The sequence below is a fragment of the Hyaena hyaena genome, unplaced genomic scaffold (assembly GCF_003009895.1).
Source record: "Hyaena hyaena isolate Hyena2069 unplaced genomic scaffold, ASM300989v1 scaffold_1286, whole genome shotgun sequence".
Classification (NCBI taxonomy): domain Eukaryota; kingdom Metazoa; phylum Chordata; class Mammalia; order Carnivora; family Hyaenidae; genus Hyaena; species Hyaena hyaena.
This window is the reverse complement of record NW_024081915.1, coordinates 162,907-437,778: the sequence shown is the minus strand read 5'-3', so window position 1 is coordinate 437,778 and position 274,872 is coordinate 162,907. Positions and strand designations below refer to the sequence as shown.

At 43.7% G+C, this 274,872-nt stretch overlaps 1 protein-coding gene, 1 non-coding gene and 1 pseudogene across 2 annotated transcripts; 2 read left to right on the top strand and 1 right to left on the bottom strand.

Annotated features, from left to right (window-relative positions):
- Positions 1 to 31,611: 31,611 nt before the first annotated feature.
- Positions 31,612 to 213,926, bottom strand: VPS41 (VPS41 subunit of HOPS complex). The gene is made up of 29 exons (XM_039223138.1): positions 213,891 to 213,926; positions 205,207 to 205,245; positions 173,066 to 173,173; positions 166,963 to 167,040; positions 134,227 to 134,301; positions 125,795 to 125,857; positions 123,966 to 124,031; positions 104,467 to 104,586; positions 102,797 to 102,943; positions 95,813 to 95,879; positions 83,034 to 83,131; positions 79,595 to 79,724; positions 77,783 to 77,898; positions 76,254 to 76,310; positions 74,942 to 75,003; positions 73,332 to 73,413; positions 69,241 to 69,333; positions 63,782 to 63,909; positions 61,794 to 61,938; positions 59,611 to 59,652; positions 59,416 to 59,466; positions 56,709 to 56,846; positions 47,822 to 47,876; positions 45,881 to 46,021; positions 44,260 to 44,396; positions 35,297 to 35,396; positions 35,145 to 35,189; positions 33,288 to 33,367; positions 31,612 to 32,224 (listed from the first exon to the last, which is right to left on the bottom strand). The coding sequence occupies exons 1-29, from the start codon at positions 213,909 to 213,911 to the stop codon at positions 32,144 to 32,146; spliced, it is 2,565 nt and encodes an 854-aa protein (XP_039079069.1). The 5' UTR covers positions 213,912 to 213,926; the 3' UTR covers positions 31,612 to 32,143.
- On the top strand, positions 119,537 to 120,133 carry LOC120224895 (annotated as a pseudogene).
- On the top strand, positions 200,431 to 200,537 carry LOC120224896. Its single transcript, XR_005526697.1, has one exon. It is a non-coding gene; the product is annotated as a U6 spliceosomal RNA (small nuclear RNA).
- Positions 213,927 to 274,872: the final 60,946 nt, after the last annotated feature.

Sequence of the window (274,872 nt, the reverse complement as noted above, 5' to 3'; positions counted from 1 at the left end):
TCTCCACATCCTCGCCAGCATCTAGAGTTCTCTGATTTGCTCATTTTAGCCACTCTGACTGGCGTGAGGTGGTATCTCAGTGTGGTTTCGATTTGTATTTCCCAGATGACGACGGATGCTGAGCATCGTTTCATGTGTCTGTTGGCCATCTGGATGTCCTCTTTGGAGAAGTGTCTGTTCATATCTTCTGCCCATTTCTTCACTGGATTGTTTGTTTTTCGGGTGTGGAGTTTAGTGAGTTCTTTGTAGATTTTAGATAGTAGCCCTTTATCTGATATGTCATTTGCAACTATCTTTTCCCATTCCGTTGGTTGCCTATTAGTTTTATGGACTGTTTCCTTTGCTGTGCAGAATCTTTTCATCTTGATGAGGTCCCAACAGTTCATTTTTGCTCTTGATTCCCTTGACTTTGGGGATGTGTCAAGTAGCTGCGGTGGACATCAAGTAGGTTGTTTCCTGCTTTCTCCTCTAGGGTTTTGATGGTTTCCTGTCTCCCATTGAGGTCCTTTATCCATTTTGAGTTTGTTTTTGTGTATGGTGTGAGAAAATGATACAGTTTCATTCTTCTGCACGTTGCTGTCCAGTTCTCCCAGCACCATCTGTTAAAGAGGCTGTCTTTTTTCCATTGGATACTCTCCTGCTTTGTCAAAGATTAGTTTGCTGTACATTTGTGGGCCCAATTCTGAGTTCTCTATTGTATTCCATTGGTCTATGTCTCTGTTTTTGTGCCAATACCATACTGTCTTGATGATGACAGCTTTGTAGTAGAGGAAGTCCGGGATTGTGATGCCTCCCATTTTGGTTTTCTTCTTAAATATTACTTTGGCTATTTGGGGGTCTTTTGTGGTTCCATACATACTTTAGGATAGTTTGTTCTACTTTTGAGAAGAATGCTGGTGCAATTTTGATTGGGATTGCATTGAATGTGTAGATTGCTTTGGGTAGTAATGACATTTAAATTATATTTATTCTTCCAATCCTTGAGCATGGAATGTTTTTCCATTTCTTTGTGTCTTCTTCAATTTCCTTCATGAGTTTTCTATAGTTTCATCATACGGATTGTTGGGCCGGCTGAGAGGTGGGGCAGAGACACCACAGAATGGCAGAACTTCTTAGGATGGCTGACTTTCTTAAGATGGCTGACCTTGCCGCCACTACATCAGTGGCCGTTACTACATCGGCGGTACACAGAAATTTAAACCTTCCAACCCTGGACTTTCCAGTCAAGAGACTGCCCCTGTTATCTGAACCCCCACTAACAGGCTATAAAACCTCATCACCACCCAATCAGGCCACGACTTCCCCGACTCCCCTCTCTCTGGAGTCGCAGAACCTTGCCCAGGGACGCAGACAATAAAACTGTCCCTGTAAATTCTCTCGCCTTGGCCGAGGGTGCAGGCAATAAAACTCCTTCTGCAGAACCTTTTGCCTTTAGTCTTTTTTCACTCAAAAACCTTACACAGATCTCCTATATCTTTGGTTAGGTTTATTCCTAGGTATTTTATGGTTTTTTGTGCAATTGTGAATGGGATCAGTTTCTTGATTTCTCTTTCTGTTGCTTCATTGTTGGTGTATAAAAATGCAACCGATTCTTGTAAGTTGATTTTGTACCCTGAAACATTGCCGAATTCATGGATCAGTTCTAGTAGGCTTCTGCTGGAGTCTGTCGGGTTTTCTATGTAGAGAATCTTGTCATCTGCAAAAAGTGAAAGTATGACTTCTTTGCCAATTCTGATGCCTTTTGTTGTCTGATGGCTGATGGCAGGACTTCCAGCACTACGTGAAACAGCAGTGGTGAGAGTGGACATCCCTGTCGTGTTCCTGATCTCAGGGGGAAAGCTCTCAGTGTTTCCCCATTGAGGATGATGTTAGCTGAAGGCTTCTCATAGATGGCTTTGATGATGTTTAAGTAAGTTCCTTCTATTCCGACTTTCTCTAGAGTCTTTATTAAGAGGGATGCTGTATTTTGTCAAATGCTTTTTCTACATCTATCGACAGGATCATATGGTTTTTATCTTGTCTTATGTTGATGTGATGTATCACACTGATTGATTTGCAAATGTTGAACCAGCCCTGTAACCCAGGAATGAATCCCACTTGATCTTGGTGGATAATTCTTTTTATGTGCTGCTGGATTCGATTTGCAAGTATCTTGTTGAGGATTTTTGCGTCCGTATTCATCAAGGATATTGGCCTGTAGTTCTCTTGTTTTGCTTGGTCTCTGTCTGGCTTGGGAATCAAAGTGATGCTGGCTTCATAAAATGAGTCTGGAAGTTTTCCTTCGATTTCTATTTTTTGGAATAGTTTGAGAAGAATGGTATTAATTCTGTTTTAAGTCTGTGGTAGAATTCCCCAGGGAAAGCCATCTGGGCCAGGGCTCTTATTTGTTGGGAGATTTTTGATAACTGATTTGATTTCTTCACTAGTTATTGGTCTGTTCATATTTTCTATCTCTTTGCGTGTAAATTTTGGTAGTGCGTGTGTGTTTAGGAATTTGTCCTTTTCTTCTAAGTTGTCTAGTTTGTTTGCATATAATTTTTCATAGTATTCTCTGATAATTGCTTGTGTTTCTGAGGGGTTGGTTGTAATAAGTCTATTTTGATTCATGATTTTGTCTATTTGAGTGCTCTCTCTTTTCTTTTGGAGAAGCCTGGCTAGAGGTTTGTCAATTTTGTTTATTTTTTCAAAAAAACCCACTCTTGGTTTCATTCATCTATTCACCTGTTTCTTTGGTTTCTATATTGTTTATTTCTATCCTGATTTTTTATTATTTCTCTTCTCCTACTGGGTTTGGGGTACTTTTGTTGCTCTCCTTCTAGTTCCTTTAGGTGTGCTCTTAGATTTTGCAGTTGCGCTTTTTCAAATTTCTTGATATAGGCCTGGAGTGCAATGCGCTTTCCTCTTAGGACTGCCTTTGCCATATCCCATAGAGTTTGGATTGTTGTATTTTCATTTTCATATGTTTCCATATATTTTTAAATTACTTCTCTAATTGCCTGATTGGCCCATTCGTTCTTTAGTAGGGTGTTCTTTAACCTCCATGTTTCTGGAGGTTTTCCAGACTTCTTCCTGTGGTTGATTGCAAGTTTCATAGCATTGTGATCTGAAAGTGTGCATGGTATCATCTCAAGTCTTTTATATTTATTGAGGGCTGCTTTATGTCCCAGTATGTGATCTATCTTGGAAAATGTGCCATGCGCACTTGAGAAGAAAGTGAATTCCATGGCCTCAGGATGTAGAGTTCTAAATATATCTGTCAAATCCATCTGGTCCAGTGTGTCATTCAAGTCCATTGTGTCTTTAGTGATTTTCTGTCTAGTTGATCTATCTATTGCTGTAAGTGGAGTATTAAAGTCCCCTGCTATTAGCACATTCTTATCCATAAGATTGTTTCTGTTTGTGATTGTTTTATGTATTCAGGTGCTTCCATATTCAGTGCGTAGACAATTACAATTGTTAGCTCTTCCTGATGGATAGACCCTGTAATTATTATATAATGCCCTTCTTCATCCCTCATTACTGCCTTTACTTTAAAGTCCAGTTTGTCTGATATACGTATAGCTACTCTGGCTTTCTTTTGACTTCCAGTAGCATGTTAGATATTTCTCCTTCCCCTTACTTTCAATCTGAAGGTGTCCTCAGGTCTAAAATGAGTCTCTTGTAGACAGCAAATAGATGGATTTTGTTTTTTTAATCCATTCTGCTACCTCATGTCTTTTGATTGGAGCATTTCGTCCATTTCCATTCAGTGTTATTATTGAAAAATATGGATTTAGAGCCATTGTGTCCTTTGTGGGATTTATGCTTGTGGTGATGTCTCTGGTATCTTGCATTCCTTGCAAGATTTCTCTCATAGAGTCCCCACGGATTTCTTGTAGGGGTGGTTTAGTGGTGACGAACTCTTTCAACTTTTGTTTATTTGGGAAGACCTTTATCTCTCCTTCTATTCTGAATGACAGGCTTGCTTGATAGAAGGTTCTTGGCTGCATATTTTTTCTGTTCATCCCATTGAAGATTTCCTGCCATTCTTTTCTGGTCTGCCAGGTTTTGGTAGATAGGTCTGTCACCACTCTGATGGGTCCCCTTTGTGTGTTAGGGCCCTTTTATCCCTAGCTGCTTTCTGAATTCTCTCTTTGTCCTTATATTTTGCCATAGTTTCACTATGATATATCGTGCAGAAGATCAATTCAAGTTATGTATGAGGGGAGGTCTCTGTGCCTCTTGGATTTCAATGTCTGTTTCCTTCCCCAGATTGGGGAAGTTCTCTGCTATAATTTATTCCAGGACTCCTGGGCCTTTCCCTCTCTTCCTCTTCTGGAATTCCTGTGATATGGATATTATTTTGTTTGATTGTATCGCTGAGCTCTCAAACTCTCCTTTCATTTTCCTAGATCAGTTTTTCTCTTTTTCTCAGCTTCCTCTTTTTCTATAATTGTGTCTTCTAAATCACTTATTCTCCTTTTTGCTTCTTCAATCCATACATTGGATGCCTCCATTTTATTTTCCATCTCATTTATAGCATTTTTTAAAATTCATCACAACTATTTTTAAGCTCCATAGTCTTTGTAGCAATAGTTTCTCTGATGTCTTCCATGCCTTTTTCAAACCCAGCAATTAATTTTATGATTATTTTTCTAAATCCTTGTTCAGTCATGTTGCTCATATCTGCTTTGAGCAGTTCTTTAGCTGTCAATTCTTCCTGGAATATCTTTGGAGGAGAGTTCTTTTGTTTTGTCATTTTGGTTAGGTTTCTGTCTCTTGTTAGTTTTAAAAGCTTGTTATGCACTCTGCACCTGTGAGTGCTGCTGTAGCAAAGAAGGCTCTTTGTCCAGGTCTTGTCCGTTCAGAAAGTATTCTTTGAATGGTATCTCTTGGTCTCCCTTGTTGAAGCCTTGGTTATTTCATTTTCCTACTTGTAGTGGTATTTAGGACTCTCCACCATGTGTACTTTGGCTTGTTTCTTGAGGTAGCCCTGAAAAAAAAAAAAGCAGACAAACACACAGGGTACAAAGGCACACAGATGCACAGATAAATCCAACAAACATGCAAACCGAAAGGGAAAAGGAAAAAAACGTAAGGGACACATACAAAAATAAAGAAAGAAAGAAAGAAAAAGTAAAGAGGAAGGAGGGAAGATGAATAATAAAAATAAAAATACATTTAAAATAAGAAAAGAAAAAAACCCCAATAGACAAAGGACAGTCTAAAGCATAGAACCAGAATTCCCAGCTACAAATAAAGAGCCGGGAGTGTGCTGTGCTGATGGAAGAGCATGTACATACAGAGAAATGACAGGGCAAGGAGGAAGCGAAATTGGAAATGAAATGAGCAGGCAGAGAGGCTAAGAGGTTTAATTCAGAGAGAGAAAGAGGGGAATATGGTTGGAGAGGAGGCATAAGAAATGACAATAATGCTACACAGAGAAACTGTATAGTCTGATTACTCCAGAGAGAGAGAGAGAGAGAGATACAAAGGTAGCGGTGGAGGTGTAGAATTTACATCTAGAGAATGGATTAAATGTGACTGTGTAAGCAAGCCAGTGACCAGAGTTAATCAGGGCAGTGCATCCATGTTGGTCCTGCCCGGCTCCTGTGTAAAAAAAAAAAAAGAAAAGAAAAGAAAAAAAGAGGAAGGCAGCTCTCTAGCTGGGATGGGCGTGGTTTGGTCAGTGGGTCCCGTGGGGGTCCTGCCTTGGCGGTTGTGGGGAGAAGAGTGGCGGAGCCCCAGTCCCTTCTTGAACCAAGCGCTGCAACTCTTTTGGGTGTGATCTCTCCGTGCGGGGGGCATAGCCAAGGTGGGCCGTGCCCTGTATCCCAGCCAGGCCTCATTTCCAGATCTCAGTCCGCGCGCCCCATTGAAATTGCCCAAAATATAAACTCGCCGGCGAGTCCCTCAGAGCAGTTTCAAGCCGCTCGCCTTGGCCCTGGGGATGGAGCAGGAAGCCGCTGCTCGCGTCCCCTCCGGGTCGAGCTGGCGAGCGAGGAGCAGTTTCTCCCGGAGTCACCTGAGACGAGTGATCCCGCCTAGGGTCGGTTGGGAAGCAGGAAACCGGGTCCCTCTGAGTCCCGGGCAGAGGTTTTTCTCTTCGCCAGCGACAGGGACAGTGTGTTGAGCAGTTTCGGCCACTCTTTCCCCCCAACCCCCAGACTCACCAAGGTTCCCTGCAAAGGGGGATCCCCCCTTCCCTCCATGTCTCCGGTCCCGGCCCGATTTTATCTTCCCCAGTTCGAACTCACGCTATAGGGTTTTCTCAGCGGACTCTGTCTCCTTTTCCTCCCAAACTCCTGGATTCTGTAAGGGTTCCTATGGCTTCAGGCCTTCCCCGTGTGAGAGATGGGGGTGAATGAGATGTACGGAGCTCCCTGCTTCTCTGCCATCTTGCCTCCTCCCTATGGTCTGTGTTTTATGGCTTGTTTACACGTCCATTTAATCCACTTAGGATCTAGTTTATCTCAGCGATAGCTATTCCTGTTATTAGAACTTTATAATGTATTCTAATCTGCAACAGACAGTTCATCCTCACTACTTTCTTTTTCAAACATTCTCCAAATTTTCTCACAGGCTTAGTCTTCTATATTCATTTTAGAATTAATTTTCATCTAGCATTCCCAATAATCTTTTGGGGTTTTGACTGTAGTTATGTTAAATATACACACCATTGTGGGAAGGATTGCTCCTTATAAGTTTGTGGCTTCTATCCAGAAATCCAAGAGGTCTCCATTCATTCAATGATCTAGAAGTCTCTGTAGTAATCCTTTATATTTCATTTTACATCTTCGCGTAAATATCTTATAGTTGCTTATAAATGTATAGTTTACGTTACTATCATAGTTTCGTTGTTCCTTGTGGTTGAATTGCAGATGCTCGGGTTAATCATCCTCCTCAGTTTGTTGCTCTGCACCAGCTTCTTGCCCATTGTCGTGCTCATGTGTTTATTCCTCAGTTATTAGTCGCTGTACCACTGGGCGAGTGTCCAATCATCGGACCGGGGAGTGCTCCCAGCATGGCGGCCCCTTCCTGATGTCCTCCCCTCCCACTCTGCTGTGTGCGACTTAGCAGATGCATCCACACAGGACGTGGGTCCTCTGTCTCTGCAGTTCCTTCTTCTCCAGGATCTTGGATCCTCAATTACTAGCGGGCTGAGTAACGCTGGCCCCCAGCGCTGATCTCCCCTGTCCAGTGTTGGGCTGTGTTGGGTCTTTGTGCCCCACACTGTGACTTGGCAGACGCTCTGCAGGTGAAAACTCAGGCTTCCCTCTGTGAGTTTCCCTTCTCTCTCCTACGTCCTGAGTACTTCACTACTCTGCCATGTCTTCAGACTGTTTTGTTCGGAGGTGTCTGGGCTGCTGTTGCTTTCTGTCTTTCATTGTTGGGTAACTCAGGTAAGAGCTACTCTGCATAGCCAAGTACAAGGCCCTCTGGTTAACTTTTAATTAGCTAAACTGCACTGTATCCCTGGGGGGTGGGGGAGGGTCACAACTGTGCTCATATTTTTATCAAGTGGGAAATTCAAGTTAAGGAAATTCCCCTAAGCCACGAAGCCCAGAGAGCGTGCCAAGATTGCATAACCAGGCAGACATCTGTTTTAAGAACTTAGGATTTCGGAGATATTTCTTAATTGAAAATCTAGCATTGTGGGATGGGTTTCTACTCTCTTCTCCCCAGAGCAAATCCACTTTTCTGGCCGTGGCCCAGGCAGGGACTAAGGCTTGGATGACAGGGGCCTCCGTTCTAAAACTCAAGATGAAGAAAAGGGACGTTCTTTTCCACATAATAATCGCAGAAACTATGCATAGGACACGGTCATGAAATGCCAAATTGTCTCTTCCCTTCTATGATAGATGGCCACGCCTGTGACCCTGAAGGGATTAGCTTTAGCGAATTTGCTGGAAATTTTGCTGCTATAAACCAATTGTTGGGCCTGGTAAGACAAGTTGGAGTAGAGAAGTGTGTCCATATTTCCTCAGCTGTACAAGCTCTGCCTGGGCTGGAAGAAGCCAACTGAATTCTAAGAAAAGGCCCGTGTGCACCTTCTGTATTCTGTATACACCTGCCTGGCGTTGGTGACCCTGGGGCTTCAGACATCCTGGCTTCCAGTCAAACCATCTCCTGAGTGCATGTGACTGGCAGGCTGCTGAGTTTTTCAGTCTATCTCATGAAGGCGGGCTTTCCTTTCCCCAAATGGGGAGCTACGCAAATGTGGAGAGGGTGTGCAGGAGATTTGCAGCAGTGAATGTCTGCTGGAGTAGTGTTTGCCATCAGAAATTTCCAAGGAATCTTGAGTGCCCAGTCTTAGATCGTGAGATTGAGAGATTGAGAGAGCGAGAGCGAGAGAGTGAGCGAGAGCGAGAGAGATGGAGAGAGCGAGCGAGAGAGAGAGGGAGAGAGAGAGAGAGAGAGAGAGAGAGAGAGAGAGAGAGAGAGAGAGAGAGAGAGAGAGAGAGAGAGAGAGAGAGAGAGGGAGAGAGAAGGAGAGAGAGAGGGAGAGAAAAAGGGAGAGAGAGAGAGATCGAGAGAGGGAGAGAGAGATCGAGAGAGGGAGAGAGAGCTCGAGAGAGGGAGAGAAAGAGGGAGAGAGAGAGGGAGAGATCGAGAGAGGGAGAGAGAGATGGAGAGAGAGAGATGGAGAGAGAGGGAGAGAGAGAGGGAGGGAGATCGAGAGAGGCGGAGGGAGATCGAGAGAGGCGGAGAGAGAGAATCCCAAGCAGCCTCCAGTCTCAGCACGAAGCCTGATGCAGGGCTCAATCCCACGACCTTAGCTGAAATCAAGAGTCAGATGCTGAATCGACTGAGCCACCCAGGTGCTCCCTGTCAGTTACATTTTCAAAAAGAATATGGGTCTTTTAGGAAACCCTGCTTATTATACTTTTGTTGCTATTCTCAAAATTATTCTTGGAAAGTTAGTAGTGGGTACATCATCTTTGCTTTTTAATACTCTTCTTAAATAAACAACTAATAACATATATGCTTGGGGAAGAAAATTTGACAGCTCATCAGAGAGGAGGAATACTGATTTTTTAAAAACAATTTTTTCTTGGGGCACCTGGGTGGCTCGCTTTTATGATATAGTTTATTAGGATGTTTTTAAGAACCATATCAATATACAAACTGAGGGATCACAAGATTACTTTTAAAATTGCTTATAGAGTTATTTGGTAACCATTGAGTTGCTTTTTTTTTAAATATTTGAGAGAAAGAGAGAGACAGAGACGGGAGGGGGGGGGAGAGAGAGAGAGAGAGAGAGAGAGAGAGAGAGAGAATCCAAAGCAGCTGCAGGCTCTGAGCTGTCAGCACAGAGCCCAACCTGGAGCTCAAACCCATGAACTATGAGATCATGAGCTGAACGGAAGTCAGCTATTTAATCAACTGAGCCACCCAGGCACCCCCACTTTCTTATGTCAGGTGTGACACTGGATAGTAAAAATTGGTTAGTAAAAATCGCCACGATTCATGAACAAGAAGAAGAAAGTCCCTGGAATGTTCATGAAATCCACAAATTGTAAACTCGTCTGTTTTTCTTAACAACAAATTCTGTGTGTTTAAATAATAACGAGTGACCATAATAAGTGGTAAATTTTTTTTTTTTTTTCTGTGACAGGGTTATGTACTTGGTCTTAATTTTCTGCTAAAAACTATAGTAACATGAATATTTTTAAACTGCTGACCAATATAGTGTAACAAGAGGGTATATGTAATATATGTAAAAATGATCTCCACCTGATACATCTGATGATAAAAACATAAGATGGGAATGTGGACACAAAAGCCAACTAAAAATAGTCTTTAAATCTTGAAATACCATACTTAGTATTTATCCATTTATCCACTTTTTATTTTTTAAACACTTTTTTTTTTAAGTTTGCTTGCTTATTTTGGGAGCGAGAGAACAGGGGAGGGACAGAGAGAGGAGGAGAGAGAGAATTCTAAGTAGGCTCTATGCTGTCAGTGCAGAGCCCAACACGGGGCTCGAACCCCCAAGCCATGAGATGGTGAGCTGAGTTGAAATTAAAAGTTGGATGCGTAACTGACTGAGCCATGCAGGGACCCCATTTTCCCACGTTTTAAATTGTAGTTGACAGACCAGGTTCTAATTAGTGTCAGGTCAGGTGCCCATTGCTTAAGTGAAAACTTTAAAACCACACAGCACCAATTGCCCTATTGTATAGTCTTGATCTTTGTTTCATGACAAGTATCCCAGAAGCAGAAAAATGTCTTTCATTTCACATCGACATTAGTTGAACTTTCAAGAGTGCATCCAAAAACGTCTTCAAACTGGGCATTGGGTCATTGCTGCTTCACACAAGCTTATTCCCTTTTGCTGATGGAATCATCGTCTCTTTGCCCTGACTTGGGATTTGCTACCAAATCTATAATCTACATTGCTTTGCTGATTCCGTTTTCCATCCATTTCTAATTCGCCACTGGGGTATTCCACAATGGCATTCATATTTTCTTCTCTTTGTATTTCTTCTGTCAGAGTAGTTACAATGTACTGTAGCCGATAGCACGGAAACACTGGAAAACTGTGAACATGTCCGGGGAGGATTCAAATAACAGGCCTTTGGATCTCTTAGCAAGGTTGATGCTACTAGACAGAATCATGTGTTGAAATTATCAAATCAAAGGACTTATTTTACTTCTTGTTACTTCTTGGAATCCCACTCACAGGATTTATATGAAATATACCATGTGTATAAATTTATTACCATTGTTTACATGAATCACTCATTGTCACAGACAGTACCTCAGACACGCTTGTAACATGACAATAGCTACAAGTCAGGCTGTGTGATTAGATGTGAACTTGCCTGCTCTATGCTCCAGCCCCAGTGCCTGGAAATGCTGTCCTTACCATTTGATTCCCTCATTGGAGTTTCCTGCTATGACACCTCTGTTTTGAGTATTAATCTGTAAGTGTCACTGAATTATAATATTTTTCCATTTTTCCCAATTTCGTGAATATTTCCCCCCTCAGGCTTTGTGAAAACAAATGTTGCAGTCAGTACAGAGAAGAAATTCCTGCATGGAAACACTAAATCCAAGTACAAAATCACAAACAACTGAACTAGAAAGAAGGGCTGGATCTGAGCATCTTTTAGAGGTATGAGGCAAGAGCATTTAGCCTCTGCTCGGAGTGTGAAGAGTGAGGGGCGCATCGGTGGCTCAGCTGATTAAGCATCTGACTCTTGATTTCAGCTCAGGTCATGATCTCATGGTTCATGGGATCAAACGCTGTGTCGGGCAGCACGCCATCAGTGTGAAGGTTGCTTGGGATTCTCTCTCTCTCTCCCCCCCACCCTTGTCCTCTCCCTCTTCATCTTCATCTCCCCTCCTTCATTTTCTCATTCTCCAAACAAATAATCATTTTAAAAAAAATGTGAAGAGTAAGAAAGAGACTGTTGAGAATGACTAGAACAATCTATTTCTGTACAGACAGGGCTTATCTATCTTGGGCAATGCTCAAGAGAAATGTGATTAATTAACATCCTGGTCATCTATTTCTGTGTCATTAATCATCCCAAACTTAGTAGATTTCAATAGGGAAATGAAAACCAAAACCACAATGAGCTGTCAGTCCACACCCATTAGGGTGGCTAATCATAAAAAGCGAACAGAAAATAACAAGTGTTGGCAAGGATGTGCTGAAATTGGAACACTTGAGTATTGTTGGTGGGAATGTAAAAAAAAATTAAGACTACCACATGATCTGGCAATACCACTTTGGAATATGTAATGGCTTTAAAGTAGAGACTTGACCAGATAGATGCTTTCACACCCATGTTTATAACCGCATTATTCATAACTGCCAAAAGGTGGAAACAACCCAGATGTTTCTTGACAAGTGAGTGGATAAAGAAAATACAGTGTAAACATGGAATGGAATAACATTCAGCCTTAAAAAGGAAGGAAATTCTGAAACACGTGACAGAATAGGTAGACCTTGAGGACATTGTGCTAAATGAAATAAGCCAGTCACTAAAGGGCAGCAACTGTAGGATTCCACTTACACGAAGTGCCCGGAACCATCGATTTCAGAGACTGAAAGTTAGATGGCGGCTCCCCAGGGCTGGAGGCAGTGGGGAGTTGCAGTTTAATGGGTGCAGAATTTCCAACAGGAAGACAAAAAAGTTCTTGATGGTTGCACAATAGCGTGAATATACTTCATGCCACGGAACCCTACGCTTAAATGTACTAAATGGCAAAATGTACGCTCACCAGCAATGTTTGCGAACATGAACGTAATCCGAGATTACTGGGGCTGGCGTAGGAAGTCCATAGGTTTGGAAAAGTCCGGGAAGCCTTTTAGAATCCAGAAATGTTAAGTTTATTTTACCACACTCACACAAAAGAAGAGAGTGGACTGCTGTTCTTGACCAGAGTGATGACCCAGCAATGGGGCACAGCCGTGGCCTGTGTCGGTCCCAAGTGATGAAGAATTTACAGGTGCAGCTGTGGTTCCTAGCACAGGTTTCTCCCAGGTGCCGGAGGGGAAGGTGTGTGCCAGGCTGGCTGTGCAAGCAGGATAGACTGTTTCCCCATCTGGATGGGGTGCCCCCCCCAGGAGCCTCCAGGGCTCCCCTGTGCCCTCCAAGGGGACAGGCCACTGTGAGAGGAGCGGTCAGGCTCTAAACTCCCCCGGATTCGAACCGCAGACTGCCAGTTCCCAGGCTGCTGGCCCTGGGAGCATTCCTTAACCACTGTGCCTCACCCGCCACCTCTAACAGGATCTTTGTGAAGTTTAAGTGACAAAACGTATGTGTGATGCTTAACATACATTTCGGTCTACAACCTAATAATTGCTTAAGAAGTATAATTCTCACTACTTTAAAAAGAAAGAAAGAAACCTAGGGGCTGAAAACAGTAGCCATCATTTTATTATCTCTGATGGTACTGGGAGTTGCCTGGGGTCGGCAAGGCCGTTCCCGTGTGGGATTGCATTTGGGGGCGGCTGGGGTGGGAGTCACCGCAAAGCCTTCCTCACTCGCATGCACGAGGGGTGATGCTGGCTGTCTGCTGGGACCTCGGCTAGGGTTGTCACCCGGACCACTTATTCAGAGCCTCTTCATGCGTGTGGCCCGGGCTCGCTCAGAGCACGTAAGGTAGCATTCTAAGAGAACAACGTGGAAGTGCATGGCATTTCTAGGGCCTGGCCTTGGTCCCCTCTGGCAGCCTCTAGTGGGTGATGCAGTTATCTAGTAAGGAAGGTATGTGACAGACACACTGTTAGCCCTTGTGGAAACTTTTAGTAGTAAGTCTTTTTTTCCCTTCCTCTATTAAAAAAAATTTTTTTTAAATGTTTATCTTAAAGAGGGAGGGGGGAGAGAGAGGGAAGGGCATAGAGACAGACAGACACACACGCGCGCGCGCACACACACACACACACACACACACACAATCTGAAGCAGGCTCCAGGCTCTGAGCTGTCAGCACAGAGCCTGATGCGGGGCTTGAACTCACAAACCATGAGATCATGACCTGAGCCAAAGTTGGACGCTTAACCGCTTGAGCCACCCAGGCCCCCCTCCTTACTCTATTTTTAAGTTCCCTCATCCATGAAGTGCTTGAAGGCAGAGACCCATTCGTTTTCCCAGATTACAAATTGTCCCAAGGAGGACACCAGGGACCATTCCTATTCTGTGTATTTCCGTGTGCCTGTGTTCTATCTGTCAGCGGTGGTGATGTGTACATGAGAGGAGATTCCACAAACGTACCGCAACTTAGCATTTCTGCAGCCAGAGCAAACAAAAGACCTTAGATAGACACAGGCCCTTCCATGTGCTGAGACCAAAGAACTGCTGTGAATACTTTCCTGAAAATCATTGTAAAATGCTCTTCCATCCGACATTCTTATTTATGATCAACATATTGGAAGGAACATTTTCCCCCTCTACTATTTGTCTTTATGGATCTTCTGTAGATCTCTTTTAAGAGGAGAAGATCACGGTCCCTATCGTGGTCTTGTCTGGCGGATGACATTTTCTAGATCATCTTCTTTAAAAGAGGACAGAAACGTGGTTCTACTTTTTCAAATGTAGCTGAAAATTAAAATCATTTTTTATCACCGATCCTAGTAATTTTCCCAACACTGGTCACAAGATCCACAGATTGAGAAAATAAAATCACGCCTTTCCAAAGAAGGCAAGCCAAGTTTTGCCGCCTTCTTAAAAAAAGTACATCACCCACAAACCTGATGATACGGCAAATCCACAGCTTGACTTGGCTCTGAGAAAATACCATGGAAGATTCATTCTAAGAGTCTGTCTTGACCTTGGTAAGACCACCAAGCCACAGGGGCACCTCCACATATCAAAACAGGAGCTGTAGAAGTATTTGCTTGTGGTGTCATTAATACACTAGCCAGTGCAGAGTTCTTCCCAGGTCAGCTTGAACTTGGCATTGAACTGTTGTTAGAAGAACCAGCAAGACTGGTTTACTTCTTAGTCAAGTAAAAACGCTGAGGGACCAACTATAAATGAGAAGATGTAAAACCATAAGGAGTATTTACTTTCAAGGAGCAGAAGGTCGAAGAGGTAGACCCTCTTCACTGATACAAGGAAACTGAGGACTGTCAGAATACTATCGTGCTCCTGCTGATCCTTTTAAAATTTTGTATAAATTATTTCTTAGTCACCCAAGTAATATATAAAAACATTCCTTTTGTTTTTATTTATTTGGGAGAAACTGGGGGGTGGGGAGGGAAAGGGAGAGAATCCCAAGCAGGTTCCACACTGTCAGTGCAGAGCAGGACACAGGGCTCGAACTCATGAACCCTGAGATCATGACCTGAGCTGAAATCAAGAGTCAGATGCTTAACTGAGCCCCCCCCTCAACTGCCCCAATATATAATTACATTCTTATACAAAGAATATAGACAAAGCCAAAAGATCACTTTCCCAGTAATTTCCCAGTGCCTCTCTCCACCTGAGAGGCAGCTTTTTGCTGTTATTTCTGGGCATTTACCACTTCTGCGCCTACCTAAAAAAAACCCCAAAAAACAAAAACAAAAACAGAAACATGTTTGCTTTGCTTTATCTTGCACGAGTAGAACCATTCCATATGTACTGCTTTGCAACTAGTTTATTTACGCTTTATAATATATCCTAGAGATTGGTCTACTGTAGAGATTAGTCTATTTTTTTAGTACCGGGGCTGTTTTGTAGAGTTCCAGAGCATGAACCATGGATCAGGACAGCCTTTGCTGATGGACACTCACAGTGACCATCACTGACCATGACTTTTTGTGCACAAGTGTGAGAATTTCTCTAGGATAGGCATCTACACTTTGAATTAACTGCGATGAGACTGTATTTTTAATTTTAGTTAATGTTGCCAAATTACCTTCCAAAAAACTGTGACCAATTTACACCTCCAACCTACAGTATATAAATGTATCTGTTCTCAGTACCTTGCCAACAGCCTGGGCACATTTCATTGCATCTCCGTACATATTAGCAAGGTTGGGCTTTTTCTGTCATTGTGCCATTTGTCTTGCTTTTTGGTGAATTGCTTCTAAGTCTCTTTCTTACTTGGGTTGTTTGATTCTCTTAAAATTCATCTTCGTTGATTATATGCTCTATATATTTAGAGGACTTTCGAAACTTTTGGAAGGCAGGAATCATGCTTTATTCCTTTTTAAGGACCTACCACTGTGTAAAGTTATTTTTATGATGTTTCCAAAATTAAAGACCGTTTTTGGGTAAGCCTCCACTACTCGTGAGCTAGCAAAGTAAAAAAAAAAAAAAGTAGACATAACATAGTAACTACTCTAAAAGTCAGTATCCTGAGAGGACCAGAGCTGTGCAAAAACATCTGGTCAGGAGGTGAAACCGATGTAGCACGTTTTCATGAGGAAATCCGCATGTGCTCTTTATTAGAAATTCAGGCAGTAAGAAGGGGGAAAACCCAAAAGCAAGGGGTGTTCAAGGACAGATGGAGTTTGGTTTGCACCCTCAGAAAAGCTCAGGATGAATGGACGGGCTGACGGAAGGGCTTTAAGTTCCCATCTTCGAGTCCATGCCATCCCCGTAGGCTGTGTCAGCAAGATTCCTCAGTAGTTCTCACCGCCCACTGCTTACAAAGGTTTCTGTTGGACCATGGACACCTCCTGGCTCCGTAGGCCATCTTCACACAGCTGTTTGAGAGGCTGGTTCTGCCGTCAGTTCCCGAGGACAGCCTACCTTCCTGTCCATCTCCCCCAATGCGCGCTTCCTGCCCTAGAAAGGCTTCCAGAAGGCTTCCCTGGTCTTTCCAAACCAAGCCATTTCTAGGCCAGTCCCACCAACCATTGAAGACTATGTTCATGCCCCCAAACATTGCTGGTGAGGGAACGGGTTGGAGGTCCTTCTGGAGGGCAGTCTGGTAATAGGTTTCAGAAATCTTAAAAAAACAGGCATGTTGTAGGAGCTGAGAATTTGTTGTCATAGCACAATGTGACAAAGGTCTATATCCCACCGGAGTAGGTAACACGCCAGTGATTGGTCTTTCTGCAATGATGTTATTTGTTTCTTTCTGTTTAGTCTTTACCTTGAACTGTATAAAGAAGGAAAGAATACCAAAATGTTGATGAAGTTGGATACCGAGATTCCAACTTAAGGTGACTTTTTAAAAAATGATGCATCAAGTAAGAAGTTGCTGTGGTTGAGGTCAAGGAGGTTGTTTCCTGCTCTCTCCTCTAGGGTTTTGATTGTTTTCGGTCTCACGTTCAGGTCCTTTATCCATTTTGAGTTTATTTTTGTGCATGGTGTGAGAAAATTATCTAGTTTCATTCTTCTGCATGTGGCTGTCCAGTTCTCCCAACACCATCTGTTAAAGAGGCTGTCTTTTTTCCATTGGCTACTCTTCCCTGCTTTGTCAAAGATTAGTTGGCTGTACATTTGTGAGTCCAATTCTGAGTTCTCTATTGTATTCCATTGGTCTATGTCTCTGTTTTTGTGCCAATACCATACTGTCTTTATGATGACAGCTTTGTAGTAGAGGCTAAAGTCTGGGATGGTGATACCTCCCGTTTTGGTTTTCTTCTTCAATATTACTTTGGCTGTTTGGGGGTCTTTTGTGGTTCCATACATATTTTAGGATAGTTTGTTCTAGCTTTGAGAAGAATGCTGGTGCAATTTTGATTGGGACTGCATTGAATGTGTAGATTGCTTTGGATAGTAATGACATTTTAACTATATTTATCCATCTGATCCATGAGCATGGAATGTTTTTCCATTTCTTTGTGTCTTCTTCAATTTCCTTCATGAGTTTTCTATAGTTTTCATCATACAGATCTCCTATATCTTTGGTTAGGTTTATTCTCAGGTATTTTATGGTTTTTTTGTGCAGTTGTGAATGGGATCAGTTTCTTGATTTCTCTTTCTGTTGCTTTATTGTTGGTGTATAAAAATGAAACCAATTTCGGTACGTTGATTTTGTACCCTGCAACTTTGTTGAAATCATGGAGCAGTTCTAGTAGGCTTCTGGTGGAGTCTGTTGGGTTTTCTATGTAGAGCATCATGTCGTCTGCAAAAAGTGAAAGTTTGACTTCTTCTTTGCCAATTCTTATGCCTTTTATTTCCTTTTGTTGTCTGATTGCTGATACTAGGCCTTCCAGCATTGTATTAAACTACAGTGGTGAGAGGGGACATCCCTGTCGTGTTCCTGATCTCAGGGGGAAAGCTCTCAGTGTTTCCCCGTTGAGGATGATGTTAGCTGAGGGTTTCTCATATATGGCTTTTATGATGTTTAAGTAGGTTCCTTCTATCCTGACTTACTCAAGGGTCTTTATTAAGGGGGGGTACTGTATTTTGTCAAATGCTTTTTTTGCATCTATCGACAGGATCATATGGTTTTTATGTTTTTTTTTTCTTAATGTGATGTATCACATTGATTGATTTGTGAACACTGAACCAGCCCTGTAACCCAGGAATGAATCGCACTTGATCTTGGTGTATAATTATTTTTATGTGCTGTTGCATTCGATTTGCAAGTATCTTGTTGAGGATTTTTGCATCTGTATTCATCAAGGATATTGGCCTGTAGTTCTCTTTTTTTGCTTGGTCTCTGTCTGGCTTGGAAGTCAAAGTGATGCTTACTTTGTAGAATGAGTCCAGAAGTTTTCCTTTGATTTCTATTTTTTGGCATAGCTTGAGAAAAATGGGTATTAACTCTGTTTTAAATGTCTGGTAGAATTCCCCAGGGAAGCGATCTAGCCTAGGACTCCTGTTTCTTGGGAGATTTTTGATAACTGATTCAATTTCTTCACTAGTTATTGGTCTGTTCAGATTTTCTATCTCTTCCCATGTAAACTTTGGTAGTGCATGTGTGTTTAGGAATTTGTCCATTTTTTCTAAGTTGTCCAGTTTGTTGGCATATAATTTTTCATAGTATTCCCTGGTAATTGCTTGTATTTCTGAGGAATTGGTTGCAATAAGTCCATTTTCATTCATGATTTTGTCTCTTGGGTGCTCTCTCTTTTCTTTTTGAGAAGCCTGGCTAGAGGTTTGTCAATTTTATTTTCTCAAAAAACCAACTCATATGTTCAACTGGCTTATTTATATTCTATATTATTTCTGTCTTGACTTTTATTTCTCTTCTCCCACTGGGTTTGGGGTGCTCTTGTTGCTCTGCTTCTAGTTCCTTTAGGTGTTTAGGTGTTTAGATTTTGTACTTGCGCTTTTTCTAATTTCTTGAAATAGGCCTGGAATGCATTGTACTTTCCTCTTAGGACTGCCTTTGCCGCATCCCATAGAGTTTGGGTTGTTGTATTTTCATTTTCATATGTTTCCATATATTTCTAAATTTCTTCTCTAATTGCCTGATTGGCCCATTCATTCATTAGTAGGGTGTTCTTTAACCTCCATGTTTTTGGAGGTTTTCCAGACTTCTTCCTGTGGTTGATTGCAAGTTTCATAGCATTGTGATCTGACAGTGTGCATGGTATCATCTCAAGTCTTTTATATTTATTGAGGGCTGCTTTATGTCCCAGTATGTGATCTATCTTGGAAAATGTGCCATGCGCACTTGAGAAGAAAGTGAATTCCATGGCCTCAGGATGTAGAGTTCTAAATATATCTGTCAAATCCATCTGGTCCAATGTGTCATTCAAGTCCATTGTGTCTAGTGATTTTCTGTCTAGTTGATCTATCCATTGCTGTAAGTGGAGTATTAAAGTCCCCTGCTATTAGCACATTCTTATCCATAAGATTGTTTCTGTTTGTGATTGTTTTATGTATTCAGGTGCTTCCATATTCAGTGCGTAGACAATTATAATTATTACCTCTTCCTGATGGATAGACCCTGTAATTATTATATAACGCCCTTCTTCATCCCTTGTTACTGTCTTTACTTTAAAGTCCAGCTTGTCTGATATACGTATAGCTACTCCGGCTTTCTTTTGACTTTCAGTAGCATGGTAGATATTTCTCCATCCCCTTACTTTCAATCTGAAGGTGTCCTCAGGTCTAAAGCGAGTCTCTTGTAGACAGCAAATAGATGGATTTTGTTTTTTTAATCCATTCTGCTACCCTATGTCTTTTGTTTGGAGTATTTAGTCCATTTACATTCAGTGCTATTATAGAAAAATATGGATTTAAGGTCATTGTGTGCTTTGTAGGATTCACACTTGTGGTGGTGTCTCTGGTACCTTGCATTCTTTGCAACATTTCCCTCAGAAAGTCCTCCTCAGGATTTCTTGTAGGGCTGGCTTCGTGGTGACAAATTCTTTCAATTTCTGTTTATTTGGAAAGACTTTTATCTCTTCTTCTATTCTAATGACAGGCTTGCTGGATAGAGGATTCTTGGCTGCATATTTTTTCTGTTCATCACATTGAAGATCTCCTGCCATGCCTTTCTGGCCTGCCACGTTTCAGTAGATAGGTCTGTCACCACTCTGATAGGTCTCCTGTTGTTGTTAGGACCCTTTCATCCCTAGCTGCTTTCAGAATTCTCTCTTTGTCCTTATATTTTGCCAGAGTTTCACTATGATATGTTGTGCAAAAGATCAATTAAGTTACGTCTGAGGGGTATTTTCTGTGCCTCTTGGATTTCAATGTCTGTTTCCTTCCCCAGATTGGGGAAGTTCTCTGCTATAATTTATTCAAGGACTCCTTCAGCATCTTTCCCTCTCTCTTCCTCTTCTGGAATTCCTATGATACAGATATTGTTCCATTTGATTGTATCACTCAGCTCTCGAACTCTCCTTTCAATTTCCCTGCTCAGTTTATCTCTCTTTTTCTTGGCTTCCTTTTTCTATAATTGTGTCTTCTAATTCACTTATTCTCTCTGCCTCTTCAATCTGTGCATTGGATGCCTCCATTTTATTATGCATCTCATTCATAGCATTTTTAAATTCATCACAACTATTTTTAAGCTCCATAGTCTTTGTAGCAATAGTTTCTCTGATGTCTTTCATGCCTTTATCAAGCCCAGCGATTAATTTTATGACTATTGTTCTAAATTCTTGTTCAGTTATGTTGCTCATATTTGTTTTGAGCAGTTCTTTAGCTGGAATTTCTTCCTGGAATTTCTTTAGAGGAGATTTCTTCCGATTCCTCATTTTTGCTAGCTTTCTGTCTCTTGTTAGTTTTAAAAGCTTGTTATGCACTCTGTACCTGCGAGTATTGCTATATTAAAGAAGGCTCTTCGACTATCCAGGGCCTGTCTCTTCATGAAGTGTTCTTTGAATGGTGTCTCTTGGTATCTCTTGGTTAGCCTTTCGTTATTTTATTTTTTCTACTCATAGTGGTAATTAGGACTCTCCACCATGTGTACTTTGGTTTGTTTCTTGAGGTAACCCTGGAAAGGAAAACAGACCAACAAACACACAGGGAACAAAGGCACACAAATGGAATGGACACATCCAAGAAACACGCAAATGAAAGGGGAAAGAAAAGGGGGGGAAAGAAAGGAAAAAAAGAGGAAAGAGGAAAAATAATAAAAAGAAAAAAGAAGGAAGGGAAAGAAAAAAGAAAAAAACCCAAAAGACAAAGGACAGTCTTAAAGCATAAAACCAGAATTCCCAGCTACAAATAAAGAGCCGGGTATATGCAGTGCTGATGGAAGAGCATATACATAGAGACTGGGTGGGGAGGAAGCGAAATTGGAAGAGAAATGACCAGGTATAGAGACTAAGAGAGAGAAAGAGGAGAATATGGTAAGAGGCGAGGAGAAAGAAACAAAGATAATGTTACTCAGAGAAACTATATAGTATGATTACACTAGAGAGAGAGAGAGAGAGATAGAAAGGTAACGATTGAAGTGTAGACTATACATCTAGAGAATGGATTAAATGTGACTGTTTAAGCAAACCAATGACCAGAGTGCCCCGTCCAGCAGAGGGGGAGGGATATGAATGAGACAAGGGAAAATATATCTGAATAGAAAGAATTGATCTAGAAGTAATCATGGCAGTGCATCCATGTTGGTCTTGCCCCGGGTTCCGGTGTTAAAAAAGAGGGGGGGGGGCAGCTCTCTATGGGGCAGCCTGATGGGCGTGGTTGGTGGAGGCCAGTCGCAGCCTTCACTGTGGTCCCAAGGGCTGCTCCCTGAGGTCCCAGCTTGGTGGTTCTGGGGAGAAAAATGGCGGCGCCCCAGTCCCTCCTCGACGCAAGCATTGCAACTCACTCTTTTGGGTCCGATCTCCCGGTGTCTCGGGCATAGCCGAGGTGGGCAGGGCTCTATGTCCCAAGCCAGGCCTCGTTTCCAGATCTTAGTCTGCGTGCGCCATTGATACCACCCGAAATATAAACCCGCAGGCCGAGTCCCTCCGAGCGGCCTCAAGCCCGCCGCGTCCCCCCTGGGGGCCCAGCCGAGCCCGAAGAGCGGCGGGGCGGCTGCAGGCGGCCGCTTCCCCTCCGGGCGAGCCGGCGGGCAGAGGAGTAGTTTCGATGTCCCTGGGACCCGGGCGTCCAGCTCAAGGTCAGCTGCACAGCTGGAAACCGGATCCCCTGTGTCCCGAGCCGAGGCTTTTCTCTTCTCCAGGGGCAAGGACAGTTCCTTGCAGTTTCAGCTGCTCTTTCTTTTCCCCTCGACTCACCGTGGCTCCCCGCCAAGGGGGTCCCCTCCCTCCCTCCCTCCGTGTCTCCCGTCCCGGCCCGTTTTAATCGTCCCCAGTTCGAACTCACGCCACAAGGCGGTTTCTCGGCGGACTCTGACTCCTTTTCCTCCCAGACTCCTGGATTCTGTAAGGGTTCCGGTGGCTTCGGGCCTTCCCCGAGCGAGATCCGGGGGAGTGAGAGGTGCGAGCTCCCTGCTTCTCCGCCATCTTGCCTCCTCCCCCGCAAAGTCTTTTTTTCTTTCCACCTCAAATTTGAAGCAGTTTAATCTCCCAGTTCCCACCCTTCTTGCTTCCGTCATGGGCTTAAAACTGATTCCTCTGCCTTGACCAAGAGCCCACTGGCCCGATAACCCTTGGCGCTGTCCCCCTTGCCAGGTCCTGGGGGCCTCCGTCCCCCTGTCCCCCGCGGGTCTCGTAGGCCACGCTGGCGGGGTGTAGGCCGTGCCCGCTGGACTTGCCCCCTCAGCCCGGGAAGTGTGAGGTGGTCACCTGTCGTCCAGGAATTCTAGCAGTAGGGTGATCAGACCACCGGCTTTCTCTAGTTCTTGCCAAGTGGGTGTTCTGGCTCATGCTGTCGGTGTTACCATTCACAGGGGGATGTCAGCCTTCGCAAGGTGAGCATTGGTGCCTTGGAGATGCGTATCGTGGGGTTTGTGTTGTTTCGTCACACATCCTTAAATGACCCCAGAAGTTCTCCTTTTAATGTGAACTGATAGTGGAAGTGAGCAATATGTTTCCCTTATATATACTTCCTTTAATTAAAACATTTTTGTTTATTTATTTTTGAGAGCAAGATTGAGACTGTGTGTGAGAGGAAGAAGGGCAGAGAGAGGGGGAGACACAGAATCGGAAGCAGGCTCCAGGCTCTGAGCTGTCAGCACGGAGCCCGATGAGGGACTCGAACTCACAAACTGCAAGATCATGACCTGAGCCTAAGTCCATCACTTCACCGACTGAGCCACCCAGGCACCCCTGTAAGTTCTTTATGTACATTGCATACTAACTCTTTATTAGATCTGTCATTTGCAGATATCTTCTCCCATTTTATAGATTGCTATTAAATTTTGTTGATTGTTTCCTTCACTGTGCAGAAATATTTTTTAATGTTTTTATTTTATTTTTGAGAAGGAGCATGCGCAAGCGGGGGAGGGGCAGAGACAGCCGGAGACGCAGAATCGGAAGCAGGCTCCAGGATCTGAGCTGTTAGCACAGAGCCTGACTTGGGGCTCAAACTCAAACTGTGAGATCATGACCTGAGGCTGAAGTCAGATGCTTAATCGACCGAGCCACCCAGGTGCCCCAATACATTTTCTTTTTCATTTCATTCCTATTTTAAAAAACCACGACCAATTACAGCTGACTGGTAGGCATGTGGTGATGTGGGGCTGGCGGGGGGCAAGCGTGCCTCTCACATCTTTTCTCTCACGTCCCAGGCTTTGATGAACTTGCATGTCACCAGCCATGTCAGCCATGAACTTGTTTCCAAGGATCTATGTTGCTTCCTAAATATACTGAATTCTCCATTTATAAATACTCTCAAGTGGGACATCATGATACGTGGAGTGTCAGACTGAGTTAGACCACGGCTTCCCCCAAGTGGGAAGAAACTCCTGTGTAGGGTGGGGAGCCCCCCACGACGGGTGCCGAGGGAGTCCCACGTCCCAGATGCCGGTCTCGTGCCTGCCTCGTTACCACTGACCTCGGGGGGGTGTAGGGGTCATCCTGGTCTAGTCCTTTCTAAAATACTTTCTCCAGAATGTAGGTCAGTCTGACCATGTCATTCCCCGACCCAAATCCTTCAGTGACCCCCCCACACCCCCTGAGCACTTAGGAATGAAGTTCAGACCCCTCCGTGTGGCCCCTGTGGTCTTCACTTTCACCTTCTCACCTCACATTGTGCATTTCCATTACATGATGGACCTCGTTTCCTCTCACACAAGCTGCTGCCTCTACTTGAAGTCTCACCCCTTTATTTGGTATGTAATACTTGCTGAATGAAGGGATAAATCAATGGCTAATCTATAGGTATCTTTCCAGAACTGGCTTGGGTGGTTTTCCCCAGCCCCTATGCACGTGGATGACTTACTTACACTCCTGTAGATGCCATGCGTTTCCTGTTTTGTTAGCAATCTGCTTGCACTGTGGTGCTGGTGTTTACCTGTTGTCCCTCAGCCCCATGTCTGCCTTCTGCCCTTTGTTGGGGCTCGAAGTCTGCAAACTATATTCCCTGGGCTCGATTTTGGGCCACACTTTACATCCTGCCAATAGAAAGCACAACGGGGGGGTGGGGGGGGTGGAGGTGCCTGGGTGGCTCGATCAGTTAAGCATCTGACTCTCGATCTTGGTTCAGGTCGTGATCACACTTCGTGAGTTCCAACCCCGCCCCCCCCATCAGGCTCTGTGCTGACAGTGAGGAGCCTGCTTGAGGTTCTCTGTCTCTCCCCTGCTCTCTCTCACTCTCAAAAATAAACAAACTTAAATAAAAACAAAACTAGAACACAACTCGGAGATCAAACAGCAAGAGGAAGAGAATCTTCTGACCTCTGGCTCCAATGCCGTGGGGGTCGCCGGCGTGGCTGGCATTTGTCGTGGCTGCCTGTGCGGCCACTGCAGTGGTAGTGGGTTGGGGTGATGTCAGATGCCAGGAGCACCTTGCGGCAGCCCCACCCCAGGTCAGCGGGCCATCGCTTGGGCACATCCAGACCAACTACAGAGTCAGCAAGGTGGCGGGCATACCGTCTTGGGGAGCGCACGCTGCCCAGAGATGCTCGTGTCTCCTCTCTGGGCGTCCCCCTGGCTCCCTTTTCCCCTACAGTCTCCTTCCTTCTTCCCTTTGCTCTTTTAGCCTTCAGGGCATCTTTGTCCCACGCTTCCCTGGGTTAAAATTCCTGTTTGAAATCAGTCAGGAGGGTTTCTCTGTACCTGACCAGTTTCCATCTGAGAGAGGCTCTAGTTAGTTTCTTGAGGGCAGGGACTGGCTTCATCTTTTACTTAAGTGCTTCTGCCCAGTGTAGTACACAGAACATGAGTCTTGCAGGTAAGGATGTAGACTGTGGAAAATTCTTGGGGAGTGTATGGTTCTTTTGGAAATTTGGACAGGTTACTTAAATGTATAAAAAATACATTCACTTGAACACCTCCCCCTAACCACAGTCACCTCCTCACTCTCTGTGCAGTTTGCATAGGACGGACGCCCATCCAGTGGCTCCATGCGTGCATATAAACCAGTCTGTGCTGATCACTGTTCATAAAGAGAATGTTCTGGAACTGTTAGACGACGAGCTCTCTGCTCTCTGAATCTCAGATGGACTCTAAATGTATTTCTGCGTGGGGGTGTGTGGGGGGGACCTTAGCTCAAACCTCCAGAGGTCAGCATGTCTCGTCCATGCAGGAACCTTGCCATTTGTCACTGGAAAAAAAAGAAAAACCGGTTTCCATTATTTTTGTGGCCGCAAAGAAAAATTGTCTTCATAAAACCTTAGCTGTGGCTCCTTCCAGTGACCAGGCTGCTGACGTTATTAAAGTCATTTTTCTGTATTAAAAGAATATAAGAAGTTGTAGGCACTTTGGGAAGAAAACTGCCGTCTGTTTGCAGTGACCTTGAAGGAGTACCTTTCCACGTGTGACGGGTACAGCCTTGAATACAGGGTCGTTGGCATGTTAGGTGGCAGGGAATCGGGGAGTTCAGGTATGCATGTGGTTGCTATCAGGTAATGAAGAAAGTGAGCTCAAAACCAGCTGGTAGTTTAGTTGCTTTGGGGGGTCTCCCATATTGTGCATCAAACAGAGGTGCGCCCTGGGAAACTGTCAGTCTTCTTCGTCCTTGGACAAGACCGAATCCTCCTCCGGCTGTCTGGCTCTGCCTCTGAATCTGCTTAGCAAACGAGGGCACTCGCAAGGGACAAGCACTTCGCTAAGATGCATCGAACACAAACCAAGAAATACAGATTCAGAACCTGTTACTTGGAAAATACTTTGGTAAGACATTCTTCAGCTCTCACTCTTTTATTTTACTCGTGTGGCAGGATGGCACGTTGGTAGAGATGAAGAAAAAGGCCCAGCATGGAGACGTAGAGCCTGGAGTGGCGAGTCACACAGCCCTGCTGACAACTTCGGATTCTGACGCTTTCCCTGGGGTAAGGCCTTTTACCTTTTTGGGTCTCAGGCTTTGTAAAATGAGGATCAAAGCACTTATCTCGTGGGTTATTACAGCGATGATAGGAGATAATCCATATGCGTGGAAGAGAGAAATGAGTGGGAAGAAACAGTTACGCCTTGACGGTACAGCCTAGAATAAAGGGTCATCTAAAGTCACATAGAACACACGGCCCGTGATCTGTGGCGCTGTTGTCGTCTTGTCCGTCCACAGGGTCTCAGTAACCTATTTATTAAGCCGTGAAGCTGTGAAAAACATTTTAAATAGGCCCTGAGGGGTGAGGAGAGAGAGAGAGAGAGAGAGAGAGAGAGACACACACACACACACACACACACACACACACACACACACACACACAGTCTTTGTCTTTCAGAGTTCCCAGCCTATCAAGCAGATGGACATTTTGATGACATCCTATGCTGTGCCAGAGACACATACAAGATGACTGCTGAACACAGAAAGGGGAGAGGCAGGGGGCGCCCGGGTGGCTCAGTTGGTTAAGCATCTGACTTCAGCTCAGGTCATGATCTTGCAGTTTAGGAGTTCGAGTCCTGCATCGGGCTCTGTGCTGACAGCTCAGAGCCTGGAACTGCTTCGGATCCTGTGTCTCCCTCTCTCTCTGCCCCTGTCCCGCTCATGTTCTGTCTGTCTCTCTCAAAAATAAATAAGCATTAAAATATTTTTTAAAAAGAAAGGGGAGAGCCAAATTCTGACTTATTTGGACTTTGAAAAGCCAGAGGTTCTAGAAAATGGCTCACTTTTGAGGAATGTGACAGCCCCTTATCATTACTGCTCCATCATCCAGGAGTCCCAGCTCATGAAATGCTGTTCCCTTCATTGTAGGCTATCGATCTCTTCGACCTCCCAGTTCTAAGAGCAATGTTCTTTTCTCCTAGCTTCCTTCTCCACCTTCCTCTTCTTCCTCCTGCACCTCCGTTTTCTGCTGTAACCTCTCCATGGCACAGAAGGGATCACGCCCGATTTCTCTGCACTATCTCAAAACCACAATGGCAACAGCGCTATACTTGACCACTTGAGCAGGGCAGACAGGGAGATGAGTGAAGACCGGCCCGGGATTAGTCTTCTACATGCTAGGGGCTCATGCGTCCTCGGCTGCGTTGCCTTCAGCTCCTGGATTTGGGCTGAGCAGAGTGGAGTTGATAGAGTCAACTCTGTTTCCTCACTTGTCAGCAGACATAGTTGAGCTTCTTTCATTTTTTTTAAACGTTCATTTATTTTTGAGAGAGACAGAGCATGAGCGGGGGAGGGTCAGAGAGAGGGGGAGACACAGAATCCGAAGCAGGTACCAGGCTCTGAGCTGTCAGCACGGAGCCTGATGTGGGGTTTGAATTCATAGACCATGAGATCATGACCTGAGCTGAAGTCGGACGCTTAACCAACTGAGCCACCCAAGGTGCCCCGTTGGGTGTCTTTCATATCAAGCCCACTTAAGTAGGCACTGAGGATAGACCTAGAATAAAGAGGGCAGCCCTTGCTCTCTGGGGACTAACAGTCTAATGGGAATCAAGTGGGTGATTAACTCCAAGAGTTCACAAGTCTTTGGAGAAGCCCAGGTTGCCCTGGAGGCACGTACTAGGGAAGCGAGCCGTCCCCGGAGACGGGCACCGCCACGCAGGGGAAGGGCTGTTTAAGTGGAAGGAGGCGCAGGAATTAGCGAGGAGGCATCTGGGGACAGTCACTTCCTACCTGCCGCCACGTCCTCCTCCAGTATTAAGAAGTCGAGCCCAGATGCTATCCTCGCTCACGGAGAGCCGTCCCCCCGCCCCTCGCTCTTCAGCGGACACGACTCACAACCAAGAAAAGCAGAATGTGAGAAGGCAGCGCCAAGTGCTGGCTCACATCCTGGTGGGCTGCCCGGACTCACAGCCAGGCGCGTCGGTCTGTTTCTCTGGATTGTGCAAGGGGGGTCGATGGTGGGTGCCACCTCCTTCGGGGAGTCCACCTTGTGTCCTCGGGCTGCAGGAGGGTCTTCTCTTCAGACTGGCCTCACCACAGTGCCTGCAGCCCAGGCACGACGCCGGCCTTCTTCTAATTCCATGACCCTTACACTAAAGTCTCCATTTTTAAAAAATGTTTATTTTTGAGAGACAGGGAGACAGAGCACAAGCGGAGGGAGGGTCAGAGAGAGAGGGAGACACAGAATCTGAAGCAGCTCCCGGCTCCGAGCTGTCGGCACAGAGCCCGACGCGGGGCTCACCAGCTGTGAGATCCTGACCGGATCCGAAGTTGGACATGTAAGTGACGGAGCCACCCGGGTGCCACTAAATTCTCCATGTTGACTGAGCTTAGGGTTGTGACTAATGCAGGTATGTTAACGTTTGGAGGGGGTAAAAGTATGTATCGTGAACCTAAATCTTAGTACAAGCCTTTTTCAAAATTGAAGCTAAAAAAAAAAATCTTAAAAGCAGCTACCCGTATTAAAATGAACTTCAAATTAAGGTAATATCATCAGCAAATACTTCATTAAGTGCTTGAAAGCACCTCTTCTAGATTATTGGAATTCAAAATTTATGTTATGTCCTTTTACACACTATATTAAATTTTTTTTAATTTTTTAATTTTGAGAGCTAGATAGAGAGCAAGCGGAGGGGCAGAGAGAAAGGGAGATAGAAGCCTAAGCAGGCTCCACACTGTCAGCAGAGAGCCCAGTGTGGGGCGCGAACTCACACACCGCGAGATCGTGGCCTGAGCCGATGTCAGGAGTCGGATGCTGAACCGCCTGAGCTGCCCAGGTGCCCCTGCGCTGTTTATGTAGACGATTCCTGCTGTACTTTCATCTATACGTTTTGGTGGAGAAGCCTAGCGCCAAGCAGTCAGAGGGGAAGCACAATCATGGTAAGTAACCATGGAGACGGGAGAAAGCCCTGTGACCTTGAAAAGCGCCCCAGCATGAGAGTGGGCTTGGGTGGGGGGTGCCTGCTGTTTGAGACGTGCAGGCAGAGCCCCCCGGGCAGAGGGCAGCAGTGTCCAGTGCGGAGGCCAGCCCCTCGTGACCCGAGGAATCACTACACTGCATCTGTTGGCTGGGGCCGCCGAGCACAATACCGCGGGCTGGCGGGCTTGCCCCACGGCAGGGTCTCTTCGCGGTTCTGGAGCGAGGGGTCCGAGGCCATGGGGTCAGCAGGTTTGGTGTCCTGAGGCCTCTCCTTTAGCTCAGATGGCCGCCCTCCCGCTGGACCCTACGTGGCCGTTCCTCTGAGTGTGTGCACGTGGCTGTGTCCAAACTTCGTCCTCTTCTGAGGATGCGAGTCACCTTGGATTAGGGCCGCCCACAGGACTCCGCTCTTCCTTCGTTACCTCTTCAAAGGCCTCTTGCCGAGTCTGGTCCTATCCTGAGGTCCTGCGGGTGGAACTTCCAGCCCAGAACTTGTAGGGGACACGCCTGGCCCATAACACACTTGGGAACGCCGTGCTCCTTCTCCTTTTGAGGGGAAAAAACCCAAACACGTAAGTAACACTGGCAGTTCTACAAGAACTGGCATGATTATAAGCCAAAGGATGTACGTGAATCTGGCAAAAAATGAAAGGAGGCTGCAGTGTGGTCAGATGGGAGAGACAAGTGGGTCCTGCCCGGCAGGGAGGGTGGGAGTGAGGACCCTGTAGTGACACCGAATTAATGAGCCAGCCAAGGACGTGGGCATTCAGACGCACGACAGATGGGCATTGGATCTGAGTATAAAAATAACAGAGCGTGAGAGCAACCGATTAAATGTGCTGTTTCTAGAGGGATTTGGAGATGCTTAGAGTGGACGGGGGCTTAGAATCGGCTACTGTAACCGGCAGCCCAGAGGCGAGGCCACGGGTCTGACTGGCGGTCACCTGCCTTGGCTAGAACCTGTCCCGCCTCCAGGCAGTGGCCTCCAAGGGGGCACGCTCCTCTGTTGCTAGACACCTGAGAGGCTAGAAAGTTCTCGAATTTACACTTTTTTTTTTAAATTAACGTTTATTATTTTTGAGAGAGAGAGAGCACAAGTGGCAAAGGGGCAGAGAGAGAGACACACACACAGAACCGGAAGCAGGCTCCAGGCTCTGAGCTGTCCGCCAGAGCCCGGCATGGGGCTCGAACTCACCAACAGGGAGTTCGTGACCTAAGCCAAAGTTAGATGCTTATCTGACCGAGCCACCCAGGCACCCAACACTTTTTTTTTTAAACATAATTCCTGGTCTTTTTAAAAAAAATTTATTTTGAGGGACAGAGACCGCACGAGTGGGGGTGGGGGGAGAGGGAGAGAGAATCCCAAGCAGGCTCTGTGCTGCCAGTGTGGAGCCCAGCGTGGGGCTTGAACCCACGTGATTGTGACCTGAGGTGAAACCAAGAGTTGGACACTTAACCAACTGAGCCACCTAGTTGCCCCAATAGGTTGTTGTAATTGTTGGAGGGAGGGAGTGGGGGAGAGGGGGAGAGACAGAGAGTCTTGAGCAGGCTCAAAACTCCGTGCAGAGCCTCACATGGGGCTCGATCTCGTGACCCTGGGATCATGACCTGAGCTGCAATCGAGATCTGGACACCCAGCTGACTGAGCCGCCCAGGGGCCTGCACCTTTCTTGATGTAACTTTAACCTCAGCACTTGGGCTCCTAAAGCAACGGCAACAGAGCTTCTCTTTCCCCTTTGTGTGACCTACTTCTAAACCTTGCAAACCCCTCAGATTTTGGGTCTTTGAGGCAACGTGCGATCCGTTTCCTTTGCTTGTTTCTTAAGTGGTAGGATTTCAAATTCTGTCCTCTCCACTTTGTCAGGACCTCTGCTAAAAAATGTCCCCAACAAAGGGCTCTCGTGTGCGGCATGGAGGCTGCTTCCTGTGACCCGGACTGACAGTCCACCAGAATTTTGCATTTGGTGGTTTTAGTAGCTGCCAATGTCCCGTGTTTGTGGTCAAGCAGCAGAAACCGAGGTTAATTTTGGAAAAATGCGAGCTAATGATGGGTAAGCGCTTGCTGCATCAGCTGTCTCGCACCGCACAACGAACTCCCCCCAAATGTAGCCACTTTATAAAACCAACCGATGTTCACGATCTCCGTTTCTGAGGGTCAGGAATCTAACGGTGGGTTGGTGTGGTGGCTCCTGCAGGCAGTGTGGCCTGGGGCCGCGGACACGGATGTGGCACGGGAGAGTCGCTTCCGAGCGCCCTCACGCCGCACCCCTGGCAGGAGGTCGGCAGCCTCTCCCAGGACGCAGACCCGTCACAGGCTGGAGTTCTGTCCCTGCCTCCTCCGCTCTGCGTTCCACGGGGGCTCACAAGGCTCCAGCCCAGGCCGCTCCGCCTCTGAGGGTCTCGTTTCCCGGGAGCCTCCCTCTCGGCCTCCGGGCGGGCAGGACCCCACCACGACCCCGCCCGCTCTGAGGCGGGGAGACTCTCCTCTGTTCTTAGGGCGCCAGAATTCGCTACCAGGGAGCCTTTCACAGTGGCAAGAGCGAACATTTATTCAGTCAACAAACACAGAGTGCCTGCAGGGCCAGACCCCGCTGGTCATCAGGACACAGAAGGCGCGGTGCGTCAACGTGAAACAGCAGGATGCCGGCTGCTCGTGGGACTCCTCCCAGCTGCGCGGGCTAAGTGACGATTTACACAGTGTTTCAGTAAACGCCTACTGATAAGATAAGCACAGCGGCTGACACACACGAAGCGCCGCCCCAGCCGGTGAGGGCTGGTCAGCAGAGCCCGTGGCAACAGCTGCCCGGCGCTGGCCACGCAGTCCCGCTGGGACCTAGAAATTCATTTCCAACTCTCACACTTCTTTCTGGTCCTGAAAAGCAAACCCAGCCAGGAATGGGGAAAATCCCAGCTTCCGCACCTGCAGAGAGAAGCCTCGAGCAGGCGGGCCCAGGGCCACACACCATGAACACGCACAACCCTGAACAGCGCTGGTGTCCACGAACGCCGCCCCTGCTGCAGACACCGTCTCAGAGCGCGGGGAGGAGGGGCCAGGCTATTTCTTCATCTCCAAGATGGCACTTCCGGGGCCGCGGTGCTTGGCTCTGCAGATGTTGCAGAACTGTGCGGGCGAGCTCTAAAAACGTGATTACAGGACACGGGTTTTAGCAAAGGAGCTCCTCCGAGGCACGCGGGGGGCTCAGTCGGTTGGTTAAGCATCTGACTGAGGTCGGCTCAGGTCGTGACCTCGCCGTTCGTGAGTCCAAGACCTACATCAGGCTCTGTGCCGCCAGCTCAGAGCCTGGAGCCTGCTTGGGCGTCTGTGTCCCCCTCTCTGCCCCTCCCCGACAAATATAAACATAAAAAAAATTAAAGAAAAACTTCCTAGTCTCCTATTCAGAAATCTCACGTGAACATCGGTCGGGGGTGGGGAGGAAGCTAGGAAATGTCCCTCCTTTTCCTGGAGACTTTTGCTGGTTCACAGAGGGTTCTGTCTACACCAGCTGTCACTCTTGAGACTCAAAGAATCCCCCACAGCAACACAAGTCTAATGTGACCGGGGGGAACACGACTTAATGATACTAAAAACAGAGTCCCGATGCGGAAATCGGGTTGAAAAGTTACACTAGAAAATGGCTCTCATTGTACCCCATCTCTGGAGGGCTTGACCATCCTCAGTCTCCCCTACGTGAATTCACTCGGTTTTATAACATTTAGCACAGTAATCCCCTTCTGTCCACGGGGTTACGTCTCAAACCCCCTGGGGGGGGGGGGTCCCTGAAAGTGTAGACAGTACCCAGCCCTAACCATACTGTTTTTGCTCTACATCCCTACCTGGGACAGACTGGGCACATGCGATTAGTAACTAGTAAACAGACGATTTTAAGAACCTACTGTAATGAAAGTTACGAGAGTGCGGTTTACCTCGTGCTGCACCCGCTCCTCACGAGGAGGAGAGAACGCCCCCGTGAGGAGGTGAAGTGATGAATGACCCCGGGTCCAGTGTTGGGCCCCTGCTGACCTTCTGGCCCTTCGTCTGCTTCCAGACCCCGGGGGGCCGGGGGGACCGGGGAGAAGGGGGCGCTACGGTGTAGGGCACTAAGCATTGTTACACGTGGGAAGTCAAGTCATTTTCTTCGGGGATCTAGCACGAGCCAGAGAGGCCGCAGGACGCGGGACACGCGCGACTCCCTACTCACCACGCTGGGCGCGGGCAGGCACTCTTTGTGGAACATGTGCCGGCAGTGGAAGGCCACCACGCTGAAGGGCTTGGCGGCGTCTGGGGGCAGAGGGCAGAAGAGAGAGAACCCAATGAAGCAGGCAGGTCCGGAACTTTCTGAACCGATCCTGACTGAAAGTCCAGCTGTGGTTCAATGTCCCAGCAATAAGCTACCGCAGGAGGACACGGTCGCGGAGGCGCCCCGAGGGGTGGTGGGAGCCACGCACCGCGGACACTGCCTCCGAGCTGCTCGGAGTCACGGGTGGCTGTCCTCCATGCCCATTACGAGCGCAAGCGGGGGACCACTTCCCAGCGACGGCTCTACCTCGTGTATTTTAAAACCAGGAGCGAGGGTAGAGGGGGGAAACTGGAGGGCTGTCGGTTACGTGTCCGACTCTGGATTTCAGCTCAGGTCACGATCTCATGGTGTGTGAGATGGAGCATCGCATCGGGTTCTGCGCTGACAGCACGGAGCCTGCCTGGGGTTCTCTCTGCCCCTCCCGCACTCATTCTCTCTGTGTCTCTCTCAGACTGAGATTAGGACGGGTCTGCACACGCCCTCTTCCGTTCCCCAGGCCCTCACACACACTACATACACCGTGTCCTCCAGTCCATTCCGTGACTTTAGAAAAGTGCTTCCAGTTCACCTACGGGTTGGCCAGGGCCATTCAGGGACTTGAGGGCGGAGCAGGGTGAGAATCCTGGGCTGTGACCTTGCACTGTGTAAAGCTCATTTTTCCTGTGCCCATTGTGGTTTTTAACATGAACACTTCAAACCCATTTCCTCTAGAAAAGACCCTGGGTGGAACAGACTTTTCACGTTCCTGGTCCTTTATCCCTTAAAGCTAAGTAAAGCCTGCATCAGCTAGCGCTCGCTCGCTCTCTCTCAATCTCTCTCAGTACTTCTCTGTGCTGAATTTGTATCAAAAGCACTTCTTTGCATCCCGACAGCTATGCTTTCATTTCTATGTTCAAACTCTGGAGTTTCCTCTTCTGTTCTAGCCTTACGTAAGGCGCTCCCATCATACACGATGATATACGTATCTACCAACTATAAAGAAACACGTGCTTATATTCTGATGAGGTGGCAAGTAGTAGGTTTCCATCGCAATGGGGGATAATTTAGGTGCCTGCAACCACAGGGCAAGGGAAAAGTTAAAAGAAAAGTACAATTTTTTTCTGGGGGTGTACAATTTTTTTCCTAGATACACACGATTCTTCTCCTTTGCAATTTAAACACGTTGATGGTGGTTTTTCCATTTTATTCTACTCTAAAGCCATGATTCTCAAGGAATGGCCCCTGAAGAAAGATCTACGTCACCCGGGAATGTGTTGCAAGTGCAAATCCTTGGGTCCTGCCCTAGAGCTACTGCCTCCGCACTGGGGTGGGACCAGCGCTCCGGGCTTTCCCGAGCCTTCCCGGTAACACGGATGCACTCTAGGGCGGGCACCTCAGCTTTACAGAACGGTGGCACCAGCCTGCAACTGAGTAGGGTTGTGGGCTGAAATTCTTTCCTACACGGATTATTCCAGAAGTTATAGATGCGCTAACATCCAAATTTTCATTCTGGAGCACCTGGGTGGCTCAGTGGTTAAGCGTCCGACTTCGGCTCAGGTCACGATCTCACTGTGAGTTCGAGCCCCGCGTCGGGCTCTGTGCTGACAGCTCAGAGCCTGGAACCTGCCCTGGGTTCTGTGTCTCCTTCTCTCTCTGACCCTCCCCTGCTCACATTCTTTCTCTCTCTCCTTCAAAAATAAACATTAAAAATTAAAAAAATATTTTTTTAATTCCACGCCTCATGAACACATATTTGGAGGATCCCATCAACCATCTTACCTGAAGGAAGAATAGGGGAAAGGCACGACTCACAGATGTTTTCCTCTGCAAGGAAACATACATACATTGGGATTAGACAGTCTTTCCCTTTGCTCTGTCTCTTCTGAAAGCAAGGCCTATGGTTCTAATAGGATTATTTTAATGTTACCCACCATCCACCAGGACGCCTTTCATTTGAGTCCGGTGCATTTTCTTCAGTAAAGACAAAGAGTCGGCTACGAGAATCTTCTTGCAGCCTTCACGAAGCAGGATCTAATGCATTTGTTGTTTTAAAAAAAGAAAAAAAAAAGCCGTCTTTAGAAGACTCAGCTATGGGGGTGAAGCCTCTTACTGGGGATTCAGAAAACCAGTGTCTGAAGTTGCACAGTGAGGCACTCCCTGCTTGCCGGGCCCTGGCGCGCCCCCCCCTTCCGGCCTCCGTTCAGTCACAACTGCACTCAGCAGACGGTAGCTGCTGCAGCGCCGTGAAACTCCATACAGCAAGGAAGGCTGTGACGGCCCCGCCGCTGTCTCACAGGGCTTCCCAGCCCGGACTCCGCCCGGCAGTCTGGCCCCACGTGACCTGCTCGGTCCAGGGTGGAAATCTGCTATTCCAGAATCCTCCATGTCACAAATCTGTCTCTCTGCTGCACTAATCTCTACGGGGTCCGTATCACGGACAAGGAGCAGGGCACAGAGCGAGCAAGCAGACACGACCTCTGTCCTGACCCCCTGCTGGCCGCAGTCCCCTTCTTCCCGCCCCACTGTTCAGCGCGGCGCCAAGAGTCTCGTGTCTCTGCTCACCCTCCAATTTGGTGACTCTCAGGGGCGGCCAACTGAGAACGACCACCGATGTTCACGCTCTGTTACGAGACCCATTTTCTGCGTCCCAGTACCGCGCTTTTTCTGTATGCCTTTTCCCTGCTGTTCCGTAGGGGACATATTTTCTCGCCTGCTGCCTGGACGAGCGGAGGCGGGGGCCCCGCAGCAGCGTCACGAGTCAGGACACACACGACGCGGGCTGCCGGGTGGCGCCCACCTTGTGTTTCGGAGCCAGGGCGGGATGGAGACGGTGCGCACCTGCTTGGGCACAGCACAGCGATGTGACCCGCCCCACCTTCCGCCCCGTTCCATGGGCCTCGGTTAGAGTTTCCAGCCTGTTTTGGGTTTTCTGTTTTGTTGTTTGTTGGGAGAGGCTGTAGGAGGTGTGCTTATGCCAGGTGCCTTTTTTTATTTTTTGAACCAGAATGTGTTGCTTTTCTTAGAGGGGGACACTCAGGGCCTGAAGGGCAGAGAGGCTCTCTGTGGCAGTGTCTGCGGCTCGCTCTTCTGGCTCGATGGGTCTTCCTGCACGCTTCTGTGCGCTCAGATGTAACCACCCTGGAAATTCACAGAATGGTGGCATCCCCGCCTCCCTGTGGTCCAGCTCCGGGTCGCGGCGAATGCTGCCCTCGGAGGTGCGTCCCGCCCTTCTTCATACTGAGGTCGCGCCCACCTCAGGAACCTACACACGGGTCTTGCTTTCAGGTTTTCAATTCATGCCACCAGGCCCCCTGGGCTCTGCCATCCCCGGGGTCTACACTAATACACGCTTCTCTGAAACCCTGGACAGCACGGGCTGTGGGCGAATGCAGCCCAAGGGTTTTCTCCCCAGTCGTACAAAAGCCGATACTCCAGAAAACAGAGCTGATGTCCAGGCCAAAGTTCTATACCTGCCGTTTCTGGTATGGATGAGCAGGAAATAAAGCTCTACTATTTCTGCATTAATCGAGACACTGCCTATGACGTTTTCTTCTTTCAAATGCTACTAAAAATTGCATTTTTGATTCACTGGAAGAAGACATTAAAACTTTAATGGGTATCATTAAAGCACACAAGAAGAGAAAACTATAGTAAGAAAGAGACCTAATAAATACTGATGTCAAGGGTGCCCAGGTGGCTCAGTGGGTTAAACATCTGACTTCGACTCGGGTCATGCTCTCACGGTTTGTTCGAGCCCCACATCAGGCTCCACGCTGACGGAGCAGAGCCTGCTTGGGATTCTCTCTCCCTCTTCCTCTTCCCCTTCCATGCTCGCTCTCTTTCTCCAACTCTCTCAAAAATAAACTTAAAAAAATTACTGGTGTCAGTAACTTTAAGAAATGTACAAGCAAACATATAATGCTGCTCAGCCTCCAATACCAGAATAAAAACTTAAGAAAAACAGTGTCAAAGTATCTTCGGTACAACGTTTCAAAACGAGCTGGCTCTGACCCTGAGTGGGTGTGGAGGGCCTCCTGCATGAATAATACCGGAAGAAGGGTAGACCTGGCAGTACAGACGGAAGCCAGGGTGCCTGCAAATTTAAAAAAGAAAACAGGAAAAAAAAAGACCCCTGCAAACTAAGAAGGAACCGTATTTTCACCAGGATGACATTTTTCCAGATCGGTACAATCCGTCTGCCCACAGCAAGATATTTTCTAGGGAAAACTTCAGTATTGAGAGGCACTCAGCCAGGAGGAGAGAAAACACACAAATACAGTAAGTTACTTTCTACTTCATCTTCCCCAAATCCAAGGCTCCAAAGCAGAAGAAGAGAAAGATGGTTTACAGGATTCTCATTTAGCAGGCAGACAGGGGTAGCAAGAAATGCAGCTACCATCTGCTCAAAAGAACCAGTGATCCCCAAAAGCCTGTAGAGCTCTAGGGCAATCAGAGCGGTGAGTCAAGACGATACGAGAACACGGTAGAATCACACAGGTACTATTTTCAGTGCCAGACATGACAAGGCATTAGGCTGACCGTGGATTCTTTGCTGTAGCCACCATCAGTGACCCATGAGAACTGGGCCGTGGTGGTCACTGGCTTCAAGCAGATACCTGGTATTTCCCAGGAATGCCTTTATTAAAACATCGGTGGCGGAGTCAAACTCCGTTCTCTTCGACCCTCTCTGATCTTCATGATTCCCGACAACTCCCATCTTCCAAGGTCGTGACACGCAGCCTGCTCCCACCTGTGGACCCGGACCTTCCACGGTCTCCTTTCCAGCCTTGCTAACCGGACGTTACTCACGCCACTCGCGTTTTGAACATATTGTCTGCCATTACTTTGTGCTACTTTCCATTTTAAATTATGAAACACAGCAAACATGTAGAATAAAATACACTCAAGTGTCTACTATGCAGCTGGCTGGGATTCATGCAACACAGATCTGGCCAATGCGATGATCACAGAGGCTGGGAAAGCCATCGTTTCCCAAATAAAAGAGCAAACCCTCATCAGGAAAGAGCTCTTTGCTTCCTATGTCTTCCTGCCTAGAATGAGGACGTGAGGCCTGGAGACACAGCATCTGATTTGTGGCCAAGAGGCAGCAATCTGGAGATATACTCTCCTGTTGATGGACACTGAGGCTGTTTCCACTCCAGGGCTATGAGGGATCAAGTTGCAAAGTTCTGTCTTTGTTTTAGAGGAGACTTGCTAATAACGCCTTTGAGTTTGATGTAGTATCTTCCAGTTCTTAGAAATACTGCGGTTGTCACGGCACTTTTCATTCTTCTGTGTATCCGCATCTCAGACTGGAATCTCCAGCTCGTATTAGAATTTCACCAAGGGAAGTAAACCACTGGTCTTTCTTTTCCTCAACGTCATAACGGCATCAAGCTTTCATCTCACAAAGGGTCTGTGGGCATTGTTGCTTGGCAAGTACGTGACCTTTCAGAGATTCGTTTTCCTTGTGGGACTTTTCCTTATGTCTTTCTCCCCACACACTGTTCTCAACGACTCGTTTTCTTACCACGACACTGTTTCCTCCACAGAGCTAAGCTGTCTGGCATTTCCTTTACTGTTTCATCGTCGTCATTTTTGAGACAGCCAGCTGTAGGGTCTAGACTCGGTTTGTTACAAGCACACCTTGTTCTACTGTGAATTTAAAGAAAAATGTGTTTATAAGACGCTGTCGAAAACCCACACGAGGCCGCAGAGTTGTTTTTTCCCGAGCTCTCTGCAGTCCAGCATCAGTGATCATCCCAGTGCAAAGCACCAGACGCATAGAGATTTTATAAAGCAATAAAAGAATTGCACATCAGTGATGTTATTATGCTTCATTAGAAACAGCTGCTGTGGGGAAAATGCCATAAAAATTGCCGAGTTTCTGATATTTTTATTTTAAAAGATTCTTTGAGTGTTGGACTTTCTGCTGACATTGCCTGGTTCATACTGCAGTGTTTACTGTTAGAATTGCAAATGACAGATAGTTACCTGGGTTTATAAGCCCCGTACGATGCCGCAACGAGCTGGGGAAACCATTTTGCCTAATTTCTAATCCATCAGGTAGGTTATGATGCTACGGGGATTTGAATTCTAATTGAAAAGGCTTTGCTTTTTTGTTGGGATTATCATCAAAGATGATGAAATGCAGAGAAGTAAGGAAAAAATAGAAAGCCTCTAAGGTCTCATGCTGGAGTTCAGAAACAATATTACAATCATATTTGATTTACGACGGCACAAAGTATACACGTGCCAGACTGATTAAAGAAGCTACAGCTGGTAGTCAAAGGTCACCCATGTCACCTTAAAAGCTGCTATCAGGCCAAATGGAAATCATTTGAAAGGAAAAAAAAAATCTATTTTAAAAGTTTATTTCAGAGATCTATAAATTTAAAAAACTATCTCTTGGAAGAAATGAAGAGCTTATGTACTGTGAACAAGAAGAAACCCATCTGAACCCCCCAAAATACAGGTAAGAAGGGGCACCTGGGCGGCTCAGTAGGTTAGGCATCTGACTTTGGCTCAGGTCGTGAGCTCACCGTTCGTGGGTTTAAGACCCGCGTTGGGCTCTGTGCTAACAGCTCAGACCCTAGAGCCCGCTTTGGGGATTCCATGTCTCCCTCTCTCTCTGCCCCTCTCCTGCTCGTACTCTGTGTCTGTCTTTCTCAAAAATAAACATTAAAAAAAAAAAGGCAGGGGGCGCCTGGGTGGCTTAGTCGGTTGGGCGTCCGACTTTCGCTTGGGTCATGGTCTCGCGGTTCGTGGGTTCGGGCCCCGCGTCGGGCTCTGTGCTGACTGCCAGCTCAGAGCCTGGAGCCTGTTTCAGTCTGTGGCTCCCTCTCTCTCTGACCCTCCCCTGCTCACGCTCTCTCTCTCTCCTAGAAAAAAAAAAAAAAAAAAAGGCAGGTAAGAAAGAAGTCACTATCTCCTCTTAATTGTTGGTCTCTGGGTTTCAAAGCAGAGAGATGAGAAACAAGAAATATGGGGTGACATAACGGCGTAATGACTCCCTGAAGAACTTGAGAGACGGAAGATCCTTTAGAGATCATCTCATCTCCAGGTTCCTAAATGTCAAATGTCAATGCACAGACTTGCGCCAGGCTTAGCGTTAAGGAACATCAAAGTGGGTTAAGGATAGAGGCCTTTGGCCCCCCAGCAGAGTCTAATCCAGCAGATCTGGATTTTTTTTTTTTTTACGGAGACGAAGTGATTTTTAAAAGAAATCAGGTAAGTCTGGTGTGTAGCCAGGCTTGCCAACATTGATTTAATCGAATGGGAAAGCTGAGATCCAGAAGGGTCAGGTACCTTCCCAAAGGGCCAAGGCTTGCTGGTGAGAAAGGCAGAGCCGGAGCCCAGCTCTGCAAACATCACGTCCACCGCTGTCCCAAGACAGCGGGCGGCCTGTCAATCCCAGGTGTTCCTCTGTGTGACCTGCCAGCACCGCGAATGCGTCCCCAGAGACCAGCGGAGCCACCAGCCGGCCAGTACGAAATACCCAAGATGCAGTCAGAGGATCTGGGCTCAAAGCCCGTTCGCCACCTTCGAGAGTCTTCCCAGCTGTGACATGGAGGTGGTAGCGCCTAATGACCGCGATGAAATGGCTGTCAGGTAAGAGCACAGGAACAGAAATGCTAGAACTCTTCAGGAAAAATACAAGCAGAAAGGGATAGAAATGCTGAATTTAGAAATAAAAATAGTTTAGGGGCGCCCGGGTGGCTCAGTTGGTTAAGTGTCCTACTTCAGCTCAGGTCATGATCTCACTGTCTGTGGGTTCGAGCCCCGCGTCGGGCTCTGTGCTGACAGCTCAGAGCCTGGAGCTGCTTCAGATTCTGTGTCTCCCTCTCTCTCTGCCCCTCCCCCACTCACGCTCTGTCTCTCAAAAAATGAATAAACGTTAAAAAAATTTTAATATTTTAAAAATATAAAGTATAAACATGAAAAGCCTATGGCATAAAAATAACTTGTAAACTATTGTCAGTTTCATGTAAACACTGAAATGTCATTTATACCACACTGTTCTGCAAATAAGTTTATATTAACACAATAGCTATTTGTCTTTGAAATCAGGCCTAGGAACGTTTTAAGTTCATGAAGTACAATCAAGGCTACCTTTACCTTACAGACTTCATGAAGCTTTTTAAAATTTGTTGAGTCATTATATGAACTGTGTAACAAGGTACGAAAACATGATAATAAAAAACATTTTAAAACTGTAAACACCAACATCGCGGCTGAAGGAGATCTTCCTTCACTTTAATGATGACGCAGACTGCTAAGGTGCCTCGTGCTGAACTTCAGTTGAGGAGAGTTGCTGAGTTTTAGAAAACATAAAATTTTAAAACCAGAAGAGATACTTAAAATTTTTCTCACAACTTTTCCTGCCTTCTGTCTCCAAAGAGCTACTGGCTAACGAGTGATCTCCCAAAGCACTCTCAGGAGCCAAAGACATTTTGTGTTTTTAATCTTTATTTTTGAGAGACAGAGAGACAGCATGAGCAGAGGAGGGTCAGAGAGAGAGGGAGACACAGAATCTGAAGCAGCTCCAGGCTCTGAGCTGTCAGCACAGAGCCTGATGCGGGGCTCGAACCCACAGACAGTGAGATCATGACCTGAGCCGAAGTCGGATGCTTAACCGACTTTCCTTAAAGTGCTGCATACTTTACTGTAAATCTGCCCCCGAGAGATTCCCAACACGGAGCAGCCCTGTCCCTGACATCTGACCATGGCTCCTTATGCTTACTGAACGGTTCGCTCTATCTGCCGGGGGCCTTCCCTCTCTGCCCTGCCTCCAACAGAGAAGGTTCCAGGTCTGCACAAATACATGGATCTGCACAATTTACCCCCCGTTTGGAAGATTAGCGGGACTAGTCATTTTCTATCCTGCGACAACATGTAAAAATCAACGATATACTTTTATGGCACAAATGAACGAGACTAGAGTCAAAAATATGTATGTGAAACTTTTCTGGAAACTTCAAAATGCTCTGTAATCGAGAAGCGGGCTTAAGTACTGTTACAGTGATCTCTAGCAGGCTGCCTGGAGAAAGGAAATAAGTGGCCGTTAAGGAAAGACAGTGGCTTTTTGCATAGAAAACCCTTCTCAAGTCTTTCTTCACATGCAAGGAGGGAGCGCCCCCTGGAATTGTTTGAACCACCTGCCCAGGATCAGCGATTCCTCTGCACCCATCACGAGCTGTCTGAGCTCTAGGGGAGACCCTGGGGCAGTTCCCGGGGGCTCTGCCACCTTCCCCGGGGCTCCCTCCCCTCGGCCCAGCAGCCACTCCCTGGTTTACGGGATCCACTGATGAAGTAACTCGGAGCCCGCTCAACACCTCACCAACCGCACACGTACACATCTTAAGGAAGAGCTCTCAGTACACTTAAAAATATAATTAAGAGGATAAAGTATTGATTGAACAGCTGTTTTAGTGGATGATTTTTTTAATACGGAATTCATTTTGCATCTAATAATTTATTTTTATTCCCGGCTGACTCAGAGCTATGCACATTTATTCGTTTTAAAACATGAATGAGAAGTGAAACCCAGTGAGGCCCGTGAGCCGGGTTCTCTGGATTAAGAGCCTAGGAAGAGGGATTTATTAGGTGCGTCTGTCGGTGCTGTAGAGGCTGGGAAAAAGCTAAGGCGCATTTCCAGCCTAGAGTCTAAGCTCGATGCACCTGTAAGCTGGAGGACAGAGGAAGGACCGTTTTGTCACCTTCCGGGGGGCAGAGGTGCGTAGGGCCACCACACCTCAGTGACTTCTTAGTACATCTGGGCATGAAACTTGGAGCAGATCCTGGCCCACCGGGGCTGGGAGGAGCCTGTGGACACAGATCAGCATCAGGCTCGCTCACACCCAGGGCTTCAGGAGGTCGGACGCCGAAACCACGCTCCCCAAAGCCCAGTTCCCTCCCGGACCACCGCCCGCAGCGCTCGCCCCTCCACCCATCGCCAGTCCCCTCTGCCCCCTGCCCGGCCCACGCTCTCTGCCAAACCTCTCCCGGGGCTGTCTGCAGCCTCCCGGCTCCTCTGGATCTCGAAGCTTGCCGCAGAACAGCCCCCCCACCATCATGGTGCTCCCCTCCCTACTTAACCTCCTAACCACTTCTCTCCCCACGACCTCATCCTCTGGCTCTGCCTGTGAAATCTTTGTGTTTCCAGGAAAGCAGTTTCCCCCCTCTTCTAATAAAAACTCGTTTTCAAACGAAGTCGAGAAAGAAGAGTCCAAACTGTTAAAGAAATGTGCTTTCAACGGTTTCAAGCTCTGCGGAAGCTACCGGCATCCCGGGAAATAGTAATTGTTAGGCGTCCTTTACAAGAAAAGGTGAGGATGCTTTGTAATTAGCATATTAATTACTTTTTTGAAAAATAAGGCGTTCCGCTGCTTTTATCATCAAGTTCTGAATTACTACAGATAACCAGGTTGTACTACTCTGGGAAGCAGACAAAAGGTTCAACAAAATCACATATTCAACACCTCTCAGGCAATGGGTTACTGAGTAACTTCAAGGGAATAAGAGAATTATCTGAAAAACATGTTTTTTGTTCCCCCCAGGGGACACAATACTCATTCTACTCAAAACTGGTTTCAGTGGCTGCGAGGGAACGACCCCCCTCTCCCTTCCAAACGCCACGCTCCATGTACCACCTGAATGGAAGAGTGCCTGCTTATCGAGGAGGGAAAATTTGGAAGTGCTTAAACAGTTCTGTGGCTTCCTTAAAGGAGGACTCTCTACTCCATGAGTTTCCCAAATACATATCTGGGCTGAAAGAAAATGTAATTATCCAAATGAATTCTTAGATACTGGAAATAATCCTAGAAATGTTTATCCGGGAGTCAAGTCAACTTACCCTCCATGCTGGTATGAAGGATCAAGAAAGGATACTTACTTGCAAATTGTAGTCTTGCAGAATTTTAACCAAGGAATCTCTCAAATTGGGAATCTCCATTCCTTCCTTAATACGATGAATCAGGAGGATTGGGTCCACATGCGTGCCAATGTTGTTTAACAAGCCAGTAATAAATGCTGCAAAATAGCACAGGCGGTAATTAGCACGTACGCAATGTACATAGTGCAGTTTTAGGCAAGAAGTGACTCAAATAAAAAATTATTTCCTTTATGTTTTTCTTAAGTTTATTTTTATTCATTTTGATAGAGAAATACAAAGAGGCAGAGAGACAGAGACAGAGTCAGAATCCCAAGTGGGCTCTGCACTGTCAGCACAGAGCCCAGTGTGAGGCTTGACCTCACAAACTGTGAGAACCATGACCTGAGCCGAAGTCAAGGGTTAGACGCCTAACCGACTGAGCCACCCAGGCGCGCCCCTCCCCCCAAATTATTTCCTTTAAAGAAAGTGCTAAAACCAATTGAATTTCTGAACTGTCAAAAACTAACTTTCCTTTTACTTCATGACATAAGGGAGAAGCCACACAAGTCAAAAATGGCTGGAGAAGAGATGAGGGCTTCGGAAGACAGCCTGCAGTGTTGACGGGGTGCAACTCCCATTTACCGAGCATTTACACCATGGCCCGGCTCTCCCATACTTTTCTCCAGTGTTCTGCAAGGTAGCAATGTTGTTTGGCCCCATTTTATAGAAAAGGGAAATGGGGTGGTTAACTGATTCATCCAGGGCCACACACCCAGCAAGTTAAAAGCCCAAATTCACTCCTGCGCCAGGTCACAATGTGCTCCATATCGCCCACCCCGCCTCCTTGCGGGTCTGTAAATACGATTTTCTCACGCTGAGTTAGATTCTCAAAGATGCACGTGCATGTGACAACCTGCATCGGAAACGGACTTGAATAACATTATCCTCTCGTATCTCCTATAGACAGACAATCCCGAGAGTGGTGTCTAAAACTTGAAAACACTGAAAGAGATAAGCCTTTTTACTAAAACAATGAAGGGAAGGGAAGGGGGTGGACCTTAAACCACTATTGCCAGTTTCAGAATCATTTCCAGATCTTCAGAAGAGGGCTTGGGTTACTCTTGGGGGACTTCGTATTTCTTTCCGAAATGGGAGCCCTGGCGGCGGACAATCCCGTGACGGCAGCACACTCGTGCTCCTGGAGCTATGGGACAGAGACCAGGTACTGTCACAGCAGACATCCAGAGACCATCGCTGGCTACTGACAGTTCTAGGGGCCCATAAAAAGAAACAAGCCCAAAAGGGCTTGACCTTTTCAAAATAAATGCACCTGTATACAAACTGGAAAAAACACAAACTAAGCCAGATTACATTTACGGAGTTATAATGTGTTCATGGGGACACAGTGAACATCATCAGGTTAGCCACCTGTTCCTTTTCACGTTCAGGTCATGCAAAGTGACAAGCTCCAGGTTTCTCTACACAGGAGAACCAGAAGTCTTTACGATGTACTCATTAGCCTGTTTTTATCAGACACTTCTCCCTATTTTCCACCCAATGGGTCTTGAGATAATTCTTACTCTGGACGTAACTGGCTGTAGCGAGAAAAAAGGTCTGATCGCACATGGACTTTTCTGCTTACGCGGTTTGTCGATGGAATACAAAATCAGATCTTCCCAGAGCTCTCCGTCATCTTGCTCCTTGGCGAATTCAATCGCTTTATCAACATCATGCAGTTCCTCCATAATCATCTTCAGGGCGCTTCGGCTATTGCCCATTCGGCCTAGCAAAGATGTGAGAAATTCTTCATTTAGGATGTTTTCATAAAACGTTTTTAAAGAAATAGCCTATCTCTTGCTTATGTACTTCTTGTCTTGAAGGCTAATGTTTTCTTATGTGACGTTAGCCTTTACTGTTTATAACATAGTGAAATAATTAATCTCCTCTTTACTGGGTGTTTCCTTGGTGCTGAGTACTCATTTAAGTGTTTCACATAAATTACATCATTTCACCAAAGCTACTGTCCTATCAGGTATGTTCCAGTAATATTTCTATCTTATGGACGAGGACACAGAAACAATAACTTGCCAAGATCATACAGCTACTGAGCGGCAGAGGTGAAGTCTGACCCGGTCTGTCTGATTCCGACTTCCCTCCAACAGACGCGTATTTCTTTTCAACACATTCATTTCAGATACAGTTAAGACTTTTAAACGCCTTGGAGTCATTCTGCCTCTTGAGGTAGCTTTGGATTTGCTCTTTTGATACACTTTGTGCCAAACGCAAATTCAACGATCAACGACCTCGTTTCCTTCTCCTCCAAGTTCCGGTGAAAGCCTTCCAACTGCCCTCGTTAAATGAAAGTATTCACTAACTATGCTTCTATTTGGTTAATTATCTGTACACACTTTGCCCACTGATCTACTGGCATTTCAGCAGCCTTAACAGTTTGCATGAGTCTTGAATACGGTACATGTAGAATGCTTTACTCAGAGGAGGGACGGCAAGCGCCTGCCCTGTGGCAGGAACGAGTACCGGGTCTTAAATCCTCCTCGCTCTGAGCCGCCATTATCTGGTGAGAACAGCTGGCCTGGGAATAAAATGACATCCCCATCTGTTGTTCCTTCTACAGCATCTTTGTCCTACAAATATTACTCCTGCTGTTTAGGTCTTAAAAATGGCTAATTAAAAAAATATGTATAGGATTTTTAAGTTTTGATAACTTTAAAAAAAGAGATTATGTCTCTCTCCCTTTGTAAGTTCTCTACTTCCTTGTCTCCTAGGACAATTCGACATTGTGACAAAAATCCACCCCACTGGAGGATCTTTTGGGAAGGGATGCTGGAGAAACACCTAATATCTGAATTCTGTGCTTATGCCACAAATGTCCGCATAGAGCTTCCTTGGGAGGCATTCAGGAATCGACCCTGCTTTTATGCAAAGTGGTTCATTTAGGAGGAAGGGGAAAGATCATTAAGTTCTGCGGCTTTGGTACAAAAGCTATGACACATACGGAGTCCATGCGAGAGGCCCAGGGGCAACTCAGAACTAGATTACACCAGTTTTCCTCTCTCCAAAAACGTCCACAGTCAATTGCATTTTCTCTGGTCATTTAAAGTGTGATTACTGACAATGAACATGATTTTCTGCTGAGATCACAGTAAAATAGGCTGACAAAAAAAAAAAAAAAAAAAAAGACAAACTCGCCAAACCATCTTTCCTTTTCTGTATGTTAAATTTTTTTTTTAATGTTATTTATTTTTGATAGAGACAGACTGCGAGCTGGGGAGGGTCAGAGAGAGAGAGGGAAACACAGAATCTGAAACAGGCTCCAGGCTCTGAGCTGTCAGCACAGAGCCCGACGCGGGGCTCGAACCTGCAAACTATGAGATCCTGACCTGAGCTGAGGTCGGACACTTAACCGACTGAGCCCCCCAGGCGCCCCCATTAACTTCTTACAGAGGACAGTCTCTAAGCTCTGTGTGACTCTGGTGTAAAGGTGAAGTGCGTTCTTAGACAGTTTACACGGCACGGTCACGCCGTTCTGCAGCTTACCGGGGCCACAGGGGCAACAGCTACTTACTCAGAAGATAAACGGTCTCTTCTACGAAGTTCCTCTGTTGACAGATCTCTAGAGCCTTCCAACAGAACAGGGTACACGTTACTCCTGGTTATCAGGGAGGAAACAACACTAAGAGGTTCACGTACACATACACGTTTCGGAGAATTTTTCCATCGCCCTCGTTTACAAACAGAAAGTGGACGAAACCCAGGTGTTAGGTTTGGCTGGTGGCCGTCCTCGCCTGCCCGGAGCCGGGCTGGACACCCCTGACCCGTGACCTATTCGAGCCGACACAGGACGTCCCAGCAGCAAGGGCGGAGAAGGGCTTTCCCCTGGGCTTGGTCTCCATGTGACCCCGCGTTTCTTCCGGGCGGCCACGTCCCCTGTCCGGACACCCGAACGCGCGCGGACGGCTGCGCCCACGGCCGCCTCCCCGGGCTTACAGACGAGCGCTCGCAGGCGCGCGTCAGTAGCGGAGCGGGGCAGAAACCGGATCTGACCATCAGGACGGACCTAAAAGGCCATCACGTAAAGGCACGAGGGCCTCCACAGGTGACCGCGTTTCCTTGAGCGTCGGAAACAAAGACACGGTGTTCACAGACTTGAGTCCGTGGAATGGGCTGGCACACATTTACCACAGCCTGCTGCGCACCGCAGGGCCCGCCCGGAGGGAGGTGCGAGGGGACGGTAATAAAGACACCCAGAGGACGCCAGGGACGCGGCGCGCGGGGGTCTCTCCGCGCGAGGGCCGCACAGAGACACACCGCACACGGCGACGGCCGGGGCGGCAGGAACGGAGGGCCGTGTGCACAGACACGTACGCGGGCTCCGGTTCCGGGGGGGCGGGGCACCAGGGGGCGGGGGCGGGGCAACGGGCGCAAGATGGCGGACACGTCCTCTCCCACGGCCCCTACGTCCGTCCGTCCGTCCGTGGCCCTCCCACTGTGCCGCCGCGCTCGGACCGCCCAGGCGTCGCTGGGGCTGCGAGACGCCCACGGTCCGGGTCCGCTCCGCCTGTGTGGGCGGCAGCGCCTCCCAGCCCGCTCGCCCCGGAACGCCGCCCTCGCTGCCCCTCCACGCCCCGCAAGTGCTTCTGGGGAAGCGCTCCTCGGGCCGCACCGCAGGCCGCTCCCAGGACCAGCTCCGGGCGGCCCGCACGAGGCGGCGCGGGCAGCCCTGTGCCCCGCGCGGTGCCCGGCTCCCGGGGGTGTGCGGGACGCGGGGTGCCTTTTCAAGTAGATGGAGCGGGCAGAAAAGGTTTCAGGATTACTGGGTGGCAAAGGCAGTCATTTAAAATCCGGCCTCCGGCTGTTTAAAAAAATTTTTTTTTAAAAAATTTCTGAGAGCGAGCGAGCGTGAGCGGGGGAGGGGCAGAGAGAGAGGGAGGCACGGAATCCGAAGCAGCTCCAGGCTCCGAGCTGTCAGCACAGAGCCCGACGCGGGGCTCGAACCCACGGACCGCGAGATCGTGACCTGAGCCGAAGCTGGGCGCCTGACTGACTGAGCCCCCCAGGCGCGACCCCCCCCCGCACCCCTCGCCCACAGTTGTTTTAAAAACAAGGACAAGGCGATCGAAAGACTAGCGTTAAGTTCAGCAGCTCGTGGGGCTAATGGCCTATCACGGAAAATGACGGTAGGCGCTGGTTTGCAGTTTAGATTTTTGGCTTCCGGTTTTTGTGTACAATATAGATTTAGATGTGTCTCTGGTTGGAGATTCACTGCTAAAAGGGAGGGGGAAATGCTGATGGTAGAAATGGATGTGCGGGGGGGCAGGAGGAGACCCCCCCCTCGTACCAAACAGTAAAGGAAAAACAACCCTTGCTTTAGAATGACAGATTAGGGAGGAGTGTGAGGTACACAGATTATTTCAGTGAGGAAACGTGAAGCCTGGAAGGCCACAGTGAAGACGAAACACTTGACTGGACGGCCCGCAAGTTCCTTTAGCAGTTGGTGGCCAGGGCGCCTGGGCGGCTCAGTTGGTTAAGTGTCCAATACTTGATCTCCGCGCAGGTCGTGATCTTACAGCTTCGTGGGCCCGAGCCCCACATCAGGCTCTGCGCTGACAGGGTGGAGCCTGCTGGGGATTCTCTCTCCCTCTCTCTGCCCCTCCCCGACTTGCACTGTCTCTCTCAAAAAAAAAAAAAAATTTTTTTTTAAGTTATGTGGCAGAAATAGCCAAGTTGCCCCCCAATATCCTTTAGCCATTTTCTGTAGTAATAAGATTTTAGGTGGGTGTGTCACTGTTTAGAATTTATAAAACAGTCTCCGAGCCTTCCTAGCCACAGGAGAGCGGCGTGACTGACACTGCCCTCAGAGGTGAGATGGCAGCATGGCAGCTTCTGATAATATTCTTTAAGAAGCAATGCGAGTCAGGGGCGCCTGGGTGGCTTAGTCGGTTAAGCGTCCGACTTTCGCTCAGGTCATGATCTCGCGGTTCGTGGGTTCGAGCCCCGCGTCGGGCTCTGTGCTGGCTGCCAGCTCAGAGCCTGGAGCCTGTTTCAGAGTCTGTGACTCCCTCTCTCTCTGACCCTCCCCTGCTCACGCTGTCTCTCTCTCTCTCCTAGAAATAAAAAAAACAAACAAAAAACATTAGGAAGCGATGCGAGTCAATGCTTTCTTTTCTCATTTTTAGTGCTTTCACCCAATCGTCTCCTGGAAACATGAATGATACTCTCTTATACCTCCAGTTCGAGGTCTTACAAGGTGAGGGGCCCAGAGAACAGACCGCGTGACAGCCACCACCGACCGGGCTCTGCCACCTGGACTTCTGTGTGACAGAGACCTCGACTGCTAGTCTGTTGAAGCCACTATTATTTTGGGATTCTGACTGCTCATAGCTGAACCCAATCCTAACCAACACGTAGAAAATCTTCATTTGTTTTGATTAAAAACCCGATCTACTTTATCTCTATACCGTCAGGTCCAAAAATGAATCATCATCACCAACAATGGAACTTTCTTATGGATTCCTTACCCTTCTGGGATGATGTGAGAGTAGAGACAGGATACACATGTGAGAAGTTAGTGAAAGGGAGCAGTAAAAAACCAAACCAAAACCAAAAAAACCATGAAGTCCAGAGGACCTGGGACCACTGCAACAAAGAGCTGTACAGTTTATGGCTGGATGAGACCATGTTGCACACCGATCAACAAGAAACTGTGGTAAGACCGGATAGGTGGAATGGTTAGAAGGAGACACCGTGACTTCCGAGTATACTGCTTAGTTTATTACCAAAAGGCATCTATCATCAGTTTTCTACCGCGAAACTGGCTCACACTAAAGTACCAGAAGTTTCCAACAAAACCATCTCTCCTTTTCTTGAGCACTTAAGAACACGCTGGTCTCAAACCGCACAGACTTCATAGCTTGAAGCCTCACCTGAGCTAAGACAGTAGTCTCTTGTTGTCTGTGGCTGTTTAAATTCAAATTAAAAATTCAGTTCCTCACTAGATGCTTCTCGACCACCTGACTACGCCACGTGGCTCCCGGCTGTCTGGCTGGTGCAGCACATTTTTATCACCGTGGAACGTTCCACAGGGTGGCGCTGCTGTATTCAGACATCACTCAAAAATGACAAGTCATGTGGGAAGAAGAGTCTCAAGACAAATCTGAAGTGAAGAACGGTCTGGAATGCAAGCGGATGTGTAACACCAAGCTCAAAGATAATCTGAGTCTCTGAAATCGGAGTTTTTCCAGATTTTTAAACGTTTTAGGATTAGTTTCTGACAATATCTGAAATTATCATTCTTTTCTCATGTATGAGAGGGCAGAGACTCTAGAAATCTCTACAAATTTTGAGTAAACTGTAAAAAGAAGATATTTCTGGTACATAGAATTTTTCAATTATCGACAGTGGATAAAACCATGTTTCCCTAGATTCTTGAATGTTTTGGGGCCACAGTGGCTCCCTCTAGAGGAAAGAGTAGAGAAATGAAGTTTTAAAGCCTAAATAGGAGGGAGACAGACATGGACACAGAGACCAACAAAGATACAGACACACAGACGGAAAGGGAGAATCAGAGCAAAAATAAAAGGAAGAAGAAGAATGACAGAAATGGAGTAAAAAATGATGCAGATGTTTTAGTTTTCCTTTTCCTGATTTAGTATAAAGGCAAGGAACAGAGTGAGAAACTTGGGAATAACTAACAAAAACTTTATCATCTATAAATGAAATAACTTCCACCCAGCCTTGACCCTGCTACTGTTTAGCCAGTCTTCTCTTTAAAGGTCATTAATGGGAATCCATAATCGTTGCATCTCTCAGCTTTATTTCTGCAAATTCATAAATACTGCCACCTTGTAAATGCCATTACATATGAGGGAGATCTTAAATTCAAGTATAAATTTCTAAAGCTGCACAGCTCATATTCTGCTTTTATCTATTCTAGGCATAAGCAAATGTGATCTGGAAATGAAAACTAATACCAGTTGATAATTTAGTTTAAAAACTGATGTCTTGGGGCGCCTGGGTGGCTTAGTCAGTTAAGCAACTGACTTGGGATCAGGTCATGATCCCACAGTTTGTGGGTTTGAGCCCCGCATCTGGCTCTGTGCTGACAGCTAGCTCAGAGCCTGGAGCCTGCTTCGGATTCTATGTCTCCCCCTCTCTCTGTCCCTCCCCTGCTCGTGCTCTGTTTCTGTCTCTCAGAAAATGAATAAACATTAAAAAATTAAAAAAAAAAAAAACAAAACCTGATGTCTTTTGGGGTGCCTGGGTAGCTCAGTCAGTTAATTGTCTGACTTCGGCTCAGGTCATGATCTCGTCTTTGTGGGTTCAAGCCCTGCGTCGGGCTCTGTGCTGACAACTTGGAGCCTGGAGTCTGCTTCGGATTCTGTGTCTCCCTCTCTCTCTCTCTGCCCCTCCCCCACTCTGCTCTGTCTCTGGTCTCTCAAAAGCAAATAAAAACAGGGTTGCCTGGGTGGCTCCGACGTCGGCTAAGTGTCTGACTTTGGCTCAGACCATGATCTCACAGTTTGTGAGTTTGTGCCCTGTGCCAGGTTCTGTGCTGACAGCTCAGAGCCTGGAGCCTGACTCTGATTCTGTGCCCCTCCCTTGTTCACATTCTGTCTCTCTCTCTCAAAAATAAACAACTGTTAAAAAAAAATAAGAATAAATAAAAACATTAAAAAAACAACCGATATCTTTCATGATTCTTGGAATACTAAGGATTATCAATATTACCGTTGTTACTATTTTAATTAACGTTCTAAACCTGAGAAATGATTCCTGGCCATAGTGGAAAGAGTAGAGGGCGCCTAACTTAAGAGATCCAACTTCCAAGTCTGGGCCTCTGACTTATTAGCTCTAGACTCTGGGTTGTTTCTTTCAATTCCTGAAGACTCAGCTTGTTGGGGATAAAATGACTTTATCCACCTACCTGTGCCTTTGTAGAGATTAAATAAAAATAAGGTACATGAAAACACAGCACAGGTTATAAGGCACAATGGAAACATAAACGAGTTTTATGGTCTTTTTAAATTGCTGCCAGTGTTAGAAATTCCTACCACCTCTGTATCTTCTTTAGAAGGAACAACTGTTTCATAAGGGCTAATGATTAGTTTTAGAATTTAGGAGTTGTGGGGATTTTAAATCCTGAACTCTGGATCCCACTTAAAGAGCTGCTGATGTGATGTCTGAATGTCTATAGTCTTTGGCCAAATATTATCACCTGTGGGATTTCAAGCAAAACAAACTTAAGTTTGACCGGGATTCTTGGAGATTTCAAGCAGCCATCGTTTGGAGTCACCTTACCTCTCAACAATTACCCAAATCCCCACAAAGGCGGATAACCCGGAAAGAGACAACTGTTCTGCCAGAAGTGAATTACCAACAAGAGGGGGTCAACATGCTTTTAATAATAAAGCTTTGAAACGTTAACCATTTCCCATTTAAATGAAAATAAGCACCAAAATACCACCAAAGCATTTATAGAACGAAACATCTATACACTCTTCTGGAACAAAGATTTCTTTGGTGGGGGCATTAAAAAAATTAAGTTCTTAACTTTGTATTTAATAGAAAATGGTACAAATTTTCTGAGTCTCTCTTTAGACAGAACAGGTGAACCTGAATCATGACCTTCACTTCACAGTTAGCGTGCTTGGCGTGCATTTCATGGGAGGTGAATTTGCTTTTTATAAATTGCTAGCTTTTTCAGGTTATAAGTAAAAACAGAATGAATTAGTTCTTTTTCAGGTTATAAGTAAACATCTAAGGAATTAGTTCTAAGATGATTAAATGTTTATAAAGTTCTCATTTCTAGGGAAAAAGGAATGAGATCCTTCCTGAGTTACTAAAGAATATCTTCTTTAGGATGGCACTATGTACCTGGGCAAGGATAATGATGTATTTTTGTGCAAATATACAGATGGATATACAAAATGGGTCCTGATGAAAGATAATCTCTTATGAAGAAGTCTCAATGATCTGTAACATGAGAGCTCATCTACAAAGTTCTGAAAAGGTACATTATTGACTTGATTATTTTTAATGGCATGTTTCTACCATAACCAGCTCTAATTCATTTTATTCACAATTCTCTTTCAGTGGAAAACATGAGATAAATTTAAAAAAAAAAAAACTACTTAAAACATAACTGGCTTCTGCTGAATTCATTTACTCGCAAGTAGCTCTTCTCAGTGGATCAGAGAGAAACATTCTAAAAGCTCTGTACGATGCTCTTAGCAAGTTTTACGTATTGCAAGGGCCATGAGTAGATCTGCAATTTTCTAAGGCTCTCCTTTTAGGGAGAAGAGTGGGCCTTGTGTTGAACACTACTGTACCGGAAAACGCTAGATGAGTTGACAATGTGAGAAACGCAAACATCTTGGGATGTGAGTGGCGCCCCCGCACCCGAGTTCTATGAATGAGGAGGCCCCCACAGTGGTGGCCGATCAGGGGTTTGGGTCTCCGTGTAAGGAGTCGGCCAGAGTCAGCCCCGTCTTCTTGGAAGCAAGTATCACGTCCTCAGAAGGTGAGATATGAACAGAGGGCGCTGTTGGAAGAGGAAGGGCCTCACTTTCTTCCCTAGATTACAGATTCTGTGGCGAGAAGACGGAAACATCTGCTTTTATTTTTTAAAGCAAGATGATGGATTTCCAAATTTCTTCTTGGGAAAATGTCTTAGGACCCAAATTTAAAAGGTTCAAAGTTTTCACCTACTAATAGGCAGGCAAGGGATTTTTTTCATGAAGTACAGATTTTGAAAATCGATGGAGCTGAAATTGGTTCACAATAAATCCAACACATTTATCAACATGGCTGGGGAAGCAACTATAAAAGTGGTCAGTGCACATAAAGTGCATTATTATCAATCAGTTTCTTTAAGTTTTCGTTTATTTTGGAAAGAGAGAGAGAGAAAGACAGCATGTGAGTGGGGGAGGGGCAGGGAGACTCCAAGCAGCCCCGCCACACTGTCAGCACAAAGCCCAATGCAGGGCTTGAACCCACGAACCATCAGATCATGACCTGAGCCAAAACCAAGAGCCGGATGCTTAACCAACTGAACCACCCAAGTGCCCCTCAATCAACTTAATATAGATCTCTTATGGGTCAAATACATTTTTTTGTGTTCATTTTGTTGATACATACAGCTGACTAAAAAGTACTTATTATCTGGCCATCTGAATTCAGGTAGATACCTGTATGTTCGACTGCATTCCAGAAAGTATGTCAGATGTTAGCATTCAAGACAGTCTGAAGAACCACGGGACACTGCTGGCCTTAGATGGCCCAGGTGCTAGTACATATATGGTTAAGTATCCACTGTGTTGAAATAGCAGGCTCATAAAACTTACTAGTTCATATGCATTCATTTATTCACTCGCTCACTCCCGACGCAACAGACATTTAGGAAATGTCTAATGAGTGCGGGTTGCTGCGTTTACCAAAAATGCTAACTCCTTGTCCTTTAAAGATTGTACAGGATAGTGGCAAAGAGACTAGTAATTTATTATAACTACAATGTTATATAGTGTAAAGGAGAAACACAGAAACGCAGCGATGTAGATGTGGAAAGCAGACAGGGTGCGGGACCTAAGTTACTGACGTCGAGTCTGGGACAACGGCTTCTGTCTTGGGATAGCCTGGGTCTCCTTCCTAGGCTGATCTGGGGCCCCACTCTGACCCTGGTAAACTGACTCGGACTCCTGATACCATTTTAAAAAAATATTTATGTATTTATTTTGAGAGAGAGACAGAGGGTGTGAACAGAGGAGGGACAGAGGGAGAGACACACACAGAACCCAAAGCAGGCACCAGGCGTTGAAGTGTCGGCACAGAGCCCAACACGGGGCTTGAATCCACATGAGATCGTGACCTGAGCTGAACCTGGATGCTCAACCGACTGAGCCAGCCAGTCACCCCGGTGTTACCATTTTTGCTTGGTGGTTGATTGAGTCCTAGACCCTGGATTAAACCCTTATTCCAATTAAACCCGGCACAGAAATGCTTTAGCTCTTCATCCAAATCTGAGCCAAGAGGACCTCCAATTCTCATCAGGATGCCCCCGCAAAACCTAATGCTTCGAGAGCAACAGGGATGGACAGGGATGGCTGAGCGACAGGAAGGCGAGAAGGATCAACAGCTTACCAACAAGGACAACTGCTTCGCCTGACGTGTACGGGACGAGTCTGCAACTTACCTTGTCTTTTTGTTTTTTTTGAAGTTTATTTATTTATTGACTTATTGAGAGAGGGAGGGAGGGAGATAGAGAGAGAGGGAGAAAACACACGTGAGTAGGGTAGGGGCAGTGAGAGAGAAGAGAGAATCCCAAGCAGGCCCTGTGCAATCAGGGTGGAGTCCGACATGGGGCTCGAACTCACAAACTGCGAGATCACCATCTCAGCTGAAAACCAAGAGTCGGACGCTTTCACCGACTGAGCCACCCAGGCGCCCCTGTGACTTACCTTTTCAAGCGGGCAATGGGTACTATCTCGGAGAAAGGGAAGTAAGTTTGGTCGATCATATTCAGCATAAAGGCTAATCTGCTTTTCATGGTAGCGCTGCCCCTTATGATGGTCTCTCTTGAAAAGCTTATGCAGATACTAAAAAGAACAAAAGAATAAACCATGAATATAAAAATAAGAAAAGCAATACTTGTTTACCACTGCTGTGTTCAGTTCTAAATAGCCTGGGGGAAAAGCAGTTTTCAGGAGGAAAAGTGGAAAGAACACCTTCAGAAGAGCAAGGACATTCTGATACTTTCTCTAGAATGGCCTTGAGTAACCTGGCTCAACTACTTAACCAGCCATGTGACCTCAACAAGTCACTAACCTCTGTGTGACTGAGTCTCTTTATCTGCAAAAATCTCACAGGGTGGCTGGGAAGACTGAATGAGCTGCCTTGTGTAAAACACTCAGGTCCATGATGGCGTATGGGAAGCACTAGAGAAAGGTTAACGAAGTTGTTAATATCATTACCATCGTCCGCTTTGCCTCAGAAATAAAATGCTTGATTAATGGCCTTCCTAAATCCTAAACACTCTCGTCTTCTACATTAAAGGGGTATAGTCACGGGACAAGAGTATGTCCTTAGAAGCTCAAGCAACAAGTGCTAAATTAATTTTCACACATTCTGCATCTGCTAAGTCTTGTTGAGATCCGTGTCTGCAATGACGTGCTGCCTCTTCTGGTGACATCGAAGGTTAAAACTCAAGAGCAGTACAGGTGTCCTAAGCCAATTTTCCACACCGATTCCTTTCCCTAAGCGGTCTGAAAAAGTTAATGGACCTCAAAGAAAGTGAGTCTTTCACTTTCTACTCAGAGGCAAGATGAAGTCTGTCAACACGTTACACAGAAGTTAGAAATCGATGCCCGATGTACACTTAAGTGTTTGGTGTACACATGCACCCGGTTACCACTGCAGGCAGACAGACCCGAGGGCACCGTCACATAAAGTACATTCCCACCCTGAGTGGACTGGCTTGTGAGAAACGGGCTTCAGCTCGCCCTGGAAGCTGTGACTGTAACTAGGTTAGCTGGATTTGGACATACACTAAACGAGTCTAAGCACGACATATGCACGCAGAGAAACGGCTCCTCAGGGCAACCCTGCATGTCTCCCCAAGGCCAGAAGGGGGCAGGGAGCGGCTGGCGCTCCACGGTGGTCTGAGGGCGGCCCCACCTGTCCCCTGGCACTGGGGTCAGCGTGTGAGCAGGACACGCGGCGCAGGTCTCCAGCGGCGCAAACAGGATGCGAAGGCTCTGTCACATCTGCCAACGCCAATTTCCAGAGACCTTATGTTGCCTGACGGGGAAGAGGAGCCATTTTGGTGGGAGCCATTTTAATGGGAGCTCTCATCATTTCACCACTGCACTAATGACACTACCACACAGATACCTCCCCCCGCAGTCCTGTCTCAAGCCTCAATCAGGCCAGAAATCACTGCTTTATAAACAAGTCCCAAGGTGGCCAGCATGGTGGCGCCTCGCTTGCCGAAGCAGACAATCTTGAGATTTCCGGTCATGAACACTATAGCAACAGCACCTGCCCAACCCCTGACCGAACCAAAACAGAACCAAGTACCTCACATGCCCACCATGGAGTCTTCAAAAGCTTCTTGCATGAAATTGACTTCTGGTTAAAGACTCCATCCCGAGTCTCTTCTTGGGTGCAAAGAAGCAAAGATCCAAGAGCCCCCATCGATTTTTTTAAAAATTTAAGTCCAAGTTGGCTAACATATAGTGTAATAATGGCTGAAGCCATTATTAAGTAGAATTTAGTGATTCATCACTTACATGTAACAACCCTGTGCTCATGCCAACAAGTGTCCTCCTTAATGCCCCTTGTCCATTCAGCCCCCCCCACAATACCCCGCCAGCAACCCTGAGTCTGTTCTCTGTATTTAAGAGTCTCTTATGGGTTTGCCCCTCTCTGTTTTTGTTTTTTCTTCTCTTCCCCTATTTCATCTTGTGTTTCTTAAATTCCACATATGAGTGAAATCATATGATATTTGTCTTTCTCTGACTTATTTTGCTTAGCAGAAGACATTCTAGTTCATCCATGTTGTTGCAAATGACAAGATTTCATTCTTTTTGACTGCCAAGTAGTATTCCATTTGTGTGTGTGTGTGGTGTGTGTGTGTGTGTGTGTGTGTGTGTGTGTGTGGTGTGTGTGTGTGTACTGGACCCACTTACTTTCCCTGAAGCCTTTTCTTGTATCATTTTTAAAGGACATAGAAAACATACATTCCTGCCTCATTCTGGGAATCAAAGTAGCCTCTCAAGGAAGTCTAGAATAGGCCTTAAGAGTACTACCCCTGAGGCCAAATGAGAGAAGAGAGAAGAGCTAGCATGAGGGTGAGGGACAGAAAAAGTGAGGCTCTGTTCTTGGCCCCTTCTGAGCTGTGGTAATTTTCGCTTGGCTTGTCCTCGGTGCTAACTACAGAAGCAAGGTGCTTACTCCTAGACAGTCTGGTGATACAAACATGAATATGAAAACTTTTCTTAAAATCACAATGCAGTTAGGAGTCAAAGTACCCGAACTGTAATTAGTCCCTAGCCGGAGTCAGAGCTTACTAATTGCAGATTACGGCTGGTGGTACCCTTCACCGATACTGACAGGTGGCTCGACCACTATGAAATCAACAGGGCAAATGAAGACGGTCATGCTTACCACGTGCTGCAACTCTGGTCTGTCTTCTAATTCTTCTACGACCTTTTTAATCTAGAGAGAAAAGGACTTTTTAAACATGGAGTTACAGGAAGACACAAACACAGCTGTGAGATCATCTGACAAACATCTCTCTTCCTTAGGGCTAGGGCGCTCCTAGACTCTCATCTGGCAACACACACAAAAACAGATACTCACTGAAATCTTATCTTCATTGTCCAAAAGCATGTCGACGGCTTTCTGAAATAAAAAAAAAAAAGTAGCCGCAGTCATTGACCTGTGCTGTGTAAGAGAACACCGAACACAGCGTACTGCGCACGCCATCACAGTTCACGGGGGAGGCTTTCTTTCCCACACACAAGGGTCCCTTTGAGTGGTCACAGCCCTTAAGGGAGGTATGTGTAAAAGAACATATTTTAACACGTGTCTCAGTCGGAGGCCTGCTGTTCTGCACCCCACGGAAACACTCCAGCTACAACCCCCCAAACACCAAACGTCTCGTCTACACATATTCTAGTCCCCGTGTTGTCGGGCATGGCTCACAGGCACTCCTGTGACTCTCACTAGCTACCGAGGGCGTACTGTTCCCAGGACCACAAAAACAAGCTTCGCTTCCTGCCGCCTGCACCCTCACTGACACCCTCTATGGATTCCACAGGTGTGAGGGGCAGTCTTCTGTGGAGACAAAGCTAAGAGCCAGGAAAAAATTAGATACTTGGAGTCTCATACAGATACCAAGCTTATGGACTTTCAGAATTCACGAATAAATTTATTTCTGAATTTATTTACATTCATGAAACACACATGAGCCCGTGTCCGTAACAACAGGGAGCGGGAAGACAGACCACCAGACGGAGCGCCGTTCGTACATAATAACCGGGTCCTGCTCTTGACCCCGCTGCTGCCTACTTACCCATTCCATTTGTTTCCCTTCTAAAATGTGATGATGTTAGAGATTATCCTTAAGGTATCTTCTAATTAGAAAACTCTGATTCTTTAACTTTGGTTCCTACTCTTGAACAGCAATTAGTCTCAGCTCGTTCATCCTTTTTCCCTACAGCTACACATGCCAAACCCGGCTCCTGAGACACACGGTGGGGGTGGGGTGGGAAGAAGAGGAGAGCAGACGAGAGGGGAATGTAATTAATTTTTATATAAGCACTTCATCCTCCTAATCATCTTCTGCCAGAAAAGCACCACCTCTGCCCCCGAACTTCTTCAGAACTGCACACATTCTTTTTAGATCGGCAGTCCCTAAGGACTTGAATCATCCAGTATGAAACAAGGGCTAAGAAGCATCTTTCAAGGGGGGGGAAAAGTGGATTTAGCTTCTATTTAAGTTTATGAAGACTATAGCACATAATATATACATAATATACATGCACACGTACATACATAACATAGGGCAGAACACCCTTTAATGGAATAAAATAAAATGGAAAAATCAATGTAACCCTTTTGGAGCCTTACAGGTTTTACTCTTTAACTAAAATTTCAATTTTCTGAATGAGGAACTGTGTTTTATGAACTTCTTTATGTCCAGCATGGTTACTTGTCATTAGCTTTCTATGTTATACACACACACATGCTACTGTGAGCTGTGGGGGTTGGGTGCCCTCATGAGTCAAGCAATCAGTAGATTCAAATTTGTCATGCAATAAAATAACACATCCTGCATGTCTGAGCCCAGTGAAAACGCCACCTGGTAGATCTGTGAATGCCAAATGAATAAAATCACAATAAATGGGTCAAAACAGAGGTTCACCTAATATTTTAATTCTGGGACACACAATTAAGACAGGTGAATAAGCCAAAGTGTATTGGCTAGTTTCTGTTTTTATGAATTATGTGAATTGTTTGACTACACAATTACTTCTCACACACACACACACACACACACACACACACACCTTTCTAAGTTCCACATCAGATTATGATTGCTTTTGCAGAATAACCACATCAAACAAAGGATTCCTGAATCCCAAGTACTAAAATAGCTTAACATCTCAGGGCGTCTGGGTGGCTTCGTCAGTTAAGCATCTGACTCTTGATCTCAGCTCAGGTCATGATCTCAGGGTTCGTGAGGTCAAGCTCTATGACAGGCTCTGCACTGGCAGCATGGAGCCTGCTGGGGATTCTCCCTCCCTCTCTCTCTCTGCCCCTCCCGGTCGCATGCACACACTCTTTCTCTCTTTCAAAATAAATAAAATTAAAAAAATATATATATAGCTTAACATCTAGTGAGGATCAGTGTTCTAAACATGATCACATATATCCAAGCTACCTGATTTATTACCTTCTCCAGCATTTGAACAGGTGTCCAATTATTAAAACTTTAGAAGAGTAAAAATAATTGATCGGTATTAAAATAAACGCATTACCTCAGAATCAAAATCCATCAATAAAACAATTTTATCCTTGATAGAACTGAAAAGGTTATGCTTGTGGATCAACTGGAAAACATCTTTATGTCTTAATGTTAAGTATATTTCCAGAGCATTGCCATAATTTTTGTCGTAGGTGTACCTGGAAATATAAAATATTTTTACATTAATGTTCATCAACATCAGTTAATTAAACACACATACAAATCATGTTTTGCAATATGAAACACTGAAAAATGTGTTTCAACAGAAAAGTCCACTTTATCTGCAAGACTATCCCTTGGGGTTTCACTCTATGTGACCAGTAAGAACTTCTTCCTGAGAACCTTGTTTCCCATCTCACCAAAACCTCGGGAAATTTACAACATTCAAGGACTAAACGTTTTCTTTTACAGGAATTCTCAAAAATTTTTCGTAGAAATCCATACTCAGGCAAAGAAACTATGATCCAGAAGAAAGGGAATTTTTATTCCAGTAATAAAAAAATTCAGCTCCAGTGTTTTACAAGCGGTGTTCAGCTGGCAAATGGATTCTATCCCAAAAGCTTATTTGTAACAGGAGCTTATAAAACTTACGTGTTTTTCTAGTGAAACACTGTTTTTCACATTAATTCAGAGGATAGCTTCTGAAAACCAACTGAACCTAAATTGTCCTTCGAGTCCATTATTTGGTAAAAATTATTTTTATGGGATGCCTGGGTGGCTCAGTCAGTTATGCATCCAATTTTGGCTCAGGTCAGGATCTCACGGTTCTTGAGTTCAAGTCCTGCACTGGGCTCTGTACTGATGGCTCAGAGCCTAGAGCCTGCTTCAGACTCTGTGTCTCCCAATCTCTATGCCCATCCCCTGCTCACACTCTGTCTCTCTCTCAAAAATACACAAACATAAAAAAAAAAAACTTTTAAGAATTATTATTTTTAAAGTATTTTTTTCACATTTATTCATTTTTGAGAGACAGACAGAGAGCGCATGGGGGAGGGGCAAAGAAAGAGGGAGATCCAGAATCTGAAGCAGGCCCTAGCGTCTGAGCTGTCAAGCACAGAGGCCGATGCGGGGCTTGAACTCACAAACCACAAGGTCCTGACATGAGCCGAAGTTGGATGCTTAACCGACTGAGTCACCCAGGTGCCCCTAGTTAAGAATTATTAGTATAGTTAGTACTACAAAATCCAAGGAGTATCTAGAACAATGTTTCTAGAAGAAAATGGTCAGCATTCCAACCCAGGATGTAACTCTAAGCCATTTTGGTGCACTTTCTTGGTCTTGGCAAAGGACACAAGCAGATGGGCAGGGGTGGTGGGGGTGCCCAGGAGAGGCTGACGCAGGAACAGCCTTCCTGACACGACCTGTGGCGGGCTTCTCTTTTCACCACAGCAAAGCTGCCCTAAGGCAGGACTGTGTCTTACCTATTCCTGTGTCCCAGGCATATAGAAGAAATCGCAAATCACCTGAAGTGCCCAACAAATATGAAAGCTATTAACGAAGCTTCCATTTTCTCAGCTCTGACTCGGTGCCAGGCATGGCACTTAATTAGTTCTTAATTACGACCTCTCCTTCAAGCCTTCAAATCAGCCCGTAAGGAATGTATCCATCTTACAGAGAAGGAGTCTGAGGTTTGGGACATTAACTGGCATGCGGATCCAAGAGTGACAGAATCCACAGCCTGCCTGGGAAACCAATTTTCTTCTGGAATCTCAGACCCGGCACTCTGCCCTTTCTGCACCACTGCCTCCACACAGAGCTGCTGACCAGGGTCCTCTCTCCTCTGGGAACCCGGTTCCATTCTGTTCGCACAGTTTCACACCTTTCCCTCACCCGCTAGCTGTTCACCAGAGGTTTATGAAAGGACTTTACTAAGAGCGAACATAGGAAAATGGTGTAAAAGGCTCCCTCTTCTGCGTCTTCCCATCCAGAGTCGCTAGATCTACAACATGAAAACCCCTCATGGGGATTGAACTGGAAACAGCAGCACTAAATTATACTCACAGTTCCGCCAGGGTTCTGAGTAGGGTCCTATTCTGACTGTCTTTCTTCAGGTGATCCCGAACTGCTTGGACTATTACTGAATTATTGTACAGATTTCCTGGCCATTCTCGGATCAGAGTGGCAAAACCCTAATCAAGAGGGAAAAACAGAAAAACGCTCTTTAAATAGAACAGCAATCCAAAAGGTTTAAACAATGCTCAAAAGCATTCACGTAAACAGACAGAATAATTTTATCATTAAAACTCTGGTCCAGGGGTGCCCGTGTGGCTCTATCGGTTGAGTGTCCAATTCTTGATATCGGCTCAGGTCACGATCCCAGGGTCATGGGATGAAGCCCCACGTCAGGCTCTGCACTGAGAGTGGAGCCTGCTTAAGATCCTCTTTCTCCCTCTCCCTCTCTGCCCTCCACTCACGTGCTCTCTCTCTAAAATAAAAAAAAAAAACACACACACACACAACTTTGGTCCGAAAACGTGTCACCAACTTTCAGACTCTGGGCTTGGGGGTGGGGAGGGAGGCAGAGGATTACTGCATGCTAATCTCCACTTGCCGTTTCTGGAAGGAGGTGGCGCCCTCCAGTCCCGCACAGGTAAGGAAGGGGGTTCAATAACGCAATGCTGCACACACAGAGTTTAGGTCCGCCTTGCTTTAACCTCACTCTGGACTAACCATAACAGCCGGATGACCCCCTCAGCATCTTGAAGATACTGCCCCAGTCGGCTACTCTCCTTCCCACCTCCTGTGCCTCCTGTGCCGGGCCACGTGTGCAAGGGTCACGCAGGCGTCCTGTGCGGCTGGCACCGCCACACGAGGTGGCTTGTTCCCGCGGCAGAATCACCGGCACCTCACCTGCCACAAGACATCATCTTTGTCTTCTTGTCATTCTTGCCTCTAAACCTAGTTTTTCTGGGCGATTTGGGACTTTGGCTCAAGCCGTGGCCACTAGCTGGGCCTCACATTTTATGGTTCTTATAGAAACCCCCAAATTTCCTGACTGGATCCTGTTTCCCTCCTACGGTTGATTCATGGCCGGTATCCCTCCTGATTCCTCACTTCCGAGCTCAGGTTTTGTAACTCAGAGTATGGCAGAGGACTTTGCTCACTGATCCCGGAAACTCGTAGAGAAAAACCTTACATGTGTTCAAGATGGCAAAGTAAAAATCTTCATACCATTGAAAAAGATCCTATTATTAATATTAAATATCTCAACGAGTGCTTTAATATACTACTATGAATTTAGTTAAGTGACATTCATTTATTTTAATGTTTATTTTTGAGAGAGAGAGAGAGAGAGAGAGAGAGAGCGTGCATGAGTGAGGGAGGGGCAGGGAGAGAGAGGGAGGGAGAGAATTCCAAGCAGGCTTTGCACTGTCAGCACAGAGCCCGGTGTGGGGCTCAATCTCACAAACTGTGAGATCATGACCTGAGCAGAAATCAAGAATTGGACAATTAACTGACTGGGCCACCCAGGCGCCCCACTTAAGTGAGATTCAGAAATGAAAACAGTGTGGTGGCATTTGCTTCTGTAAAGTACCAAGATGTGGTCCAAAGACAATCCCAAAGAATCAGGGTCACGGTCTCCATTCAAGTCCTACCTAAGGAACCCCGGGCAGGATGGCAAGAGACCAGAACGGGGAACACGCTCTCCATTCAAACTGCAACCTTCGCACATAAGAGCATGACTGCAGCTTGACATGAGAGGTCTGGGGAGACGTGTCCCTAAAGCGAAGACGGTGTATCTTATAAAACCACTGAGTCAGAATATTAAAATGTTCTTAGAACCCAAATGATACTTCGGATCAAGTTTCTAAGACCACGTGATTTATAAAATAAAAAAGTCTGAAAAGATTCCCACCCAAACACTGGTGGCTCTTAGGAGCCATGAGACCAGGAATAATATGGTTTGGGAAACGAGGCGGCTTGGCTTCTCTGTCTTCCCCGTTCATGTGACAGCCTCGCAGTACTGCCAAGATCTAATACAAAAGGAGACAAAATGACCGGTCATACTGTGCGATAAAAACATGATGACTCCTACATAAGCTGAAATAAACACTTATCACATTTCACGTTATGCTTTTCTCTGCTTAACTGGCTCCGTGCGCCCTGGAATAGATGTGCTAAGAAACACTGAAGCAATCAACCCTGCGGCCTTTCTGATTAATCAGAGGACACGGTTATCAGCGAAATGTTATGATCGAGTGGGGAAAGTCAGAGAGCACCTCAGTGCCCATCAGAGTTAAGTGCAACGTTACACAGTGTTCCTTAAACGAAACGCCACAGCCAATTCTACTTTTAATAAGCTTATACATTTGTCACTAATATTATGAAACTCATCGAAGTTTTTAACTCATCATGGAGCTCCAGTGGCATTATCGGTTGGCCCACAGTCCTTATAAAAATAATTCTGCTATGGGGCACCTGGGTGGCTCAGTCAGATAAGTGCCCGACTTTAGCTCGGGTCATGATCTCATGGTGTGTGGGTTCGAGCCCCGCGTCGGGCTCTGTACTGACAGCTCAGAGCCTGGAGCCTGCTTCAGATTCTATGTCTCCCTCTCTCTCTGCCCTTCTCCTGCTCACACTTGTCTCTGTCTCTCAAAAACAAATGTTAAAAAATTTTTAAAAAAATATATAAGTAAAATAATTCCGCTAGGTTGTAAATAAAACAATGGAGCTATATGCGTATTTCAGTAGAAACCTCATAGAAACAAGTCATGAGGCATCCCTACCTCCAAGTAAATACTGCCACTTCAGATCTTTTAAGGAAGAAAATCGAGGAGTTAATATTCCAGAGAGGTAGACAGCTGTTTTTTGTTTTCTATCTGACTTATAGTGCTGTTTAGTGACACAAAATTTTCATCCACATAATACGTGATCAAAAGTGTTGCTACAGAACACTGCTCCCTACTCAATTATGTGACAATTTAATTCAAAATTAAACATGAAACTAAGACTGAGGGAAGGCAAACAATTTCTAACAGCTTATGGCAGCAACAATAAATTACATATACCCATCTTTACAGTACTGACCAGGCAGATGCCCTGAATATTCAGGAAGAAACACCCACGAACTCTAAGCTTAAGTCATGCTTATTTCTTTCTCTCTCAGTCAACAGACTTCTAGACATGAATCAATAGGATAACTTTAATGACACAGAATTTAAATTTTTTTAAATGTTTTATTTATTTCTGAGAGAGAGAGAGAGAGAGACCATGTGAGCAGGGGAGGGTCAGAAAGAGAGGGAGTCACAGAAGCCAAAGCAGGCTCCAGGCTTTGAGCTGTCAGCACAGAGCCTGACGCCGGGCTCGAACCCACGAACCGTGAGATCATGACCTGAGCCCAAGTCGCAGACGCTCAACCGACTGAGTCACCCAGGCGCCCCGTATACAGAATTTAAAATCGTTTCTTGAAAAAGAACTGAATCATATGAAAGAACTGTAACACGATCATAAAAATAATAAAATTGTGGCTTTCATGGTCAAATTACATTATTTGAAAAAGAGGACAAGTTTACTAAGCTTCAGTATTTCTCAATAAAATTCCTATTTTTCTCCATTATCTTCATAGGACACTCATAATTCTCTTTTGAGAAGATGTACAATGAACAGAAACCCTGCCTCTAGCCTACATCAGCTGGTGTCCAGCATAAATGACAGAAACTATCACCATAAACTCTTCTAGAAGATCTACATCTACAGACTTAGAAAGGAACAGATCCAAGCTCTAAAAGTAAGGCATCAATACAGACCACACGTGCTTCAGGCTGCTCGAGTCTTCCGTACCTGGCAGACAGTAACTGACCGAATGCCTGAGTTCTTAGCATAAGGGCTCATGGTTTTAAAGGTCCCTGTGGGTCTTAAGATTTAAGCTTCACCTCAGAGTTAAAGCGCAGTAGCGTTTGCCATAGGGCCCCCCCCTCCTAAATCCAATCTGCTATTGGCAAAAAAAAAGGATCCTAATAAAGTACTCAGCAGGCGCCTGGAAGCCAGGGGCCGTTCTCCTCATCCATTCTCCAGTCTGCTTGCTGCCTCCACGCATTAACCTGTCTTCGAGCCCCCTCACGTTCTTGTACACACAGAGCCCTCCTTTTCTTTAGAAGCGGAACACCAAGACAGAAGACAGGAGTGACTGCCCATGGCGTGCTAAGAGGCACCAAAATGAACACATATCCCTGGGGTTGAGCTCTTGGAACTGTACAAGGAGCTGCAGACGGTGCCGTTTTTATGAAAGAATCGGAAGGCTGCGCAGAAGCTGAAGATGGCAGCCTGTCGTCCGACATCTCCTGGCTTGTGGAGCCTCCTGACACCAGTCACTGCCGTGAAAAGGAGCTGACGAGTTTAGAATGTGCGCACCAGAAATCTCCTTCCTCCGGTCAGAGGGGAAGGAGGCTGAGGCTCGGCCACACGCTTGGATGACAGCTTTCCTAGAGCACCCAGCACGTTAGCTCGTAATGTGTCTGCGTCAGGGTTTCTCAACCTCAGTGCTGCTGACATTTGGGGACAAATGGTTCTTTGTCAAGGGGGCTCTCTTGCTCATTGTAGGATGCTACGTAGCGCCCTTGCTGGCCTCCATCCATTAAAGTGGTGTCAGTAGCACCAAGGACCTAGTCATAACGACCAAAAATGTCTCCAGACATCGCCCAATGTCCCCTGGGGGCCATAATCAGCCCCTGTTGAGAATCACTGGTTTACACGGCTGCGTGCAACACGGACCATTAGCTGTCACTGAATGTGCATCGTTCCATTCACACCCGCATGCCTAGCGCCTAGCACGTGCCTGCAATGCAGCAGATATTCCACAGGGATTTCCTGAATAAATGCGTATGAAATTAACAAACTTTAAAAATCAGAATCCATTTTGGATGCATGCTAACACCTAATTCAGATTCGAATCCAGGCATGCCAATTTTTTAAATGTTGGCCCGTGAACCTTAAGTTCCTTAATCTTTAGTTTCCTCATCTGTAAAATTGGGTATTACCATCTATGGGGTTGACGGGGGTATAAAATCGCATGTGAAAGCAGAGAGCGTACGGTAGATGCCAGCCACGGAAATGCCACCCTTCCCCATCATCAATAAGCAAACAGATCTTTTCCAAGCTCCTACCTGCCTCCCCTACCCCTGGTTTCCCTTCATTTCCCTTTGGCAAACTTAATTCTGAGTCTCAAGCATCAATGGCAGCTGTACGAAATCACCAAACAACATTTAGTCCTTTTTCTTTAGCCCTTTTGAGGAGATAAAAGAATTAGCTGTAGGAGATTATAAAGGAGGGAAGGAATGTTCACGATGTACATGGACTAGAGATTTTCACAGTCTGTGCAGACACGAGTGGGCATCGGGATCTTGCCTCAGGTTTATCCATCACATGCGACCCACAAATCTGCTCCCTGTGTTACTTTTCTGGATTTCTTACCACTTTCCCATTGAGAGCAAGTACATATGACCGTGTCAGAATGGCCGTACCTCATAATCACTTTCCAGAAATTCATGTAAGATCATTTCATAGATGAGTGGCTTCAGAACTGGGTCTCCCCTTGGCAGGTAAGGACTGATAGCCTAAGGAAGGAAAAGGAAAAAATCGTTTCAGAAGGGACAAAACAAAACCATTCCCCAGTTATGTAGAGAGTGTAAAAGTCCAGAGAACTTCTGCCCGCTACCGTAGGGTGACGTTCTGATAAACCCATCATAAATTGAGAATATTTTAAGTCAGAAATGCATTTAAAGCTCCCCCCTTCCGAACATCACAGCTTAGCCGAGCCTACCTTAGATGTGCCCACAACACTTATGTTAGCCAACGGGTGGGCAAAACCATCTAACACACAGCCTGTTTTTATTACAAAGTGTTGAATATCTTTTAGTTTACTGGATATTGTACTGAGAATGAAGAGCAGAATGGCTGTGTGGGAACAGAATGGCTGTGAGCGTACGGGCTGCCGACCCCGGTGACGGTGCGGCTGACCTGACTGGGAGCTGCCCCCTGGTGCCACTGAGGCTCATCACATGTATCGCCAGCCCAGGAAAAGAGCCAAATCCACAGTATGGTTTCTACTGACTGTGTATCGCTTTTGTACCAATGTAAAGTTGAAAAACCAGAAGTTGAACTCCTGTAAGTAGGAGACCATCTGTGTATTTTTACTTTTAAAAATGTAACTCAACAGATGGGGTGCTGGGTGGCTTAGTCAGTTAGGCGTCCGACTTCGGCTCAGGTCATGATCTCACGGTTTGTGAGTTCGAGCCCCGTGTTGGGGGCTGTGCTGACAGCTCAGGAGCCTGGAGCCTGCTTTGGATTCTGTGTCTCCCTCTCTCTCTCTGCCCCTCCTCCATTTGCACTCTGTCTCTCTCAAAAATAAACATAAAAAAAAATGTATTTTTAATGTAAGGCAACAGAGTACTTTGGAAAATTATTATGAAAAGAAAAATTCAAATAAACTCTGTCTTATAACACATTGCAATATATTTTCAAAAGTATCTGTGAGGTGTGTGTATGTATGAAAGACGAATTAAAAAACTGTCTCAGGTTAAACATTCTCTCTCTGTTCTTCCTGATGAATTAATGAAACTCTAAATAATAGGCTGGACAATGTCACAGAAATGAAAGCTCTACCTTAAGTAATCAAACAGGTCATCTATCCCTATTTTTTTTTAATTTTTTATTTAAAATGGACTATATCACACTTTAAAAACGTACAATCACCAGCTGACATTAAGGGAAAATAACACACCTTGTGTTCTTTAGCTGTTTGAGTGCTGTGTGGCGTGAATTTCCAAACGCTGTTAAATGAGTCTGCAGCGCACTATGTACCATCACCACACTCTGTCCTGGGGACACGGACCTAGAGTCACCATCCCAAGGGGCTCGAAGCCGCAGAGGGATGGCATGCCCACATCTCAACAGCAGCTGCAGTGCTGTGTGCTAAGTGTTCTAAAGAAAGGGGCTCACACGGTGCTGGGTGAGCACGGGTGGGACCTGCACACGGAGACAGAAAAGACGGGCGCCAGGGGCCTATCAGGAAAAGCAAGATGGGGAAGGGCAGAGGGAACAGCGTGGAGCCAGGGACGTGCACGGTGTTCAGGGAGACCAGAGTGGCTCAGATACGCGGGACAGGGGTCCCAGACACGAGCTGACGCTGGAGGGGGAGGGGAGTGGGGCAAGGAAAGCGATGCGGATTTTCCACCTGGAGCAGAAGGGCAGGGAGAAGGGCAGATTTAGGTTTTGAGCCGCTAGCCCTGGGTCGGGCTGTTCGTCCGACCGTCCCAAGGCCCCTGCGACGGCACAGGTGAGAGTCACGGCAGCGGCGCCGGCGGGGAGGCGGACAGGAGCCGCGGCGGAGACAGAGCAGAGGCGGCTCACGCGTTCTCGCCGGGGGGGGGGGGGGGGTGGCTGGAGCTGTAAAGCAGGGAGGGGTGGCTGCATCGTGCAGTCACAGACACAGGCGGAGAGGAGGGCGACCAACTTTGGGAAAGAGACGATTCACGCTGATCGGGGCGATCGTCATCAGCAGGTCACGCAAGGAAAAATGATCATCACAGGTTTCCAGCAGACACGGAGTGCAAAAGAGAGGTGTGGGCTATGGAGCCATCGGCGTAGACGTGGCCCCAGGACTGGATAAGCTCCCCCAGGAGCAGCCGCGTGAACAGGACAGGCAGTGTCCCTCCGGGAAGAGCGCCGTGAGGGCAGAAGCGCAGAGGCCCCAGGGCGGGCGGCCTGAGTGACCGGGAGTTTCCTTTTTTTTTTTTTTTTCAACTTTTTAAAAAATGTTTTGAGAGAGGGAGAGCACTAGCGGGGAGAGGGGCAGAGGAGGGGGGGGGGAGAGACAGAGGGAGAGACTGAGACAGAGAGAGAGACAGCCTCTCAAGCAGACTCCACACTCAGTGTTCAGTGCTGAGCCCGACACAGGACATGGTCCCACCTGCGCCGAAGTCAAGAGTCAGCTGAGGCACCCAGGCCCCCCGCAGCTGGAAATTTTTAAAAACATACTCTGAACACTGTGAAGGTTCACAAATATTTTTAAAAAATGAATGTTTTAAACAAACATATGGCCACTTTATTGTTCAGTTGTGCGGTAACTGGAAAGGTAAATTGCTTCCAAATCAACAAAACTAAAAAGCAACCTTTGGAATGGGAGGGTTTCGGGTTTTTCGGGTTTTTTTGCAATGACTTATCAGATAAAGGGTGAGTATCTAAAATATATAAAGACTTTTAAAACGGACTATGTAAAGAATATAAAGAATTTATAAAACTGAACATCCAATAATCCAGTTAAAAAGTGGGCAGAAGACATGAACAGACATTTTTCCTTCCAAAGAAGACATATAGATGGCTAACAGACACATGAAAAGATGCTCGACACCAGTCATCACCAGGGAAATACAAATCAAAACTACAGTGAGATACCAACTCGCACCTGTCAAATGGCTAAAATTAACAGCTCCAGCAACAACAGATGTGGGTGAGGATACAGAAAAGGGGGGGCCCTCTTACACTGCTGGTGGGAATGCAAACTGGTGCAGCCCCTTGGAAAAGAGTATGGAGGCTCCTCAAAAAGTTAAAAATAGAGCTACCCTACCATCCAGCAATTGCACTAGGAGGTATTCATCCAAAGGATACAAAATTACTGATTTGAAGGGATACATGGACACCAATGAGAGCAGCATTATCAACAAGAGTCAAATTATGGGAAGAGCCCAAATGTCCATCGACTATTAAATGGGTAAAGAAGATGGAATATTACTTAACCATAAAAAAGAATAAAATCTTGTCATTTGCAAGGACACGGATGGAGCTAGAGTGATTATGCTAAGTGAAATGAGTCAGGCAGAGAAACACCAACACGATAGGATTTCACTCATATGTGGAATTAAAGAAATAAAACAGATGTGAACATATCGGAAAGGCTAAAAAAAAAAAGAAAAAGACAGGGAAGCAAACTGTAACATATTCTTAGCTATAGACAACAAATTGAGGGTTGCTGGAGGGAGAAGGGTGGGGCTATGGACTAAATGGGTGATGGGGATTAAGGAGGGCACTTATCACATCGACAAGTGTGATAAGCACGGGGTGTTGTATGTAAGTGATTTTACACCCCAAACTAGTATTACACTGGAAATTAATAAAAATTTGAAAAAGAAAACAAAAGTGAGGACATGAAATAGCAAATTACGTGTTACAGTTACATGGTCAACCTTTTCAATTTGTCTTCCAGCAAATAAAATATTATTTGAAAAATACATTCATTCTTTAGTGCCTTTGAAAACAGCCTTATGCTTTTTTAATCGGCAGAATGAGACTGTACCTGCTTTCCATATTCATTAAGAAGAACATAAAAACTTCATCTAAACACAGAGAGAACTGGACTGATATAAGAAGGTATAATATATATGTATATGTTTTATACACATGAAGTATAAAGATTTATATGTTGATTTTTCTTCCTGGAGGAGATAACTCTCGCTTTCTAGGAAGGAACTAATTACTACGCTCTTCATTTTATTTCCATCTCAATATTAATATGCTACAGACAAAAATTAAGAGTTAAAAATAAGGCTATGCTTACCTTAAGCTGTCCAATCTCTTTAAATTTATAAACTTCATATTCCCAGAGTGCTGCATTTTTCCCAAGAATTTTCTGGCATTTGCTGGCAGTCAAAACATCCCAGGGAGAAAGCAAAAAAGAGAAAGAATACATTTCTTTACTGGTTTAGATAAATCTCTCATCTCAGAGCTCTGACAAATTTCCAACTCAAGTGCCAATGAACATAAAGGTATTATTACTAGATAGCCACTTGTCTGCATACTCAAGGTTGATGGAAATCATGACAATTGATACAGAACACTTAGAAATAAAGAGGAGTCCCTCTCAGAAGGCTACGATCAGGGGTTTTGCCAGTGATTATCCTGTTCTGAGCTTCCTACGTACCCAGATGAGCGCTGCTGGTGTGGGAGTCAGCAGGCTGGGGGCCTTGAAGGGGTGTCACCGGGCCCAAAAGTACCAATTTAAACAACTTCTTGCATGGCTTTTAAACAGTGGACTACAAAATCAGACCTCAGAAAACTGAAATCCTATTGCAGTATATAATCTGGAGAAATATTTGTTTTTTAATTTTTAAAAAATGTTTTATTTCTTTCTAAGAGAGAGAGACCTCATGAGTAGGGGACGGTCAGAGAGAGAGGGAGACACAGAATCTGCAACAGGTTCCAGGCTCCGAGCTGGCAGTGCAGAGCCCGACGTGGGGCTCAAACCCACGAACTGTGAGATCATGACCTGAGCCGAAGTCGGATGCTTCACCGACTGAGCCACCCAGGTGCCCCATGAAGAAATATTTATATATGAATAAAAACATAATTTGCCCTGCAAAAAAACCAGGTTTCCCTCAATCTCAGAAAATAAGAGGTAGGCCTGAAGCCGAGGTTTCCAGGCGGCCGTGTGGTCGTGCAGGTGAGCAGCCTGAAGCTCGGGGGGGGCCCCCCACACCCCCACCACGTACCATTTGTGTTCTTGTCCCCACAGACCCCTGCGAACCCGAAGGCTGAAATGTGGTCACGTCTGTTTACCTGCCACCTTCCTGCGGGGGGACCATCCTCCTTGGATTACGAGCAGTGGCGCTGACCGCACTGTCCAGGGTGTGCGTAGAGCGGACAGCCCCCCGGAAAGGACACACACATGCAGTGTTTCCCTCCAGGACAAACGGCAGGGTTGTGACGAAAGCCCCTGTGCTGCTCTGAAGCTAAGGGCAGCCAGGGCTCCTGCCTATTATGAAAGGATCGCCGTCCTCAGGCCAGGGCCCTCTCCCGCAGTGTCACCGCCGGGCCTCTGCAGGCGCCGGGGCCGCGCGATGCGGCTACTGCGGCGCTCGGCCGGCCTCTCTGGCCCAGGAGGCAGCACCGTGAAACGGGTGTGCTAACTTGCTGGCTTATATAAAGGGTAAACCCTCCCACTCTTCATGTTTTTCACATCCTTCCCACTAAATCCTCTGGTTCGGTGAAAATGAGACAGTAGGTGGGTAAGTAACAAATCCATGCTGCAGGTAAAGCCGCTAATACTCAAAAATTACCCCTGTAAGAAAGATCTGAAAAAACGTCCACCTCAGAGAGTGGCTTATTTTATTGTGAACATTTCTCACTTCTACTTCTACTAACAAATAATTGTGGAAATATCATCATTACCGTGCTGCTATGTCATACTCTCCTTTCTCCACCAGGTGGTTTATATAGGCCAAGCCAATGTCCTAGGAAAAATGAAATGAAGAATTCCAAAATTAACTGGAAAATTGCAAAATTGAGCCTAGATCCTGAGCTGGCCATGACCTTAGGGTCCTGCTGCACTACTGCCTAGAGTGTGGTTTATATAGCTTCGTGTGCTGTCCGTAATTGTGCTCATTTCCTTCCAAAGCATTTTTTTTTAATGTCTTTATTTTGAGAGACAGAGACAGAGAGCAGGGGAGGGGCAGAGAGAGAGGGAGAGGGAGACACAGAATCTGAAGCAGGTTCCAGGCTCCGAGCTGGCAGCACAGAGCCCGTTGCGGGGCTCAAACCCACGTACTGTGAGATCATGACCTGAGCCGAAGTCGGATGCTTAACTGAATGAGCCACCCAGGCGCTCCTAGGTGATTTTTATTGTGGGGGAAAAGTACAGGAGATGTAAATAAATATGTAAATCAATTTAAATAAAAGGCATGCCTGGGCGCTTCAGTGGGTTCAGTCATGACCTTGGCTCAGGATGTGATCTCACGGTTCATGAGTTCAAGCCTCGCATCAGGCTCTGTGCTGACAGCTTAGAGCCTGGAGCCTGCTTCGGATTCTGTGTCCCACACTCTCTCTGGCCCGCCACCCCCTCCCCCCCAACTCGTGCTCTCTCTCTCCCTCTCTCTCTCTCAAAAATAAACAAACACAAAGAAACAAATTTTCTTAATTAAAAAAGGTGACTAGGTTTCCAGTTTTCATCTGTGAACCAGGGTCCTGGAATGGCTGATGTCTAAAGATCTTCACACTCTCCATGTGCATGTCCACTGTCACAATCAGCAAAGGAATGAGCTTTCAGTCCCCGTATTTGTCCAGAGTTCAAAATGTAATGAAAATTGTATCTGAGGTCCTGGATTCGTCTCCGTAACACAAGTGATTCTGACTGTGGACACACTGAAGCAATCTGGCGTTAGGAAACCACTCCTGATAAATTTGGGGATAGTGCAAAGAAAAGTTCCCCACACACAATGGGACAGTTTTGTATTTAAAGTGCATTTCACAAATCCAGTGTCCAACCACCCAAAACTGCCTCCTAGTAGGTGTTCAAGCCTCTTGTTTACAAGCAGAAACAGATTCAATAAAATGAAATATTTTGACCTTGCAGGTTAGAGAATTAGTCTGAAATAAAGTCTCAAAAAGGTAGGAAAAAATTCTGTTCTTTTAAATTACTTTCAGTCTCATTATAACTTATCAAAAAGGTAAAGTTACAATTCAAATAATAAAATTACACACTTACTAGAATCTTATGTCTTTTAATGTTCTTCTGGCTGATTTCAGCTGCCATCAAAGCTTCCTATGTTTACAGAAGCAGGATAAGGGGGTAGAAAAGAAGGGAGGGAAAATGGAAGAGAGTGGGAAAGAAAGATATTGAGATTATAAACACTGTATTTATTACGTTTTAAAGCTCTAGACTACATAAATAAAGCCCCATTTTCCCACGGCTTTTGCTTCAAGCATGGGCATTTTTAATGTTATGGTTGAATGAACCTCACTGCATTCAAACTCCAGCAGAGACATTCAACCAAAATGAAGACTTCTCTTATTTCCAGTTGAATGCATTTCCACATTAGGATATTGGAATCACATTTCAGACACAAATCAAAATACGGCAACATCTCCTGGGTTCAAACAAACAAAAAATTCATCTGTCATTCTAAATCTGCGTCACGTACAGTGACAAAGGGCCCTTTCCTTTGTGAGATACAAAACATAAACTCGATGCATACGGTTAAGTGTATCTGCAATTAAGATTTCGAAAATCCCTGATTTTACTTTCATCTTGGAAAGTTCAGAATTACTACTTTAACACAAGTGTTTAAAACTTGAAATTATCGGGGTGCCTGGGGGGGCTCAGTCGGTTAAGCCTCCGACTTTGGCTCAGGTCATGATCTCACGGTTCACTTGTTCGAGCCCCGCGTCGGATTGTGTGCTGACAGCTCAGAGCCTGGAGCCTGTCTCAGATTCTGTGTCTCCCTCTCTCTCTGACCCTCCCCCTGCTCATGCTGTCTCTCTCTCTCTCTTAGAAACAAATAAAACATTAAAAAAATTTTTTTTAAATACCAGGACTCAAGTTAGTTTATAAATGAAAACCATTCTGCCCCCCCCAATCCTTTCAGGTGGTTACATAATTAAAGTAGCAAATGAAGAGATTATTTTGTGTCTGTTTGTTTTCAGTTAATTAGTATAGAAGCCCATCTGGAGAGTGTCTCTAACTAAACCAACCATAATAATGTCTTTTCAGCTTTTAAAGTTAAAATGTTTTCTTTTTTTAAAATACAAGTCATCATGAGACATTTTTCTACTCAGATTAGTCTGAATCGAGACTCGGTGAAGTGCACATCCTCCTCCTCTCTGAACAAGTAGTTCAAACCATCCCAAGTGAGTATTAATTTGATATCTTAATCTTACGTACGAAATTAGCACAAATGAATGGTGTCACTAAAATACAGAAGAGACAATTCTGAAATACTAGCTTGATCCTATTTTCTTTGAAAAACCACAGAAGAAACACTCGAATAGGCTGCATCCAACCCTCCTGGCTCCCTCTCCCACCACACCTCTTCCTCCGCTGAACAACGAAGCCAGTTAACCTCCTTGTAATCTTTTCTCCCCTCATCTCTGAAAGAGTATTGGAAAGTTATTAGCCTCCTACCTATTTTTAGCTTAGGGCGTTCTAATTCACAGACACGAAAAATTTATTACACAAATGTTTTATCCTCTGTCACAGGTGCGGTCATTCCTTCAGGAGAGTAAAATCAAAACTACCTCATATTTCTTCTTTTCAAGGAGCCAGTCAATGTGGTCATCTTGGTCCCGTTCCTTGGCTACAACAACGTCTCTTGGACTCACAATGTAAAAGAGCGACTCCCCCTCCGAGTACTCTGTAGGCGAGGCAAGAAAAGAACAGCGTGGGGGGCTTGGCATTACACACTTCGGTAGTAGTTTCAGGGACTCGGTTAGGTTATGCAATTCCAGAGGAAACAGAAAACTTGCCTCCCTTGGGGAGGCTCCGTCTGAAGGCAGGGCTGCTTTAAGAAACATTTACATGCACAATTAACTTGAAAGGAAAAAAAAAAGGGGAGGGAAGGAAGGACTACCAAAAAAACTTTGAAAAAATAATGTGGTTTATAGTTCTGTGTTTAACACATTAACATTGTGACCTCAGCTGAAAGATGCGGTCAAAATTCTCCACGTCTACTGTGTGTTAGAATTCATCTTCTGTATATAAACTTAAATTCATGGCCATTTACAGCACTGTTCTATTTTTACAGAACAATTACACCCCACAGTTGGCGATGAATGTTTCCTCCTCATCTAGGTCAAGGCCATCAAATGCATAAATGACAGATGCCCCAGGCCCTGGGGACATCATCTATCATTTCAGCACATTGTGCACAACGCCAGTCGTGAGGGTTTCCTGCAGAATTCAATTACACGTGTTGGGAAGGGTTTCTAAGTGTGCAATGGAGTTTGTTCTGAGCAAAATGCCTTGACTGGCCACTTCAGGTAATGAATCACACTTGCTTTTTGCCAAGTCCTGAATATGCTCTCACATTTCTCAACTGATTAGGGGGTCCGTATAAGAAAGCTCAAACCGGGGGTGCCTGGGTGGCTCAGTCGGTTAAGTGTCCAGCTTCAGTTCAGGTCACGCCTGATCTCACAGTTCATGGGTTGGAGCCCCACGTCGGGCTCTGTGCTGACAGCTCGAAGCCTGGAACCTGCTTCTGATTCTGTGTCTCCCTCTCTCTCTGCCCCTGCCCACTTGTGTGCGTGCGCTCTCTCTCTCTCGCTCTCAAAAATAAACAAACATGAAAAAAAATTTAAAAAGAAAAAAGAAAGATCAAACTGTATAGAATATTTATTTCCTTTGGCCAAAATGAGAACTGAAAATATTCTGGGGGAAAAAAAAACACAAAAACAAAAAACAACACATCAGTTGCTTCTGAAGTGGGAAAATTTCTAAAAGAAAGCTTAGGCTGTTCTACTTTCATCAATGTATTTTTGGATGCTAGGATGACACTCTAGCACAGACGGCCTGGTAATGACCAAGTAACAGCCGTTGATCCTTGACTTCCGAGTAGTGGCCAGCATATTCATTCATCCACTCAGAAAACACTCAGCGAACACCGCGTCCTTGCCAGGCGCCCCCCGAGGCTCTGGGCATGGTCCCGGACCGGAAGACAACTCGGCTGCTGTCCCAGAGCGGGCTCTCCAGGCATGTACAGTTGGGGGTCATACGGTGACTATGGAACTATGCTGCCTGATGTCGACGTGAGTGGCACACCCACCAGGGCAAGAGACACGACATAAGAATGAGGACCACGGAGCCCTCTCACCTCGGTCCCGGCCCCGCATCTCCCCGTCCCTTCTGCAGGGGCTCAGACAAGCTCGGCAAGATGTCTGAGCCTTGTGCCTCCCTCCTCAGCTCAAGAGGCCTGCCCAGGTAGTCTCTAAGATCCTTCCAGCACCTCAGTTTAAATTCCGGGTTGTGCTAACCAGGAGAAAGAGGGGGGAGAAACAAACACACACAAACACACAAGTGTAAGAAACAACACGGCCAGAGCTTTGAGCTCTCACCTAAATGATAATCTCTGCACTCATTCTCCTGAAAGCCTCTCACAGTGAGAGCGTCAGAAGAGATCTCCTCGCAGGTTTCAGGCAGCGGCTGGATGATATCTAGTCGAGGCCTGGCACAGTATTCTCTCTCCTGGGGGGGGGGGGGGGGGGAAAAGGCATGTTTTCATTACGTTTCTAGAAACTGTACAAATGTGTTCCAGTCAGTCATAGTCAAATGCCGTGGTTTCCTAATTTGGGCGGATGTAGGCCCTTCTAACCACCTGCAGGGCGACGCCGTCACGCCACGTGACCACCTGACCTTTCAGTGGGGCCAACGGGACAGGAGCTGCTGTGCGGCCTGTCCAGCTCCAAGGGCACGGCCCCCGCATACTTCCACAGCCAGCTCACCGCTCTTCCTCCCGAAAGTGGGGAAGCGCAAAAATAACATCACGAACTGCCCAGCCACTGCCGCCGCCGGTACACTCACTGGGGACGCTGAAAAGCCAGGGACTGAGAGCTACATCTAAAGCACAATGCGCTCAGATGAAGAAGGCAATGGTGACGGCCACGTGCGCTGCCCAATGTGACAGACAGGAGTCACTGGCGGCTACCGCGACCGGGAAGCGGCTTTTAATTTTTATTTCACTTGAATTAATTACAATTTAGATAGCCACATATGGTTAGTGACCACAGTGTTGAACGGTGCACTTCTGGGTCAAGAGACAAGGGAGAGAGAGGGTTTCCGAGGGCCTAGGGCAGTGCCACTAACCTACAGGCTGATGAGACACGCGTTCTCAGAGTTCTTAAATTACCCTTTCGTGAGTAGTATTGTTTCCGATATCACAGACGAAGGAACGTGATCAAGGTCAAAGTCATGTAATGGGGAGACTGCAGTGTGTGGGAAAACTGGGACTTATGGTAAATCTCGGACTTGAAGTCAAGCTTGTTTTACTTTGAAAATTTCCGCTTTTTGAGCATTTGGCACACAGACATAGAACATGTGCTTGACGCTTTCCCGAAAGACCAAGACCTGCAGCCGTGGGACCCTGGCGCAGACAACCCAGAGGAGGCTGTCCCCCGAGGACCACAGTTAGCCTCCAAGAGTTCTTTGACCCGTTGTGTTGGGGTAACTGAGAGGCAATAACATTAGCTTTCCATCTCATACGTTTAAAAACATGACAAAAATAAAAAACACCCAAAATGCAACTGCAACTATAAAAGATCAACTAGTAGAGGGGAAAAAATAGTATAGAGTTTTTCCCATCTGTGGAAAAATGTGAACCGTCTCAATTTTGAAACAATGGGAAAAAAGTGGAAAGGTCTGAATATTTAAAAAATGAACTGCTATCCCAAGAGCAAAAAAAAAAAAAAAAAATCCAAATTAGAACAGCAAGAATAGAAAACATATTGGAAGCAAATAATAGTGAAAGGAAAACCGCCTTGCTTGGCCACATAAATAGCTCCTTTAAATGCATAAGAAAACCATCAGGGATGTGATTCATCTTGTTACTTTACAACCTTTTGCTCGCTGGTCACGAGGCCCCTGCTTATCTGTGACCTTCCCAGGAGCAAGATTTTGGTCTTGCTGGTCTCTGATCCCCTGGGCATGATTCTTGATACACATACGGTTTGTTAATGAACAGAAGGGAAGCAAACCTAGGGAGGGACTTAGTCCACGGCCACTTGAAGTGGTAATGACAGGAGATGACACAGCCATGCGGACAGAGAGTGGAATACGGTTCACGAAAGTAGGGCAACGCAGGAGAGCGTGACCACGACAACAACAGTGCGGAATGACGCACACGCGTGACAGGGAGAACATTTTGGGGGAGGATATGCGTGAGACGAAGACAAATTTCACTTAATGTCGCAGTTATACGGTCTTTTTCATGTCAGAAAAGAACAAAGCGGGGGAGAGGTTTGGCCCCACGCTCGCTTTACTCCTTTTGCTTTATTTTGCCAGATTATTCGGTGTTTCAGGACCTGGGGTGCACTTCGGCGCCCTACAAAGTTGCTGCGTGTCCCAGCGCACACATCTGCAAGTCGTCTCTGAGACCCTCACGCTGCTGCCTCGGAAAAAATTCCATTTTCTCATGTGCTCCGTGGGGCTGGCCTTTCTTTGGCGTTTACTCCTTGGTAGCCCCTTTATTAACAGGTTTCCTTCCTTTCTGTTTCTGCCCACTTGTGTTATCGGGCGTTTCCCTTTTTCATTGTCTGCTTCCTTCGTCTGTCTTCCGATCCCACTCTCAATCCACCCCCACCTTCCCCATCAGAAAGCACTGTGTTTTGACTCCCTGAGGAGCCGCTGCTTTTCTTCATTTTCAAAAAATAAATAAATAAATAAGATAATAAAGTGATGTCCTGCAACAGGGCTAGAAGCCAGCCCTATTGATTTTCGCAGCTCCGCGTTTTCACTTAAATCTCAAGCATCCTGTTGCCTAGCAACATGGCGCCCAGAGCTTCAGGTTACTATAGCGATGACTTCCCGCTGCAAGTGCCCACTCAGAGAAATGCTCGAACTACCACTTCAAAACCAGGGCTCCTGGGGTTTTTCTCTCCCGTTTCATTCCCAGCCCACTGGAAACGGGGGTGTGGGGGTGTGAAGGGGAGGGTACAGACAAGGGGAGCCTTCTTACTGCGGAGGACTAGACCATCAACTTGCAATTTCTTTTATACGGGGCATCTAAGACAAAACCCTTTACAGTAAGCTCTCCTTGTTTATGCCTTAGAGCCACACCCCCACCCCCAGCCTGGCACAACCGCTGGCCCGGAACAGTGAAGGCTAGCTGGGAAAGGAACTCATCCAGGCTTCAAAGGAAGACGGAGCGTCTCCGCTGGACATGGCCTCCGTCGGATCACACACGTAGGCTTCCCTCCAAAGTCACGGACGACGATGTTTGGATTCTCTGCTGCTTTCTCTTAGCCCTACGTCTCGTTCCCTCACTTTTGCATCGATAACTGAGACTTCACCACAATCCATTTCAAAGCAAAATCAGGCCGCTCAGGTCGGGAGGCCACTGGGAAGGAAGCGAATCTGTCTGGACCACAGGAAATAACGAACTGCCCCTTCCGTAATTCCCTCTGACCACGGGGACCCCTGCTGTTGCAGCAGGTCAACTTCACTGCTGTCATTTCTGCGAATGCACGGTGTCAGCTCCGTTCCTTCACCCTTCAGCAAAAGGAATCCTTCGTTCCTTTTGCCTAAAATACCAAGAGACGGAGAAAAAGAGGGGAAAAAAATATGACTCCCCTTTGCTCAGTAAGAGGAACAAAGGAAGGCAAGGAGTGGAGCTTCTGAAAGGTAAATATACAATCTCTGCCGACCTTATTTTCTAGGTCAGGAACTTCGGCTCAGACTATAGCACAGCCCTTTCCTGGGCAACCTGACCTGGGCCTAATGCTAAGAAACAAATCTGCACTTCCTTTTGTACTTGGGAGTAAAAAAGGAAAAAAAAAATACCGTTTTTTCCGAAACCTCCTTGACGTAGGAAAGAACGACGAGCTGGTCACAGAGAGGCGCAAGTCCACTGATGTAGAATTCGGTTTCAAACTGAGACACTGCAAACAAAAGGCACAGAAGATTCGGTGTTAACAGGAGCAAACAGCAGCCCACCAGGGAAAGGACCCAAGGACTTCGAATGCTGGGTGCCTTTACTGGAGAAATCTAACACAAAGGGGGCATGGATAAACACAGCTTTTTGACAATAATCAAGTGCCAGAAAAGCACAGCCGGGAACTCAAACTTGAAATTTTCTATCACCAGCAAAAGCGAACCTGAAGTAGCAGCGTGAACGGTCCTCAGCGACGCTCTGAAGAGCTAATTTAAAAATGACATAGTTCAATTCCATGAAGCCACTTTTAAACCCATAAAACCCAATGTAAACTAATATTAATGACAATAATAATTTTTTAAAAAATGCCTGAGTTTAGGTTTCTCACAATTAGGGCATTGCAGTGGTACAAAGGTCACGAGGAGTAATATTTGTAATTGTGAAACTATTAACTTCCTTTTTAAAAAAACAATGAATATTTTATTTGAAGACTTAGAAGTTAAAAAAAAGAGTTTTAATACAGATTACGTTGTGATGAAACACCATGACATCCTAAGTGCAATAAAGGTCAGAGAAAAATAATAAATTTCTTTCTTTTTAAAGACATTTAAAAATTTAGAACCAGTGTATCACATAGGAAGTATATGGATTTAGTTACAATGGAGTTCACAGACCAGACAGAAAGCTTAGTGGCTGATGTGTAAGTATTGGTACAGCATGATTCTAATAAATAGCTGCTGTAGAATATTTATAATACATGACGTGTATCTTAAGCAACTGTTTGGGGTGGTTTGTTACACAGCAAAGCTAGCTGATACAGTAATGGTGCTGGCAGAGGCTCTTCCAAGAATCACGCTCTGCACTTACAGACTCATTTGGAAACAAACTCTCATTTGGACCCACCGCAGAGTCTGAGTTCCCAGACTCAGATCTTCTCCACACTTTGCGGTATTAGCTTCAGATTTAATTTCTAGGATGAAACTACTCTTTTCTCCAAACTAAGGGAAGTCTGCGTAGCACATTAGAAATAATATTTAATGTAGGCTCAGGAGATCTAGGTTATAACTTGCACTAAATCAGACTTGAACAAGTCATTCTTTAGGTATAACTTTTCCCATCTATAAAATAGTGGAATCAGAGTAAAAGTAAAATCCCTAATACAGATGAAACGAGGCTCTACTGAACTTTTCTTCCGCCTCCTCTCCACTTTCCTTGCAGGTCACTTAGTGTGACTTGTCTCTGCCTATCTCCAAAGCCAGCTCCTTATACAACGGTTTTCGCACCGAAATGAAACTGAGGATGACCAAAGAAATTACTAAATAGTAACATAAATATTAAAATGGCAGCATTTCTTACCCGTTGTCCTTGGTTAGATCACACGGATGGCCACAGCGCCCTGTTAAGAGCCACAGAGTGGAACTCCAAAGGTGGGCGCTCTGGTCCTGGCACTGCCACTAACACTCCCCCCTCCTCAACCTTTGTGGGCTGAAACTGAGTATTTTCATAGGCACTTACAAATACTTTTGGTAAAGTGGTAATGTGATGAGTGTTCACATCAAGTGCAGAAGCAGAGGGTCACCTCCACAACCACATGCGCAGATGAGCACATCCAAGGAAGCCAGGCACCGAAGGTTCTAGAGAAGCTCCCGCTGCCGAGTGTGCGTCGGGGGAGGGGTGGGGCAGGAACAGACAGGGACAAGGGGTTCTGGACCGTATACAGGTGCTACTGAACAGTGTGGGGCCAGGTATCAAAGAGGTGGCAGTTTCACGTTCTAGAAGACATACAGGCATATTAACCAGAGGTTCTGACTGCCACCACTCCAGGAGTGGTTAAGCCCCTTCTGGGAGAAATGGACTTGAGTTGTTTTACTAAATTACATTTCATCATTGAAATGCTATACACCCAGTACAATCCTTCGATCAGAGATGCCACAGATTCCCAGGAATCAGAAGGAAGCTTTGATGTGCTGACTGACCACAGGCACCTGAGGACTGAGGACGAGCACCATCTAGCCTGTGGTGGGTGAACAAGGCACTCTCCCCATTCAGGGTGCCAATTACCCTGCCTGGGCTCCTTAACAAGGAACGCAGGGGCTCTCCCAAGGGAACCAAATATACAGCAAGGCTGGGTGTCTACGGATGAGCTGTATGAAACAGAACAGAGAAGCTAGGAAATAATTCTATCCAAATCCCCCTTGCTCTACACACTTATTTCCTGGTCCACAACAGTCTCCATGAATTAGACAGAAAGCTTCCTGTTCTCTAATTAAGAATGGTGGAAAAATCTAATGTGTTCTGAAAGAAAACAAGGAGAAATGGGCAGAACCACGTATCTGTTTCACTTCTCGATTCCAGATACTGTAATAAATGCTTCGGTTAAGTATTAAATCGTACCAGGATTTCCTGAGATTTAGTACTAATTTAGGCAGACAATATGAAGTAAATAAATTACAAACTAACTCGAAAAAAACGCTATTTATGAAGAAAAGACGTCGTACATAAAAACCGTGTCGAGATCGGTGCCAAGAGAAGGAAATGTGGAATGGTAATGTTCATCCTCCTGAAAAACATACATAAGTGATATAAAACTTTATGGGCTGAATTCGTAAAATACCTTCAAGTAATGACTGGGCTTCCTATTTCAAATTTTCAATAGGCCAGTGGAAGTTTCAGTTAATTTGTTTTCCCTGAAATTCTGTTCTTTCCCACATACCAATGGGTCTAATCATTTCCATGAAGATTACTTGTTTTTTTGCCTAAAGGAGAACTAGTTTAAATACAGAGAGTTTTTAGGTCTATTACCACAGAAGTTCATCTTTTAACTGATTATCTGAAAACGATAAATCACCAAGAAAATAAAGACAAAGTCAGTTAGAGAGCAGTAAAACAAAACAGAAGGTAAAAGCTGGAGAGGGGGAAGAAGGAGGAGAGAAAAATGCCATTCCCAGAGAGAAACCAAAGACAATGGCTGTGCTTGAGATCCACAGGGTGTGGGGTTGGCTGCAGGGCCCTGTAGGGGGCGCTGAACTCACCCCGAGTAGGAGTGACAGGGCAAGGGGGTACTTGCTAGGGCGGAGGCACAGTTTTCCACCTGTGCAGAAACAAGGAGTGACGTACCCTGGCTTATTCCGGAAGATAAAAATTCCCTGAAATGCTAGAAGAAAGAATTCAAGGGAAAAGACAAAAAGATAGGTTCTAAGCATATGGAGAGAAAGAGAAAGCGTCAAAAGGACTATTCACAGGAAAATTCTATCTAGGGAGGTCCTACGGATACAGAACGGGGACCCTGGGGCAGAAGGGGCCTGGAGTTCCAGATCCAGGCTGTCCAACGGAACATCAACGCAGGCCAAAAAGACAACATGCGCACGCAATTTCCAATTTTCTAGAAGCCACATTAAAGAGTAAAAAGAGGTAAGATTTTAAACATGTGTTTTATTTACTGCAACGTACCTAAAATGTTTTCAACGTGGGACAACATAAAAAAACCAAGGAGACAACTTATTTATTTTCATACGAAGTCATTAGAATCCTGCAAGCGGTGAGGTTCAATCCACACGATCCATTTCCAGCACTAGAAATGGCCAGCGGCAACCGCACTGCACTGAGCAGCACAGAGCTAGATGCCCAACAGATTGTCTTGAAAGTCCAGTCATTTTACCCAAACATATCTTGACATATCAGAGACACAAGGTATGACTTTATAGCTTCACCTTTTCGTTTCTTCACAGCGGCAGGAAATTTTTCTTCAATTACTGTTTTGGGGATCTGCTCCTTTCCTTTCCATTTTTCCCCCTTCAGGGACCCTTACTTGTCAATTGAATCATCTCTGCCAGTCTTCGGAACTTATCATTTCAGTGCAAACCCCTTTCTTCTTGCTTTGTGATGTTTTCAAATTGTCTTGTTTACCCCTTCGATTTCTCTGACGGCATGGTCTGTTTGCTCATGTTGCTTCTAGTTCAATCTTCATTTCTGAAATGACCTTTTATGATAAATATTTCTTGAGATCTGTCATCTCATTTGAGATTTTTTTTTTTTAAATTGACTTTTTGTTCTTTTATGTCTTGTTATTACTTAAAAAAAAAGTCTTCCAGCTTGTTCTGGGTGTTTCTTTCTGGTTTCTTGCTTTCATTGCCAACGATGTTTTTCTGCTCCTTATTCACCTTTCCTTAAACCTTAGTATGGGATTTGGCCTCGATGCCTCGCTGGTGCTTGTCAGTGGGTGACAACACGGTCCCCGACCTGTTAGAAGAGGCAGGGACTGGGACAGCTCCTCAGACACAGCAGAGCTCCCTCCCACGCTGCTTTTAGTTAGTGTGAAAAACTCGGCCTCTTGCTTTCTGAGGCTTCCGGACACCGTTCCCTCCCCGCTTTTATCCGTCCCTTCTCGTTCGTTTCAACAGCCCTGTCCTATTCGGCCTGTGTGCTCCTCCAGCCCTGGCAGAAAGCACGAGGTGTCCAACTGCCAGTAAGAGTTCCCAGGGCTGCTGGGCTGGGGCCCCCACCTAACCGCAGCCCCCGCACCCAGGCAGCGGCCGGTGGTCTCCTCCTGGGAACACCTGTCTGCCGCTCGGGGGTCTCCTGATCCCAAATTCACCGGAAGCCCCCGCACATCACGGCGGGCCTGGGAGCTCTGGTGGTTCTTCCCACCCACTGTGTCCGGGGCTCTCGGGTCCACGCTGTCACTCGTCTGTGCTGTAAACAGGGTCAGTGTTGTCAGTTGCGGGATCTGGCTGTTCCATTTTCTGGTGATGACTCGGGCAGAATGAAAAAAATTATGCTTCTGAGAATCCTCCAAGTGCGAAATGTTGCAGGGTGACACACTAGCTTCATGTCAGCCAGGCAACGGGGTCGGGGTCAGAGTCACAAATACACAGGTACTGCTGGGCCATCAACAGCGTACCTGCCAACCGTTCCCGAATGGCTGCCACGAGACCCAGAAAGAAATTAACGTAAGCTTTCTGGTACCTTGGGTCTTAACGCTCATCTCTGGTTATCAACTATTTAATAAAGGATTACTGAGGCCCAATTTGGATTAGACATTCTTTTAGAAGCACCAGAATGACTTAAAAGAGAGTCTAGAACCAAAAAAATAATAAAATAAAATACCACATGCTATGCAAAACTGGAAATACATATATAAAGATACTGTACAAAGCAGAATAATGTATTTTCAGAAGGGTGGGGTTAAGGGCGAAAACAGCAATAATCATGACTAGAAGCCCCTCAAAAGTAGGTATGATGTTTATAACATGAAAGAAAACAATGCAGTAAGTGTTCATTAAAAAGTTTTCATTTAAAAAAGTATTAGAAATGTGTATTAAATTGTAAAGGATAAAAATCAAGATTTTAGGTCTCAATACAAAGACCATTTTCCAAATAATTCACAAGTAGATTATCTCACTATCAGTGTATTCAGATCTGTAAGTGTTATTTAAATCGATATTCTTGATTACTTGTGCCTGTATCATATGGGTTTATAGATACACTTTACTGAAAGATGCAGTTGTGAAATTTATTAATCTCTTCAGAATAATAGATGTTTATTTATACTTTTCTCCCAATTCTTTCAATTGACTTTTTTTAAAGTTTATTTATTTTGAAAGAGACAGAGGGAGCACAAACAGGGGAGAACAGAGAGAGAGAGGGAGAGGGAGAGAGACAATCGCAAGCAGGCTTCGTGCTGTCAGAGCAGAGGCTGTCAGATGCGGGGCTTGAACTCACGAACCGTGAGATCGTGATCTGAGCCAAAATCAAGAGTAGGATGCTTAACTGACTGAGCCACCCAGGTGCCCTTCTTTCAAATGAATTTATGGACAACAATATTTCAGTCTTCTGATTAATAAAAGAAATGCTGGGGGCGCCTGGGTGGCTTCGTCGGTTAAGCGTCCGACTTTCACTCAGGTCATGATCTCGCGGTTCGTGGGTTCGAGCCCCGCGTCGGGCTCTGTGCTGACTGCCAGCTCAGAGCCTGGAGCCTGTTTCAGTCTGTGACTCCCTCTCTCTCTGACCCTCCCCTGCTCATGCTGTCTCTCTCTCTCCTAGAAATAAGTAAAACATTAAAAAAAAAAAAAGAAATGCTGTTTTTCTGAGTAACTGAACGTAATAGTAATATTACAAACAACTCCCATTTAACGAACATTCCCTACGCTGAGGGGCAGGATGTGGAATACTGTACAGACATGATTTCTTTTCACCATAACCACCTGTGCTTATTTAGGGACAGTGTGGGGAGAACATTAAAGCTCAGAGAGGTTAGGTAACTTGACTAAAGTCACTTAAGTAGAAGGTAACTCAGGTAGGAACGTGGACGTCTTCTCTTTCCCAGATAGAAGTCACACTAGAAAACAGACATCAGAACAAAGAGACATTCGGGTTATAAGTGTGCTACAGTGAGTCGGCAGAAATCCAAGTCAAGGCTCTGATGTCTCTCCGCTGGCTCTCCTGCGGGCTGGCGGCCGGGACCCCGGCCCCTCCCTTGAATTTGCAGTGCTGCGAAGCGCACGTGCACCCGGCACACACAACCTGCACTGCTGCTTTGCTCTGGGCCCTTGTTTTCCCTTTGCTGCTCTCAAAACGCCCAGCAGACATGCCCCAGAGGCTGTGGGATCTTCACTAGAGCTAAATAAAATCATATACTATAGATTTTGGCCTCTAAGATTCTTAAAAACACAAACAAGAGTTTCTCAAGCACTTTGTAAAAAGGAACAATTCCCTTTCGTCTTGTATTCACGTATGAAAAAGCACCAAGGTCTCTTTGTGATAGTGCCTTACTCCCAAGAGAAATGTGACCCCTCAGTCACTAGATATTAGTATTTCATAATGACTCTAAGTTTGGACACTCTGTCAGCCTGTCCGCTGATTTAAGAAAGCGTGCTTGGAAATCATAACATCCCAACATCTTCAGGGCTGTGCTGTGACGCAGACACAATCAAGTAAAAGTGACTTCAACATGTTTCACATCAGCAGACCGGGGAGAAGACCTACTACACAGGCATAAAACAGAAGGGAATGGCTAATGGACAAAATGACAAAAACATTCAAGCCAGGAGCCAACAGTACACATAAGACAAAAAGCCACTGAAAGCAAGTGTAGTCTGCAGTTTAGTTGCATGTTTTCTAATCAATACTCGGCAGAGCTCAGCTCGTGTGATAACCTCGTCTGCTCCACTTCAGCACTCAGGAAGCAGCACGGATGACAAGCGATTTAGGGAGTGGCTCACAACACACTGCCTACACTACGGAAAAGGTCATAGCGGTTAAGGACTTGCTGGGTCGAAAGGGCCAAAATGAGAAGTTATACTTGCAGTTGTACACAGGCTATTGTCAAAGAAGAAAGGACTGATGTTGGTAGGATGTGGAGAAGCTGGAACCATGTGTGTAGAATGGCCCAGAGCCACGCAAAATGGCACGGAGGTTCCATAAGAAATTAAAAATGCAACTATCGTATGATCCAGCAATCCCACTTCTGGGTATTTATCCAAAATAACTGAAATCGGGATCTTAAAGAGACATTAGCCTTCCCATGTTCACTGAAGCACTATTCACAATAGCCAGGATGTGGAAACAGCCTAAATATCCATCGGCAGAAGAATGGATAAAGAAAACGTGGTGTATGGACAAAGCCTTAACAAAGGAGGACAATTCTTCAATATGCAAGAATGTGGATGAACCCTCAGGACTTCATGCTAAGTGAAACAAGTCAGTCACGGAGAGACAAATACTACAGAGAGACACAACTCCATTTCTAGGGTGTATTTATAGGAGCCAAACCTATAGAATCAAAGAGTGGAATCGTGGTTGCCAATGGCGGGAGGGGGGAAAATGGGAAATTGCTAATCAATGGGCCTAAAGTCTCAGTTAACAAGATGCATGAGCTCTAGCGATCTCCCATTCAACACTGTACATACAGTCAACAGTGTATTGGACGCTTAAAAATTTAAGAAGGTAGGGGCGCCTGGGTGGCTTGGTCAGTTAAGTGTCTGACTTCGGCTCAGGTTATGATCTCATGGTTTGTGGGTTCGAGCCCCACGTTGGGCTCTGTGCCGACAGCTTGGAGCCTGGAGCCTGCCTCGGATTGTGTGTGTGTGTCTCTCTCTCTAAAATAAATATTAAAAAAAATTAAGGGGGTAGATCTTACCTTAAGCTTTAACACAATTAAACTTAAAAACATAAAATAACTTTAGAGACCAACCCCCCACAAAATATCTTGATGTGTCAACTAAACTGAAGTCAAACACTAAACAATAGCAAACAAAAGTTTTTCTTCTTCTTCAAATGTTTGAAAGAATCACATCACAATCTGGATTTGGTTCCCTTTAAGCAACTATAATTCTAAATATTCTCTAACGATCTGGAGGAGGAATAGGGATTCTATCAGGCCCAGAATAAATCAAGGGGAACTAAAATATCTACTTCCCCAAATGGGATACTTTGCTGAACCAAAATAAAAAGGAAAAAAAAAAAATCCATGGAATTTCATGTGGGATTTGAAGAATGGGTGACCAAACACCATCGCTGGCATATTAAGAGGGGTGTTTGGATTCTGGAGAATTTCTATGCTATGGTTTTTATCTGAACGCCCACAGCAAGCCTCCACCGCTCTCGTCAGTCCCTCTGGCCGCAGCAGAGGCCGGGGCTAGCTAGAGGGGATGCAGGGAACAGCGTGCAGCACAGGGGTTATGAGCAACAGCTCTGAAACTCGGCATATCCTGAGTTCAAAGGCTGTCTTCTTGCTTATGAATGTAATAATCTTGAGCAGGTCAGCTGAGCCCTCCAAACCTTAGTTTCTTCGCCTATAAAATGGGCTAACAGCCCCTGTTCATCTGACTTATTCTGAAGGTTAAATGAAATTCTATGTAGCACATGCCTGGTGGTTGTCTTTGTAAAATGAAATATATTTGTTACATCGGGTGCTTCAGATTTCTTACCCATACTTACTATGGAGGAAATTCATCAATGCCACACCCGACAACAAACGTCTGAGTCTCCAGCACTGAGAGGGAAAGATTCCTTACTTTGAAGAGGAATGGACAGAGGGCCAGACATGAAATAAGGCAAGTACAGTAAAACCTTAACTGCAGAACCTAGAGTGGAGGACACGCCTGAGTATTTTTGTGAGTATTTTGTGAGTATTCTTCACTTGGTGGTATGTTTTTTTTTTTTTCGTAATACAATGTCAGGGGGGAAATTTAATGCAGAAAGAAGAATGAAGAGAGAAGAGAGCCGGACTGAATTTATAACAGAACACCAACTAAAGCTAGACCCTGAAGCAAAAACACCCTAATAACAGGGCTGTCCGATCTCTGCCGACTCCCAGCCAGGGGGCGAAGCACAGCACGCGCATGGAAGCCACGTGTCTGGGTCAGCAGCGCGACAGGTGGACGGCGAGACACACTTGCATCTCGCCGAGACATCTATCTCCCGCTGGTCTCTACACCGCACAGAGCTTTTATCTCCAGGTCACTGCCGTCCCAATCAAGAGGCTAAAAGCAGAACAATGTGCTAAATTCAAGGAGCCACGGTGTGCAGTCGGCTGAAGATACAGCCACTGCTTAATTAATGTGAAAGACACGCCCCTTTTCTCTCCTCCCTTTCTTCCTCGCTTGTCATTTTACGTAGATTCCCGTTTAGTTTTTCCCTTGATTTGTTTTGTTTTTGAAACACGCCTCCATAGGAGATGAAGACTAGGAAGTCAATCGTGAATTCCTCACATGCAAGTCGTATGTCCTGGAAAGAGACACCCAGAAAATGACCCACAAACACTGGCTTCATTTCTCAAGAGCTCTCCAACTGCCATTCCTGAAAGACCACGGAAGACTTTGGTGAACAGTGCCACACAGTGAGGGAGTCCTGTGATAGTGCAAGAGGTCCAAGTTCAAATAAGTATGGCGGGCTTAGACCACAACCTACTTTTAGCAATGTAACGTGGGGGTGCCCGGGTGGCTCAGTCGGTTAAGCGTCTGACTCTCGGTTTTGGCTCAGGTCATGATCTCATGTTTTCATGAGTTCAAGCCCTGCATCGGGCTCTGTGCTGATAGTGTGGAGCCTGCTTCAGATTCTCTCTCTCTCTCTGTCCCTCCCCTGCTCACACGGTCTCTTTCTCTCTCAAAAATAAATAAATTAAAACTTTAAGAAAAAACCCCACCATGTAATTTGGAAAAAGAAATTACATCCAAAAAGCCTTACGTAGAGAGAATGTTTTCAAGGGCTGGTGATTGCCCAGTAAGACTAATTTTCATTATCGTTATGGTTTTTCATTTATAAGAATAAATGAATATCCTTCTAAGAGCAAAAACTTTTGTTGTTGAGATTCTGATTTACAAGGAAGAGGTACAAACATTTGGCTTCTAAGAAATGTACAGCCACTGAGAGTTCTTTAACCTCGATGCCATTTTCACCTCATTTACTCAGAACTGTGGCTCACACTGTTCAGGGCCAAAGCAAATTGTAATCCAGACCTCCTAATATTTCTCTTTTCCTTTATCCTCGTCAAGGACTCTTATCTAAACCACTTTGCCTCCTGCTGTGGAAATGGTTTATATTCTTAAAGGTTTCCTCTCAAGAGGGGAAAAAATGGTACTTAACGGCTAACGATAGTAGTAAAACGTCAGTAATGTGATATTGCTAGCATCCACACATGCTCTACTGCACGTAAATTGTAGTCCAGATGAACTCTACTTTAATAACGTGATCCCAGGGCTCCAGGGCCACCACTGGGCCAGCTATTAGCAGTCACAGAGCTGGGAAGGAAGTCTGCACAGTGATAATCACCACCATGATTCAGTGAGCGCCTACTGTATGCCAAGCACTGAGATCAAGATGTTACTTAACATCTAATCCTCACAACTGCCTGCAAAGGTAGGTACCATTGCCTCCATGTCACATTGGTGTCTTCCTGGCAATGCCTCCACCCTTAAAAACTCCCAGGGCTCTCATTTCAGCCCCAGACCCCCTCATCTGTATTTAAAATATTGGAGTACTTATCTCTCAGGACACTACGCATTGAGCTGTTCAGAGGTTTTTGCTGGGAAGTGGGAAAGAAGATGGAGACAGTGAATTGATGATCCTGACCTTGTAGTTTTCAGTTTTCTCTAGCTCCTTGTTCCTTGGCTTTTCTTGGTACCATTATATTCTGCATATGCTTATTGTCCATACTCTATGCAACCTGAACTGTGGATTTATTTCTCTGTCAAAGTCAAAAAGTTGTTAAAACCCTTCCAGCCTACAGCCACGTCTGTCTTCAAGTGCAAAACACTCCAGATTTAAATGCTATGACTATATTAGCCATGGAGGTAATACACACCTTTCTACTTTTAGAAATACAGTCGTGTGCAAATGACTTATCTCATCTTCACCTTGTTATGAGAACCGATGAAACTGACATTCCCCACCTCTCACCCAAACAGGGAAATGAACCTTTCAGCCCACTTCCAAGATGCCCAAACAGCTTTGCCACATAACTTGGTCTCCTACTGCTTGGTTCTGAATAACCCAAAAATAGCTTTCACTATAGCTATTTGATTGGCTAAAGTCACTCTATTTTCATCCCTTCTGTCTGAATAACTTTTACACTAAGTCATAAAACTAAGACGTAGAAGTAGTTGCGGATCAGTTTCGGCATACTTCTCCTGCTTCTCCTGAATAGTTGTTTCCCTGAGTCACGGATTTGCTCAGTACATAGTATTACTTAGTACTTACACTGTGCCTGGTTCCTGAGACACAAACACTGAGCCAAAATAGACCCAGTATGAGCCCTCAGGGAGGTTACAGTCTGGTGGAAGAGACAGGCCCGCACTGAACACACACACAATCACTGCAAGTGAAAGAGGCATGAGAAAGGGGAGGGCCTGACCCAGTTAGCAAGGTGCAGCGGGCTTTCCCACTGGGCTTTCTCAAGCAATACTTGAGCTGAAGAATGATTAAGGGTCCCGGAGGCGCAAACAGGCCAGAGGAGCTTTCTAGAGAGGCCTGAAGGAGGAACGCAGATGCGTGAAAGGTGGCCAACGTGGCTGCGGTGCACAGACCTAAGGGAAGCCTGCTGTGAGCGAAAGCTGGAGGCGCGGGGTGAGGGCCGACACAGCCGCCAGGGGTCTCCTCTCTATGCCACAAGCAACGGGGACGGGCTGAAGGGCGAGGACAGGACCTGGTTTGAATATGGCTGCAGCGGGGAGGCTAGGCTGCCGCAATTCACAGCAGCAGGAGACAAACCAGTCAGGAGGCTGCGGCAGCCTGGACCAGAGCCGTGATGACGAAGAGGGGGTGTGAGGGTGCGATGGGGGCACGACGGGGTGTCGGACCGTGCCATGACTGCGCGGGCGTGGATTCTCTGAATTCTCAGCCACACCCCGTGGGGTAGGGGTTCCTTCTCACGTTTTACAGATGGGAATGCACAAGCACGTAGACATCTGTCCAAGGTCCAGGTGGGAAGCCACAGAACCAGAACTTGAACCTATGGTTATTTAGCTTCAAAGCCAACTACACAGGTAACGTGTAAAAAGGGGAAACATACAGATAGAAAAAAAAATACGGTATGAGAAATACTGTAGCAAAGTTTCAAAACTTAAAAGCTTCTCCACCTACTTCACAAAGGTACCAAGGGATGAGCCCCAAGGATGAACAGGATTTTAGGTTTCCCTTTACTAAATAAATTGGACTCTCTTCCGACGTTTTATACTCATGGAAGGCATACCTATTTCAACATAGCGACTTGGCAAGTCCCTCATTTCACTGGCATGCCGCTCCTTCACTGAGCAGATCTAGAAAAGAAATTCATAGGTTCTTTTATTCATTTGATGGAAAACTCCTTGTAACATTTCATCACTGTAGGATACTTTTGTTAAATTAGCCATGTAGCAATGGAGATGGAGAACACACAATCTACTCAGCGACTTCACTGATAGAAATTAATTTCAATGACATATAGCAATGATTCCTTACGTTCTCCAACACTATTCTTCAGTAAAGTCTTATTTGAGGGCAAAGAAAGAAGGGAAACTAGCATTGTTTTAAAATGTTTCCAATGACTCATTCTCGGCAACTCTACTTAGGGGCTACTTCTTTTAATTTTTTTTTTTTTTAATGTTTGTTTATTTTTGAGAGAGAGAGAGACAGAGTGTGAGCAGGGGAGGGGCAGAGAGGGAGACACAGAATCCGAAACAGGTTCCAGGCTCCGAGCTGTCAGCACAGAGCCCAGCGCAGGGCTTAAACTCACAAACTGTGGGATCATGCCCTGAGCCGAAGTCGGATGGTCAAACGACTGAGCCACGCAGGCGCCCCAAGGTCTGCTTCTATCATCGTCCAAATGAAGCTCTGCCCAACGACTAATCTGGGCAACATTCAGATTAGGGCCTGTGTTTCTGATGACATATTAGCCATTTATTTCACTGTTGCTATATCATACTATGCGTTAAGTGGCATCATGCTCTTCTTCTCTCAAGTGGTTTTTTTTTTTTTCTTCCCAAGTGTTTTAAAATCAATGTATTATGTACTTTAAATCAGGACTGGCAAACTACAGCCTGTCTTTGACTTGTCTTTTTATGATCTGTAAGAATAGTTCTTACATTTTGAAAGGCTAGAAAGGAAGGAAGACACAAGGAGAAACAGTATATAGCCCACAAAGTCTAAAGGATTTGCTACCCTCTACAGAAAGTCTGCCAACCTCTATTTTAAATTATATGTAGGGGCTACCTGGGTGGTTCAGTCAGTTAAGCATCTGACTCTTGATTTCAGCTCAGGTCATGATCTCACAGTTCATATGTTCAAGCCCTGTGTTGGGCTCTGAGCTGACAGAGTGGAGCCTGCTTGGGATTCTTTCATCCTCTCTCTCTGCCCCTCGCCCACTCGAGTTTTCTCTCAAAAGAAATCAACTTAAATCATTAAAAAGTAAATTCTATGTATACAGTTTGGACATATGTGTGTGTGTGTAGCAGTTTTTTTTTTAAGTTTATTTATTTTTGAGAGAGGGGGAGGGGGAGGGGGGAAAGAGAGAGAGAGCGAGTGAGCGAGCTGGGGAGGGGCAGAGAGAGGGAGGGAGAGAGAGAGAGAAAGTCAATGGGCTGAATGGCAGAGAGTGAGAAAGGCAGACAGAGAATCCAAAGCTAATAGTGCAGCTCGAAGCCCGACATGGGGCTCAAACCCGTGAACCGTGAGATCATGACCTGAGCCGAAATCAATGAGTTGGACGCCTATCTAACTGAGCCACCCAAGAGCCCCTTTGCTGTTTTTTCTGAAACGAATACATTCTCTTTTGTAATAAGACAACAAAAATTTACATAAGTTCTGCCATCGAAGTAAGACAACCCAAAGTTAAAAACTGATTATACACAACTTTAGTCAGGGATCAGGGTTTTTTTTTCCTTTTTCTTCAGATAGCTATAAAAGAACACAATAAATACTATTACCCTAAGTTTAGCTACAAAATAGAAAATTCTAACACACAGAAAAACCCTAAGAGAAAACAAAAATATTATTCATTGTCCAAGTACAAAGATAAAACATTAACAATCCCTCTTTTTTTTGGAAGCTACTTTTATTAACTTAACAAGTTGACGTATTATTTAAATATTCTTCCACAATACAATTCTTTAACCTCAATGGTATTTCACTGTATTGAGTGTACTGTAATTCTCTTACTCAATCCCCTTTTAGACATTTGATTTTTGCTTCTACATAACCCAAAGGCAAGTAACAGCACGATCCACATACTTGGATATAAGACTCTTGGGCTTTTGTTTCCACGGGATAAATTTCCTAGATGCAGAACTGACACATCAAGGTGTGCTATTATCTGTTGAGTACACATCTCCAAGCTGCTGTGCAGCAGTGTAGTGACCACGTGACAGTCCTTCCTCTAAGGCAGGACTTGAACCCACTGCTGTGGAGGGAGAAGCATTTGCTTGGAAGGGACTGGAAATATTCTCCCTTGACTGCTTTTTGTTGCCTGTCCATCTCGGACAAAGTCCTGTCCACTTCCCCAATATTCCCCGATTTCCTTCTTCTTTTGTTGGATTTCTGATCTGACATGTTGGCCATTCCATCCACACTTATGAGGGAAACTACCCAAATGTCTAGCAGGCACGTCCGGCAGTGCCAAACGGACACTGCACTGATGATTAATGTGCTAATGAAAGTACACAAGCAGTATCTCAAATGGTTTGAAGCAGAATCACAGAAAGTAACCCGGAAGTAATACTACCCAGCGCTCTGGGCAACTACTGAGCACCAGTCCTCAGTTAAGAGTTTTGAGAGGGGCGCCTGGGTGGCTCGGTTGGTTAAGTGTCCAACTCTTGATCTCACGATTTGTGAGTTAGAGCCCCCACATCAGGCTCTGTGCTAACAGAGCAGAGCCTGCTGGGAATACTCTCCTCCTCTCTCTGTCCCTACCCCACTCAAGCTTTCTCTAAGTTTAAAACAAACTTAAAAACAAAACAAAACAAAAAACCAAGAGTTTTGAGAGGGGCGCCTAGGTGGCTCCGTCAGTTAAGTGACAGTTAAGTGAGTGATTTTAGCTCAGGTCACGATCTCAGTTTCTGGGATGGAGCCCTGCGCTGTCAGCACGGAGCGTGCTTGGGATTCTCTCTTTGCCCTTTCCCTGCTCAAAATAAAGAAAAAAGTATTTTTTTTAATGAAAGAAAAAGTTTTGAAAAACAGAGCTCTTTTCTTAGGAAGATTATGGTGCCGTAGGGGAAGATAAACAAATACGGACTTTAGTCAAATGTGAAGGGGAAGGAGAGAAGCACAGAGCAGGGGCATCTATGGCTGGAGCGAAAAGCGAAGTCACGCCAAGGCCGGCCTGCTTCCCTGGCCACGCTACAGCCGCTCTGGAGACCAGGGCAGTACCGGAGGCTGGGCTCTCCTCCCCAGGTGTGTGGCCCGGGCCCCAGCCCAGCACCTGCCTCGCGTGGGTGAGGAGTGCGTGCTAAGCTCGTGTCCTGCAGAAGAGCAGATCGATAATGTCAAGAGCCTCTACTCTGACAGGTTGATTCTCACCCGTGAACACTAGTTACATCATCCGACTGTCTCCTCCACTTATCTAACGGGCATCTCAAGTGGACACACAAAATCTACTCCTGACTTGCCGTCTAAATGCGTTCTGCTGGCAGCCCTTCCCATGTCAGTAAGAGGGAGTTTATTTCCCAGTGTCACAGCTTAAAAGGGTCACCGCTGACCTCTTCTCTTTTCCTTATATCCCGCGTCAACCTGTTAACAGTATAGGGTCTACGCTCAAAACACATCCAGAATCCAGTCGTTCCCCACTGGCTCCGCTAGGCTGATCCGGGGCACTGACTTCTACTGAGGTTCCTGGGCCTCCTCCTCCTCCCTGTCTCCCCTCTTCACTGCCCCCTTTGCTGTCTGGCTCTGCAGGGCAGAGCGAGCCTTTCCAAACCCAGAGTCTGACCATTTAACTAGCTCCATGGCTCCAACCCCCTCTGCTGGCTTCTCATCTCGCTCAAATTAAAAGCCAAACATTGTACAGAGGCAGGTGAGACCCTCCACACTCCGCCCCTTCACAGTGCACCCGCCTCTGTCCCTCTCCTCCGCACCTGCTCCATCCACTCCGGCGACGATGGCTTTCTTTATGTCGCACAAGGACACGCCCATCGCACTCCTACCTCACAGATTTTGCCCCGGTTCCTGGCCCTGCTGAGCTCCCCCTCCCCAGCTGCATGGCCTCCTCCCTCCAGATCTCTGCCCAAGGACATGTTCAGTATGACAGACGTCTTCCCTGGATGGCTCTATATTAAATGGCACGCACCGCCAAGCACCCCCCATTTCCCCTTGGTATTTTACCGCCTTCCACATGCTACGTTCACTAGCTCGTCCATCTTCCCCAGGAGAGAACTCATCTACTTACGTATCTGCAGCACTAGAACACTGCCTGGCACGTCGCGGGAACGCAGTAAGTGTTCGCTGGGCGAGTGAATGAATGAAGCGGTGGGTCAGTGCCAACTGCACCCTGCCGCGCTGTGAGGCCGTCCCTCCCCGACGGGCCTGCTCTTGGAGGAAGGGCGAAGTCCTATCTTGTCTTCCCTCGGCAGAACACAGTGGGACTCTCAACTGAGAGGAAGTGCCCAAAACGTTACCAGGAGGAATCCCCAATAATAAGAAACACTTGGTGTGAAAAATGACGTTGGACCGTCATCCGGGCGTAGTGAAGTGTGTTCGTCTCCCCTGGCTGCTCTAAAGGATGGACTTGGTGGTTTAAAATAACATAAATGCGTCCTTTCAAATTTCTAAAGGCCGGAAGCCTAAAACCAGTTTCACTGGGCCAGAATCAAGGTGTCTGCACGGCCATACCCTTCGCAGAGGCTGGGGAGGAGACTCCATCTGCCACACGCGTCCGCGGCCTCTGGTGGCTGTGCGCATCACTCCAGGCCTGCCGGCCCGCTCGCACTGCCTTCCCTCTTTCTAGGGTGGTGCTCTGTTTTTAAGAATACCTGGAAGGGGGGTGGGTGCATCTGGGTGGCTCGGTTGAGCGTGTGACTTCAGCTTGGGTTATGACCTCATGGTTCGTGGGTTTGAACCCGGTGTTGGGCTCTGTGCTGGCAGCCCAGGGCCTGGGGCCTGCTTCGGACTCTGTGCCTCCTCCTCTCTCTCTGTGCCCCCCTGCTCAGGCTCTGTCTCTCTCAGTCTCTCAAAAATATATAAATGTTTAAAAAAAATTTTTTTTTAAAAAGAATGCCTGTGACTGGGGAGCCTGGGTGGCTTAGTTGGATAAAGCGTCCAACTTCGGCTCAGGTCATGATCTCACGGTTCGTGGGTTCAAGCCCCACGTCAGGCTCTGTGCTGACAGCTCAGAGCCTGGAGCCTGCTTCATGTTCTGTGTCTCCCTCGCTCTCTGCCCCTCTCCCAACTTGTGTGCACGACACTTGTGGACACTTGGTCCATTCAAGGAATTTAAAATAGGTCAAGAACAGAAGCTTACTGGATGCGTAAGCACGCAATGCGGGAAGACTAGAGAATCACCTTTCACTCCTTTTACCCTAGACTACTGCGCACAACTTCCCCGCTCTCCTAAATGTGAGCCGGGCTATGTTCACCTCACGCCTGGGCCAACCAGTAAAGAGGAGCTGAATCATACCGACGTGAAGGCCGGGAGGGCCTTCCCTCAAGTTTACAGTGATTGCTTTTGTAGTAAGAAGCGCTCAGTGAACAGTTTTCATGCTTTCCTTTTCCAGAGAAGAGTACATTCTTTGTTTATGAGAGAGAGGTCGTGTGTATGCATGTACGAGCATGGGAGGGGCAGCGAGAGCGGGCTCCACGCTCGGCTCAGTTCACAGCCCGATGCAGGGCTTCATCTCACAAACCGTGAGATCGTGACCCGAGCCAAAATCAAGAGTTAGAAGTTCAAGTGACTGACCCAGCCAGGCGCCCCAGAGAAGGGTACATTTTAAATAACCATGTCTCCTTCATGACTTGTCTAGAATTTTCTGGCACAATAACGACACCCGAGGCTTAGGAAGCACTTACGGTATGTCAGATGCTACGTACGCTAAGCTCCCTGTATGCACTTCCTCATCTCATCCTCCCCCACACTCACGACCGGAGCACAGTCAGCACACGGTCAGAGGAAGACTTCGGCTCACACAGGAAGTGCGTGGAGAAGGCAGACCCGAAACCACACCTGTCTGACTCTAAAGCCTGAGCTGTGCCGCCAGACCGTTGCTGGCACACTTTCTCGTACTATTTTCGCCTTGGTTAATTTTTAGTTTATTTTGTTTAGATTAAGCTATACATTGTTAAAGGGAAGCCAGTGACTTTGGGTTCTGAAATATCTAACACAAGACAACCACTGGTACGCAAAGTCTAAATGTGAATGAGCTCCGGGCCCTCTTCTGTAGAGTGGCTGCTTCTCTTTCACACGGATGCACATGTTCCATAAAGAGCTAAGGCCAACTGGGCAACGAGAAATTTAAAGGTCATAAATGGAGGTGCCAATGTGAATAAGGAAATACTCCCCATCTGTTTTGCAGGGCATGGAAAAGGCAGACTTTATCTCCAAATTTATGCAAATGAAAAGAACTGAGCATTAAATGAATTATCATAGGACAATAATGAGCAAGGGAAAATATCTTGGTTCTAGAAAGCCATTCAAGATCTCCTATTCTTTTGAGCGCCTGGGTGGCTCAGTTGGTTAAGTGTCCAACTTTGGCTCAGGTCATGATCTCACAGTTCGTGGGTTCGAGCCCCACATCAGGCTCTGTGCTGACAGCTTGGAGCCTGGAACCTGCTTCAGATTCTGTGTCTCCCTCTCTTTCTGTCCCTCCCCTGCTCATGTTCGCTCTCGCTAGCTCTCTCTCTCTCTCCCCCCCCACCTTCAAAAATAAACAAACAATAAGAATTTTTTTTGTTTTTTAAATAAAGAAAGAACTCCTGTATCTTTGGACAACCCTCAGTGGATCTGTAACAACATGAACTTATTAGAAAGGCAAGGGGCTCCTGGGTGGCTCAGTCGGTTGAGCGTCTGACTTCGGCCCAGGTCATGATCTCACAGTTTGTGAGTTCGAGCCCCGTGTCGGGCTCTGTGCTGACAGCTCGGAGCCTGGGGCCTGCTTCGGGTTCTGTGTCTCCCTCTCTCTGCCCCACCCACGATCATGCTCTGTCTTTCTCTGTGTCTCAAAGATAAATAAACGTTAAAGAAATTTTTCTAAAAAGGAAAGGCAAGCAAAACCACCTTGACTGAAGTCCCCCAGCCAATAATCAGCGTCACGCTGTCCTTCCAGCAGAGGCTACAGGGATACATATCCGGGCGGAGACTTATATCATCCCGGGGCACATTGGTGATTCTCTGCTTTGAGGTGACGTCAAAAATCTTCACGCCCTGGAAGATACAACAGCATTAGGTGTCCTCCGCTCGGGAGAAGGAAAGGTAAGGAAAATTTAGTAACAGCCGCTGCTACACGCCACCCGTAACCAGCACCGCAAAACACCGACAGCGTTTCCTGAGCACGACTGGGAGCCACGCTCCGGGGCCACACACACCCCGTGAGAGCCCACAGCATAAGGAAACCTCTACCCTCCTTTCTGGACCAAAGAGATTTTATCAGCAGATGGCTTCCGTGGCTCAAACACAACGCAAGTGTGAGACGTCCAGGTATCAAGCGTTGCATTTCCAGGATGACAAGTAACATTTCTAATTGTAGTGTTCTGCCACAAAAACGGAGGTTGTGTTTTAGAAAAGCTTTGAATCTGAAAAACCACTATGCGTAAGGAAATGTGTACCTGACATTTTAAAGCACTCAGACGGAAACATCAAGCAAGCAGCTAACTAACTACAAATAAACCGAGGGGCACCTGGGTGGTTCAATTAAGCGTCTGACTCTTGATTTGGGCTCAGGTCATGATCTCATGGTTTGTGTGATCGAGCCCCATATCTGGCTCTGTGCCACCATCACAGAGCCTACTTGGGATTCTCGCTCCCCCACTCTCACTGCCCCTCCACTGCTCATGTTCTAGCTCTCTCAAAATAAACAAATATGAAAAAAAATAAAATAAAATAAACAGGTTTGTTTAACCTTTGCTATGACTCGGGAGAAATTTCAGAAAGTCCTGACTAGCAAAGTAGGTTCTGGGAGAATTCAACCACTTAAAACGGAACAGAACCCTTTGATCACTGAAGAACATACATCAGTGCCAATTACAGAGTTGCAGCTAAATGAATTTGTTGTATTAATGCATGAAATTTAGTTAAACTTGTCCACGCTACTTTGGTCCTCAAAATTAAAATTCTCCAACTAGCAAAATAAAGCAGTAAATATGAAAAATAAATAAATAAAATGGAATAGAACCAATTTGTTGAGTTAAACCCTGAACTTCCAAAAGACAGGCTGGATGTCAAAAGCTAGTCTTTAAACTTTCTACTCGCCCTAACTCATAGGGAGTAAACTTTAAATGGGGCGACGCCAGAAATTACAATCTACTTTGTAAAAGCAGGCGTGATTTCTGCCTGTGATTATACTGGAAGGAAGTGAAATCAGCGGTATCTGCACTTGTTCCATAGCGCCTCTCACCTGCCCCGGGCTAATAGGCACCTGGTGTTTTCAACACCGCATTCCCAACGCAGCCCTTCAATTATTAAGATGCCTTTTCATTTTCGTGGCTAGTCTCCATGCCTTGGGTTTCTTATTCCAAAGCAAAGTCCAGAATATGTGGAGAATTACTCTATTATGAAAGCCAAGAGCAATCTAATCTCTTAGCCTTCCGGGTAGGATAGCAGCTGCCATTTGTAGGTCTTAGAAAAGATCACGGCAGCCAGTGGCATCTTTTATCTTGGTCACAGCCCTCCCCAGGTGGCTACTCTTTTGGCTTTGAAGACGGATTCGGAAGATGAAGGTGTGCTTTTACCATGTTATTGGCCCAAGCGATCAGATGGCCTCTCCACTTCACGCTCCTTATGTTCCCTTCCCCTTCGTGCAGAACACAAGACTTCCATCTGCTCATCCAAGAACGTTCAAACAGCAGCAACTACAAATACAAAAACAGATTTTTAGAAACCAAGAAGCATACTGGGGGCCTGGGTGGCTCAGTCGGTTATGTGTCCAACTTTGGCTCAGGTCATGATCTCATGGCTCATGGGTTTGAGCCCCGCGTCCAATTCTGCTGATAGTTCGGAGTCTGGACCCTACTTCAGACTGTGTGTCTCCTTCTCTCTCTTCCCTTCCTCTGCTCATGCTGTCTCCCACTCTCTCTCTTACACATTTAAAAAAAAGAAAAAGAAAAAACCGAGAAACATACACAAAATTTCTTTACTGGCTTTTTGTTTGTTTTGCCTGTCCACTGAACGTTGAACTTACTACGAAATCACACCACTAGATGGCACCAAAATACCAAAATTCATGGAGAAAAACCCCAGTCAGTCAAAAGATTTGTGTCACAGAAAGTTCTTTAAATATTGCCCAGAAATTATTTTGTAACTTGGGAAACCAAAACCTCATAATTTTTTCCTTGGAAGTAAGATATTAGTCATGGCTTGAACTGCAATCGTGAGAAGCAGCCCGTTTTTCATTTAACCCAAGAAAAAGAATTTAACAATGATGTTTGAACAGCAATTCACATTATAAAATAAGACAAACTTGCTTTAGGATTAAACTTCTTTAAAAAGGTCATAGTTAACCAGGGTCTTTACTTTAAAGGGAAGAATCTATAATAATAATATTAAAAACAAATCTACTGGGTGGGGGTGGGAAGCGCCTGGCTGGCTCAGTCAGTGGAGTATGCGACTCTTAATCTCAGGGTTCTAAGTTCGAGCCCCACATTGGGTATAGAGACTGCTTAAAAATAAAATCTTTAAAAAAAAAATGTACTGGATAAATTTTATCACCAAATATAACTGGTTAAAACCTCTAAGCTTGGTGAAGACATAGTTCTAGTAATTCACGCATTACTAAGGATACAATACTTTTTTCTTGATCCATCCAATTTAAATCCCTTCAGACATTTACACAACATAATATAAAATTTACATAATACATGACTTACAATATATAACTTCAGACATGTAATCCTGAAATAGATGTTTACCTTTTAAAAGGAACGACAGATTCTATCACAGAAGTTTAAAAATTCCTGTCTTTCGAGTAACTTTCCGTTTACCTAAGTATATTCTGTGTCCCTTCCCACCCCCAGCAAAGGGGAAAAATAGGTAACAGGAGAAAGAGAATAAATTCACATTTCATCTGTATTTCTTATATACCTTTCTCAATGGTTAGGCTCCTATATTCAGAAGAGGCACACAGACACGTACACACACCCCAAAACCTTAAAATTAAGTGTCCATCTTCATAAACACGCCAAGAATGGTCAGTTTAAAAATGATATAAATGCCTGAAGTTCTCTATTATCCAGGCAAAAATAGGTGGCCTCGCACGGTCCACAGTGGAGACTGGAGGCAGGGCTCTTACTGACCACATGGGGTCCAATCTTCCTGCTAGATAAAGGATATCTTCCTCTACGCTCTTGAAGATCTTCTAGCCCATCTCATCCTCTCCCAGTCTATGATCTAAGTAAGCAATCCCCACGGCCATGCCTCCCTGCTCGCAGATAAAGACCCTGAGGTCTGTCCTCTGTGATCGTGCCTCTTCCTCGGCCATGATGCAAACAACAGAGCCGAGGAACTCGCTGATGGTGTTCAGGATTTTGTGACGGGGGGAGTCTGAAATCTGAGAGAGAAGAAGAAAGCCTGACAATATAGCTCCTGCTACATGGTCCACTAAACACAGGTAGCTACAAACGATTATATTAAACACGAGGAATTGAGATCACAGTACTTATCTTCCGTCCGTGGCCTGACTCGGAGGGGATTTTAGGCAGTGGGCTGGGCCCGGGGAGCACCCCATAACCACCTGCTGGAAGGAACGGCTGGCTGGATGACAAGGAGGGATGTGGGGTGCAGACGGCATTGGAATGCTCTCCCTCCAATCCCACCCACAAGTGACCGACACAGCATGAAGTGGGGCCAATCTGCACCTGTGTGAGGAAAATTAAATATGCCCCAAATCTTAAACTGACATTTCTATAAACTATGACAGATATAAAAGCCCAGTGAAGGCCAGGATTTAATTCATTTTAAAAAAAAGCCCACCCCCGAGTAAGGGAGGAAATCAAACGGCGACCAGGGCACTTTGCAAACGAGTATATTACTACTGTGCTGTGAATCTGCACTTTAGGGGATGTGGTCAAAGTTGTAAGCCAGGGAAAGTGCACAGCTCTAAAAGTGAGTCATGAGCAAAAACAGACATGCACGTGCTAGATCGACGACAAAAGCAGAAATACTTTATCAGCCAATGTAATAGCAGAAGGTACCTAAATGTAAAGGTACATTATGTTCCCGGGTAAGAAGACTCAGGATCCTCACCGGAGGGATTAAGTCTTACTGGTTAATTTGTGATTTTCATGGAAGCACAAAGAAACCTCTAAAGGCATGATTTCTAGAACTTCCAAAATGCTATCGATTCATTTGAAGATATGTGAGAATAATAGGAATTTTTTTTTTTAATTGAGCAACTTGTGGGCGAGAGAATGGATGTTTTCATAAAATTTGCACTCAAAACCATATAGCGATGGTCCTAGAACTGACAGACGAAGTAAGAAGAAAAGGAAGAATGGACAGAGGGGAATCAGAACGAGGAGATCAGACCCTGGGGGGAGGGGGTGTGCACACACGTGCAGGGAACAGGGCGGCCTCAAACTACCGTGTGGTGATCTCACCTCTTTTCTGGAAGATTCCTTAGCACTGGGAGCTTAAAAATGACCCCAGGAAGTCCATGGCTAGAAATTTCTGCTAAAAAGTGATCAGACAAGTGAATAAAGAAGTGGGGCGCCTGGGGGGCTCAGTCGGTTAAGTGTCCAACTTTGGCTCAGGTCATGATCTCACGGTTTGTGGGGTCGAGCCCCATGTCGGGCTCTGTGCTGACAGCTTGGAGCCTGGGGCCTGCTTTGGATTCTGTGTCTCCCTCTCTCTCTGACCCTGTCCTGCTCACGCTCTCTCTCTCTCTCTCAGAAATTTAAAAAAAAAAAAAAAAAAAAAAAAAGTATGTCAACTTATTCCTAACAGCTATAATGTACTCACAACTGGGAAATGCTGGGGTAGAATGTGATAGAGCTAGGTCCCCAAAAGGTATGCATCTGGTCTTAAATGATTTTACAGATGTACGTTTACAAATATAAAAGGATGTTCGGGGCCCATTAAACCAAAAAGCAGATTGCAAAACAGTATTAAATATGATGACCCTTAAGTAAAACACGAAAGTGTATCCATATATAAAAATCTGAAGGATAGGTTACAAAGTAATCCTAATTAGTTCCAGAAATAGGTGACAGGAGATTTATAATATTTTTATTATGCTGCATAGAACATGTGAATTACTTTTATGTTAATACTTATGGGGATGGAACCCATTGTCCCGTTGTGGTAATCAGGATAGTCTAAGGTAACAGTTGAAACAAAACAGTCTCAACAAATTCCCTGAAACTCAGAGAAGGAAGGGGCGTTGGAGTCATACTGAGTATGTACTAGAATTAATTCACGTAAACCGTACCCACTTTTTAAATGAAGCATTAGCTTGAGGAAATTGGTAACGAGGTCTTGTTGCAATTTCCACCAAGACCCAAACTCACTCCGGCTGAGCCCTTCCGGTGTGGTGGGGGTGTTCCGGCGTCGGGCAGGGCAGTAGCTGAGGCCTGCGGACCCGGCCTGCCTTTGCCTCCTGCTCCGGCTCCGAGGCAAACCTCCAGCAGAGGGCAGGAAGGAAAGGAGGGAGGGGTTCCCAATCCAGCCGGTCTCCGGGTTGAGCCTGAGCTTCCCGAGTTTATCACAATACACCTTGAGTACCCTGCTCTGACCTGGGATCAGAGAGGCTCTTCTCTAATGAGATGTTCACAGTACAGACGGCACACGTCTGTGCTAACTGATGAGGGTTCAAAAACAAACAAAACAAAGGTTGGGCGGGGAGAGGGGGGCGAGAGGCTAAGGTACTACCTCCTGTAAAGGAAACACATTTGAACTCATTTACATCACAGTTTTAGACACGATTCGTGTTATTTTCTGATGTTTCTCAAAAGCTCAGTTTCAATCAATTTCTATTTTGTGGATTAAAAAAATGATCTATAAACAAACAGCCTTATTTATTAGGAAAGATCATCATTTAGGACTTTTTTTAAGTTTATTTATTTATTTTGAAAGAGCCAGAGACAGTGTGAGCAGGGAAGGGGAAAGAGAGTGAGAGAGAGTGAGAGAGAAAGAGCGGATCCCAAGCAGGCTCCGCACGGCCAGCACAGAGCCGGATGCGGGTCTCGAACTCACGAAACCGTTGAGATGGTGACCTGAGCCGAAACGTGGAGTCGGACGCTTAACCGACTGAGCCACCCAGGCGTCCCTCCAGGATTCTTTCCTAACCCCCTCATTTCTTGGTTCTGTACACATTTTAGGGTCAGGCTGGCTCTGCCGCGGGATCACGAACACCATGCTGTGTGTTGCCCGCTGGGACTCACACAGTCGCTTTCCATCTCCCCAGCACGCGGCAAGCGCAGCAGGGAGAGCGGCCCCGGGCGCTGGGCTAACGCACAGGGCGCCGGAAGCGTTCGATACCGAGGGCTTCCCGGGCCCCGCAGGCTGCCTGCCCGCCTTGCTGGTCGATGTGCACGACATGTCTGCCGCAGGAGGAACTCCGTCACCCCCAAACCCGCCAGTCACCCAGCCCACCGTTAGTGATGTCCCTAAGCCATTTTGAGCACACTGGCTTCTGTCCTAACCTCGAAAGCCTAAAGGAAAGAGCCCTGTGACTGACTGACACGCGATGAAGACAGCCCCAGTTGGCACAATCACGTCCCTGGAGAAAGGGCTCGGTTATCCCGGCTCCGTGTCCCGCACCTGGAACGTTGGTCCTGTTCCCTTTGTTTGATGCCAGAAGATAGAATGAGAGAGAGAGAGAGAGAGAGAGAGAGAGAGAGAGAGAGAATGAGAATCCCGAGCAGGCTCCACGTTCAACACAGAGCCTGACGCAGGGCTCCATCCCATGACCCTGGTGTCGTGACCGGAGCCGAAATCAAGTCACACGCTCACGGACGGGGCCACCCAAGCACCACTGGAAAGTACTTTTAAGGTCAGTCTTCCTCTTCCGTTCAGCTGCCTGCAATTCCTGTACGTGCGCCTGGGCCTGGCTTCTCCCTGGGCGGACGGTGATGACCTGAAACGTGCCCCGCCCCCCTGGGCTCTCCCCGCCACCGCCACGCCCTCGCCTCCTGGCCGCGCAGCCCTGGCCCGCTCCTGTCCTCTGAGCCACCTCCCCTGCTCCTTGAAGCTCTTACTCCTGCCCCCGTCTCCACCCGACTCTCCTCCTCACTCACGCATCCTCATTTCCAATCCACACGCGGCACAAAGCCTTCAATGTCGGCTAGTAACTGGCCCGGCACCCCCGGGGCCACCCTGCGGAGCTGGCGGCACAAGCAGGCGGCACACGGGGGATTCGATTTGGATCCTGTCAGGCACATGGCTTCACACACGAGGGAAAAGGACCACACAATCCACTCTCCACCTGCTTTTATGATCCTCATCTATGGGCATTTCAAGAAGAAACACACTGCCCGGCAGAAATGCCACGGAAAGTTCTGCTGCGGTGATTTAAGAAAAGATAAGCTGCTTTTCTTACAGACATTCCACACTAATTTACCTACAGCAAAACTATCTGCCTGTATTTCACTGACATTTAATAAAATCCATTTCTTTCTTCTAGTCATAAAACTGCCTAGAGACCTACGGAGCACGAATGTTCTACAAAGCATTTTAGAGGGTGAGTCATCGAGTGTACTACCTTTAAAAGCAGCTGGTTAATTTATCTGGTTCATCTTCCGCATCCCATAATATTGAATTGTCATTATCACAATACTGAGAGCAATTTGAGCTCAATGGGAGCTAAGTACATCGGGAGGAAAAACTGTTTCCATGAGGTCTATTTTTTGTTGGAGAAAGTATTTTAGGGCTTTATTTCCCATAAATCCACATTCTGGCAGTCAGCACTCTTGGTGCTTATATTTCAATAGGAGCCCTCACATCCTCGGCAATATACTTTATTCTCCTACGTTTTGTGCCGATAATCTATCTGGTGCTTTGCTACACTGCGGAGAGGTAAGGACGTACACCCCAGAGTCTCCCCCGCACGGGGCGGGATGCCTACCGGGCTGTAATAGAGCCGCCTGTTCTGGCCACATGACACCCGTCATTAGCCATCGCCCACTCTTCCCTGATGGAGGAGAGGGAGTAGGACTGGCCCCTTTTTAATCATCTTGTGATCTTTCAAGTATATGAATCACTGGACTCTTCAGGCTTCCTCAACGCCAGCCGCGCTGCTTACTCGGAGGCAGCGACGGTGCAGGGAAGAGTGGGCAGTGGGGGGAAGCCCACCGGCAAGTCCGGGAGGCAGGTGGGTTCCTGCAGGAAACACTGAGGAAGCGCTTGGAGACAACACACCCCATAGAGAGAAAATGCCGATCACAGGAGACGCTGGAGCTCGAGATAACAAAACTGAGAAAGAAGGAACCAAAAGGAAAACTCAGCACACTCAGGACGGGCCAAATAAGGCCGTCTCCGTAAAAACAGACAAGGGGGCATGATGATGGCCGGGACTGGTCACAGGGGGATTTAAAAATCCAAAGTTGGAAAGGATTAGGAAGGAAATCCTAACTCAAGAAAGCGAGGCGCCCGGGTGGCTCCGTCGGTTGGGCGTCCGACTTCGGCTCGGGTCACGATCTCACGGTTCGTGAGGCTGAGCCCCGCGTCGGGCTCTGTGCTGACAGCTCAGAGCCCGGAGCTGCTTCGGATTCTGTCTCCCTCTCTCTCTGTCCCTCCCCTGCTCAGGCTCTGTCTGTCTGTCTCTCTCTCTGAAATAAATAAATGTTAGGAAAAAAAATTTTTTCCCGTAATTCAAGAAAGCAAGTGAGAAAAAATTAGTGAGCACAGGGAAGAGCTGGGGTGGTGTTTGGCTGCTGAAACAAGAGAGGAGTCTTGGATCTGGGTGGAGGCAGGAGAGACCAAGGAGAGAGGAGCAGACAGTGTCTTTGTCTTCCTTCCGGCTTTGGCTCCTGACCAAAGTTTAAAACACACGGCTTTCCCCAACACCATCGAGAAAGAATATAAAGGATGGAGGAAAGAAAAAGGAGAATTTCCCGAATATAGGATTGCTTAAGTTCAGTAGTTATTTTCTGGATGAGTTATAATCCCTCAATCTCTGTCCCCTAGAGGTAATTTAACATGTTTAAAAGAGGATAAATATGGACCCAAAACTGCTACCACAGAAAGTATCAGGACACAGACAGATTTCCAGAGCTTGCTTGACGGACCGCTTGCTTCCAAGCAAGGTCTGAGCAAATACCATGCTGATGCAACACAAGTTCTGGGCAAGCCCCATGAAGTTCACCAATCCTGTGAAAAGTATGCAGACAGAACAATGTTCTGAAATTTAAGAAACACCGTATTGATTTAAAGTAACCTTCCATTTAGTGACCAAGAACTCCAAGCTACACGTTCAATGAGAACAAAAGAAGGTAAACACTGAGGTGCCACTTAGAAGCAGTTTCCTTTCTATTAAAAAACTGGTGATAACAGACAGATATGGATCTGTGTATCCACCTCCCCAACTCTATGGGTTTAGCAATCAACTGTGGCCAGTCTGTGAGGTCGGCTCCCACAATCTGCAGTTTCTGCCTATGCAAACGCATAGCTGCAAGTATGATTTTAAAAGTGAACAAAGGATTTTTAAATAATGTTACCACTTAAATCTTCCATTATGGGTCCCACAGACTTCACAGAGCTGGTGGTTCATGCCAGAAACCTGGGGTCTCTATTTCAGTTTGCAGCTGTCTAAGGACTGGGTTCAAGGTTGGACCCAGTTAGGGGCAGAGGAAACACAAAAGTCATCCACTGGGTCATTAAACTTGAATTAATGGTCTGCATGATGCACAACGGCCTCTGATTTTAACTGTGCATATTCTCAATCACAGACGGACGGAGGGAGAGCTCTGCATGGTGCAGACATGAAAAAGAAAAAGAAACCTGCCAAGTCATGAGTAATAGAAAAAGTCACCTAAACACACAGATTCACGGATTTGAACAAGCACTTCACTTGATTAGAAGTAAGGAAAATGGGGAGAGAAAAAAACCAAAGATCAGGAACACCATTAGCAGAAGAAACAAAGTCAAATGAACTTGGCTTTAACAGAGCACGCTGGTCTGTCCTGGCAGCCTCCATGCACGTGGCAGAGCTGATGGTCTGAGAGCAGACTCACGTCTGTGAAGGAGCCTCTATGTGTCCTCTCTTTATGGACTTCAGTGTCTACTCTACAGTCTCATTATGACTCCTACATAATGCTTCCCTGCGAAGAAGCATAATTATTCCAGATTTAGCCAAAATTGGAGAAAAGGCTGCAAGCTATTCAGTAAGCAGCAATAATTTGTGCTCAAACTGACAATAAAGATCAAATGGGCAGTCTTCACTGTACGAGCTTCTCTGGTAATATTAAAAGCTGCCCCAAGCAAAGAATACAGTCAAACAAATCATAAAGGAAGATGTATAAGTGGCCAGTAAATAAAAATGTTCAGAATCGCTAATAATACAAAGACATCACAAAGATGAACAATGAACTGTTCCTTTTCTATCACAACGTGTAAGGGTGGTGAACATGTAGTGTCATACACCCATAACCAGTGTGAATGGTATGTTTTCCGGAATGCACCTTTACTTGGTGATATGCATCAAAAGCCTAAAAAATCATCATGACCTCTGACTCAGTAATCCCCATCCTGGGAATCAGCTCTAGGCAAAAATTCAAAAGCATAGCCCAAGTTCATGTCCAAAGATTTCTCACTTTATTACAGCATGATTTACAATAACCAGAAACTGGGGGCGCCTGAGTGGCTCAGTCGGTTAAGCGTCCGACTTCGGCTCAGGTCATGATCTCACGGTTCGTGGGTTCGAGCCCTGCATCGGGCTCTGTGCTGACAGCTAGCTCAGAACCTGGAGCCTGCTTCACATTCTGTGTCTCCCTCTCTCTCTGACCCTCCCCTGCTCACACTGTCTCTCTCTCTCTCTCTCTCAGAAATAAATAAAAAAAAACATTTAAAAAATTAAAAAAAAAAAAAAAAAACCAGAAACTGGATACATCCTAATGGCCCAAGAATATGAGGATGGTTAAGAAACATTAAATATATAGATAGGATGGAATATCATACAACCATTAAAGGATGTTTAACCTCAGATTACACTTCAACAGTGTAGGGAATTTCATATGATTTACAATATTAAGGTAAAAAGAGATCCAAAATAGTTGAGATATGCATTCTTTCATCATTGCTTTTTCTTTTTAAAAATTTTTTTAAATGTCTGTTTATTTTTGGAAGAGAGAGAGAGACACAGAGACTGAGCGTGAGCAGAGGAGAGGCAGAGAGAGAGGGAGACACAGAATCTGAAGGAGGTTCCAGGCTCTGAGCTCTCAGCACAGACCAACGGGGGCTCAAACTCACAAACGGTGAGATCATGACCTGAGCCAAAGTCAGATGCTTAACCAACTGAGCCAGACACCCCTAATGGTTTTTCTTATTATAAAATTAATGCGTATTTTCTTCAAAAAAAAAAAAAAAGTCAGAAAAATGCCAGTGAAGGCCAAAAAATAATCCTGTTAATGTTAATATTACTAATATTGCTAATAATTTTATATGTAGCCTTCCTATTACATTTTTACATAAAAACAAAAAAGAATCACACTATACACATATTTTTGTAAAGTACTTCAAAAGAGGCAATGTAGCAAACGTTGAGCATTTTATTTTTACAACAGAGAGAAAAGCTGACATGCAGGAGCCGGCTGTGCACTCACAGCTGGGCCCGTGCTCTCTGGGTGAGTAGGGACAATCTTACAGAACACCAACATCAGACCGGGCCTCGTGACTGCGAAAGATTAGGATAAAACTATGGCGACTCCATAACCATGGACAAAGTAGGAACACTTTCTAACCACATCAATGACCAAATGTGGCCCTATCCTGGCTAAAATGAGACACTGCTGCTTCTTTACCAATTACATTTTTAGCCTTGATTCTTTCTTCCCCCTAGATAAGATTTATTAACATACCCAATGCGAGAATGACTCTTGCTTCTTGAAAGCACCCAATCTAGAGCGAAGCCCAGACAGCCCCTCTCGCCAGTCCCAGCCCTAGAATTCCTTTCTAACACCCTCTTCCTCACAACCCACAGTTGTATACCTGGTGGTCTCTGCTTGCAGGGCAGTGACACAGCTCAGTCACTATTGTTAGACATTTTGTTCGTTCCAATTTTCACTGTTACAAACATCAAAAAGGTATAGAGGCTGAAACTGAATTAGAAAAGTTAAAGGAAACAAACAACAGGGAGAGAAAATACAAAGGCAAAGGAGTGCAAAATCAGTCCATGGGGATGGATACATATATATACATATATATATGGAGACATACACACACACACACACACACACACACACACACACACACTCTTCCCACCTAAAAGACTTGGAATACTCCTTTTCCACAAAATCACCATTCTGATTCATGGTCTAATGGTCTGGCTGCTTTCCACCAACAGCATTCCACCCATTTACTTTTGGAAATGCCCTGCCATTCCTAAAACCCAGGACTGTGTATTCACAGCTCCTAACATGGACCGTGACACAAAGTTGTGCTCAAGAAGCAGATTCAAATCAAACAGTCCTGTGAAACAACTACAGTAGTAGTTGAAATTATGACCCTTTGCTTTAATAGCCTGATTTAAAAAACAAAAAAAAAAACCTCCCGAAGGTAATGACAGTATTTGTACAGCTATACACAGAAGGTGAGGGACAGACAGAAAACACCTTGCAGTGTTAACAACAGTCAACTGGTAATAAACCCCACAAGAAAACGAGCAATCTGCAGTAGGAGATTATTCTTACAGAGTCATTAACTACTCAAAACACTTAAGAAAAATCACAGTGCTCTCAACATGCAAAGGAAGATGTTTTCAGCAAGGAATAATGGATGGTTTGATTGCTCCAGGAAGATAGATGGTAAGCTCTGCATCCAAATTCAGGGGAAGGCTGCAAACAATATGGAAATATTACATTGGGAAAAGCGAGCTGAACTCATTAAAGAAAAAAGGCTTTTATTGTCAACAGGCTTTTAATGGATATGAAACAGAGAAATTGCTGAAGAAATTAAAGTTGCCACAGATCCATCTCAAAGACTTTGGGAATCCTCCATGTTGACATCAAATAAGCAATTAGTATTTGAGACGAAAAAACTTGCTTTTTTAAAGCAATGAAGAATGCCTCTTTTAGACAATAAACTGATTTCTCTTTTAAGAACGGGATTTCTATTTTAGCTTCAGCCAGCTTAGTACATGAAGAAAATCCCACCAAAATATACTTTCTACAACATAGCGGTATCACAACTTGGCGTTACATACCTGAACACTGTGAAGGTTATACCTGGGCTGTACTTCCTAGGAATGGGTGGTTTTTAATCACTTTTGGTATGCTTAGGGCAGGAGACGAATTTCTAGTAACGCAACCACAATTTATAACCTTGTACTTGAAAAAAATGAAGGTGTCTATGCATAATGGTTCAACCTGCAACCAGCAGGATGTAACATTTGCACGTACAGTCGTCTGACCACCTGCAGAAGTAGCATCGTGAAGATCTACCAGAGAGTGGGCCGGGCAGGATCACTGAGGGTCCAATCCCTTTTGTCCCCAAAGCCCCTGCTCCAGCCTGAGTGGAAGACAGCAAACATGGAAGGAACCACCTCTCCATTTCACGGGCAGTGTTTCACGGAGCTGTCAGGATTCTAGAAAGATCTGCATGAGTACAAAAAGCTGCTCTACTGAATCCCCTTCCAGAAAGGAGTCAGAATGCAATCTGGGGGGTGGTGGTGGGGAACAGAATGCCATCTGAATTTGCAGATCGTTGTTGGAAAATTCCAGAAGATAGCTGATGCTACCGTCTCCATCCTTCAGGTAAAACCTGCCAGGAGCCTTCAGCCCTGAACAAGGAAGCGCTTCTCATTTTCTGCACGCGGACCCTTTCTTTGTTTGCCGACTGACATTTTCTAGCTTACAAAGCAACCTGTCCCTACGGCCAGGTGCCTTCATTCTACCTCGCCGCAACGCCAAACAGCTGACTCATTTCTAAAAATGAGCCCAGCTGCAAACAGCGTCATGAAAATTTAATAATTTGTCAAAGCGGTAGAACCCACTGTTACGAAGTGTTATTTCAGAGTTCAGAGGTAAAGGTCGCAGGAAGCTAAAATTTATCTGCTGACAGAGAAAGCTGAGAGCAATTAAAACAAAACAAAACAAAACCCATCCAGGTAAGACCTGCTTGGCAGGACTTATTTCTAAACTAGAAATCTCACTGTTATGCTCATGTATTAGAATTGTGGCTACACACGACGTTATACTTAAAAAAGAAATCCACAGGTTCACAAGTTTGAAAGCTCTCTTAAATGGTACTTTTAAGAGATGTGCTTTTTCTTGCCTTCCCGCCCCCCCAACATGGAAACAAAACAGAATTTAGAATAAGCTTTTTATGCTTATGTGTCAAACAGTGCAGTCCATAAATCCAGCAACGGCCTTCAACTACTCAGAAGTTACCTTGAAAACTTAAAAATGAAAGTTTATGCCAGACACAACTATCGCTTCCTCTTCCTGGTCCCTGGTGGATAAGGAGCAATCTCTAAGGACCTCAAAAGCTAGAACCTTAAAAAAGGAAATACCAACAAATGTGTCAAACGACAGCCTCAAGTTGTTTTCTGCTACGTTGCTCTTCTGCCGGCCTGGCCGGCCTGAACTGTACGTTCTAACTACCTGAAGAGACGTTTTTACAGGAATCAAACTTTTTAATAAAATCAGAACTGAAACACTACATGAGGCATCTCTGTTAATTATTCTTATGGATGTCTCATTGTAGGGCTTCCGCCTTCTTAATTTCACTTCTCGAGTCTCCGTGCCATGCTCGCCACTGTTTACAGGTCTCAGGTGATTTGGATATTCATTCAGATGTCAGTTCAAGGAAGATCAGGGCTCTTAAGGGTTAAGAACGCCTTTCCTCCACATCCCACCTTCATCTGGCTAAAATACTTTCTCGTTTAAAGGTGGAAGGTCATAACCTCTCAGTTACACGATATTTGTCTTTGCTCTCTTTTCTCTCTATAGGATCTGCTATGTGTTCTGAACGGAGAGGTCTCGATATCTACAATATATGATCACTGCAAGGTCATCGCCATTTGCTCAGTGCTGGACTCTTCAAACTTGCTCTGCTTAGTTTATGGTGTTGGTTGAAATTGCACTTGGAAAGATCAGAGTTGCAACTGGGCCAATGTCGTCTTGTTTTCCTCATTTTTCAAAGGTATAAAATGCCATAACTTAGTTACATAAAACAAAAAAAAAGCAGATCCTTCTAAAAACTTGCCAACACTTTCAAAATGGAAATGATCATTTCACAGTAGTGCCCCCTTTTTAATGTCACCTTCTCAAGGCTTTTTTCTTCGTTGTTAAAATCAGAGATACATTCTTTAACGAAATTAGAACTCTTCCCTGAAATGTCTTCAACCTAATAGGTGTATTTTAAAACAAACAAAGCACACTAATTCCAAAGCCAGGCAGCATAAGGGATCTTTAAAAGTGCATACCATGCACACGGAGGAGGAAAACATTCTAGAGATTTCTGCAAACGGCACCAAAGTGGTACACGTGTTGGAAATCCCTAGTTATTTAACTGTGTACAAAAAGGTCATTATAGTTTATTGAATAAACACTGCTTTTTTACTGCTTAATACATATTTATATAAAAAACTTCAGGGATCCAGAGAAATCAGTCAATAGTATATATATTACAAGTCCCTGAGTGGAAGATACCTTCACATAATATTCAAGCCTTTAACATACGTAGGAGAAATTATGATGGATTTTTTTTTAAAGAGAAAGAACTCCAAATCAAAACGTTTTAAGAGCACGTAATTTGTTTATCATCCCATTAATAATCACAGCAAAACTAGAGATTCTAAAACCTGAATTGGCACAAGGATAAATAGATTGATACAATTCAAAGTCCAGAAATAAATTCTCACATTTACGGTTGGCGGATTTTGGACAGAGGCCAAGACAACGCAGAATAACCTTTTCCACAAAGGAGGAGGGACAGCTGGGCGTCCATATGCAAACAAATGAATCTGGATCCCTACCTCACACCCTACACACAATTAACTCAAATTCTAGACCTAAATGTAAGAGTAAGAACTATGAAACTCTTAAGAAAAAGACACAGGCATGAATCTTCATGTCCTCGGATCAGGCAATGATTTCTTAGATATACCACCGAAAGGATAAGTGTCACACACACAAAAAACGTGTTGTGTGGAGGGGTAAGTTAGTGGAACTTCATAAAATCTACAATGTCAGTACCTCACAGTATACAGTCAGTAATGGGAAAAGACAGTTCATAGACAGGGAGTGAATATCTGCAAATCATGTATCAATAAAGGACATGTATGAACGATACATAAAATTTTTTCTACAAGGATACAATAAAAACACAAATATTCCAATCAAAAAATGGGCAAAGAATCGGAAGAGAAATTTCTCCAAAGAAGACATGCAAATGGCCAAATCAGCACATGAAAATCAGGAGTCGTTAGGAAAATGGAAATCACAACAAAACAATAATGAGATATCACTTCACACCCAGATGGTTATAATCAAAAAGATAAATTATTTAATATCATTTACAATGACATGAGTAATCATAGTATTCTTTACATCAAAACATCACATATACTTTTATCAACCCCAATATATTGAGCCCGACACGTTAACACTTTAGTGTTTTTTCTTTTAAATTATTTTAGAGTGCGGCGTGAACATGGGGAAGCAAAAGAAAGCAAGAAAGTATGCAACCATGAAGTGAATGCTTAGTCTCCTAGATCAGAGGCTTAAAGAGGATAGATTGAAACCTAAAAAGAAAGAAAAGAAAGATCCCAGTGCACTCAAGGAAAGAGAAGTCCCCCAACATCCTTCCTGCTTATTCTTCCAATACAACACACAGCTGGGCCCGCCTTACCACATCCTGGTTGATACCAACTTTATCAACTTTTCCATTAAAGCCAAACTCGATTTAGTACAATCAATGATGGACTGTCTGTATGCCAAGTGTATCCCTTGTATAACTGACTGTGTAATGGCTGAAATTGAGAAATTGGGGCAAAAGTATCGAGTGGCTCTAAGGATTGCCAAGGACCCAAGATTTGAACGATTACCATGCACACACAAAGGAACCTATGCAGATGACTGCTTAGTGCAGACTCAGCACACTCAGCACAAGTGTTACATTGTGGCCACAGTTGACCGGGACCTTAAACGAAGGATCCGGAAGATCCCTGGAGTTCCCATCATGTACATTTCTAACCATAGGTACAACATTGAGAGGATGCCAGATGATTATGGAGCCCCTCGGTTCTAATTCTAACATTCTAAAGATAGAGGTCCTGTGCCTTCCTTTACCAACTTTTTCTGTTGCCAGTTCATAGAGCAATATGCTGTAGCATGAATTATTCTCCTTACTCATTTGCTCTGTTATGAGCTGAGTATGGTTAAATACGCTCATTGTTTGTTATTGTTTTGAAATTGATATTTTGTATCATTTTGAATTTTGTTGCATCTTTTTATAAATCAAATGACTGCACATATAAAAAAATAAAAAACATTATTTTAATATTTTAAAAATAAAATTTATTTTATTTTAATCCATGGGATGCCTGGGTGGCCTAGTTGGTTAAGCGTCCAACTTCAGCTCAGGTCATGATCTCACAGTTCGTGGGTTTGAGCCACGCGTCGGGCTCTGTGCTGACAGGTAGCTCAGAGCCTGGGGCCTGCTTCAGATGCTGTGTCTCCCTCTCTCTCTGCCCCTCCCCCACTCGTGTGTGTGTGTGTGTGTGTGTGTGTGTGTGTGCGCGCGCGCGCGCGCGCGTGTGCATGCGCACATGTGCATTCTCTCTCTCAAAAATAAACGTTAAAATTTTTAAAAATTATTTTAATCCATAAACTTTAACTTAGTATCACTTTTTAAAAGTTTTTCACCAGACGACTTGAATGGTTTTTATTTTACTTTCATCTTATACACTTATAATTCAACATCGTTTTGTGCTGGAGAAGAAAGGTCTACCTATACATTTCTGGAGAAGAGACTAGAAAAAAAGAAATCAGAATGCTTTCACAGAACAATGAACACAGAACAAACTGTCAAGTAGTCCATGATAACCCAAGAGATGAACCAAACCCCTGATGTTCTTGCCTGCTCAGCATCTGGTAAATTCTAATTATACTGCCCATCACAATGTTCATCTTCGTATAAACTCCACTGTTTCCCAAATCACCCTATCTGCCCTTAGAGGGTGGACTCCTTGATTGCCTGCATGATGCTCACACGTCTACACAAGGAGCTCTGGCCTGAAGAGCCACATTCCCACTATCCTTCCTCAGGATGCTAAGTAGAAGGATGAAGAACACGTGACTGACACAGTTCACCCAGGCATCCTGCAGGGGGTCAAGACACCCCTGTAGCGATACTACGGTGGCAGACTGGAGGAGACCACGGGTATCCCTCACAGGATAAAAGCAATTACTAAACTTCATGAATAACTTGATCATTAAGAACACAGATTAACACAGAAAAACTCCACCTTCAGAGTTTGAGTCCTACCATTTGGACATCACCACTCCTTATTATCTCAGATATCTTCTTTCACACCAATAAGGTCAAGAAATAGGGGACAAGTGTAAAATTCCTAACTCCTCTAAAATTGGAAACTGCAACACATAAGTGCATCCTGCACTAGGAATATACTTAAGCCAAAATGACTTATCAATTTTATGTATCTGAGGGATTATTATTAAGAGGGCAGATGAAGCGGATTCCCCAGCCCCACTTAAGCCCTCAGATGACTGCGGCCCCAGCCCAAATGCACACTGGGAGAGACTCTGAGGCAGCACTACAGAAGTAAACCACTCTGATTTCTGAACTGTGAGACACTAGAAGTTTGTGGTTTTAAGCCACTGAAACAACAAACACAAAAATCACTCAGAATTCTTTATTCCCACTGAGTTTTTTTTTTAATGTTTATTTATTTTTGAGAGAGAGAGAGGCAGAGGGAGGGAGAGAGAAGAAGAGCACATGAGCGAGCGAGGGAGGAGCAAAGAGAGATAGAGACACAGAATCTGAACAGGCTCCAGGCTCTGAGCTGTCAGCATAGAATCCAGATCAGGTCTTGAACTCGTGAACTGGGAGATCATGACCTGAGCTGAAGGCAGACACTTAACCGACTGAACCATCCAAGTGCCCCTATCCCCACTGAGTTTTAAATAAAAACATGTGGGTTTACAATACAGCTTAGTGAATTTATGCTGTATGTCACCTAAAAATTTTTAACTAGAGAAGTATTTCATAAAGAAATAGCTTAACAAGAGGAATTAAAAAAATTTTTTTTTAAATGTTTTGTTTCTGAGAGAGAGAGACAGTGTGAGCAGGGGAGGGTCAGAAAGAGAGGGAGACACAGAATCTGAAGCAGCTCCAGGCTCTGAGCTGTCAGCACAGAGCCTGATGTGGGGCTCGAACCCATGAACCATGAGTCATGACCTGAGCCAAAGTCAGACGCTTAACTGACTGAACCACCCAGGGGCCCCAAGAAGAGGAATTTTAAAGCTGCTCCTTCCAGAGGTCAACAAAGACGAGTAAGATAGTGGTTTTGTTTTATTTTGTTTTTTTCCAGGAGTGAATCAGCTGCAGATCTAAACTAGAGAATGTTAGATTAGGTCTGTAATTCCCACTGACTGATCCGTACTTTGGTGTGAGGCTCATGAGGGTACAGGCTAAGGGTAAAAACGAGCCGGGGGCGGGCAGGAGGGAGGAAGCTGGCTCACAACCAGAAATCAGAGCTGGGCAACGCTGGCTTCATGCCGTGGGATGGAGCTGGGGTCTATAGGACCCGCCGCTCGGCCACGACGATTAGCTAAAACCAGGGCTTGAGAAGTGCCGGCTGACAACCAGCATGGGTTCCTGCCCCATCCATCTAGGAAGCAGGAGAACCAGGGCAGACGGCAGACAACTACCGTGAAATGTTCAAAACCCATCCAGTGGCTGAGCCTCACAGAACATTCCACATGCACATGCACCACAGCAGAAATAACCACGGACCCCCTCATTTTCACTGAGCTCTAAACTGGGTATGGAGCGGAGAGTCACTACTCCAGTACTGTGACAGCATTTTGTTATAAAAACAGTTTAAAAAAATATCACTGGTTAATAAATAACAGAAGGCAACTGGCTTGATTTAGAAGCAGAAAGATTCTTTAATTTTAGAATTTACTATGTCTATAAACAAACATGTAAATGCACACAAGGATTATTTTACTCCCTTATTTTTAAAACAGCACTAAGATAATGAAATATGCCAGAAACAGGTAAGGAAATAGTCATTAATTGTTCTCAAACTTTATCAAGGCCTGCAAGAGATTTCTACAATATGAGGAAAAAACAGGAGTTTAATTGCTCTTTTGTTATTTTTTTAATGTCTGTTTATTTTTTAGAAAGAGCAAGAGACAGATTGTGAGTAGGGCAGGGCAGAGAGAGAGGGAGACACAGAATCCGAAGCAGGTTCCAGGCTCTGAGCTGTCAGCACAGAGCCCGACGCAGGGCTTGAACTCACAAGCTGTGAGATCATGACCTGAGCCAAAGTAGGACACTCAACCAACTGAGCCACCCAGGTGCCCCATCTCTTTTGATATTTTTAAATGGTACCTCTGTTTTGTGGAAGGGACATTTCAAAGCCCTAGGTAGTTCCAGTAACAGCTCTCTTTTTTCTTTAGTTTTTATGTTTGTTTATTCATTTTGCGAGGTGGGAGCAGAGAGATAGAGAGAGAGGGAGGGAGGGAGGGGGAGGGAGACACCCAAGCATGCTCTGCACTGTCAGCACAGAGCCCAACATGGGGCTCAGTCTCACAAACTGTGAGATCATGACTTGAGCCAAAATCAACAGTTGGACCGACTGAGCCAGCCGGGTGCCCCTTTTTTTCTTGCCCTTTATCTACTACAAAGGAGTATCAGTGAGAGGCAAAGGGGCACATCTCCCTAGAGAGAGGATGAGCTTAGAATTTCACTACATCGGTCTTTCTCAAAATTCCTCCCAGTGAATAGTCAGACATTAAAAATATTACGGATAATTAAGAAGCCAACAGAATCTCCACCCCACCCCCCCACCCCAAAAGAGCAGATGATGGTAGACACACAAAGCATTTACCTTCTTCCCTCCAGTCACGAACTGCTTGCTGCTGGACCTCACAAAATGCGGGTTCACGGCAATGATCTACAAGGAAACAAGGACCCACCACTGGTTGAGGAGCCACCGTTAAAGCACAGAATGAAAGCTCTTTACGTTACAGGCAGCAGGATCTAAAACTTATCCTAAGATCTAGGTAAGAAGTAATCTATTCGGGTAATAGTCTGCAACTGAGGACCCCGGAGTTTTGTTCTGGGAGGCCAGGTGAAAGCCCAAAGAAGAGAGTGAATTAGTTCTAGTTTCTGGCTGAGTGAGGACTCTCTGAGTACACATCCCCTCTTTAGGGCCCATCGAGGCAGCAAGAGATCATATCTGTAACGGAGTACCATGCGCTGAAGAAACCCAGAGAGAGAACCCAACTGTCCCCCAGTCCGGATGCCTTCCAGTCTTCTCTGCCCCCTCGTTAGCTTTTACCTGGATGGTATCTTGAACAGCGGTTTCATCTTAGGCAACAAGGGCAATCAACTTCGTGTTTTTAGGGCCAGTCTCTACCCTGAGCTCCGCACTCCTGTCTGCAAAACCTCCATGCCGTTTCCACCAGATGTACTTCGGTTCTCTGAACCCAAGACCAAATCAGCAACGTCCTTACTCAACTCATCCCTCCCTGGAGCTCATGGCATCGCCACACACACCACGGCCGGAGCAAGAACCAGCTCCTCCCTCTCCCGTCACCCCGTGCAACCCATCCCCGAGGCCTGCAAGTCGGCCTCCTAACGGCTTTCCACGCTCTCATCTTCGACTCCACCTTGAGTGCGCCTGACTGCTCCTGTCCCTGGGCTGTGACAACCTGTCTCTGGGACAGCACGAATCTTCTAAACTGCCTTCTGTCTGCAATCCCTCTCCTGCTTAGATCACCCTCCGCTCTGCCAGAGCTGCCTTTCTAAAACACACATCAGATCCTATCTCTCCTTTACCTGTTGATCGATAAGTGTTTGAATAAACAAGTGAAAACAACGAATGACCTCTCCCTTCAACAACTCTAATCGTCACTTTAAGGGCCATGACTGTTATCTAAGACGGTCTCTCCTGCCTCTCGCGCCTATCGGCCCTCCAATCTCTACTGTATATAGTCGCCGTATTAATTTTCCTTAAGCTTAGCTCAGTTTATGTCACTTCTCTGCTCTTAAACATTCAGTAATTTCTCCTTATCTACCAGCCAGAGTCCATATTCCTTCTCCTGAAAATACAGCCGGCCCCAGTCTGCCTCTGGGGCCGTGCTGCCGAGTCCATGTTTTACGCGCCATCTAAACTGGACCGTTTTTGCCACTTCCTGAATGCAACTTGAACTTTATGGCCTCTCTGTTTATATTATATCGTTCTCCCACATGGAGAGGCAGCTTCTCTGTCTGCCCTGTCCAATTGTTAAAGGCCACTCGGACATCCATCCCCCTGTGAAGCTGTCACCACCAAGAACAGCTAGAAGTGACTCCTCTAGGCTCTGGACTCCTTAATATTGTTTTTTGCCGCTTTGGGTCCTTAATCACAGACTCTGTGTGTGTGTGCGTGTGTGTGTGTGTGTGTGTGCGCGCGCGCGCGCACGCACGTGTATGTGTGTGTTTATTATCTCCCTCACTACAACGAAAGATTCCTAAGGACAGCCTGAGATCACAGTCACATAAGACACATCCTGTGCTCTTTTACACCATGAAATATTGTCTAGTACATTCAAAGTTCTGAAGAGATGCTCACTGATGAAATTGATGCAAGACGGACAGCATTCAAAGTATGATAATCCTTATGGCTTTTGTTGAGAAAATCCTCAGAAAAATTAAAATTTACTGAATACTTACTTTAATGGGACAGTCAAAAGTCTCATGAAATTCTTCTCCAGAATATAGTCCAAACACCTGCACCTAAAAAGTAAAATGGATCCTGTCAGTTCACCAGGACGGCAACAAAGAAGGCTGCTGAGTTGGTGAGAGCACATACTATTGATTAAAAAAAAAAAGAATATTTAATAATCTAAGGCCCTTGTGATCTCTATCAAATATCCAATGAAAATTCTATCAGGGTGAGAGTACCCCACTGCAATTAAGTTTTTATAAGCGCCTCATGGACACAGTTCCCTTTACTCACCACAAATTTGTTTTATTAAAGGGATGACAACTTTTATAAATGAAATAGTTATGAATAGTTTATTAATATTCCTTTATGAACTTCCCATAGGCTATCCCTAAAGGAATTATCTTCTTCCTTTTCCTGAAGGAAACAGGGACTTCTTTTTTGAGTCTTATATATGTGTATATAAACGTACATATATACACATACATATATTAGGGCAAGAGATGAGGTGAACCGCACTTCATTTATAATCTTATGTTGAATCTACCAAGTGTACATATATAAGATTTAAGTTTCTATTTATCACTACCACCCTGAAGACTACTGTACTTGGTTCATACTTAATCTCTTTTCTGAGCGGTTTCCTTAAAAACTGGTTAATATACATATTGTAAAGGGTACGAGTCATAAATTGACAGCTTGACAAACTTTTACGACATAGACATACCCCTATAGATGCCATCAGATCAAGAAACAGAACCTGAGAAGCACTTCTGTGTTCCTTTCCATTAAGAAACACCCTCAAAATGAACCGCCACTCTGAAATCTGTCACCACAGAGAAGTTGTGCTGGTGTTTGAATTTTCTACAAAAACAACCATAAACTATTTCACTGGCTTCTTTCACTCAATATTTTCCTCGCTGCCTCTGTCCACACTGTTGCATATAGCAGTGCCTGGTTCTCCGCCATTGCTATATAGTATTTCGACGTATGAATACACAAAACACATATCTGCCTTTTGTTGGTCATTTGGGTTGTTTCCAGATTGGGGCTATTATAAATAAGATGCACGCACTGACCACTCTTTACCCATTTTTTGGTGCACTTAGGTACACGCTGATGAAGGGTATACGGAAGTAGGAAGTGACTTGTTGCCATAGGCTACACATCTGCTCACATTTAATAAACTGCCAAACCATTTCACAAAGTGGTTCTAATCAATTCACACGCTTACCAATAAGGCTTAAGATCCCAGGGGCGCTCAAACACTTGGCGCTAACTGTTAGGGGCACTGGGAACTATTTCCCAACACTTGGGACGTGTGCACTCGGTCTCCAGTCTCTAGAAGAGTCGTAGTATTTTTTCTTTAAATTTGTAAGAATTCACTGCTGAAGCTCTCTAGGTTGGACAGCTCTATGTGAGAAAGTAATTATGAATTCAAATGTTCAAACAGTTATAAAACTATTCAGACTTTCGATTTCTTCTGGTTTCCATCTTAGTAAGTTGCGAGTGGTTCATTTTTGCAAGTTCAAAGAGGAAAATTTACTCACAATTTAATTGTCGGTGACAAATTCCTTCAGTAAGAGGTAAGTCTTCAAGACCCTCATTTTGTGACGACTGGTTTTATGTTACCATACGCCACGTATGGTATCTGGGCTCCAACAACAGCACACAGTACGATGTAACAGAGAGGGTATTTGATTTACCCTGAGGTAGCCCTTGGAATGTATTCTTGACATGATAAATGCATGCATGCCCCACCACCACCTTGCGTCTCACTGGTTAGAAGGAATCATCATTATTCCACAGTTAAGATCCCTGGATACTAAGGACCAGACCCCTCCCTAGATAAACCAAACAGTGCTGGTGGGCTGAAATGGTATTTTAGAAGGTCCACAACTGAAATTATGCAGCTAGCACTGAAAATCCTTTTCTGCCTCATTTGATCCTTAAAGCAACATGATGAGGTATGGACAGCAAACACCATTATGCCTGCTTAACAGAGGAGTGTGCAGAAAAACAACAGACTTGGCCAAGGTCATAAAGAGCAAGAAGAGTGTTTCAAACCCTATTCTCTTACACACTAACATTATAGGAGATCACCTAAAATATGGAAATAAGAGACCTTTCTACATAAAGTATAAGAAAAGTAGAACAGGAAAATACCATTCAAAAGCCTCAAATGTTTACCAAACTAAAGGTGAATGTCAGACTCTGAATTAGACAAGTCTGTGATAAAAAGCGGAAACAAAATGGAGCAGACTATTCATTCAAATGGATAAACTTCCTTCTGGCTACAGCACGTTAAAGGTGGTTTTAAGAACAAAAGTTAGGGTTGTTGTCGTTTTTTAACGTTTTTTTAAATTTATTTTTTGAATGTTTTTATTTCTGAGAGAGAGACAGCGTGAGCAGGGGAGGGTCAGAGAGAGAGAGGGAGACACAGAATCGGAAGCAGGCTCCAGGCTCTGAGTCAGCTGTCAGGACAGAGCCTGACACAGGGCTTGAGCCCATGAACCGCAAGATCATGACCTGAGCTGAAGCCGGACACTTAACCGACTGAGCCACCCAGGTGTCCCAACGTTTATTTATTTTTGAGAGAGAGAGACTGAGCAGGAGGGGGAGGGGGGGAAAGAGAGAGGGAGATGCAGAATATGGAGCAGGCTCTAGGCTCTGAGCTGTCAGCACAGAGCCCAACAAGAGGCTCAAACCCATGAAATACTAGATTGTGAGCTGAGCTGAAGTCAGGCGTTTAACCGACTGAGCCATCCAGGCACCCCTCCGTGATTTCTACTGTGGGGAAAAGTATATGAGATACACATAAATGATGTAAGAACCCACCGAAAAAGACTGAGGCATCAGTAAATGAGAAGATAAGTATTAGGGCTGTGAATCTAATGGTGAAATTAAATGATGAATTACCAGGGATAAGTGCCCCTTTAAACATTATGAACCCATACTGAAGATGGAATAGTGGACCAATATGGGGGAATCAACAGAAAAGAGATCAGACTGGAATTCTGGGGTCAGTCTCTACTGCTGTGTTTAACTGAATAATCTCTTCGTCAAATAACTGTATTTTCTCCTTGAATATGGAAGAACACTAACTTCACGAGTCAAATCTCCTAACTTGATCAGGACAAGCAGGGTGACGTGTAAAACCCTCGATGTTCTGGTTCATTTCACTAATGTGACAAGCGAAACTAGTGGGTCACAATTATACTACGATAGCCAATAAAATCCAAGAGTTTTTATTCACTCTTCTCTCTCCCTCTTGATCTATTCCGCCATCTTGTCAGCTGAATATCATGCTTGTCTGTGAAAGGAGCCTGTTTAATGTCTGCCTAGAAGTTTTGGGTTTAAGGAAGATTTCATCCCAAATAAGAATCATAGAATTAAAGGTCAAAAAGGGCGGGGCTCCCTTTGAAAATGGTACCCTCCAACAACTTCCCCCAACTAGTCACAAAAATACCTAATGAAGAAAGAGCAAGTCCAGAACACTTGGCCTTCTAGACCATCTACTGCAGTCTGGAAGATTTCTCCTGAACTCCAGACCATCTCTTTGGTGGCCATATGAAGACCACAGAAGAGGTGTTTGATGTAAAGGAAACCTATCTTCACAAAACAGTAAGGAACATGTGTATTCTTCTCCACTAGAGTGTGGAGTTCTACGGATTTGTCAACCAGAAAACGGGGCAACACCCATCTGATGTGGGAGAACCATGAATGAGGCAGCCAGAGGGTCAGACAACCTCCAGGTAGTGCTTCCCTGGTAACGGCCTCTCTCAAACCCCAGTTTGCACACAGTAGCGGGTCAAGTTCGAACAGGGATGAAGACATAAGCTGCCATTGCATCTAGGGTGGTGGGTGAAGTGACCCTCACAGAAGAGATGGCTGGTTTTCATTTTCTCCATCCACGGAGAGTGTCAGAGGCCTGGGAGAGAGGACAGCAGAGGCTCCCATGTCCCTGGGGGGGCTGCCTTAAATGGATTCCCTCTGGTTAGAGGAAATCAAGCTCTTTCATGAGGCCCCTGTGTGGAGCTACCCAAAATGGTAACAGGCTGGGCCCAGAGCAATCAGACCCAGAATGTGTTTACCAAGCCACATTCAGAAAGAGCTCTTCTCCTTGTTCTGGAATGGATAAACCAGCAACACAAAACGGACACGAGGTCTATAAAAAGGATATCACAGAGCACCATTCCAATGATTCGGAGGGAGATAAAGCATGCTTTTAGGAGTGTTTACTAGTAACCAGAAAAGAAACTAGAAAGCCATCAGGGTGACTTCAATAAAAAGAAAAGGCCTCCATGAGTCTGGAGCAGAAAGACAGGATATGAGAGCTAGCAATTACTAGGTGTTTCTTCTGTTCCTGATGTTATTCCAATTTACAAGTATTAACTTGTTTATTTCTAGTAATCACTGAGGCAGGTGCCATCATTATCCCCATTGAATAGAGGCAGAAGCAGGCTAAGGCCCGGAGAGAAGGCAAAAACTTACCCGCAATCACATGGCTACCATGCAGAATTCCATTCCTACCCACTAGACTGTACTGCCCGGCACTCTAAGACATGCGAGAAGTTGGGGCGCCTGGGTGGCTTAGTCGGTTAAGCGTCCAACTTTCGCTTAAGTCATGATCTCGCTGTTCGTGGGTTCGAGCCCCGCGTCGGGCTCTGTGCTGACTGCCAGCTCAGAGCCTGGAGCCTATTTCAGAGTCTGTGTCTCCCTCTCTCTCTGACCCTCCCCTGCTCACGCTGTCTCTCTCTCTCTCTCTCCTAGAAATAAAATAAAAATATTAAAAAAAAAAAAAAGACATGCGAGAAGTTGTAAATTTAAAAGAAAAAAATTAAATATATGTCTGGCTGATATTAAAACAGAGCTGGGAGCAAGAGAAAGATTTCAGAAAAATTAAAAATCCAAGATGGAGTAAAACGCTACTAAGGCAAAGTGGATAGTGGAATAAAAGCACATCAGCAAAAGGAACAGACCAGACAGTCTCCCCTGACTGCAGAGAAAGAAGCAGGATAAAAACAATGAGAAGAAAGCACATACCTCTCTGTGTGTGTGTGTGTGTGTGTGTGTGTGTGTGTGTGTGAGAGAGAGAGAGAAAGAGAGAGAGAGAGAGAGAGAGAGAGAGAGTGAGAGAGAGACAGACAGACACCAGGACCAATTTTCCTTACAATCTACATATTTTCAAAAGAAGGGTGAACAGGGCTTATCCAGTCATCCTCTTTCCTTGACAAGATCCTGTACAATAATGTGGGGGGGGGGGGCACCTGGGGGGCTCAGTGGGTTAGGCATCCGATTTCAGCTCAGGTCATGATCTAATGGTTCCTGAGTTAGTTCAAGACCCACATCGGGCTCTATACTGACAGCTCGGAGCCTGCAGCCTGCTTCAGATTCTGCGTCTCCCTCTTTCTCTCCGCCCCTACCCGATCACTCTCTGTCTCTCTCTCTCAAAAATAAACATTAAAAAATTTTTAAAAAAATAGTGCAGGATGGGAAAGGCCAGTCTACAGTGGGTTAAAGAGTGAATGGTTAGCTAGGGCACCCGGATGGTTCAGTCGGTTGAGCATCTGACTTTGGCTCAGGCCATGATCTCACAGTTTGTGGGTTCGAGCCCTGCGTCGGGCTCTGTGCTGACAGCTCAGAGGCTGCAGCTGCTTCGGATTCTGTGTCTCCCCCTCTCTCTGCCCCTCCTCTGCTCTCACTCTGCCTCTGTCTCTCAAAAATAAATGTTAAAAATTTTTTTTTAAATAAAATTAAAAAAGGTGTGAATGGTTAGCAATAAAAACAGTTAAGATACATCCGGAGGGCTTGCTGTACACCCAGCACCTCACAAGGTCCCCATGCAGACGTCCGGGTGGGCCCGCTGCCCAGCTGAGGAAGAGGGGGCACTGGGGAGCCAAGCAGTGCGCCCAGCCCAGCGCAGGACAGCGGAAATGCCGCCATGCTCCCAGCCTCTGTGTGGTAACTGCCTCCAGCCTAAGTATTATTGGGTTTCTTTGAAGAAATGAAAATAAATGGAACTGAAGCAATAATCAAAATCAGAACTGAAGTAAACTTTCCTGAAATGAAAACAATACTTCAGTATACGGATCACGAGGACTTACTGTGTTCCAGACAAAATTAATGAAAACAGATCCGAACAAGACATAACTTAGCAAACTGAACTACAAGGGCCGGATGCTGTTGTTTTATTGTTGTTATTATTATTAGTCTAAGCTCCAAGGCAGGACAAAAAAAAAAAAAAATTAAAAAGGTTTCGTGAAAGAACAAAAGTATGCTAGCCTCAGACATGTCCACAAAAATAAGGTCAGATAAAAGGGAACAATATCTCCAAAATTTTAAGAGAAAGTATCTCCACCCTGCACTCTACACTTAATTGATTCTAATTTATGAATGAAGGTGACATATTTTTATCTGGGGGTCTTAATATACTAAAGAAAGAAAAACCACACCGGCCATATAAAGATGTATTAGATCTAGATATCTTCAGTTTATCTTTGTAATAACCTTTATGTGTTTATCATTACTCACCACTTTGCCAGATCATTCTAACTTAGCTGCTCAATTTTCACAATACTGGCTAGCTTACATAAATTATGTGTGCCAAAAGATCTATTTTCAACTTTATTAATGCTGATTTATTTTCAGTTTTATGCTAATAAAACATATGTGAAACATATACATTTAAAAATGTATCCTGAGTTGGGGCAGCTGGGTGGCTCAGTCGGTTAAGCGGCTGACTTCTGTTCAGGTCATGATCTCACAGTTCGGGGGTTCGGGCCCGTGTAGGGCTCTGTGCTGACAGCTCAGAGCCTGGAGCCTGTTTCTGATTCTGTGTCTCCCTCTCTGTGCCCACTCCCTACCCCCGACCACCCACACGCTCTTTCTCAAAAATAAACATTAAAAAAATTTTTTTTTATTGTATCCTGGGTCAATACCAAACTATGACAGTAAGGAATAGGACTAACATAAGAATAAAGGTATTTGCCAAGAAGTGTACCAGATGATATCTGAGGGTCATTATCCACCAGACAGAATTAAAATATCTCACTCTGCCACAGATAGTAATTCTTCAACATTTAAAGCTTTGAAAATTCCTTGATGACGTATTATAATAAAAATCTTTTTTTTCAATTTGGAAAATCAATGTTTTCTTTCAACCAAATCCGTTCAATTAAATTGTCCACAAGGACTTTTTTGTGCTGTTTTGTTTTCTTTAAGAGAATAAAATAAAGTTGATTTTTCTGTACAAATCCATGAATGTAAAAAGGTTTCAACAGTTTGGATAATTCTCAATTTCCGTACATACCGACTCTTCCCTCAACTCTGTGACAATCTAGCTGACCACAGAATTTTAGAAAGTAGTGCAAAATCTGACCATGCTCTTTGGAAAGCACAGCATTTTGATTACTGTTTCAAAAGACTCTTTGGGCAACATTAAACTTGGGCATGTAAAATGCATTCTTGTGCATCCAGAGGACTTCATTTTTCTTTTGTTAATAGATTAAATGGGTATAAATTTTTTACGTGGAGTACATGGTTTTTCATTTACTCATCTTAATGACCCACTGAATTTAGGTCATGTAAAAATACAAAGTCAGATTAGGAAATGCACTCTACTCGGTCAGGAACATGGAAGATTCTGGAAGGGCTCTTTGCGTACTTTCTTCTGAAACTCTTATTTTAGGAGAGTAGCTTAAATACACGGTGCATGAGAATGTTATCATTGTGGACCAACATTAGAAAAGACTTCCATCGACTGAAAAACAAAAAAGACATTCTTATAACTGGAAAATCAATCACCGCAGCCACTAAATGTCACAGCTCTACACAAGCAGGAGGCACTGATAATTGTTAGCTACACCCGCACAAATGATGTATGTCCTTGGTTGAGGAAGTGGGTGCCAGGTTTTTAGAAAACTGTACATATATTGATTTTACATTTATTTAATGTGGCCATTGTAAGACGCTTTATTCTTCTGATAAACTATGATTGCTTATCAAAAGATTCTATAATTCAAGAGAAACATTCATAACTTGTGTGGAAATGAAAACCACCAGCCCACAGAAATCATACCCACAAAATCCAATTTTGTGGATTTATGGCAGAAAGGCATTAAGCTACTGTCTTGCAGGAACTGTAGGCCTATCACTGAAGTATAAGTGGCACAGGGATAATGATTAAGGTGACACGGCGCCCTGCCACAGCTGTTAATCAGCTTAATACTGGTTACATTATTGACATTCTTGTAATTACTTTTCCTAAGGCACATTTGTGCAAAATATATTTTACTTTAATTATGAGCAATCGGAAGCAGGTCCAACACCCAAAAAGAAGAATTCGGGCTCTCCTAGGGCAGGGGTGCGGCAGGCGCCTGTGTTGGGGGACAGCCCAGCCCTCAGACGGCTTCCGACACCACGCACGTCGCTGCCGTACCTTGCCGTCCTCGGAACACACACCCATGTGCTCTCCACTTTCGTCCAGGCTAATCTGATTTATCTTCACGGGACTCTATTAAAAACAAAGAAACAAACATGTGAAACTTCAGGAAAATACCTATCAACAACCAAATGCCTTGGCTCTTCATAACCGCTGAAGTGATAATAAATCATCTCTTAGTTTAGACGCAGGAATGCAACACATTGTTTTTGCAGGTGAAAATGGTGACATAGTGCTTTGGTCTCACACACGGATGAAGATTTCCTCAAAATTATGTGTTTCACGTGCTTGAAGTCCCAGCTAAGATGTTATTTTTGTTACAGGTTACATGTCTATTTATTTGTTCCGTTCTATTTATTCCAGACTCCTAAAATTTCTTCCCAAAGAACACAACAAAAGCCAAAATAAAAAATCAAGACATAAAGAAAAATGTTCACTGTTTTAGTTTGGTTCACCAGCCACTTTATTTGTGCTTTTCTCACAAATCACTGAATCAACTTCGTATTCGTATTTCATGCTTAGTACTTTCTGGAGGGAAATCCACAGGGTCTAGTTGATATTCCCTAATTTGTTCTTCCTATTCTTTCCAGTAATCTCAAATTTAAAAATTCTGTGAAGACCGAACACAGGCATTCTACTTTGGATGTATTTTCCCAAGTGTAAATACCCAACTGGACTTTTACTCTTTTTCACAGCTTTCTGGTTCTCTATGAAGACAACTGTTTACTTACTAAAGTATTCATATAGGTAGATTTCTAACAGAAGTCAAAATTGGTAAATGTTGGGGGCGCATGGGTAGCTCCGTTGGTTAAACATCTGACTTCGGCTCAGGTCATGATCTCACGGTTTGTGAGTTCAAGTCCTGCATCAGACTGTGTGCTGACAGCTCAGAGCCTGGAGCCTGCTTCAGATTCTGTGTCTCCCTCTCTCTCTGCCTCTCCCCCATTCATGCTGTCTGTCTCTCTCACTCTCTCGCTTTCAAAAATAAACATTAAAAAAATTATTTTAAAAATGGTAAATGTTGACAATAGTAAAAAATTGCCAGCTTTTGTTTTCCTTCTTTTTTTTAATTTCTAGGAGAGAGAGAGAGAGACAGCGTGAACAGGGGAGGGTCAGAGAGAGAGGGAGTCACAGACTGAAACAGGGTCCAGGCTCTGAGCTGGCAGTCAGCACAGAGCCCGACGCGGGGCTCGAACCCACCAACCATGAGATTATGACCTAAGCGAAAAGTCGGACGCTTAACCGACTAAGCCACCCAGGCGCCCCTGTTTTCCTTCTTAAGTAATTGCAGTTTCCAGTTATTTTACACAAAACATGATAGAACAAACTAACCATGGAGAGAAAAGTAAGCCTTCCTCAGTTATGACAGAAGTCTGCAGATTAGTTTTTCAGGTATCTAACCTGAAGATAAGCTGGCTTGTTGATGAGAACAAATGGAAATACACAAAATGGGATGTTCCTTTCTCAGTGGAAAGTATCTCAGAGCTAGTAAGCAAAGGTCATGGCAGAGCGAGACTCCCAGACCTCAGAAGACCACCCACTCACCGAATGATGATGGTGAGAGAAACTCCCCGGTCCCAGGAGAAGACGGCTAACCCCAAAATCTTTCCCCATCTCGATCACACACAAGCAACACCACCTATAAAATGTAATCTTTGAAAAACAACCTATCTCCTTACAAATTCCTAGAATGTCAAAAGAGGAAAAGATCTTGAAGACTGAAAAGCTGATCCTTTTGACAGAAGAATAAACCGAAGCCCACGGACAAGAATCACAGTAGAGACAAGCCAGGGATCTGACCCTGAGAGCAGGGGACAGGTGTCCTGTAAAGGGAATGTTGTGATAGGCAGCAAGGAATACAGAAAACCAATCTTCTTTGGATAAATGCTTTCCTCCTAGAGTATCTTCTGTTACTAGTTCCTCAATTCTCATCTTTTGCTCGTCATTTTTTTCTCAAAGTTTATCTATTTTGGGGGACAGGCAGACAGACAGAGAGGGAGAGAATCCCAAGCAGGCTCCATGCTGAGCATGGAGCCCAATGCAAGGCTATATCTCATGAACTGTGAGATCGTGACCTGAGCTGAAATCAAGAGTCGGACACTTAAGCAACTGAGCCACCCAGGCGCCCCACAAACAACATTTTAATACCCATTTTACTCTTGGCAAATATAAATCCCATATCCCCCAATTGTAATTTATTTGGCATTTGGTTGTAATCTATCTCAAGTTATAATTTAATAGGTGCATGTAGCCTGATCAACACCAAGGTTTCCTGTCCAGTACAAAACAGTAGCATCCACATGTGGCTGTTTGTATAGAAGGTTAAATTAAAATAAAAATTTCACTTCTCGGCTGCGCTGACAGATGCCAAGTGTTAACTGCCACGTGTGACCAGCGCCTACTGTCCAGAAGGCACACGAATCATAGAACATTTTCATCATGGCGACGGTGCTGTTCCAGGACTGCAAAACTGAGCCCCAATGCCGAACGTGATCCTTCTTCGTAAGCCCTTCTTTACGACAACTGACAGTAAGTAGTTTTTTCTTCCCATATACATGTCAAAACGTATGGGATTTTCTTCTTGGACTCTGGTACCGTGCCAGTCTCACTGGAATCCTAGCGTATCGCTTCCAAACACTTGGCCACACACGTTAGCTGCTCCTCAGGGGAAGGCAGCCGGCCTACGATGGTCGTGACCCCCACACAGTAAGGAAAAGGAGGCCTCAAGGGTCTGTGAGCTGTCCGGAGCCCCAGTACTTCTCAGTGGCTGGGCAGCAATGAGCCAAGCTTTTCCTTACAACCTGTTTCTTCCGGAGGAGAATCCACAGTGGCAATATTATGAGGAAAATCAGACCTACGAGGCACGAAGATCCTCTTTCCCTCACATCACTGAGAGCAACAGAAATGCATTTTTTTTTCTGCCAATGATCAATATTTATTATTTCCCCAACCGCTAATAAACGTAAGCGTTTTTCTTAAGTCTGTCGGCTAATTAATGTGCTCAAGCAGCTGAGTTTGTTCGCAGCTCTCACTCATTGTTCTTTGAATGTGTGTGTTGGTTTCTGGTTAATTTCCCTTTTATGTTTAGGGCATGAGGTCAGGGTACAATGCCTCACCCAGACACTGTATGTGGTCTCCTCTTTTTTTCTCCCCTTTTTACTGCAAGATGGCTATTGTTTTATCTCTTATTTCTAATGCTTAAGTATTTAATCCTTTGAGGACTCATTTTCTTCCAAAAGGATATCCAGTTGGGCTGGCCCCATTAAATAATCCATCCTTCACCTGAAGAGAACTAGGTCTGCCGTACAATGAATATTTACCAACACTGAGATGACCTTGTCGGTTTTCAATTGCGGTCTCCTCTGTCCATGGCTAGATCAATTTACCACTGACTTAATTATAACGTACATAATATGTTCTCCTATGTGGTAAGAGGCAAGACCCAGTCACAATTCTTCACTTTCCTTGGCTTTTCTCAACTTCCATGTGAAGTTTAAGAGGAAATGACCCTCATGTTACTAAACACAGTGGTCACTGTTCACGCCTAGCCTACTTTACCTAATGTGGGCATGGGACACTGCTGCTAACTGCTTCCAGGACACCGTACTTGTCTGGTTTGCCTTCTAAATTTCTAGCTCTCTGCACAGAGCCCACCTTGAATCCTGTCTCCCTCTCTCTCGGACCCTCCCAGGCTGGCTCTCCCCCTTTCTCTCTCTCTCTCAAAAATAAACGAATACTAAAAATGTTTTTTTGCTTGCCTCTTTGTCTCCCAGTCTCCTGATTTCTGTATTTCATGGTTCAGTCTGGCAGCTCTTCTGACACATCTCTATTTGATTTGTTCCTTTGGTTATTTCCTTCCCAGCCATGAACGGACTCCTGAATTGCAGCTCTAGACTGGGCCTCTCCCTATTTCAGAACTGGACTTGGATGCCCAACAGGCATGTCAACTAAAGCATATCCAGACCCAAGATCCTGAAGACTCTCTTAGGAAAGGGCCCTTTTTAATGCTTTCCTCATCTCAGTCAAGGACTACATTCTTCTGGCTGTCAGGACAAAAAACCTTGGAGCCATTCTTGACTTCTGTTTTTCTTTCACACGCTGCTGTGTGTCTGTCAGCAATTCTGGCCATCTCTTACACCAAATTTACCCAGACACTGACTGCTTCCACCAGCCCGGTCCAGGCCACCATCATTCTTGTCTGGATTATCCTAACGGTCTCCTAGCCGGCCGACATGCTTCTGCCCTAACTCTCCCACTAGTCTGTTCTCAAAAACAGACAGTTCATGGCTGATCGGATAATGTCATTCCTTTTTTAAAATCCTCCCATAAACTCCCATCTCAGGATAAAACCTGAATTTTTCACTAGGACTCGAGAATCCTAAACAGCCTGGCTCCGGCCCTGCCTCCAACTCCTCCCTCACCTGCTCTGCCTCGTTCTCTCTCCGCCAGCCATGAGGGCCTTCTTGCTGTTGCCCTGACTTCGAGCCTTTGCACTTGTTTGACTGCACCCAAAATGTGCTTCAGCCAAATCTGAACTTGGAGTCCCCTTCTCAGGGACACCTGGCCAGCGATCTAAAATTTCGGCGTTCACCCAAACATCGCAACACCTTCACTGCTTGTTCCCCCCATCATAGCACTCACCACTATCTACCTTACTATGCAGTTTACTGATTTATCTCATTTACTGTCAAACTCACTCATTATGGTATTAAATACATGAAGGATGGTTTGAAGGATAAAAAACTCCAATCACAAATTCTTCCAGAGAACAGAATATATGCTTCCCAAATTATTTCACCAAACCTGCGTAACCTTGTAATAATAAAACTCAACAAGGATATTAAGAGAAAGGGAAAGTACAAATGAATCTCAATCATGAGCATAAATGAAACAATCTAAAGGAAATATTAATAAAGTTAGCATATATAGAAAAAGGATGTTTACTCCAGAAATACTAAGGCTGCTATAACATACGGAAATTAATATGTTATAATTTTCTGCATCAATAAAGTAAATAAGGGGGCGCCTGGGTGGCTCAGTCAGTTGAATGTCCAACTTTGACTCAGGTCGTGGTCTTGAGGTTTGGGAGTTCAAGGCCCGCATCAGACTCTGTGCTGACAACTCAGAGTCTGGAGCCTGCTGTGGATACCGTGTCTGCCCCTCCTGCCCTCACACTCTTTCACTCTCTAAATAAACATTAAAAAATTTTTTAAAAACATCACAGAAATGAGGAATATCAGAAGATCATCTCAATAGATGCAAAAAGTGATCAAACTCAACAACAATTCATGGTAAAAACTCTTGGCATAAAAAGAGAAAAATTCCTCATTCTTACTTAATGGTGAAATGTTGAACGTTTTCCCTTTGAGATCTTTACAGTATTGACTCTTGTAATCCACAGACCTGGAGCATTTCTCCATTTATTAGGCCTTCTTTACTGTCTCTAAGTAAAATTGGATACTTTTGTTGTATTCTGGGAACAGTAATGCAGTGAGCATCCTTTTCTCGTTCCTGATATGTATAATGAGATTCCATTCACACAACATACAAAATAGGCAAGGGCGCCTGGGTGGCTCAGTCAGTTAAGTGTCCAACTCTTGGTTTTGGCTCAGGTCATGATCTCAGAGACTCGTGAGCTGCTGAGTTCCAACCCTGCGTCCTCGAGCTCTGCACTAACAGCATGGAGCCTGCTTTGGATTCTCAGTCTCCCTCTCTGTCCCTCGCCAGCTCACACTCGCTCTCTCAAAAAATAAACATTAAAAAACCCTGCAAAATTCTAAGATAGTGGATAGGTGGTACACAGAGAGGGCAGAAAATGGCAAGGAAAAGGTTAGCAATTTTAACTATGAAGGTCAGTGCAGTGGGGTCCCGCTAAGGAAACTGTGAGGGGGTGCCATGGAGAGAATGTAGGTCACATGGTCTATTCTCCAGAATGTTAGTTACGTGACTGTTTATTTTTTATAACTATTTGTTTTACTGCACATTTTATGTGCTTTGTAAACCTGTTCTTCACAATAAAAATAAACATTAAAAATTTTAAAATAAAATTAAGAAGAACTTGCCCATGAAAACATCTAGGGTCAATACCATCAAAGATTTCTTTCTTAGATTATGTTTTGCTCCCCATGACTGTCAAGCAACTTGAAAGTTCTTGTTCTATTCTGGTCATCTAGATTTTCCCAGAAAATACTGCATTTCATATTGTTAGTGCTAAAAATGTTTTTATTTTACCTTTTATTGTTTTCATATTTTAATAACACTAATGACACTACTACAACCACTACTAATAAATTAACATTTACTATATGCTTATTACGCATCAGGCTCTAAGAGTTTTATACTTATACTACTTAGTCCTCACAATTTGAAGAGGTAGGTACTATTACTTTTCCTATTTCAAATTTTCAAATATGAAAAAATAATTTTAATGTTTTCTATTTTTTTAATTTCTATTTAATCTATATTTACTTTCCTTTTCTATTTAATCTATATTTACTTTCCTTTTTTGTCTTAGAACAATTTTATTGACCTTATTGTAATTTCCTGACATTAATAAACTGTACATTAGTTGTTACTGCTAATCTGTTAATCATAAAATAACCAAATGTTTGGCATTTGCCTTTGAGTACACCAACTGGCCAGAGGCCAGACAATAATCTGTAATTGCGGTAACGATTTCCTCTTTGAGAAAATTAACACTTTGTTTTATTTCATATCTAAGGATGGTGACAGTTATCTGCTTATTTATCTCGTTATTAATAAATCCCTAGTATAACTACAGTTGTAGTCAGAAATATGTTTTAATTTTTTTTAATTGATTGCTCTCTGAAACTTAAGATGTTATCACACCAGGGGTGTCTGGGTAGCCTAGTTGGTTAAGTGTCTGACTCTTGGTTTCGGCTCAGGTCATGATCTCATGATTCGTGAGGTCTATGGTCAGCAGAAAACCTGCTTGGTATCTCTCTCTCTCTCTCTGTCTCTCCTCCTCTCCCTCTCTCTCTCCCTCTCTCTCTCCCTCTCTCCATGCCTCCCCAGCTCGCACACATGTGCTTTTTTTCCTCTCTCTCAAAATTCATAAACATTAAAAAAAAGGTATCAAAGTAACTCATATTCTCTATTTTGTGGTTCAAAATATACATATGTTTAAATCATGTTATATTATTTTCTATATATCCTCATTTACTTTTTTCTTCTTGATCTATCTGAGACTAACAGATTTCAACAACTTCCCACTACAACTGCAGTAAAGTTTGCTTTGGATATTAGATGTCCTGTAATTTGGCACAAAGGTATAACTGATAAAGGTTCCTTATACCTCTATATGTAATCAATATGCTATAGGGTCTCTTAGCAAATATGCTCTTTTGCCTTCAACTCAACTTTTTCCTCACATTTTTATTGCCAACATGCTTAATATTTATTTCAAATATCAAAGCTGAGGCTATTTTTCTTTTAGTTAACAGTGAAGTATTTTGTAATTTTTAGAATTGTTTCCCCATTCCGTTATTACTCTTGCTAGGCTCCTTAAATTCTTTTCTCTTGCCTGTCTAGGAAGAATTTAAATACTGTTCGTTCTGTTTGTATCCTGTTACTGATTATGTTTAAATTTTTATAAATTTTACTTTGCCTCTCACTCCAAATCAATGTAATTGTATACACTGGCTCAGTTAGAAGATGAGGTATTTACTACATGTTTATTTTCTACCTCCGCCCTTTCTGGATTTTAAAGTCAAAGTAGAAATATTTTATATTTCCTAAGTCACTTCAAACAGAATGGGAGAGAAAATCTAGTTAATACATTGGTAAAAATCACAACCTTAAACTGTAAGCTCTAAGTATGAATCTAGAGGAAGGAACTGGTAGCTAGTGGGATGTCCCTAATTTTAAAACGGATTCAAAAGATGTCAGTAAAGGATTAGGAATACTTGCCTCTTGCATACACTGCAAATAACTTAATAGCCTATTGCACATTTAAAAGTTTCCTTTAGTTTTTGAGAATATTTAGCTTTTTTTACTCATCTAAATCAAGTAAAGTCAATTCACACACACAAAATGGTACAAATTATAGGTAGACAACAAGAGTCAACCTCAATAACAACAAATACATAAGAATAGGAGGTATTTTGTCTATGGAATCAGCAAAGATTGTTTAAGTTTGGCAAAGAAACCCCCAAACAGACACTCCTCATACCCCACTGGTGTGGATCCAGATCTGGAGAAACTTTCCTAAGGACCACTTGGCACAGTGTGTCAAAACTCTTTAAAATGCGTGCTGCCTATTTGACATGAGAAGCACTAAGGTTATTTTGCAAAGATGCTTTCCACAGGGTTTCTTTCCTAAGGCCCTATGAAAGAGAAAGGATCTCAGTTTCTAAAAGCAAGGAATGTAAATGATGAAAATTAAAAGAACAACAACAACAAAAAACAACAACGAAGTTCAAAAGATGTATATTACATCATAAAGATTTTGACTTTCCCCAGAGAGAAGTGCGGCCTTTGCCCTTGGCTTCTGGGAGAGCATCGCTGTCACACCTGCACACCTGACTGGAATGCCTGCCTCTGTTAAAGGTGAAAGACCTGACGGTCTATCAGTGGGCCTTGCCAGGAAGACGAACCCTGTGATTTCAGGTGGGGGCTTGGGGTCACAGGGTATCAACCAACCCGGAAGCTGAATTCAACCACGTGGACAACCCATGAACCAACCATGCCTACATAACTGATTCCCAATAAAACCCCTGCACCCCAGTGTGAGCTCCCCTGGTTGTCATATACCTATACCAGGGGGTAACATGTCCTGAGGACAATGCCATCCTGCATCCCAGGGTCTGCCCTGTGTCTCTTACTCGAGCTGATTTTTTTTTTTTTTTTACTGTATCCCCTCTTAGTAATAAACTGTGAGCATAACAACTTTCAATGAGTTCTGCGAGGCCTCCAACTAAGCATCAGTTAGGAGAGTGGAATGGAGAACCTCCCAGATTCTGTACCTGGTGCTGGAAGTCTGCAGCATACTCACTCACCTGGAAGACTATGCCCTCAACTCTGACAACGTGGCTAGCTCTGAGGAAACACAATCCGTTGTTTATAAATATGACTATACCAACAGGTATTTGTACATAACAGATGTGACTGGAAGTAGATACTCTAGAATATTAGCATTGGTCATATCTGGTGCCGAGATACTATCATCGTTCAGACTGTCCTTTCCTATGTTTTGCTAGTTTTCTGCAAACATATATTTGTTTGTGATTCAAAGATAACTGTTTTTAAATGATCATGTAGTCCGTTCATTCACTTAAAACCAAAAGGATACCAAAACTGATATTAACTGGTAAAGCCATCACACCTGCAGCATCTATGTTTTTTCTAAAGAGACAACTGAGTATCATCCCTGTGCACATCAGTTTCTATTAACAGTCCCATAATAGTTGATCAAAAACAAATAAATAACAGGATTTCAACATTAAAGCTGTCAACCGGTTGGTACAAATAACAGGTCTGGCATCTATGATCATGTCTGCCGGAAGCAGGGACAAATGCCTTACACATATGTACCATTTCCACATATTTGAAATGAACAACAGGAGAAAGAGAAAGGGTACAGGAGGGGAAACGGAGTAAAAGATTCTTTCTTCAATATGGGGTTTTCTGATTGCCTGTTTTACACGCAGAATTTGGGGTTGGGCAGATGAGGGGGCTATCTGCCAAGATGGGATACTGGAGTAGATGTAGACAAGAAAAAGGGACCTGAGTAAAAAATAAAATAAAAAAAGACCAGAGAAGAATGGCCTCAGCTGTATTTTCCATTAGCTACAATTTTATTCCTAATGGAGACATGTTTGGAATTCTGGACAATATAAGTGAGTTTGTTCAAAAATCAATAATGTCAAGCTGACACTATAGAACATACAAAAATGTTTCCTTAATGGAAAAAAAAAAAAAAAAAAGAAGCCTGAGTAAGCAGGAGGGGGTGAGGATCAGCACATCCCTTCTAAGGCCAAGTCCACTACAGGTGGTCCCAAGTTCTTAAATTTAAAGAAAAGGCAAAATCACCAACACGTACACCTCATGTGATAATCAATCACCTAATGTAAAATGCTGCAAATAAATACACTTAGTATGGATTATGTCAGCTCTTCAATTAGGAATAAATTCACGGTCATTTCGAAAGCTGCTTTTAATGGTGTTCTTTGTGGCAACTTCTTTTCCCCCGACGCTCCTCATCATCCCACCTTAAGCTATCAGTCCCCCAACAGTGAACCTAAGAAATCAATCTGCTAATGTATAATTTGTAAGGCTCCTCTGACTAACAAATGGATAATTGATTCCTTCACAAATGCTGCGTCCCCATGGACATGGAGTGGAATGAATAAGAAACAGAAGATGGATTTCATTTTTGTTCTCTGAGATCCACTAGTTAGCAAGCCCAACATCCACATGGTCAGCCATGCAGGCTCATGCTCTTTAGTCACAGTTAGCAAGCAAGCTGCACTTACATTACACGTGTGAAAAGCAAACGCCTGTTCTTTCATACTCGGGAAAAGCTCTTTTTACTGCTTATTTTGACCTCCCCTGACGATACACCCTGAGGTGAGCAAGACCGCCAGCTGGATTTAAGAAGTCTCTGAAAAATACACCTCCTTGTGGGTTTTCTGCAAATCTGCAAAGCAAACATCTATTTTCTCGCTGACTTATTCTATGGCCAGAACAACCTAACCTTTAACGATAAACTCTCAAATTTTCCTCTGTGGCTCTAAGATTTCATCTCGGGTTTTCAATACTCAATATCAGGCTTAAAGACAAGCTGACGGTCCACAGCTGGCAGTCATTTCCCCATGATCCTGACCATAATACGTTTTACCGTTCAAACGAGTATGCAAGAAAACGGTTTTCTTGTGAGGGGTTAAAGATGATCCTCCTCTCTAAGATTTAATAACTACATTAATATGAGGCTCTTGATACAATAATCCAGCTTTTAACGGACACTGCTGTTTGTGTAGATGGAAGGAAAATACTCTGTCAGTAGCAATTCATTTCAACTTGAGAAATAATTAGAAAATGTAAGAAGCTACAAAGTTATTATTTTCCACTCTGAATAAACGGGGGGGGGGCGGGGAGTGGTGAAAGGGGGCACAAAGGTGTAAAAGTTACATTTCAAATTTTATACGATGATGTGGCTGAACTATTCCTTATTCTAAAATGACGAGATGACTGATCATCACTCAAAACTTTATATTTTCAAAAATATATCCTTTTTCAGGGAAATAGAAAAAAAAAAACTCCTAAAATTTATATGGAACCACAAAAGACTCCAAATAACCAAAGCAAGCTTGAGAAAGAAAAAGCTGGAGGCATCATACTTCCTGATTTCAAACTATGTTACAAAGCTCTATTGGTCAAACCGGTATTATGGTGCTGACATAAACACCGACACACAGAGCAATGCAACAAAATCAAGAGGCCAGAAATAACCCCCTGCGCATATAGTCACTTAGTCCTAAGCATTTTAAGAATATTCAAAGAGGAAAGGACAGTCTCCTTAATGAATGGCAGGGAAATTCATATTCATGTGTAAGTAATGAAATCGGACCCCTATCTTATATCACTGACAACAATTAACTCAAAATGAATTAAGAGGGGCGCCTGGGTGGCTTAGTCGGTTAAGCGTCCGACTTTCACTTAGGTCATGATCTCGCGGTTCGTGGGTTCGAGCCCCGCGTCGGGCTCTGTGCTGACTGCCAGCTCAGAGCCTGGAGCCTGTTTCAGTCTGTGACTCCCTCTCTCTCTGACCCTCCCCTGCTCATGCTGTCTCTCTCTCTCTCCTAGAAATAAATAAAACATTAAAAAAAAACACACACACACACAAAATGAATTAAGAACTTAAAGGTAAGCTAGGAAACCCTAAAACTCCTAGAAGAAAACATAGGGGGAAAACGTAGCTTCCTGACAGTCTTGGCAATGTTTTTTTTTTTTTTTTTTGTATGTGACGACAAAAGCACAAGTAACAGAACCAAAAATCAACGAGCAGAACTAGAGCAGATTGAAAAGCCTCTGCACAGCAAAGAAACGGTCACCAACATGAAAAGGCGGGCAGCCTAAAGAATAGAAGGCAATATTTACAAGCCACAAATCTCATAAGGGGTTAATATTCAAAATATATAAGCAATTCACACACCTCAACAGCAAGGAAACAATCTGACTTAAAAATGGGCAGAGGACCTAAATTGACGTTTCTTCAAAGAAGACCTACAAATGGCCATCAGGCCCGTGAAAGGTGCTCACCATCGCTAATCACCACGGAAATGCAAAGCAAAACCACAATGAACTACCATCTCCTACCTGTTAGGACAGCTATTTATAAGAGATACCAAATGCCCAGCAAGAATATGGAGAAAATGGAACCTTAGTGCGGCTGTTGGTGGGAATGTAAATTGATACAGTTACTACGGAAAAGAGTGTGGGGATTCCTCAAACAATTAACACTAGAACTGCCACATGGTCCAGCAATCTCACTTCTCGGTGTATATCCAGAGGAAATGAGTCAGGATCTCCAAGAGATCTATACCTCCACTCTCACTGAAGCATTATTAATAATAGCCAGGATATGGGAACAACCTTAGTGTCCACGGACACATGAATGCAAAAAGAAAATGTGGTGTGGGTGTGTGTGGGTGTGTGTGTGTATAGAACATTATGCATCCATTAAAAAAAAATCCTGCTGGGGTGCCTGGGTGGCTCAATTGGCTAAGCGTCTGACTGCTGATTTCAGCTCAGGGCATGATCTTCTCTTTCATGGGATCGAGCCCCACATCAGGCTCTATGCTCAGTGTGGAGCCTGCTTGGGATTCTCTCTCTCTCCCTGCCCCCTCTCTCTGCCCCGCCCTCGCTTGTGCTTTCTTTCTCTCTCTGAAAATAAATAAACACATAAAAAAACCCCTGCTGTTTACAACATCACAGAGGGACCTTGAGGGCATAAAGCTAAGTGAAATAAGTCATACAGAAAAAGACAAATATACTTTATGATCTCACTTGTATGTGGAATCTAAAAACATCTAATTCACAGAAACTGAGTAAAATGGTGGCCGCAGGAGTTGGGGGTGAGGAAATAGGGAGATGTTGGTCAAAGGGATGAAGTTATAAGATGAAGTTTAGGGGATCTGAGGTACCGTCTGAAGTACAATTAACAGTACTTACTTGAGAGCTGTTATAAGAGTTAACACCCTCACCCTAACAACATCATCAAACGATAATCCTGTGAGGCCAAAGCTATTCTTACTGTGGTAAATATTTTGAGATGTATCTGTGTATCAGATCATAAGACTCTACATCATAAACTTGCATAACATTATACATCAATTACACTGTAATAAAGCATGAAGAAATGAAGTCACATATTCTCAAAGTACTAACCTATTATATAAGCAAAGCTGATCTCTAAGTGAAAAGTGGTTTAGGTAATACCTTTAGTTATAACATGGTAGTTAAAATGCTGGACATACTGACGGCTATTTTAGTGGGACACAATTACTGGTCTGCTTTTTGAGGTAATGTCCACTGTATTCCTAGTGCAGGGACTCTGAATCACTCCCCCAATATCATCATCTACTGAAGGTGTTCTTCAGTGACTTCAATCTGGCCGCTATGCTTTGAGTCGCTTTATGGTTTATCAAGCTTTCCTCTGATGCTGCAAAACGGAGTACCTATAAAATGATCACCTTAAAACACAGAGTACGCGGTCTATATTTCCTGACAGCCTTAATAAATATTCTATAACTTCCACAAGAGTACAGATTGGTAGGAAAAAATAACTTAAGTATCTCTAATTTGTCACTTAGATTGAGCCTGCATGAGCTTCAATTTGGAGATCAAAAGCTGAAATTCCCTATTACAAAAACAATGTCCCTAGAAAATGATTTCAACTCTGACACCTTGAAAATAATCTAAAAGAAGAAGAGAAAAACTCATCTGGGAACGAGCAGAGTGGAAAGAAGTTCTCAAGAAGAGTCACCGTGTTGGAAAAGAAAAGGATTTTGTCCATTCATAGTGTCATGACTGTTTTAACACTTGAGCTCAAATCTGCATTTGTAGGAATACTTATAAATCAGCCTTTGAGCACCACTGAAACATTCCTAAATACTGTAACCTCTTTTTTTTTTTTAAAGTTTATTTATTAGAGACAGTGAGATAGACAGAGAGAGAGAGAGAGAAAGGGGCAGAGAGAGAAAGAGAGAGAGGGAGAGAGAAAATCCCAAGCAGACTCTACATGGTCAGTGCAGAGCCCTATGTGGGACTTGAACCCATGAACTGCGAGATCATGACCTGAGCTGAAATCAAGAGTGGGATGCTTAACTGACTGAGCCACCTAGGTGCCCCTAAGTATTTTAACCTTTTAAGAGTATCCTCAAATTAGGAGTTTTAACCTCCTCCCCCAGAAGACCACGCTGGTTGTGACTTCAATGCTGTAAACTGATAGCGGCATTTGCAACCTCACTCAACCCCTTTAAGCCCAGGCTGCTGCCCAGGCCTGATGCCCGGCACCCACGGCCCCCAGGCACGGCCCGCCGGTGAAAGGCTCCCCCTGCAACCTCAGACGGTGCAGCCTCCCAGAGGCAGGAGCACGGAACGGCCTTCCAGCCTGCAGAAGACTTATTACACGGACGTCCGCCCTCTAAATCCTAACAACCTTTAAAAGCACGGGGAGGATTTGGAAGGGATTGCCTCCTAAGAAGCCGGCGTGCTGCTGATTCCTAGAGCTGTTTTCCTTTTGCTAAACGTCAGTGTCTGCCGGTGCCTTCCACATCCCCGCACACAACGGGGCCTCGACACAGCCCTTCACAAGCTGGGCACCGATTAAAACACCGCTTCGGTAAAAGGCGAAAACCAGGCTTCTGGTCAACTTCTACTATGTATTTATTCCGTTGTCTTTCATTCACCTGCCAGCGGCTGTGCCAGATGCCCGGGGAAGGGGGTCCTTGCCCTTACGAGGCGTGCAAACCCCGGAAGCGCTGGTCAGGCTTAAGGCCGTGACCTCCGGGGGGCTGCTCCGAATGTGCAGCTCCCCTCTGTCCTTGGAGGCCGAGCGCGGTTTCCCCAGAGCATGCGACACCATTGGCTGGGCAATCCAGAGCGGACGCTTTGGAGAAGTCTCCCTGGGACGCCTCGGGTGTCCGTCTCCAACACTGACTTTGGCAGCTGAGTGAGGAAACCTGAATAGGAAATCAGTCTGAGCAACAGCGTGAGGAGCTGGCAAAGTTTCTCTTTCCAGTGCCCTGTGCTAGAAGAACTGCTGAGCGCCTGCTGGCTCCCATTTACTGTGTTGCGCTTGAGATGCCGTCGTACAACAATTCGTGTCGCCCAAACACCACCGTTAGGAACAAATGTCTCTTACATACATATATGACCTGGAAAGAAATACAACAGTTTTCAAACCGGTGAAATACAATGTATGAAGTATGATAAGGAAAAAAATATCCGTTCTTCCACTGAGTTAATAATCTCCTTATGTATACGTGTAGCCAACAAAGGAGCAAAGGAAGGAGTGACAGAAAAAGGAAAGCTGGGTCCGGGACAGAAACACGAGGCCATCTGGGCACTGCACGGGAATAACGCAGAAGAAAAACAACAATAAATGCATTTAACAAAAGGGTAACTAATGTTACCAAAACGCCTCCAAGATTCGAGGAGGATGAAGCAAAGAGTGGATCAGCAGTGCCTGCCTGCAAGGCGTCTGCGGACAGAGGCTGTGACCGCAGCACCTCGTGACACTCCTGCTTTAGCATCTAGCACCTTACGTTCCAGGTCGCTATTCATGCTAAGCAGCTCCACAGCCACAGGCCTGAGACCAGGGGCCGCGTTCTATCATTCTCTAGGGCCCCTGCGCCTCCTGACAAAAGCTTTACTGAAGGAGTAAGAAGCAATTGGTGAATTAAGACGGAAAGGGCATGCTTCCTTGGGGGCCATGGAGAAAGCGGTCACGAAGACAGCGGGCCGCCGGGCATTCCAAAGGCAAAGACAGGAACGCACATTCCAGCAAGAGGAAACAGACAAGGCCTGGATATGGCGCAGGCCAGAGCCAGCGGGGACGCTGGAGCGGAGACAGCGGAAGCCTGAAGGCTGAAGAGAGGGGCTCTGTTTTATTCCACGCCGTCACGGGAGCAGCGAGAAGGCTTCTGGGGAGAGAAGCAAAATCTAAGCACCTCTGGGACGATTACTCGGGCAGCTGTGTGAAGGATGGACTGGGGGGGGGGGTGAGGCAGGGAGACTGGCTGGGTTTCGCCGCAGTAACCCAGGGGAGATCCAATAAGGGCTCTGACCAAGAGTGGGGGCTCTATAAAGAGCGAGCAAAAGAACGAAGAAGCTCAGAAAAGGATCTAGGGGATGTACGAGGTAATGGAGGCACATGAGGGAGGGTCAGCATCACAGAGATGGAAGCAAACCCCAAGGGGGGAAGAGGCCGGGGCCTCCCGAAGACAGGGTATCCATCAGGGACCTGGAGGGGCCTCGTCTTTGCAGTTTGGAGAAGACGGGCTTTTTGCCGGCCGCAGGATTTAGATTCAGAAAGAGACTATAGCTCCGCGGGCCCACTCAAGCCGCCAGATAAAGGAACGAGCACTTCTGGAAGACACATGGTCTAATTCAAAGGCAGGACCTTGCTGGAGGCAGTTTGGTGCTGTCAGGCCAGGGAGCCAGGACCCAGCAGGGAAGGAGCAGGGTGGTTCCTTCTGTCCCAACAGTAATTCATGACACAGAGGCATCCATGCATCATATGAGCCAACTTGTCTGTTACTTCACATAATTATTTAGTGTAGAAATAAACCCTGATGTTTTACTACGCAGGTAAATTTGGCTGAAGGGGGACACAATGAGTAAGGTGTCCTCTGCATGCGGCCACGGCCCCGAGGTTCCTAGCCTACAGGGCTCTAATGCTACAATTCTAGAAAACAAAATTCATGTTTTTCCCCCCAGAGCACATTGCCCTGAGCATAAAATAAGTTTTTTCTATAAGAGTTAGTATAACAGAAATGCGGCTATCATCCCTGTAACTGTATGACTATAGAGAAAGAACAAGCATATTACTATTCTTTAAAAGTAAGTCTTAGGCTCTTTCCATGTTTTAGCTATTGTGGAGAGTGCTGCTATGAACATTGGGGTACATGTGCTCCTATGCCTCAGCACCCCTGTATCCCTTGGGTAAATTCCTAGCAGTGCTATTGCTGGGTCATAAGGGAGTTCTATTGTTAGTTTCCTGAGGAACCTCCACGCTGTTTTCCAGAGGGGCTGCACCAGTTTACATTCCCACCAACAGTGTAGGAGGGTGCCTGTTTCTCCACATCCTCGCCAGCATCTCGAGTTCTCTGATTTGCTCATTTTAGCCACTCTGACTGGCGTGAGGTGGTATCTCAGTGTCCATCCACAGATGAATGGATCAAGAAGATGTGGTTTATCTATACCATGGAATACTACATGGCAATGAGAAACAATGCAATCTGGCCATGTGTAGCAACATGGATGGACCTTGAGGGTGTTATGCTGAGCGAAATAAGTCAGGCAGAGAAGGACAGATACCATATGTTTGCACGTATAGGAGGATTAGGAGGACCTTGACGGAGGAACAAGGGGGAGAAGAAGGGCGGAAATGGTGGGGGAAAGGGAGAGAGGCAAACCATGAGAGACTCTTGAATGCTGACAAAAACTGAGGACTGATGGATGTGGGGGGGAGGGGGGGATGGGCATGGAGGAGGGCACTTTGGGGATGAGCACTGAGTGTTATGTAGAAACTAATTTGACAATAAACTATTTGTAAAAAAAAAAAAAAAAAAAAAATTCCCTATGAACATTGATCAGGCTTCTGAAATTAAAAATCTTAAAATCAGCAGGCTTATTATTGATGTATAATATGATAATTCAAAACTCTATCCTCAGCTACTTATAAATATCTTTTTAATAGTCTTGTATAGATTTATTTCTGTATGTAAAGTACATATTTCTTTTAAAATAAAAAAAAAAAAAAGTAAGTCTTAGGGGCATCTGGGTGGCTCACTCGGTTAAGCGCCAACTTTGGCTCAAGCCATGATCTCGCAGTTTGTGAGTTTGAGCCCCGCGTCGGGCTCTGGGCTGACAGCTCAGAGCCTGGAGTTTACCTCAGATCCTGTGCCTCCTCCCCACGCGCGCTCTCACTCTCTCTCTCAAAAATAAAAAAAGCATGACAAAACATTGTTTTAATTAAGTCGTAGAGGGCTCCCCCTCGACCAGCCAAGTCCTAAGCATCTGCTATCGCAGACCTTGAAGGACAAACTTCATTAACAAAAGCAGGTGCAGAAAGCCCGAGAGAGCGCAAACCCATGCCGACCGCAGAGCTGTGTGGACACATTGCCAGAGCCCACAGATAATCCTGCATCATTTCTTGACCGGCACGTTCCTAATACCATTGACGAGAAAGGAAAAATCTGGTGGGAGCCAAGATGTTCTTACCTCCTTCTTCTTTCACTTATAATAATGGATAATAAGAAACAGCAACAAAGCTAATGTACTCTATTTGCCTAAAAACAGCATTTGAGAAAGTAAAGGCTTGGTGCTTCCGTGGGTTTGGGGGGAGGGGAGAATCACTTGCCTAAAAAGGCTAGCACGTACGGTTTAAATAACAGAGACCGAGTTATTAATCGGATAGAAAATGCCTAACTTATTTTTCATAAAGAGGAGGAAAGACCATTTAAACTTTCACCAGTGCGACTGTACTCTCGCTACGGAGACTGTCAGAATGCTCTCCAGTGTAAAAGCATGGCTTTCTCAATTCTCCATCAGGGCACTTTCCCAAGTAGATGGCATTCTCTCACCAGTTCTCAAAAAGAGCACCTTGTAAACTAAGTTGTGAGGTCTCTAACACTGCAAAGAAATTCCTGAAGTCAACTCGCCGGACCTGCACTGGGGACCTGTTTGTGACACACTATAAAAGGTACCTGATGGGGGCGCCTGGGCGGCTCAGTTGGTTGAGCGTCCGACTTCGGCTCAGGTCTTGATCTCACGGTTCGTGGGTTTGAGCCCTGGCATTGGGCTCTGTGCTGACAGCTCAGAGCCTGGAGCCTGCCTCGGATTCTGTTCCTCCCTCTCTCTCTGCCCCTCCCCTGCTCACACTGTCTCTCTCTCTCTCTCAGAAATAAATAAAAAATTAAAAAAAAAAAGTAACCGACGCCCCAAATAAACAAAGGATCAGATAGAGCAGCCAGCAAAATCAGTCTAAAAATGGGAGTATTGGGGCGCCTGGGTGGCTCAGTCAGTTAGGCGTCCGACTTTCGCTTAGGTCATGATCTCGCGGTTCGGGAGTTCGAGCCCCGCGTCGGGCTCTGTGCTGACTGCCGGCTCAGAGCCTGGAGCCTGTTTCAGAGTCTTTGACTCCCTCTCTCTCTGACCCTCCCCTGCGCACGCTGTCTCTCTCTCTCTCCTAGAAATAAATAAAACATTAAAAAAAAAAAGAAATTAAAAAAAAAGTTTAAAAATGGGAGTATTAAGTTTCTCTTTCTTCTCTTTTTTCCGTTTTTTCCTTTCCTCTGTTTCTCTCTCTTCTATTTTTGCATGTCCTATACACCATGAACACTGTTAAAGCCCATCATATAAATGAATTAAAAAAAAAATAACAGCTCTCTTCCTGAAGTGCCGTAAATGCTCGGGCAATCAGACGCTTGGCCTGATGCCATTCCTCATGGTAGTTAATACTGAGCCTTGCACCAAATACTTTACATGCCGATCTCAAATAATCCTCAAATGAATCACACTGACCAGGGGTGAGACTATGCTCTACATTTCAGAGAAAGAAAGTGCAAGAAAGGTTAAGTAGCATGCCTAAACTACTGAACGTGGTGCAAGAACGGAAGCCAGGAGACGGACCCCACACCCGGCTGGCGGCCACAGCGCCACGCCGCCTCTCGCCCGCCTCAGGACCACAACCTCCCACCCCCAGAGCCTGGCCAGCCTCCCTCCTGCTGGGCATTACACCCATCAGCCTTCATCTCCGACCACCCACCAATGCTTCTCTTTCCACCGCTGTTCTGGGGTAGCTGCACTTCCAATAATGCAACCGAGTCAAAACTTTCAGGGGAAAGAAAATGAGAAACTGGTAGGCTCAGGGGGTAGGAAATTTTTGTAGATAGATTTTGTTCCTGGCAAGGGAAGAACGACAGACTCCATCTTCATACCAAGGAATAAATCCTTCTCCTCATAGCACAGTGAGATTTTTTTTTTCTTGAGGAAGAGAAAGTTAAGTGTGAGAAGGAACACTTTATACACAGAAGGACAGCTTTATGACTCTCCAAAGATTCAAACAAATTTTTCTCCCCAAAGACATAAAAACATGGACTCTAAATGAGAAGATTAATATAATGGCTGCAATCAGATAAAAAAACTTCTGAACTGAAATACCACAAAGGTGGAATTAAACGATAAACATAAGGGTGCCTGGGTGGCTCAGGTTTCATGATCTCATGGCTGTGTGAGTTCGAGCCCCATATCGGCTCTGTGCTGATGGTGCAGAGCCTGCTTGGGATTCTCTCTCTCCCTCTCTCTCTACCTTTCCCCTGCTCACGCTGTCTCTGTCTCTTTCAAAATAAATAAATAAAACTTAGAAAAATTTTTTAAAGATAAAGATAAACAGACTCGAAGGCATCTGTCCCTGTTTCTGGCAAGGAGATGTGTCCAGGCTCTCCTGTCTGCCACTCGAGGAGGCCAATTCCCTGGCCCACCACCAGCGTCTCTGTCTGGTACTCAGCAGACTTTTAAATGTTTTGCTGAACGGAAGAGGGTAAAATGGTATCTTATGATTGAGATAATGCCACATTTTCCTGATTATCCCAGGAGTACTAGAGAAATTGCTAGCTTTTCATGGGGTTATTGGAGACATCTGGGCTTCTCCATCTGAGAATTTCCTGTTCATCTGTTTGTCCAGTTTCTTTCCAGGGGTTGTGTGTGTTTTCCTTATTGATCTATAAGAGCTCATTGTAGAAGTGATATTTGAACAAAAATATGTAATTAAAATAGACTATAAGCGCCTTATGATTACAGGTTTTATAGAACTTAAAAAAATCAAAACAAGTGAATGAACAAAACCAATGAAGTTCAGATTTAAAGTACTAAGGGAGGGTGAAAATGCACATTGTCCTAAGAGCAAATCATTAGTATTTCATTTGATAGAAAGATGTATTGGCAAGTGTTAAATTTGACTTGCTGGCGACTTCTGATTCTGAGCCATCACATGATCCTCCCTGACCAACGTTGTTATTTTTCCTTGTAAACGGTAAACTTTTTAATTACAAATCATTTTAGAACTTTACACAGATACTGACAGAGTATATGAACTAACAATTCTCAAAAGAGTAAACAGCCTCATTAGTATCCAGAAAAATAGAAAGTAAATCAATACATTCCCGTTTTCTGGAAGTCTACGTGGCAAAGAATTTCTGAATGAGAATGCCTAACGCTGGAGACAAGTTACACTAGCACATTCTCATACAGGGGCTGCTGGGAGTAGTTTGGCATCATCTAAGTATACTGAAATGCAGCAATCTGTAGGAAAACTGTAAAAGTGTTCACAGTCTTGAACCAGTGATTTCACCTCAAAGGATGCGTTCAAAGGAAAATTCAGTCACCAGACCCCTCCGCCCACCCCAAGGTCACTCCTAGACTGAGTACAGTTCAGTGAGCGTACAAGACACTGGGAAGTTGGTGCCTGGTGAGCTCCAGGCAGTAACAGACAGTAACAGGCAGGTTACTTTTTTTTCTTTAAGAAACTGGTTCTATTAGAGCAGGGCTCACCCTTCCCCCATCCAGTTCCTACTTCTAACTCAGGCCTGAACGGAGTATCCTATTAAAACAACCGTAGCAACAGCTTCAGGTAGAACTATCTACCCCACCAGGCCCCGCAGGTAAAGTTACTGAAGGAGTCCGAGTTCACTTACGAGGATCTGTGACATCAGACTTGGACTGTGGGCTGACCATAACGCCCACTAGATAAAAAGAGCCTATCCCAAAGATGCTGCCGCAAGACAACATCTAAGCCCGACGTCCCCACTTCACCTTGACTTACAACAGGAGCTGGTAAAACCCTCTGTGGTTTAAGCCTGGCTGAGCTGGGTTTCCAACACTGAGCAACCAAAGTGCCCTGATAGATTAATTTTTTTCCACTAAAGTAAAATGGAATTCGATTTTTAGACTACCCTGCTACCTCACAGGGCACTTAATACTCTGAGATAAAACTCTTCTAAAAAAAAATTAACAAAATGTGGGGAGACTTTCTGCTAACTAGGAAGATGTACCCAAACAAGAGACTTAGCACATTCCATTACTTCAAACAAGCCTGTTTTATCCTACGTCAAATCCTTACCTATCTAGTGATTTCACTCGATTACTATATCATTTCTATAAAAGGTGGTACTTGCCCCAAAAAGGAATCTGTAACACAGAACATGTATTACTTATGCAAATAGAACAAAAACAGGAAAATAATATTTTACTATATTATAATAATATAATATTGGTAAAATTCTATTTCTCATGAATAAGCTAAACTTTGGGTACTTTCCCCCCTGCTGTATTTCATTGGTCAGAAATAAGATGTTACAGAAAAATGTATAAAAGTTGGGGCCCCAGGGTGGCTCAGTTGGTTAAGCATCACACTTTGAGTCAGGCCATGATCTTGTAGTTCATGAGTTCAAGCCCCACCATTGGGCCCTGTGCTGACAGCTCAGAGCCTGGAGCCTGCTTCGAATTCTGTGTCTCCCTCTCTCTCTGCCCCTCCTCTGCTTCTGCTCCATCTCTGTCTCTGTCTCTGTCTCTGTCTCTCTCAAAAATAAATAAACATTAAAAAATAACAATTAAAAAAATAAAAATTTGTAATAAAAAGTGTTTTTTTTTTTTTACTCAATTTAAAGAAAAGCCAAAGCACCCAATAATTAGATAACCTAGACCCCATCCTGTATGGTGCCATTTACAATGTCAAGCACCTTAACATATACCCAACAATTTAGGGTTGCATAAATGGAAATAAATATTTCGATATGTAAAGATTACCTCTTAGGAACACATTATTCCATTTTTTCTGTAGCTTGTCTTTTTACTGTTTTTTTTTTTTTAACGGTTTTACTCAGATACCATTGACATACAAAAAACCGCACATATTTAAAGTGTAAATTTGATCAGTCCTGACGTGTATATGTACTCGTAAAACCTTCATCAAAATCCATATAATGAATCTATCTGCCCTGAAAGTTACCTCACACCACTTCAGAAGCCCTCTGCCCATCTCAAAGCAATCACTGATCTGCTTTTTTCCCCACTATAGACGCATTTTCCAGCATTTTATATAAAATGCAGCCATATAACATGTAGGCTTTGTAGTATGGGTTCCTTTCACTTAACAGAACAGATCTGAAAATCATCCATGTTATACAGCATGCACCCGTAGTTCCTTTTTACTGATAAGGAGAATGCCATTGTATGGGTACACCACGTTTTGTTTATCCGCTCCCCTGGAGATGGGCATACAGATGCATTCCACTGCAGGGCTGATATGAACGTTCATGTACAAGTCATTGTACAAGCACATGCTTCCGTTTCCTCAGGGTAAAAGGAATAGATCACGTGGTAGGCATATGTTTACTGTTTTCGAAAACTGCTAAACTCTTTTCCAAAATGGTTCTACCATTTTCCATTTCCACCAGTAACGTATGCGAGTTTTTTCTACGTGGCTTACCAACACCTAGTATGGTCAGTCTCTGTCATGTCTTAGCCATTCTAAGAGGCTGTTAGTGGTATTATTCCACTGTATTTAGTTTTAATAAGAATGTTCTTTCCTTGCTACCAATTAAACTGACAAAATCTAAAATGTTAAGAGCTGATAGCTGCCCCGGAAGTAGTAAGTTTCTTCTTACTGGAGGTGTAAAATAAGGACTGAACAAGCAAAGGACAAGAACGCTTTTGAAGAATCTCAGGTCCTGGGTAGGGAGATGAACAAAACATCCTGTAGGTTCCCAATTATCACAATATATCATGATTGTGTCAAGTGAAAACTACCTGGCAATTTTAGCCAAATAAAGAATTTCTCGAGAAGGCTGATAAAACAAAGCTCTTCGAACAGAAAATGAGAGCTTGTTTAAAGAAAAAGTAATATTCCACCAACTCAAGGTAGAAATTATCTGTTATTAAACATACCTCACCCACACAGGAGTCCCTGCCTCCTGGTCCATGACATCTGATTCAGCATCACTATAATGGTTTCATTTAGTTTCCTAAACACACACAACTCCAAAGCCAGTCACCGTGAAAATACTCCCTTTTCTTTCCCCTTGGTCCTTTCCCCTTTGGTCACCTGCCGAAAAAGTCTCTCTCACTGCATTTCACCACTCCTGCCTTTCCACTCTCCAATTCTCAAGCTACTAGTGGGAAAAAAACAAACCTATATGTAGATAAAAAGGCTGTGATAAGTGCCCTTTCAGATTCCATTTCATATGAAGCTTGCATCCCTCTGTCCAGACCCACTCTGACAATCAAAAACTGCTTATCTACCCTTCAAGATTCATCTCAAATTTTCACTTTCTCCCACCTGCAAAGCTAATCACACCTTCTGAGTCTCCACATTGTTTATAATCCTTTCAACGTGCTCACTTTGCAACACGTGCCCGACCCCCAAAGACGGAAGCACCAGAACAGAGGGTCCCCTGTACTGTAGAATGGAATCCACAGATTTTCTGCCAGGCCCCAGCCACCACCCAGTTCAGACTCATTTTCTGGAAAGTTACAATCACTTCAACCCTGACTTTGTGAAATGTGTGAAGTAACAGGGTGATTTCATTCAGTGAAGAAATACTTTAAACTTCAGCTACTTAAGACGTATTTGTCCAAATGTAGTTACCAATAAAAAGTCATATATTACAATTTTTTGTAAGTATAATGCTTTAATTGCTTCCACTTGAAGTTGAATGTTTTCTTAGCCACCTCTAAGCACAGATGCTACCAAAGTTACCAAGATACCTATAAATAAACCACAAACTGGAGATGATTTAATGCAAAAAATGCAGAAAACTGGAAATATGATTTTCCCTGGAGTCTGTTAGAATGATTTCCACTTAAGTAATTCTCAACTCATTTGACACATTTCTTATCACTCAAAATACTGAGTCCAAATATAGAAGGCAGATTCTTTAAACACCTAAGAATCTGAGACCTGTCAATCAGTCTTAGACAGGTATCACAGACACTGATACATTTCAGCCAACAAAGTGCCACTCTGATAACATCAAAGGATACATGCTTCCCAAGTAATGATGCCGCATCTGGAAGAACATATTACAGATGGGATTTACGTCAGGTGGCTACGCGCCACGAGACCAATGGGTGAGAAGAATTTCTTTGTTCAATGATAGCTTCTGTTTTTCGATCTGCTCGAAGGTTCTTAATCACCAGTCAGCCCAATGTCATCCTGGCCACAGTATGAATGAGCCTGAAGTATCAGTATTAACGCTCAAAGAAATGGTCATGTCCATATGATCTCCCGTAATGGACACACACCCATCTGGATGTGGCAAAGGAAGGTGTAAAAACCTCCTGATTGTCTGGGAGGTAGTCCACATACAAGACATTTTACAGATTTGGAACTATCAGAGTTCAGACAACTTGTATCAGTCTCTCCCTATCTGCCAGTTTTTAGGCTGAGCACCAAGGACACACGGGTAAACTGCACACAGAAACTGCCCTCAGGAAGCTCACATTCTATTCTAATACTAGAATATTACTATTCTAGTTTCATAATCTCAACACAAGTACTGGACGTTAAAGAAGTGGCAAAAACACGGAGGAGGAGGAGGAGATCACATCACATGAAGGATAAAAGATGTCTGTGAATATAAAAACCGCAGTCTAAGAAGCTGAAAGGAACTCTATGCTTCCAGGAGCAGATGAACAAAGGGAGGAGGGGGAGGGGAGCACTTCGTTTCCCGAAGCGGGAAATAAAGATGGATGATCTTGCAAACACTTAGGTCTTGACACACAGGAAAGAGGAAAAGGGAGCTGATTTGTATCAGACAGGAGTTCCTCTAAGCCCAAGAACGCAGAAGGCCAGGGGGGTGCAATCTCAAAGATGGCCCAAGTCACAGGCCTGGAATGACCTCTATGTGAGGGAGGCCCAGGACAATCCAGACAAGCACAGAGGCAGGGAAGACAGAACCTAAGTGGCTCAAGCCCAATTCCCTCCAGGCTTCCTTACCGGGCACCCTTTTTTTTTTTTTTTTTTTTTTAATATCTAGAACGAGCTAAGCGTCCTCAGCTTCTAAACTCTGATGACTTTCTGAATTACCCGTAGCAGCTAGGAAAAATCTGAGTATCTGACAGCCAGTTGGTAAGTACTATGAAATAAAAGGGTTACTTTTTAAAAGTAGGAGTTAAGGTTCACATCTCAACATAAAAAGTCCTAAACATAAATCCAAATGGGGAGCGGGGGGTTGAAAAATAAACAGGCGAGCAGAGATCTGCCTCCAAAGGCTCTCATGAGAGCTTAAGTAAGGACAGATAAATAGCCAGTTTTGTGGGTATGTTTCAAGATGATATTATCAGCCAATATATGCTCACCGGGTAATAAACAGTCCCAAAGAAAAGAGCGAGGGGGAGAAAGAGGAGAGAGGCATAGCAGAGGACACAGCCCCTCCTCTCCTAAACCTTAAACATATATATGAAGGAGAAGCTGGACTGACCCTCTGAGAGGCTAACAGTACAAATAAAGCAGCAAGAACACAGAGGTTCAGAGTGAGAGAGGGCCCTCAGGACAGCAATCTAGGGCCCCCACGCTACAGAAAGGATGGAACTCACGGAGGAGCAGGCCAGCGAGACGCGGTAAAAGCCCGGAAGGCCGCGTGCACGCCCAAGGCAATACGCAAAATGGCCAGGGGATCAGAATGCCCGGAGGAGAAAGAAACCCAAATGAAGATCACAAAGGTAGGTGGGGCCAGAAGACCAAACTGGGTCTTGAGTGCTGAGCTAGAGCAAGAACTCTACCCGAGAACTCACGAGGAGCTTCCAGTGTTCTCGGGGGCAGTGAGGGGACTGAAGGAGGTTGGGGGGGGGGGCGGGGGAGACAGAAACAGACCCCCCAGCAGAAGGGATGTTACGATACCGTCCTGTGACGTACTTAAGGTCTGATAGAGATCTGGGATTTTATTTTATTTAACGTCATATGAACATGAGGAAATACAAAAGATTAGCTGTAGGAAACACAGTGTATTCGTTTAATCCTAAATAAAAAACAGGAATAGAAACATCAATAGACTCAGCTATCGGGAGTTCAAGGAGAATCCTGAACCCACCTCATAAGAGATTTAGTTTAAAACCTGGTATTTATCTTAATACAAAATGTTTTATTTTGTTTTCTCATCCCTTTCCTTTTATAACATCCACGTTACAGGTATTTATCTGAAGTCTCCTGCCAAGACGCCCTGACAGCAAAGCTGGGGCGTTTTCTATTTCAAGGAAGAAAAACACATAAAGGTAAACAGAAGAAATTTATGTCCAGTCAGTGGAATTCTCTGCTCTCCCTCTAGCACACTTAAAAGAATAAAGACTTAAAACATACGGAATAATGCTCCGAAATAATTTGCTCATTGCTTCCAAGTAGGTTCTCCTAATTAGTAAGCCTTAACATTAATATGCTTTAAGGAAAGCAGAAGCTATTAAAGAGAAAGTAATTATGATGACTTAATGGCATTATATGGGCATAAATACTACGTGGAAATTTCAAACATCTTTGAGATCCTCTAAGAATTTTGTTTTTTTTCCCCCCCCCAATGTTTATTTTTGAGAGAGAGAGAGAGAGAGAGACAGGGACAGAGTGTGAGCAGGGGAGGGGCAGAGAGAGAGAGAGAGGGAGACATAGAACCCGAAGCAGGCTCCAGGCTCTGAGCTGTCAGCACGGAGCCCGATGCGAGGCTCCAACCCACGAACCGTGAGATCATGACCGGAGCCAAAGTCGGATGCTTAACTGACTGAGCCACCCAGGTGCCCTGATCCTCTAAGAATTTTGAAGTCAGATGTCATACACCTTGTAAGCATGGAGACCACCATTATTCGAGGGAGTATAGGCCCGATCTATCTTAAAGGCAATTTTCATAGCAACCTGAGTACTTTTATAGGAGAAGCAAGGACTATTTTCATTTTACTCTGGGAGTTAAGGAGTGAACTTTATCAAGTAAGTCTGAATTAACATAAAGCTATATGTACAAATAACCTCTAAAAACCACATGTGGTTAAAACATTAACGATCTGAATATTCTTTTTTTTTTTTTAATTTTTTTTTAAATGTTTTATTTATTTCTAGGAGAGAGAGAGAGACAGCGTGAGCAGGGGACGGTCAGAGAGAGAGGGAGTCAGAGACTGAAACAGCCTCCAGGCTCTGAGCTGGCAGTCAGCACAGAGCCCGACGCGGGGCTCGAACCCATGAACCGCGAGATCATGACCCAAGCGAAAGTCGGACGCTTAACCGACTAAGCCACCCAGGCGCCCCCGATCTGAATATTCTTTTAAGTGTTCTGAAATCTCAATATCAACATGCAAAATAAAGTAGCACTTCAGTGGTCTTCACTCTCCACCAACAAACCACGGTCATAGACGGCAGGGGAACACAGAATCCTCTCTGCCTACGCTTTTATGTAATCATTGTATGAATATACAGTGGTAGGCATGATCCACTCATATAAAGATCCCGGAAACAACTTAAATTTACTGGTATTTAGAACTGAGGAAAGAAAAGGGTTGTTTCAACAGACAAAGGATAATATGAGTTTTGCTCAAGGTCAAAGACACAGACAAGTATATAGGTATTTCTGTATGTGTGTGTGTAGTTATGTTACGGAGGTATAACTCATACAGACTAAAGAGCACAAATTTCAAATATATAGTTCAGTGATTTTTACCTGTGTGTGTGTGTGTGTGTGTGTGTGTATGGGAAACCATCATGACAGAGATTATCATCATTTTCCAGATTCTCCTGTGCTCTCTCCCAGTTCAAATAACATTTGACTTCTAGCAGCACAAGTCAGTTTCACCTTTCCTTGACCATCACGTAAAAGGAATCCTACAATACATACACATTTGTGGAAGGTTTCTTTAGCTGAACGTTAAATCTGTGCAATTCATGTATGTTGTTACATGTATAGGCAGTTTGTTCTTTTCAAGTGCCCTGAATCTACCACAATCTGCTTATCCATTCTATGACTGAGGAATATTTAGGTTGTTTCTAGTTTGGAGCTATTATGAACCGAGCTACTATAACAGTCTTCTATATACTTGTGTGTGTGCGCGCGTGTGCACGTGCACACATGTGTGAACTAAATGCTGCATTCAGTTGTAATGAATATATACCTTCAAGTGGAACTGTAGAGAAATATCTTTCTTCCACATGCAGAAGGATTTATTTAGTTATATTCTTTTACATCATATGTATTTAAAGTCACGTTGGGCTTCCAGAGCAATTATTCTATCCCAGCTCAGATAGCACAATCACTCAGGAAACTTTGTTAGAGAATCCTCCGTGCCCCCACCCCCCTGCCAAACAAAAGGACTGCAATCAAAACTATAAATGCAGTGAATGCAGTAAAGAGATCTTTCTTGAGAAAATGAATGTTATGCAAACATGAGAGATTATTATTTTCTCTAATTTTAATTTGTCTAAACTATTCTCAGAACTGACAACTAAAGTCAGGAGTGTTTCTTCATTAATTTCTGAAAATATTTGTTCACTCTTATTGTACTTCTAATGAAGAATAAAGCTTTGGATTAAAACAGCAATCATTACATTCGAAGAAAACCAGCAAATTCAAGTCATCATAGTATTTTTATTTTTTATTTTTTTTTAAGGTTTTTTTTTTAATTTATTTATTTCTAGGAGAGAGAGACAGCGTGAGCAGGGGAGGGTCAGAGAGAGAGAGGGAGTCACAGACTGAAACAGGCTCCAGGCTCTGAGCTGGCAGTCAGCACAGAGCCCGACGCGGGGCCCAAATCCACGAACCGCGAGATCATGACCTAAGCGAAAGTCGGACGCTTAACCGACTAAGCCACCCAGGCGCCCCCATCATAGTATTTTTAGAACTGAAAGAATACTTTTTTTTTTTTTAAAGGAAGGACACAGGTGCACCTGGGTGGCTCAGTCAGTTAAGTGTCCAACTCTTGCTCCTGGCTCAGGTCATGATCTCACAGTTCACAGGTTCTGCACTGACAGCGCAGAGCTTGTTTGGGACTCTCTCTCTCTCTACCCCTCCCCTGCTCATGTACACACACAGATTCTCCCTCTCAAAATAACTTAAAAAAAAAAAAAAAGTGGTACAGAGCCCACAGAGCAATCACATCATCAGAAACAGGAAAGTACTAAAGGGAAAAATGCCACTGAAAAGCTATACATGAAGGCTCTATTCAAAAGAGGACAATAAGAAACTTGTCACCTGAAAGTCGTATGCCTTCTATGGTAATGATCATGAAGAAGCCAGAGTCTCATGAAAAACCTTAACAGAAGACGATCGAAATCTTTGAGATGGTAAATCTTTGAGAAGGTAGGGGCGCCTGGGTGGCTCAGTCGGTTAAGCATCCGACTTCGGTTCAGGTCATGATCTTGTGGTTTGTGGGTTCGTGCCCCGCATCGGGCTCTGTGCTGGCAGCTCAGAGCCTGGAGGCTGTCTTCAGATTCTGTGTCTCCCTCTCTCTCTGACCCTGACCTTCCCCTGCTCACACTCTCTCTCTCTCAAATATAAATAAAAATTAAAAAAAAAATCTTTGAGAAGGTAAATAAAATACCACCAAGCCATCCTCCTCTCCTTGCAAAAAAAAAAAAAAGTGGGAGTGGGCAAGTTTCTAGAGAACTTCATTTTTGAAGAGGTCATATGGGAAGATTAAAAAAAAAAAAAAAACTGAAACACAAAAATCATGTGGGCAGATTTAGAAACAACACCTGAAATAAATACCTGAAAGAGGCTATGGGACATACCGGATACAACTGACATGAGAGAAGAGATAAGTGAAGGCTTATACTGAGCAGACACAGGACTGACGGAATGAGTAAGTGAACTAATACACGATTAAATTCCTATGATATTTTTCTTGGTTTCTCTTTTGGCAATCAAACCAGCAGGTATGTCCATAAACCTCAACAATCAAGCACTTCAGTTTCTTTTCTTTCTTTAACTTATTTATTTTGAGAGAGAGAGAGACAGAATCCCGAGCTCCTCTACTGACAGCACAGAGCCCAAGGAGAGCTCAAATCCCCAAACCGGGAGATCACGAGCCCAAATGGAGTCAGACGCTTAACTGACCAAGCCACCGAGGCACCCCAAGCACCGTAATTTCTATAAAGGATTTAAAAGATTGATTTGGATGCAGAGGGTCAGATATTCATTAAACTGGAGCAGGAGGTTCAAGAGACAAGACAGGTGGAATTTTTTTGTTATTGTTTTTCAATTTGTTTGTGTTCATTTTTGTTTTATAGGTGAGGAGACACAGGTAACGTGACAAAAAACAGATCTCCCCCAGCACCAGCTACATGCTTTAATGGATGGCAACGGAAAGAACAGATGTTTAAGTCACCAAGATAGGTGTCTAGGAGGTATATGGAGGACCAAAAATATACTCCTCAGGGTCTGAAAGATGCTGAAGCAAAACCGGAACCCTCAATCTGCCTGATACATTAGCATCGTTAGTGCACATAAGGCCCTTTTGTGGACTATTCCAAAGAATCCATCGACATTCAGTGTCTTTTAAGTACAACAAAGGAATCTACTCCTTTCAGACACAATGTGCCCCAAATCAAAAACTCTGGTCTCCTTTATAAACTACACCAATCCCTTATAATAGATCTTTCAACAGGTGCTGATGCAGTCTTTGAAAAAGTGATACCTGCCCCTTAAAACGAGCACCTTGTTCACCCCAAACGTTCACATTCACAGAAGCATGGATGCTCTTGAAACTGTCAAGGTAGATCTTAAAGACCAAAATACAGCTTCAAATTCAACATTTCCTTCGTCCTCAGTGATTCCGAATCACAATTAATATATTAAGAAGCTCAGCTCTTCACTTTCAATCAATATAATCCCCTAGGAGACCAAGCAACAAAACAGTCACATAAAGTATTAGCTGCATGTATGCAGGAAAAATAACCTGAACCAGCAAGGTGATCGGTCAGTCTCCAGTTATATTCGTCATCTAGAGAAGGTGGTGGGGCAGAGACTTACAACAGACCAAATGAGGGGGCTTCCCACTTTAAGGAAGTATGTAAATTATGTAACTCAAGACCAGCATTCACTAATAAAAGCAGTGTTTTTTTTCTTTTAATAACAATTCGCCTAGATATTTCTCACTGTTCTAATTTAAAACGAACACATAGAAATATTTCAAATAGCATTTAAAGCCAAATGGATGACTCTAATCAACTCAAAAATTAGAATTCAGTGCATTTATAAAGATTTGTAAATGGAGTTCACATATAAAAGATACTCAGTCAAAAGACAAAATGTCTGTATATATATATAAACCTCTTTACTTTTATGTTCACCTTTATAATTTTTAGCATGTACCGTAAAATTCAGTGTGACGTTTAAGCACTCCGATTAACTGACAGAGACCCTTTCTTTATACTATTCCAACACGCTGCTAAAGCTAATACTGTAAAGCATAACATTTCAGCACGAAGTTTCGTTCACACAGGAGTTTATGCCGTATACTCACTACATCAAACTTCTGAGTGATGTTCCCCTGGACGTCGAGTAAATAGACCTTGCCGTAATGTGTGCCCAGTGCCAAAAACTGCAAGGAGAACAGAGGGGTGAGTTTATTAGTGAGCCCATGAACGCACATTTGGCAAGTGAACCATTGTCAAAGTCAGCACTCTGAACGCGTAAGTGAGCTGCGGTGCCTCGGAACACGCACACGCCTCAGAGAAGGCTTGTTCCCAGCTTCGGGGAAAGAAGGGAACGGGGCTGCCTTTACTGGAAGGGTGCACACGGCCTGTCAGAATGACCCAGGAGGCCCCTCATCCACGGAAGACTGATGATGTGCCTGCACTCAGTACACAACGCCTGGTGGGTGGAGGCAGCAAATCCACACGCAGCTGCAAAAGCCTGGCCAGCCTCCAGCTGAGCTCCAAGTCAAAAGGGAATGATGAAACCCCCCCTTCATTGATGGCAAGTGTGTAAATCTGCACTATCATGTGAGTTTAATATACATACCCATGTGCACAAACAACCAAGTATTATTTAAAAAATTTTTTTAATGTTTTTATTTATTTTTGAGAGAGACAGAGCGTTGAGCAAGGGAGGTGCAGAGAGAAAGAGAGGGAGACACAGAATCCAAAGCAGGCTCCAGGCTCTGAGCTGGCAGTCAGCACAGAGCCCGACGCGGGGCTCAAACCCACAAACCGAGAGATCATGACCTAAGCTGAAGTTGGACGCTTAACCAGCTGAGCCACCCGGGTGCCCCAACCAAGTATTATTTTTGAGGAAGCAAAGTCGGAGTCATGCTGGGAGATGAAAAAGCCCAGAAGCATTTACGTCTTCAGTTAGCACGAAATGCTCTATAAAAGTTAGTGGGGACCGCTGACTGCAGATGTTTATATTCTAATGCAAAAAAGAATCCTTGGTCGCAAAATAACGACTGAGCTACTTATTCAGTTGATAGGAAATAGCTCTTGACTCCCATCGGTCCTTTAATTCTTTGAACCAACCCTAAACAAACATGACGAAACTCGAAGACGACCTGAAACAGGACAGGAGATTTTTTTTCTTCCTTTTTACCTCCTTCACCATCACTCAAATGTTCTAAATTCTAGGTCTTTCATTGCATGGGAACATGCTTCGTTGCAACCTATAATGAAATGCTGAAATTTACAGGTGCTACGAAGCGTTTTAGTCAAGCAGCACAATCTTTAGGAGAAATAACCTTATGGAATGTCAAGGTTTAAAAGGATTTTATCAAAATGCAATTGCTGAAAATGAAATTCCAGCCCGGGCACTTAAAATATGAAGCTACATTAAAGAGAAGCCACAGAAAGGGAGAGAGGGGCTCATTAGAAATGCGCCCCCCAATGCCTTTCACTCCTGCAAGGTTGCCTTTTTTTTTTTGCCAGCAAGAAAAAAGTCCCCCGGGTAAAAAAATCAATACTGGTTAATAAAACATCAGGTGTGGAGACATAACTAGGTATGACGATTCGGCCGCGCACGCCTGCCTGAACGCACCAGGTGCCGTGCCGAGTCCACACCCGGCGCAGACAGCAAGTCTGCTGGAAGCGAGGTGCGGGGGCCCTGCAAACGAAGGGGCAAGAGGTAATTCTAGGGGGAAATTAGACTGAATATTTAAACCGAGCCGGGACGTTGCCTCCAAAGCACCAGAACATTCGAATCAGAAACGGAGGACTGGGATGGCTCGGATGGTTGTAATTTTTTCTCCGCAGTGACACTCTGACGGTATTTGAATAGAAGAAAAAACCCACATGCTACTAGCTAAAAATGAATACTCCCGCTTCGGTCTGCGATGGGCTGTGGTAAAACAATGAGTCTTAAGAGCTCACCGGGCCCCAAGTACTGGATGGTATTGATCCTCCTCATAAATACTGTATTTAGTTTGTTAGAAAACTAAGGGGGCTCGGATCCTTAAAATGCTTTAATCCTGGTGATTCTGCAACACAGCTGTAGAGGCCATTCTTGAACTTCCAGTTATACTTGATTTTATCAAAACTTTTAAAGGTTCTATGCACAACACCTGAATATTAAGGTCTTCCCTTTTTCTCTTTCAAAACTGCTACTTTCACTCATTAAATATTTAACAAAGAAAACATAATTATTTTGATTTTATAGTTTCAACCTGAAACCATAATTCCTTTAGAACACTTCTGAACAAAAATGCAGCGGTTTCTGGAACAAGCTACCTTTTCTTTACTAAAACATTTCATTCGGATTAGATCAATTGTTGCTATTGCCTTTTAGAAATAAATACGTGTCCTTAAAAAAAAAAAAAGTAGTTTCATAAAACAATTGTATAGGTCTTAGAAAGTCTATTTAACTACTGAAATTATCGAGGAGTCATACTTTCCCTTACTAATGCTTTGGACTACTCAAAGTACAACAAAAAAATGCAAAATTGACCAGAAATCACAAAGATGAATACAAATCCTTTAAATGTGATTCTTCCCAGGGGCACCTGGGTGGCTCAGTCGGTTAAGTGTCCAACTCCAGCTCAGGTCATGATCTCATGGTTCATGAGTTCAAGCCCTTCATTGGGCTCTGTGCTGACAGCTCAAAGCCTGGAGCCTGCTTTGGATTCTGTGTCTCCCTCTCTCTCTCTCTGCCCTTCCCCCCAGCTCATGCTCTGTCTCTCTTAAAAATGTTAAAAAAAATTTTTTAAATGTGATTCATTCCAGCCATTAAAAGCCTTGAGCAGTTGTAATTACTGTGTTTTTAACCTGAGAACACTTAAAATCCAGGATGAGCAAAGGATAAGCATAATTTATTTAACCCCTTCCATATTTAAGTATAGAAACTTGACTCCTTTTGTAAACTAGCAGACTGGGCATCCAATTCTTCTGACATATCCGGTCCCCTGGGCATAACTGTTTTTACTCTGAATGAAGGGACTCTGTGGAAGTAAACAAGCAGAAGAAAGGATAAGCAGTCCTTCAGACACCATGAAGGAAACAGCTCATACGTGGTCAGCTGTATAATATCGTCTGTGTTTCACAAAGCATTTTACAGTATTCGAAATATTAGAGCTGGGAGTGCCTTTAACTCCGCATGAGAAAAGAAGTCCCAGGAGTTGATAGGAGCCCCCTGGACATGGTCAATCAGTGGCAGAACTGAGGCCAGAATTAAGAGCCAAAATACTCTCAACTGGATCAGAGACTTCATAAATAGAAACATGGCCATCACTTTAAGAGCGCATATTCTAAAAGTCAGCACGGATTATAGTTCCCACGGTCAGCTCCTTGACCAACTTGGTTTAATTATGGTGTCAATAAAGTCTGGTCTCCCAGCAGGCACACTATGCTCTGTTTCATCCAGAGGTTCATTCAACAGACAAAAAGCACCTGTACAGCCTTCGATAATAAGCAGGTGTAACTTAAAAGGTGATGGTATAACGAGGAATACAGATTAAAAGGGTTGATTAATTAGAGAGTACCCTTAAAATGGGAGATCTCTACAACCCTCTGGAACCAGGCAGGGGTCAGCTGTGCTGAACTTTGAAGGAGTTAGACAGTAGACCCTGAGGCAGATGGGACAGGATGTGGTAAAGACCATTTCAGGCAGAGTGAGCACCACTTGCTCAAAGGCATGGAGTCCCATAAAAAGCAGGGCAAAGTCGGGGCCCTGGGTGGTTCAATCGTTTAAGCCTCCAACTCTTGATCTTGGTTCAGATCATGCTCGCACGGTTCGTGTATCCGACCCCACCATCAGTGCGCAGCCTGCTTGGGATTGCTCCTCCCTGCTCATTCTCTCTCTCTCGCCAAATAAACTTGGGGGGGGGGGGTGGAGGACCAAAAAAAAAAAATCAAGAAACTACAAGTAGTTTTATATGGTGGGAGCATCCAGTTTGCGCCCAGGGGAAGAGACAGGTGAGAAGGCTGGAAAGGCGGGTCAACAGGAAGCACCTGAATATTTATGGTGATGAACGCAGGTGGGGAAAAGGGTGCACGAGAGGATACCCAAATCCTCGAGACGTCAGGGAACCACTAAAGAATTCTAGGGAGGATTACGTGATCAGATTTGAATTTCTGGACTGACTTTTTAATGTTTATTTTTCAGTGAGGGAGAGACAGTGTGCGAGTAGGGGAGGGGCAGAGAGACGGGAGACACAGAATCCAAAGCAGGCTCCAGGCTCTGAGCTGTCAGCACAGAGCCCAATGCAGGGCTCGAACCCACAAACCGTGAGATCATGACCTGAGCCGAAGTTGGACGCTCAACCAACTGAGCCCCAGCGCCCCTGGGAGATTGCTTTCGGTAGAAAGAAGTGCTGTGGATGGACCAGAGCGAAAGCAAATCTGCAGGAAAGCAGACTGGCTGGCAACATGTGCAGCAGTTCCAGAGAGAAATGCCAAATGCCCACACCAGCAGACAAGGGCCCAGGACGGGAGCAGGCTCGAGCAGGCAGGATGCGGGTCGGATCCAGGCAGAAGAGAGGGTGTGAGTAAAAACAGCCAGGCGCCGCCTCCAACACACCACCCATCCAGCAGAAGGGGGTAGGCGTGAAGCCAGTTACACGAGGGGGCAAGATCTTAGGGGGCCTCACATCCCACACACGAAGGAGCTTAGACTTTACATAGCAGAGGGTGAAAATCATACGAGGGTTTTAAATCTGTATTTTCAACAGCGGATTCTGGCAACCAGGTTGCAAAGGGGTTTAAAGCAGAAAAGGGAGCGGTCTGTGAGCAGAGGCAGGGCAAGTGGGAAAATCACCAGGACTCAGGAAAGACCGGGTGGACGTGGAGGAAGAGCCAGCTTTGGCTTAGGTGACGGAAGGTGACAGTTATGCTGCCAAATGGGACAGACAACAAAACAAAATGATGCGAGGTTAGAGAGAGAGCAGAAGAGGAGCTCACAACGGGGGAGCCGAGCTTCTGGGGACCACAGAACAAAAGGTGGAACCGATTACGAGGCGCCTGGATAAGGAAGCATGCTGCTCTGGGGAGGCGTCCGTGGGTAGGTGGTCACGGACATTGTGAAATTTAAAAATCAAGACAAAGGCCCACAGGAGGGACGGCAAGGCCAGTCTTCAGCGAGCGTAGCAAGGGGACACGGAAGCTGGGACATGGCCCCAATGGCAGACTGGGAGAGCGCGGCAACGGGGGTGGGGGGGAGACGGTGGGACAGCCGAGTGAGAGGTGCCCCAAGCGAGAACAAGGGTTCTATTAACAGCGGGATGAAACCTGAAGTAAAAGGGAGGGTGTGGGGCGCCTGGGGGCTCAGTCTGTTGAGCGTGTGACTTCCGCTCAGGTCATGATCTCAGTTCAGGGGTCTGAGCCCCGCACTGGGCTCTCTGCTGTTGGCACAGAGCCCGCTTCAGATCCTCTGCCCCCCCACCCCCGCTCTCTTTGCCCCTCCCTCTTTGTGAGCTTCAAGAAGAAATAAAACATTAAAAAAAAAAAAGGTAGGAGGATGAGGAAACACTACTGGCGATTCCGGTTAAAGCCAGGAGGTGGGTCAGACCTGGGGAATCTGCCTCACTCTTGGAGGCCCACAGGGAAGAAGAGGGCAGTGGCTCAAACCGCCCGGCCTCCAATACTCCGCTCAGAACACATTCTGTTTGGGCCCAAGAATAGGTAAAGGGTGCTGTATGGTACTTAGCCTGAACTCACAAGGCCAGCGAGGGCTTTGGTACGGCAGAGCCCAGAAGGGAACGTATTAATCCATAAAATATGTAAGTAATCATTTGGGGCCTCTCCAATGATTCCTAACACCGCCAATGCAAGGTCTTCTGCCGCCATGAAAGCACGGAGTGTTACGGAATTTCCAGTCTTCTGGAACTCTACTACTTATGGCCTGAGGAATTTAAAGTGATAGAGCTGCCTAGAACTACTTGCTAGACATCTTTCACATCGATCTAAATTCTACTGGATACACCCTTGCAGTGTGTGTGCGTATGTGTGTGTGTGTGTGTGTACATATGTATCATGTTTTTGGCTGTCATTTTCATTTTTCTGTTGGAGAGGAAGAAGAAAGGGACCGAGAGAGGGAGACACAATTATTGGGAAAAGCCACCACAAAAAGCATCAGGAGTCCAGAGGATACACAAACTTCATGACAGAAGGGATCTCGAGAAGACTCCTCTGCGAGCACTACCTTACCTTGTCATGGACAGTCATGCAGCCGGCCGCATCCTTCTGAAGGATCTCAGTTACCCCATTGGAAAGCCTTTCATACTTCAGTTTGGGCTCCTCCTCGCTTTCTTCTTCCTACACAAAAAGCAGAGAAAATAACAGCCATCACAGATGTGAAATAGACTCAAAACACATTTCTCAAAAGGGGACCAGAGATGGCCTCCTCAATGATCGTCAATAACTACAAATATAGGTAAGGGTTAAGAGCTTCATATTTCGGAGCACCCCATTGGCTCACTCGGTTGACCGGACTCTTGATCTTGGCTCAGGTCATGCTCTCAGTTTAGGAGTTCAAGCTCTGCTTGGGATTTTGTCTCTTCTTCTCTTCCCCTCACCTGGCTTGTGCTCTCTCTCAAAAAAAAAAAATTAGAGCTTCAGGTTTCCATTTTTCCAATTGGGTATATCAAGTGTTACAACTTCACCAGCAGAATACTTTCAAAAGTTGAGAACAGGAGCATATATACGTACTGTCAACAGTCATCACCTTTGGCATATTAAATATAAAACTATCCAAGGACACCTGGGTGGCTCAGTCAGTTAAGCGTCCGACTCTTGGTTTCAGCTCAGGTCATGAACTTGTGGTTCTGTGAGTTCGAGCTCTGTATCGGGTTCTGAGCTGACAGTGTAGAGCCTGCTTGGGAGTCTCTCTCTCCCTGTCTCTCTGCCCTTCCCCCACTCACACTGTCTTTCTCTGACTTCCCAAATAAATATAAACTTAAAAAAAAAAACCTATTTCCATATATGCCAATAAAAGATGTGTGGGCAAAATACTGGTCAGTTTGAGGTCATGGACACAAAACACTCAGAGCAGGGAGACAGGAATACATTAAACCTCCAGAGATGTGGATTTTATATTTCAACACTATAAATATCTTTGCTGGATTTGGGAATATCTACTTTTAGTTAGGAAAAAATATAATTACAAAAAATATATATAATTACAAGAAAAAACAAAGGAAACTGGAAATTGTATTACAAAATGTATTCATACAAATAAAAATATTTTAATAGTTATAAACACTGACAGCCCATCATTTATGTTTGTTAGAAAATGTTGTTTACTTTCATCTAAATAAATCTAATGCATTAAAAAAATTTTAATGCGTTAAAAATTTCTTAATCATTTTGTATGTATTATCACTCACTTTGTATGTTCAACCTGTTGATACATCAGAAGATATCCTTGGTCCTCACAGTTATGGAGCAAAGTTAGGAATCTATAGGGACTATCATGGCTCTGAATTAAATCAAGGAGAATTATGAAAATTATTATAAGGACTCAGGAAAAGATGTTATTTTACTGTGTCAACATGTAATGAGAAACTATAAAATGTGCACGGGTCAGTAACTGTGACGGAATAAAGCTGGCCAAACAAAAGTTCGTGAAAATAACCGACTCATGGACATTCCCTTCAAAAGTACTGCAATTGTATAGTCTTCACTTTCCAGCTAACATTTGGGTAACTTGAGGTACATCCATGCTCCCACCTCTATGCCTCTAGAAAGGCTTAGTGAAATACACAGCACAAGTCAAAGGCATCAATTAAAGGGCAGCTGAAGCAGCCTAGAAGGGCCAAGATTCCAAGATGGTGGAGAAACCACGGCCAGGTGAGCTAGCGATCTCCAGCCATTCTTCCTAGGTATTAACCAGTTCTGGGTGCAGGACAAGAGGCTGAGAACCCAAGCTCTGCCTTGGAAGACGGCCACTGCTGAGGGTAGGAAAGGCTGCACATCTTCTGGTACTTGTAGGATTCAAGTAACAAAACAGGAGGCTTGAGGGGCTAAGATCCCAGGGGAGGAGAGGGGCAGAGAAGGGAGCCAGTTACACAGCCACTCTTCCCCATGAGACAAATGCCAATCTCCAAAGCTACAAAGCTAAACAGAAAGTCTCAAAAATGCAAAGCAGCTGCCTTGATGTGCTTAGAAAATAAGAATTGGAATCTAGGAATTAGCAACAAATGAGGTCCTGATGAACAGCACAGGCCAACTGGAATGCCAGGTCCCCAGAGGACATGAAAAAGTAGCTTCCCAAGCTTCAATGTGTCTCTGACTCTGTTCAACTGCTGACTGGAAGATACAGAAGATACAGAACCCCCAACCGATCTGTTCAATAAAGACAGGGGGACTCCTGGGAAAAAGAGTATAAAACTTCTTCTCTTTGGAGTATAAAACTACTGGGGCCTCTACCATTTTCACTCATAATACTGAGAATAAAAAATAACAAAAAAAACCAAAATCAATTTTAAAAAAATCACCAGGTATGCCACATGAGTGGCAGTGACTAAAACTTAAGTGACTAAAACTCAAGGGAGAGAAAAGACCATAAAAGTAGACCCAACAGGTGACCGGGAACCATCAGAAAGGGCTTTACTATGATTAGTATGGTCAATAAAAGAAGATGGGAGAAGAGAGATGAAGAGATACAAATTTTCAAAGGGAATTATAATCTGTAAAAAAAGAATCAAATGGAAATTTTAAAACTGAAACCAAGAATGTAACAGAGGGCTTACTGGAAGATTAGCAAAGCTGAGGCCAGGATTTGTGAAGTGTAAAACAGGTCAAATAAATCTCCAAAGGGAAGCCAGAGCAGAAAAATGGATGAAAAACACAGAGGAAGAATCGGGGATATGCGCAACACAGGGAAAAGGGCTAAACTTTCCATCACAGTCCCAGACAAATAAGGAACACGAGTTGGGGAGAGGGGCAAGAGCAATATTTAAAGAGGCAACAACCGAGAATCTCCTAAAACTGACAGCCACCAGCCCACAAAGTCAAGGGGCTCTGTAATCCCAAGCAGGATAAACATGGAGAAAATCACGCCGAGGCACGTCCTAGTAAAAAGAAAAAGTAAGGAAAAGGAAAATGACTTATAGAAAGGGAAGTGCTGGCCTGTTGAAGGTTATGACATCCCAGGCAGCGATGCAAACTCAAACGGCAAGAGCGGTCTTTCCCTCTAGCACACAGAACCGCACGGTAACACGGGAAGGGTGATATTCATCAAACGTCCTGTGACAGACTTAATTAACATCAGATAGCTCATCTTGACTTAAAAAAACAACAACACTGGAGAGTTAAGTATAATTACTCCATTTTACAGATTTTCAGCACTAAATTATGATCAGAAATTTTAATCTCACCAAGCACATACACAGAGCCGAAATTCAGATAATCATGAGTGCCCTACAGTCAATGACTTGTGTAATATACTACCCAATCCCCTATCAAAATGCTACAAATCATAACAGAAGCCTCCACAACCCCTATGCCTACAAATAACTAACTATGACCTATGTGATCAATAGGAAATGTTTAAAAACACTTAGCAGGTGCATTAGTCATCTATTGCTGCATAACCCATTATGCCAAAATTTACTGACTTAAAACAATAAACATTTTAACTATTTAAATATTAATTTAGGGGTGACTGGGTGGCTCAGTTGGTTAAGCCTCCAACTCTTAATTTTGGCCCAAGTCATGTTCCTGGGGTCGGGGGATCAAGTCCCACATTGGGCTCTGTGCTGAGCACGGAGCCTGCTTGGGATTCACATGCTCTCTCTCTCAAAATTAATTAAAAAATTTTTTAATGTTTAATACTTCTGTGGGTAAGCAATACAGGACTGGCTCAGCTGGGTGGTTCAGACTCAAGGTCTCTCGTGGGGTCGCAGGCAAGATGGGAGCTGAGGCCGCAATCATCTGGCAGGAGGCAGGACCGGGCTTAGAGTATCTGCTTGCACAACGGCTCACTTGGTTGTCAAGTCGATGCTGCTTGTTGGCAGGAGGCTTCGGTTCCTCACTTCTGTGAAGCATTTTCCTTAATGCTGCCTGAGGGTCCATGGAAAGGGACTTCTCCCACAGCGAGTGATCCAAGAGAAACAGTTACATATGACCGAGTGGAAGACGCACACTCCCGCAGTATTCCACTGACCACACAGGTCGGCCACGATTCAGGGCGGGGGGGGGGGGGGGGGGGGGGGGAGTCACAAGGGCAGGAATAATAGCTGAGGTGCAGCAGGGGGCTATCCTGCAGGCTAGCTACGGAAGTAATAAAAATTTAAAAGCAATAAATCTGGTTTTAAAAAAATCAGTATTCCAGGTCTCTGATGAGCAGTCAAAGTTTCTTCCAAGTATATATAAGCTATTAGTTGTGTATTTAGTAAGAGTATGAAAAACCAAAGATGACATACCCACTACTAACATTCCAAGAATGACTTTAAGAATAGCAGCAAAGAAAGGAAGTAGAATATGCATGGCTATCTAAGACCCGTACTCTTTAAAAAGGTTAACTGACAAGCAGCACCTGGGTGGCTAATTTGATTGAGCATCCGACTCGATTTTAGCTTGGCTCATGATCCCAGGGTTGTGGGATTGAGCCTTGCACCAGACTCTGTGCTAAATACGGAGCCTACTTAAGATTCTCTCTCCTGCTCTCTCCCTCCCTCTGCCCTTCTCCCCTGGGTGCACTCTCTCTCTAAAAAGAAAAAAAAATTTTTTTTTCAAGTAAAAATAACTGATGAAAGTCAACCCAAGGAGCTGCTGTATGTTAAAACCGACCTGTTGTTATAAGGGTTAATTAACAAAGTCAAAAAAAATTTATAAAAAGGAAAATTACAAAAAGCAACAAAGACACACTTCGACTCTTGTACCTACAAGCAAGAAACAGAAATCATTACAAAGTTAACATTAAATGTGGCAAAGATGATGTGTGTCTTCTGGAGTAAATGTGTTAAATACAAATTGAATCCTGAACGCTAGTCTTTATAATAAGATGCCACATGTTGCTCAAGTCCAGACATCAAATGTGCATCCAACGTGAAAAGTTAATTCTAGCCTCTTGACTATTTTGCATAAAAGCACTCATCCACAGGCCATTAGATAAAGTTACTGTAAATAAGGCTTGCCTGTCTTATTTCTAAGTGAAAACTAAATAATTTCTCTCACATAAATATACAAAAATAAATGCTTTTCCAACACAGCTCACTGAAGCATTCATGCTAGGCTTCAAAAACCATAAATAAAAACGAAAACTCCAATATTAGGCACTTGAGGTAGCACTGCACACTTTTCTGACAGGTATCTTATGTTAAAAATTCACCTTTTGCCTGCTTTTTAACTTTTTTTCTGCTTGCTGTAAACAAAGAAAATGGAAAGTGATTCAAAAGTACAATTCATGGAGCTTATTCTGCTGCAGACTATATATCACATTTTAAATAATTTTCTCAAAATCAAGCAGATTTAATAGTTTCACCTTTAAGCATTTTTAAGCAGGAAAAAAAAGGCTTTCATGCAGTTTTAATTTCCATGGAAAACAACTCAGTGCTAATAAAAGGCAGATCAATAATTTTTGTTAAATTTTAATAATCTTGCAAACCTACAAATAAAACCATCAACAGTCGGAGTGGAGATGACAGTTAAGTGCGTTTCTATGACAACCTAGTGGAATAGTACAAGTCTTGACTTGCAGCGAAGTGAAGACATGAACAGAGTGACATTTACCCATATAAGAAAAATTTGCGGCTTTCCTTTCACAAGAATCAATTCCTCAACTAACATGGATTTTCACTAAGTGTATAGCACTTTTAATTAAAGGCAAGTTCTTTAAACCACCCTATAGGATTCTAGAACACTATCTGAAAACAAATTTCATATCACAATCATTCCTACGGAGTGGGAACTTAGAAGCAAAAGAATGGCTTTTGCTGATAACAAATTAAGGAAATTAAAGATTTCCACCTGAGAAACTGTTTGGTCATTTGTTCCTAACATTGTAGGGTAAATTTGCATGGCAGAAATCTTGTCACCTAACTTGGATATGTATAGCCACATGAAATACTGCACTTTTCACCTGATAATTTAAAATTCATGTGCAAGAAAAACTTTTTTTGGTGTTTAGAACCAACTTTTCATCCTGTTTTAACTTTTCTGGATCTTTCACACATCAGTACATTTTATATACCACGGCTAAGCCCAGGGGATGACTTGAATTGTACTCTCAAAAAAATGTGTGTCACATGTATGCAGTGAGTAAACAGAAAGATCGTTCCATTTTTTATTGTTACTATTAATAGAGAACTTAAAATTTCTGGATACGATTTCATTATTAAAATGCAGCGGGTTTTTTTCTGTTCGGTTTCTCCCCCGCCGCACCCGCCCCCTCAACATTAAATAGGAGAAATTCTGAAAGGGAGAGGGGAAATGTCTTCTAAGACCCAAGTTAAGCTAGTGGAAAATGCCACGGGGAGAGTGCTCCCTGACAAATCACCACCTCACTCTACAGAGATGGCCTCTGTCCCACAGAATATTCAGCTGAACATTCAGAAACTGTGATAAGATGAACTGTTTACGTGGCTTCACGTCACCACTGCAGCTGACAAGGGGCAAATCTTTTAGTAAATATCCAATCAATGCTTTAAAGCTAGATACAATAGGGATACTACCATCCTAAAAAAATAAAAAAGAAAAAAAAGTCATTGTTTAAAAATAAAGCCAAAAAAAATGCAGTTTGAACGTCAGCAGTAAAAATGGAGTGTTAACAAGAAACAAATGAATAATCAACCACGGGGGTATGAAGGTATAAAAAAAAAAAACAAAAACAAACCTAGAACATTCTCTCTAGAATTCTAATTAGCTTAAGGGGAACTAAAATATTCAAAACTGGCCAGTCACCTTTACATGTTGATGTAAAAAAAAAAAAAAAAAAAAAAGCTATTGAAATCTAGTATCAGAACATTTGAATTTTAGAAAACCTGTATTTTAAAGTGTTCTTTCCTTACAAGTGACTCACTCTGAAGGAAGTCCCATGGTACACTAAAATCTCTGCAGTCGCTATTTAATAGAGAAGGTAGAGGGAAAAGAAAAATAAAACAGTTGCGCCAAATACAAATAAAATTTTTAAGCATAATTGAAACTATACTGTAAGTCGATCAAAACATATTAGCCTCAGAAACATGAATTTTTTAAGATACTTTATTTTGAGAGAGTGAGCAAGCAGGGTGGGGCAGAGAGAGGGTCCCAAGCAGGCGCCGCACAGTCAGCACAGAGCCCAGCGTGGGGCTGGAACCCACAAGCCGGGAGATCATGACCTGAGCTGAAATCAAGAGTCGGATGCTTACCCGAGCCACCCCGGCACCCCATAACTAACAAATTTTTAAGAAGCAGACCTAGTCACTACAACAGGGTATTATCAACAAAGTCAAGAATTATACATTATTGTGCAAATACATCTATTTGAAACTATAATGTTATCAGTAAACACAGGCATAGACATGCACTTTACAGGGGATCTCCAAATGCCTCATGCCAATCTTGAACTTTTCCTGAAAGAACAGATGTAGGATGAGAAAAAATTGCCTAAAGACCCCGAACGGAAGATTCATAATTAACCAAGCACTACTGATTCCAAGTAGCTTTGTCTTGCCCACATCCCCTTCCCACCAAACAAATGCTACTTCCTTAAAAGGGCAAGTGCATCTATAAATTATTGGAGGCTGTAGAGTTGTATTACAGAAAATAATTTTCCTTACACAAAAAGAGGACTGGTAGAAAAGACGGCTTTATGTATCCTTAAATGTCAAAACGTATCAAGAAAACTGCATAAACAAGCTGAAAAAGTAACTCCTGGCTTCCATTAATAACACAAGGTATTATAGCTGCCTCAATGACCAAACTTTTTAAGAAAGTGACACGGAGATAATGGAATTCATCTACAATAAAACAACTGTGGTCAATGCTCCCAGGATGCCTTTCCATCAGACTGGTGACAGATTAGCAATTACATTCTTATACAAATGCAAATAATGTTGTTAAATGTTGACTTTCAAGCAATATTGCTATTCCTGAAAATATATGAACCAAAGAAAGTAGATGAAATTAGAGCTGATAAATGTAATCTCGATGACATGGGTCTACTTTTTCATATAGAGAATTCACGATGAGTCTATTCATATCCATGTGTTTTCAAAAACATAAAATACATATGGTTAAGTAAGAGGTTCTTAGGCCAAGCGTAATTTTATTGCCCCGAGACATTTACTTGACAATGGCTGGAGACCTTTTGTTGTCATGCGGAGGGGGAGAAAGCCTGCTAGCATCTAGTGGGGAGAAGCTAAACATCCTACAATGTGCAAGACAGTCTCCCAGAAAAAAACATTATCCAGCCCAAAATGCCAACAGTGTCAAGGTCAAGAAACTCTGGCTTAAATACATTTCATAAGATTACATGCTATAGAGGCACTAACATCTGTTTTCAAAGACTATTTAACAACAAGGGAAGTGTTCTCAAAATGTCTGATTAATTGAAAAAGCACATGTAAAATGTGCGTTGCATGACCCCAATTTTTTAATGTTTTTTAATTTATTTTGAAGAGGGGTGGGCAGAGAGAGGAAGAGAGAGAATCCCAAGCAGGTTCTGCGCTGATAGTGCAGAGACTGATGTGGGGCTCAATCTCATGAGTGTGAGATAACAACCTGAGCCAAAATCAAGTTAGACACTAACTGACTGAGCCACCCTGGCGCCCCTGCATTATCCAAATTAAAGAAGCTTATATGGGGGGAAAAAAATCAGAAGAATAAGCATCAAAACAGCAACCTTCTCAAGCTTCATTTTTTTTCATCTGCAGAGTGGGAGAATGACAGCCGGACCCACATCACAGAGTTGATGTGACCACTACCGACAACAGCAAATAATCACTATTGCGAGCTATTGCCCGTATTTTCTATATCATCTAAGATAGACATATAGTACATTTATTATAGAAATAAATGCTATTTTTAAAGCCATTGTTCAACATCCTCTTCAGAACTTGATGTCTACTGAACTCAGATTCTGATCTCTCAAAGCTGCTTTCCCTACGGAAACACAGAGTACGGAGGTGAGAAGAAGCTGAGCCTCTAATAATTGAAGCGCTCTACTTAAGATTCACAAGATATGCGGTCTTCATAAACCCTGGTCTCTCCTTTGCCCTGTAGCATCGGAATTTCATGTTCAATTCAAGGAGGGAAAAAAAACAGAAGGTGAAGGTTCCCAAGCCCTAAGCCGTATACCATAAACAGGATCAACTCCCATCATTTATTTTATATTGGGAAAGCGATAAGAATATATAGAGGAGGGGGGAGAAATGAAAAAAGCAAATAAGCTTTTCATTTCCTTCCAGCCATATGGAATAACCTCACCAGTCTTCAAAGTGTGCCATTCAGGTGGACAATTTCCGCCACTGAAGCCAACATAACCCTCTTTTCCTTTCTTCCCAATATCCCTTGGTGATCACAAGATCCTGAGAAGCAGGGTTTATGCCTTTTCATTGTTCCGAACGTCACCTAACAAAACTGTGGGTACCTAATAAAGACCAGCGAAAACAAAAGTACGCGGTACCAGCAGACCGAGTTCAGTAAGGAGCTTTTCTAAGGAAATCTAAATGAGAAGCTATCAGCCAAAAGGAACTAGAGAGATCGTCTAAACTATGTGTCACCATACAGACACAGGGGGAGCAGGGGGAGGGAGGCTGGAGGTGGAGGCGCTGGACAGAGGAAAGCTAGTGGCTCTTCTGCGGCAGAAATTAGAATTACAGAGAAACGTACAGACACGAAGCCCCATCATCTTCTAACTGCAACAGCAGACAGAAACCTTACCAACTAAAACAATGTTCATGAAAAATTTACATTTATAAGATATACGTTTGTTATATGGGAAAGGAAAATGCTACAGTTCCTGAGCTTTTAGGTTTTAGAGAAGATTAAATACCACCCAAACATCTTTCAATTGCACACTGCATAACTGATGCAGAGAAGCACCCTGCCAGCCCCCCGCCCCCCACTCCCCACCAGAATCTGACAGCTTCTCAACCATTTCCAAGAAGAAAGAACTGAAAAACCTACAACAGTAATAACAATTAAGACAAAGTGTTATCAGAATCAAGGAGAAACTGATGCAAATGCTGAAAATGAACTGTGAGGTTATGACACATCTTGATGTGTTCCATGAAGACGTACTCTGAACAAAAGTAGAAGGATGCTTTAGCTTTCCTACCAACCCCTCTCACCCCAGCCGGTGCCCAGGACCTAGAGCGGGACGCACTCCAGAAAACAGAGGCCCGCCCCGCCCCTTAGGGGCGGTTTTCTCCAGGAGGAGGGTCGGTCTTCAGCCTCGGCCGGCTGATTCCCCAGGCGTGCACTTTCAGCCCTGGCCACCATCTGCCTACCGCTCTCTCCTACCAGCGGAGACCAAAAGCCCCTAACACACAGCAGGGCGCTACCAAGCCCCAGCCATAAGCACTAGAGCACCAAGAGAATGCTGGAAGGGGGGCGGGGGGCACTGCAGGGAACCAGAGAACACTCAGAACGGTAAAGTTAAGAATGCATTCGTAAACCAGAAACCTAAATCTTAATAAGCCCAAGGGCTGGTGCTTTTTAAAGACAAACAGAATAAGATAGCCACAGAGCAAACCGAAGAAAGAAGTCATCTCAGTACTACCCGCAGAAGGAGGTCTGGCCTAGACTGTTTCAGCATGTTCTACTGAAAACCCTCGCTCAAACAGAAACTGCCGAAGTTATGGGGCGCCTGGGGGGCCTCAGTCGGTTGAGTGTCTGACTCTTGATTTCAGTGCAGGTCATGATCTCCCAGGACGCGAGTTTGAGCCCTGCATCTGGCACTGTACTGACAGCGCAGAGGCTGCTTGGGATTCTCTCTGCCCTCCCTACTCGTGCTCTCCCCAGCCGCCTCTACCTCTCAAAAATAAAGTGAAGAAAAGAAAATGCCTAAGTTATTTAAACTGTCTTATAACAGGGAAATAAAACTTTCCGATTCATTCTGAAAAGGTGGCATAACCCTGATACCAAAACTCCCAAAGAGTGCATCGCAGGGGATAAAACAGTTCGGTCATCTCCTGGGAGAATTTAAATGTAAAACTTCCAAATAGAAGATGACAAATTAAACCAGCATATATTAACAGAATACTTTTAAGATCAGATATCGCAGAAATGCAGAGGCTGGATATTAAGCAATCCGACTTCATCATTTAATAGGCCAAAGAAGAAAAAAACTGTAGGAGTCCACTGACAGACACTGAAATAACATTTATAAAGTTCAACACTCATTTCTGATTCTTCAAGGGGTGGGGAAAAAAAAAAAGCTTTCAGTAAATAAAAAGGTTTCTTTCTTGAAGAGCAGAGAACGATTATTTGAAATCAAAGCCAAGTGACACTTCACTTAATGAAAAGCACCAGGAAACTCACAGATGTCTTTTATCATTATTTTTCAAAACTGATTTAGAACTTTTTGTCAAGGTCAAAGACAAGGAAATGAAAAACAAATATACTATTGTTGGATAATCTTAAAGATGATACAACTGTATGGGGGGAAAAAAAACTTAAGGCTTGTGATAATTAATTTTGTATCAACCTGATTGGGCCATGAAATGCCCAGATGTTTGATCAATCATTATTCTGGGTGTTTTCTGTGAGGGTGCTTTTTGGATGAGATTAACATTTAAACTAGGAGACTGATTAAAGTAGACTGTGTTTCCCAATGTGGGTGGGCCTCGTCCAATCAGTCGAAGGCCTGAATAGAACAAAAAGGCTGATAGAAGTATGGCTACTCCAGCTTTCTTTGACCTCCACTGGCACGAGAGATGGTTTTTTCCATCTCCTCACTTTCAATCTGCAGGTGTCTTTAGACCTAAAACGTGTCTCTTGGAGGCAGCATATAGATGGATATTCTCTATTCATTCTGATAGCCTAGGTCTTTTGATTGCAGCATTTTGTCTTTACATTCAGAGTGATTACTGAAATATGTGAATTTAGTGCCACTGTGTTATCTATCTGTAGTTTGGTGTTTTTGGTGATGCTCTCTGGTCCTTTGTAGTCTTTGCTGCTTTGGTTTCCCCCGGCCCCAACCCTCCACTCAGAGAGTCCCCTTAAAATTTCTTGCAGGCCACAGCGACTTCTTACTAGACCTGTCTCCAGAGGCAAGGGAAATAAAAGCAAAAATGCACTATTGGGGCCTCATCAAAATAAAAGCTTCTGTACAGCAAAGGAAACAACAAAACTCAAAGGCAACGATGGGAATAGGAAAGGATATTTGCAAATGACATACCAGGTAAAGAGTTAATATCCAAAATCTGTAAAGAACTTCTCAAACTCAACACCCAAAAAACAAATAACCCACTGAAGAGAAGGGCAGAAGACAGGAGTAGACACTTTTCCAGGGAAGACATCCAGATGGCCAACAGACACAGGAAACGATGCTCGGCATCCCTCCTCATCAGGGAAATAACAAATCAAAGCCACACTGAGGTACCACCTCACACCTGTCAGAGTGGCTAACGTGAACAACTCAGGCAACACCAGATGTCGGTGAGGATGCAGAGAAGGGGGAACACTTTTGCACTGCTGGTGGGAATGCAAACCGGTGCAGCCACTCTGGAAAACTGTATGGAGTTTCCTCAAAAAGTGAAAACTTGAATTACCCTACGACCCAGCAACTGCACTACTAGGTGCAAGGGATACATGCGCCCAATGTTTATAGCAGCTCTATCGACAAAAGCCAAATTATGGAAAGAGCCCGAATGTTCATGGACTGATGAACAGACGGACACACACACACACACACACACACACACAATGGAGTATTACTCAACGTTCAAAAGAATGAAACCCTGCCATTTGCAACAACGTGGATGGAAGTGGAGCACATTATGCTAAGTGAAGTAAGTCACAGAGACAAATACAATCTCACTCATGCGGAACTCAAGAAACAACAGATGAGCATATGGGAAGGGAAGGAAAAAGAAGATAAAAACAGAGAGGGAGGCAAACCATAAGAGAATCCTAAATACCGAGAACAAAGTGAGGGTTGCTGGAGGGAAGGGGGGTAAGTGGGGGATGGGCATTACGGAGGCCGTTCGTGGAATGAGCGCTGGCTGTTACGTGTAAGTGACGAATCACTGGGTTCTGCTCCTGAAACCAAGTAAATAAATTAAAAAAAAAAAAAAAAGGCCAACCCTCTCAAGTAGTAGAGTTCTTTCTACCAAATTGCCTTCAAACTGGGCAGCCTTTTCCCCTGAATTCGAATCTGAACTGGAACATGGGCTCTTCCCTGGTGCTGAGGCTCGGCTGGGTCTCCAGCTGGCGGACCCGGCCTGCAGACTGGGCACTTGCTAGCTCCGTAAGCCCACGAGCCAGGTCCTCCTAAGGAATCTCTGTCTTTCAGATCCCACTGGTGTCTCTCGGATATTCGCTCTTTCTGATGCTATTGGTACTGTTTCTCTACAAAACCCCAATCCTGCCGAGACAGACAGCTTGCCTGGGCTGCAGACCTCTCCCTCCAAAATCAGCCCCGGAGACACTATAAAAGGGATTCCAGAACTTCACGTCGCCAAGTGAGAAACTCTGGAGGCAACCCAAGTCCTCCAGAAGGGGGAGCTGTTGAGACCCAGCGCTCGCCTCTCCCCAAGGCAGCCCCCCTGAGGTCTGGCGACCCCATTCACGGGAGAAATGGACAGCAATGGCTTTACCCTGGCCTGGGGCTTTCCCTCTTGGTCTCCAATCCCTCCCCCTATCAAGTGGAGACTACCTCTCCCGGCACTGCTTCCTCCAGATCTGCCTACAGGGCCCTGCACCAGGACTCAGTAGACTCAGGGCAGAAATTCTACACTGAACCATACTTTCCAAGGAAGTGTTCAAAAAGAAAAAAGAAAAATCTAGGGTATGCTGGGAGAGAGATGAAAACTAATGAGAAGTAAGAAGAAAATTTTGGTAAAGTTCACAAATGTCATTGAAAAAAAATAAAAAGGATGGGCGCTTGTGTGGCTCAGTCCATTAAGCGTCCGACTCTTGATTTCAGATCAAGGTCATGATCTCAGGGTTCATGAGTTTGAGCCCCGAGTCGGGCTCTGTGCTGATAGTGCAGAACCCGCTTGGGATTCTGTCTCCCCCCCACCTGCCCCTCCCTTGCGCTCTCTCTCTCTCACTCGCTCTCAAAAATAAACATTTAAAAAATAAAAATAAAACTTTTTTAAAAGGATGGGAGAAGGCAGAAAAAAAATCTCCAGATGTAATTACCTCTTTTTACCTATTTTATAGTATTTCAGAAAATGAACATACATTACTTTTGATTTTGCCACACAATTAAAACAATGTCTTCGAACACATCCTAGTGTGAATATTATTATTAGGAAAAGAAGGGGGGAAGCTACGGTCTCTATTAGAGGCCTGTAAACACCAGAGTCGGCTAGTCCACTCGAGGGTAGAGGAAAACAGTAAGTATCCTCCAGACTCAGACGGCACTTTAATACCAAAGAAGCGAAGGAAGCCACTCCAGAGCACGCACACAGATTGTACCCAGGGTGACTTACCAACAGGGGCGGGTGGGCAGACAGGGGACCCAGAGCGCCACGAAGCCGTTCTCCTCCTTCCCCTGCACCCTCCGCACGCACCCTCCGCCCACAGTGTTTACAAAGCCAGCGATGTGGTAGTGAGATCACCTGGTAGTGATCTAAAGCGGCGCCACCGTGTGCCTGAGGGTGTGTGCTAGTTAGACCTAAATTGGTGCCAGGTTGCGAACAAGATGGAGTCGGTGTCGGCAGCACTCCTAACCAGCGCAGGCCAAATATGTCAAAAGCGCCCAGTGATCGATGGAAATGATAACAAAAGACTGAAACCTCAAGCTTTATCCAAGTTTTCCCCACTCTCCTCCTTCGAATGCTATTTTAAGGGGTTTGTTTCATTCACTCAGGTCTTCGGAGAGGGTGATCATACTCTCAAAGAAAGAATTACGTTCACAGGGACGCCTGTGAATCTGGAGATTTCAAAATGGCTGCACTAAAACTGAAGAAGCTCGTGGATAAAAAGAAACCTACGGTTTTTAGAAATTAGATTTGTTATGGCACTTTCTGAGTCTTCCGTGAAAGGGATGTTTTCAAGTCCGGACAGGGTAGAATCAGGCCCTCATTGTCAACTGTGATTATTATTTAAACAACATTCTTGGGCGAAATCAGAAGAGACACATATGTTTTTATAAACACAGCTCCTGACAGTAACAGCGATTTCATCACAACCATTTTCTGTGTTAAATGCAAAGTGCTAAGGGAGTAAGATCATCCAATCACAGGATTCACTGTTGGTTTCTTACGGCTGCTGTAACAAATGATCGCACTCAGCGGCCTGGAACAACACAGATCTGTCACCTTACACTCCAATGCAGCTACCACTGGGCGAAAATCACGATGCCGGAAGCGCTGCATTCCTCTGCGGGCTCTCTGGGAGAATCTGTTTCCTTACCCGTTCTAGCTTCTGGAGGCCACCTGCACTCCTTGGCTGTGGGCCTCCTGCTTCCCGTGCCTGCAAAGCCACGCGAGTGCTTCCCACATCCTACCACTCTGGCCTCCGCGACCCCCTCATCCGCTTGCAGGGACTCTTGAGACGACACCGGTCCCGCCCGGATCGTCCAGAACAAGCTCGCTATTTTACAGTCAGCCGAGGTTCCACTGGCAACCTTAATTTCTCTCGCCGTGTAACCCATTCGCAGATTCCAGCGAGTAGATCAGAGACATCTTGGGGCGCCTGGGTGGCTCAGCCGGTTGGGGGACCGACTTCAGCTCAGGTCACGATCTTATAGTGTGTGAGTTCGAGCCCCGCATCGGTCTCTGGGCTGACAGCTCGGGGTCTCGAGCCTGCTTCGGATTCTGTGTCTCCCTCTCTCTCTGCCCCTCCCCTCTTAATGCACACGTTCTCTCTCTCTCAAAATTAAATAAACATTAAAAAAAATAAAAGAATAGACATCTTTGGGGGACCATGATTTTGCCTCCCATTATTCTATCACTGAGAGAGGATACATATGAGAGTGGGCTGTGGAGCTGGGTGCCCCAAGCCAAACCCAAAGTTAAAAGGCAGTTCTCACTTACTTATCCCTAAATTAAATCACGATCCTTCTGAGGATAGAGCATGGGCTAAAACAGTTCTCAGCCTGTCAGAAGGTCCCTGGCATGCCTGTTTTTCACAAAGCGGTCTCTCAAAGCTCTGGTTTCATGATCTCCAAAAAAAGAACGTAATGCCAGGTTCATATAATTGTTGTGAGGATTCATGGAATACCTGCATCTATTCATTGGCAAGCAGCTCTGCTCACGAGACCCTCGCGGCAGGGGCCCCGCCCTCACGCCTGGCACAGAGGTGGATAAAGCAGTAGCATGCTTAATGCTCGCCTTCTCACGCTGGCAAAGCGCTAACTACACATCAGCTCCATTAACAGTCACACAACAAGTATGTCCCCAATGAGCATTCTAGATGTCACCATTTTGTGACTCACAGTACAAGAACTTCTGAGAGCACCAAAGACATTGTGCCAACCCAATTTCTCCTGAGCCCATTCCACTGCTGGAGTCACCATGACTGCTTCAATATGGATGCCAATGGCCTCGCCTTTGCAGTTTCAAGGATGAATCTGAGCTCCTCTTGCTAACCCCCTCCACGGCCACTGGGCACAGCTGGCCGTGCTTCCTCCTGCGATGCATTCCTCCCTCGAACATCGATCTCATCTGGCTTTCTTCCTACCTCACTGGCTACTCCTTCTCAGTGCCCTTTGCTGATTTCCCTTCATCTAGCAGATCTCAAAAATGCGGTAGTAGCCTGCAGATCCAGGCATCAGGCTTCTCATTTATCCGACCTCAGGCCCTAAACGATCTCACCCAGTCTCATGGTTTTAAACACCATCTAAAATGCTGACTCAGAGCTTCTCATCTCCAGCCCAGACCTGCACTAGTCTTCTTTAACTACCTACTTGGCATTTCCACTTGGATCCTAACTGACATTTCCAGCTTAAAACAGCCAAAATGGAACTTCTGATCTATCCCACCACCCACACCTTACCCATCTCAGTTGACAACTCCACCTTTCTGGTTGCTCACTTTTGATTCCTCTTTCACTCACACCCCAATGTCCTCGTCAAGAAATCTATTGGCTCTACTTCAAAAAAACCCCAAAGTCCCTTACCACTCTCTAGCTAGAGTCCTGCCAAAGCCTCCTATTTGGTCTTATAGCATGCTGCCTACTCACTCTCCCCAAGATTTTGTTCAAACAGCATCCGGGGCACTCTTGCAAAAACAATACCTTCCAATGGCTTCCCATCTTACATGAAAAGCCAAAATCCTCATTTCCTAACACTCAGCTCCAGCTGTTCTCATATCCTCAAAGACATCTAGTATGAGCCTTCTTCAAAGTATTGTTTGCTCTTCCTTTCCCTACAAGATCTTTCTGCCAAATATTTACTCAAATGTCATCTTATTTGAAAAGCCCTCCCTGACACCCAGGAAAAAAACAGCACCACAGTCCCTTAATTGAAGGTTATTTTTATCCACAACATTTGTTACTACCTACTATGTAAGTTTTGGGTTACTGTCTGCCTCCTTCATCGAATATTGCTGTATCCTAGCACTGTTGGGAGTGGTTTCTGAACTCACAGGTTGAGAAAGAACTCCTTGTGAGGTTAAGGTAAGCTGTAGGGACTCTTGCTGTCAGACGGCGACAGATATCTACCCCCACCCAGTTGTTTCTGCTTAGAGTACTGAACCCCAAGGCACCTTGTTGATTGGTATTCGGAGTGACTTATTCTGGCCTTGATATACTGATTGCACCTTGTGAAGGAACCTATGGTAGGAACTTCTTCTTTTGTGATTATGGGAGCAAACATTTGTGTTTTCTGAAAAACCTGCTTTTCTTAATACTTCCCCTTAAAAAAAACAGGCTATTGACCCCTGCTCACAAAGAACTAACTTTGCCTTTTTTATGCTAAAAACATTGTCTTGTATGCTAACGATACCTCCCTTCCCCATAGGATAAGCATCTGAATCCCCTACCTCAATCACTATTGATACAGGTTCCACATGAGTCTTCTACAAATCTGTGTTCTGGGAAATTCTTACATATCAAAGAAGTCTGTCATCAGAAATCATTGTCTAAGGCAAATGCCACTTCTGTGCCTCCCCCAGACACTTAATTATAAAATAAAGTTGAGCCCCGGTCAGAGCAGAGATGCCTGCCTGGTGACCAGAAAGATTCTTGGGGCTCTCTCATCCCTCCCTCACCGACACCGTCCATCCTTCAGGGACCCCCGGACCCGGCCTCCGGCATAGCACCCAGAAAACAAAAGTACTCCATAAATATCTGCCCAATAAGTAAAATGATCGATCAGTCCATCGTGGACTGACTAGCTTCTCTCTGAGGTAGTGAAACTATAAGCTCTGTTCAAGGATATATCACACTGGAGTCATGTTCACCTTTTCAATCCCAACAAGCAGTAGAAATACAGGTTTACAAACTTGTACTTGCATCCAGAAAGTTTCTACTAAGTTTCCAAACATATAATTTTTATAATATATGCTTCAAAGAGAATGTTTACCCATGCCTGAGTGATGCATGAGTGATGCAATAATCAGCAGAACCTGTTAATATTAATAGCTCATTAAATGAAAGCGCAAATTTTTGATCCAAAGGCTGCTGGGAAGGATATATTATAACCCAGTGCTCCATTTTCCTCAGCAATCAGTCTCGTAACAAGGTGCATTACCATTTCAGTTACTAGTTGCTCTAAATTTATTAAAATTAATACATGTAAAGAACCAATTTAAGTTTCGATAAATGATTCACAATGTTCTACCCAGCAGGTAAGATAAATAAATTATTTTTGTGTGATGCGTTTTCCCACTTAAAAGAGCTCCCTCCTGATTTCTCACGACTGGTTTTCATTCTAACAAAACTGAAAGGAACAGTCCTTGAGGCTGATGCATCCAGAAGGTAAACTGTATTTTAATATTAATTTCTCATTCAGCACATTGCATTGTAGGTTTATTTTAAATAGGTTCGGCTACTTGTAAGCCCACCTGGCTTATTAAAATTAATATATCGAACACATTCCAGGCATCCTGGCCGGGATAACCACAAGAACTAAGCCAGGTATGAACGGGCCTCCGATCAGGAGGCCTGTTTATTAATAATGGTGGCAAAAATAAAGACGCGGTGACACACATTAGCGCTCTGTTTTTATACAGTGGCCTGGGCGAGGGCTAAGGTCATTTACGGGCAATCTTCACCTCAAAGGAAAACACTATAGGCACTGAGTTGCCTTCACAAATAACAGAAGGTCATGGAACCCTCACAGGGTACAAAGCGGACTTCCTACTGTCCCCGCAGCTCTTCTCCTTCCTGGCCACCCCTCTTTAGCCTGACACCGTTTCCCTTGTTATTTCTCTCTTCGCCGTGCAAGTTTCATCTTGAAATGTTAGGCTAACAGCCTGATGCTCCTGCTGCAAAGTTCTATAGCACACTAAACTTTGAAGAAAAGGAGGAATATACCTCTAAATAAATAATACCCCAAGAACCTATACTTGGAGGAAGCCGGGTCTAAGAAATTATATCTCTGTACCCAGGAGACCCACGTCAGGTTCCAGCTCTGTGACCAAGTACTTGATGGCACATCGTTTCTGGTCCATGAATAGGCAAGACCCTGTGGAAGATGCGGATACTTCTGTGTTGTTGATGCCCCAACTTCCTCTCCCTGCACCACGGATTCTCCTCAAAAGCAAATCTGTGTTGTGTTCAGCTGTTAACATTTTGGAGCCGTGTGTTACTGTAGCACAGCCGACCTCTCCTGCCTACTACAGCACCTGAGAAGATTATGGGTCACATGAAGGCAATACTCCATACAGAGCACTCAGCAAGATACATGGTACACAGGAAATTACAAGTACAAGTCCCAGAAGAAAACAGAGTGGGGCTGAAAAAGTAGTCAAAGAAATAACGGCTAAAAACTTTCCAAATTTGGTCAAAGATTCAAGAAACTGAACAAACTCCAACTAAGACAAATCAAAGAAAGCCACACCAAGAAGCATCATAATTAAGCTTCTGGAAACTTAGGCAGACACACACACATACACACACACACACACACACACCCTTTGAAGGCAGCCAGGGAAAGAAGCAACGAGAACACGTCTGTCAGTTGAAATGACAGAAGCCATAGGCAGTAGCAGAGCAGTTTTCAAGTTCTGAAAGAAAAGAGCCACCAACCACAAATATTCTATTTCGGTGACAATATCCTTCAAAAATGAAAGCCTAAAGAATGGCTAAAGTTTTCTAAATAGAAAGAAGCAGAAGATAGAAGATAATAGAAGTCTTAGAACTTTTTTTTTTTAAATGTTTATTTCTGAGGGAGAGAGCACAACCAGGGGAGGGGCAGAGAAAGGGGGGCAGAAGGTCTGAAGCAGCTCCAGGCTCTGAGCTGTCAGCACAGAGCCTGATGCGGGACTCGAACCCATGAACTGTGAGATCATGGCCTGAGCCGAAGGCAGATGCTTAACTCACTGAGCCACGCAGGTGCCCCAAAAGCTTAGAACTTTGAAATAAACACAGGAATGGGTAAAACTCGGGGTAGACATAGAAAATTACCCTTCTTGTTGAAGGTTTTTAAGATCATATTTGATAGTTGAAGCAAAAAGTTTAATACTAACTCTCTGACACGGTGCTCAGTGAATGTAAATATTTAAGGCAGTTGTGTTTACAAGTGGAGACAGGAGACAGGTGTAAACGCAGGTAAGGTTTTCATACTTGACCCGGAGTGGTACCAGCAGACTGATGTTATACATGCCTCTTTTAATACCTAGAGCAACATTAAGAAAACCATACAAAGTAACACACTCAAATAAAAGAACTATGAATAAATTTTAAGCTGGAATCTTTAAGTTTCAGTTAACTCACAGGGAAGAAACGAGAAACAAGAGAAATGAAAAGCAGAGGAATCAGAAAGCAGATGGCCGACCTAAGTCCTAATGTATCAATAATTACCTTAAATGTGAATGATCAAACCACGCCAATTCAAAGACAAATTGGCAGAGTGGAAAAAAGTCATTCTGAAAGCGTTACCCACTGTGTGGTTCAGTTCATATAATGTGCTTGAAATGACAAAAATTATGGAGAGAGAAGAGACAGTGCTGGGGGCGAGATAGGGAAGGAGCGGCCATAATTGTAGAAGGGAACCTTGTGGTGGACGGCTCTGCCTCTTCACTGCAGAGGGGGTCACATGACTCTTCACGTGTGACAGAAGTACACAGAACTGGATGCCTGAGTGGCTCGGTGGGTTAAGCATCCGACTCTTAATTTCGGCTCAGGTCATGATCTCACGGTTCGAGGGATCAAGCCCCATGTCAGGCTCTGCACTGACAGCATGGAGCCTGCTTGGGATGCTCTCTCTCTCTCTCTCTCTCTCTCTCTCTCTCTCTCTCTCTGCCCCTCCCCCGCTCACACGCTCTCTCTCAAAATAAATATTTTTAAAAATATTTTAAAAAAAGAAGTGCACAGAACTAACACATGTATGCGCATACGCACAAATGACTGCATGTAAAACTTGTGAAATAGGGATCCAGTCCCTGGATTGTTACCAATATTGATTTCTTGGCTGTGACATTGCACCAGAGTTATGCAAGATTTTACGTTTTGGGAACTGGGTGAAGGGTACAGAGAATCTCTCTATTATTTCTTCTAACTGCATGTGATTCTCCACTTACTTCAAAATTAAAAACTTTAAAAAAATTCAGATATGAGTGAAAATATAGGATATCTGTCTTTCTCTGACCAACTTATTTCACTTAGCGTAATATACTCACTCCACTTCCATCCACGTTTTGCAAATGGCAAAGTTTAGTTCCTTTTCATTGCCAAGTAATATTCCATTGTATGTATGTAATCACATCTTCTTTATCCATCCACAAGTTGATGGACAAGAGCACACTGTATACACTGTATGTTAGCTAACTTGACAATAAATTACATTAAAAAACCTTCAAAAAAATGTATACTGGAGTTAAGAACAACTTTTGCCTTAAGTAAAATGGATGAAATAAAGAGCAAGAAACAAACCGAAGCTCTCCCCCTAACTCCCTGGTTTGAGTGTGAGGTGAGGTAAGGAAATAAGGACACACAGTTTCAATTTGAGTCCCACTGCTATGCAACCCAAAAGTTCTGTAATGTGGACACAAAAGACAATTAAGAATATGTGCAGAGGTTAACGTGTTTTGTTAAAAAAAAAAAAAAAAAAGGTAATTATAGGTGCACATGGGTGGCTCAGTCGGTTAAGCGTCCGACTTCAGTTCAGGTCATGATCTCACAGTTCATGGGTTCAAGCCCCACACAGGGCTCTGTGCTGACAGCCAGCTCAGAGCCTGAAGCCTGTTTCGGATTCTGTGTCTCCCTCTCTCTCTGACCCCCCCCCCGCTCACACTGTCTCTCTCTCTCTCTCTCTCAAAAATAAAACATTTTTAAAAATTTAAAAATAAAAATAAAAATAAATTTTTAAAAATTGTATCGTTTTGCTAAGTACATAAGTGATGCATATTTGCAAAACTTTACAAAATCAAGGCAAATAATGAGTTAATAAAATAAGAATCACATGATCCAATCACAACTTGGTCTTGTGATCTTTTTTTCTACGTTTACCTGGGGATTTTGGAGGGTGGAGAAAAACCGGAGTATACTCTAGATCAGGAATCAGCAAACTACAACCAGCCCATCTAGCCAGATGCCTGGTTTTATCTAGCTTTCGAGCAGGTTTTTACATATTTATATGGTCACCTGCCTATATAAGATCCTCAGTTCTGCCTCTTTGTCTGCAAAGCTTTAAATATTTACTATCTAGACCTTTACAGAAAAGGCTTGCCAGCCTCTGCTCTAAATGACATTTTTGTAAAAAGCTCTTATCAATTATAAAGATAATACAATTCCTTTCTGGATATTTAGCCTGTTTCCAAATTTTTATATTATAAACAAAGTTTCAATGAACACTCCTGGAGCTAAATGTCTGCACACAAAGATGGATGGACTTTCCAAAGGGGACATAACTTATAGCTAACATTTACTTAATAAATATCTTATAAATGTTGATAATTATTGTTTTCCTAATAACTAACAATATTTATTTTACGACCAAACAGGAATTTATTATAATTATTAATGTTAGCTGTAAATTAACAAGACAATTCTCTATTCCCCAGAAAAGAAAGCAATGTTCAAAGATTCTGAAATTGGTATGTTTTTCCACCTAGCTGAACAAGCCAAAATCTGTAACATCACCCAAAATATCATTTTATACACAGGCAGGAGCTCCAAGGGAGTTTTTTCTTAATCTTGTCCAATTCTACAAAGGTACACGGAGGAAGAGTCTGGAATAAAATTAAAGAGGTCACAGTGAAGTCGGAGACAGCATAACTACAGAGGAGAAGAGCAGGCTCTGGAGTCAGTCTGCGGGATTCAAATCCATTTACCTGCGGGTGAGCCGGGCCAGGTAGGTACCTAAACACTCAAAGTCCGTTTCTTCCTCTGTAAAACTGAAGCAATAATCAGGGCCAAATCTTGGACTTGTTAATGTATCTAAAGAACTTACCAAAGTGCCAAATATTGTTTCCTACACCAAATGAGTCTGGTTTCATAATAATCCTCATTATCAAAATAGACTCTGAACACTGCTCATTCCACTACACCATCTCTGCTCCAAGGAGCGTTCACAACTTCCCTCTGTAAGCAGAAGCTTGTAGGATTTTAGAAACAAAATCCCAGATATCAGTTGCTCATTTGCCTTTCTTTAATAACATATTTAATAGGAAAGCATATTATTTGTTTCAGCTTGAACAAAACCATTATAAGAAGAATCAAGAATGGATTAGAAGAGCACCACTGTAGAGGAAAAACCTGAATACAGAGATCTCAATTTCAGGGGGCTTTTCTTGGTGTTTTTGTTTGTTTATTTTTGAGTGAGTGAGCGAGCGAGTGAGAGAGAGAGTATAAGGGAGAGGGGTGGGGGGGGAGAGAGAGAGAGAGAGAGAGAGAGAGAGAGAGAGACTCTTAAGCAGGATCCATGCTCAGCACAGAGCCCAACGTGGGGCTTGATCCCATGCCCTAGGGGTCATGACCTGAGCCAAAATCAAGAGTCAAAGGCTTAACCGACTGAGCCACCCACGCACCCCTAACATGTCTTTTCCAAACCTTTGGCTAACAGTGGAGTTTACTCAGTTTCCTACCACGCAGCTGCGCTGGATGCTTTGGAATCTTCCTGCCTCTCCACCGGCTCACCTGTCGCATACTATCCCACACTTGCTCTTTTTTTTTTTTTTTTTTTAAATTTTTTTTTAATGTTTTATTTATTTCTGAGAGAGACAGCGTGAGCAGGGGAGGGTCAGAGAGAGAGGGAGACACAGACTCTGAAACAGGCTCCAGGCTCTGAGCTGGCAGTCAGCGCAGAGCCCGACGCGGGGCTCGAACCCACGAACCGCGAGATCATGACCTGAGCGAAAGTCGGACCCTTAACCGACTAAGCCACCCAGGCGCCCCTATCCCACACTTGCTCTTGACTGCACTTGAGAGGCATCTCCCCTTGTCTTCTGCTACTGCCCCGCGCAGATCTCTACACCCCTACCTGTCTCTTCCGGGGGCTTGCGCCAGGACTTCCTGCCATGCGTCTCTCCTTCCAGTTTATCTATCACCGGCCCCCATCCCCACCCTTCACAGTCAAGGCTTTTTAGCTGGCTCCACAACGTCCACAGGATCAAGTCCAAACTGTCCGGTGTGACACATCGGTACCTTCACAACCTTGCCCTACTTTCCTCGACCAGCCTCACTTCCCCAACTTCCTCCACATTCTAGCCACGGGGGGTGCCATACAGGTGGGCGGCTGAACATGCAAGCACTTTCATGACTCAGTCTCTGCCCAGCCTTTCTGCCTAGATCCGTCTTCCATATTTAATTCCTGGAGACCCAAACGAAGCCATTCCCGACCAGTCATCCACCCCTTTGTGCTCCCGTAGCCCTCGGCCACCGCCGGTGCCACAGCAATCGTCTCTAAGGGCTCACAAGGTCTTGGAGCTTCAACAGGGAATGAAGTTCTTTTGAACACATATTTCATTGCTATGTTTTTCAGAATAAAGTGCCATTTAAGAAAGAGTCTGGCTTATGATATCGAGGTGGGATAAACAGTAGACCATGGATTAGAAACAAAAAATACTAGACGTGAGGACCCCTTCAGTTATTCCACGAAATTTGCCACAAGTCGTTTAGTTATTGACCTGAACGCAAGACCCTTAACTGTGTTACCCATTAAACCACATACTTGGGGCACCTGGTGGCTGAGTCAGTTAAGCATCTAGCTGAATTTCAGCTCAGGTCATGATCCAAGAGTCATGGGATTGAATCCCGGGTCTGACAGCACAAAGCCTGCTTGGGATTCTCTCTCTCCCTCTTTCCGCTTCTCTCCCTACTCACATACTTTGTCTCTCAAAATAAACAAATAAATATTTAAAAAATAACATACTCTCTTGTTTGAACTTCTACTTGAACTACAAAGTATAACTTAAAGTTCTTAAAAGGTTTAAACAGTGACATACACACCACTGTCAAGTATATTAATTATACTACACCCAGCAGTTTCATTTCATGTGGTCACAGGTTTCAAGAAATGAAAAAAGCACAGACAGTTTTGGGCTATTTTGGTTTGTTGTTGCTGTTGTTGTTTTAGAGAGAGAGAGAAGGAAAGCAATCGGGGGAGGGGGCAGAAAGAGAGAGAAGAGAATCCCAAGCTGGCTCCACACTCTAGGAAGCAAGGCCTTGGTCCCACATTCCTGTGAATATGACTTAAGCTGACATCAAGAATTGGATGCTCAACCAACTGAGCCGCTCAAGTGCCCCAACACAGAGTTTTGAGCAGTTCGTATTCCTTTCTTGAACATACAAAATGAGAACTTGGAAGAAAACATAAGGGAAAAGCTTCATAACACCAGATTTGTCAATGATTTCTTGGGCATGACATCAAGAGACAGGGAAAAAGGCAAAAATGGATAAAGTGGACTACATCAAAATTTTAAAACCTCTATGCATCAAACAACACTCCATGGTGAAAAGGCAACCCATGGAATGGGAGAAATTATTTACATGTTGCAAATTGTATCCCTGAATAGGGATATGTATATAGATAGGTAAATATATTCTTTATACATTACATTATGTATATTCTTCCTACAGATACAGTTAAATTGCAACTCTACAGATCTGTATCTGTATGTCAATCCATCCACCCATATAGCCTACTCACAGGTTGCTGAGTTATAGACAAAGACAACAGGTTTATGTATCTATCTCTCATAAGGATCTACCTATATCTATCTCCATCTGATAAGGATTAACATCCAGCATATACAAAGAAGTCCTCCACAACAAAAACCCAAAGAGCCTGAATAAAAAATGGGCAAAGGAATGGAATAGGCATTTCTTAAAAGAAAATATACAAATGGCCAACAACTTATAAATAGGTGCTCAATATCACTTAATCATCGAGGAAATGCAAATGAAAACCACAACATCACCTCACACCTGTCAAGATGGCTGCCATAAAAACAAACAAAAACAGAAAAAACAAGGGCTGGCAGGGACGTGAAGAAATCAGAACGCTTCTGCGCTGCTGCTGGAAACGTTAACTGGTGCAGCCTCTGTGGAAAGTGGTAGAGTGGTTCCTCAAAAAATTAAAAACAGAATTACCACGTGATCCAGCAATTCCACTTTGGGGTACATACCCTGAAGAACTAAAAGCAGCTGTCTCAAAGAGATAGGTTTACACTCGTGTGCACTGCCAAGTTGTTCACAAAAACAAAGGGTGAAAGCAACCCAAGCGTCCATCAGTAGATGACTAGATAAATGTGGTTTGTATACACGATGGGATATTATTCAGCCTTAAAGAAGGAGGGGCGCCTGGGTGGCTCAGTTGGTTAAATGTCTGACTTCAGCTCAGGTCATGATCTCACAGCTCGTGGGTTCAAGCCCCGCATCGGGCTCTGTGCTAAGAGCTCAGAGCCTGGAGCCTGCTTCAGATTCTGTGTGTGTGTGTCTCTCTCTCTGCCCCTCCCCCGCTTGCACTCTGTCTCTCTCAAAAATAAACATACGTTAAAAAAAAGAAGAAGAAGGGAACTGACACAGGCAATGCAACAGATGCACCTTAATAACATGATGCTACATGAAATAAGCCAGTCACAAAAAGACAAACACATACTGCATGATTCCACTTATAGGAAGTACCTAGAGTTGTCAGATTCCCAGACACGGAAAGCAGAGTGGTGGCTGCCCGGGGCTGCGGGCTGAAGGACGGGGAGCTGTAATCTGATGGGCACAGAGTGTCAGCAGGGCGAGATGAACAGGTTCCGGAGGTAGGTTGCTCTACAATGTCAATGCACTTGACCGTACTAAACAGTATGCTTAAAAATGGTTAAGACGGCAAATTCTACATTATATGTAGTCTACCACAATTAAAAATATCTTCATTAGTGCTCGCTTCGGCAGCACATACACTAAAATTGGAATGATACAGAGAAGATTAGCATGGCCCCTGTGCAAGGATGACACGCAAATTTGTGAAGCATTCCATATTTTTTGGAATACTACATGGCAATGAGAAAGAATGGCATCTGGCCATGTGTAGCAACATGGATGGACCTTGAGGGTGTTATGCTGAGCGAAATAAGTCAGGCAGAGAAGGACAAATATCTTATGTTCGCACGTATAGGAGGATTAGGAGGAACTTAACGGAGGACCGTGGGGGAGAAGAAGGGGGAAAATAGTGGGGGAGAGGGAGGGAGGCAAACCATGAGAGACTCTTGAATGCTGAGAACAAACTGAGGACTGATGGGTGTGGGGGAGGAGGGTGAGGGGCATGGAGGAGGGCACTTGTGGGGATGAGCACTGAGTGTTATATGGAAACCAATTTGACAATAAACTATCTGTAAAAAAACAACAACAATACTCAATAAAAAATAACACCCTGAGCTTCAAGAAAAAAAAATATTTTCATTAAAAACGTTTAAAATTTTTAAAAATAAGAACGTTAGAATAACCTAACACTAGGGTCTTCCCAATATAAAAGCCCAGTCTATAAGAAATGCAGCATCTCATCAGGTAACAGAAAAATTGTTACAATTCCATGGTTGAAAACACTAAATACCCGTTACTTGCAGAAATAGAAAAATACCCAGCTGCCTGTACCGTGGCTCAGTCGGTTAAGCAACCAAATTCAGCTCAAGTCGTGATCTCTCGGTTTGTAGGTTTGAGCCCTGCGTCAGACTCTGTGCTGACAGCTCGGAGGCTGGAGCTGCTTCAGATTCTGTGTCTCCCTCTCTCTCTGCTCCTTCCCCTGCTTGCACTCTTTCTCTCTCTCTCAAAAATAAACATTAAAAATGAAAAATTAAAAAAAAAAGGAAAGGAAAAACACCTGGGAACTTGAATAAAGTGGAGGCAGAAGCATGCTAAGCAAAGGCCTGCCCTGTGAAAGCTGAATTACCTGTTATAAACCCTCGTGGGAAGAAAAGGAAAAATAAAGATTCTCGGGCGACCAAGCAGTGTCTCACACTCTCAATCCCGCAACCGGAAAGTGACTCAAATGGAGAAACCCAGGACAACCTGCTCCAGAGACTGGAGTACAAACCAGCTCGCTACACCGAAACGACCAGACTTGTCTGTCACCGGCCTGGCCCCCTCGCTGGCCCGTGGACCGTGAGAACCCCCGGGATCGGGGGAGTTCCTGCTTTCCCAGGGTCTCGGGGGCCTCTCCCAGCCTCAGGCGGAAGCCGGGGGCTGTAGAAGGCGCAGCAGGGACACTTCTAGAACACAGGCTGAGGACCACAACCTTGGCAGACTGCTTGCATCCCCGGCGCCGGCACCGCACAGGACGCTGGGCCAACGGCACCTTCCCTCATCCTCGCGGTGACCACAGTCAGCGACAACCACGTTTTCCGTAAGAGGACACTGAGGAACAGAGGAGCTGGGTGCTACGCCCAAGGCCACACAGCAGGTATGAACCCGAGGCCCGACTCCATTCCCTCAGTCCCAGCCTGTCAGGGCCAGAAGGCAAAGTGCTGGGGGCCAGAGTTTGAACCCACTTCTCCGGTGAACCTGCTACAGGACATCAGACAGGTTACCTTGAGGGTCTCGGTTCGTTCCGCTTTGAAAGAACAGTCTTTTCCTTTCATTTCTTTCCTGAGTGGCCAACTCTCACTCCCTACCTTCCCTGTGTGTGTGTGTGTGTGTGTATGTGCATGTGTGCACGTGTGTGTGTGTGTGTGTGTGTGTGTCCACTTCTATTCTGAGTTCCAAAATTTCTGGCTGAAGAGGAGGGTTTTTCATCTCTGTGAATGCTTGTTTGAAGGACTTCAGTTCACGACGGAGCGCTATGGGGCTGGTCATCCAGGCTGAAAAGTTTTGACTCTCACTTGGATTTCTTCCTATAGTCTTTTTTTTTAATACGGACACTACCCGCCATTTCAGTTCACTTTTCCGTGTCCCAGGCCTCCCGGACAGCGAGAGCAGGTGCTCCTGAGCACAGGATGAGGCATCTGAATGGTTCACTAGGGCTGTGAGTCGCACTGGGAATGAAGCACACCTTCTCTCATGCACAGTGGCATCGCTGTTTGGTACTGCGGAGGGAGGTAAGTATATCCGGACTTTCTGCTATTTGTTGGCGGGTACCCTTAATTTCCCCTTTTTCCTTTGATGTCACCACCATGTGACCAAGGGGTGCCTCCCCCTTCTCTCCAGGAGCAGCTGCTCATCCAGCAGCAGCACTGTCCCTTCCCATCCCACACACTGCCAAGCTCCCTCCTTAAATTCCCCAACAGCCAGGGAAGCCGGGGTGGCCCAGGTCACCATGACTTTGGCTCAGGTCACAGTCTCGCGGTTCGAGGGTTCGAGCCCTTCATCAGGCTCTGGACTGACAGCCTGGAGCCGGGAGCTGCTTCAGATTCTGTGTCTCCCTCTCTCTCTGCCCCTCCCCTGCTTATGCTCTGTCTCTCTCTCTCTCTCTCTCTCAAAAATAAATAAACATAAAGAAAATTTTTTTTTAAATAAAATAAATTCCCCACTAGCCAGTGCTCAGATCCACCAGGTGCTGTGAGACGGGTTCTCACGACTCCCCCACTCAGGGTGGAGCCCTCTCCCTCCTGGGGGTGACTTCTGTCTGTCCGTACGCCGCCCCCACCGGCGCTCAGATAACTCTCATCTCCATCTGGCCTCCATCAGACCCTCAGCTCCAGACTCCATCCAGAGCTGGCTCGGCTGGCTCTGGATACGTATTCCCCCTCCTGGACTGACGTTCACAGCACGCCCTGCTTCCCGATCACGCCGCAGGCACGAGTTATACGTGCTTCTGTTTGCTCTCCTTGTGGATCTGTTTCGTATCTGAACGATGTGTAGAAAGACTTACTTCGGTGGCTGTCAACATCCTCCTCACCTCTGAAATGAAATCCTGGGACAGGACTCCCACACTGCAGAATTCTCTACCAGTGCTTCCGAGAGCACGGTTAGCCAGAGATCTCCAGAGATAAGATGGTTACGCTGAAACGCTTTTCAATATTTTATTAACAATTAACAAGTGTTAGGGCTCCTGGGTGGCTCAGTCGGTTAAGTGTCCAGACTTGGGCTCAGGTCATGATCCCACGGTTCGTGGGTTCAAGCCCTGCGTTCGTGGGTTCAAGCCCTGCGTTCATGGGTTCTCAGCCTGTGCTGTCAGCACAGAGCCTGGAGCCTGCTTTGGGTTCTGTGTCTCCCTCTTTCTCTCTGCCCCTCTCCAACTCACACTTTGTCTCCGTCTTTGTCTCTCTCTCTCTCTCAGAAACAAACACTAAAAAAAAAAAAATTAACAAGCCTTATGCCATATCTATAAGCAAACTCTGTAGTGCCTTATCGGGAGGCCCAAGGACGCTATCTGAGTTCCTTAGTAGCAAAGATATTAGGAACCATGCCTGTAGCGCCAAAGTATAAACACATTATAGCATAATATATAAGCTGTTCTCCAGGTGAACAGTCCACCTTTTCCTTGAAAAAGCAAATAAAATCCATATAATAACTATATGCAGTATCAACCTGAATTTACAAACTACACTGGCTATAGTCACATTGGTGTGAATTTCCAGCAGGGGTTAGCATACATATTTTTTTCATATGAAATAGCATAAGGAAAAAATATAATTATTATTATTAATAAGTCCATCCATAAAATTAGTAGGTTCATTAGTTTTGGTTATGCTTAAACTGATTTTTTTTTAATGTTTTTTACTTGTTTCTGAGAGAGAGAGAGAGAGAGACAGCATGAACAGGGGAGGGTCGGAGAGAGAGGAAGATACAGAATCCGAAACAGGCTCCAGGCTCTGAGCTAGCTGTCAGCACAGAGCCCGACGCGGGGCTCGAACCCACAAACCGTGAGTTCATGACCTGAGCCGAAGTCGGATGCTTAATCGACTGAGCCCCCCAGGTGCCCCTTTACTGATTTCTTATGCATAGTCTTGAAAAGAAATTTGTTTTAAAAAGCCCACCCTTATATTTTATTCTCCTTAAAACACAAACTTTAACACAACTTAGCTCCTTAACAGTTTTTAAGGAAGTAACTTTCCTGTCTATTTTATGAAATCAACTCTAACTTCGGTGACTGAGGAAGTACCCCCAGTGGGCGTGTCATTCTCATTAAAAGAATGAAGAGAAAAAATAAATGTGGTAGAACCTACAGCAGTTTGTTTTAAAACCCAGTTTTTTGAAGAGTCAAGATTCGTTTGTGAAATTTTGCATCCAATTTCCCACTGCCAACACACTTTGGGCTAAAATACTGTTCAAGATCAGGAGAGAGCTTTTCGCTCCTTCTGCTGTTTATTTAAGCTGATTCACTTAATATTTCTGAAGACTGGGGGCGCCTGGGTGGCTTGGTCGGTGGAGCGTCCGACTTCGGCTCAGGTCATGATCTCGTGGTCTGTGGGTTCGAGCCCCGCGTAGGGCTCTGTGCTGACAGCTCCGAGCACAGAGCCAGCCTCCCATTCTGTGTCTCCCTCTCTCTCTGCCTCTCCCCCGGTCACTCGTTTTTTTTCTCTCTCTCTCTCTCTCAAAAACAAATAAACATTTAGAAAAATTTTTAAAAATAGATTTCTGAAGACAACTGGCAAGTCGTTCCCCAAGGATCAACCACCCACGGCCCCACTTTCCCACCCCCAGTCCCGGCAAGGCAGAACAAGCACAAGGTAACGTGGTGGGAAGCGATCCTCAGGCTCCCGAAGCACCCGCCTTACCTCAGACTCGTCCGTAGATTCTTCGAGAGACTCCGTTTCCTACAAAGCACAGAGGGGGAGAATGGGGGGAGAATGGTCAGAAGAGATGACAACAGAATAAACTAGGAAATACTTTCGAGAGCAAAGGGTCACCACACCCCCGCCGCCCACCTAACCCTTGGGGAGGTAACGGGCCACCACAGCAGAAAGGGCTCCAGGCAGGGCAACTCTCCAAGCCTCCCTCCACTTCCCATGAGTGGCAGGGCTGAGACGGTCCCTGCGGGGCCACTCGGGCCCACTGACCGATGGCCGCAGGAACGCTCCCATGTGTGCACAGAAGGCTCTTTCCTTCGCTGAAAATGGAAGCGGGGCTGGCAAAGCAGCCTTACTGATCACGGAAGGGAAGAGGAAGCTGCCATCTCAAATTATCTGTAAGCCACGTTTTATGCTGAAAAGCCCTGGTGCTATTAATGCCCACGCTATTAATCTGGTTAAGTCAAAATGACTGTCTTGCTTAAACAGTTTCTTACTAAAAGAATTCCCCTGGAGGGGCACCTATCAGGCGCTGTGCAAACAAGCTCTGTAATTTACATCTGCTCTTTAACCCATTAACCAGAAGACAAATTCTGCCATTGAACACCGTTTCCCTCTTGCTAGACAATGAATCTTGCTGCTCTGGAGAAAACGAAGCAAAAAGGGAAAAATTGACTCGGTCCCGCTAATCTCTCACCTGTCCACTGAAAGAGAGAATCTGCTGATGCCATGCATCCTCAAAGAGGTCAGCAAAATGAAGATTTACTTAACGTACTTATAGATATCAATAGCAATAAAAGGTTACAACTAATATGCTGACACCGAATGTAAGCATTTTGCAACAATCCACGGGAGAAAAGAACAAAAAAAAAAAAATGGGGCAAGGACATTTTGGAGAGAACTAGTATTTTTCAAGAAAAAAGATAAACATTTTAAAGAGAGTTAGACGCCTCCGTGACTCAGGGCCGGTTGTAGAGCAGGCTACACACACATCCGGTGTTTGCACACATTTTAATCTCATTCGTGGAAGATTCAGAAGAACCCAGCAGGTGGTGGGCCGTCTCTGCAAACAGCCTTGTGGGTGATACGGTCCCTGCTCTGAAAGGCCATCTGTGAAATGGGGACGAATGTCACTTGTGATTAGGAATTGTATTGTAGTTGTGCCCTTAACCACGATGGACAGGACAACCTCCCCCACACCCCGACGCACTGACGTTATTCTGAGCACTAGAAAGTGCTTATTAATTTGGAGCTACAATCCCTCCACGGGAACTTTCTGTTCTCAGCACCAGTAAGACCCATAAAAAATCCAATTCTTCGACTGCTTGACAGTTCTCCAGAGAGTTAATGACACGTATCGTGCCTGCCCTTCTAAATTGTTCTTCCTCTGTGCTACCCGTCCCCAGACCCTGGTTCTCATCCACTTACCACCCTGACGCTTCTCTTTTGGACACACGCCATTTATTATTAACAGTCACGATTCTGACATCTTTACTGAACATCTATTATATATATCCCCATGATTCTAAATGCTTTGCACCCAGCATCTTAGAATTTCCTAATGACCCCTGAGGTAAGAACACTGAGGCTCAGCGGCTGAACTTAACAACATCTGACACCCTTTCCACTCCTGACTGTCCCTGAATATTAACTTAATAATATCCGGGAAACAAGGCTTTGATGACCATGCCAACGACCTGTGCCTACATTCCTATCCCCAACTCGAGAACTTTAAAAGGGCACTGGTTTACTCTTTTCAGAAAAATGCCATTAGACCTAAGGAAGTCTTTTTTTTTTTTTTTAATTTTTTTAATGTTTTATTTATTTCTAGGGGAGAGAGAGAGAGAGAGAGAGAGCGTGAGCAGGGGAGGGTCAGAGAGAGAGAGAGTCACAGACTGAAACAGGCTCCAGGCTCTGAGCTGGCAGTGTGAGATGAGAGAGTGTGAGCGGGGGAGGGGCAGAGAGAGAGAGAGAGAGACAGACAGACAGACAGACAGACAGAATCTGAAGCAGGCTCCAGGCTCTGAGCTGTCAGCACAGGGCCCAATGCAGGGCTCGAACCCAGGAACCGTGAGATCATGACCTGAGCCGAAGCCAGAGGCTCGACCGACTGAGTCACCCAGGTGCCCCAAGATCAAATTATATTCTTGACTCTGCACCAAAACCCATGCAGTGGCAGAATGCGATACCACGAGGCTTGTGGCTCTCAGAAACCCGAGCCTTCAGGAAAAAACCAGGCTCTCAGAGAGGCTTCCTGTGCTGCGGGTATCAGTGAGAACATTTCCTCCATGGCATTCTCACACTAACCCCCTCCCCCCAGTATGAACCTCCCAAACTGAGCTGTGGCCTCAAGGAAAACGACACTCTTGTTCCCAGTCCTAGCAAAGCAATGCATGAGTGACTTCAGAAATCACACAGTCTGCTATTTCCTTGCTTCCTCCAAGCAAAACTCCCCTCTGCTAATGCCCCGGGGACTGCGGGGCCAGCCAGACGGCCTGAAGTCAATGCCCTGGGGACGGCTCCAATAAGTGGGGCTGAACCCTGAGAACGGTCACGAGTTAGAAAGAGGCAGTGGTTTTCAACCACGTGTTAGCTTTGCCCTCTTATCTTCTGAAGAACTTCGAATCATGACAATACAAGTTACAGAACTGTGCTGTTTTCTAAGTGAAATAAACCAGACACAGACCGGAGGGTTCCACTTACATGAGGCAGAAGTAGAACAGAGCTTAGGAGGGGCTGGGGGAAGGTGCTGGGCGGGGGCAGCGGTGAGTGCTTAATGGGTCCAGAATTTCAGTCTGTGATGGCCAGAAGTTCAGGAGACGGATGGTGGGAATGGTGGACAGTGCGCATGTACTTAATGCCACTGACTCAATCATGCACTTGGAAATGGCTAACATGGTGGGGAGCCTGGGTGGCTCAGTCGGTGGGGCAACCAACTCTTGATTTCGGCTCAGGTCATGATCTCACGATTCGTGAGTTCGAGCCCCATATCGGGCTCTGGCTAGAGGCTCAGGGGCAGCTTGGGATTCTCGCTCCCCTTCTTTCTGCCCCTCCCTCTCTTGCACTCTGTCTCAAAATAAATAAAATAAAACTTGAAAAAAATGGTTAAAGTGGTCAATATTATGCAAATTTTACTACAATAAAAAAAAAATGGGGCTGTTCTGGTTAAAGCAGAAATGATGAGCTAGAAGACACACAGATGGGGCCCCTGGGTGGCTCAGTGGGTTAAAGGGCCAACTTCGGCTCAGGTCATGATCTCGTGGTTCGTGAGTTTGAGCCCCATGTCTGACCTGTGCTGACAGCTCGAAGCCTGAAACCTTCTTCAGATTCTATGTCTCTCTTTCTCTCTGCCCCTCCCCTGCTCATGCTCTGTCTTTCAAATATAAATATCCATTAAAAAAAAAAATGGATATTTTTTCAAATATAAATATCCATTAAAAAAAAAAAAAGAGAGACAAGTATATAGCCGGACAAGATCTGGGCAACTGCGGAAGGCTAACCTCAGCTGCTTTACCTCACCTTTGTGCTGCAAGCCAATCCCGTAAACTCAATCATATATCCAAACCTCATGATCTCGGTGCCTTGACCCGTGACCTCTTGAATCTATACATACTATTTGTCGGGTGGAGGGGCGGGGTGCAGAATTTGGGGGAGAAATGGAGGCTGGAGCCTGAGGAAGGCCGACTCTAACGTCTGCAGGAACAGAGCAGAGGCCAGGCTCCGGGCAGTCCGCCTGGCCTGGGGATAGACCCCAAACGCTCAACAGCGCGCGGCCACCTTCTCTCCTTCCCAACACACCGTGACCGGCCGAGCTCAGTGGAGGACAGGGCGTGCGTGAGAGAGCCCGGCGTCTGACACAGGCAGAGGATGAGGACAGGTTTTGTGTGGCGTGTACCTGCTACCCCTGCACAGACTCTGAAGCAGGCTGCAGGCTCTGAGCTGTCAGCACCGAGCCCGACGGGGGGCTTGAACCACAAACCATGGGATTGTGACCTGAGCCAAAGTCGGAGGCTTAACTGACTGAGCCACCAGGTGCCCCTGCTTTCAAAAGATCTTGCTCAAACTGTAAAAAAAAAAAAAAGGCGAGAGAGAGAGAGAACCGTGCATACCCGAGCGAAGTCACACATAGGCGCTTCGGCCCGGCCCCTTTAACACAACCCCATTTCATACTCACAAGAGTCCTGAGAGCAAATGCCTCTGTCCACAGGCAAGTACTTGTTGCTGTGATTTGTATTTTACACATGGACCACAGTCGCGTGGGGGTGCTCGTGCTCATGAACTATCATGTGATAATCAGAAAATGCTTCTATAGTAAGGATAAAATGTCCCCAAATTCCCGGGCGCCTGTGGCTCAGTCGGTCGAGCATCTGACTCTTGGTTTTGGCTCAGGTCATAGTCCCAAGCTTCCCGTTTGGGCTCCGCACTGAGCCTGGAGCTTACTTAAGGATTCTCTGTCTCTCTCTCTCTCGGACTCTCTACTGTACTCACACACACTCTGTCTCTTAAAAAAAAATAATTCCAATTCTAAAACGTACAGGGAAAATTCAAAAAAGAAATGTGACGTGAATAGATGGTCAGTTTTTTAATAGACCGGGTTCCCTGATGGTTGGTAGGAAAGATGAAAGGGGGCCCGGGGAGCCGGCAGAGTAAGGAATGTAGGAAACGTAACCTACGTTTAAATTAATAACTTTCAAAAGTTTCAAGTTAAGATAACATAACACAAATTCTACTGCATCTTACTTATGGTTTGAGATTTTCAATCCGGAAGGCTATTCTCCCCCGCATAAGTTCATTTAAACATTTTACTAAGCACCCAGTACCTGTAAAGCACTAGGCCTGTGCGAGATGTCCGCGTGAGTGAGCTCTGTGCTTGTTCTTGAGGACTCAGCAGTCTCTAGTCGGGATAAGACTAATACACAACCAGACTGCAAGCCGAATGTTTTTCATAAAAGAGGTCCGAACAAATACCATTGGGCGTCTGCGATAATGAAGGTCAACTGTAAATCATTCCGGAACTAAGTAAAACTGCCGGTTAGAAAAGTCCCAGGCAGAATACAGCGTGTGAGGCCTTTCTCCGAACTGCACGTGTGGTTATTTCTGCGAACCCCCTTCACTGTACTCAGCAGAAACAAAGACTTCCCAATGCCTTAAAAAATGTTCAATCATGTCCAAAAAAGTGACTTCATAGCTTGAGAGCTCCTGAACTATTTTACATTATAACTCGGTACAGATCTTATTACTTTGGTTCTTTCTAAAATTAAAGGGTTAAAAAAAAAAGCAATCACCAAAGAATACAACGCTCAGAAAAGTTAAGAGGAGGGGAGCCTGGGTGGCTCAGTCGGTTGAGCGTCTGACTCTTAATCTCGGCTCAGGTTATGATCTCACGGTTCGTGGGTTCGAGCCCCACACTGGGCTCTGTGCTGACAGTGGGGACCTGGCTTGGTGTCTCTCTCCCTTTCCCTCTGCTCCTACCCCACTCATCATCTCTCGCTCCCTCTCTCTCTCAATAAATAAACTAATTAATTAAAAAGAGATTTTCTAAAAGGCTTAAAGGGGCAAAACAGAACAATTAACAAATTTATTTAACTCCATTTTTGTGCACTTTTAGCCTTCAAAACACTCCACACGCAAGCCAGATTTTAACAGCTCCCTACTGCACAAACCAACCAGAGTGAGAAACATCTAACCATTTTTAATCCATTTTAATCTATAAAGGACTGATAATATAGGTATGGTCATTTGCCAGCTTTAAAAATAAACAGAAGGACAGTTTGTGGATGTCTGCTTCCTTCTGCCACTGACAGTGGGCCCCTGGGCTTTTCGAGAATGACCTGTCGGGGAGATGAATGCTGCTCTAGCTGCATGCAGGCTGTTGAAGCATCGAAGGTGAAATTATGACTCGAAGGAAACTTATTAAGGTGGTAAGAGTTCATTCTACTTCATAAAGTTAAAAATAAAATTAGAATTAGGTTTTCAAGTATTTTTTCAAAGATGGGGTGTTCTAGTGAAAAAACATGGGCTTTGGAGATAGAACACTGGAGATTTATTACAGACACAAACCTGAGTAAGTGACTTATATTGTCTGAATTTCCAGTTGCTTATGTGTAAAGTTCAGTCATTTAACACATATTGTGGCACTATTCTAGGTGTCAGGCAAACAGCAGTGAACAAATCCTTGACGTCATGAAGCTTACATTTTAATAAGGAGAACATACAGAAATGAATACTGAAACATACAGAACAAATAAGCAGAAACTTTAAAACACACTATGAGAGATGGTGGTGAGCACTAAGGAGAAAAAGAATGCAAGGAAGAGGTCTCAAAGAGCAATCAAAGAAGGTCTCACTCAAAAAGATAACACTTGGACAAAGACATGAAGGAACTCCAAGAGAAAGCCCTGGATATCTGGGGTCAAAAAAGGGAGGAGCATGAGCAAAGGCCCTGGGGTAGAAACATGCCAGCCTGTTGAAGGTACAGGAAGAAAGCCAAGTACAGCTGGTGCACAGTGACAAAAGGGGAGAAGAGAAGAGCAGTGGAAAATGAAGTCAGAGAAACGGAATAAGGAGTAATTGGAGCAAGATCCTTCAGGGCAACCAGGGGATTATAAAGGAGTCTGACTTTTCTTTGCAGTGCAGTGGGAAGCCATTGGCAGAACATAGGAGGCGCTGGTCCTGACTTGTATGTCAGAACATTTACCACACAGAATTATTTTGTGAGGACCAAACATGATGTGAAGGGCTTACACCGGAAAGTGCTATAAAAATTGAAGGCATGCTTCCTGTATCACTAACTTTCTATGTGTGTTTGTGTATCAAACAGCTTTGCCAAACTCTCTTCTGCACAAAACAGCAGAAAATACTAAGAACAACTCTCTCCATTTCTACTACCCTGTATCTAAGATCGTGGCTTTTGGTTTCATTTCTTTTTAATGTTTTATTTATTTTTGAGAAAGAAAGAGCATAAGCAGGGAAGGGGCAGAAAGAGAAGGGGACAGAGGATCTGAAGCGGGCTCTGCGCTGACAGCAACAAGCCACATGTGGGGCTCGAACTTGCGAACCATGAGGTCATGACCTGATCTGAGGTCGGACAGTCAACCGACTGAGCCACGCCCCTTTTTGGTTTGAAATCAAACAACAAATCAGCTGTATTTCAAGCATAAAGAGCAACAGTGTGAAAGCCAATCTCACCACTATCATCAAACCCAGCAATGACTCATGAAATTGCATGTGCTTAACAAGCATTTTTCCTTCGAAGTGACTGGATCAAAAAAAGGAGACTTCGTGGCTGGTAGCAACACTCCTGTTACTGCGACGACCACCCAAACCACACTTCTACTTTCTTTCTTAATTACTGGTACACATCACACGTAGGAAGGGCAAATTTGCGTTACATAAATGAACTCTGTTACAAACGGTATTAATGCCATTGATAATAAATTATCAAATAGCTAAACTTCCTTTATTATGGTACAGCTCACCATAAACCACTTTTTAGAGACAATTACGGAAACTGAGGGCCCTGTTAATTTGTAAGGAAAAACAGTGCCAACCTGAAATGACTCTGGAAATGGACAATGAGCTCTGACCTTTGTGTGCACTCTTCTGTCTTCTTGACAGTACCGTGTCATTTCGACCAAGGTTTGGCTACCACTGTAAGTGTATGAAAACTCTGTTGCCATCGCTGACTGCTGCGCTAAACTGCAATCCCACGAAGCCAAGGCTGGGCTGGCGCTGTCGTCTATGTTCTCCCAGCAACTACTAACCGCAGAAACGTTTACAGAGCCCAGCCTTTACCAAGCACTTTAGCCGGGGTCCTTGGTCTGCTCTCTAACTTAGTTCCCCCTGTATCCCCATCCTCTGTTTGAGGTTTATGGTGAGCTGGACCATAATGAAAGAACGAGCCCAAAGTCATTTAGAAAGAGACCCGGCTCTGCAGCCCGGGCGTCTTCGTCCGGACAGAGGCACGTCACCCCCGCCGCACGTCGCAGCTGGCTTGGCCCCTGAAGACAACAGCTACGAAACAAAATGCATCATCTACTCTCTCCCGGCCCTCCTGCGAGTCAGCTCGCACCGTCTCCGCTTCGACTGGGAAGGAACCAGGCCTCAAACCTCAAGCCCCCTCTTTTTTTTTTCTTTAATGTTTTTTTATTTATTTCTGAGAGAGAGAGACAGAGAGAGAGAGAGAGAGAGAGCGAGCGTGAGCAGGGGAGGGGCAGAGAGAGAGGGAGACACAGAATCTGAAGCAGCTCCAGGCTCCGAGCTGTCAGCACAGAGCCCGACGCGGGGCTCGAACCCACTAACCGCGAGATCATGACCTGAGCCGAAGTCGGACGCTTAACCGACTGAGTCCCCCAGGCGCCCCCCTCAAGTCCCCTCTCAACGCTTCCCAAGGGCAGCCAGGTCCTGGGACAACCAGGCTGCCTTCCAGGCAAAACGTCACTCAAGACAGTTCACAGGGGCAGCGGCGCAGCAAGGCCGCCTCTCCGACGCCGGGACGCGTCGGGGCGCTCTCCCCGGGCGCCCCCCGAGCAGCCACGCTCCCCGAAACGGCCTCCCGCCCCTCGGGTGCCCCGCGGTGGGCCTGGCTCGCCCTCCGTCCACACGCTCCGCTCGCAGCCCGCATCTCCTCACCCTCGCCTCTCACTCCCGGGCCCAACAGCGGCAGCATTTACCTGCTCCTCCGCTTCCGCCATGGTGCAGCCGGCGAGTCACATGACAGACCCGGAAGTGAGAGAAACCGAAACCCTGGGACCGGGGGCTGCTGGGAAATGTAGTTTTTAGCAGCATCTGAGCCGGGGCGTCATTTCGTGCGGCGGATTCTATTGGGCTTCATCTCTGCTCTGAGTCTCCAAGCCCAGTGGAGTTGGGCCTTGGAGAATCCGAACCGAAACCGCTGTTAATTTCATGACTTATTTTATTGTTGTTCTTTCTGGTTCCATGATTATGACATTATTTACTAACATTCACTCTATATCAGGCCCTGGGGTTATAGTTTTGCATGCATTTTCTCATTTAACACCCCCAGCAATCCCTACTATTATCCCCATTTATAGAGGAGAACACCATGGCTCAGAGAGCACGCACTTGTAAGAGGCAGACCTAGGATTCGAACGTGGCTAAATCTGGGGCACCTGAGTGCCTCAGTAGGTTAAGTATCAGACACTGTATCAGGTCATGATCTCGCAGTTCGTGAGCTGGAGCCCCACATAGGGCTTTCTCCTGACAGCTCAGAGCCTGGGGCATGCTTCTGATATTTCTCTCTCTCTCTCTCTGCCCCTCCCCTACTTGTGCTCTGCCTGTTTCTCAAAAAAAATGAATAAAACATTTTAAAAGTTTTTTAAAAAATAGAATCTGGCCATGTCTAATATCAAAGGCTCTGTGATTAGCAAATGCTTCTTAGTCCAAAAGTGGTCTTGTCCATTTTATCAAATATATTAAGGGAATATAAAACATAAATCAGTCCTTGCAGTGGAGAACCAGATAAAAATTTATATTTTAAAAACATTTAGTTTGCTTGTACTGCTTGCTGCTTTAATTTGACAGCTTCTTTTGGCATCTGGACATTGAAATTTTTTTTTGAAAAATCTCCACTGTTTAATTAAATTAGTTGGTAAACTTTTACTGAGTATATTCTATGTTAAATATCTAAGACAGAATATAAATTTATCCTTTGGTAAAATGCATAAAGCTATTTTCTTTCTTCCATCCTTTAGAACAAATGATCCCCCCTCCATGTTTCTGGACATTATGAATTCTCCTTCCTAATCCTCAGGAATTTGCAGTATCTTGTCCAGAAAACAGACAGTTTCTTTTTTCCAATCATCTCCAGTAGTTAATAACCAGAAAAAGGTGCCATAAATGGCAGCATGTGGTGGATGCCTAGTGCCCTTTTTGACCCCTGTGCCTCACTGACTCCGACGCAGAAGAAAGGCATAGAAGCAGGTTTCTAGGTGTGGCCTGGCCAACCCATGATTCCCATGGCCTAGGTGAGACACTTATCTTCTCTCCAGGGCCTAAATGGCTTCTTCCTCTAACCCTCGTTGGGGACCCTCTCCCAGTCTGTGGATCACTCAGTCACAAAAAAATCATGAAAGGCCAACCCAAGGCATTCAGATATCCATAGCCCAGCACCAAATACTCTAAGTTTTGACTTTTCCAGTCTGAGAGTTCCTAAGATCTCTGGCAAAGCAACTGGAACCCAAACATCGGTCAAGTTCCGTTACTTCAAGTCCCACAGGAAGCTTTATACAAACCAAAAAAAGGGCAGAAACTCTAAGTTCAGTCTCCACAGAAGAAAGAAACGTCTAGCCCTTCTATTGAATTCTAATTTTGCCTTTTTCCATTATGATCTAGACTCACCCATAAAACTCTAGTGGCTCTAATTAAAGATGTAGCCAAAGTTTCTGCAGATTTTCCTGTGCTCACTCAAACCTCGGAGACTCTGGAGTTCCCCAAGTCTGTTCCCATTCAGTGTACTATCTTGACTATAATAAAATATGATGAACATCGGATCTTCTGTTTCCTTTTGGACAGACTGGAAAGTGAAGACACATAGATGCAGAATGCTGAGGGAGAGGAAGAACCCACTAGAGGCTAGCAGGTTCACACTGTACACATGAAATTCACACGTGATCTCAGAGCCCCAGTTTCCTCATAGGAAAGGAGACTTTTTGGCTCCCTCATCTAAGAGATCTTCTTACCTTCTGCTACTGAAAGTGTGGTCTATGGACCAGCAGCATCAATATCACCTGGGAGCCTGTTGGAAATGAAGTTTAGGGCTCCTCCAAAGATCTAGAGCCCGAAGCTGGGTTTTAATAATATCCCCCCAAGGTATGTATATGTACATTAGAGTCTGAGAACTAATTAACCCAACAGTCTTTCATTCTGTGGCATATCACTTGTTTTTTCTTGCCCATCATCAGTTCACCCTCCCACCTTTATTTATATTTTTTAGCAGTCCTTTTTTTTTTAAACTGTTTTATTTATTTCTGAGAGAGAGATAGAGACAGCATGATCAGGGGAGGATCAGGAAGAGAGGGAGACACAGAATCTGAAGACAGGCTCCAGGCTCTGAGCTGGCTGTCAGCACAGAGCCCGATGCGGGGCTCGAACCCACGAGCTGTGATATCATGACCTGAGCCGAAGTAGGACACTCAACCAAATGAGCCACCCAGGCGCCCCTACCCTCCCACCTTTAAGCTGTGGAGGCTGGGATTCCTGGGTGGCTGAGGCGGTTGAACCTCAACTTCAGCTCAGGACATGATGTCGTGGTTTGTGAGTTTGAGCCCCATGTTAGGCTCTGTGCTGACAGCTCAGAGCCTGGAGCCTGCTTTGGATTCTCTGTCTCCCTCTCTCTGCTCCTCCTCCACTTGTGCCCTCTCTCTCTCTCTCTCTGTCTCTCTCTCAGAAATAATAAACGAATAAACAAAAGATAAACTGTGGAGGCAAAGGTAAGAATAAACATTTTTCTCAAACTCACATGGAAAATTCATGAGGATAGACCACATTCTTGGCCTTAGACACAACTCAACAAATTCAAAAGAACAGAAATCATAAAACTCCTCACAAAGAGAAATGATAATTAAACCAGAATTAAACCAGAAATCAATAACAGAAAGATAACTGGAAAATCCCAAATACATGGAACTTACACAACATTTCTAAATAGCAAATGGGTCAAAAACTAAATCTTGAGAAATATTTTTAAGCTTTTTGAAATACATGAAAATGCAAACATGCTTATCAAAATTTGTGGCATGCAGTAAAAGCAGTGTTTAGGGGGGAATTTATAGCACTGAATCCATACATTAGGGAGAAAAAAAAAGAGATCTACAATCAATAACATAAATATCCCCATTAGGAAACTAGCAAAAGATGAGCAAATTAAATCCAAAGTGACCAGAAGAAAAGCAATAAGAATTAGAGCAGATCAATGAAAAAAAAACAAAACAAACAAACAAAAATCAACTGGGAAAAGTCAACAAAACCAGGAGCTGGTTCTATGAAAAGATCAATAAAATCAATAAGGCAGCCTAACCGAAAAAGAGAGGACATAAATTAGCAATATTGGAATTGAAGGAGGAGACATCAATACAAATTCTGTATTAAAAAGATAATAAAGGAATACTGTGAATAACTTTATGCCTGCAAATTTGATAATCTAGATGAAATGGGCCGATTCCTTGAAAGATACAATCTGCCAAAAGCACCCAGGAGGAAACAGACAATGTTATAGCTCTATCTATTTAAAAAAATCAAATCAATAATTAATAACCTTTCAAAAAGCCTACATGTGTTACGGGTGAATTATACCGAAAATTTACAGGAGAAATCATGCCAATTCTCTATAGCCTCTTTCAGAGGATAGAAGCAGAGAGAAGACTTCCTAACTCATTCTATGAGGCCAGCATTGCTTTAATACCAAATCAGACAGAGGTGTTACCAGAAAAGAAAACTACAGACAAAATATCTCTCATGAACAAAGATTCAAAAATCCTCAACAAAATATTTTTAAAAAATTTTTAACATTTATTCATTTTAGAGAGACAGAGCATGATCAGGGGAGGGGCAGAGAGAGACAGAGACATGGAATCCAAAGCAGGATCCATGCTCTGAGCCGTCAGCACAGAGCCTGATGCGGGGCTTGAACTCACAAACCATGAGATCATGACCTGAGCCAAAGTGGATGCTTAACAGACTGAGCCACCTAGGCATCCCCCACAACAAAATATTAACAAGTCAAATTTTAAAATGTATGAAAATATCAGAGACCATGACCAAGTGGGATTTATATCAGGTATGGAAGACTGGTTAACATTCAAAACTCAATTAGGGTAATCCATAACATCAACAGACTAAAAAAGGAAAATCACATGATCATATCAATAGATGCAGAAACACCCATTCATGATAAAAACTCTTGGTAAGCTAGAAATAGAGAGGAACTTTCTCAAGTTGATAAAGACTATCTACAAAAGACCTGCAGCTAACATAATACTCAAAGCTTTCCTACTAAGATCAAGTACAAGGCAAGGATGTCCCCTCTCAATGGTTTCAAATCCATTTTGGAAGTCTTTGCTAATTCAGTAAGGAAAAAAAAAAAGAGAGGAATTAAAAGTTTATAGATCGGAAAGGATTGGGAAGGAAGACATAAAACTGTCTTTGTTCACAGTTGACATTAGCTGTAGAAAATTTGAAAGATTTGATCAAAACCTTCTGGAACTAACTAGCAACTATGGCAAGTTTGCAAGGTTAGTATACAAAATCCTACTGCTTCCCTCTATGCCAGCAATGAATAAGTAGAATTCGACATTAAAAAAACAGTATTATTGGGGCACCTGGGTGCCTCAGTTGGTGATCTGACTCTTGATTTTGGCTCAGGTCATGCATCTGACTCTTGATCTTGGCTCAGTTCATGTTCTCACAGTTGGTGGGAATGAGCCCTGAGCCAGGGTCCGTGCTAACGATCCTGCTTGGGATTCTCTCTCTTTCTCTCTCCCTGCTCCTCCCCAACTCGTGTGCTTGTGTTTTCTCTCCCAAAATAAATTAAAAAAATTTTTTAATCTTTAAAAAAAATATAATACTTTTGTATTAGCACTCCTCAAATTAAAATATCTTTCTAAAAATCTAACAAAATATGTACAAGATCTATATGATGAAACTATAAAACTCTGGTGAATAAATTTAAAAAGAACCAGATACGTGAGGAGACATTCCATGTTCGTGGGTTGGGAGACTCAATATTGTCAAGACGTCACTTCTTCCCAACTTAGTCTACAGCGTCCGTGCGTTCCCGATCAAAATTCCAGGTAATTACTTTATAGGTGTCAACAAACGGATTCTAAAGCTTATGGGGGAAGCAAAAGACCCAGAAAAGCTAATACAATATTGAATGAGAAGAACAAAGTTGGAAAGCTGATGGTACCCAACTTCAAGACTTACTATAAAACTCTGGTAATCAAAACAAGGTGGTATTGGTGACAAACAGACAAATATATCAATGGAAGAAATGGAGAACGAGACCCACATCAACGGAGTCAACCAATCTTTGACAAAGGAGCAATACAATGGAGCAAACATAGTCCCTTCAACAAATGGTACTAGAACTAGACAGGCATTCACACGCAAAACAAAAGGAAACGAAAGAAAACAAAACAAAACAAAACAAAACAAAAGAATCTAGGCACAGACCTTACACAGTTCATAAAATATAAAACTCCCAGAAGATAATATAGGAGAAAACCTGGATGATTTGGGGTAAGGAATGCATTTTTGCTACAATACCACAGACATGATCCACGGACGAAATTGATGCTAAGTTAAATTTTATTAAAATGTAAAACTGCATTGAAAAGACAATGTCAAAAGAATGAGAAGACAAAACACAGATTGGGAGGAAATATTTGCAAGAGACTTATCTGATAAAGGACTGTTACCCAAAACATGCAAAGAACTCTTAAAACTTAACAATAAGAAAAAACAAAACAATTAAAATATGGGACAAAGACCTTAACAGACACCTCACCAAAAAAATACACAGATAGCAAATAAGCATATGAAAAGATGCTCCGCATCACATGTGAGCAGAGAAATACAAATCAAAACAGCATCGACATATACCACTATCCATCTATTAGAATGCCCCAAATCTAGAACACTGACAATACCAAATGCAAGCAAGGATGTCCCATATATTGCCATTGGGGATGCCAAATGGTGCAACCACTTTGGAAGACAGTTTGTCAGTTTTTTACAAAACTAAACATATTCTTACTACATAGCCTAGGAATCATGCTCCTTGGTATTTACCCAAAGAAGGTGAAAACATATGTCCACACAAAACCCTGCGTTAAGACCTGTTTATGGCAGCTTTAATCACAATTGCCAAAACTTGGAAGCAATGAGATGTTATTCAGTGGGTGAATAAATAAACCGTACTTCCAGTTTACTTTCTGTATACAAATAAGTTGTTTTAAGGCCGGACGAGAGGATATCATTCAGCACTAAAAAGAAATGAGCTATCAATAAATGAAAAGACATGGAAGAAACTGAAGTGCATATTACTAAGTGAAAGAAGCCAATCTTAACCGTTTATATACTTTCTGATTCCAACTAAGTGGCATTCTGGAAGAGGCAAATCTATGGAGGCAGTAAATGGATCAGTGGTTGACAGGGGTGAGGAGCTGGGGGTGACTGAGAGGGGATTGGGATAGACAGGAGAATACTGAGGATTTTTAGGGCAGTGAAAATACTCTGATGATATTATAATGATGAATATATGTCATTATACATTTGTCCAATCTCATAGAATAAACATCAAGAGTGAACCCTGATGTAAACTATGGACTTTTGGGGATAATGATGTGTCAGTGTATGTTTACCAGCTATAACAAATGGACCACTCTGGTGGGGGCTGGTGATAGTTGGGAAGGTGATGCATGTGTAAGGACAGAGGCATACATGGGAAATCTCTGTACCTTTTTCTCAATTTCATTGTCAACCTAAAAGTGCTCTGAAAAAATTCTCTCTCTCTTTTTTAAGAAAATGTCATTTTCTGTACGATTACAGCGTGCATGGAGTAGTATTTTACCCACAGTGAGGGTAGAAAATGCCAGTGGTTACTCTTTCCATGGTAATTTCTCATAAAAGATCATCATTCTATGTATGTTAATACTTCACATCTATGGATTTCTAAAGGGAATGGTGAAGATTAATTTCTTTGTAGAAAGAAAAAGGTAATATATAAGTGATGTGTCCATTATAACTCAGTAATGAATAGGAGAGAGAAGAGACTCGAGAAGGATTTTTTTCTTATGTTCACTGCCATACTTTTCCAGATATTTTTCCAAATTTTCTATATAGGAGGAATACCTAAAGGTGAATTTTATTTTTTTAATCTTTTTTAACATGTATGTATTATTGAGAAACAGAGGGAGACAGAGAGACATAGCATGAGCATGGGAGGGGGAGAGAAAGGGGGAGACATAGAATCTGAAGCGGGGTTCCAGGTTCCGAGCTGTCAGTACAGCCCCCTATGTGGGGCACGAACCCACGAGTGGTGAGATCGTGACCTGAGCCGAAGTTGGATGCTCAACCGACTGAGCCACCCAGGCACCCCTAAAGGTGAATTTTAAACATAATCTGGATTTAACTCTACAGTTCTGTGGCACATTTTTAGATTTATTACTGTATCAAAAATGTAATTCCACGTAAATAAATATAGAGGTATATAGTTGTCAATGCTTGGATAGTCTTCTATTGAGTTGATTGTCATAATTTATGTAGCTAACACCTCACTTTTGAATATTTGGATTGCTTTCCAATTTCACTATTACAAACTATATTGTGATAAACCTTGTTTATCTGAACACTTGTTTACTTTATACATATTTCATTAGAATACTGTAGAAATGGAATGGCATGGTCAGAGGTCCCTTGAAGTTGTCTTAAAAGTTCCTTGGAAATATCAAGAAATGCCTAAAAACCATTTTTTAGAAATAATCTAATGTGGTAATTTTGAATAATTTATGAAATCCTTTATTCATCCTTTGGATTTCCTATTTTATGTCTTACCAAGAGGTATTTCAGAGACCATCTGTTTGGATTTTCCCCAGACATAGACTACTCATGTGCAATCCACTTACTCAACTTCTTTCATATTTTTGACAGAAAAGCACAAAACTAATTTTTTAATTTAAAGCATGAATTCAATCTGTTCAGAATCCAGGTGTTTAGCTGCGCCAAGAAAAGGTATTATTTTATAGAGAATCTTTCATTTTCAATCAAAATTTTGAAACAAAATACTTAAACACATCCTGCCATTGGATCCAAATATCATTTGTGAAACAAGGTCCATTTTTCAGCAAGAATCCAATTTCAAGGTATGTTTGTGGAGCAAGACCCTTTCTCTTCCATATATCTTGCATCCTTCAAACACAAAGACGCTAAAAATTGAAAAAGAAGAGGCAGAGAAGAGAAAAAGGAGGAGAAAGTTTCTACTGATCTAGGTAAAAGCAATGGCAGTCCCCAACTAGTTCCAAAATTTAACGTAACAAGCATGTTAATTCTTTGAAACTTAGCAATCTCTTGTTTAGTATAAATAGTAACACTTCTTAGCTAGAAAACTAATCCACAATCCTGTTGAATCTGTACATTATGAACAATAGAAAGCACTTCTGTTGCAGTACCAGTAATTAAATAAAAAAAAAAACCTCTATATGTTGGTTTAATAGTTTCGTGTTTTTTCCTCGAATATTGGTTCATGAAGAAAACCGTCATTTCTGTTTTTGTTTTTGTTCTTACCTTGTGTTTCTGGAGGACTGTGGGCATTTATTGGCATCTGATAACCAAGGAGTTTATCCACCACTTCAAGCATTATTATCACAGAACGACACAAACTTAGTTATAGGTCCCTGACCCGGAAATGAAGTTTAGGAGCTTTTGATTGTCATTTAAGAAAAGGAATGCCTTTAACCGCCACTAAAAAAATCCCCTCCAAAAGCGACCAAGGAGAATGTGTAAGGTGAATATTGCACATCGAAGTGAAGCCAGATCTGCATCCTCAGGTGATCCTGTTAGACTTTCATGATGTATTTCCAGCTGGTTTGACAGCTACTGGAGAAAGATGGTTTCCCTGGTCCTCACTATACACAGCAGCACCAGGGCCCAAGGCCCGAAATCCCTGGTTGCTACATCATGACCTTCCTCTTTGACATCTAAGTGCCTGGAGGGAAATAGAGGAACGTCGTCACCAACAGCCCCGACTCCCTCCCAACCACTTCTCCTGGCCGTGTGAAGCGCTCTCCCCCCACGCCTGTCCCACACTCTGGTTCCTGCAGATCCTACTTCAAACTGGGATGCTCTGGACTTGCTATTACCATAAACCAACTCCTACGTTCCCTTATTTCATGCTACAGATCCGGCCCCATCTTCTTTTCAGTGGTCATCAGTGCCGGCCAGTGGTGCAGGGCAGTGGAAAGGCGGAAAGGGAAGAATCTTTATGATAGGATTGGCCCTGGGGGAGAAAAGGATGCTCTACTATCGGTTGATACAGATCATAGGACTCTCTCTACCAAGCCTGTCCTTGGTTTGCTCTAGGTCTGCTTGTTGCAGTTGAGAAGTCTAATGGCAGAGAAAGCTTGTTGAAAGTATTCATGATGTGTGCAGTAGACATTTATTGGATTGTCTGCTCAGCACCCTTTCTTGGGATTGGCCTTCCTACCACCCTATGCCCCCTGCCCACTGCCCACAGGTGCCTGCAAAGTCCTTCCCCTCACTGGACTCAGTTTATTGATCTTTATCCCTTTTGTGGGATTTTTGGAATTAAGACTGAAAGAGGTCAAACGACTTCCTGATTCTTTGAGATGTCCTAGGAATTTGATGTTGTTATTGAACCAAGTTTAAATGAGTGCTGTGATGTTGACAGTCAAAAGAACACTGATATGCACACACGTGGGCTTTCTGCTCTCAGCTAGCTTTATATCACTTCTTCCCTGATTTTTGCTCTAGTAAGAGGGCTATGGTAACCAGGGAGTCAGTCTTGATTCTCAGACCTAAGGGATTAAGGGAGATTATCAGAATAGAGACAGAACTGAATTCGCTTCTCTTGGATAATGCACGTAATCACCACTCCAACTGCTTTTTGATACATTCCCTTACTTGCACGAAGGACTACGTCACTGCTCTAATGCTAGCTGAATTTCAGCCAGTAACTTATTTTACCACGCCTTTTTAGCTAGATTTCAGATAAGCAATCACATATGAACATGGATATCAGGCCAAGAGCCATTTTGAAAGGCAATCTCAAGTTCAAGGGAAATTGGAATATCGAGCCCTTCAAAGATATTGGCTCAATTCTCTGGTTTAGGAGCTAGATCAGTAGGATATTAGTCTTGCGTGCCCATTCTTGGTTGATCTGGAGATGGGATGAGTATGAAGGGGAGAATGTTCAGGAAAATCTTGAGGCCACTCAGGCAGCCAGCCCCAAACCTGCCTACAACTGGCACAAGAGTATTTTTATTGTAATGAGAATATTTTGAATTAAAAATAACACACCTCCTCTTGCTTAGGTGTGGTTGGCAAGAAGCCGCCTGCTTGTTGATAGAAAGGAATAAAGTGCTAAACATAAAAAGACTTAGACATGCTTTTTGCAATAAAAACCTTCCTAAACAATGATAATACAGTCTACTCTCAGAGCATTGAATTTCCACGTTCTTTGAGTCCCTATCTGGTACTACTTGGAAATCTTCCCTCTTCCACAAACAAACTGAAATTAATTAACAGCTTCTTCTCTTTCTAATGATCTATAGTATTGATAAGTTTGCACTCTGGTCCACAATTTATAAATATGATCTAAGCTACCACTTTTATGCTAAACTGCAGAATGGAAGAAAATATTCAGACTCTAATAGTGCTGGTGTTTGCAAACATGGTATCATTTCAGTGTGATTTCGTATCTGGGAAGGGATTCACCGGTGACGGTCAATATACTACGCTCCATGTGCCACAATGCTGCAACTGGCCAGAAGATGAATGCCTTTAGTGCATCTACAAACCCAAAGGTCATTTCGTCCCACAATGGTGGCTCTTTTCCGTGTCTGCACGTCACATTTTACAAATTGGACTAACCCCGTTGAACCTCTTAGAAATCATGCCAGAGTAGCTCCCAGATCTGTGCTATGTGACATGTAATATGTATTTTAACCAGAAAGCCCTCCCTCTCCTTCAACAGGATGTGGCAAAGGGACATTGTTCTCTCCTTTGGTATCACACTCACTTTGGCTATCGGGAAGTGATTCCTCACTCCATGCACCAGATGTTAGCATTTATAAGGTTCTAAATCTGGTGACATGTAGTGAATATTGTCAGAGTAAAATGAGCTTAAATGCTTCTCATATTGTTTATTGCAGGAAGGCTTCTGGTGGGGAGGGAGGTCATTCAGCCTCTTCCTAGGATTATATAGATAAGCAGCATGTTCTGGGGCTTCTAGGAATTTGTTCCCGAGTGGTTTACCAGATTGTTTCAGCCACGAAATGTGTCTAAGATCCCCATTTCCCTTTCAGAAATATTAACAATATAACATTATTATGTAATCTGTTTTGAAAGTTGGTCAAAAGACATGCTTTTTATCCCTCGTTTTACCCAGATAGTATCCATTCATTTAACAATTAGCATGTATGAGGGGTGAACACATGAATCCGAAGATAAAGGGACAGTTCTGGCTAAGAGTCACTAACTGTAGAGTTAAGCTTATAGAGATTCAGACTGATTGCTGCCACCTGATAATTATTTACTGCTTTTCTCTTTTTTCTCCTCTTTTTGAGGATACACCCTCAACGTAATCCATCACTTGCTCTCTGGTGCCTCTCTCCTCTGTGATTGGCACCACCCTACATGCAGATGCCCCGTCGCAGAGAGTGAGGTTTCCTCCCTGCTGCAACTCCTTCACTCATAGTGCCAGACCCCAACGGGGACCAAGAGCTGTTCATTTGTCCTGTTAACATCTCTCTGTGCCCTTCTCCCCATCCTCAGCAGCTGGCATCCTCATCGACCTTCCCCTACTTTATGATACCCCTCTCCGGGTCTCTCTGCCTCTATTCCTGTCTACTTATTCTCATTGCTGCTAGAGAGACACTTTAGAAAGGAGGCATGATTGTACAACTCCTCTGCTTCAAACCCTACACTGGCTCTCCATGGTACTTGGGGTAAAATCAAGTGGCTTTGTACTCACCAACTCTCATATGCCCCTCCTCTTCTGTTCTCTTCTCCGGCCCTACTGAATCACTTGGATGGCCTTCTGTGTCCCACTTTCCCCAATTTTTGGGCCTTCCAATGGGCCATTCTCTTTATCTGGAAGAATCTCCCCGGCCCCTGCCCCCCTGCCTTACTTGCATCCTTGAGTACTAAAGCCTCTGGCTTCAGAACTGTCACTCACTGTTATTGCCCTAACAGCAGCAGTAGGAACTGTCTATTAATAATCTTTTCTCCAGGAAAAAGGTTTTCTATTTCCAGTTTGTACTTGCAGCAAACTTTCTAGAATTTTAGGCAGCTCAAGCTGCCAGTCTATCTATGCCTGGTTATCATGAAACTCTAGCATCTTTTGCAGATATAGGGTGGTGCTTCTATCCTAAGCAAGTGAATTAGGGACCCTTGGAAACTAGAGCTCTTTCAAGCCCCTGGGTTATTATTTCATGAACATATGACTATTTACTTTGACTCTGAGCTGAGTAAGTTTCATCCAGTGTCTAGCACTGCCTACAATAACTTCTCCCACTCACCTTGATGGTGAAAACAACTTGATAGTTTACTTTATACCTTTCACCCAGTAACTTAGCTCTCAAAACAACCTCTGGCTCTTGGAACCTTGGCTTAGTTCTCCTGAATCTTTGCAGGTGGCTCCGTTTTCTGAGTTTACAATACTAAGTCTGGAACATTCAAACCATGAGCACTTATTGCTAGACTGATAGGAATTTTTTTGTTTTATTGTTTTCATGGCACAAGCCTTTAGGAATATATTGGCATACAATCATTAAATATGGAAGGCAAATTTTGTTTCTTGATGGGAAAATATAATTTTCCCAAGTGTTGAGTACAATTAATTTTCATCTTCCAAAGAGGTAAGAGTGTGTTTGAAAGTCTCGTTGCCAGGTGAATTAATTCAGTGTATCTTAAGGATTTTTATTTTGTGTGGGTTTTTTTTTTACCTACTGTATCTCACAGTGAGAAACTTGTTCTACATTATTATACATACATATGTATGCATATATATCTCAAGAGAAGAGAATGTATGTACATAACACACACTCTACTGAGACAAAATTTCTAAAAGATAACATATATGCTTGGTATACGTGGTACACACTGACATCATTGACATTTTTTTAAAGTTTATTTACTTATTTTAAGAGAAAGAGAGTGTGTGTGAGTAGGGGAGGGACAGAGAGAGAGAGGCAGAGAGAGAATTCCAAGCAGGCTTCACTCTGTCAGCACAGAACCCAACGTGGGGCTCAAACTCACGAACTGTGAGATCATGACCTCAGCTGAAAAAGAGCCAAATGCTAACCAACTGAGCCACCCAGGTCCCCTATTTGACATTTTTTATTCTATCCTACCTACCGTATACTATCCTACAATGTTCTGTTCATTACCCATTAAGTTTATTTCATTACATGCAATTGAAAAGCACTGCCTTATAATTTTTGACAATAAAATAACAAGGCAAGTAAAGTGGGGTGGAGTAATGCTACTTTTTTACTTTCTGGAACATTCCCCCATCCGTTTGTCCTTTGACCCTGAGGTAACCCTGGTGGGGCTCGTTTACAATGGCTTCTTCACATTCTTGTCCTTTGAGGTGAGCATGTGACTAGAGTTTGGTCAGTTATCACACATTTCCTCCTGGACGTGTGATTCTTCCACATAAGGATGTTTAGTCCCAGGTGGACTGATCAACACTTCGCTGCTAAGATGAGTGTGGAAGATGGCCTCTATCTTCTGAGGCTGCCAAGCTGAGAAGGAGGTGGGTGTAGACCTGGGCAGCCATCTTTATCTTCTTTGTAGAGCGAAAGCCTGGTTGAATAGCAGAGCCAAGCTCTGCTGAGGAATGGAGAGAGAGGGAGAGAGCACCCTGGAAGCAATGTATGAGGGGCTGGACCAAGTCTGGGAAGAAATCTAAATTTGCCTTGTACTTTCCAGGTATAGGAGAATATTGTTTCTTTGTCTTTAAGCTGTTTTGAATTGAGTTTCCTCACCCTTCTCGGGTGGAAGGGTCTTGACCCTATGGCTAAGCAGATGGGTACAGAAGGCTAACATTCATGAAGTGAATGCAAAGATCACATGACTGCGTCCATATTGGAAATAGTCATAAATGCTATCCTTGCCCCCTTCTTCATCCATTTAGAAATGGGCTGTTTGGTGACTTACATGGCAGGATAATATACTTAAGAATATTTTATTTTATTTTATTTTTCAATATTTTTATTTATTTCTAGGAGAGAGAGAGAGACAGCGTGAGCAGGGGAGGGTCAGAGAGAGAGGGAGACACAGATTCCGAAACAGGCTTCAGGCTCTGAGCCGGCACTCAGCACAGAGCCTGACGCGGGGCTCGAACCCACGAACCGCGAGATCATGACCTGAGCGAAAGTCGGACGCTTAACCGACTAAGCCACCCAGGCGCCCCTAGAATATTTTAAGTATTAACTCCCATGTCCTTCCCCCACACTGCTTCTCCTAGCCCTCGTCTTTCCCCCTAGTCAGTGAACTTGGCATTCTTCACTCATTTCCTCCGAAAAGGGATGGAACCAGAGAAACACCAAGTCTGAGCTTTTCACATTCAATTGCTTAGGCTTCAGGAGAACATGAAAGAGGTGTGATGAATAAGACAGAGAGCTTTCTAGCTATAGGAACAGAAAGGAATCCGCAGGCTGCAGCGAGTGACAAATGAAGGGGATATAATATGGGAGAATGTCGGGAGAGGCCGTAGAGAAAGCCACCCAGCTCTGCTCCAGTATCTGGTCCCACAAGCAGGGTCTAACACCAATCCTTGCGGGCTCGCTGTCCCTGTTGGGTGAGGATTACACATGCCCTGTCCTGAGGAGTTGTTAGTCATTCTTGAATGGGGATTTCATAAGAATGTCTCTTGGGACTCACTAACTACATGGCCTACTGAGTGTCAGGTAGGAAAATTGCCTTTCTGTGTCCCTATGTACCGATCCCACTAATTCTGGGTAGATAACCCCCACCTGGATATGCAAAAACCCCCTGAAATGGAGTGTGGGCCTGGATACATTTGAAGAGAAAGGAAAACCCACTGCACATGAACTTGGATGAAACAATTCCAGCCTGAAGTCTCTCCAGAGCTGGGCAGTAATAATAATAAAAAAAAAATCCAACCTGACCCTGAAGCCTCCCATCCCCAACACACACTATTCTCACCGCCACCACCATCACACTTAAATATTTTGTGTTGTGTTCAACAGGGATACCGTCCATTGGTATTAGTCTGTTTTACACATTTCTGTTTCATGGCTTCTCAGAGAATGTGAACGAATGTTAATTCTGCCTAGTGCCGGGCACTGATAATATAAAGATGAATAATACAGAATTCCCTATCTTCATGTTACTGTCCGCATGGGGTAGTAGGGGAGGGCAGAAGTGTGTAACTGATCCCATAGGAAGGGTTGATGGAAAGGGGTCCTCCTGGATGGCTTCCCAAGGCCACTTCCATTCTTTCAGTCCATAACTTTTTTTGATGTGGGGGCGGGTGTCAAAAACTACCCTGCATTGCCACAACTTTCATTGCGGTGTAGCCATAAACATTCAACTTGTAAAGTTCAATAAAGGAGTTTTCCGGTATTTCTCAAGGGGAGAAATTTGACATTAATTACAGTGTAAAAGGCCCAGATTAAACGATGCATGCAAGAGTTTCTTGTAGATCCCTTTCCCTGCCTTTGCTGATAATTGACGCCAACCCAGAGCCCTGAGGCCCCGGATGCTTACCCCTTGGGTAGCCTTTGATCAAGAAGCCACTGAGCTCCCAGGTTTGAATCCTGATCTCTGCGCTCTGGCTCCACGCCTTTTAAGTGGTGCTTGAGAAAGACTGCTGAAGTCCGTGACTTTGTGGTGGGTGGTATTTCCCCCCTCTCCTTCTTATCAGTGAGCCTCACTAAAGAGATACATTCTGAGCTAAGAGCCTCTTCCAGAATGGAGGGTACATCTGCAGGTTTCAAGGAATTAACAACCAGGCCATCCTATGCCAGGTCGGTCAAAATGGAGCCCAAAAGCTCTCCCGGAGAAGGAGGCTGAACCACCTTCCTAATCCATGAGAGGAAGGAATTTTCCGGAAATGGAAGACCTACCATTTTGAAAAGATTATGGGGCATACCAAAGACCTACACTTTAAGAAGAGCATTCTAACCGGGTGACTGCCAGACAGAATAAATTAATAACTGAACTGACCACTTCTGAGGAACGGGCAAAGCATTTCCCTGAACAATAGTTTTTCTACATTCTTTTCATTCTGGAGGCTCAGAGAAGATATTTTGATGTATCATAAACCTTTCATGAACCCATGCCCCGGATTCAGGAAAGCTCGAATCACTGCATGCAAACTTTTCATAAGGGCAGTTCACCGCCTCCTGGCTCCCAGCCCCACAATGAACTTTAAAGGAAAAGGTTCTGAAATCAAGAACTACACGCACTAGGAACTACAGCCAAAGTTTAACATTTGGGCAATATATTAGTTCGATGTCACCGTAGATGTGACATGTCCTTATTGATTGTCAAGGATTAGATATTGGACGTAAGTGCCATTGTTCATTTACGTGTGCTTTAAAGCAATGCTGTAATGGGTACCTTTCTTTAAGAAAGACACCAAAATTAACCCCATTCATGCTCTCCACATATATGACAGCAAGTTCATTATATTATATGTTCCAAGGTTGGTGTTGGAGAGGCAGAATTTAGGTGGGAAGGACTGGCTGATCAGGCCCAGCTGCCTCCCTTGGGCAGGGTGGTAAGTGGGGGAAGACCGGGGGACAGGGGAGGGCATTTTCCCCCTCATCAGTGTACACATTGTTCTCAAGTTTTTCTTAGAATCCAGGCCAAAGGAAAAATGACTGGAGATGGGAAGGTTTTGCCTCTGGCCACTCATTAGATCTCAGTTCCCAATTTCTAATTTCCTGTCTTAGAATAGACTTCACAGTATGACTTACACCTAGGCAGTTTCCTCCTCTGAGGGAAAATATCTCTCAACTACAGGGTAGTGGGCTTACTTTATCTCCCAGGATATCCTATTAGCACACGTAGTTCAACATCAGGGTAAGAGATGGTGTGGGTGGGTCTTTTGTCTACACGATCACCTATAATAAATAGAATCATAATAAGGTACACAAATGTATTCCATTAATATATAGATGCTCCTTAACTTTTTGCCACATCCTGGTGAATAAATCATCATTATGATTTATTCCCTACTCAAAATATTTCACAAACTCCCCTTTAATGACAAGATGAAGTTTAAGCTCTTTAGCATGGTATTCAGGGCGCTTCAAGTGGTAGAATGAAAAATAAAGGAGCAAAGTTTAATAGCATTGTAATGTTTTAGTTGTGACCAATCCCCTTCTAGACTGCGGTTCTCTAGTCCATGATTGCGTTATAGGCCCGTCTCTGCCATTTTCCAACCGCATGATTTGGGAGAAATAGCTCAATGTTTCCATGTAACGACTCTGAGTTTTAGAAACATTACCTCGTTTCTCCAAGGGTACCTGGATGGAAAATGGCAGAACTGGGTTTGGGACCAAGTCTATTTGGTTCCAGAGTTGAGCTCGTATTAGTTCCTCTAGGTCAACTCAATGATGCTTGCAGTGAATGCGACATAGCAGATACTTAACATAAGGTTATTATTATAAGCTCCTCTCCCACATGGTGACAAGGATCTCTGGTAATTGGCATCTCATGTGTCTTGAATTATGATTAGGTTAATGACTTCCATTTCTCAAGTGAGGCAATTGAAACTCAGGGGGGTTAAATGGCCCGCACACTCTGGGGGTAGGAGGTGGCAAAGCGAAGACTGGAGCAAGAATCTTTTGATTCTTTTTTTTTTTTTTTTTGAGAGAGAGAGAGAGAGAGGTGGCGGGGAGGGGGAGAGAGAGAGAGAGGGGTGGCGGGGAGGGGGAGAGAGAGAGAGGGAGAGAGAAAGTCCCAAGCAGGCTTCAGTCTGCCAGTGTAGAGCCCAACGCAGGGCTCGATGTCATGAACCTTGAGATCATGACCTGAGCCAAAACCAAAAGTCGGCCACTTAACTGACTGAGCCACCAGGTGCCCCAAGTTCTTTAATTCTCAGTCCACTTATTCTGTGCCAAGCCACTCAGTAATCATATATTTAAAATTTATAATTAGGGAGAGTTATAATTGACAATAAAAGAATGAATATTTAAACTTCCCAAGAGAAGAGGGGTTTTTTTGGAGAAAAATTCATCCTACCCCTCTCTTGGCAAGATTGTCAAAATAGCTATTGTTTAAAAGTAAGCCATTATTGTTCTTTTAAAAGAGAATTTTAAAGTAAAATCTATGCTTCTCTGTAGATGAATAAAATCAGATTTCAGCAGGTAGGTTTGAAGGAGGTAGTAGCATATTTATGATTAGTAGAAAGGAAATCTATTTTTATTGACTCAATCCTTAGGATATCAGAATGAAAGTATAAGTATATGCTTATGTATTAATCTCCTACTCATTTTTCCTCCATTCGGTGCCCAAGTCATCCTGCTTGAAAATATGAAGGGAAATCAAGGATTTATGGTAGATTTCTTAGCCCTTGATATACATAAAATAGAGGAAAGCACAAGCTAAAAAGTCCAATGAGGCCTTGAGTAAAACCAAATATATATTTGTTAGGTTTCTGTCCATTCTTCTTTTCAGAAAAGTGCCCATCTAACATTAAAAGTGAATATAGCTTTAAGCTTTAAAAACAAAAAAAAAAAAAAAGGAAAAGAAAGAGGACTTTTCCCTCCCTCGTGTTGAAAGACACTGTTAAAAGATTGAAGAATAAAATTTCCTTCCCTCTCAATGATTTCCTTTTCTTTAAGCAAATATTGATTTTCCCCTCCCCCACTTTTCATACAGGAGTCCAAATGACTGCGGCCCTTTGGGTTTGCTTGCTTTCTTTGTGCGTTGATGACTAGCGAGTGTTTGTAACTTGCCTGCTGCTAGGAAGCCGACAGGGGGCGCTCAAGTGTATATCTGGATGAGGATTTGATTCAAACCGATCTTCAGTTTTATTTTTCTCTACTTCAGTGCCAAAGTAAAGACTGTAGTTCTTCTCACACACAAAGGTTTGGCAAACATGTTCAGAAGTGAAGGGAGGAAATGCATAGGTTAGGGAAGAGGGCCTTGGGGAAAGGCACTATTTATACATGAGGCAGGATTGAGGTTTGAGGGACTTCAGTCCCTGAAGGATTTGGGTCATTGATCTATCAATTATACCTGAATTTTCTCAGCTCTAATGACTACATTTATTGGATAATTTATCAACTTCTGACTTTGTGTACATAAAAAAAGAGTGAGGAGTGGGGGAAATACATTCTAATTTTGCTTTTTCCTTGTTACTCTTAGGCACAATGGGATCTTGCATTTCCACCGACAGTTTCTCCCGTGAATAAAGTTCTTGGCGTTCAAATGGCAAATGAAAATAATAAAGATATTCTGGCATATAAAATTTGGCGGACAGCCACACATGATAAGATTAAGGAGAAACTGGAGAGGTGTGAGGATCTGAAGTAGCTCTTACCTACTTCCACTCAGATTCAGCTTGAATTTATAAAATCCCTAAAAACGAAAGTACACGTGACATATTCAAAGATTGTTTGATTGTAATGTTTAAAATATCAAGCTTAAACTTGGAAGAGGATTAAAAAGAAGTTGCCAGAACACAATACAAATGCTGACAGAAACAAGCTATTTCAAATCGTTTGCCTCTGAAGACAGATGAAAAAGATCAGAAGCAAAAAGCTCTCATTAGAAGAAAATATAGCATGTGGCAAGCCATATGAAATTTATCAGGCTCTATCACCGAGACATACCAAAAGTCACAGGTAGATATAGAAATACCTTAAAAATAATTAATACTGCTTCCTTTTTATCCGACTGGTAAATAAGGTTCCTTGTAGAATTATTAAAGCCTTTATTTTGATTTACACGGCAAAGACTTCAGAAAGACTGATGGCCTTGCGCATTATTCAACAAAAGCCACAAGGAAAAAATGTGCATCTTAGAAACATACTTTGTTTTCTCTTTCTGGGCCCCAAACAACTTCTAGCTAAAAGACATATTTTGATTAAGATAATATTTTTCCCTAATCAATATTTTTTACCTCTGGGTTATTACTTCCTTGAAGGCTTCTCTGCCTTTTTTTTTTCCTTTCTAAATTAGTCCATGTGGTTTATGAGAAATCATCAGCACGGCCATACGCTGCCGGTTACATTAAATCTTTCCCTTAGTATTTACTGCTCGGTGGCAAGACTTGTCTCTAGCCTTTATAGTTTGGCATCAAATCTTGAAATGTGTATTTTATACTTAATTGGAATGGGGATAGGAGCACAGGAGCAGAATTAGCCATTAATGAAATAACACTCCTCTCGACTGACTTTGACCAGTTTCCAGCTTGGTTGGTAAAATGCCTGAGCGTCGGTGTGAAACCACGTCCACTGTGGCCCACATGCTTTGTACGTGTGCCCAGAATTATGTACTGTGAGAAGTGCGTCAAATTGCCGTCGGAAGATCTGAATGCTTACTCTGGGTTTCAAAAAAGTGTTTATGTACTTGTTTTGAGACAGAGAGATCGCAAGTGAGAGAGGAGTAGAGGGAGAGAGAGAGAATCCCAAGCCAACTCTGTGCTGTCAGCGTGGAGCCCCGTGTGGGGCTCGATCCCACGACTGTGAGATCATGAGTCAGACATTTAACCCTCTGAGCTACCCAAGCACCTCCACTCTGGGTTTTTGTACCCATCTCAACTGCAGGTGGGTGACAAATGGTTTGCACACCAGCACTGGTCTGTGGACGACATTTTGAGAAGCACTGGACAGAGTATGAGAAAAAAAGGGACACATGTGTCCCCTTTGATTTTCTTGACCTCCAGAGTCCTGTTTCCCCAAACATCTCCACCCTCAACCTCACCCCCAATACCTGCGCGCGCGCGCACACACACACACACACACACACACACACACACAGTGGTTGAAGGCCACAAATTAAGGCTCAGTGTCATGAGAATCCTTGACAACTAGTGAGATTGGGGGGGGGGCCCTTAAATGATCTGATCACAAACTCCCCTCCTCACTTTTTCAGGACCTTTCCTGAATAACCCTCCTTATCAAAGGACCAGGCACAGTTTCCGCTAGCCTGGTTTTGTTTCCTTGCTAGCACATGGAATTCTTCAAACCAGCCAGTCACGTGTTCCCACAGGTACCTCATCGCGTTGATAACACACACATGGTCTCTCACCGTTCACTCCGTTCCTGAGCACAAACCCCGTGTGGCCCAGCGTGGTACCTCTCTGGATTGCGAGTATATATAATTAATAAACTGTTGCCCGTCTTATCTGTCCAATGTCAGTATCATGAGTTCAACCATGCCCCAATGCCAGGGTTGGGGATCCCTCCAACACCAGTGGGCAAATAAGAGGCAGTTAAAACACCAACACATACGCACACGTATGCACACACACACTCAGCTCCTGAGAACACAAAGGTTTACACGACGCCTGTCCTTTTTAAGCGCAATGCTTGAAATCACATTCCTGTTCTGGTACTATTACTCTAAATCACAGTTTGCTTTTTGTTTTATTTTTTAAATGTTTATTTATGTATTTTGGGAGAGAGAGAATAAGGGGAGGACAGAGAGTGAGGAGAGAGAGAGAATCCCAAGCAGGCTCCATGCTGTCAGTGTAGAGCCTGAAGCAGGGCTCGATCTCATGAACTGAGAGCTGAAATCAAGACTCAGATGATGTGGAGCGCCTGGGTGGCTCACTCAGTTAAACGTCCCACTTCAGCTCAGGACATGATCTCACAGTTCTTGGGTTCAAGCCCTGTGCCAGGCTCTGTGCTGGAGCCTGCTTCCGATTCTGTGTCTCCCTCTCTCTCTGCCCCTCTCCCACTCACGCTCTGTCTCCCTCTCAAAAATAAACATGAAAAAAAAAAAAAGGGTCAGTTGCTTAACCAACTGAGCCACCCAGGCACCCCACAGTTTGCTCTGTAAAATGAGCAGGGTGGCATTAGGAAGGGAACGAGGTGGATCTCCAGGCTGGGAATCAGAAGATCAAAGGTGAAAAGGAATAGCATCAAAACGCCCTGGCGCACTGTTAGCTTTCAAAGCAATTTGCATTCTTTCCCACTCCTTCCACAGCACCGTGGTCCAGTGTGATACTGGGTATGGGCATTTATGTAAAATGTCCTATGTATATTTAAAAGAAAGAGATCTTAAAATGACGGCCAGCTGACAGCTGCTGACTCACTCTGTCCCATTTTCTCCCGGAAGGATCCAGAAAAGGTAACAGCGCAGCTGCACTGGGCTCCGGGAATGGCTGGAGTTCTGGAAGGACCAGAGGCTCTCCATGACGGGCATCAGGCAGGTGTCCCCTTCGGCTCTCTCCACCCCCGTTTGTCCTCTGTACATCCAACTCAAGCTTTTCTTAACTGTGGTCAAGTACGGGATGCCTGGGTGGCTCAGTTGGTTAAGCGCCAACTTCGGCTCAGGCCATGCTCTCATGGTTCATGAGTTCGAGCCCCACGTCAGTACAGAGCCTGGAGCCGGCTTCGGATTCTCTCTCTCTCCGCCCCTCCCCCACTTACGCTCTGCCTCTTAAAAATAAACACTAAAAAATTATTTTAAAAATTGTGGTAAGATACATGTAACAGAATGTACAATTTCACCATTTGTAGGGGTGGAGTTCAGTAGTATTAGGTACTTCCCGTTGTTGTTCAGTCCGTCTGAAGAATTCTTTTCCACTTGCAAAACTGAAGCTTAGTCGCCATTAAACAACTCCCCACTTCTCCATTTCACAGCTCCTGGCTTTCTGATTTTCCATCATTCTACTTTCTGCTTCCATGAAGTTAAGTACTCTGGGTACCTTATATACATATACAAACACTCAGTAATTTGCCTTTTTGTGACTGGCTTACTTCACTTAGCATGAAGTCATCCAGATTCATCTATTTTGTTGCCTGTAGCAGAATTTCCTTCCTTTTAAAGCTGAACACAACTCCATGTATAGATTTACCACATTGTGTTTATCCATTCCCTCATTGGTAGACACGGGTCACTTCCAGCTTTCGGCTATTGTGAACAATGTTGTTACGAACAGGGATGTACAGATATCTCTTTGAGGCCCTGCTTTCAGTTCTATTGGATGTATACCCAGGAGTGGAATTGCTGGATTATATGGTAACTCTGTTTTTAATTTTTTGAGGGAACTCCATACTGTTTTCCATTGTGGCTGCACAATTTTACATTCTCACCAACGGCTTGTTTTCTTTTCTCCGCCTACTCATCAATGCTTGTTATTTTCTGGATTTTTTGGATAGAGTAGCCAGCCTGATGGGCGTGAGGTGGTATCTCTCTGTGATTTTGATTGGCATTTTCCTAATGGTTCATGTGCTTATTGGCTATGTGTATATAGCCAGAGAATGTCTGCAGAGAAATGTCTGTCTGAACCCTTTGCCCATTTTTTTAAATTAAGTTTTTAAAAATTGCTGTTGTTGAGTTATAGGAGTTCTTTGTATATTCTGGATATTAACCACTTACCAGAAATGTGATTTCCAAATATTTCCTTCCATCTATGAGCTGTGTCTTTACTCTGCTGATTTTGTCTCTTGACACACAGAAATGTCTAACTTTGATGTAGTCCAATTTACCTCTGTCTCTTGTTGCATGTGTGTTTTTGATGCCGTATCCAAGAAATCATCGCCAAATCCAAAGTCATGAAGCTTTTTTTCCCCAATATTTTTTCTAAGAGTTTTTTAGTTTTAGCTACTTTTTGAAAAAGTTTTATGTATGTATGTATGTATGTATGTATGTACGTAATCTCTACATCCAATATGGAACGTGAATTCACAAGCCTGAGATCAAGAGTCACATGTTCCTTCAACTGAGCCAGCCAGGTGCCCTTATAGTTTTAGCTCTTATGTTTTGCTCTTTAATCCATTTTGAGTTAATTTTTTTATATGATGTCAGGTAAGAATCTAACTTATTCCTTGGACGTGGATATCCAGTTTTCTTGACACTATTTGTTGAAACATAGGTTTGTTTTTTAAAATACGTGTGTGTGTGTGTGTGTGTGTGTGTGTGTGTCTCAGAAGAGATATGCTTTCTTGTGTGCATGCTGTAGGGGTACTACCATGGCAGAAAGATTGAAAGCAATGGAGAGGCGCCTGGGTGGCTCAGTCATTTGAGCATCCAACTTGAGCTCAGGTCATGATCTCATAGTTCATGAGTTCAAGCCCTGTATCAGGCTCTGTGCTGACAGCTCAGAGCCTGGAACCTGCTTCTGATTCTGTGTCTCTCTCTCTCTCTGCCCCTCTCCCACTAGCACTATGTCTCTCTCTCTCTCTCTCACACTCACTTTCTCTCTCTCTCTCTCAAAAATAGGTAAACATTAAAAAAATTTTTTTAAATAGATTGAAAGCAGTGGAATGGAAGAGAATGGTTGAGCTCACCTGCCTGAGAAGTTGTTTTAACCTTTAAGAAACAGTTGGGGAGTTGAAATGGAAGGAGATGTATTTGTGGAATGCCCTATGTGACTATGGATCTTTTTTATTTTTATTTTTTTTTATTTTTTATTTTTTTTATTTATTTCTAGGAGAGAGAGAGAGAGACAGCATGAGCAGGGGAGGGTCAGAGAGAGAGGGAGATACAGACTCTGAAATAGGCTCCAGGCTCCGAGCTGGCAGTCAGCACAGAGCCCGATGCGGGGCTCGAACCCACGAACCGCGAGATCATGACCTAAGCGAAAGTCGGACGCTTAACCGACTAAGCCACCCAGGCGCCCCACTATGGATCTTTTTTAGTTGTGTCCTGCCGTGTACCAAATTACTCCACAACTAGATGGCTTAAAACAATGAGTATTTGTTATATTATATGGCCAGGAATCTGGTTTTCATGTGCCCCTGACTCGACGTGTCTCGTGAGATTGCCATCAGAGTGTCAGCCTGAGTTGTGGTCTTATCTGAGGGTTTGATTGGATAAAGATCCACTTCCCAACTGGACCACATGGTAGTTTATAGGATTCAACTCCTTGTGGACATCAGTTTCATGCTGGTTGTTAGTGAGGGACCTCCCTCAGGTCCTTGCCGTGTGTGGCTCTTCCTAGGGAAGTTCACAACATGGCAGCTAACATCCCTCAGTGAGTAAGCAAGAGAACATTTATGATGGATGCCTATTTTTTTGGTAACCTAATCTTGTAAGTGCCTTTTGATCACCTCCGATGTATTCTATTCCCTAGAAGCAAGTCATTAAATCCTTCACATACTTAAAAAGAGAGGGTTATGTAAGAATTGGAATGTCGGGAGATAAGGATAACTGTGGACCATTTTAGAAGCTGCCAACTTCATGGTCTAAGTGTGAAATGTGCTTCTCAGGGCCCGAGTGGCCAAGGGCCACCCAGATTTGGGAGAGAGCCTTTCATCCCCCATGCCCTACACCACCACAGGCCATAGTACTGATGGAATTATCTGTGCTCAATCAACATCATCACAGTAGTGCAATTAAGAATTTGTGAAATTGGGTATTAGTGGCACTGTCTGTGGCAGATGAATGTGAAAAGTATACTTTAGGAAGAAAGTACCCTTTACACACAAGGAGGCTTGGTAGCTAAGAATCTATTCTAGGAGCTATATACACTAGGCTTCACACCATCTCCTGCCACCTCCTTGGCTAAGCCTTGGATAAAAACATGTGTGCACATGAGTGTGTACCACTAGAGAGAAAGAGTTTGCTGAGAATGATAAGCTTTTTGAGCCCCAGTTAGTTTGCCCAAGAAATATTCTGTGAGTGAGGAATCTTATCCTATCCATCTTGCCTCATAGAATCTCTCACTGTCCCTTTTGAGGCAATAGATAGAGATAGAGATCTACAGGAACCCAGTATGATCAGGTAGTTCTATTTGAGCCACTTTCTAATTCTTTGTTGGCTCCAAAATTCAGCACGGCCAGCAGAAATGTGGCTGTAGTTAAAGGCTTACCTTGCTCACCCCCATCTTTATTTTTAAGTTTATTATTTATTTTGAGAGAGACAGAGACAGCACAAGTGGGGGAGGAGCAGAGAGAGAGAGGGAAAGAGAGAGAATCCCAAGCAGACTCCACGTTGCCAGCACAGAGCCCGATATGGGGCTCAAACCCGTGAAGCCATGAGATCATGACCTGAGCTGAAACCAAGAGTCGGATGCTTACTCTACTGAGCCACCTTGCTCACCCCCATCTTATTCTCCTATCTTTGCAGGTATCCATGAGCATGATACCGCCACACCTCCTCTCCACATGGAGAGTCTTGTGCCTGTAAATAGAAGTGACGTGAGTGTGTTTCATTGCCAGTATGAGCACACTTGCCCACCATGGAGAAGGCCTTGTGTTGAGAGGACACTACAGCAAGACTAAGGCAGCCTGGACCCACTTCATGGGGAGGACAGTTGTCCTCTGTAGTAGACAAAAGACACGGATGGGCAAGAAATGGACTCATATAGCATCAAGGCTCTAGGATTTGGGTTTGTTTGTTTGTTTCTGTAGCACACCTTGGCCTTCCCTGCCTAAATCACTAGCTTTCCTCCTTTACTGTTGACCACGGTGGTAGCAACGTGGGGTTATGGAGGGGGTGGGGGGGAGTCCCAGCTTCTTTACTCTAAGTAATTGTTGAGGCAGCTCAGATCCACTAGTGTGGACACATTGGTTGGGGCAGGACTTCTGTGGAGCCACCATTGGAACCAACAACTGCAGCTGGCCTTCAGACATGTCTCTGGGTTCCCACTTTGTCCAAAAGTAGAGAGAAGGACTGTGAGTGATTCAGTCAGACTCTGGTTGGCCTCCATTTTCTATTCTTTGAATGCTGAATTTGAGAAAAAAGTGGATTAACGTCTGTAGGGGCTGAGGGGAAAAAATGTGACTCTAGAATTATACAACCACCCATACTTCCTTAACAGAATACGTTTCTCTGGTCAGAACAACGCATGAATTCAGCATGGATTAAAATAAGCCTTAGCAAATGTTACATATTTAAAAATTGGAAAATGTTATGTAACAGAACATTTCTACAAAATGTGTGATTTTTCTTGAGGAAAAACAAATCTGGAAATTATCACAAATGGAAACTATGAGGAAGTAAATACATGAATAGAGAAAAAATAATCAACTATTGAAAACAGTATCAAAGAGTCATGTTTTTAACATTAAAAAAATATTTAAGTAGGTTCTACTCCCAATGTGGGGCCTTGAACTCACAACCCTGAGATCAAGAGTCACACGCTCCACCTATTGAGCCAGGCAGGTGCCCCTGAAAGGGTAATATTTTTTAAAGGTTCCACTCAGCTGTGCTGGAAAATTCATTGCACTATAAGCATTCCCAGGGGTTAAAGTAAAATGTAAAAAGCTATCTAGTCAATTGTTATAAAGTTACCTTGATTCAGACACTGATGCCTGATCAAAGCAGCATGAATATATGATGGATCTATTTTAATTATTCATAAATTGCCTCAGTCATGAATAAAATTGTTTTCTCGTCTTCACACAGGGAGAATAATACTGCCTACCTTACAGTCATGAACGTTACATGAGATAACACATGTTCAACGTTCAGCAGTTAATGCACTTGGCAAGTGTTTGGTAGCTGTGTTTACTGTTGTGACAATTTTCCAAATGGAAAAGACTTTAGTGAATCATTTTCCATTTTTGTAGCTTTAACAATATCCATTTTACCCAAATGAATTGATAGGTATATGACAATCAAAAGACAAAGGAAAGTCTCCAAAGAATCTGAAAAACATTTCTAGTGATTCCTGAGGAATACAACAGCAATGAGAGTGAAGGGAATTTCAAACAGAGAAGCCTAATTGGAGTGTTTGTCCTAACAAACATTCGAACATACAACAAAGCTACAATAACTAAAACTATGTAGATACAGATTAGCAGAATAGAATGAAGAGTCTAAAATAAATTCTACATATTATTCCATGAAAAATCCTCACGGCTACCCGGTAAAAGATGAAATATCCAACAAATGGTGTCCAGGATGTTAGTCATTTGAAAAAACAATAATAACGGAGGCTTTCTTTCACCTCTAATACACCAAAATAAATAGCACATGAAGACAAGTAAAACATTTAACATTTTAAAAACTGAAAGAATATGCCATAGAAGTGGATACATTTAATAAGGTTTAGTATGGAGAAAGACGTCCTGACTATAAACGCAATGAAACAAATTAAAAGAGAAATGATAGATATGATAAAAAAAATTGCGTGCAACCAAAACATTTGAAAAGGAAACAACAAACCTATCAGAACACATTAAACGTTAACAATCACATACAAATTAGTAAGAAACTCTCCCAGAAAGAAAAGGGGGGGGGGGAACACACCATGAAGGAGAAATTGAAGAGGCCAATAAACACAAGAAAAAATGAACATATTTTGTGTTTTAAAATGGAAGATTAAAATAACGATGAAATACTCATATTCTGCATGATGGATAGAAAGCAGATTTTTAAGAAAATGTTAACACTCAACACTGGAGAGAATCCAAGGAAACTCTTGGGAATGGCTGAGCATTAAATATTGCACAGATTCTGCCCATACTCGAAGGAGAGAAGCCCAGAGGCTGAAGTGCATTTCAAGTGTGGGAGCAGGGGACAGCTGAGTGTTTGCATCACGACCGGGAAACAGCCCAGAGCAGTGTCAGGCCGGATGCCCCCCACGGCCTGTCAGGGGCCTCCAAACAGATGACTAGCTCCTTGTTACAAAATAGATTTATTTACCTCTAACAGGTGTGAGTCAGTCAATAAATTCCTTTCTTAGACTATAATTATATGAAAAAGGTGGGGTGGCACTTGAAAAAGGGATCATTCTTCTCCCATGGAATGAGACTACAGGGAAATGTGTTGCTATCATACTCAAATATAGGCAGTTCTCTTTGTGAAGTGCCTGGCACAGCATCAGATTTGATTAGAAGCTAAAATAGGCTCTTTAATCATGAAAGAAAATTAATGATTCTCCTCACAAAAAATACCCTAGACTAAAACGTACACTCGGAATTTTTAGAAAGTGCTTGTGTATGACAATATCTGCATTTTATACCACTTGCTTGTGGAATATAATGTAGTATCTTGGGGTTTTTTTTAAAAATCAATTTTAATAAAAGGGACGCCTGGGTGGCTCAGTCAGTTAAGCGTCTGACTTTGGCTCAGGTCATGATCTCGCAGTTCATGAGTTCAAGTCCCGTGTTGGGCTCTGTACTGACAGCTTGGAGCCTGGAGCCTGCTTTGGATTTTGTGTCCCTTTCCTTTCTCTGTGACTCCCCTGCTAGTGCTCTGTCTCTCAAAATAAAGAAATAAACTATGAAAATAAGGAAGGAAGGAAGGAAGGAAGGAAGGAAGGAAGGAAGGAAGGAAGGAAGGAAGGAAGGTCTTAGGACAAAATCTGCCACAAATACAAACATTTATTAGATAAACAGTTTTACCAAGGAGGCACATAAACCATCAAATGACTCATTCTGTGACTTCCATGGAGACCTACCTCTCTGTCCTTTAGGTGATCTGCAAACACCTTGGAAGTTTCACTTGAACAATTGTGGCCACAATCCAAAGATCAAGTTTACCTGATAATTGGCGGCAGACAACAACGAGCCTTTGAAATTCAGCCTGGAATCATATCTCAGGTGCCATCTGGAGGACCTGCGGGTTTGTGTACGCTAAGGGCATAGCTAAAGTAATTTGCTCAAGGCACAGATCTCAAACGCCACTTGTTTAACTAATTGAACCGATCCTAACATTTTTTGCCCTAAGGATCAAGCCAGCAATTTCAGCAACACAAACTCATTTCGATACTCAACATGTAAATTAGCCAAGTGTCTAGCTTTGATGGAAGATAAAGATAGCTGTGGCCTTTCTGATTAAAGGCTAGCTGACCCCCCTCCCCCCCCCCCTGCCTCGAGTGTAAATTCCTGATTAGGGTAAGTGACAGCCCCTAGGGTGTAGGTTAAAATTAACACACTCATCCTTTTACATCATGCTGTCTGCACTGAAGGATTTTTAAGCAAATTATAGACATTATAAAACAGGGTTTTAAGCTATATACAGTTTTAATACCATTTCAGTTTCTTCCGAATAATATTAAAGCTGAGGAAAAATGGAGTTTGGATCCCTTCTCTGGCAATGATTTGTATTAAATATACTCCTTACTGATAACTCTACTAGGAAAGGAAAATGTTATTTTAAATTTATCTATCTATCTATCTATCTGAATATCTATATATCTATTTGTCTATCTACCTATCTATTTATTTTTCAGTTTAAGTTGGCCAATCTAGAATAAAGTCAGAATTCCTCTTTGGGTAAAAACTTCTCTTTTGTAGAGTAAAATCACCTATTTTTCACTAATACTGTAGGGCATAGCTCAGAAAGTTAAGATGGAGGCCAATAAAGAACTGAATTTATAACTGATAAATGGATTCAGTAAAGTTGCAGCATACAAAAACCAACATACAGAAATCTGTTGCATTTCTAGACACTAAAAGTGAAGCAGCAGGAAGTGAAATTAACATTTCCATTTACAACTGCACCAAAAACAATAAACTATCTAGGAATGAACTTAACCAAAGATGTGAAAATCTTGTACTTTGAAAACTATAAAACACTGATGAAAGAAATTCACCAGGATGCAGAGAAATGGAAAGATATTCCATGCTCATAGGTTGGAAAAACAAATATTGTTAAAATGCCTATTCTACCCAGGTGCCTGATGGGCTCAGTCGGTTGTGTCTAAATTCATCTCAGGTCATGATCTCATGGATCCTGGGTTCAGGTCCCACGTTGGGCTCTGTGCTGACAGCTCAGAGCCTGGAGCCTGCTTTGGATTCCTTGTCTCCCTCTCTCTCTGCCTCTCCCCTGCTTGTGCACGTGCTCTCTCTCTCTCTCTCTCTCTCTCAAAAATAAACAAACATTTTAAAAAATGTCCATACTACCCAAAGAAATCTGCAGATTTAATGCAATCCCTATCAAAATACCAAGAGTGGGGCGCCTGGGTGGCTCTGTTGGTTGAGTGTCCCACCTCAACGCAGGACATGATCTCACAGTTTGTGGGTCTGAGTCTGCGTCAGACTCTGCTCTCAGCACAGCCTCCTTCAGATCCTCTGTCCTCCCCTCTTTCTCCTGGCCTTCCACCCACACTTCTCTCTCATTCTCTCTCTCTCTCAAAAATAACTAAACATTTTAAAAGAGAGAACAAAATACCAACATTTTTCATAGAACTAAAGCAAACAATTGTAAATCTGTATGGTATTATAAAGGACCTCGAATAGCCAAAGCAGTCTTGAAAGAGAAAAACGAAGCTAGAGGTATCACAATTTCAGACTTGAAGTTACATTACAAAGTGGTAGTAATTGAAACAGTATGGTACTGGCATAAACACAGACACATAGATCAACAGAGTAGACTAGACTAGAATAAAAAACCAGAAATAAATCCACAACTGTGTGGTCAATTGATCTTCGACAAAAGAGGAATGAATATACATTGGAAAAAAAAGCCTTCAACAAAGGGTGCTGGGAAAACTGGACAGCTACATGTAAAAGAAAGAATTGGGACCACTTTCTTACACCACACACAAAAATAAGCTCAAAATGGACTAAGGATCTAAATATGAGACCTGAAACCATAAAAATCCTAGAAAAGAGCACAAGAAGTAATTTTTCTGACATTGACTGTAGCAACATTTTTCTAGATATGTCTCCTGAGACGAGGGAAATAAAATAAAAAATAAACTGCTGGGACTGAATCAAAATAAAAAGCTTCTGCACAAAGAAGGAAACAATCAACAAAACTAAAAGGCAACCTACTGAATGACAGAAGATATTTGCAAATGACGTATCCAATAAAGGGTTAGTATCCAAAATATATAAAGTACTGATATGCGGCACTTGGGTGGCTTAGTCCCAGTGACTCTTGATTTTGACTCAGGTCATGATCCCAGGGTCCTGGGATTGAGACCCTTGTTGGGCTCTGCACTGAGCATGGAGCTTGCTGAAGATTTTCTTTCTCACTTCTCCTCTGCTCCTTCCTCTCACTCGCATGCATGCTCTCTCTCAAACAAACAAACAAAAAAAAAAGAACTTGGGGCACCTGGGTGGCTTAGTCGGGTAAGCGTCCAACTTTCGCTTAGGTCATGATCTCGCGGTTCGTGGGTTCGAGCCCCGGGTCGGGCTCTGTGCTGACTGCCAGCTCAGAGCCTGGAGCCTGTTTCAGTCTGTGACTCCCTCTCTCTCTGACCCTCCCCTGCTCACGCTGTCTCTCTCTCTCTCCTAGAAATAAATAAAACATTTAAAAAAAAAAAAAGAACTTAACATCCAAAAAACAAATAACCTAATTAAAAATGGGCAGAGACATGAACAGACATTTCTCTAAAGAAGACATCCCAATGGCAGACACATGAAAAGATGCTCAACATCACTCACCATCACCATTTGAAATACAAATCAAAACTACAGTGATGTATCACCTCACACCTGTCAAAATGGCTAAAATCAGAAACACAAAAAACAACAAGGGTTGGCAAAGATCTGGAGAAAAAGGACCCTGTGTACTGTTGGTGGGAAAGCAAACTTGTGCAGCCACCGTGGAAAACAGTATGGAGGTTCTTCAAACAATTAAAAATAGAACTACCCTATGACCCAGTAATTGTACTACTGAGTATTTAACCCCAAAATACCAAAACACTAATTCAAAGGGAAAATGCACCATTGTGTTTATTGCGGCATATTGTTTACAACAGCCAAACTATGGAAGCAGACCAAGTGTCCAATGATAGGAATGGATAAAGAAAATGCGGTGTATTCCTCTCCATATCTATATCTAGATACATAGATAGATATAAATATGAATACAAGTAATGGAATATTACTCAGCCATAAGAAAGAATGAAACCTTGCCATTTGCACAACATGGACAGAGTTAGAGAGTATTATGCTAAATGAAATGTCAGTCAAAGAAAGACAAATACCATAGGATCTCACTCATATGTGGAATTTAAGAAACAAAACAGATGATCAGACTAAAAACAGAGAAAGAGATAAACCAAGAAATGAACTCTTAACAAGAGAGAACAAACTGATGGTTACCGGGGGGGGGGGGGGGGGGGGGGGGGGGGNGATGCAGATTAAAGAGTACATTTACCATGATGAAAATAGATAGATAGATAGATAGATAGATAGATAGATAGATAGAGGGTTAAGTCTGGTAAAGCAGGGCACCTGTAAGACCCTGAAATTGTATTGTCACTAGTGTCCTTCCTAATGGATCAGGACCATGCTTATCACCTCTGATGTACATGAATGTCTAAACATAGTTTCTCCCTGTAAGCAGCAAAAACCTAAAAAATTTATCAAATTCAATCAAAGTTTAACGTAACAACAATCGCAACGACCTGAATTACTCTGCATTACAAAGTAACTGGAATTTTTTTCTCTTGGATGGAGGGGGTCATTAAGAGGCTCTCAGGTTGAGTAGGGGTGAGGGCCAGAGAGGCAGAGATGCAAGAGACGTGCTACAGCAGAGGGGACGGAAACGAGGGGAGTCTGGAGAAGAGGAAGGACTCACAAGACACTATCTGCAGTAGAGATGACCTCCAGATCCTAGCACAGTTTTCTGCGGTTGCCGATTTTAACTTGTCCGTATGTAATTCATTTCTGTTAGCCTAAGCCTTCAATAAAAAATGTCTGCTACACAGAACAGCTGTGGTTAGTGGCCCTTTGAGAGAATGATGGAAGGGAGGTAGAGTAGAGCGTGGGCTAAGGGGGTTCAGAGAGAGGGCAGCAGCCCAGGCATTGACCAACGAGTATCGATCTCTCTCTGAATTTGGCTGACCAACTGAGAATTGAGCAGGATTATACATTGGAGCTAGAGGTGACCATGAACTTGGAAGGTCCTCTAAAATCTTGGGGACGGTTTGAACTTCCCACAACCCGTGTAGCAAAGGTTGGGGCCATGCTACTTCAGATATAAAGTAAAGGATAGCCCTAGGAGATTACAGACGTCTAGACCTAGAAGATGGAATAAAATAAAAGCAGATCTAAATCTAGAATGCATCCCTTGATATTTATGTGACCCATTGGTTACCTTTTGTTTTAGGTAACTAAGCAAGTTGAACTTAGAGTAGAATAATGAGAAAAGTTTCATCCGACATTGACTGTCCCCAAACGTGGGGACTTTTTGAGACATTTTTATTTATTTAACTGAGAACATGAATTGTTTTCTCACACTGGAATTTTTTAAGGCGATATTCTTTCTATGATTAAAAATATGTTCTTGTTCAACATTTTTTGATGTCGGAATGCTTTGGTGTTTAAAGATCATATCATAAATCATAACTGTTGTGCCTATGCACTCTGCTCGGCATCATGGGTCCAGTGTGCTCCTAAGTGTGGGAGATGTACAGAGAAAAAGACAATTGTTGCCATATTCAAACTCTTGGTGGCAGAAAAATAAATTCTAGGAGCACCTGGGTGGCTCAGTTGGTTGGGCATCCGACTTTTGATTTCAGCTCAGGTCGTGATCCCACTGTTTGTGGGTTCAAGCCCCACATCGGGCTCTGATGCTGACAGCACGGAGTCTGCTCGGGATTCTCGCTCTCACTCTCTCTCTCTCTGCCCCTTTCTCACTCAAGCGTTCTCTTTCTCCGTCTCTCAAAAATAAATGAATAAACCTCAAAAATTTTTTTTAAAAAAAGAAAAATAAATTCTATTGAGTTTAATGAAATCAGCTTACTCTTTTTATTTACTTATTTATTTTTGAGAGAGAGAGAAAGGGGAGGGAGAGTGCACAAGCATGAGAGGGGCAGAGAGACAGGGAGAGAGAGAATCCCAAGCAGGCTCCATGATGACGGCGCAGGGCTCCACCCGGGGCTCCATCCCTTGACCCTGAGATCACAACCTAATCCAATACCAGGAGTTGGACTTGGACGCCTAGTTGACTGAGGCACCCATGAGCCCCTGAAATCAGTTTACTCTTTATTCAACCTGAGCGCCTTCCAAAACTTAAATTGATGACTTAGGGATCATAAAATAGACATTCCTCTAAAGGGTTCCCAGTGAGCTGCTTTGAGCTGTGAATATTCTGGGAAGGCTCAACTTTCCATTTTCATTCTGAGGAGGCCACATTTGCCTTTTAGACTAAAATTTATTCACAAATAGACAATTTCTCTGCAACTTCCCCACTTCCCATCCAAGCTGCTACTATGCTTCTCAAAGCCACTGGTCATTTTGGGCTTTCCATGGACTGTATTTGTGTTTTAACACGTCTAAAAACATTAGGCTGTGTTTGTCTGTTTGGAAAATCTGATGGTTTTAATATTATAGGTACACTCACAATTTGTTCCTACGTATTCAGCATCCAGACAACATTAAAATGGAGGCTTATTTCGTTCAGATGTGAGTGACATAATCCAAAGAATGCCAGGGGAGTTTCTTTTGTGGCGTCGGGGGGCACTGAGTGGGGTGGGTGTTAGTTGCAATGTAGAGGAAGATTTAATATACTAAATCTGAGTATTTATTTAGACTTGGGACCTTTAGAACAGAAATGGGCAGACGTGGGGAGTGCCTTGGGGAGTGCCTGGGTGGTTCAGTTGGTTGAGTTTCCAACTCTTGATTTCACTGCAGATCATGATACCTGGGTCATGGGATCGAGCTCTGCGTTGGGCTCACACTGAGGGTGGAGCCTGCTTAAGATTCTCTCTCTCTCTCTCTCTCTCTCTCCCCTTCTGCCCCTCTCTCCCACTCATGCTTTCTCTCTAAAATAAACATTAAAAATTTTTAAAAAAGATATGGACAAACTTGGAATAATTGGGGAAAGGAAAAGGGTTTGTGGTTGGATATACGGATGGAGGTGTGGGGGCAGAGGGCGCAGGTGAAGAGGTCACGAAAATGTGAAGAAGGTGATTTGTGTTCTAACCCATCAGCTCCAATTCTGTGTCTAGACAAACTCAGATGCCCTCTTTCCCTTCGCCACCCTGGAGGGGCACCACTGCTTTAAATAATGGTTCAAGAATCAGGTTTCAAACACAGGATTCACTACTACCTACCTACAAACCTTTGCGAAAACATTATGTCTTTCAGCCTCAGTGTCTCCAGTAGAATTAGCGTAATATTGCCAAACGGAAGATTTTAGTCAGAATTAGTATATTTCATAGAATCTAAGATAGGACTGATCATAAGACATAGTTATTTTATGTACAACTAAAGGAAAGGGGAGGAAACAACACCCATTGAATTATGGCATCATAAATCTGAGGATGCACTCTGATGTGGGAAATGCTAAAATGTGAAATCTTGGAATCGATGAGATACAACAAATGAAATATTTAATATTACGGCATCTTGGAAAATATAAAGTACTATACAAATATAATTTATTATTGCTTTTATTTTGAAATATATAATGATGTGAACCTGATGGATACACGAAAATGATGGGCTTTCATCAAGTTCTGGCACAAAGAAATGAGAAGCTAGCCCTTGATATCTGAGGAGGCAGAGACTTTATGAAATATTACATTGAGGTCTGCACCATAAAGGTGGAAACAGATTCAAAAGATAATCATATTCTTACAGAGCCATTATGTGCCACAAGCGAAAATTATATATGTGTTAGGACATAAATATCTGAGGTCTATTACAGATGAAATCATGTCATTCTTTTGTAGCTCTACCAGAGAGGAAATCTAAGAGGTCAGATTTTGAGCTCCAGCTTATGTTACCTTCACCTTCAAAGTTCATCGTGTGGGGTGGCTTGGTCGGTTATGCACTGTCTGATTTCAGCTCAGGTCATGATCTCACAATGTGTGAGTTCAAGCGCCACATTGGGCTCAATGCTGACAGCTTGGATGCTGGAACCTGGTTCAGATTCTGTGTCTCCTTCTCTCTCGGCCCCTCCCCTGCTCATGCTCTCTCTTTCTCTCTCTCTCTCTCAAAAATAAATAAGCATTAAAAAAAATTTTTTTTTAAAGTTCATCTTGCAATGGATGGTGAAATTAGTAAAGGAGCTGTCTTTGGGAGGTGTTAGTAAAATTCTAACGGTTGTCCCAGACTGTCGACAGCTGCACCTGGGAAATATTCCTCCCCCTTTGTCTTGGTAAGGAGAGGGAAAACAAGCGTAGGCCATGACACTAGAAAATGTAAGTGGCAGGCGGTTTTAGGGCAGGTGAGAACTCTATTCTTAGTGGCGATTAAGGACTTTTCTCAGTCAAAACGATGAGGAAAATAGTATAAATATAATTTTTTAAAAGAGATATTTAGAGAATAGGAAACTCACTGAACATTCCCCTGATTCTCTACATTAATGAGTACAGATTTATTTCTTGAGCCTTGGAGAGAAACTGATTCCATTTCTAGAATATCCAAATCTAAACGATGTGTACTCGAATAGAGGACAAAGGAAGCATGGGGCAAAGTGGTTTTTATTTATTTATTGAAATTTTAAAAAACTGAAGTGTAGTTGACATACAACACAGTGATGCCACAGCTCTGGATTTTTTGCTGGGTTCACTACAAGTGAGCTACCTCTGTCGTTATACAATGCTATTACAACACCATTGACCATATATGCCCTGTGCTGTACCTTTTTAAAAAATTTTTTTTTAAATTTTTTTGAGAGAGAGATGGAGACAGAGTGTGAGCAGGGGAGGGGCAGAGAGAGAGGGAGACACAAAATCGGAAGCAGCTCTGAGCTGTCAGCAGAGTCTGATGTGGGGCCCGACCGAACTCACGAGCCATGAGATCATGACCTGAGCCGAAGTCTGATGCTTAAGCAACTGAACCACACAGGCACCCCTGTGCCGTACCTTTCATCCCTGTGACTTACTCATTCTGTAACGAAATCTGTACTTTCCACTCCCCTGCACCCATTTTGCCCATACTCCCCTTCCCCCTTCTCTGGTGACCATCAGTTTGTTCTCTGTATTTATGAGTTTGTTTCTGGGTTTCTGTTTGGTTGTTTTGATTTTTGGATTCCACAAATAAGTGAAATCATCTAGTATTTGTCTTTCTCTAACTTATATCACTTGGCATGCCTTCTAGGTCCAGTCTTATTTTTTTATGGGTGATTTTTTATGGGTGGTTAATATTCCATTATATATTTATACTTATATATGAAATATGATTTTTATCCATTCACCTATCAATGGACACTTAGTTTGCTTCCATATCTTGGCTATTGTAAATAATACTGCAATAAACATAGGGACGCATATGTCTTTTCAGATTAGAGTTTTTCATTTTCCTTGGGAAAATAACCAGTAGTGGAATTATTGGGTTGTATGATATTTATATTTTTAATTTTTTGAGGACCCTGCATACTGTTTTCCACAGTGGCTACGCCAATTTATATTCCCACCAACATTGCATGAGTGTTTCCTTTTCTCTACATACTTACCAGCACTTGTTATTTCTTGTCCTTTTGATGCTAACCATTCTGACTGGTATGAGGCGATATCTCATTGTGGTTTTGGTTTGCATTTCCCTGATGTGTGATGTTGAGCACCTTTTCATGTATCTGTTGGCCATCTACATGTCTTCTTTGGGAAAATGTCTATTTAGGTCCTCTGCTCATTTTTTAATTTGGATTATTTGTTTTTTTGGTGTTGAGTTGTGTAAGTTCTTTATAGATTTTGGATACTAACTCCTTATCAGATTTGTCATTTGTAAATATCTTCTCCTATTCCGTAGGTTGTGTTTTTGTTTTATTGATGGTTTCCTTCACTGTGTAAAAGCTTTTTATTTTGGTGTAGTTCCAATAGTTCATTTTTGCTCTTGTTTCCCTTGCCTCAGGAGACATATCTAGAAAAATGTTGCTAAGGCCAATGTCCAAGAAATTACTGCTATATTTTTAAAGGATTTTTACGGTTTCAGTTCTCACATTTAGGTCTTTAATCCATTTTGAATTTATTTCTGTATGTGGCATAAGAAAGTGGCCCAGTTTCATTCTTTTGCATGTAGTTTTTTGTTTTCCCAGCACTGTCCCAGCAATTTCCCCCATTGTATCTTCTTGCCTCCGTAGCTGTAGATTAATTGATCGTATAAATGTGGGTTTATTCTTGGGTTCTCTATCCTATTCCATTGATCCATGTGTCTATTTTTGGGCCAGTCCCACACTGTTTTTTTCTTAAATGTTTATTTATTTATTTTGAAAGAGAGAGAGAGAGAGAGGGTGCATGAGCACATGTAGGAGAGGGGCAGAGAGAGAGGTAGAGAGAATCCTCCGCAGGCTCTGTGCTATCAGTATGGAGCCCAACATGGGGCTTGATCCCATGAACTGTGAGATTATGATTTGAACTGAAATAAAAAATCAGATGCTATGAGAAAATGAAATCTGGCCATGTGTAGCAACATGGATGGACCTTGAGGGTGTTATGCTGAGCGAAATAAGTCAGGCAGAGAAGGACAGATACCATATGTTTGCACGTATAGGAGGATTAGGAGGAACTTAACTGAGGATCATGGGGGAGAAGAAGGGGGGAAATGGTGGAGGAGAGGGAGGGAGGCAAGCCATGAGAGACTCTTGAATGCTGAGAACAAACTGAGGGCTGATGGGGGTGGGGGGGGAAGGGGGGGATGGGCATGGAGGATGGCACTTGTGGGGATGAGCACTGGGTGTTATGTGGAAACCAACTTGACAATAAACTATTTGTAAAGAAAAAAAAATCAGATGCTTAACCGAGCCATCCAGGTGTCTCTACACTCTTTTGATTACCATAGTTTTGTAGTATAGCTTGACATCCAAAATTGTGATAAAAAGTGGTTTTTAATTAAAAACTTTTATATATGCCCCTTTCATATATATCAGTGAGAATATTTCACTGGGACATCACATCACCAAATAGCTGAAGCATGTTCTGAAAACTAGTCTCTGCAGACTGAGAAATTCTCTAGGTTCTTCATTCTGACCCCAACTAACATAAAACTATTCTTTATAATCTGGTTAATAATGAGGGAAATAAAAATGATTACTTTTAGTGTCAGATCAAGACAGATGACTTGGTCTCAAACTTCTCCTAGGTCAAGAGTATAGTTTGAAAGAAATTTAGAAAGCTCTTTTAGATTAGATGTTTTGTCAAATTATTGACAGGGTTGTAGCTAGGCAGGGTAAGGAGAGAGGGTAAGAAAAGTGAAGGTGGGAGAATTTGACCTTTTGCTCTGCATTTTCTTTTTTTGAATTTTTTTTTACATTGAGAAACCACTGGTTATATAACTTATTTTTTTTTAATTAATCTTTTTCTGATTAAGTGGTATGGAAAACAATTAGAGAAAAGATGTCTGTAAAATATATGTTGATATAACCTTCTTCGTTGTGTATGCACTTAATGACAGAACTTCAAAATAGATAAAATAAAAACCGACAGAGCTCAAAAATCCACAATTGCAAATAGTGATTTTTAACAATAGTGTCCGTCTCTTAATAGTGTAAGTAAACAAAAAATCAGGAAAGATATAACAGACTTGAACAATAATATTATTGTTATGGAATCTGGTCTGGATCCCCCGGCAGAAGAACCAAGCGGCACTCGGAGCTCTTGGAAGGCAGGGGTTTACTGTACACCAGTGGACTCAGAGGAGATCATTCTCTAGAGGTCTGAGCCCAGAGCACTAGCAGAGGGGACAATTCATAGCCTGTTACTTCCGCATTCCTCATTAATCAGGGACAGGTGTCTTCTTATTAGTCCCGTTGGCCATCGTACAACAGATTTCCCCTATCATTATAACCTAACTGTCAAAGAACACTACACTCAAGAATGGCAGGATGCTTATTCTTTTTCAGCACACCTTGAATGCTTTTGAAGACATACTGTAGGCTGGGCCATAAAACAAATCTGGGCATATTAAAGAATTAAAATCATACACCGTATATTCTTTAACCACAACTGAATTAAATTAGAACTGGAAAAAAGATATCTGGAAGATTTTTCAAATACTTGGAAATTAAGCCACCCACTCCAAATAGCCCATGGGTCAAGGAAGAAGTAAAAGAGATATTAGAAAATTTCCTGTATAAGGGGCACCTGGGTGGCTCAGTCGGTTAAGCATCTGACTTCGGCTCAGGTCATGATCTTACTGTTCGTGGGTTCGAGCCCTGCATCGGGCTCTGTGCTGACAGCTCAGAGCCAGGAGCTGCTTCAGAATCTGTGTCTCCCTCTCTCTCTGCCTCTCCCTTGTTTATGCTACCTCTCTCTTTCTCTTTCAGAAATAAATAAAAACATAAAAAAAGAAAATTTTCTGTATGCATATGAAAACATATTAAATTTTGTGCAATGTATGTAAAGCAGTTCTTAGAAACTTTATATTTATAAATGCTATATTAGGAAGAAAAGGAAGGTTAAAATCAATTACTTAAGCTGCCATGTTAAGAAGTTCAAGAAGAGCAAATTAACTCCAAAAATAAACATAAAAAAGGAATTAAAGATAATGACAGAAATTTCACTTAAGTGGAAAATGAATAACCAAAAGAATCAGTAGAAACCAAAAGCTTGTTCTTTGAAAGGATCAAAACCAGATCAATTTCTAAATAGACTGGATAAAGGATAAAGGCAAAGAAGACAAGTGATCAGTATCAGGAATGAAAGAGGGACATGACTATAGATCCTACAGATATTAAAAGTATAATCAGGGGCGCCTGGGGGGCTCAGTCAGTTAAGCATCCGACTCTGGCTCAGGTCATGATCTCACTGTTGTGAGTTCGAGCCCCACATCAGTTTCTGTGTGGACAGCTAGCCCGGAGCCTGGAGCCTGTTTCAGATTCTGTGTCTCTATCTCTCTCTGCCCCTCCTCCACTCATGCGCTGTCTCTCTCTGTCTCAAAAATAAATGAACTATTAAAAATTTTTTTAAAAAAGTATAATCAGGAGGGGTGCCTGAGTGGCTCAGTTGGTTAAGTGTCCGACTGGTTCAGGTTCTGATCTCATGGTTTGTGGGTTTGATCCTCACGTTGGGCTCTGTGCTGACAGCTCAGAGCCTGGAGCTGCTTCAGAGTCTGTGTCTCCCTTTCTCTCTGACCCTCCCCCATTCATGCTCTGTCTCTCTCTGTCTCTCAAAAATAAATAAATATTAAAAAAATTCTCTTTAAGTATAATCAGGAAATAGCATAGATATGCCCAGAAATTTGATCACTTAGATGAAATGGACAAAATCCTTTAGATATTTAATACCAAAACTGACACAAGGTAAATGCTAATACATTTGGTCACGTGAGTGACACACATAGAGTACTTAGTACAATACCTTTACTTATTCTTATAAACAGCTAAAATATTCCACCACAGAGGTCTTATTACTTACATCTTTAAATAGATAAAACATTTATAAGTGTGTTCATAGCTGTATGAGTCTGCTCAGGCTGCTGTAACAAAACACCATAGACTGTGTGGCTCAAACAACAGACATTTATTTTCTCACAGTTCTGGAGGCTGGAGGTCCATGATCAAAAGTCAGCAAGCTGGATTTCCGGTGAGAGCTCCCTTCCTGGCCTGTAGACCACCGCCTACCTGTGTGTCCTTGAATTTGCTGAGAGAGCGAGTTCTGGGGTTCCTTCCTTTTTTTATAAGGACACCAACTCTGTCTGATTATGATGTCATTCAACCTAAATTTCCTCCATAAAGGCCTTATCTCCAAATACAGTCACATTGGGGGCTGGTGCTTCAACATATCAATTTTGGGGTACATGGTTCAGTCCATAACAATAGGGCATGAAGAAAAACAATATAAAGAACACTAGATATGGTCCACCGAGTTTAAGAAGGAAAGCATTACCTACCTTCATGGTGAAAACTACATCCCTTCTTGTCCCCAGTCAGAATTTTGAGTTTATCATTGTCTTGATTTTATTCATAATACTATCACATGTTTGTCTGCCTAAACAATAAAATGCTGCATTAAAATTTATGTAAACAGGGGTGCCCGGGTGGCTCAGCCAATTAAACATCTGACTCTTGATTTTGGCTCAGGTGGTGAAGTCAGGGTTTGTGAATTTGGGCCCCACGTGCGCTGACAACGTGGAGCCTGCTTGTGATTCTCTCTCTCCGCCCCCTTCTCTCCCCCCTCCCTTCTCTCCCCCTCCCACTCTCTCTCTCAAAAATAAATAAATAAGCCTAAAATATTTTATTTTATTTATTTATTTATTTTAAATGTTTTATTTGTTTTTGAGAGAGAGAGAGAGAGAGAGACGGCATGAAAAGGGGAGGGTCAGAGAGAGAGGGAGACACAGAATCCGAAGACAGGCTCCAGGCTCTGAGCTGTCAGCACAGAGCCCGACGCGGGGCTTGAACCCACGAACCGTGAGATCATGACCTGAGCCGAAGCTGGACGCTTAACCGGCTGAGCCACCCAGGTGCCCCAATAAGCCTAAAATATTTTATGTAAAGAGTACCATACTACATGTGTTTTGCTGTTATGTGAAACTGCAGTTAACTCATGTTTTTATGCTGCAGGACAATTGACCTCGATGGACTTCTTCTAGTTTCTTGCTATTAAAGACAGGGCTGCTCTGAATACCCTTACAGATATGTGTTAGTAGACAAAGACAAGAACTCATTAGGTTGGGGGTTGGCAACATTTTTCTGTTGAGGGCTAAACTGTAAATATTTTAGACTTTGAGGGTCATGTGTTATATATCGGGTTCTATTCAACTCTGTCCATATATTGTGAAAGCCGCCACAGATGATACGTAAACACATGGACCCCTCTGTATTACAATAAAATTTTACTTACAGAAACAGGATTTGGGCTGGATTTGGCCACCGTGGCATAGTTTGTTGACCCCTGGTCCTGGTCATTAATTAGCAGTGAAACTGCTGAGTCACGTTTAGTGTATATTTTTTTATCTGTTTTTTTTTTTTTTTTTTTTTTTTTTTTAGGTAGAGAGAGGGTGCATGTAGGGGAGGGGCAGAGGAAATGAGAGAAAATCTTAGGTAGGCTCCACACCCAGCATGGAGCCCCGCGCAGGGCTCAATCCCACAACCCTGGGGTCATGACCCGAGCTGAAATCAAGAGTCGGATGCTCAGCTGACTGAGCCACCGGGCGCCCTGCAAGTGTATATTTGCTTTTAACTTGACTTAATAACACCAAGTTGTTTTCCAAAGTGATAGTATCAATTTACACTGCCACCAGCGTTTTAGAAAGTTTCTGTTTATATCCTAGAGAGACTTAAAAAGATCAGATTTGTTTTCCTTTTGCTAATTTGGAGGGGGCGGGCTAACTGTGATTTAAAATGTATTTCTTAGAGCATCTTCTCCCATGTTTTCTCTTTAAATGAATTATCTGTTGAAACGATATCCCCATTTTGTATAGGGGTGTTTGTCTCATTGTCATTGATGTGAAGAGGTTATTTATATATTACATGTTCCAATTTTCTTCCGGTTGTAGTTTTGAAAATATCGTCCCTTTTGGGCTTGTCATTTTACTTTCTTAATGGCGAATTTTGAGAAATGGAAGGTGGTACTTTTGAGGTTATAAAATTTGTCAGTCATAAAAGATTGGTTTTTATTCTTTGTGTTGAAACCCTGTTTAGTCTGAAGCTAATGTTGACATATTTGGGGTTTTTTAAATTACAATATACATAGATTATCTTTGCTTCTATTTTCAAACTTCTGTGTCTTGTAGGTAACATAGAGCTGGATTTGGTTCTTTTTAGCCAATCTGACATTTCCCACTTTCTTGGACTATGTAGTCTGCTTTACACTGATGATGGTTACATACACATAAGGATGTATTTCTATCATCTTATTTTATGCTTTTTTTTTTTTTTTTTTGCAGAGCCATTCGGGGAGCTCTTGCAGAAAAGATCTCAGTGCTTCCGAGTTATTAAGAGAAGGCCAGTAGGACTGTAGAGGCTTGGGCTGCAGATTATTAAGCAAGAGGGAGAATCGCAAGGGAGGAGGTTTTAAAACTAGGCAGGCAACGATTTTGAGTAAGGAAGTGTTACAGGCTGAATTCTGTCCTTCCCAAAGTTCACATATTGAAGTCTTCACCGCTTGTACCTCCTAACGTGATTTGTATTTAAAGACAGAGCAATAAAGGGTAATTAAGGTATATGAGTTCATGTGGGTGGGCCCTCATCCAACATGAGCAGCATTTTTATAAGAAGAGGAGGCGCCTGGGTGGCTCAGTCAGTTAAAACTCTGACTTCGGCTCAGGTTATGATCTCACAGTTTGTAGGTTCAAACCCCACATCAGGCTCTATGTTGACAGCTTAGAGCCTAGAGCCTGCTTCGGATTCTGTATCTCCCTCTTTCTCTGCCCCTTCCCTGCTCTTAGTCTGTCTGTCTGTCTCTCAAAAATAAATAATAAAAAGAAGAAGGAGAAAGACTTATAGCAAGAGGAGATTAGGACCCAAATACACACAGGGAAGAGCAGGTGCAGAAAGACACAGGAGAAGGTGGCCATGTGCAAGCTATGGGGAGATGTCTTCACAGAACCCAGTGCTGCTGACACCTTGACCTTGGACTGCTAGCCTCCGAAATGTAAGAACATACGTTTCTGTTGTTTAAACCATCCATGGTACGGTACTTCGTAATGGCAGCTCCGACAAACTCATGCAGGGCCTTATACGTTGTGATTTACTTAAACATTTGAAAATTTTGATTACTTTCAGGGAGTTATGCCAATATTCAAGTATGTGTCAAACAAATCTTCAGGGTTTATCATGGAGAGAAACTACTGGCAGGTAGTTCAAAGTTGGCCTTTTAATTCTTGAATACTAGATACCGAATGAAAATCTTTCTCTCTGTTGCTCAGAGTGGCTGAGATTGGTAAGAAAAATATGTGTCTATGGTATTTAATTTCATAGGCCCTGGGCTGTCTGTTGAAAGCGTACTTTGTGAAGCATTCGGTAGTTAGAAAAGTTACAGGATCTTGTGTTCTATTGGGTAGCTAAGTTCAGCTGATATCTGTGGGCTGGTTTCAGTCTGCAGTATTGGCTTGCCGTCATATTTAAAAAGATATCCTTAGATCACACTTATCTTTTGGAAGAGTTGGGCTGGGTGGTCTTTCAAATTTTGTTTCTTTTCAATTTAATATAGAATGATTCTGTTGCTTCTTTTTTTTAACTTTAAATGTATGTATGTATGTACGTATGTATGTATGTGTGTATTTATTTTTGAGAGAGGCAGTGAGGGAGAGAGAGGGAGGGGCAGAGAGGAAGGGGAACAGAGGATCCCAAGCAGGCTCTATGTGTCATAGCAGTGATCCCGACGCAGGGCTCGAACTCTCAAACTGGGAGATCACGACCTGAGCCAAAGTCAGACACTCAGGTCGACTGAGCCACCCAGGCGCCCCTTCGGCTGCTTCTTAATCTGCTCTGTATACCATGCTCGACATTAAGGCTGCAGAATAGTTGAAGTTGCAAATATTTTCTCATGTAGGAAATACTAAGCTTCTTCAGATATTCAAACACAGTTAAAGATAAATGCTATTGTCTGTGTTTAGTGGTTGCAAAACTAAAATTTCCTGACATCTAATTCACTGCATTTGATGGTTAAAGTACTTGCTCCCTCTGACACGCTCTCAGCCTGCTGCTCAGGAAGACATAATTGTGCCCATAGAGGAAGATGTGTTGGAAATACTCTTAGCAGGATATACTTAAAGGAACTCGAGTTGAATAGAATTACATTAGTTAGACTGAAAACCTGATGAGAAATTTGTTGCAGGGTTCCCTAACCAGTTAGAGGTCTTGTTTGGACAAATCATGAGAATGATTTGCTATTTATCACAAAGTGTGCCTTTTATACCTGTAATTAAGCGTCCGACTTTCGCTTAGGTCATGATCTCGCGGTTCGTGGGTTCGAGCCCCGTGTCGGGCTCTGTGCTGACTGCCAGCTCAGAGCCTGGAGCCTGTTTCAGAGTCTGTGACTCCCTCTCTCTCTGACCCTCCCCTGCTCACGCTGTCTGTCTCTGTCTCCTAGAAATAAATAAAAATTAAAAAAAATATATACCTGTAATTGAATAAAATACATAGCAAGAGAGGTTTTGGATCAGAGTTTTTCAGAAGGGGATCAGCAGCTGCAAACACAATGTTAATCATCAGCTCTGACGGGAAGACAAGAAATAACAAAATATCAATGGTTTCATTTTGATATATGGTTTCCAGCTAGTTACTGAGCAAGTAGATATTCAGAGTCCAGGAGTACATGATCAAAGGGCAGTGTTAAGAGACGGTCAACAGCCTAGCTTTGGAGGGCCCAGGAGAGTGGACTTAGAAGAAAGTGCAATGTAGCCAGAAGGTCAAGATTTGCATATCTCTGGGCGCCTGGAGGGCTCCAGAGGATAAATGTCTGACTTCAGTTCAGGTCATGATCTCGCAGTCTGGAAGTTCAAACTCTACCTCTGTGCTGACAGCCCAGACCCTAGAGCCTGCTTCAGATTCTCTGTCTCACTCTCTTTCTGCCCCTTTCCCATTCACGTGTTGTCTCTCTCGTCTCTGAAAAATGAATAAACCTTAAAATAATAAAAAAATTAAAAATAATAGGTTTACGTATCTGAAAAAAAAATCATACAGTGAGAACCCAAAACAAAAGCTATCCAGCAAGAACCTTAGCAAGACTTGCGAGGAAGTTATATGAAGAAAACTACAAAATTTCATTGCAACTTAAAAGAAAATAGTGGATGAAGTGAGGATCGTGGATGACTTTCTTCTTGTATTAAAGATGTCAATGCTTTGCAAATTAATGTAAGCCTAATAGATATATTTGTGGTATATTTCTGGTGATTTCTCTTCCCTTGGTTGTGCTTTCCTGGAGATACTAAATGTTCTAAAAAGAGTGTGTATTTTTTTTTAAATCGGGAGAAGAAGTTATTAAAATTTTACTCTGTTCACAATTATAGTAAAATTACTCTGTTGGCAATCTATGGCAATCTATGGATCCATTCGGATGTCTTTACTTGAGACTGCGGGGCTAATGAATTGTGTATCTCTGGGAGTACCATACTTACACTCTATGTGAATATCAGTCTCTGGAGTTGTGCAGTCCACAGCCTGCACTGCTGTTCAGAATTACCTGACCCTGCACACTGAGTGATTCTTGTTCTTGTTTTTTCCCTGAATCCAAGGAAAGTCTTCTATTCTTTCTCTTAAAAAAAAAACAAACACTTATTTTTAATAGGTAACTTACTTAATCTGAGAGGTCACATCACTAAGTTTAGGAATTTCACCGGACTGAAAACAGGATTGTCATAAAGGTCTGAAGGTATTTTAAAAACTCTCCATTGTTTTAATGAAAAAGCAGCACACCCCATCAGGAAGTTTCTGAACCCTAGCCAGAACTCTTCATCTAGAAGGGAATTTAAGTGTTGGGATATTGGAAAGCTAGTCATTAGGTGCCCATCACTCAGCCGACTGGTAGTAGCAATAATGCCAACATTGATTACAGATTACAGAGAAAGGAAAGATTTGGGTTTTAAGAAACCCACTGAACGATTAACTTTTGTGAACAAGTATGTAATTCCTTCTTCGCAAAATCTAAATATGCAATAAAGTGCAAAATTTATATTTTTCTCTTAAGTTCTAAATAATGTGTGTTTAATGTTTCCTTCAAATAGCAACAATGAATCCACTGTCCACACTGCGTATGCCACTTAGTTTTCATGGAGGCTGCATATATGCTTCCTCTGATAGGACCAGAGTTGTAACTTAGCAAACATGTTTCCTTTCTAATTCAGTGAAGAAACAGACATAGCCCAGAAAGCATGTATTACCCAACAGTGTATTGAAGTAATGCCTTCACTATAGGATTGAATAAAATGTTGCAATAAAAAACCTGACCAAAAAAAAAAAAAAGATTAAAAATAGAGATTTTAATTTTTCAAAATTTTCTCCTGAACATTTAAGTTTGAAAACACAGATGAGATTAATTTTAAGAGGATGCTTTTATTTTGTGAACTATTTGCTAATGAAATGATTAATTTTCAAGTTAATTTTTAATTTTAATCACAGTCATTTAGGTTCATAGTTAAAAAGTCAAATAGTAACTAAAGTCTAATGGTGGAAAACAGACATTCCTTTCTAGCCTCTTCCCTGGCAGCAATAGGTTTCAAACCTAGTTTTCTCTTTTGCTGTGTATAAGGCTGAGGATTCCTTTCTCGTCTCTCCCTTAAAATAGTTGAAAACCATAATTCCTGGCTTAGTCTGTTATCAGGGTTTTGTTATCATGACTGTATCAGTTAGGGTCCATCAGAAAATTACCCAGTCGGGAAGCACCTGGGTGGCTCAACTGCTTAAGCGTCTGACTCTTGATTTTGGCTCAGGTTATGATCTCACGGTTTGTGGGTTTGAGCTCCATGTTGGGCTCTACACTGACAGCGAGGAGCCTGCCTGGGATTCTCTCCCTCTCTCTCTCTCTCTCCCTCCCTCCTTTTCCCTGCACGTGTGCTCACACATGCTCTCTCTCTCAAAAATAAATAAATAAACATTAGGGAAAAAAAAAAAAGAAAAGGGAAAGTACCGTGTGGAAGAGCAATGCACAGTTGCTCAATTCCAACACAAGTTGGAATCTTCTTAGTGCTCTATATCAAGCAAGTGATTTTTCAAATCACCTCGTTAATGGGTCAAAGTAGCACCTTACAACCAAGATCTGACATCTAAATATGCCCATCAAGTATATTGACCCTTCTTATAAGTAGGAGATGAAAGTTGCATAATTTGCTGTTTACGTTGGAAGAAATACCTTGATGTGCCCCACAACACAGAACCTTCAGAAACATCCGAATCAGAGTCTTGGAACTCTGACCCTGGAGATTTACTCACATCTTTCGGCATGCCGGTGTACCATCAAGGTACCTAGGCTTCCTGATGCTTCCGGCTCTCCAAGCCCTTTCTGCAGGATGTCACTAAGATAGTGGACCAGTCTGATGTCTTGTTTTGTAGGAACAAACTTGGGTTTCTACCTTAACACAAAGCATGAAATAGCACCGATTGGCTGTGAAGGGTGTGTTTAACGTGCTTTGTTTCCTCCTTTTTTCCAAGTCCTCAGTTTGGGGGAGGAATTATCAAATCTTTTAAATCCACATTATGCTTATTTCTTATGTAATATATCTTTCAAGTAATTCTTTTCTGTCATCTGTCTCACCTTTCACAGTCAAGTTGCAAAACCAGGCATCAATAGGGCCAACATTGCCCCTTAAGATCATCTTGAAATTTCCTTCACTCCTGTCTGTGGAAACTCCATGGTTTTATCAAGATTTATAAAAATTCAGGAGTTGGCACTCATCCAAGTGAATGGCTCTGAGTTCTCTGTCCTCTGCTGAGTTTTCAAAATTCATCTTACACTCCTGTCCCACTGTGTCCCAAACATACAACAGACCTCCTTCTCCTTCATTCTTCCGTTCTTCAAAATGTTCGGCCAGGAAGGAGTTTCAGGGAGTAGAATAGGAAAGACCGTGGTGAGTAGGTGGGGGATGGGGGTTTGTTCATTTCAGCATGGATGATTATCACATAGCGGATAACTGAAAACACAGGACTAACCTCATGTTCCTCTGAGGTCTCAGTTCATTTTTTTTTTTTTAATTTTTAAAAATTTATTTCTGAGAGAGAGAGAGACAGCGTGAGCAGGGGAGGGTCAGAGAGAGAGGGAGACACAGAATCGGAAACAGGCTCCAGGCTCTGAGCCAGCTGTCAGCACAGAGCCCAACGCGGGGCTCGAACCCACCAACCTCGAGATCATGACCTGAACCGAAGTCGGACGCTCAACCGACTGAGCCACCCAGGCGCCCCTCTGAGGCCTCAGTTCTATCAGCTCAGCTGCAGCTTCTCACCAACGTGTGCGTCTCTTTTTCTCTCCTCCCCTCTCCTGGCCCTCACACCTAAATTCCCACTCAACGATAACTAATACTACTAGCCATCATGAAGCACTAACCATGTACCTGCTACCTTATCTGGGTTGCTCTCATGACCCTGTGAAGTGGGCATAACCATTCCCATTTTGCAAGTGGGAAAATTGAGGTAGAGAAAGACTCAGAAAATCGCCCCCAACTACACAATTATAATTATTTTTACTTGCTACCCCACTACAGTTATGAAGACATTGTCATAAGCGAAACTTTCCACTTTCAGAGGAAGTCTAGTGCAAGTTGGCAAAATATGCATATTTTATCCATCCACCATGTGTACTTGGCCATGACTGCAGGTTTTACAGGTTTCGTTGCTCTGTTTCTTCCTTGGAACCGTCCTTAGGAACTTTACCTTGGTTACTTTCACTGAGCTATAAAATATTTGGGTCACTCTGTGTGTGTGTGTGTGTGTGTGTGTGTGTGTGTGTAGGGGGTGTTTGCATAAAACTTACTTTTTTAAAAGTAGCCCAAGATTCACAGCAAAATTGAGAGGAACATGCAAAGATTTCTTATATACGCTTTGCTCCACCATATAGTGGCCCCCCATTATCAACACCCACCACCGGAGTGGTACATTTCTTACAGTTGATGGACCCACATCAATACACCGTAATCACCTGAAGTCCGCAGTCTACCTTTGGGCTCACTCTTGGTGTAGTGCATTCTATGGGATTAGACAAATGTTTCATGACATGTGTCCATCATCATGTTATTCTCACGGCCCTAAAAATGCTCTGTGCTCTACCTATTCATCCCAGTTTTCCATTCCCTGGCCCCCAGCAACCACTAGTCATTTTACTGTTTCCATAGTTTTGCCTTTTCTAGAATGTCATATATTTGGAATCATACAGTATGTAGCTTTTTCATACTGTCTTCTTTCACTTGGTAATATACGTTTAAGTCCCCTCCATGGCTTTTTATGGATTGATAGCTCTGTTATCTCTCTCTCTCTCTCTCTTTTTTCAGGGAGATGGGTAATGAACAATATTTCACTGTCTGGATACACAAGTTTATCCATTCATCTACTGAAGGACATCTTGGTTGCTTCTAACTTTGGGTTGTTATGAGTAAACAGCTGTGGAGCCGTGCAGGATTTTGTGTGAACATAAGTTTTCAACTGAGTTGGGTAAATACCAAGGAGAAAGATCAGCAGATCATATGGGAAGAGTATACTTGGTTTTGGAAGAAAGCGCCAAGCTGTCTTTCAAAGTAGCTGCTCCATTTGGCGTTCCCATGGGCAGTGCATAAAAAGTCTTGTTGCCACATTCCCACACCAGCATTTGCAGCCGGCACTGTTCTGGAGTTTGGCCATTCTAACAGGAGTACGGTGGTACAGCGCTGCTGTTTTAATTTGCATCCCCCTAATTAAAACGATGTGGAACATCTCTTCATATGCTTATTTGCCACCTGTCTATCTTCTTTGGTGAGAAGAATGTCTCACCAAATGTGAGATATAACACATGTCTGTTGAGATCCTCAGCCCAGCTTTTCATCTGGTTGTTTAGTTTCTTGGTGCTTTGGGTAATTTTTTGATCAAGAGGAGAGTAAGAAACTACATCCTAAAATTCTTATGTTCCTGAGAGGATCTCTGTCTTTCCCACAGAAAAATGATACATTGGCTGAATGCAGACATGCTGTGGACATTACCTTAACAGGATCCCTTCGTTTTGGATAAAAGGTCTGATGACAATCTGAATTCAAAGTACTTTCAAATACTGCAAAACTAGTTAACAAAGAGATGGAAACATGAGTGACAAATCAGATATGAAGAATTAATCAAGGAGTTGCAACTATCTGCCAGAAGAAGGCACGCAGGTAGGAGAGAAAATATATTAGACTCATAGAAGAAAGTTTTTAGATTTGAAAAAGATCCAAGATGGAAGATTAAGCACACTAACCACATGCCAAGAAAAATTAACCGTGGAAGAGTAGAAAACAACCAGCTTGGAAACTATTTTCTCCCCAGCAGTGGGAAGAAACTGAGAGACCACACACTATTTTTATTTGGAATTACTTGATGTAGTTCCTTAGAGAGTGGTGGCAGACAGAGGACCTGGAAAGAAAGGAAGCAGACAGTGCACAGCCAATTTTATAGCTACTGAAAATTATCTACTGGGCAAAGAAAATGATGCATTAAAGAGAAAAGTAAAATGCAGTGGATCAGATACGCCACACAGGAGATTCAGCGTAAAAAGAAAGCATCCTATCTAGGCTGTTGTCCTAACTCCCACTCCACAGACCCCCGAGTCCGCAAGTGGTTAAACAAAGGATCAAACCATTAACTCCCAGCTCCCTCACCACTCATTTTTTAAAGGGAACCATCCGATCAGTGTACACGTACACACAGATCAGAGTCTAGAGGAACTCAGCCATTACTGCTCTTGGCAAATTCATGGATATGGATGGCACTGGCCATATTCCAACACGAAGAAACCAACACTAGTGATAAATCAGCATGGAGCCCTTGCAATCAGCTTGCAAAGATATGTACGAAATAAATAAGAAAAATGTACTCAGCCAACCACAGATGAAGGTTGCACTTTTTTGAAGAATAAGAAAAGATCATTTTTATACAGTAATAGTAACTTAAGAAAATTTCAGAGAACATGAATGCTGTGAAAGCATCAACGAATATGTGATAGAATAAGAAATGGAAATGGAACCGTTAGAGGTATAAAAAATTGAAGAGAGGAATAAAATTTGTTGCATTTTTTGTGGCAAATATCTTTTGCAGGGAAAGAAATGTAACAGGATAAATACAGCTGTAGCTTGACCTGTGTCCTTTCTAATCCTTCCATTCCCCGAACATAATTACACTCTAATTGGGTGTGTTTCCTTTATACATTTGCTACATACATATGTGACCATAAATAAGGGATAATACTATTTTATGCTTTTGGAATTTACACAACCATATCATACTATATAGATTACTACTGTAACTTGGTTTTTTTTAAGCTAAGTACTACCTTTAAAAAGCTTTTTCATGTTGATCTATTTTAGTCAAATTGTTGTCCAGCATTTCATTGTATAAATAAACCTCAGCTTATTCATTCTCCTACTGATAGGATTACTGATCAGTATTACTAATTACCTTTTGCTATTACAAATAGCTCTGGAATTGATATCCTTAAGCTCATGTAGATGCAGAATCTTTAAGCTCATATAGATGCAGAACTTTCTCTGGAGTAGACTCCTAAAAGAGGCTCAGAACTATGTACAACTTGGATGCGACAAAGTATTGTTAATTTTTCTCCAGATTATATTCTTATCAGAATGTAAACAGTTCTAATCTCCTCCCAGCCTTGCCAAATACTTGACAATTTACAGCATAAAATGGTAACTCAGAGTGACTTTAATTTGCAATCCCTGATTGCTATGTGGTTGAGGATCTTTTAGAAGTTTCATAGCCCATCATGAGTCTGCTGATGTGAACTGAATTGCCCATTCATATATTCTAAGATTGGGTTAATTGGTTTATTCTTTATGTATTGTGGATTCAATCCCTTGGGGGCTAAATGTATTGCAAATATTTTCTTAAAAAGAATGGCTTTTCTTTCAATGTATACACTGGTTTATTTTGTTAGAAGTTTAAAATTGTAAAATGCATCCATTTTACCATTTAGGATTTGTGGTTTTGTGTCTAAAGGCACTGTTTTTTCCCTGATGTAATAAAATAATCTTGTGCATCTTTCTTCTAAAAGTTTAAACTTTTCTCCGTTCATATTTAGGTCTAAGAACTTTTTTGGAAACAAAATCACAAATAGTTGTGGAATTTCATCAAATGCCATTTCTATACCTGTTGAGATGTTCAAATGGTTTTTCTGTCAATCTGTCTATATAAGTCAACACATTAATAGTTTTCCCAATTTGTTGGGAATGCAAACCTGCTTTGCATTTCACAAAAGTCCCCACTATGATATTTTATGATCACTATACTTTAATACCATAAAAGAAGAGATAAGCCCCAAGTAATTTTTTCCCAAATATCAACTCAAGTAAATGAGACAATCTGGAGGGAGATTTTGAAGTAAAGAAGCTGTCCTTACAAAAGTTATCTTGTAAACAAAATAAATAAGTGACTTTCAAATTAACTGTGCAGTACAATGCAAAATCACCTCATATTTCTCTAATGCATTGATGCATTTGGTTCCTAACATATTATTAGAACTTTGTTACTTTGGCTAAGTGAGACTGACTCTACCGTTTTCCATTTACTTACTTATTTATTTATATTTATTTGAATCCAAGTTAGTTAACATATAGTAGTCTTGGTTTCATCAGTAGAACCCAGTGATTCATCTCAACACCCAGTGCTCATCCCAACAAGCGCCCTCCTTAATGCCCATCGCCCCATCTAGCCCCTCCCCCTGGACCCACCTCCCCTCTATTCACCTTTAGTTTGTTCTCTGTATGTAAGAGTCTCATGATTTGTTTTCCTCTCTGTTTTCATGTTATTTTTCCTTCCTCTCCCTTTTGCTCATCTGTTTTGATTCTTAAATCTCACATATGAGTGAAGTTGTATGATATTTGTCTTTCGCTGACTGACTTATTTCGCTTAGCATAGTACACTCTAGGCCCATCCATGTAGTTGCAAGTGGCAAGATTTTATTCTTTTTGATCTTTGAGCAGTATTCCACTGTATATCACATCATCTTTATTCATTCATTAGTCGATGGACATTGGGCTTTTCCCATAATTTGACTATTATTGATAACACTGGTATAAACATTAGGGTGCACGTGCTCCCTCAAATCAACATTTTTGTATCTTATGAATAAATACCTAGTAGTGCAATTGCTGGGTTGTAGGTAGGGTAGATCTATTTTTAATTTTTTGAGGAACCTCCATACTGTTTTCCAGAGCAGCTGCACCAGTTTGCATTCCCACTAGCAGTGCAAAAGGGTTCTCCTTTTTTCCGTGTCCTCAGAATGCAGAAAATGCCCGAGTTGTTCATTTTAGCCATTCAGACCAGTGTGAGGTGGTATCTCATTGTGGTTTTGATTTCTGAAATGCAACAATGATTTTATACCCTTTGACTTAGCTGAATTCATGTAGCAGTTCTACCAGGTTTTTCTGGTGGAGTCATTCGAGTTTTCCACGTAGGGTATCATGTCATCTCCAAAGAGTGAGAGGCTGACTTCCTCCTTGCCAATTTGCATGCCGTTCATTCTGTTTTGTTGTCTGCTTGCTGAGGCCAGGACTTCCGGTACTATGTTGAACAGCAGTGACGAGAGTGGACATTCACTTCGTGTTCCTGACCTTAGGCAAAGCTGGCTAAAGGGTGTTTGGAAACCCTGTGATAGTTTTGCAACTTTTTTGTGAGTCTGAAATTACTTTAGATACAAAGTGTGAAACAAAAACCCAAACTCCAAGTATTGGATTTTGTTGCTGCTCCCTAACGTCCATGGTTACCCTTATAATTTCCTTCCTTTTACTTTCTTGGTTTACTCTCTTTTTCCTTTTGGTTTTGTTTTTGGGTCTTTTTGCTTTTTTGTTTTTTAACTTCTTCCGTTGGATGCTTAGCTTATGATTTTTAATTCTGTGTCATGTCCTGCAAATATCTTTGTGTTTGTCATGGGTTTCTGCATAAAACATGTTCCCCAAAGTTGGTAGTTTAAGACAACAAACAGCCAGAAGAGACTCTTAAATACGGGGAACAAACTGAGGGCTGCTGGAGGGGAGGCGGGTGGAGGGGTGGGCTAAATGGGGGATGGGCATTAGGGAGGCCACTTGTTGGAATGAGCACTGGCTGTTCTGTGTAAGAAGATGAGTCACTGGGTTCTACTCCTGAAGCCAAGCCTACACTGTAGGTTCTTACCTGGATTTAAATTTAAAAAGAAAAAAACCAAAAGACAATGAACACTCAGTAACAACTTCTGCGTGTCAGGAATCTGGGCTCTGCGTAGCTGCTTCCTCAAGCTTTGTGCCTTTCCGGAAGCTCCTGTGAAGGTGCCCCTGGGGCTGCAGCCAACTCAAGGCTTGAGTGGGGAAGGATCTACTTCCAAGCCCCTCCCCCCACATCCCTGCCCCGGGTCGTTAGCAGATTTTAGATCTTCATTTGTTGTTGCACTCAAGGCTTCAGTTCCTTGCTGGCTCTGGGCTGGAGGCTGCCCCAACTCCTTACTGCACGGGCCTCTCCATGAGGCAGCTTCAAGAGTGAGCAAGGGAGAGGCCAGGGCACAGCAAGATAGACGTAACTGTCTCCCACACCTTGTTCTCAGCGCCACCCTCTCGTGGTGCCGTATTCTCTTCATGGAAAACAAGCCATTAGGTCCAGCTCACGCCACCTGGAGGGCATTACACGAGGACCCAAACACCAGGCCATGGAATTAAGAGGAACCATTTTAGAAGCTGCTCGCCACAGTATTCAAGGCTATCCTTTCTGCACTCGAATTACATGTCATACATTGATATCACTGTGAATGATCCCAGTGTGAAGTCTAAATATTTCATGATTTCCAATATAATTGTATCTTTGATCCATAAATTGTTTTGTAAAAAACTTTTGTATCTATATATATATATTTCTACCATCAAATGTTTTGCTTTATCCTTACAGTGATGTTCCTTTCATATTTTTTTCCTTTCTTGCCATTTCTATTAAATGGAATATACTTTATTTATTTACTTGTATTCCTCTATTGGCTAAGAAGTCATGGTAGTATTTATCAAAGGGACTGCCCATAAAAGTTTAACATGCGTACCTGCTATCTAGAGATGATCCATATTTATAGCTTTCTTCTGAATAATAAAAGCCCTTTCAATATTTTAACCCCAATCTCCATTCCTCCCATTTTATAAATTACTGTTATTTAGTAATCCATTTCCACCTTATTTTAATCTCTCATCCACCATTAATGATATTTCACTCTCCCCCCACCTCCAGACTTTACTCATTTAGATTCATCCACATGTTTACCAGTTTTGTTTTAGTTTACATTGTTTCTTCAATTGTGGTCGTTGGTCGTTTTAGGGGCTTTTCAGGGCGTTTGCCGTTGTTTCTTGAATCCTTCCATCTGGGTTCAGTTTTCTTCTTCCGGAAGTTTCTTTTAGTAGCTCTTCCAGAATAGTTCTCATATGTTGGAATTCTTTTGCTCCTGTTCCTTGCTTCCTTCCTCTCTCTCTCTCTCTTTCACTCTCCCTCTCTTTTTTTCTTTTTTAAGTAGGCTTTATGCCCAGCATGGATCCCCATGCAGGGTTCAAATCCACGACCCTGAGATCAAGACCTGAGCTGCGATCAAGAGCCAGATGCTTAACTGACCGAGTCACCCACGTGCTCCTTCGCTCCCGTTTCTTACACTCTTGTTTAATTGCCATTTCTTGTATCTGAGCTCACGCTCTCCTTTGCCTGCACTTACACCCTGCTCTTTAGCCTATCTATCAAGTCTTGAGTACAGTGAAAATTTTCACCATCAGAAGATCTATCTGACTCCACGACCTTCTTCTTTTCCGCTGGTTTTCTTCTTTCTTTAAGATTCAGTACCTTCTTTCATTTGTTTAATTATTACAGTCTTACTCATTTCATCATTTTTTAATCTAAAGAGTGTGAGGTGTTTATTCTCCTCCTTGTTCTTTCTGATTTTTCCCCTCAGCGGATTGTTTTCTCATATATTTTTATTTTTTTAATTAGAAGCTTATGTTTAATGGTCCTCCCCCCTCCTCCCCCCCCATGGGTATTCTATGTGGAAAAAAATGATGATAGTATCCTCCAGAACAGTTTTGCATTTGCTTCTTCTGGGTACCTTAGGTTAAGTCACAAAGCCTTGGATGAATTTTCAATTTAATATAATGTAAAGGAACAGAAACAGTAAATTCACACTTCAACTAGTTCTAATAGCTAAGACTAGCTTTGGGTTTCAACAAATTGGAAAGATGAGCTTCATAAAGAGACTTGATTCCATTTCATATCTATCATTACCCAGAGGCCTCAACACCTGTCTTTACGAAGCAATAAAATCCCAGCCCCTCTTCATTACCAGATATAAAAGCTCAGTCTTTTTTATTTGTTTTTTTGTTTGTTTGTTTGCTGAGAGAGAGCCAGAGCTCGAGCAAGGGAGAGGCAGAGAGACAGAGGAAGACACAGAAGCCGAAACAGGTTCCAGGCTCCAAGCCGTTAGCAAAGAGACCAATTGGGGTTTGAACTTGTGAAATGTCAGATCAAGATCTGAACCAAAGTCAGACGCTTAACTGACTGAGCCACCCAGTTGCCCCCAAAGCTCAGTCCTTTAGAACAAATGAGCAAAGGGGTGAAGAAAAGAGAGAGGAAAGCCAAGAAACAGACTCTTAATTATAGAGAACAAATTAATGATTATCAGAGGGGAGGGGGTTTGGGGGAAGGGTGAAATAGAGGATAGGGATTAAGGTGAGCACCTGGGGTTGTATGGAAGTGTTGAATCACTACACTCTACTGAAGCTAATATTACACTGTAGGTTACCTAACTGGAATTTAAATAAAAACTTAAGGGGGAAAAAAAAAGCTCATTCCTGGGATTTTCATGTCAACTTGAGTGCTCGCTGTATTGGTTTTCCACTTTCTTTCATTTCAGTTTCTCAAACGTTTCCCTTCCTTCTGATCAGACCAGTTCTGCCTCTAAACATGTATTGTTATATGATATTGTAACATGTCATTGTATAGTGTGAAGTGGGCCCAGCAGTCAGAATTTCCTGTCTGACGAAAGACGCACAAGTTCGGTGGGACTAGTGTGTCCCCTTGTGGGAGACGTCGTGTCCAAATGCAACCTCTCACCTGGAAGGTTTCACCCTCAAGTTTTTCAGGGACTCACACCGAAACACAGAGTATTTGGCGCCAAAGCAGCTTGCTTATCCTTAAATCCTACACGACTACTCATTCTTACATGAATAGTAGCCATGACAACAGGAAGGGGTCTCTCTCCCTTGTCCACCTGGGTCTCACCCAACCATGCAGAAAATCATGGAAGGAAAAAGACTAATAGATTTAAGTGATAATATAATACGTGCTAAATATGTATTTCAGAGAGAGAAGGCTTAAATGATACATAATCGGTAATAAATGGAACAAAAAATACTTAGAGATGAATCAATGTAAACCTCTCACAAATGAAAGATAAATGAAAGACTTATCTTGTTTTTGAAAAATAAATAAATATATAGGTAGGTAGATAGATAGAAAATGACCAAGAATAAGTTTCATTTTATGAACGATTTTACTTATGCTCTAGGATAAAATATGCACATAATTATGTGAACATTATTTTGAACCAAAATATTTATCATAAGAGCAAACAAGAGATAGAGTCATCAAATAAGTCACAACAAATCTCTAATCTTAAATTTTGAATTAGAAATAACAGTGTGAACTGATGATTTTTCTCCCCTAAAATTTTCTTTCCTAGTCCTGACCTCTGAAACAGTGTATAGTCAGTGCTTCTAACTACCATTCGTCTCTAAACAGAATCTACAGTTGGTGTAGGAAATGTACAGGAATATTCTGGAACATCTTGGCCCAAAAAAAGAGCTACCAAAGGCTAACGGATTGTGTCAAAAGTACACACAGCCAGCTTGCTGGGCTCCCACGGCAAAAGATGTGACAATTTGAGCATCAATGAGAATAATGATTGCAATTGTTTAAAACTCACTAAAAATATAAAATTCTGTGAGTTATTAGTGATATTAAAAAAAGAATAAAGAAAGAAATAACGTATAACTCATTGCACAATATCGGAGGTTACTAGGGCACAAAATCATCTTGAGAATTTGTAACAAAAGGATCAGAACAGGAATTTATCCTGCCTGTGCAGTATGAACTGAGTTTCAGGGGAATCAAATATCTTCAGTGGACGAGGGCATGTTTTTGTCTGCACAGAAACTGCTAATAAGTGCAGAAGGAATTACAGAATTAGAAAAATCACCATTTTACAGCATCTACAGAATAAAACTTCAGATAAAGGTCATTGATAGGCTGTAAAAGTGCTAGATGAAGGATTGATGGAAACTTTTAAAATGAAGGCAATGGTATTGGCACCTGAACCCTGAACCTAAGTATCTCTTAAAAGTGAAACAACCAGGGGCGCCT

Bases quoted from the DNA above. Each gene is read 5' to 3' on its own strand.
- VPS41 (XM_039223138.1), bottom strand. From the start codon at position 213,911: ATGGCGGAAGCGGAGGAGCAG. The intron at 79,725-83,033 runs GTATTTTTTTTT...CCCCCCCCCCAG, and splicing joins AGGAGGTTTCGGAAAAAACG to GAGAGAGAATACTGTGCCAG. The intron at 75,004-76,253 runs GTAAGTGTGTAA...CATTTTTCCTAG, and splicing joins TTAAAAGACATAAGATTCTA to GACATTGGCTTGGCCTATAT.